At 36.2% G+C, this 288,358-nt stretch overlaps 8 protein-coding genes, 5 long non-coding RNA genes, 1 other non-coding gene and 8 pseudogenes across 31 annotated transcripts; 8 read left to right on the top strand and 14 right to left on the bottom strand.

Annotated features, from left to right (window-relative positions):
- Window positions 1-11,170: 11,170 nt before the first annotated feature.
- Window positions 11,171-12,036, bottom strand: LOC147480783 (uncharacterized). Its single transcript, XR_015205895.1, has 2 exons — window positions 11,898-12,036; window positions 11,171-11,467 (listed from the first exon to the last, which is right to left on the bottom strand). It is a non-coding gene; the product is annotated as an uncharacterized LOC147480783 (long non-coding RNA).
- Window positions 12,037-13,547: 1,511 nt separating this feature from the next.
- On the bottom strand, window positions 13,548-14,863 carry LOC147480784 (uncharacterized). The gene is made up of 3 exons (XR_015203921.1): window positions 14,841-14,863; window positions 13,838-13,923; window positions 13,548-13,748 (listed from the first exon to the last, which is right to left on the bottom strand). It is a non-coding gene; the product is annotated as an uncharacterized LOC147480784 (long non-coding RNA).
- Window positions 14,864-60,341: 45,478 nt separating this feature from the next.
- LOC147480785 (uncharacterized) lies at window positions 60,342-61,888 on the top strand (annotated as a pseudogene).
- Window positions 61,889-78,301: 16,413 nt separating this feature from the next.
- Window positions 78,302-82,337, top strand: PGN (Tetratricopeptide repeat (TPR)-like superfamily protein). Of its 3 annotated transcripts, XR_015204994.1 has the most exons (4): window positions 78,302-79,198; window positions 79,815-81,404; window positions 81,584-81,681; window positions 81,783-82,337. XR_015204994.1 is itself a non-coding variant. In XM_086577933.1 (2 exons), the coding sequence occupies exons 1-2, from the start codon at window positions 78,686-78,688 to the stop codon at window positions 81,024-81,026; spliced, it is 1,725 nt and encodes a 574-aa protein (XP_086434059.1). In that variant the 5' UTR covers window positions 78,302-78,685; the 3' UTR covers window positions 81,027-81,512. The 3 variants fall into 3 exon arrangements, 1 of the variants encoding a protein (XP_086434059.1); XR_015204995.1 differs by lacking the exon at window positions 81,584-81,681; XM_086577933.1 differs by lacking the exons at window positions 81,584-81,681; window positions 81,783-82,337 and having other exon boundaries at window positions 79,815-81,512.
- Window positions 82,002-85,395, bottom strand: LOC147480787 (patatin-like protein 2). 2 transcript variants are annotated; one of them, XM_086577935.1, is made up of 8 exons: window positions 85,199-85,395; window positions 84,981-85,105; window positions 84,290-84,498; window positions 83,977-84,202; window positions 83,623-83,787; window positions 82,761-83,054; window positions 82,472-82,647; window positions 82,002-82,382 (listed from the first exon to the last, which is right to left on the bottom strand). In XM_086577935.1, exons 3-8 carry the CDS (start codon window positions 84,415-84,417, stop codon window positions 82,322-82,324), a joined length of 1,050 nt encoding a protein of 349 aa, XP_086434061.1. In that variant the 5' UTR covers window positions 84,418-84,498; window positions 84,981-85,105; window positions 85,199-85,395; the 3' UTR covers window positions 82,002-82,321. The 2 variants fall into 2 exon arrangements, with proteins under 2 accessions (XP_086434061.1, XP_086434060.1); XM_086577934.1 differs by lacking the exon at window positions 85,199-85,395 and having other exon boundaries at window positions 84,981-85,192.
- Window positions 85,396-91,988: 6,593 nt separating this feature from the next.
- LOC147480788 (insulin-induced protein) lies at window positions 91,989-95,088 on the top strand. The gene is made up of 5 exons (XM_086580757.1): window positions 91,989-92,390; window positions 92,517-92,641; window positions 93,085-93,273; window positions 93,827-93,878; window positions 93,991-95,088. Exons 1-5 carry the CDS (start codon window positions 92,136-92,138, stop codon window positions 94,105-94,107), a joined length of 738 nt encoding a protein of 245 aa, XP_086436883.1. The 5' UTR covers window positions 91,989-92,135; the 3' UTR covers window positions 94,108-95,088.
- An 11,163-nt stretch (window positions 95,089-106,251) lies between these two features.
- On the bottom strand, window positions 106,252-109,120 carry LOC147480789 (uncharacterized). 4 transcript variants are annotated; one of them, XR_015205279.1, is made up of 5 exons: window positions 108,985-109,120; window positions 108,691-108,885; window positions 108,555-108,603; window positions 107,241-107,343; window positions 106,252-106,535 (listed from the first exon to the last, which is right to left on the bottom strand). It is a non-coding gene; the product is annotated as an uncharacterized LOC147480789 (long non-coding RNA). The 4 variants fall into 4 exon arrangements; XR_015205280.1 differs by having other exon boundaries at window positions 107,241-107,471; XR_015205278.1 differs by adding an exon at window positions 107,400-107,471 and having other exon boundaries at window positions 107,241-107,298; window positions 108,555-108,885.
- Window positions 109,121-109,815: 695 nt separating this feature from the next.
- Window positions 109,816-111,396, bottom strand: LOC147480790 (NADH dehydrogenase [ubiquinone] iron-sulfur protein 4, mitochondrial-like; annotated as a pseudogene). Its single transcript, XR_015205213.1, has 5 exons — window positions 111,310-111,396; window positions 110,993-111,214; window positions 110,513-110,602; window positions 110,273-110,402; window positions 109,816-110,141 (listed from the first exon to the last, which is right to left on the bottom strand). The product of XR_015205213.1 is annotated as an NADH dehydrogenase [ubiquinone] iron-sulfur protein 4, mitochondrial-like (transcript).
- A 310-nt stretch (window positions 111,397-111,706) lies between these two features.
- LOC147480791 (uncharacterized) lies at window positions 111,707-119,658 on the bottom strand. The gene is made up of 8 exons (XR_015206624.1): window positions 119,225-119,658; window positions 118,756-118,934; window positions 118,286-118,332; window positions 117,672-118,103; window positions 115,702-116,959; window positions 115,405-115,474; window positions 113,856-113,899; window positions 111,707-111,972 (listed from the first exon to the last, which is right to left on the bottom strand). It is a non-coding gene; the product is annotated as an uncharacterized LOC147480791 (long non-coding RNA).
- A 1,206-nt stretch (window positions 119,659-120,864) lies between these two features.
- LOC147480792 (uncharacterized) lies at window positions 120,865-122,772 on the bottom strand. The gene is made up of 3 exons (XR_015204374.1): window positions 122,504-122,772; window positions 122,112-122,327; window positions 120,865-121,538 (listed from the first exon to the last, which is right to left on the bottom strand). It is a non-coding gene; the product is annotated as an uncharacterized LOC147480792 (long non-coding RNA).
- Window positions 122,773-126,608: 3,836 nt separating this feature from the next.
- LOC147480793 (uncharacterized) lies at window positions 126,609-133,474 on the top strand. Of its 3 annotated transcripts, none has more exons than XM_086581026.1 (8): window positions 126,609-127,108; window positions 128,198-128,593; window positions 130,253-130,757; window positions 130,851-130,913; window positions 131,116-131,259; window positions 131,324-131,404; window positions 131,754-131,894; window positions 131,975-133,474. In XM_086581026.1, exons 1-8 carry the CDS (start codon window positions 126,644-126,646, stop codon window positions 133,081-133,083), a joined length of 2,904 nt encoding a protein of 967 aa, XP_086437152.1. In that variant the 5' UTR covers window positions 126,609-126,643; the 3' UTR covers window positions 133,084-133,474. The 3 variants fall into 3 exon arrangements, with proteins under 3 accessions (XP_086437152.1, XP_086437153.1, XP_086437154.1); XM_086581027.1 differs by having other exon boundaries at window positions 131,978-133,474; XM_086581028.1 differs by lacking the exon at window positions 131,324-131,404.
- A 1,041-nt stretch (window positions 133,475-134,515) lies between these two features.
- NFU1 (NFU domain protein 1) lies at window positions 134,516-148,140 on the bottom strand. The gene is made up of 3 exons (XM_086577220.1): window positions 147,754-148,140; window positions 135,031-135,167; window positions 134,516-134,945 (listed from the first exon to the last, which is right to left on the bottom strand). Exons 1-3 carry the CDS (start codon window positions 148,073-148,075, stop codon window positions 134,757-134,759), a joined length of 648 nt encoding a protein of 215 aa, XP_086433346.1. The 5' UTR covers window positions 148,076-148,140; the 3' UTR covers window positions 134,516-134,756.
- Window positions 148,141-148,595: 455 nt separating this feature from the next.
- On the bottom strand, window positions 148,596-153,984 carry LOC147480795 (senescence-specific cysteine protease SAG39-like; annotated as a pseudogene). Its single transcript, XR_015205690.1, has 3 exons — window positions 153,519-153,984; window positions 153,125-153,386; window positions 148,596-149,085 (listed from the first exon to the last, which is right to left on the bottom strand). The product of XR_015205690.1 is annotated as a senescence-specific cysteine protease SAG39-like (transcript).
- Window positions 153,985-160,567: 6,583 nt separating this feature from the next.
- LOC147480796 (senescence-specific cysteine protease SAG39-like) lies at window positions 160,568-162,030 on the bottom strand (annotated as a pseudogene). The gene is made up of 2 exons (XR_015204027.1): window positions 161,510-162,030; window positions 160,568-161,363 (listed from the first exon to the last, which is right to left on the bottom strand). The product of XR_015204027.1 is annotated as a senescence-specific cysteine protease SAG39-like (transcript).
- Window positions 162,031-162,179: 149 nt separating this feature from the next.
- LOC147480797 (pentatricopeptide repeat-containing protein At3g62890 pseudogene) lies at window positions 162,180-170,674 on the bottom strand (annotated as a pseudogene). 4 transcript variants are annotated; one of them, XR_015204024.1, is made up of 5 exons: window positions 167,052-170,674; window positions 165,902-166,320; window positions 165,252-165,422; window positions 163,759-163,908; window positions 162,180-163,394 (listed from the first exon to the last, which is right to left on the bottom strand). The product of XR_015204024.1 is annotated as a pentatricopeptide repeat-containing protein At3g62890 pseudogene, transcript variant X2 (transcript). The 4 variants fall into 4 exon arrangements; XR_015204025.1 differs by having other exon boundaries at window positions 163,759-163,903; window positions 165,902-166,332; XR_015204026.1 differs by having other exon boundaries at window positions 162,180-163,384; window positions 165,902-166,332.
- Window positions 170,675-171,017: 343 nt separating this feature from the next.
- On the bottom strand, window positions 171,018-172,467 carry LOC147480798 (senescence-specific cysteine protease SAG39-like). The gene is made up of 2 exons (XM_086576559.1): window positions 171,979-172,467; window positions 171,018-171,814 (listed from the first exon to the last, which is right to left on the bottom strand). The coding sequence occupies exons 1-2, from the start codon at window positions 172,406-172,408 to the stop codon at window positions 171,222-171,224; spliced, it is 1,023 nt and encodes a 340-aa protein (XP_086432685.1). The 5' UTR covers window positions 172,409-172,467; the 3' UTR covers window positions 171,018-171,221.
- A 38,550-nt stretch (window positions 172,468-211,017) lies between these two features.
- On the top strand, window positions 211,018-218,111 carry LOC147480799 (transport inhibitor response 1-like protein; annotated as a pseudogene).
- Window positions 218,112-219,171: 1,060 nt separating this feature from the next.
- On the top strand, window positions 219,172-220,506 carry LOC147480800 (protein PARTING DANCERS-like). Its single transcript, XM_086578749.1, has 8 exons — window positions 219,172-219,231; window positions 219,301-219,389; window positions 219,460-219,555; window positions 219,642-219,736; window positions 219,998-220,038; window positions 220,117-220,200; window positions 220,272-220,393; window positions 220,488-220,506. Exons 1-8 carry the CDS (start codon window positions 219,172-219,174, stop codon window positions 220,504-220,506), a joined length of 606 nt encoding a protein of 201 aa, XP_086434875.1.
- An 18,318-nt stretch (window positions 220,507-238,824) lies between these two features.
- Window positions 238,825-239,021, top strand: LOC147480801 (U2 spliceosomal RNA). The gene has a single exon (XR_015207069.1). It is a non-coding gene; the product is annotated as a U2 spliceosomal RNA (small nuclear RNA).
- Window positions 239,022-242,179: 3,158 nt separating this feature from the next.
- LOC147480802 (U2 spliceosomal RNA) lies at window positions 242,180-242,329 on the top strand (annotated as a pseudogene).
- Window positions 242,330-242,728: 399 nt separating this feature from the next.
- LOC147480803 (uncharacterized) lies at window positions 242,729-244,045 on the bottom strand (annotated as a pseudogene).
- Window positions 244,046-244,311: 266 nt separating this feature from the next.
- On the bottom strand, window positions 244,312-249,609 carry LOC147480804 (putative pre-mRNA-splicing factor ATP-dependent RNA helicase DEAH2). Of its 3 annotated transcripts, none has more exons than XR_015204600.1 (8): window positions 249,188-249,609; window positions 247,612-247,814; window positions 246,421-247,505; window positions 245,708-245,833; window positions 245,382-245,620; window positions 245,147-245,265; window positions 244,755-244,966; window positions 244,312-244,662 (listed from the first exon to the last, which is right to left on the bottom strand). XR_015204600.1 is itself a non-coding variant. In XM_086577465.1 (7 exons), the coding sequence occupies exons 1-7, from the start codon at window positions 249,467-249,469 to the stop codon at window positions 244,840-244,842; spliced, it is 2,181 nt and encodes a 726-aa protein (XP_086433591.1). In that variant the 5' UTR covers window positions 249,470-249,609; the 3' UTR covers window positions 244,312-244,839. The 3 variants fall into 3 exon arrangements, 1 of the variants encoding a protein (XP_086433591.1); XR_015204601.1 differs by having other exon boundaries at window positions 244,411-244,650; XM_086577465.1 differs by having other exon boundaries at window positions 244,312-244,966.
- Between the last annotated feature and the right edge of the window lie 38,749 nt (window positions 249,610-288,358).

Below are 288,358 nucleotides of genomic sequence, written 5' to 3' on the forward strand. Positions count from 1 at the left end.
TTATTTATATATTTCTTTATTATTTATATAATTATTTTATTATTATTATATAATTATTAATTATTCTTTTTTTATATATTTATTAATTCAAAAAAAATTATTAATTTATTTTTCAGTCACTTTAAAAAAAAACGAAAATGTTGAGTTGGCAGTGCTGAGTTGGCAATGCTGAGGTGGAAATGCTGAGTTGGTAGAAAATGCTGATGTGGCATGCCAAGTGGAAAATACAAATAAAACGAAAATGAAAAAACAATGACACATCATCACTTAACTGACGGAACCTAACAGATTGCTATTTTTGTGAAATCGGGCATAGTACATTATATCGTTTGTGAAAAAAAATTCTATGTTGATACAAGTGTTAATAGGACCTAAGTACGTTGCATATTTCTGTATTTATACCTTTATTTTAAAGAACTGAAGAAAATTAATCCAGATTGCCACACTGATATAATAACAACAAGCGAGCACAGGTTTGAGCATTTGTTTGTGAGCTATGGCATAACTGTTCGTGCCTACAGAAGGTGCCTTCGTCCATTGATTATGATTGATGGAACTTTCATGAAGGGTAGATACAAGTCTGTCATCCTAACTGCTCTTTCTATTGATGGAGATAGTCATTGCTTTCCAATTGCAGTTGGTGTAGTCCAAGAAGAGAACAATGAACATTGGGATTGGTTTCTTCAGAAACTCGAGAGATGTTGTAGTTGGTCCTACAGATAAGTTTGTTCTATTATCAGATAAGCATACAAGCATTCTCCAGGCCGTGCCAAAAGTCCTTCCAAATGCGTACCATTGCTTTTGTGCACAACATATCTCTAACAATGTCAGCAAAGAAGACACCAAAGGGAGAGTTAAGGTAGCAGCAAAAACTTATGATAAAGCTGACTTTGTGAGAATCATATGTTGCATTTGGTGTAATTGTAGTAAAGGTTACGCAAAAATAATAAAGATTCCTAAGGAACAGTAGTCATTTGCCTATGCTGAAATGAGAAGGCATGGAATTTGTTATACAAATCATATCAAGAGTTGGAATAAGATGATTATGCCTGAGCGAGCTATGCCAATTATATCTCTGCTAAATGGTATTTGAATGAACATTATAAGGCACTTTTATGACTATCGGGTCATGGCTTCGAAGCTGAAGACAAAGCTAATGAAATCAGTTGAGGATGTAATCATTTCCTCTCATTATGTTAGTCGACCGTTCACTACAATAAAGGCTAGTGAGTACATATACTCGGTTACCAGTATAGGGCACACAGATACAGTTGACCTACTAAATAAATGTTGTACATGTTGTTTTTTTTAATAAGTTGGTATTCCTTGCAACCATGCGATGAAGGCCATTGACGATGGTCGGTTTTGTGTATATGACTTCTGCCTAGCCGTGCTACTCAAAGAAAACGACAATGGATACATATCAAGAGAATTGGACACCGTTGAAGGGCAAAGAACAGTGGCATTGGGGAAGTTACAACATCATGTTTCGTCCTCCCACAGATGAGGTAATGCCTGGCAGGCCCCAAAAGAAGAGAAAACATTCTAAAGGGAAGGGTGTGCCAGTGCAAAGGAGAAGGTGCAACCATTGTGGTGCCCTTGGACACAACAGAGTCGCCTACCCTAATGCGACAGATGATGCTGCTTGGATTGACTTTTCAACTGGGGTTCCGGCTGATTTTACCAACGAAGACTTCAATTGAGTCAACAATCAGCGATATATAGAATTACTGTCAGCAACTACGCTTGTAATGTTATTTGGATTTTCATTGGCCTTTCAATGACTATGTAAGTTATTTGGGAATCAATGTAATGCTATTTTGTTGTTTTCAATGACTATGTAAGTTGGGAATCAATGTAATGATATTTTGTTGTTTTCAATGACTATGTAAGTTGGGAATCAATGTAATGGTATTCTGTTGTTTTCAATGACTATGTAAGTTGGGAATCAATGTAATGGTATTGGCCTTTCAATGACTATGTAAGTTATTTTGTTGTAAAATTAACACCACAATTGAAACACTTAGGATTGTAACTTGAAAATGAGAGACGCTATCTAAACAAACTATTGACATCAAAATATTATGTTTATCAAAATGAAGCACTGCAAAATGAGACACATAAGTTCCAAAATAATAACAAACATCTAAAAATGAGACAACATTTCCATATCCCCTAGTTCTTGTCTTCAGTTATGTTCTCCTGCTGGTCAGGAGACCCATCTTCACCATTCTTATCTTTGTTGTTTTCTGCATCCTTCAACTATACCTGACTTCTAGTTGCATCATCATGACTCTCTTCATCTTGGTCAATGGCGATTTGGCTCTCAGTAGCAGCTTCAGCATCCTTGCTCACTTGGTCACTTGCAACTGCATCTGCTTGACTCTATTAGCATTGGTCAGTCTTCACTTGGTTCTCAGTAGCAGGTTTAACATCCTTGTTCACTTGGTTCTCAGTAGCAACTTCAGCATCCTTGTTCACTTGGTCACTTCTAGCTTCAACATCCTTGTTCACTTGACTCTATTGGCATTGGTCAATATCCACTTGGTTCTGAGTAGCTACTTCAACATCCTTGGGCTCTTTGTCAATTCCAGCTAAATCTGCTTCACTTTGTACCTCTATGCCAATGTCAACTTGCTTTAATGCCTCTTTCTCAATAGCTGCTACTTCCTTGCTTCTGTCAACTTGGTTCTCTACTTGCGGACTTCCTTCTGTCAACCTCTCTTCAAATTCTTTTCTCTTCTTAGCCACTTTATCTGGATTTAATCCACATTATATAATGTATATTCCAATCCTCAGCTGCATTCTAAATGGTTGCATGTCAATATGGTTTACCCTATCAGGAACACCTCTAAGAAGACTATCAATAAAGGCAAGGCAATATAACCCACAACTGTTGGAATCTAGTTGTTGTGTGACACTAACAAATTCACGAGCCCATGATGTGTTCAAATCAACAGTGGAGCTTAGATCAACACACCTAAACACATAAGGAATCATTATCTCCAAAGCTAGTTATTCATTAGAAATTTGGTTTCCACCAAGAGAATCATAGGTGCACACTTTCATCTCTTTAAAGTTAAAGACATTAACAATCCATTGACTACCATGAACTTGAAGAGGTACAATTACTCCCTTACCCTATACTGGGTGCCGTTGATTTCTAATCCTTCCTTCATTTATATGTATGGTACAATCCATTAGACACTCTCTCCTCTAGACTTGCAGCTCGAAAACTTGGGTCTTGTAGCTTTTTCTTGAATATCCTATACTCTCTTATGATGAATTTCTACATCCACAAAGTGATGATGAAGCTTATCAAACTTAAGGTAGAATAGTGAGTAAGATTTAACAAAAACTTAGTATTAAAGTATAGAGAACTCACAGCAAAGTAAATATCCTCCACTTCTGGAATGGCCCTCTTCTGGAATGGCATGTTCCTTACAGTGCTGCTTATACCACCTTATCAATAACTTGATATATAAGCTGAGAACCTAGAAAAGAATCATATAGTAATTAGTAACAATTAACTTTTTGTAGTAGTTTACTTTGCATATTAATACCAAGTTACTGATAGTTGTAAAGCAAATTACTAATGGTAGATTCATTACATACCTCACCATCCACCTACTGTCTTCCATGTAACGAATGAAAATTATGCACTGAAATAACTTGATCGTACCCAAAAACTCTCATATCTGGAAAGCTGTGTTGATCCATCTTCCTACTAAACTTTTTCCAATAATAATTGACAACATTTACCTCACCTGTGGTAGTTGTTTTCTTGTAAAAGGTTGATGACAGAGCAACCTTATTAATAAGTCACATTTATTTCCCATTTTCTCTTCCCATAAACCAGTACTTTCTTTTCCCAGTTTTTTTCCACTCTTCCTTCTTGTACGGCCACTCTCTTCAGTTTTCTTATCCATTTCTATCTCCATTTTAGTGTGAATGAGCACTGTTCCGGCCCCCACAAATATGGCCCAATAAAAGCCCAATTCAATACAAACTCACACTCAAAGCCCATGCTCAGAGCTTATCTACAAAAAAGTTCACGCTCAGAGCCCATGCTCAGAGCTTATCTACCAAAAAGCTCATGCTCAGAGCTTATCTACAAAAAAAGCCTACGCTCAGAGCCCATGCTCAGAGCTTATCTACCAAAAAGCCCATGCTCAGAGCTTATCTACCAAAAAGCCCATGCTCAGAGGTTATCTACAAAAAAGCCCATGCTCAGAGCTTAGAGCTTATCTACAATAAAGTCCACACTCAGAGCACATGTTCAAAGCCTATGCTCAAAGCCTACATACCTACACATAAAATCTATATCAATTGCGCACATGTTTTGCAAGTCAAACAACTTCCACAACTTCGTCCACAACTTCATCCACATTCAAGATTCACTTCCATCAACTTCATATAGTGTGACAGTTCTTCCGTCAGTTCTCCAACTTCATCCCACGATTGGACAGTTCTCCCGCCAGTTCACCAACTTCATCCCACGATTGGACAGTTCTCCCGCCAGTTCTCCAACTTTAACCCACAATTTGACAGTTCTCCCACCAGTTCTCCAACTTCATCCCACGATTGGAATATTGGAGAACGAAAAAGTAACTATCACCAATCCTACCTATAAAATCCAACATTCATCATTTTTCCAGAACTACACTATCGAGACTTGATCCCAAGCAATACATTTGGGTACGTAGGCAACTTCACACTGAAGTCCAGTCTCATCTTTCCCCAACAACCATCTCCTTCACCATCTCCAAAAACATTACTTCCGACCCTCAACTAGTGTGTTTTGGCAAATCTTGCTGAAACATATTTGGCTCCGTCTGTGCTCCTACCCTCAACCACAAACAAAAGTTACGTCAATGGCTTCTCAAAAAACAAACAACGGTGAAAGTTTCCTTTTTACCGCACATGTTCAACACTCCCCTTCTGCTGGGAATTCACTTTCCAAGTCCGATGGTCCTCTGCCATTTGTGACTGAGAGAGTAGGTATTCATGTATCCGATCCATCAACTCAGGTCGACCGTCGTCTCCAACAATTGAAGAGCAAGAATAACAATCTGAAGAAACAGTTGCGTCAACTTCTCGAAGATGATTCAGGGTCCACGACAAAAAGTGTTTGGGATCGTTTGAACACTGAAGCATCTTTGTCAAAGACTCCAAGTACAAACTCCCACACCAAGAGAAATCGTGCGAGTCGCTTACGGAAGGCTTCGCACAAACAGAATGTGCAACGCCGAAAGCCAACACTTTTTAGTGTAATCGTAAGTGAATCCACAAACTCCTCTGCCGACCTTGATGTCGACCACCTTGTGAGGGATCACCAACTCACAAAAGATCAAAGTACAGATCGGGAACAAGGAAGAAGAAACCACTTTTATTTCTGTGGAAATTTCCAAGAATGAACAGGATGAACTCATTGAGCTTTTGAAGAAAAATTGCACAGTATTTGCATGGACGGTTGAACAAATGCCTAGAATTGATCCTTCACTTGCATGTCACAGGCTAGATATCGACAAAACACAAAAGCCAGTGCGTCAGAAGCCTCGCCGAATGGCTCCCGATCGAAAGCTTAAAGTGAAAGAAGAGATCGACAAACTTCTAAGTGTTAATTTTATTAGGCCTGTACTATATCCAAAATGGATATCCAATGTAGTAGCAGTCCCTAAGAAAAATGGGAAACTTAATCTGTGTTGATTTTACTGATGTTAATAAAAAATGTCATGTTCACCTGTATCCCTTACCTCGTATTTCTAAAATGGTTGATGCCACTTCAGGGTTTAAACAAATTTCTTTTATGGATGCCTCAATGGGATTTTATCAAATTGCATTATCCGTAGATGAACAAGAACTTATAACTTTCATAACAGACTAAGACTTATTTTGCTACAAGGTAATGCTTTTCGGTCTAAAAAATGCACCAGCAACATATCAGAAATTCATAAATACATTATTTTCAGACTTCTTAGGCAAGTTTATGGAAGCTTATATTGATGATATGGTCATCAAGTCGCATGAAGAGTCTTCACACCTTCATCACTTGCAAAAATATTTTGATCGGCTGGTGCATATTCGAATATGTCTAAATCCATCAAAATGCGCATTTGGGTTAGCATCGGGTAAATTTCTTGGATATCTTATGACCAAATGAGGTATTGAAGCTAATCCTGATTAAATCTGTGCAATTACCAAAATGCCCTTGCTAAAAACCAAGAAGCAAATCCAACAACTAACGGGTAGGATATCCGTTTTGGGTAGATTTATCTCAAAATATTTAGATCGGCTCCACCCTTTTTTTCAAGCCATTAAGGGATTCCCACAATGGATAGATGAGTGTGACATAGCTTTTCAAAAAATGAAAGAATACCTAGTACAGCTGCCAATTCTTGCTAGTCTGACCACCAGACAAACAATTGGCATCTATTTGGCAGCATCAAAAATAGGTGTGAGTGCAGTCTTATTCATTGACGATGAAAATGAACAACCAATTTTCTTCATAAGTAAGACCCTTACAACTCCAAAAACAAGGTATTCATAGATTGAGAAAATAGCTCTCTCACTTGTCCACAGTGCACGAAGATTGAAGCTTTATTTCCAAAGGCATATCATCAATGTCTACACTGAATACCCCTTAAGAAAAGTTCTTCGAAATGCTGATTCGAGCCGATCAGCAGAATGGGAAACATATTTGAGTGCCTACGAAATTATCTACAAAGCCCGATCATCTGAGAAAGGCCACGCAATGGCATCACTTATGGCCGATTTCCCTGTCGATGGCATACCGACCATGGAAGAGCAGTTTGAGGAACCTCCTCTTAATCCACAACAAGGATCGGCCGATCCTTCCATAATTGCCGACCCTTCTTTATGGATTTTACACATGGACGGTTCCAAGAACAAATCAGGCTCAAGCCTTGGTTGTGTTTTGATCCGACCTGATGGCGAGAAAATTGAAAAATCTATTCGCCTTGGCTTTTGCGCATCAAACAATGAAGCTGAATATGAAGTGGTTCTTTATGCAATGCGAACAACACTTGACCTGGGGGCAACAAAGATCGAGTTGTTCACTGACTCAAAGCTTGCTGTGAATCAATTTGGTAGATCTTTTGTTGCTCGAAATGATAGGATGGCTGCATATGTCCAAAAAATGCATGAGCTATCCATTCATTTCAAATCCATTGCAGTTCACCAGCGCTCTCGCAATGATAATTGTCCCGCCGATGCCTTAGCATATCTCTCTGTCGCAGTTGATGTTAACAATGAAAGAAAAATCTATATTGATTTTCAATCTTTTCCAATCATAACTGTCATAGAAGAACATGTTCAAAACTTATATATTGCTCGTCTATGCTATTTTCAGACGACATCTCATAATTTTGAATTCGAGCAAGTCAATGCCGTAACAACAAGGAAAAGAAAGAGAGAAGAGCTAGCTCAATCGGCCGGCACAAGTTTAGAATCTCACTCAGAGGAAGCAGCTCAAGAAGATTTAGCCGACCATCAAGGTTTGGCCGATCATTGTGTTGAGAGTGATTCTCCACTCACACATGATGCCGACCAAAGCAATGTTGATATGGAAGATGAGTCCCACGAAGCAGATAATTCTCTAGAAGTACCACATTTGGATCTCCAATCTATTGACGGTGATTCTTCACCAGATGATTGGAGACCTACTTATTTAGAATTTCTACAACATGGAACTCTACCTGAGGATTCGTCGTTTTCCTACAAAATTAAAAGAGATGCCTAGAAATTTGTCATAATTCCAAATTCTAAAGGAAATCTCCTACTTTATAGGAAAGCAAATAATTTCAATTCTCTTCTCATATGTCTTTCCAAAGATCAAGGTCATCTAGTTCTCGAAGAGATACACTACGGACTTTGTGGAAACCATTCTGGGGGACGTAGTCTTGCACATAAAGCCATGACTCAAGGATATTGGTGGCCTAGCATGCAAACACACTCAGGAGAATTTGCCCAAAAATGCATACCACGTCAAAAACATGCAAATATGGGCAAACTTCCAGCAATGGAACTCCACCCAATTCTAAGCCCTTGGCCTTTTGCGAAATGGGGCTTGGATATTATGGGACCCTTACCAAAGGCTCCTGGAAGTGTACGATTTTTATTGGTTGCGACTGATTATTTCACTAAATGGGTAGAAGCTCGACCGCTTGTCAACATCTCAGCAACAGATGTACGGCGTTTCTTATGGAAAGACATTGTTTGTTGCTTTGGAATTCCATCTAATATCGTATTTGACAACGGTAAACATTTTGATGCAGAATAAATTCACAAATTTTGGGCCTCACTAAGAATTCAGCATAATTTTTCCGCACCATATTATCCACAGACAAATGGATAAGCAGAAGCAACCAATAAGACGATTCTCTCGACTTTGAAGAAGAAGCTTCATGAAGCAAATTGGGTTAAAGAGTTACCAGCAGTGCTTTGGACTTATCGCACCACTCCAAAGCATTCTACCAATCTTTCCCCTTTCAACCTAGCTTATGGCATGGATGTTGTCCTCCCGACAGAATTAATTGCACCAACTACAAGGACAGAAGCAGTACAAACTAGAAACAATGATGCTACTCTAACTTTGGTGACAGACTCAATTGATAAAACTCGAGAGGAAGCTTTACAATGTCTAATCAAATATCAAGCAGACATGAAATGCAAATATGATAGAAAGTTTTTCTTCAAGAGTTTTGAACCAGAAGATTGGATACTTAGCCGCAAACAAAAGCTCATTGAATCTGGGAAGCTGTTAGAGAATTGGGAAGAACCGTTCATTATTGATAGACCAGCATCTAAAGGGTTTTATTTCCTTCGTCGAATCACTGGAGAAAACTTTGCCAAGCCATGGAATGCTTTTCATTTGAAAAAGTTTTATCATTGAATGTTTGTTTTTCATTCATTGTAATCATTTCATAATTCAATAAAATTCGATCCATCTTTCGTTTTAACTAGGGATCAAATATCCCAAATTTTATTATCATTACACTATGAGGAAGGGGGCTAAAACCTAAATTTCATTACATTATCATTACACTATGGGGGCGGCGACACCCCAAATTTCATTACGTTATCATTACACTGGGGGGTGACACCCCAAATTTCATTACGTTATCATTTACACTATGCGGTGACACCCCAAATTTCATTATGTTATCATTACACTTTAGGCGACACCCCAAATTTCATTATGTTACCATTACACTATGGGGGTGGCGACACCCCAAATTTTATTACGTTATCATTACACTATGGGGGCGGCGACACCCCAAATTTTATTATGTTATCATTACACTTTGGGGGCAGCGACACCCCAAATTTCATTATGTTATCATTACACTTTGGGGGCGGCGACACCCCAAATTTCATTACATTATCATTACACTGTGGGAGCGGCAACACCCCAAATTTCATTACGTTATCATTACACTATGGGGGCGGCAACACCCCAAATTTCATTATGTTATCATTACACTATGGGGGAGGCGACACCCCAAATTTCATTATGTTATCATTAAACTATGGGGGCGTCGACACCCCAAATTTCATTATGTTATCATTACACTTTGGGGGTGGTGACACCCCAAATTTCATTACGTTATCATTATATTATGGGGGTGGTGACACCCCAATTACGTTATCCTTAATACTTATATCAATTTTGTCGACCTACCTCAAGGCTAGATTACCCAAATCTTATATATTTTGACCAACCCCTTATATTTTGATCTATTCTGATTACCAATCTAATAAAAAATAGATAACATCCAAATATCATGAATACAGTGGAAAAAATAAACATAATCGAGAAAGAAAAAACCGTAACCTAACCTCACATCATCCTAACAATAAAAAACAAAAACTTCACTCAAGAAGTTGCGGCATAATGTTATCCTCCACTGGAACTGGAACACCTTTTAGATCCGACGGTGATACATCTTCCAACTTCCTATAACACATAGTATAATAATCTGACAACTGTTGCAATTTTTCCCGTTTCTCAGAAAAAAAAATAATAAAAATAAAAATCTAACCTTTTCACAAACCTCGATTCAAATTATCAAACCCTCAAGCCACGTAATCACCTTGTTAAGCACTAGAGTCTCCAACGTGCACATATACAAACTTTACTGAGCAAGACGAATGAAAAAGAATTACAATACATAGACAGCTCTGGAGGGCACACCAAGGATTTCAATATATCAAATACCATCTTTAAGCTTGCTGAAACAAGTTCCATATCAGGTTCCTCCAAATCAGCAGCATCATGTTGACCTACAGTGTTCTGATCATCATCTACATATGCCACAACATGTTCAGTGCTTGCTCCTTCTGATGGTGATAGGGCTGGCAATTCGGTTATGTTAGGGAGCTCTGCACTTCCAGCCAATACTGAAGCAAAACTAATTTTTTCCATATCTCTATTCAGGACTGCTTCCCCATCAAGATCACCAGGAGGAAGCACTAAAGCAGAAGCCAAAGGAGAGTAAAAAGGAACATGGTCAAGCATTGCAGATTCAGTATAAGGTACTATAACAGTCTGTACCACCACCAGGTCCTCCTCCAGCTCCACACTATGTTCTTAGTATCTCCCCTTTCACTACACCATAACAGGCTATTTGCAACGGCAAAAAAGCGTTGCAAATAATTTTGCAACGCTTTTAAGCGTTGCAAAATATGGCGTCGATAAAGTGTTGGAAATATTTGCAACGCTTAAAAGCGTTGCAAACAGAAATTTCACAAAGCGCTTTTAAAAGCGTTGGTAATTTGTTAAAATTTTTACCAACGGTTTTAACCGTTGCAAAGTTGTTAGTTAATTTAAAAAAATAATTTAAAATTCGTTTGTAGCGGTTATAAAGCGTTGCAAATTTGTTAGTTAATTTTAAAAAAAAATAATTTAAAATTCGTTTGTAACGGTTATGAACCGTTTTGATGGGTTGCTAATAAAAAAAAAAATCTCATTTTTTTGTAGCGAGACCAGCTAAACCAATTTGGTGGTATAACACATTAATATCAGTTCCTAGGAGTAATAAAGTTTTTTTTGATTAAACTTTGCTATATCACAAGCGCCTATTTCCACTTACAGTTCAAATCAAATTCATCACAACATCATCACTACAACTGTATACACAAAGCTATATACCCTGAACCACCAAATAACCCCAAATAATAAGATCTCATACAGACATACCACTTGACAACAAAATGCAGAAAAACAGAAACACATTCAAAAATAAACAAAATCCAAACCTCCTGTGCTTGAACATATTCATCAAATCCATCCAAAGTGCAATCATGATCAAATACACTTTTCGGAAACACAACATTATTATCATCCCACTCTTCCTCAATCAAAGGCGCACCATAATGCTCCCCATTCTTCGGCCCCGGTCACTTTTCCTAAACACCCTACACAGCACAAATGCATCCTTCCCCACTGCAAATTTCAGTAACTAGATGGTTATAATCTTACATTGCACAAATATGACAGGCTAAAGAAAATATTAAGCCAAAACTGTAAACTATCTAATGAAGCCAAATTTGCAGTGGGAATAAAAAAGATGAATCCAAAATTTGAGAAACAAATATAAGGAAAGACAAACATAATAGGTATAGAATTGAGATACAGCTCAACGACTAATCCAATAAAATATTTGCTGAAAAGGAATACACTTAAATAAACATATGGAATTCACGTCGAGTTTGATATATAATTGGTGATGGTTTTCGTGTTCATTCAAGTGACTGAAAGAATATCAACCAATTTGCATTCTATTGAACTACATTTCATTAATTAATCAAAACACAGCAATACATAAACAATCACAACAAGAAGCCCAACAATGAAAACAATAAAGATGGTTTACCTTATTGTACAAAATAACTCCTGATGAAAGCAATATGTAGACTAGTAAGTACAAATCGTTAACAATAGTGGTTTCCCAATCATTGTGTCCCTAGTTTAGTGAATAACTTCTCCACTTGAAACTGGACATTAAGATTCCAAGAATCTATCGAATCACGTATCAAAGTACATCACCAACCAATGACCCTTCCAGGTTTACTAGTCGATTGTACCAAGCATTTATAGTAACATGTTAACCTGAAAAAAACAATATATATATACTAGAACATAAGTACCAAGGTAACAAAAAAATGATGGATCATATTCAACACTTAAAGTACAGATCTTGAAACAAAAGAAACAATAATAATATTACATTCTATGTATATATAATGTATATATATATATATATATATATATATATATATATATATATTTACACATCACATTATAGATGAAACAACATGTATAGTTCAGTGTAGAAAACCTCATCATGCCGTCATCGTTGTTTTGGTTTGAGGTTGCTCTAGCTCGGAACTCTCCAGAATCCCTAAAACGTTCACGAGAGAGAGAGAGAGAGAGAGAGCAGGTATACAATCTTGTGTTAGGCACAGAGAACAATACTAGCAGAATACCATTTTGTGAAGGTGAAGTGGGGCTCAGTCCATCCCGGCGGAAACTTTTGTTTTGGCAAATAATGGATGGTGATATCTCGGTGTTATTACATCATGCAGTCCACCTCAGGCACCTCTGCGACTGCACATGACCCCAGAACCAATGTAAAACAGCATACATATTTTCGTGATACATATTTCTCTCCACCATGCCCCTACTCCTTTTTGGGTGTTAATAGGAAAATGAAATGAGAAAAATTATACAAGACACTATTATTAACACTGAAGAGAAGTCTGAAAAATTTATTGGAAAATTTAAGCTGAAAAATTCAAGTATTGCACAGAAAGGGACTCACCTAAGAAGTCCGAGCTCCAAAGTGAGATGGAGTCGTTCCTAAAGGATCGCTACTTTGGCCAAAGGCGATAGTGAAAGTAAAACCCAAAATTTCAAATTTCTTCCACGGTATGTAACTTATGAAATGCCGGTTCTTGAGCATGAACTTCGGTCGGTGGTAAATTTGGCTTTGTCCTTACCGCACATCCAAGCGGGGATTGCCGCGACTATCATATGCCATGGCTGCTTCCATAAAGGTCTTCATTGGGCTGCCGACTCTCATCTATAGACAAATCAACCACAGAGAAATGCTTCGAGTCATGAAATATAATGGACATATTACAATATCGTTGTAAATGCAGGAAATGAGATCGACCGACTTAGTTCACGGAAAAGAAAAAGTAATCCTAGATGTCTAAATTCCATATAATGCTATCTTTCATAAATTCTTCAAAAAGATTGCAATCGCGGAAAGAAAATGAAAGTGTTAATTGCGATAAAGGTAACCGACCTTCCATATCCATGTCGAATCTGGCGGTGGAGTGGGATGTATCTTCATTTGCATCTTGAACTTCGAAGGTCTTGACGGCGAACAACTTTGAATTCGACCGAGTATCTTTGTTCGGATTCCATTAGACACTTTCTTTTCATCCATTCAAAATATTCATTTGCAATATTTTTTAAACGGAACTTCGGTGGCCCTTCTAGGCTTAATATAGTCGTACATTATTTCCTGCCAAGAAGTGTGTGCTTGTGGTTGAGTTAGAAATACGGTATTCTTTCCTTCCACAAGTTGAGCTCCCGGTACATCTGCATTGAACAACCAGTATAGCCCATGGATCCCATACCTCGCAATCGAGTTGTCTTTACCAATAACTCCTGAAGAGAATAGAGGGGGGTTTGCTTTTGGGTCGTTGACTCGAACCTGGAACAATAATGACACTCTTAAATCAGTTTATAATGCATGACTAGACCTATAGCCCACACTATTTTTTGTCGAATTTTCAAACATACTTGCAATTCAGCCACAGTTGCGGATGCAAGTGCTACTCGCAATGTGTACTTCAACTTTAGAAATGTATGTGTTCCTATCTGCTATACTTCAAAACAAACCACGGGAGATTTTTGTTTTAGTCAGTCAAAGTCACTAGATTTAGCATTCATTAAAATACATCATACAGGAGAGCATGGTAACAGTTCAAAGTTACAAGTTTAGCAAGCTATACTTCCAAATTTTATTTTCTCGTTTTACTAACTTACTACAATATATTAAATGATATTACTTTCGATGCACCCAAAATAGAATTCAATCCCAAGTCATCCATTCCTCAAATAGTCAAACCAAAATTTCATGACAAAATAATTAAAAGAACTAACAAAGAGCATACAAGTCCTAGAGAACTGGTTTCGCTCAGTTCAACCTTGATTCTCTATATGTACCGGTGGTAAGCAAGTGCAGCAACAAATTGTCTAACCCAAACATGTGCTCTACAAGGTTTATGCAATCTGAACTTAATAAATCCACATTGGCTAAAGTAGACAATCAACCCTTTTGTAATCAGCGGCATAGCAACCCATGAACAAATTCCAAACCGCTTAACACAACATAAATAATGCAAACCAAAGAAACTTAATCATTTTCAAACTAGTTCACACAAATTTGAAACCAATTACAACACAATGCTAAAACCTTGCATCCGTGACAGACACCAACAAACCAACACACTTAATCTTATTACACAAATGACCATGAGATAGATGCTTAATTTGATGGGCCTATCACCTTCACATATAACGGACTAGGAAGCGGGAACACTATATGAACAAGGGAGCAAACTCTTATACACGCGTACCAATCCTTAGACGACCTCCCCTCACCTCATATATATATATATATATATATACAACATAAAATACTCTATGTACATAATATATACACGATTGGCTCATACTGAGGATATGCATGATGATAGTCCAAAGTTTTATCCATTAAAATAAATGTTAATAAGTAAATTACCTTGTGAATATACCAATTGTAAAAGGAACCGGCAAGACAGTTGAATCATCCCAATGCTGTTTTTCATTATCACATCATCGTGAAAAGTAAAGTTGAGATTATAAAACAGATAAGAAAAACAAAGAGCAAGGAACGTTAGAGCAAATAAAATAATTAAGGATCAGAACTAACCCGAATGATTCATAACTCAGAGACGGCTCTCATAAGACTCGTTTCAAATAAAGATTGGATCTAAAATCAGCAATAGCTTCTTCTAACAATGCTGATTTTTCATCTTCGATATTAATCGTTCTACGCACATTTACTGCAGACATACTATACATATTCCATCATGAGCATTGAGAATTACACAATAGCATTGATCTTTTACGTCATGACCTGCAACAAGATAGTGATTTTATTCATTGATTAGAGAGAGAGAGAGAACAAAACATCCTTAGCAACCAGTCGGAAGAATGACATAATAGAAGAACACTCAAGTCGCTTACATGAAAGGATAAAATATAGTACTTCTTTCGGGAAAAGAAAGGGGGAAGAAGGGCAAGGCATCTTACTAAAATATAGTACCTTGGAATCTAGTTGAATTATCATATTCATAAAAACTTAAGAGAATCTATTTGCGGTGTACCTACTGCATGGGCACTACTTACTAAAAAGTCGAACCACGGAATAGGAACACATTATTGAGGAGGTTATCAAAAACTTATTCTTATAGTTTGGCGGTGAGCTCCAAAGAAAGAATGATGAAACAAGTAGAATTCAAATCGACAAATGCAAAATGATGTTGGAGAGTGACCAAATTCAAGGTTTCCTTACATATCAAGGTTCATGCAATTTAGTAAAAGGCGGTAAACTTAAAAGGACATCACCGAATCTTTGCGTCATCTAAAACATCATCATGAAGAAGGCTTGCCACCGATGCACAAAAAGGATCTTGTTAATTTATCTTAAGGAAAATTAAACTAACAGATAGAAAGAACACAAAGTTAAATAATATCATGTCAAGTAGATCTTTCTGAGATTTTCTATTTCATATGGACCCCTCTCAATTAAGAAGCCAACATAGACACTAAGATGTTCACTAATGGATTGCACCGATGACCTAATCCAACTCAACCTACATCCACAGATTCCATTTATCTTATAAATATCAAATAACTACTACACAACTCCCAACCTACCAATATGAGTTTAGGTTCCACAAAGACATGGACTATTATATTTGAGCGACTTTTTAAGTATCGGAAGTTACCGCGGCAACTGTTTATATTTCATAATGTGCGTGTGACTTTCAATTCAATATGTAATCTACTAATCTCTCTCACCCTATTGTGGCAACTGATCCACGCTTACAAGTTTCTTACATGCCATCATCTGAATAAATAAACCGACAATAGAAATACTTAATTGCATTTCTTAGTTGATCGTTAGTCTCACTTGTATAGAGAACTTTCTTGTTTGAAATTATTTTTCAGCTCAGATGTGATAATCATAGACAAAGATTTGGAAACCACATCAACAAATAAACTCCAAACGTCATTACATCTTACATCCGGAGTGGCTTAACAAGCAAAAACATGAATTAAATAAGTTCCAATTTCTACTAATCTTCACTTAGTGTGGCACGATTATATTACTCTATTAGAGTAATAACCATAATTCTCTTGTGATAGCAAACGAGTTTAACTTCTCACCCTCTGTTATTTATAATCGTCCTCATTGGGCTCTATGTCACCGTCTTCGATCATGATGCAATGACTCATCGATCGAGTACAGTAAAACAGATACCAAGTATCACTCCGTCCATGTTTGAGTTCTTAAATCTAAAATTTGGCTACCTAATGTTCGATATATCTAACCTAAATATTCAACAATGGGTAAGTACTTCAGCCATGCAACGCCAAAACTAGCAAAACCAATGAGATTTATGTCCAAGAAAAAGTAACATACCGAAGTGTTATTCTTTCATCGCCCAATTGTTTTTGGACGCAAGAAGAACCGAGATCAAGCATCGTACAAGTAGTCACTTTCCTCCCTACGTGGAGAGAAAAATAAGGGAGACGATTAAAAACTGTTTCCCATATGTTCACACATAAAACTTTTTTGTATGCGAATAGCGGTGATGCACGTACTCGCATTAATAGTGCGAGAATTAGTCATGTTTTACCGACTAATGTTACTAATAGGATGGTAATCATTTGAACTGTAAAACTAGTACACTAGTAGTATATCTTTTACTAAAAGCAAAGTTCTAAAGCATTTGTACATAAATTGAGGACGATGACGCTAGATTACCATTGACAAAAATATATAAGCAAGTAATAAAATAGGATATGACCTCATTCTTGGATGGGAATGAGTAGTTCAACAAGTAGTCCGGGTGTTGAATTGTTGATCTAACCGGTTTCTGACTACCACAATAACAACCAAACGGGGGTTAAAAATTTACAATATACAAAAGCAGGTCAAATATTGTAATGTCCAACCAAGCCCATTTGTTGGGGATTCGCTCGTAGAGCTCTCGTGACAGTTGTTTGACTGCCGCGACATTTTGTGATACCCGAACCATTGTTGCAAAAACTGAATGCAGAAAGAGCAAAAAGTCGTAAAAGCGTGCCCACCCATAAAGAAGAAGCTAATTATTATTAGTTACCTTTAAATCTTCCTCCTTTGAGAATGTTCTAAGAAAAGCAACTAAGTCATTGATCTCTTTTACGGGATCACTCATACTAGTTCCCATCTTTGTATCATGAACAGTCAAGAAGTCTTTCATGAAAAAATAAATTAGTTGGGGAAAAGTAATACACACCATGAAAACGATGTTAATGTCGACACAAGTGAGAGGCATGGACCAATTGTTCCACAATTTCACCTGAAGTCAGATTATTCTTAAAACCCATGCTCCGGTTGCATAGAACTTACAGCCCATTTTGCATCCAACTTTGTTAAAAGACAAACAAACAAACAAAGAGGCCTTTCATCTATTGAAACAAGTTTCTTGCAATCCATATGAAGAAGTCTTTATTCGTGTCGTGAGAACATATAGCCAGAACAAACATACTTGGGATGAAATGCGAGGGTAGCCCTTGGACCTCGGGACGGGCTTTCCACCGTATGTTCCCAAACGATTGTCATATCTCATAATCACAGCTTCCACATATCGCCCCATTCTAGTAATAATAATAATAATACAGTCATATCTCATAATCATGCACCGATAAGCTAACTAAAAGTTTGATTGTTTTAATTAATTCAAATAAACCAAGATTAGTGAAAGAGTAAGTACACGAAACTTAACAAGAAGTTTAGTGGTAACATTATCGTTTGATTCCATAACATAATCAACAAGTTGTAGTCGTGGACTTAAATTTTGAAGTGAGCAAAGCATGTGCAAGTGCAGTAATGATGGTACTTCACTTAATTCACAATTAGGATTCTGAATAACGATCAAAAAATACACCAAAATTAAGTATAAATAAATAATGGGAAGAGAGTGAAATAGTTAGTGGGTTTTCTTACTTCCATATGAGTGGAATGAAATTGGTGTTGATTTCGGCTTTCACTTAATTCCTTTTTATTGAACCGAAATCGAAAACCGAGCGGAATGCCATTTGATTATTACGATGGCAGCTCAAATTTTTCCCCTTTATCACCCTTTAGTCCTTGCTTTTGTGCCATCTTCACCACACCAACAAGAATTACCACATTAACAATTCTTCACTGTCATTCATAACTAAACATGTTCTTGATTCATTTTTAAACAAAACAAAACAAAATCAATTACAAATTAAAGTAAAGTTTGAAACTTTACTTTAATTTGAAGAGAGAAAACTAAAAATTTGAGGAGTGCGAGAATGCGAGATCTATTTTTCAATTTTAGGGATCTGCGGTGAGAGAGAGAGGAGAGAAAGAAAGTTATGTTTTATAGCTAGACCGAAATAATAGAGCGCGATTTTTTTGGTTTCACTCTTTTGCGAAATTTTAATTTGTAACACTTCTCAAACGCTTTGTAAGCGTTAGCAATTAATTCTTGAAATTCACTGAAATAAAGCAACGCTTTACAACATTGCTAACGCTTATGTAGCGTTGGCAACTTACTAACGGTAAATAAGCGTTGCAAATCAAAAAAGGTGCGTGTTGCAAATATCCTATTATGGTGTAGTGTTTGGTATGACCTCACTAATCTCTTGCAAAGCACTTATATCAACTGACTCCGAATCATTTTGCCCTATTTGTTGTTGCTCAACATCTTCATCTTCATCTGACTTAGCATGGATCAACTTTCTTCTCTGTTTGAGTGTATCTACTTCCTTAAGATTCATCTCCCATTCCCTTGTTCTCTCACTGATTTGATATTTTTTCTTCAAGTTTTGCCTCTCACTAGCCTTTATAACCTCAACTTTGTTTGCCCTTGATGGCTGAACTCGGGTACCACAAACTTTGACCACTTTCCTTTTCTTTATTTCATACTGAGCAGGTATTGAAGTATCTCCCAGAACTTCAAGCCTTTGATCCTTGTCCAATGCTCTTTTTCTTTGATATGAGGTATTAGGAGAAGCCTCAACGGTAACTTTCTTAGAAGCAGATGAACTCCCTTTCTTAGGTTCTGAGTGAACCTTCTTCTAGGAAGACCATGTTGGTGTTTTCAGTATAGCATCAGCACCTACATTGCTTGGCTTCTTTGGGCTTCTAGTTCTAGCTTCTTTCATAACCTCAACCTCTAAACTTATACTCCTTGTTCTACCCCTTGTTCTAGTCCCCCCTTTCACAACCTCAACCTCTGAATTTTCCATACCACCTTTCAACCCACCATGAACAATCTCTTGAATTATTGTTTCCATGTCAGTCCTTATTTCACTCTAGAGTATATCCCCAATATTCCTAACCTCCTTAGTAACCTGTTTTAGATTAATCAGAGCACATAACAAAGATTACAATTAAGATTCCACTTCACTATTTGTAAACCACAACAGATACATTGTTGCTGACATATATGGGTCAATAATATATCAATCATGGTACCGTAACATATTACTTTATCATATATGAAAAAATACTGAAACATGCAGTTCCATAACAACACATTATCAGTGCTTCATATAACAATATTTGCAATTCCAATTAAAAACTGTATAATAGGGTACCCATATTATATTACAACTTCTATAATATTATAAGATTATATGAGTACTTCAAATGTCAAAAACTGGTTACCTATATATTATCATTCTGGGGTTCAACATGCAACATTGTTGAACATAGTTAAGAAAACAAGTTATTTACAAGGCTTTTAATTACTTTTGCATGTCTTTGAAACAGTTAATCATTATTGTATTTCCCTGAAATTGCTGCACCATTTTGCATGGGTTGTTGTGCCAAAGCATCCTCTATCACTTCTTCATTCAGTTCTCCTTCAGACAGATCTAGACTTTCCAACACCACTGCCTTTCCCTTAAGAGGCTGAATCTTTTTCTTATAAGTCTCTAGATGTACGTTTCTTGAAGGCAAGTCTACCCAATCTAGTATTCTTGGGACCCTACCATTAACTTGTCTCCGAGCCCCAAGAGATGGGATGTGAAGATATACCCAAATAACAAAACAAATTAAACAGCCATAAACTGTGAAAAAATCATTTCCAACACTCACCAGGTTAGACATGTCTTCCAAAGACTCTTCCAACATTTCAAACAGAGGTGTGCCACAAGGAAAGTTGTCAAATTCATTTAAATTCTCGGCCAGATCAATATACCTCCCATCAATCGTCCTAGCAGATCCTGGAAGCACAACCTGCAACAGTATATACAACCTATTCAGCCTAAACACATCATTCTGACTTTCTTCACCAACACTTGATTTTGCCAAGTTTCTAGCTTCCAACATTTCTGTTTTAGAAACCGTGGTTCCTTTAAAAAACCTTGCACGAAATTGGGATGGGATCTTGATGTCTGCCGTGTAGAATGAATTAGAAACCAGCTTCACACTAAGACCCATTATAAGAGCAACATCACTTTTTTTAAACACCAAATCCTTCTTACTGATTCGGTAGCAAAGTTTACCTACTTGGTGTCCCAAAACAGCATACACTAGCGTAGTAGTGGTGTGCATTCTCTCATTAATGCTTAAAAAATTCCCGAAGTAGGACTTCTCAAAATCTTCCTTCTTTGCAGTAGTGAATGTCTTGAACAATTTATGCATTTTATCGAGTGACATACGAATAGTCAAATTAAGCTTTCTTATTTTTGAAAGATTGGAAATGGTAAGAAAATTAGGGATTCAAGGGTTTTCAATTTGGGCGGGTTTTTTGGTTCGAAAATAAACACTGAACAGTCCTTATAGCTCATACATATTACTACCGACACGTGCCAGTTAAAGGTTAAAAAACCATCATTTCTTCAACTATTCGGCGAATAATTAATGCTATTGTATCGTTCCTAACACATGGCAAAGTTTTTTCCCGCCTAAATTAGATTCTTCATCTCACCAGTTTATCTAAGTACATGCATGTTCTTACGTACCAACCATCAGCAACTTCTGATTCTGGTCATTTTACAAAGGGTGGGACTTCGAAACATTTTGGCTATTTGTATAAGAAAACTTTTTAAATATTGAACAATGGACAAACTTGTAACTGAGTTGGGTGGGAACAATGGTGAAATATGGCACTGAGATGCTAGTTACTACTTCTCAACTTCAGTATGTGTTATTAAATGCTACATTTTTGCTTTACTTGATATTGGATAAACTTATCAAAGTTAACTTTTGTTTAACTTGTTATTGGATAATACTATTTTGTACATAAGTTATAGGTGTATATTAAAGTCAACCTGATAATCTTAATTGTGTTATTGTATATGGCTTTAGTTGCTGATGTATCATACATAATACGTTGCCGGTTACCTCCATTTAGAATGGCTCATCCAACCCAGTTTTGTGAATGCTAAATACATCTTTTCTTATTGAGTTTCCATACAGATTTCTTTCTCATTATCTCCTTATAAACAACAACACTGATATAAAGGTACCCCTTGATATAATCACAAACAAAACATATGAACATTAATAGTTACTATGCTGACACTCAAGCTCAATGAACCGGCTGTTTCACAAACCACAAAATACCATTACATCGATTCATGCCCAAACCTATATAGTGAAACATACTTCCAAAACTCCATAAGGTGATCTGTGAAATGGAAGTGGGATTTCCAAAGAAACCCAAGTTGCTGACGGTACATGTAAGTGTAGCTTATGGTGGCATCCACACGGTCTTCATTGCTAAAACCTGGCAGAACCGCGACTGAAAAGGCAATCCAAGCTCACCACAATGACTACACAGTTGTCTTATTCTGCTTTTGAATCATATTCAAGTAGTCAATTTTTTCATCGATCTAGAAAGGGACTTGTTCATCAAGTACATCACACAAAAACTCAATTTCATGCGCTTGGACAAACCTTCCACAAGACACATGAATCCTTCTAATAAAATATACACATCAAACACTCTCAATTTCACCTCACCTATTACATACTTCTTCACTCCATGCAACAATAACAAAATCAACATGGAAATAGTATACACAACTATGGAAACCTTAAAAAACTCTATACACTACTATGTAAAAACAAACCCAAGACGACCTAGAAACAAACCAACATTGAAGACAACAAACCAAAGTTCAAAACATATCAATAAACAATGAGAACCGTAGAAGGAGAGGATAATCAAGAAGATGAACCTTGGAAAAATCCATTATCAAGATTTGTGTTCTTGTCCTCCATGAAAAACCTTACCAAAATCACGAAGGAGAGGATAATCAAGAAGATGAAGTAAAAAAACTGGAAGCTTTGCAGGTTTGTAAAAACTTTTATAGTTTGGTACAAAAATCAAGGTCAACGTTGTTTCATGTACGTACAACAAAAATAACCAAAAATTGCTGATAGTAGATCCATAAGTTGCTAGTTCATGATTTCCACAATAGCTAAAGTCCGTTTTCATTTTTCCTAGGTTCAAATCCAATAGTCATTAATCGCTAGTACGTATCGCTAAGAGAATCTAACGGATAAATATTACTGTGTATGTCACATCAGAAGTACAAGAAGAGAGAGAGTGTGTTGCAGAGGAGAAGAAGTGTGGCAGGAGGAAAGAGAGTGTTGTAAGGAAGGGCAAAAGGGTAAAAAACCTATTTAATTGGTCAAAATAAAAAGGCGTGGCCAGTTGGAGAACAATGTGTATTTATCATGGCCGATTCAAGCAATTACCCTTTCCATAATTTCTAGAAAACATACATAAAATGAAAGGTACGGTAGAAATTCACCATGTTTTTTTCAAAGAAAAGGGAAGCGATTATATACGTAATCACCAATTCAAAGTAGCTCGAGAAGGATATATGAGAAAATGATGTAGAACATAGAGCCTATGTTTATTGTCTAATTGTTTTAGTAAATCCAAATTTACTAAAAACAAGCTATTTTCATTTTTATTCTTTAAGCCTAATTTAGATGCGTTCAGAAGTCTAGTTTGTGAGTTCTAGTAGTTATAGAAGGTTACTATTATGATATAGATAAATTAGGAAAGTGTTTCTTAGTGTTTTAATAGGTTTCTGAGATGATTTGATGGAGTTTTCTATAAATAAATAAAAAAAAAATAATAAAAATAAAATAAAAAAAATAAAATAAAATCCCTTCATAGACAAAAATTGTAATAAACTCTTCAATATCATCAATAATATATGTTTCAATTTATCTCTTTAATGTTCTATTGAACTTTTATTATCGTTTTCGCTACGTCATAAAATAAAAGGTGAGTAGGTAGCAAACAGAAGGAACAGAGGATAATTTCCCTACAACAAATCTTCATCATAAAAATGATATTAACTATATATTGTTTAGGGCCTTAGAGCATCATCAACGCGCTGCTAAAAAAATTACGACACGTCAGCATTTTAACTCGATCAAAATTGCTAAGACCAGTATATGTACCAACGCGTTTTGCAAAAAAAAAATTGGTTTCTATTTCGGACGGCAGAACTTGTCCCATGCAAATGTAATTTTTTGTTAAACGGGACAACTTGTCCCGTGCCTTATTCCTTCCATTTCCTTGGCGCCTATTCATTTTGGTGCCCATCATTTCCTGCCATTTTCTATGCTATATCTCATCAGAGTCAGAGTGAAACACCATTCATCTATATCTTTATTCATCTCTTCTCATCAGTTTAAGTTTTTAGTTATGTTATAAAATTTTTATATTTTGTCATGGGTTCTAGTAGTAATAGTCACAATTGGTGCGAAAGAGTAAGTGAACTGATTTTCGACGATGATGATGAAACTTCCACAATCGTTCAACAAATGCAAAGTGATACAGTTGTAGTGATGTTAATGATTCTGGCTATCAACACTTTATTTGCACTAAAATTAGATTTGTTGATTGTAGAGAATACACTAACCGCGATCGTGTTGGTGCGCATCAACAGTTAGTGGCTGAATATTTTGCTACTAGACCAAATTATAAAGCAGGTAAGTTTTGTCATAGGTTTTGTATGAGAAGATCACTTTTTCACCGTATATTGGAAGTTGTAACTAATTTTGATCCATATTTTAAGTCTTCTTGTGATGCTCTTGGGTTGCCTGGGGTTTTGGGTTTGGTGAAGATGACAGCTGCAATACAGATGCTTGCTTATGGTTGTCCAGCTGATTCAATAGATCACTGGATAAAGCTTGCTGAGAGTATAGCTCGTGAATCACTTCATCATTACTGCAATGCAGGTGTCAACTGTTTTGAAGAAGAGTACCTAGAAGCCCAACGGAAGAAGATGTAACACGCCCGCTTACAATAGGTGAAGAATGTGATTGGCCAGGTATGTTGGGTAGTTTAGATTGTATGCATTAGGTATGGAAAATATTGTCCAATTGCGTGGCATGGAACTCATTTAGGCCATGCTAGAAAAAGCAACAGAGATTTTGGAAGCAGTTGTAGACCAGGAGCTATAGTTTTGGCACACATACTTTGGAATGACTGGATCGTGTAATGATCTTAATGTGTTAGATAATTCTCACTTATTTAATAATTTAGTTAGAGGAACAACTCCAGCTTGTTTTTATCAAGTTAATAACAATCCTTACAACATGGGCTACTACCTTAACGATGGAATATATCGACCATGGGCTACATGAAGTTGTGATATTGAGGAGTATCTTCAAAAGATTAGAAGTGAGGTTCACCATAAATTATTTAGAGTTAGATGATTGGGAGTTTTAGAAGAAAGAAATGTAGTTTCTTTTTAGGACTTGTTTAGTTTCTAGTTGAATGAGGAATAATAAAAGTTTAACTTGTTCTAAAGAATAAAATGACACAAACATTGAAAGGAATGATTGAAATGAAGAACAACAAAAAGAAGATTGGCTAATTGAAAGATAAAAGAAAATAACAAGATTGAAAATGAAGAACAATAAAGTAAATAACTTGAATTGAAAAACAAGAAAATAAATCCTACATGACACTAGAATAAGTCTAGGTGTATTCTTTCTCCCTAACTTTTAGTTTATATACCCCTACTTTATGCCTTTTACTGATTTGCCTTTCTCCATTACATTTGAGACACCTCACACTTCACTTTATGCTTTTGCTTTTTGATTTCTTCTTGATCAAGATAGGTTTAGGAGAATGCCATATTTTGAGATAAGGACCTCCATCTCTGGTCTCTGAGTTGAGGGCTCTAACCTTTGACTTTGACTTTTTTAGTACTTTTTTATAGTAGCTTCTGGTCTTCATAATAAGCGTTATTAAGGCTCCTTTCGGTGCTTAGACACAGTTTTTATGATAAGTGGTTTGAATTTCTTTATAACCTGAAAAAGACAATAAAAGCTATGAAAAAGACAATTAAATGCAGTAATATAAAGGTAATAAAACACACATTTGGGAGCTGATTGCCGCCTCTAAATAGCATCTTGATTGTCCTCAAGCAAGGATGAGAGAAAAAACTAAGATCACAAATGAGTGAATTATTGTAAGTTATACTAATCTCGTTACGTAGAGTGCTATTGCATTGACCATATGCAACAAGGTCTTAAACCATTAGGAATTCCCTAATGGATGAGTTTTAAGCCTTGTGAGAGTTTTCCAGTGAAGGTACTCACAAACTTCTTCTATTTAGTACAAAGGGTCTTGTTTTCTTATTTATTCTCAGAAGTCTATACATCTCATTAGCGGGGAATAAGGTCAAGCTCCTTTGAACTTTGAATAACATATGTACAGTAATTTAATCATCTAAAGATAAATGTGCAAAATATGAGCAATGAAATGCAAAAGTATAGGTGTTTTTGAGACTTTTGGATAGCGTCCTTAAGGTGGGTTCTCACAGGGGTGTGTTGCAATCACAACTCTCTAATAGATTGACTTAAGGTTCATTCTCTCAAGTGCAGTGGGAACTTATATTCCTCCTATACTCAAATGATGTCCAAAGAAATTAGGGTTAATTGATCACGCTTGCCACTTACTATCACACCATTCTATTCCTAATTAAGATAAAGGTATTTTATTTGGAGTTACGGGGCTAGGGTGATTGTTTAGAAAGAAAAATGAATGGAAAAACAAAATTTGATAATTAAGTTGAGAAACTGGGTCTTTAAGATACTTGTAACCAGAGAATAACCTCGTTTTGTTCTTTGCTTCCGCATTATTATACATTATTTTAGCCCTTTGGCTTTATGACTCAGTATGATTTTGAATTTTGGGAGTTCTAACTTTGCTTTTGTTTCTTTTGGTTTTGTTTTCGATATCGTCTCCTTTTGGGAGATTTTGAACTTTTGGGAGATTCAATTTTTGACTCCTTTAATTTTTTAGAGTTTTGGTTTTTGATGAGTCTTTCTTTTTTCTCTTTCTCTTTCTTTTATTTTATTTCCAAAGAAACTAACTAATCTGTTTTTGTACAAGGTCTTTTTTTTCTCTTTTTCTAATATCCATCCACTTCTCAACTAATCAGCTGGGTAAGCTTTTTATTATGTGTTGTAACGGGTTAGGAATTTTTGGCGAAGAATAAAAAGGCTTTTTAGAAAATGGTGAAGGCTCAAGGGGGGTAACTAGAGAAAAACTATCTTTTTAGGTTTTTAACGTTTATTTGGTTATATCAATCCAAAAAAGGCCTAAATTCTCTCTTAGGATATGGCGTGGTGATCAAGCAAGTGGACGTGTGGTCTTTCTATCCGGACATCCTTTATGTCATCACTCAATAATCATTCAGATGAGGCTTTTGGCTAGATTCTCACAGGATATAGAACTCAATTGTTCTAATCTTGGTCTCGAAAACTCACTGCTATATACAAACAAATGATGATGCATGCCATTCATGAAAAGATGCAAAAACTATTGTACGTATGTTAGTCTAAGTATGAAGAAAAAGTCCTTACTCTATTGCTATAATGAGACTTCTAGACTTTTTATTCATCTTAGAAAAAGGAAACAAGACTTTTTAATACTAAATAGAAAAATATTTTTGGTCTTTTTCGAAAATATTTTTAGAAAAGAAGAAATATAATATTATATCTACCATATATAAAATGCCTAGTTTTTGCAAAATGTTACTATACCACCCCTAAATAGAAATATGCTTTGTCATCAAAGTATGGAAAGATAAGGAAAGAGATTACCATATAAACATGAGCAAAAACAGTGATACACCTGTATTCTGTTCTTCATGATGAAAATATGTCACCCCCAAATAAGTTTGGGGCGTGGATTGTTTGATATAGAACGAGAAATACTTGGTTTATTATACTAGGGGTTACTATAAAATCTTTTTGAGTTTTTGTATTTTTGAAAACATATAAAATGCAGAAAAGAAAAATGGAAAATTTTGGCATGATGTATTTGTATTACCTTCTACTCATATACCAAATTCCACAAGAAAAATAAAACAAGCATATATAATATTAAACATATAATTAAACGTCATAATAAAGAAAAATAAACAAAAGATAAAACATAGACTATAAACTATCTATACGGACACTAGGGAGCTGCCTAGTCAGAATCCATGCATGACTCGTCTCGACGTTGAGAAGATCCTTCTCCTTGACGTCGGGTCCTAGCGTGTCTATCACTACGCGGGAGCGCGTCTCTAATGCTCTGCAGTGTTTTAGTGAGACTGTGCTGAAAACATCGTTGCTCCTGCTGGAAGGTCCGCTGCTCCTTTTTGAGTGTCTGCTGTTCCGCGATGATGGTTCCTTATGTTTGCCTGAGCTGGTGGAGGTACGAATGCAGAATCCTCTGGCCTCCATGGAGGAAGTGAATTCCATCCATGGGCTGAGTGAACTGTCGAGTGGCATCTTCAGCGAAGTAATCCACTTTCTCAGTTGAGCGTGCTTGCTTTCGTGCTTGCTCGGCGGCTCTGGCCACAATTGGAAGCCAGAATTTCTGGATACAGTTGGCATAGATAGGACCTGTGGTAGCGTTCTTGACCTCTACTAGGGTGTCTGTGGCCTCGAACCCCTAGTGTTGCATGATCCTGGTGACCAGCACGGGTAGAGGAGCGGTTGACTTCTTCGGTTTACAGAGTTGCTCCCAAACGAAGGTGACGATGCAGAAGCTATTCTTCTGCTATTGAAGAATCCATAGAATGTGGAGCATCGCCTTACCGATATCAGAATGCTTGGCTGAGCTTAGCATGTTGTAGGCTGCCCACTGAGATACTGTCAGCTGATTCCTTCGCAGCGAACTCTGAAACGTGCAGTGAGACTTGGGGTTTTTCACCCCCCCCTTAAGAAGAATCTCTACCATCATTACATCGATGGTCTTGTTGTCTGGGGACTATTTTGTTTGAACATAAGCCTTCAGAGGAATCCCCAGAACTCCACTCACCACCTCTTTGGTGAGCTCAAGCGAGCGACCATCCTTGACAACCGTGATGCGGTCATCCTCCCCTCTAAGCATGCAGTTATAAAACGAAAGAGTGAGAGAGGGTGAATAATCTACACCTTCCACGTTTCCCATCCTCTTCTTCTAATCTCAACCTTGACGTGCACTTCAAATAGATAGAAATTAAAGATAGGTTCAAAAAATTTCTCCAGCACGATTTTAAGAACTCGAGCCATTTGGAGTTTGAATTGATAAAATTACGGTTTTTAGTTGGAATGAGGGATGAAAATGGCGCAGGCTGTGAAAAAATTAGGTGGTGGTGTGTAGGGGTGAGCGGGCGGTCACGAGCTAGAAGGGGGCAGTCATGAGTTGGTTTAGGCGGCTAAGGTTGGGGATTTTTGTGAGGAAAAAGATGGGATGTGGGCAGTCGTGTGGGATAAATAGATTGATGGCACATGCCTCTCAAGTGTCTTTTTAATGAAAATGAAATTTTGGCCCAAGCCCAAATGAAATTAGGAAATCCTGATCTTGTCCTTAGTGCCTTGCCAACTTCAAGAGCCGATCCGCACTTCGTTACTCGTCCGATCTTGACCCGTGAGGTACCAAAATGATCAGCATAGAAAATGTCATGCAAAGATATAGGGTACACTCACATCCAACAGTAGATGAAGGAAAGAAACTAAAAGGAACTGTAGGAAAATATGTACAGATAACATAAGAAAAAAAATTATTAATTTTTTTGGGTTTTGAATTAGTTTGACTAAAATTTAAAAAGGTAGGTCATTTTAAGGCAGATTCCCAAGACTTGGAAGTTTTTGAAAACTTGAGTCAATCCCAACCAGATGGTTGGATTACTCTCTTAGACCGAGCGTAATGCACTAAAAGACAAACACATGTAGACTTATTTATAAATATAATTATTATGATGTTAAAGACCAGGGCAAGTTGGTGTTTGACAGTTCGAGCACCAGCCTTCTCTCATAGCTCGTCTATTATGTGCGTATGAACTCTTACCTAAACTAGGAATGATTTTTGGTATATGTGTCCATATCTTAAGCTGTAGTTCTCTAGAAAGTGCTTGCACATGATCATTGAAACTTATCCATCTAGTCTTGTTAGGTGGAGAGTTTTTGTTTGTTACATAAGACATTTTTGAAAGTTTTTGAAATTTTTTAGAAAGAGAGAGAGATTTGAGAGGGGGAAAGATTTTTAAGAAAATTTTGAAATTTTTGTACAAATTTAAGTCTTTTAACATTATATTCTTGAGACAAACAGAGAGGTAGAGACAAAAAGATCAAATTAAACAGTGAATAATATCACTTTGGGTTACTCTATTTGTTTAATTCTTGTTTGGAGATGCCTCATTTTTTTTTTTAGTTGGTTTTTTTAAGCAAAATATATCTTTAACCATATAGAGATTTTGACAAGAAGATAAAGTTATATGTGAATCCAGTATCATTTTGGTTACTCCGGGGTGTATTAACTTTCATTTTTATATCCTCTAGTTTTGAAAACTATGGAGAGATATTTTAAGAAACTCATACTCATAAGCTGTGATGAAAAACAAACCCTAACAGGAAATCTCAGACAACTTTTGTGTCAGCTTTGTGGCGAACCCAATCTAGACAGACAGGGCTTCAGCTACGCGAGTTGGGGGATTTACTGTGCAAGACATGGAATGTCCTAACCCGGGCAAATAGCTCGGTGATATAGGCGACCCTTAGTAAGCAAAGCTGATCTCAAACTACCCCTAGATTGTGTTGTTCTATGGGTTAGTCTGTGTAAAATCCATTGCCTGTTTTGCTTTTGGAAAAATCACATAACTTTTGATGTATTGAGAATCATCTATTATAAGTGAAAAAAGCCCAAAACTGTAGTTTTAACCCCTTAACAATCGTACTTTTAGACCAATTATGTGAATAATAAGTAAGAGTTAATATTGATTACGTATTTTTATGCACTTTAGGCTTCAAAGTCCATTATGTGCAGAAATGTGCCACTTTAGCGAGATAAAGGAGCAAAGGTTGGTTGCTAAGGAGTTCTGTGATTAAATGCCAATTTTCAAGAAGACAAAGCCTTTGTAAAGCCCGGTCAAAAGCTGAAAAGTCAAAGTCCACGCGGGCAGAAACAGTGCACAAAGTCAGCAGAACTTCCAAAGACCATATCTTTGGACTCAGACCTCGGAATTGGGCCTACCTTATGTCAAAACGACCGGCTCGAAAAGAGCTTTCCAATGGTCCAAGCTTTGGCCCAATCAGAGGAGCAGAAGTGGATGAAACATCTGTTGAAGCCAACTACAGCTGAAGAGCCCATTTTGGACTAAAGAAATTGGGTTTTGGGCCCGATTTTCCGGCCCAAAACATGGCTCCAAGCCCATGCACGATTTTTGGATCTGAAAGTATAAAAACAAAAGCTTGACTCTTTGTTAATGGAGTGAGGTTATGAAGCTAATGTTAATGGAGTTTAGGGTTAGAAAAAGATATATCTATATTAGTTTTTAGATCTAGATCTAGTTTTTTTACATTCATTCAATTAGTTAGTTTAGAATCATATTTTAGTTTTTAGAATAAAGTATTAGTTCTTCATTTCAATTTAGATTATTGCTTAAATTCTTATTTAGATTTAGTTGTCTTAAATTCATAATTAGTTATTCACAATCTTAGTTCTAAATTAGTTTTAATTTCAGTTTAATTTAATTATGTCTTATTGTTATTATTGTTCTTGTGTTGGGAATGGTAGTATAGAAATTTCACATCAAATCATTATTCTCACCATTGTTCCTTTTGGGTTTGATTAGTTGAATTCAATTTAAGTCTAGAGAGTTAAGAGTGGAACGAATCCTTACTCATTATATTGCATGATTATATTTTGAGAGCAAGAAGATTGATTTAAACGTAAGAACGGTATAATTACGTATTAGTGTTGTTAACATTAATATTTAGGATTTTATTGTTTTTACGGGTTATCAAATGGCGCCGCTGCCATCTTAATCTCGTTCAAGACAAGAATTCAATTGCTTGAATCCAAGGGGCAATCCCCCATTCTCTACCCACCCACCCTTTTAATTTTTCATTCTTATTTCTTGAATTTTTGGAACTGTTCACTATTTTAGGCATAGCGGCTGCGGATTCATAGAGAAAAACACTGCGGTGAAGGTATTTCTAAATTTTTAAAAATTCTGAAAATTTTCATACATAATATTTAATGTGTTTTTGATTTACTGGAATATTTTCAAATTTTTCAAAGTTGGTTTACCTTGTGAAAAAAATACGATCTTTACAGTGCTGCATTTCAGTTTTCACACCATATGTTCTTGAAAAACAGACGAGTAAGGTTACTTAGGGAGTTCTAAAAATTTTATAATTTTTATAGGAGTATCTATCCTAAGTCAGGAGTTTGTAGTAAAATTTTACGAGTTTTTGATTTGTTTTGACCTCCTAAATAGTAGAGTGTTTCCAGTGTGTTCTGCAGTATTGCAAACACTTAATATCTGGAACACCAACCGATAAGGAGAGGTTGTAGAACTCCAATTTCTCTAAACTTTTTACAGGAACAAGTAGGATCTGTCAGGAGTCTCCAGTAAATTTTGGAAATTTTTGGCTTTGTTTTGATGGGTTAACCATTCGGTTGTTTGTATTGTGTCCGAAAACTGTTTTGCAAACTTTGCAGGGCAGTAGAGGGACTTTCATAGCTCCGATTGATCTGCAATTTTACAGGCTACTTGATAGAAGTCTTAGAAAATTACTGTAAAAATTTCAAATTTTTTGAGTACGATAAAAGGCCTAAAACTCGAACACCCTGAAGCGCGCCCAAACTGAGCGCGACCCGCGCTCAAACACTGGACATCGGAAATTCCTGAGCGCGACCCGCGCCCTAAGCAAGCGCGACCCACGCTCAAACACTGGACATCTGAAATTCCTGAGCGTGACCCGCGCCCTAAGCAAGCGCACCTGCGCTCAAAACACTGGAAGTTGAGCGCGACCCGCGCCAAAACAAAAGCGACCAGCGACCAGCCAAAACACCGGACATTCACAAAACCCAAATAGCACTCGCTTCAAAGAGAGCACCAGCTACCGAGCTGATTTTTGCCGGATTTCCACATTTTTGTTTCGAACTTCAATTTTTCAAGTTTTTCAGTGTTCTAACTTGTTATATACACTGAAAACGCGTGAACAAGACGCTATTTATACACGTAGCAATGAGGCATTCAGGTACTCCTTCTTCCACTCCTCTCCTCTTCTGTCAGAGGAGTTTTAATTCTAGTATAATCAGGCTTGTTTTTCGTAGAAATAAATACAACACGCCTATCTAGAATTTCACACACTACACTTGCATCAATGGCTAAAGAACAAGAGACTCCTCTCTCGATTTTTATAAAGCCCTAAACGATGGCCCTAAGTGGGTGCATCGTTCTTGTAGACCTAGGGGGATTTTTGAATCCCCCTAATATATTTAACTTGTTACCGGGTTTTTATGGTTTAGACCACGAGAAGCCTTACCAGCACATGCGTAGGATAGACCAAGTTCTCACTACATTCCATCATCCTAGCGTAAGTCCGGATCAAGTTAAAACTAGGGTGTTTCCTTTCACCCTACCCGACAAAGGCGGCGTCTTAGTTCTTGCCCAAACGCCAAACTCGTGGACTCATGGGCTCAACTTGTTCAATTGTTCATGGAACAATTTTACCCACCACTAAAGACAGATGAAATGCTTCACAAGATTCATTTCTTCACCGTAATCCTCATGAATCCTTTTTCGGAGGCACGGAATCATTTCATCGATCTTCTCATTGAATGCCCGCGATCATAATCTTGCGAAAGACACGCTTGTTCGTGCCTTCTTCAAGGGGCTTTTACATCGTCATAAGGAGGTTCTAGATATCATGACCGGGGGTAGTTTTCTTAGTAAAGGAGCCTTGGAGGCTTATAAATTCTTAGAAGATCAATCTAAGAAGAACAACAATTGGGGAGGTAACGATTCCTCCCGCTCCTCTCCTTCTTCTCTTGAGGTTAAATATGATCCCGAGTTTAAAACTCTTATCGATGCCCTCACTAAAAAGGTAGATGCCATCTCTATTCAACAACAACCCACTCCAATCATGAACATTAACTCTACTCGTTGTAATGTCTGTTGTAGTCTTGAGCATTCCGACTTCTATTGTCCTCTTGTCTATGCACAAACACCACCACAACCATCACACTTCAACCAGGTTAACTCAACATCAAGGACAAGGGAACTTAGGTGACCGTAGCAGAGGTTTAGTACCCATAACCCTTAACTATCAACATCAAGACATAAACGCCAACAAGCTTTTAATTCCAATACAACCATCTACGACAAAGTAGTAGTGACCTTGTTGGAGAAACAAAATCAAATTATGCAACAAAACTCCAACTTGATGAAAGATCGGCATGATCAAAACTCTAATATGATGAAACAAACGATGCAAATGATGCGTCTTTGTGCCAAAAGGTTATTGACATGTCTTCTAACCAAAATAATAACCAAACCGGCGTGTTTCCAAGTCAAGCGGTTCCTAATCCTAAGTCAACAAACACCCCTTTGAAAAAAATAGTATTTACTATAATGGTAATATAAACCCAGGGGACTCTGGTGAGGCAGATCACTACTACCCGTTCGCTCGTATTAGTAGTTGATAACCAAGTGACTATGCCTAAAGATTACCCGCAAACTAAAAATGATACCATACCAAATACTATAATAGAAACTGAAGACCCTACAACCGTAAGTACCCGGTTAAACCATAACCAAAAAAGGGAAAACATTACAAGACCCAATAATAGAAAGTGAAGACCCTACACCTGTAGAGGTTCCAATATGGACACCTAGATGGAAAACAAATAGAGATAAAGCAAAGACTAATAAAACTTTTATCCCTTCTGCTAAAAATAGCGATAAAACACCATATCCCCAAAGACTAGTTGTGTTTAAAAAAGACGAGAATTTTGATGAGATTAGGGAAGTGTTTAAAAATTTGACTATAAACCTACCTTTTCTAGGAGCTATAAAAAGTCTACCTGAACACGCTAAGTTTCTAAAAGAGTTGTGCACCAAGAAGAGGAAAACCAACATACCCCACGAAGCATTCTTAACTCGAACAATATCCTCTTTATCCGAACATAACGGAATTGTTAAGTACAATGACCCGGTCATCCCATCAGACAATGCACCTTAGGTGATACCTTCATAACAACTGCTTTATTAGACGGGGGCGAGTGTTAACTTACTCCCTTTTATTTATATAGACAACTAGGTCTAACTAAATTTCAACCAACCAAAATGACTTTGCGGTTAGCCCGATCGTTCTATTAAGTATCCCAAGGGTGTAGTTGAAAATATTCTCGTTAAAGTTCGGGATTTTTACTATCCGGTGACTTTGTTATTCTTGACACGAAGTTGCTCATGATTCCATTCCCATCATCTTAGCGTCCTTTCTTGGCAACCGCCAATGCCCAAATCAATTGTCGGGATGGCTCAATGACTCTTTCTTTTGGAAATCTTTCGTAGAAGTTAACATGTTTAGACAAAAATAGGGACAACTAGGTTTGCCTGTAGAAGGGAAGTGAAGTCCATTGAGAGTTTTGTACCTCACATTAGTCGCGGTGACACTTTAGTTCCCACACTAGTAGATACCCTCTTATGGAAGAAGACAAGGATAACAATTTCTACTCCCTAGACGTAGATAACATCAAGGAGGATTTCCTTCGACTCTTTTACAACCTTTCTTTGCCGCCTTGTGATTTCTCTCCTATTGACATCCATTCATCTCTTGACGCCATGACGGAAGAAAAATTTTTCGCCCTCTATCCCAGATTGATTCTTCTTACCCACCTATTGAGGAATGTCTTGCATATCTCAAGGCCTCTGATGATATAGACCTAAGAACACTAGTTGAACACCACTCACCCACCTCACATCCTCATGTCACTCATTCACCTTCCATCACAAATGTTCCTCGCCCTCTACCTTTTCAAAGAACCATTGAGTTTGTACTTGACCTTGGCGTTTCTCCTATGCTTCATAACTATCTAAAACCAACTGGTGAAGAAGTAACACCCAAGGACAAGCCACCCGACACTTTTTTATTTTTTCCATTTTTTCCTTCTCAAAATTATCCACATCCACGTATCTTCCACAACCATCAATTTTCTCTCGCGTTCATTTACTTGGCATCCCCTTCGTAGGAGGACAAAGAAGAAACTCAGATGCTCGATTAGGTTTTAGATCTATAAGGCTTTGCTCTCATTCCACTAAGCTACGCCATAGGAAATCTTGGTGCTTAATTCTGTTTGATGGTGCATTCCATGTTAATTATTTGTGGAAAGACCCACAACTTTTTTCGATTGTTAATATATGGTAAACTACATTTTAATACATATATATTAGATAAAGTCTCGAAAGTATCGACTATAAAAGACTCATTTTATTCTTCGGTGTACTCCATTCCAATCTTATGTTATGGGAGTGCACTATTAAGGCAACCGGACCCTCCTTTTGGAGTGAGTGGTTGTAAGTGTCGGATTCTTAGTTTACGTTTCATGTGACTCACGATTTATCTCTTGCTTTTTTTTCGTGGATTGAATAGTGCTTTCTATGGAGTGAGTTTCATTTTTATTTCTTTATCGTAATTTTGTTTTGTTTTTCTAAAAATCAAACATATAAAAACTAAATAAAATAAAAACACAAACATATATTAGTAAGTCTAGGGAATCTGACTTTAAAAGACCCAAGTTTTCGTACAATACCAACTTTCTAGAGTATATGCCAAACAAAAATTTTCAAACTTAAAAAGAGTTTTCCAATTTTGTTTGGGGGTGTATGATTTTGGTATTCATTTCAAATCGTGTTGCCACCCTAAGCCCTGTCATGTTTACTCCAAAGAGAGTTTGTGTTAGTTAGTACGCACTAGTTTAATTGTGCTTCATATTATCATATCATCTTTACAATATTTCAGTATGTGCGCCAATTTTTGCCATGTTTCTATGGTAAATTCTTTCCTTATCTCTTTACACTTTGAGGACAAAGCGTTCTGTTGTTTGGGGGTGGGATAGAAATATTTCCAAAAATTAGACACTTTTAGGATGTAAATTACGCACTTTTATTTATAAAATGTTAAAAATTATAAAAATTAGTTAGTTACATAATTTAATTGTGCTATTGAATTGTTTCACGAACCCCCTTCTCCCAAATTGTTTGGGGGAGGTATAGAAACACGATGTAAATGTTAAGCACATATTAGGTTGTATATTACGTATTATTTGTCTTAAAAAAATAAAAATAAAAAAAAATAAAAATAAAAAGTTTATGTTATACACTTAGGAATATTGGTATTGTTTCTTTCTCTATGCTCTTAATAATCTAGAAGTCTCAATGTAGTTTTGCATTAGAATAGTTTTTAGAAACTTAGGTTAATATGTAGGTAATAATCTTTGCATCTATCTATAAATATATTACATGAGTATCTATGATTGTTTGGCGAAGAAGTTTCAAATCTAGGCTAGAGTACTTATTCTACAAATCTTGTGAGAATATAGCTTAAAGCCTTATATGAGTGAAACATTTGAAAAATGACACAAGGGAGAAGTATATTCCGAATAGAGAAATCACACGTCCACTTGCTTGACCACTATACCATGTCCTAAGAGAGAATTTAAGCCCTTTTTGGATCGATATAGCTAGAAATTCTGACCTAAGTATATTTTCCGTTAGTCGCCCCACTGAGCCTTTCATTAGCCCTTCCATAAACCACAATTCCTTTACCCTGTTACAAAACAAAAAAAAATTAAAAAAAAAAAAAAAAAAAAAAAAAATCCTACCCAATTTAGATAAGTCTGAGAATAGAATGAGGAAGAAAGAAGAAGAGAAAAACCTGTGTAAACAAAAGCTAGTTAATTGCTTCAGAAAATAAAGAAAAGAAGTTTCCATCCAAAGAAAAGAAAAATAAAAATAGAAATAAAATAAAAACTCCAAAAATAGAATAAAAGGAGTCGAAAAGCCAAAAGAAAAAGGCTAAGGATGGAAACAAAGTGTAGAAGCAAAAGAACAAGGTTTTCTCTAGTTACGTAATATGAAGACCCTATTATCTCAGACTTGTCTTTTTGAATATCCATTTCCTTCATTCTTAAACCATCTCCTAATCCCCGCAACACCTAATAAAGACCTCTAGCTCAATTAGGAATAGGTTAGTGGGATAGTAAGTGGCAGATGTGTTTGATCAACTTCAGCTTCCTTGTGTGTCATTGAGATTGTAAGGTAAAGTATGCCCACTGCACACTAGAGTAGCAAAACTTGAGTGGAAAAATCAGAGTGATTTTTGTCTTGACTTTTATGTGAGAACCTACTTAAGGACGCTATTCCAAAGTTTCAAAAACAGACCTGTTACTACATTTCATAGCATTACTCATTGTATATATGTTTATTCGTAGATGATTGATTATTATGCATATATTAGCTTAGGTTTCGACATGATTATTCTGTATTCATTGCTAGTAAGATGTATAGATAATTGAGACATAAATAAGGAAACAATAGTTTTATTTCTTAGTCGTTGTAGTATAGATGAAGTTTGTGAGTACCTTCACTGGAAAACTCTCACGAGGCTATAACTCGTCCACTAGGGAATTCCTAGTGGTTTAAGGCCTTGTTACATATGGTCAATGCAATCACACTCAGCGAAACGAGAGTAGATAGAACTCCATTTTTGGTCACTTATTCTAAGTTCTCATCTTTGCTTGAGGACAAGCAAAATGCTGTTTGGGGGTGGTTTGATAAGAGCCCAAAACTGTAGTTTTAACCCCTTAACAATCGTACTTTTAAACCAATTATGTGAATAATAAGTAAGAGTTAATATTGATTACGTGTTTTTATGCATTTTAAGCTTCAAAGTCTATTATGTGCAGAAATGTACCACTTTAGCGAGATAAAGGAGCAAAGGTTGGTTGCTAAGGAGTTCTGTGATTAAAGGCCAATTTTCAAGAAGATAAAGCCTTTGTAAAGCCCGGTCAAAAGCTGAAAAGTCAAAGTCCACGCGGGCAGAAACAGTGCACAAAGTTAAGAACTTCCGAAGATCATATCTTTGGACTCAGACCTCGGAATTGGGCCTACCTTATGTCAAAACGACCGGTTCGAAAAGAGCTTTCCAATGGTCTAAGCCTTGGCCCAATCAGAGGAGCAGAAGTGGACGAAACATCTGTCGAAGCCAACTACAGCTAAAGAGCCCATTTTGGACTAAAGAAATTAGGTTTTGGGCCCGATTTTCCGGCCCAAAACATGGCTCCAAGCCCATGCACGATTTTTGGATCTGAAAGTATAAAAACAAAAGTTTGACTCTTTGTTAATGGAGTGAGGTTAGGAAGCTAATGTTAATAGAGTTTAGGGTTAGAAAAAGATAGATCTAGATTAGTTTTTAGATCTAGATCTAGTTTTTTTACATTCATTCAATTAGTTAGTTTAGAATCATATTTTAGTTTTTAGAATAAAGTATTAGTTCTTCATTTCAATTTAGATTATTGCTTAAATTCTTATTTATATTTAGTTGTCTTAAATTCATAATTAGTTATTCACAATCTTAGTTCTAAATTAGTTTTAATTTCAGTTTAATTTAATTATGTCTTATTGTTATTATTGTTCTTGTGTTGGGAATGGTAGTATAGAAATTTCACATCAAATCATTACTCTCACCATTGTTCCTTTTGGGTTTGATTAGTTGAATTCGATTTAAGTCTAGAGAGTTAAGAGTGGAACGAATCCTTACTCATTATATTGCATGATTATGTTTTGAGAGTAAAAGATTGATTTAAACGTAAGAACGGTAGAATTACGTATTAGTGTTGTTAACATTAATATTTAGGATTCTATTGTTTTTACGGGTTATCAATAAGCGTGGTGTAAACAAACAATTTTATTAAAGAAAGAAAGAAACATTTCTTTTTGGCTTTTTGGTTTTTATGTTCCTAAATTACTATGACAGAAAAATATAAACTATAAAACTACTAAGAAAAATCACTATGACGAAAGTGATCTTCCCAATAGAAGGTGCTTGAAATTAAGTGATTCTAATTGAGAACATGCGTGGGATTTGGCTTGTCCTAGATTGTGCACTTCCTTATTTTGCAAGAAAGCGAATCTAGTGAAGAGGACTAGCTCTATTGCTAGATAATCTAGTCTATCCTCTCCTAGTCTCTAGTTAGCCCTATTTAGTAACTATTCAACTAGAGAGAAAGACGAAGCTCGAAACAATTAGAAATCACCCATAGAAGGAAAAAGTTATCGAAATCAAGGGCTCTAGCTAGTAACCATCCCACAGTATGGCATGTCTGTGGAAGATGACACATGCTAAACAACCATGAGAGACAACCGTAAGACACCTTCACTCAATCCTTATTACCTTCTGCTTTGTTTCACATCTTTTCTTTATAGAGGAAAGACTACTCAGCGTCAAAGGTGAAGATTGAAAGAAAAATGCTTATGTAAAAATAGAAAATAGGGAAATTAAAATAAAGACAGGAATTGTAAATGACAGAAATAGAAAAGCTATTCTAAAAAGAAGTATAAAATAAAGAAAAGAAAATTTGTATACTTGTTCCATATGGGTATGAAGCTGTGTAAGTGGTGTGTAACTTCAAAATAGTATTGTAAGAAGTGAGGTTTGATCAGCTCCCAAATGTGCATTTTATTACCCGTATATTGCTACATTACATTCCCTCTTACGCTTAACGAAAAGACAACTCATAGCTTTTACTATCTATTTAAGGTTAAAGAGTATTTTAGACCACATATCATAAAAGTTACGTCTTAGCACCAAAAGGAGCCTTAATCACGCTTATTATGAAGACCAGTAGTTGTTATGGAAAAGTGCTAAAAAAGTGAAAGTCAGCCAGTCAAAGTCCTCAATTCAGAAGACCAAATATGGAGGCCCTTATTTCAAATTATGAAGACTTATCCCTAACCCTATCTTGGTCAAGAAGGGTGAGGTGTCTTGTTTAGAATAGATGATGGCAAATCTATAATTGGCAAAAGTAGGGGTATATAAACAAAAGGCAAGGAAGAGAGAACTCATCCATTGTCTTAGGATCCAAACCATTTGGTTTGTTTATTTTCTTGTCTTGTTTTTCAATTTATGTTTTTAATTCCTTCTTATTTCATTTCCTTTATTTTAATCAACTTGATTATTTCATTTCCTTTATTTCAATCAACTTGTTACTTGTTCTTTGTTTCAATGTTCATCTTGTTCTTGTTTGCTTGTTTCATTTCAATGTTTTAATCAATCTTCCTTTCATATTTTCAAGTCATTTTAATCAACAATCAAAGCTTTCAAGTTCATTAGCTTAGAACCATTCTAATATTTAAGAGTCTACTTTTCTTCTTCTATCTCCCTCACTCAAACTCTAAACAATTTAGGATGAACCTCAACTTCTATCTAAACTCTTTTGATGTATACTTCCACCACTACTAAAGCTTCAAGGTTCATCCTAAATTGTTTAGAGTTTGAGTGTGGGAGTTAAGAAGAAGAAAGGTTGATAAACTTATGGTTAGAACTCATTCTTGAAAAACAGGCATAGTACCCAGGTAGTGTGGGACTGACTATTAACACCTACTTTCATCTCCATGGCCAAGGCACTCCTCCCCACCCTCTCCAAGTGGGCTAAATGTAGACATTCTTCTTCCTATTCTTACACTAATATAGTCTCCAGTAGGCTAGAAATTGGATTAAATTCAAGCCCATGCTCATTTGGCTTCTACCGACTAGTCATCACATACATATTCAAATACCATACAACAAATCTAAAACAGAAAAATGAAAAGAAAAAATGGATCATAAACCAAAACAAAAAATAACTTACTATATAACCAAAAACCAATAGCATCCACAAAGGCCAAAACTATCCACACAAGCCACAGCTATCAAAACAAAAGATATCCACATGATCCACATCTATCTACATATCCACACCATCAAGCTCTAAGCACAACTGCATTTCATAACAAAAAAAAATAATCCAACTTATTCAAGTCACAAATAGACATAGTGAATGAACTGCACAAAAAAATAAACTTAAAAACCTGATTACCAATCAATTCTCCGCAGCATTAGGCTCAGAAGAAGTCGATCCAAATAATTCTGCAAAACAAAAAAAAACACAAACATATACATACGTAAGTCGACAACACAAGTACATATTTTAACATAAGAAAATAACGATAGACTAAACATTGGAATGCAAATTATTACCTCCATCTAGTTTATCATATTGCTCGATATCATCCATTGACTATCGAAGATTAATTGGAATTGATGGAGAACGAAGCCAATCTTGTGCACAAATAAGGGCTTCCACCGTGTTAGGAGCTAACGAACTACGGAAAGGGTCAAATATACACCCCCCCCTTGTGCTAAATGCAGACTCAGAAGCTACGGAAGATATCAGAACTACCAAAACATCACGTGCAACAAGAGAAAAGATCTGGTACCTAGAAGCGTTGATCTTCCACCAACCCAAAATATCAAACTTATCCCCACCAACTTCATTAGTTTTAGCCAAAAACCTCTCAACCTCAGACTTATTCTATAAGTTATCTTCCTCTAGCAAGTGTTGCTGAAATTCGGCGGCTAGTATAGTAGGATCTTGCTCATCATCATCAACATCCATTCGGTTTACTATTTGGCTCACGTTCGCATCAAGAGGTGGCTTATTTGAAGAAGGATAGTGCCCAGCATACCACTCATACAACACAACCAAAGCATTTTTCACTTTCTTTATTTTAGTAGTAGCTTTAGTTTCTTCATACAACTATTTGAAGGAATACGACACATACTTCATCTTGAAGCGGGGATCAAGCACAACACCAACATATAACAAAATGTTAATCTTATCCATATCCCAATACCTATCAAATTTAGCTTGCATATGCAGCGCCATTGATCTCAAACGTGCATCCTCACTTCCATTAAACTGAATCAATTTCTTCTGAACAAGTAGAATTTCACTAAAGAAATTATTCGAGGTAACATAACGAAAACCTGAAAATTGCAATGTTGCCTTATAGAAAACTCTTAGAAATTTCACAAATAATCTATCACTATTCCAATCAGTTAAGGTTGGAGGCCCCTTGATCTTTTCATCATCAAAGTAAAGGGTGTATTGTAGGTCTTCAAGCTCCAATATCTCAAAGGCACTTTGGAACTTCTCAGCAACTTCTAACATCATGAATGTCGCATTCCATCTAGTTGCCACATCTAAGCATAAAAGTTTGGTGCACTCTATTTGTTCTTCCTTCACACACTCCTTGAACCTGGCCAACCTAGATGGAGATGACCTAACATACCTCACTGTAGTACGTACTCGAAAAATAGCATCATTAACATCTTTCAGGCCATCACAAACAATAAGATTCAGGATGTGAGCACAACATCTCATATGTAAATACTTATATTCCATAACGGTGTCTTTTCCAATTTTGTTGCTTTTCTTCAAGTAATCAATGGCAACAGAATTAGAACTTGCATTATCAATAGTTACAGTAAAAGAAAATGGACACCCCAATTAAGAAGACACTTCTCTACCATCTTTTCAATGGTCTCACCTTTGTGATTTGGAACTAGACAAAAATTCATAATCTTTTTTTGTAAGTTCCAATCACTATCGATGAAATGAGCAGTCAAAACCATATAATTTAAGTTCTGAATAGATGTCCAAGTGTCAGTTGTTATACATATTCTATTACCATACAGAAAACTCTTTAACTTTCTTCTCTCCTCCATGTAAAGTTCGATGCAATCCCTACTAACTTGAGTCCGATAGGGCAAATTTGTGAACTTGGGTTGTATAACCTTCACAAAATGTCGAAACCCTTCACCCTCCACAAAACTAAACGGCAACTCATCAATAATAATCATTCTAGACAAAGCATCTCTACAAGCTTTTAAGCTAAAACTAACAGCAACAAGTTCTTTATCTTTAAAAGACAATGTTTGTTGTGATTTAGCAGCTACCACCTTATTATTAGGATTCTTCTTACATACTTTCATATGACTCAACATATTAGAAGTTCCACTACCTTTCGAAGCACAAGCATAACTAACAGGGAAATAATTACATTTAGCTCTTGGATTTTTGGGATCACAACCTTCTATCTTATCAAAATGATCCTAAGCAGGGGAAGATAAGGATTTTATTTTAATACCTGCCATAATAGGATCGATAGTATCTGTAGGATTTTTCGACAGTTGACTGTAGAGATGAACCATCACTAGGAACCTCAGTAGAAGCCATCTAATAAAAATGGCACATATTAGCAATCGAGATAAAATAAAAAGCATGTGACAAATAAATTCAGCAAGTGTGAAAGACTGAAAGTGCACTCATTTATATTTAATTGTGGGAAGTGGGGAACCATGTGACAAATAAATTGAATCGAGATATGTAGTCAATGAGAAAGGGGCCACCATTTCATAAAGAAATGAAAGAGAATAATAACTCTTTAAAAGTTTAAAGTGACAATAGGACCACCTGCTTTTGTAAACTAGCTCAAATCAAAACAAAAAGCTCTGTCTGGACTTTGATATTAATAAACCAACTTAGAATTCAATGAGATATCATCGAGAAAGGGGCCAACACTTGATTTCAAAAAAAAAAAAAAAAAAAAAAAGAGAATTAAATATGGAAAGACTAACTTGCAAGACCAAAAACTCACAGGAACACAAAGCAGTTGAAAAGTCGGCTTCAATTCTTGCACATCAAAAAAAAAATTATAATAAGCATTTCATGGTAGACACACCTTTCTGGTCTCTCAAACTTGGCACCGAACTATAACTTAAACTGAGACAAAAATTGGCTATCAATATCTATAGGAAAATGGTGGTCTTTGCATTTAATAAGTGGAAAACTAAACAGTGTTAAACAGGAAAAAAGGTACAGCAAAAGAAAACCTCCTCTGTATTTGAAAGATTTTTCATTTCAAGCAAAAATGAAATGTTCTTTCTATAATTATCTAATTCCCTTGTATATATATTGGACAAGCATAACTCGTTAATATGCAAAAGCAGTGAAAGCGCAAACAACAAGCAAAAACAAAACAATAATAACTTGGTTGGACTTCAGATGTGGAAATACTATTGTAGAACCACGCCATCAATGCTTTTGGCTCATTTAGATGTTGTTGTTAATTGGATTGGTTTACTATTTTTGAGAAAAACACATAAAAAAAACAAATAATTAGTTATTACCTTTGTTGATGGTGATGACTGATGCCTGATGGAAGAGTGGTGGAGGAATGGTGGTGGGAAATGGGAGAGAAAGCAAGATATAAATGAAGAACTGGTTACAGGGGTGGCGGCTAGAATGGTGGGGGGATGTGGCAGCTCAACCCTAGTTAATGGTTTTTGACTTATTGGTACGATACACTTCTACTAATTCTAGTATATTGAGATATTGCAGATCGGGTCGGTTATTTTCGGTTATACCAAATCTAAACCGAGCACCGAACCGACCCTATCGGTTTTGCAATTTCACAAACTGATTCGAACCGTCTTAAATGGATAATCGACCTATATGGCTCGGTTCGGGTCGGGTCGATTGGTTTAGTCGGATACATCGGTTTTTTGTACACCCCTACTAAATTCTCTCATAGGATATGATGTGGTGATCAAGCAAGTGGACATGTGGTCTTTCTATCTGGACATCCTTTGTGTCATCACTCAATAATCATTCAGATGAGGCTTTTGGCTAGATTCTAATAGGATATGGAACTTAATTGTTCTAACCTTAGCTTCAGAAACTCACTGCTATATACAAATAAATGCTTATGCATACCATTCATGGAAATATGCAGAAAATATTGTACGTATATTAGTTTAAGTACGAAGAAAGAATCTTTACTTTATTGCTATAATGAGACTTCTAAACTTTTTATTCTTCATAAAAAAAAAACAAGACTTTTTAATACTAAACGGAAAAATATTTTTAGTCTTTTTTGAAAAAAAATTAGAAAGGAAGAAATATACTATTACATCCACTATATAGAAAATATCTAGTTTTTGCAAAATGTTACTATACCACCCTCAAATAGAATTATGCTTTGTCCTCAAAGTATGAAGAGATAAGGAAAGAGATTACCATAGAAACATGAGCAAAAACGGTGATGCACCTGTATTCTATTTTTCATGATGAAAATACGCCACCCCCAAATAAGTTTGGGGCGTGGGTTGTTTGATATAGAACGAGAAATACATGATTTATTATTCTATGGATAATTATTCTACTATGAAATCTTTTTGGGTGTATTTTTGAAAACATATCTAATGCAGAAAATCTAACATGCATGCATGACTATTATTATACTAACAAGTTAGAAATGTAAAGTGTGTAAACAACTATCTATGCATACATATATGAAATGTGTGTGTGTGTAGTTTTTTTTTTAGTAAATATTTTCCTCAATCTAAAGGTAGCTCTAACCATATAGAGGTTTTGACAAGAAGATAAAGTTATACTTTGATCCGTTATCATTTTGGTTACTCCAGGGCGTATAATTTTCATTTTTATATCCTCTGGTTTTGAAAACTATGGAGAGATGTTTTAAGATACTCGTACTCAAAAAGCTGTGATTCTAAACTCTAAATTTTTGAAAACAAATCATATCAGGTAATCTCAGGCAACTTTAGTGTTGGCTCTTTATTGAACCTAATCCAGTCAGACTGTGGCTTCAGTTATGTGTGTTGGGGGATTTATTCCACAAGATGTAATAGGAGAGTTTATCTGAGTGGACACTAGTGGGTGGTGGAACTAGGTCTTTTTGGTGGATTTTGGTAGTTCTGGTTAAAATGGGATGAAAACCAATGCTCTGTTTTGATTGTTATAGGTACCTTGTCCTTGTCTGAATGTATTTGATGGTTAACGTGATTATATGTTGGTGAGCAAGGGACAATTGGTATCTATATGGGTTAAGCTGAGACAAAATAAAGTGTATAGTGATATACGCGACCTTTAGTAACACATAACTGGTCCTCAAACCGCCCTTAGAAGAATGGAGATTGCGAACTTCTAAGGGTTGGTCTATGTGGAATCCATTGCCCTTTTTGTTTTTATAAAAATCACATAACTATTGATGTATCGAGAACCTTTCATAATGAGAACAGAGAAAAATAACTATTTTGACAAAGAAATGTAAAACAAAGAAAAAGAAAATTGTATACTTGCTCCACAAGTTCACACTTACTTAAACGACGAGTAAAAAGTGTTTTACAAAGAATATGCGAGATATATGTGGACTAAGGCTCTGGCACTTACAACCACACTCTCCAAGAAGAGGGCCCGATTACCTTAATAATGCACTCACATGGAATGCATCGAGAAAACATAACATGAATCTTTTATAGTCAGATATTCAAGACTATATGTGAGGTCGTTTTAAGTTAGATTCCCCAAACTATGTATAAGATGGATGATATGCTGTTAACTATGTACTAATAGTTTAAACAATTGGGGATCTTTATTGAAAAATATGAAAGTATACACTCCCAAACAGAATGAAATGATGTATTTGGAGTGTAAGATGCAGAATGATAAGAGAATATTTGTGTGACCCATCATTGAACTTATGCAATAACCCGTCATGTTTGAATTGTCCAAAAGAGTGAGAGGTTGATAGTATTTGTCCTTCATGAGGCTCAATTGATGGGGAATAGGACATACCAGGTTTCTCAACTACTTAAATGATCGACTTTTGTGTTTGTATATTGGCAAAGTCTCTTTACTGGGAAGGTTTAGAAAATTATGAATGATCTCAAAGGTAATTGGCTTAAGTGCGAATTTGAGGTTTCTTTGAAATAGTTTTATGGTGCAGTCCTCAGAAATTGATGGATTTTTTATGAATGGAGGTTGGATTTCAAAAGGTGTCAAATTAGGATGGTGATGGTTGGGTGGTGGTCCTTCACATGATCTCAAGGACTCAGAGAATTCTTCATCTAGTTTTGGCGTTTCCACAAGATTGTCATTCATATATGCAATAGTAAGGATGTCACAAATTTGTTCCATCGATAAGTCTTTAACGACCAAACTAAATTGAAATCCACTGTCCACCATAGATTTTACTCTTTCTTTTCCAAACACTTCATTTTCTTTGTCCTCTCTGCCTAGATCTTCATAAATTTTCTCAATGCCATTGTCCAAGTGTGTCGAGTCCAGTACATGCTCTTGAGTTTCTTCTGCCAGAGTTTTCTCATTTATGGGTGATGATGTATTAAAGCATATGAGAGAAACTGTGACTTCAGGTATATAGTAATCATCATAAGATCTGGAATTCACACGATAGTCAAGTGCAAGATGATGGGTTTTTAATTGGTCATAAGTATCAAGATGGGCTTTAGCAATGGGCTTTGTTATAGTAACACCTTGTTTCTCTTGTTGTATGGGTTCTGGACTAGTGGGAAGAATATTAGTCTCAGATGTTACATTATTTGAATCGGATTGGAGAAAACATAAGGTAGTTGTTATTTGCTGAGTTAGCATTGTTTGATTGGCCATTTCCTGATAGAGTTAGTCTGTGATGGATGGTGTAGTGGAATATGAATTTGATATGGATGTGAATGGTAATGGGTTTTGGGTGAAACCGCACTCTGACTGACTAGGTGGATAGATGAATGGTGGTTGACTATTTGTGATGGAACTCCATGAATTATCGACATGATTAGAAAACTCTTGCGTGTATGGGGTACTAGGGAAGTTTGAAAATTAAAGTTCGTAATAATAAGGATTTCCCATAGTAGACTCGAATTCGGTATATGATGGACAATGAGATAACAAATTATAAGGACTACCACAAAAAGAACAAGGTTCTGGGTTTGCATTATAATTCTATTATGGTTGTGATGCATATTGATATGACATGAATGCTCAATCAATGATGATGCACGAATAGTAGAAATTCATTTTTTTGGATTTTTTAAAATATTTGCTTGGTCTATAATTTACTATGCCCTGTTCAAGGGAACAATTGGGCACAAGACTAGGATGACTCTACTACACGTCTCAGAAGAGTAGGCAGTCACTTCACCAAGTAGTGTGCTACCAAGAATCTCACTCACGTTGAATCTGGGAGAGGGGAGTGAGGAAGGTAGTTGGTCCACTAGAATATAGTAACAGATTACTCTAAATCATCGTGGCTATATTTTTGTCCTTTTCTGAAGGATCGTGACTACTTTAGGTTCTAGTTGATTGATTTTAATTTAGTTGTTTGGTCTAGGACTTCAAGAATCAAGCATCGTCCAATTTACCTACATTGGGGAATGACATCCCAATGGTTATTATGTGGCTCGGGTTCAGCTTTATGCGCGAATGTAAATTACATTGAGGAATTAAATTTCAAACAATCATGTAAGCATGCTTGAACACACAAGGTATCCTCTTACTTGGGCTTCGAGGAGGTTTATAATTTATCTCTCAAGCCGTGCTTACACACTGCTTGAGAAGAAGGCGACGTCGGTTGGTGCGTGATCTAAGAATCAGGCCCAACCTTTCGAGCTTTACCCTGTTTTAAGTTACAATAAAGGCCCACTTAAAAAGCCCACAAGTTGAGTTTTTGATAATTTAGATAACTTTGCCTTCAAGGGCCCAAAACTTAAAACTAAACTAATATTATACTAATTTATTAGATTACCTAATTTTAGATTGATAATCTAGATTAACTAGAGTCAAATGGACTTAGAGTATTGATTACCAAGTTGATTCAAAATTTGTGAGCTATGATTCATAACTTGCCTCACACACTTGAACTTCCCAAGGCAATGAAAACTCTAATCATTTGGTAAGTATTCAACTTTAACCAAGTTCAACTCATGTTCATCCATAAAAATCAATCAAAAACCTATTTTTTTCTATTTTTTCGTTTTTCTTTTTATCTTTAACTATTACAAACAAATTCCACTAATTATCCTACTCTATTACAAAATCCGGGTTCGGTGTTCAAGTATACATCAAAAACCAATTGAACTGGTAAAAAAATCAGATGTTGGTATGCTGACGTGGGCCTGTGGTCGCCTGTCTAGTTCCGGTGAAATTCTGTTGGCATTTGTCCACTGCTTCAGCTCCTCTCCTGCTTGTTGATCCTGAACCCTGATTTGTAAGAAAGTAAATCAGTACTGAAAAACAACAAAATAAAACAACAAAAAATTTTAAAAAAAAAATAGAAATGGAAATATGAGAATGGTGCTTCCTCCTTAGATTCTCAACCAAGCACTCTTGCTCCTTCAATCCATGACGGCGGCACCATTTGAAGCTTTATAAGAGGTGTGTAACTTCAAAAGAGTATTGTAAGAACTGAGGTTTATCCTAAATTGTTTAGAGTTTGAGTGTGAAAGTTAAGAAGAAGAAAGGTAGACTCTTGGTAAAGACTTGTTTAGTTTAAGCTAATGAAAACATGAAAACTCAAGTTGTTTGGTATGTAAATGACATGAAAACATTGAAATAAGTATTGATTAAAGATTGAAACAAGAACAACAAGATAAGATTAATTGATTGATTGATTGAAACAAACAAAGTAAAATAACAATATTTAAATAAAAGGAAATGAATAACAATAAAGTAAAAGACTTGAATTGAAAAACAAGACTAATTCCTACAAACCAAATGGTTTGGACCCTAAAATAATGGATGCCTTCTCTCTACCTAACTTTTAGATTATATACCCCTACTTTTGCCTTTTACTGATTTACCCTCCTCCATCACTTTTGAGACACCTTATAATTCACCTTTTTCTTTTGCTTTTTGATTTCTTCTTGACCAAGGTAGGTTTTTGAAAATGTTATATTTTTAGAGAAGGGCCTCCATCTCTAGTCTTCTAAGTTGAGGGTTTTGACCTTTGACTTTGAACGTTGACTTCGATTTTTTCAACACTTTTTCATAGCAGCTTCTGGTCTTCATAATAAGCGTGATAAAGGCTCAATTAGGTGCAAAGATGCAGCTTTTATGATAAGTGGCGTGAATTTCTCCGTAACCTCAAAAAGGCAATAAAAGCTATGAGTTGTCTTTTTTTTAAACGTAAGACGGGCTATAATTCAGTAATATAAGGGTAATAAAATGCACATTTGGAAGCTGATCAAGGTACACTACTCAAACAACGAGTAAAATTGCTAACGTGGAATGCGCAAGATATATTGTTGACTTAAGACTCCGACACTTACAACCACACCCTCCAAGTGGAGAGGTCCGGTTACCTTATTGATGTATTCCCTTTAAAGCAAAAGATGGAATGGAATGGGAAAGGAATACATCGGAAAAGAAGATTTAATCCTCGTATATAGGATGATTAAGAAGGAATTTTTAGTGCTCCAGCTTCGTTCGCTTCACTTGATACTTCAAAGGCTGTGTTTGTTGGTTTAGGGTTTGGAATAGCTTAACCTGGGAACACACCTTTCTAGGTTTTGTTTTGAGCTAACAAATTCAGAGATTGTTGCATGAATGCTAGGATTTGGGTTCCCTGTTGCATGACAGATAGCATGATTTTGGTGGGATTATTATCTGTTTGGACACTAGTTGATTGTGTAATGGGAACTAGGTCTTTTTGGTTGTTGACAGGTGGGTTTTGGTAGTTCTAGTTGAAATGGGATGGAACCAATGCTCTGTTCTGATTATTATAGGTACCTTATTCTTGTCCTTGTCTGAATGTATTTGGTGGTTTGTTAAAACCTGGAGATGGTTGGTTTTATGGAATGTTGGTCCATGTGAAGTTTGGATATTGTCTCCTGGTGTATTTGGTATATTGAAAGCATATACTTCTTCTAGCTGAAGTGATGATAGGTTTGTGATCAAGGGACAGGTGACATCTATATGATTTAAGCTTAGACAGAAATTGCATGGTGAGGTATTTATGTTCATGACAAAATGAGGGGTTTGGTGTTTTGTTTAGTTGTGAAGGTATTTATCTTTCTCTTGTGCTGGGTTCGATTAAAGTTTTGATCTCTGGATCAGATTTCACTTCAAAAATACCACTAGCCTTAGATGTACTAGGTTGGGATGTTAGAAATTGTTTATGTCCCCCCAATCGGTACTCTTTTCAGCTTGGTTTTCAAGAAAGGTTAAGGCTTCAGTTGCACCTCTATCAAAAAAATTACCATTACTCATGATGTCGATGGTTACTTTGTGTTATAGGAGAAAACCTTTGAAGAAATATTGGACAAGAGTGGATTTTTCTAGTTTATGGTGAGGACATGAATGGAGTAGATCAAAGAGTCTATCCCATGCTTCGGAAAATGTCTCACTTGGACTCTGTCTGAAGAACTGTATCTTACTTCTTATCTCTTCTGTTTTCTTCGACAGAAAGTACTTCTTCATGAAAGAGAACACAACCTTTTCCCATGTATCGAAAGAATCGGCCTTCTGCAAAAGAAGGCAAATGTGACTCTTACCAGCTAAAGTGAAAGGAAACACTCGTAGCTTAACCTGATCGTCGGTGATGCCCGGATGGTGGAAAGTATTACATACTTCATGTATCCGGCGTAGATGCTCGTACAGTAACTCGTGTTCTAACCCATGGAAGATGGGTAGAAGATTGAACACGTTCGGTGGAATGGGAAAATCGCTTGTGAGCGGTATAAGTCGTATATAAGATGGAGGCCCATCTTGCAACGGTGTGTAGAAGTTGGAGAGAGACTCTTCAGCTTGCACTACTTCCTCGGCCATCTTAGTAGATGGAGGACTAGAAATAGGAGATTGTCTAGGACGACGTCCTCTCCTACATGAGTAAGTTTTATTCTTGCTAATACCTATAGTGCCTGAACGCAATATCATGCATTTTTAGTAAGACAGCAAAACTATCCTAACATGCGCAAACGATGCAAATTATGCTTAAGAAATCGAAATTCGATTTTGCAAGTATGGAGTTTTGAAAACTTTGCTTTGGTCTATAATTTACTATACCCTGTACAAGGGAACAATTGGGCGCGAGACTAGGATGGCTCTATTACACTTCTCATAAAAGTAAGCAGTCACTTCACCAAGTGGTGTATCAATAATCTCACTCACAATGAATCTGGGGGGAGGGGGATTGAGGAAGGTAGTTGGTCCTCCGGAATCTAGTAAATGATTACTCTAAATCCTCGTGGCTGTATTTTTGTCCTTTTCCAGAGGAGCGTGACTACTTTGAGCTCTAGTTAATTGATTTTAATTTATTTTTTTGGTCTAGGGATTCAAGAATCAAGCAACGTCCAATTTACCTACATTGGGGAATGACTTCCCAATAGTTGTTATGTGGCTCGGGTTCAGCTTTATACATGAATGTAAATTGCAGTGCAGAAATTAAATTTTAAACAATCACGTAGGCATGCTTGAACACACAAGGTATCCTTTTTCTTGGGCTTCGAGGAGGTTTAGAATATACCTCTCAAGTCGTGCTTACATGCTGCTTGAGGAGAAGGCAACGTCGGCTGCCGCGTGATATGAGAATCTGGCCCAACCTTTCAAGTTTTACCCTATTTTAGGTTACAATAATGGTCCACTAAAAAGCCCACAAGTTGAGTTTTTGATAATTAAACAACTTTGCCTTCAAGGGCCCAAAACATAAAAGTAAACTAATACTATACTAATACTAAACTAATCTAATAGATTAACTAGTTTAAATTGATTATCTAGGTTAACTATAGTTAAATGGACTTAGAGTGTTGATTACCAAGTTGATTCAAAGTGTGTGAGTGATGATTCACGACTTGCCTCGCGCACTTGAACTTCCCAAGGCAATGAAAACTCTAATCTCTTGGTAAGTTTACAACTTCAACCAAGTTTAACTCATGTTCATCCACAAAAATCAATCAAAAACCATTTTTCCCTATTTTTTTTTTTCGTTTTTCTTTTTATCTCTAACTATTAGAAACAAGTTTCACTGATTTATTCTACTTTATTACAAAACACAGCTCTATATAATTGCCGACTATAGCATTGGCTGCGATGTGGAAACACTCCAAAAATCGTCGCTAAATATCATGGGCGACATTTTATCAATATTCAGCAACGTTTATTTTTGTCGCTAAAGTCCCTGTTTCTTGTAGTGCGTGTGTGGAGGTGCCTGCGCGATTGCCAGCCGGCTAGGGCGCGGTCGCCCATCCGGTTTCGGTGAAAGTTCATCGGTTTTCCACTGCAGCTTCAACTCCTCTCCAGCATATTGATCCTGAACCTTGATTTGCAAAAAAGTAAGCCAATAATGAAAAATAAAAAACAAGAAGTGAAAGGATGAGAAAGATGCTTCCTTTCTTAGATGCTCAACCACTCATCTTTGCTCCTTCAATCCATGACAGGGGCGTCACACCATAATAGGATATTTGCAACACGCACTTTTTTTTATTTGCAACGCTTATTTAGCGTTAGTAAGTTTCCAACGTTAAATAAGCGTTGGCAATGTTGTAAAGCGTTGCTTTATTTGGGTGAATTTCTGGAATTAATTGCTAACACTTAAAAAGTGTTGGAGAAGTGTTACAAACTTAAAAATTTCGCGAAACGAAAAAAATCAAAATATAAAACATAACTTTTTTTTTTCTCCTCTCTCTCTCTCACCGCCGCATTATTTTCGCACTCCTCAAAACCTAATTTTCAGATTCAGTAAACAGTCAATCAAAGAAAGAAGAAGAAAACAAGGAGTTTGGAAGTCCGTTTTGACACAATCCATTTCTTGCAGTTTGAGGTAATAATCTTTGATAATACCAAATATCAGTATTATCAAAAACATATACTAAATTTTGATACCAAATATCTTTAGGCTTCTTTTTAGGTCTGCTTACAAACAATTTGTCGGGACAATCTTTATTACCTTTGCATTGTCTCCATTTTGTAAAGAAGAATCCGAGAGATAGCGGGGAAAGTAAATGCGGGAGGAACTGCGGAAAGCTTTTTAGGTTAAAATTTCATTTTAAAATTTAGTTTGTTTACAAATTGAATGTATTTTTGTCTTAATGACTTATGTAATGTGCAGTTATGTTGAGGCCACACCTTCGAGTCTGATTTGTTGGATCATCATTTGTTAATTAGGACAGCAATCAAGCATATTAAGACACTATCAAAATCCAAGGTTTGAGTTTCTCTTATGCTATTTCACGAGATACTTGCTAATTTTGAGAATTATATTCAGACTGTTACTATATCACTATATCAAAATTTTGAGAATTTTGAGGCAAACTATGGCTAGTAGTAATTTGAAAATTCTAAATCTAAATCTAAATCTAAAAATTCAATCAGTGGATCAGAATGCGATTGTGAAAAACAGTAAACTAGTTAAGAGTTTTTTCAAAGGTTATCCCAGCTACTAGTTGTGGCCTTCTAGTTTTGATATGATAATTTCTCTCGTGGTGCTCGAATATGTAGATTAGGTTTGATTTGTTGGCATTTATTCTAGTATGTTATTTAGAATACTAGCAGGAAATCTGTATATGCCTTTGACTTGCTAGGCTTCTCTCGATAACCGCCCCTGTCTTAACGGTTTACGCTCACTTTTCTAGAATCTTCCAAGAAGAAAGGATTTGATCAGTCGGTGTTGGCATTACATTGCTTTACTTGAATTACAATGTGGTCTGCTCACTTAAATGAATATTATAATCGATATTTCACTCTATATAAGACCGAGCAAAGCAAGTATCACACTTGAACCACAATGATAAGGCTTTCAATACCCATTCTTCTTCAATAAATCTCTACTAGCCTACTAGATAAGGCATAATCTTTTTATGCCTAAAGAGACTAAGAACATTCAAGATAAGATATGTACATACATCTAGCTTCCAATGCCGATTGAAGGAATAAAGGCGTAGTAGAGTAACAAATGATGACATAGTACCGCGTCGAATTACCAATAGCTGTTGTTTCCATCTGAAAAAACAAAAGATTAATGAACCATATGGATGAAAATAAAAACATTTTGAATACTTGAATATACCTGCAAATCCATGAATGCTTCCGGGAGTTCAGTTATGTCACAGCCCGATTTTCTAAACAATTAAAAAAATGAATAATTGAAATATAAATATCTCAACCATCACTTGGTTCAATTGTCTAAAAACCCAGGCTATGACTGGGGATACAACACATGTCAAAACCTAAAACCCACATCACAACAGGATCAACTTAACAACAAAAATCTCCAAATTCCTCAACTATCACTTTATTAAAAACTTTCTTCCATCCCAATACAAACATAAACAAACTTTAAGAATAACAATTTCCAACATCGTATTCTCATGTCATATAAAAATGTATTCTTCCAAAAGATCATACCTAAAAAAAAAACTAAACTCCCAGACTGCTCCAGGCAAGAATCCCAATCACACGCCGCAGTTTCACTGCCTTCCACCTATGTTCCCAAGAACACACCCACGTTGCCAAAACAAAGCAAACATGGGTCAGCAAAAATGGAATTTGCTGGTATGAGTAGACTAACCACATAAAACCATTATCATACTTTAATTATTCAAACAATCACTTTATATTATCCCATAACTTAATCATTCACAGCTTGGAAGACAGGTAGTTCCGTCATTTTAACCGGCATAATTTCTTCCCAAGCAAGACTTCCATTATATAACTCATTATAATAACTCGTTTTAATATCTAAACTATTTAATTAAAACTTACAGATATCCACTGCTGTATAAGGGTAGGACCGGCGTCCTCAAGCACAAAATGTTATTAAGTCCTACCCTCCTGCAAAAGAAAGTTAGAACTTCTATATAACCTTTGTAGATATTATATTAGGCATTCAAAAGTAAACCCAAACACACTCGCACAATCAACTTAATTTCTCTTATTAATTAATCCATTACTTTTCTTATACACATATTTCACAATCTATGTACCTTAGGTCATTCGCCACATTCAAGGAATACCCAACCCTACATTCCATTACACTCAAGGAATATAACTAACCCAAGCAGGGCTTAATACCTTAGTTCCTCTCTAGGGTAGTCCAAACAATCTGGGTCATTCATGGCACATTCAATGAATACCCGGGTCATTCATGACACATTCAATGAATACCCATATATAACGCTAACGGGCCATTTATGGCACATTCAATAAATGCCCACCTAACATATGACATCAACAGTCATAAAACTAAATTCCAAAACTTGAGTCGTGGAGAGTTATAAAAGAGTGCGGTAAATTTATTTACGCATTATTGAACTTTATTTTATATATTATTTTAGAGAACAAATGAGTATTTTGATTCCTGTATTTTTTATTTACGCGTTATTAATTTCAGGGATGTCTTAGTGTCATAACGTTGCATATCATAAAATACTGCAAAATCACATAGTAGTTAATACACATACACACGTATATATAGAGGTCTTAACCTAAAGTCAAGTATGCTAATAGCCCTAGACCTATCTTAATAACACAAATCATAATCCGAGTTAAAAGGTCAAATTTGTCAACTGGTCAAAGTTAACCCTGGTCAACAGTCAACTCTGGTCAAAGTCAACCCTGGTCAAAGTCAAAGTCAACCATCATAGTCGAAGTCAAACTGTCGTTTCCAAGTTCAACAGGTTCAGGGTCATAGCCGTGGTTCATGGCTAAGGTCAAAGTGCATGGCTCATAGGCTCATGACTAAGGTAATGATTCGGACCCAACTGGCCGAGCCCAAACCCCAAGCCTTAGAACCCGAAAGTCTAAAACCAACTTATTTATTCCACCTGACCCAATTGGATCTATATTAAGTCCTATGGACTGGCCCTAAGCAATATTAGAAATTGGCCCAAAAACTTTAAACTGAACTGGCCCAAAACACAACTAAGTTCGGCCCGAAAATTAAACTGAAACCGGCCCAATCAAAACAAATGAAACTGGCCCAACAAAACAAGTATTAGAACTAGCCCAACAAAACAAATATTAGAACTGGCCCAACAACTAAAACAAACCGGGCCCAAAAACTTAAACATTTCGGCCCAAGCAACAAAAACCAAAAGAAATGAATTCGGCCCAAAACCTCAGGCCCAAGAGAAACCGACCCAGGCCCAAGCCCAAGTCGTCATCTCCTTCCTCCAGCAGCTCCACCAGCCACCAAAAATCCAGCCACCACTCCTCCACACACCACCCATTTTTAACCAGGCAATTTTAATCCCTGCGAAAAACCCACTAACTTTAATGAAAGCGAAATCCTCAATTCATTCAATCCTAACTTCATCAAATCTAGATCTAAAAATCGTGACCGCCATTAATGGCTTCTCTAAGCTCTCCATCAACACTCTCCAGCACCCACTTATCCCCCCACTACAATCAAACGTAAATCCAACCCAAAAAAACAACATCATAAACATTTCAACGGTTCAAATGATTTAGAGGGCGGTTCTTGGAACTGTCGCTGCCATTAACACCTCCATCGAGCTTCGACCGCCCCCAACTCTCTAGTACTCAAACCTCCCACTACAACCCAACCTTCATCCCCTTACTACCACCAACAGTTCATATAATATTGTATCGGCGATTTCTTGGTGCCGCCATTCTTGTTTTCTTGAGCTTGAGCAAATTTCATCCAAACCATAAGAACCAACATCAAACCTATAACCCCGATATCAAACAACCCATATAAAACCAACAAAATACCCCAAATCCCGCGGTTCCTCGGCGGTCTAAAAAGCTCATTATCCGCGGTTCAACATTTCAACAGTTTAACAGTTCAAATGTTCAGTACTAACCAAAACAATATACTAATAATTAACCCATTTAATAAATAACGCGACAGGTTTTAACAGAAAAGAAATTGACAGTAACGAAGATTTTATAAAATAAAAATCTATAAAATATCTACTCACCTTTAGCGCGCTCTGACTATCAACCAGCTACCAGGAAAATCTCCTTTCCTTCCTTCAGTAAAACTCCCCTTTTCTTTTTCTAAAACCCTCGCTGTGTTTTTTTCCCAAAACTCTACGTGAGAAAACTCACCGAAAAACAAGGACAACCCTTATCTATTAGTTAAGGGACTTTTATCCTTAACTGATAGTTATCCTATATTATTTTATATATTATTCATTATTATTATTATTATGAAAATAAGAGAACTAAAACACAGGGTGTTATAAGTTAGCTCAAACAAAAACTTGACATACTTCTCTTTCTTATCCTTCTCGTCAACAGCAATCTCATAGAGTTGGCCACTATCAGTGCCAAGAATAATTTCCCATGTAGCAGCTAGAGTTGGTTCAAATAAGATAAAGAAGATATCAATGTAGACTCTAAGAGAACACGTAACAAGTGAAGCGGTGAATAATAATAATCCATTGCTACCTTCTATTATCCATTTTTCTTTGTTCGTGCTCTTGCATTTATTACAAGACCTTTCAATTTATTTATAATACGAGGCTTGCTCCATTTAGCATGTGTATAGTATGTCTCAGCCTCGCCACTATATCTACCTACTAGCCTACTAGCCTAGTGCCCTGTTACTGGAAAGAGAATCCAAAGGGTATGTTTTGTTGTTTAAGGGTTATTATGTCTTTGATTTATAAAGATTATATATGCATATGGGTTATTGTTTGATTTGATAAACTTTTCATTGAAATTGATAAGATAAAATTGCATTTCATAGAGCTTGATTAGGATGGTTAAGTTAAATAGTACTGATTGCAGTATGCCGTGATTGCTTTGTTTGGAATTTACATACTGGGAAATGTGTATATGGTTTGTGTAGAGAGTATATATTTTCATTGAAAGCTATTTGATGCATCAGGGTCTCTTTTTTCAATAAAAGTGTCATGTAGTCATGTAGGGGAAGAAAATTTATTTTCAGATTATCTACATAACAAGTTAGAAGCAGGTGAAGTAATTGTATATGTAGCATTGTTGTTAGAAAATGAAGCATGCTAGGTTTACGGACTCTTCAAGTTTTTCATCGGTACACAATTTGACGTCGACTGAGTATTGATAGCTGCTGTTGTTTGAAGTTTTCTTATGTTCAGTGGTGAAACAATGATGAAGTATATGTGGTTGCTTAGATAAAGATATGTCGACTGAGGGTTCGACGGCGGTGCCTGCCTAAGGTGGTAGTATAGCCCAATGTTACGGCAGATTAAATCAATTTTTCTTTGTTAATTATATTTATGGCTATTCTTTTAATATCATAGACTTAGCTAGAATTCGAGAATACTAGTGCTGCTTGCTACCTAGGCCAGCTGCGCTGGACCGACTTAGAGCTTACTTTTGATGTAGTTGAAGTCGAGTTTAGGATTCAACGACTTACACAAAAGCCTTAGTACTCTGTGTCTATATTCAAGGTTTGATTGTGTATTATGTTGTATCAAATTGATAGATTACACAATGTGCTTGTTCAACCCCCCACGTCTAATTTTGCAGAATGTCTCGGCCAATTCAGAAAGAGTGGATGAATGAATTGGACAGATTTGGAGATGTGTACAAACAAGGGGTGGCTGATTTCATTCAATTTGCGACTGTGAACAACCGCGGCTCGACCACGTGTCCTTGTCCTTGTAGAGAATGTCGAAATGGAAAAAGCTTTGTGTTTGGTACAATCTCTAGACATTTGATTAAGTACGGGATAGATAAGAATTATCGTGTATAGGTTTTACATGGTGAGAACCATGTACGGATCCAGTGGTGGAGCCAGTGATTGAAGAAGAAAACACTGAGGCGAAGGGCTTGGGATGGGGAATTTTGTTGATGCTTCTTATGGAGTGCATGAAGTAGTTGCAGATGATTTGAATGAGGATGAAGAAAATCATATGGAGGATTTTGAACCACCACCTGTTCTTGAATGTGATTTGGGGAAGAGGTACAACAAATACAAGAAAATGGCAGAACAAAAGCTATACCCTTCATGTGAGGCTCCCGTTACTACACTTTCAGCAGTTGTTGACCTTCATAACTTGAAGAAGAAATATGGTTGGTCAAGAACTAGTGTGTCTGCACTTTTATCCCTTTTGAGGATATGGTTCCCAAAAGGAATCACTTTGCCATCAAAGTACCCTGTAATGAAAGCAATGCTGAAAGATCTAGGAATGAAAGCCACAAGTATCGATGCATGTGAGAACAATTGTACGTTATACTGGAAAGATGATGCTAAGTTAACAGAATGTCGTCAGTGTAAAGCACCCAGATACAAAGTGAAAGAAGGAAAGATGGGTAAGAAAGAAACAAAAGAGCCGAATAAAGTTTTGAGACATTTTCCCTTGATTCCAAGGCTCAAGAGGTTGTACATTATCCCATAGATAGCGAACGAAATGACATGGCACGACCAAGCTACACCTTTTTGGGATCATATGTGACATCCCATCGACTCAATCCAGTGGAAAACATGTAAAAAGAGTTGGCCTGATTTTGCTCAGGAAGGGTGTAATGTTTGGCTTGGAATTGCAACTGATGGTTTCAATCCCCGTGGAATACAATCCACTAACTACAGTTGTTGGCCTGTTTACTTGGTACCTTATAATCTCCCCCCTTCTTTATGTATGAAACCAGAGTTCCAAATGATGTGTTTGCTGATACCTAGGCGGAAGGCACCGGGTCAAGATATCGACGTTTTTCTTCAGCCATTGTATGAGGAGTTGGAACATTTGTGGAAGGAAGGGGTGCTGGCTTATGACATGCATAAAAAATAGCATTTTACCTTGAGAGCTATGCTAATGTGGGGTATTCATGATTTTCCTGCTTTTGGAAACTTAGCGGGCTGTATAACACATGGTTACAAAGCATGTCCGATTTGTTCAGATAACACTCAATCGATATATCTTGAGCATGCAAAGAAGATTGTTTACACAAACTATCGCCCCTTTCTTCCGTTGGGTCACCCGTTTCGGTCAGGCAAATACTTGGGACTTAAGACTGAAGAGTTGAACATTGCTCCACTAAGGTTAAGTGGAGAAAAAGTTATGCAGCAGGTGAGTCATATCAAGTATAAGCCGGGTAAAATCCCAACTGGTAGCAAAAGAAGCACATCTGATGTGAATTTGGATGATAGTGTAGATGATGAAGATGTTTAAGTTACAGAGGCTTGGTATAAAAGGTCTATTTTTGGGATATGCCCTATTGGCCCGCTCATAAATCCCGACATGTTGTTGATGTGATGCATACTGAGAAAAATGTTGCGGAACATCTACTAAATTACATCCTAGACAAGAAAGACAAGTCAAAGGATACAGTAGGTGCGCGAGAAGATATGAGGAAGATGCGAATTCACAGTGGTCAGTGGATGCAATCAGACCGATCCTGGAAACCAATAAAACCGAAGGCTCCATTTGTCTTAGCTAAAGACGAGAAGTTAAATTTCTGCAAAATTTTGAAGGACTTGAAGCTTCCTTCTGGTTTCTCATCAAATCTGAGCAACATTGTCACTTTAAATCCACCTGGTTTGCTCGTAATGAAATCACATGACTATCATGTCATTATATGTTATTTGCTACCTGTATTGCTTCAACATGCTTTTCCTAAACATCGTGACCTGCGAAGAGCTATTCATCAGATAAGCTTATTCTTCAACTTGTTGTGCTCTAAAGTCTTAGTCCGGCAACATATCCAAGAGGCCAAGTACATGGTTGCAGAAGCATTGTGCGTGCTTGAAAAATATTTTCCACCATCGTTTTTTGATATCAGCATCCACCTCATGGTGCATTTGGCTAATGAAGCGCTACTTTGTGGAACTGTGCATCAAAGGTGGATGTTTCCATTTGAACGGTATGTAAATTACTTTTACCTTAATATCTTCTCTAGCTTTTTCTATAATTGGATTTTAAAAATTGAAAGTGTATACTTAAATTTCTTATTCTAATAGGGCGATGAAAGAGTGTAAAAATATTCCCAGCAATAAACGATATGTTGAAGGGTCCATTGCAGAGTCGTATATTGTTTCTGAGTCAGTTAGGTATGCTATGGAGTATATGCCCAATTCGCGGGATGGAAATCATAAATCGAAGCGTGTGGCCTTTCTGGATGAAGATGGCGAGTATAGTGATGAAGGGCCTTTGCTCGATGGTAAGACTGTGACCTTAAGTGTTAAACAATGGATTCAAATACGTAGATGGGTCTTGTTTCGACTAGACGTCGAAAAGCTTGATGATTACTACAGGTGTGTTTTTTTTTGACACATTTGGTTTCTAAACCCACTCTAGTACTCTACATGAAAATACTCATGCGTAATTGCATGAATGATTTGTAGTGAATACCGCTCCTTACAATCTCGTGGTAGAGGAAAAGGGGTTGCAAAGTCAGAAGTGCAGATACAAACAGATTTCATTGTCTGGTTATATAACAAGGTATTGTTTAATTCATCCATTAGTTAAATAGGAAATCTGAAGTTAGTAATATTAGCTTTCTAACTATCGTCTTTTTACAGTTATTGGCTGCAAATGACACCAAGAGTGACTTATGGCGATTATTTGAAGGACCATTGCACCAAGCTAAAATGTATAGAAAGTACCGCATCAATAGTTTTGTCTTTTCTACTAGGTCGCATGACGATACAGTTGCCACACAAGATAGTGGTGTTTGCATAGAGACAATCACTTCGTTTACGTCAAGTAGGAAAGACAAAAATCCAGTAGATGCATCGACGAAGTGGTATGGGGTTATTGAACAAATATTAGAGCTGGACTATACAGACTTTCAACAAGTAGTCTTTTATTGCAATTGGGTGAGGGTGGAGGACAAGACCAATGGCTGCAAGCTCATCCGGACTCTAATTTGGTGTTGGTCAATCTTAATAAGATGAAAAGTGTTGATCCAGTACTTTGATGAGCGGTCATTCTCGCTTCCGAAGCTAGTCAAGTGTTTTACTCGAAGGACTTGAAAAATCCTAATTGGTTGGTAGTCATCCATTCACCGAGGCGATTGACGTGTGGAGTTGACTCACTAGATGTACCAACTGTTTTCCAATCTACCCTTAAGGACCAACCTAATTTTAAGCCTTTGATGAAGTGCTTAACCTGATTGTAATTGTTTTAGTTTCCAAACTATGATACAATTTTTTGCTTTAAAGTTTCCAGTCTTAATATGTATGCTTATTGTGTATATTATTATTATTATTCATTTTGTTTGTTATGTATCTCTCTGGGGTTTATTAAATTGGTGGTATGTGTGATAAGGTAATGAAATACTTTTGTTTGGATTGAATTGTTTATATACTTTTATTTATTCTTCTTTCTCACCTTTCATGATTATATTTTTCAGTACCAGACTACTAATAGACTATTTTGCAATATATGTTAGGATTTCATTTGAAATGGTATCAGGTCAACCACAGCCTAGTACATCTCAACCTTCTGGTTATGCCTCACATGCATCACAACCTTCTACTTCAGTTTCACAGGCATCTCAGCCTTCAGGCGACATGCAAGAATCAGAAAATGTTAGGAAGTTACATGTATTGATTGATATTGATGGTGTTGTCGTTGGTGATAATGCCTCCAGATGGAATACTCGTGCTGGTAGTCTCATTCGAGCTCGTATCCCAGTTAGTTACACTGATTGGAGGCTTGTACATCTTAACTTCAAGGATAAGGTTTGGAATGCCTTAATGGTAAGGTTTACCTCTGATTTTTTTTTTAATGCATACTAGACATTTTGAGTTCTAGCTTCATTCACATTACTATATAACTTGTGTTTTACAGCGTGAATTTGAAGTTACAAATGTTGACCAAGCACTAGCTCGTTCACATGCAGAAAAAAACTTTTGTACTAAGTTTAGATATGGAAAATGGGTCTTGAGAAAAGATATATTTAATAAGTTTGAGACCTTGGAAGAACAAATCGCCGCATGCCCAAATGGCATTGATCCAAATCATTGGGAACAGTTTGTATTATATGAGAACACTCCTGAAGTGATGGCAAGAAAAGCGAAGAATGGTGGGAATATAAAACTGAATGATTCTCGACATACACTCAAGGGATAATTATGCCAACATGTTGCATAAAATGGTAGGTGTCTTTCCATAAACTTTTAAATTTTGATCACGATATGCTAACAATTATTTACCAATGTACATGTAGAATAAACAAAATCCTGACAAGATACATGGACGGGTAGACAGTTGGAAAGCAGGACATGAACGTCGTAATGGAACTGTTTTGGAGAGTGATCGAGCCCGTTATATGAGTTTGAATTTCACTTGAGTTCCAACTATAATTTTGTTAAGTCTTTGGCATAGTATTTCCCTTTGTAAATGATGCACGAACTAGTGTGCAGGATGTTGTTAGTTCGTTACTTTGTTATTATAGACAATATTTTCTCGACTGATTTACCTTAAGTTTGTACTAACTTGTTAGTTTTGAACTAATTTCCATGGAAAACACTATAGGAATTGGTGGAGGCTGCTCAAAAGAAAAGAAAAAGTGCAACTTCAAGTGGAGAGGGCAGTGCAACTCATCTTGATTTTGATAATGACGAATTGACCGAAGTTTTAGGAGCGGACAAAAGGAATAGGACTCGTGGAATCAGCTCTAACCTCTCTATGAAGCAATTAAAACGTACAAGTATTGCGAAGGTGATGTTAGCACAAGCAAGGTCTTCATCAAATTCTGAATTTAAGGGTGAAATGAGTGAGATGAAGTCCTCCATAGCTAGAGTTGAGGGTGTGTTGATGGTGAGTTTGCCTTAAATATAAAACTTATTGCTTTCATCATATATATAAATCTTAGTTTTGTTTTTCATTTTGTCAGGATATGTTTAAGCTTGTAACCAACAATGGAATGTCGAATAGTCAACCGCCGCGTGGGGATACAACACCCGGAACCGATGTTGGTTCCAACTCAGTTTGTCGTTCGTCTCAACAGAATTTAATGAATATGTTTGAATCTGCGAACCCTCCTGTGAACCCTCCTGGAACCCTCCTGCAAACCCTCCAGCGAACCCTCCGGCAAACCCTCCTGCTGAAACGTTGAGTCCACCTCTTAAGGTTATCCTATTAGGTAGAGATGGTGTTCCGGTTGCTAGGGGATATGTTATGACTACCACCGCTAATATTTGCCATGGCAGAGTCGTCCTTGGAGGGGAGAAAAAGATCTACATCCAGGAAGTCTTGATTCCCAATGCTCCTATTTATGATGGACCTCAATTTGGTTGCTCGGACCTTAGTGATTTTGTTGAAGGGGGGCCTTTGATTTGGTTTGAATCAAGGTTGCAGTATGAGTAATCTATTATGTGGGATATCCAAACTTTTTTCTATTTTGGTTTTTTGTAAGTAATGGTACGAGCCTTTTGCAAGATGTAAGAATGACATAACGAACTTGTGCACTATAGCTTGTTATGATAGTATGATGGCTAGATGGTTTATAAGAATGTTATATTATGAAAGTTTTTTTGTTTTTTGCAGGTTGAAGAGACAACAACCCCGTTTTTAACTCCGCCAGTGCAAAATAATGAAAGTCTTTGCACTGCCAGTCCCAAGCCCGGATAAAGGAGGAGGGAGAGTGGTGGACAGTTCTGTGGTTATGCTACGTTGGTTGATGTCCATCAAGTAGGACAGCAACAATTGTTCTTCGTGGTGGAGCTGATTAGGTATCTGAACACCTGTAATTGTGTGATCTAAATAAATCTTGTGTGTTAACGATTACTCATTGATGAACATCCTCTGTTTTCATTTTAGTTTATTAAGGAGGCTGAGCGAAGTTTGCATGATGCGATTATGATAGTCAGAAGGGCTCTTAAGAACTCCACTGTGAAATAAACTGCAGTCCCAAAACAGCCGAGTTATCGACTCTAAGGATCTCGAAAGTATGTACTTCCTTTATTGCAACTACATGAACTCCACTTGATATACTTTTCATATCTTTCTTTCTGCTTCATATCTCAGTGAGTTTGCCCGTTATATACAGTTAAAGCGTGACCGTCAAACTGGGCAGATTTGTCAGACTATTGATGGTTATGTCTTGGCTATTCCTGTATCCAGGCAGGTATCATTGAGGAAGGTACAAGAGGTGAACCGTGAAGGGCCATACATTGGTCTCATCACAGTTTATCCACCTGAAGAAAAGGCATTCTTTGCTACTAAGGCATTTCAACCACACCCAAGTTATCCATTCATTGATTTATCTGGTAGGACTCTTTGCTATGACCATGACTTTTCATTTTCGTATTATATTAGAGATTTCAATCTAGTCTTGTAGGTACTATTCTGTGTATCAGCCAATTCCAAACATTTGAGATACAGTTTGGTCATTATACATGATATAAATTTGGTTGTGACAGGCCGTCGTTTTCGTGTGGGCAAGATCCAAGACAAGAGTGTCATCTATGTGAGATGCGGAGTTGGAACGGTAAGCAAATATATCAAATCCCAGTTATCATCATTCCTGAGCTCAAAATACACTGGTTATATTCATATATTCTACATATTCGGCATTCTTGGTTCAGTCTCTAGTAAAAGTCATGATTAGAAGTAATTCATAATTTTTTTGAGATGAGTATACAACAGAAGAGAGGGAAGGCAGAGAAGGGGTCGGATGTCACGGCGGAGAAGGTGGTTGTTCTTTGTTAAGGCCTCTATGAAGGAGATTAGAACTGCTTTGGTTTGGGCTTTGACTCATGTTGTTCAACTGGGGATTGTATTACACCGCTTGTGGTGGTTCCAGCTATCGATTCAGGTAATTTTTTTTTTTATGCAATAGTTTTGATTATTTTGTGACTTGGGTGTTTTTGGCAATGGACATGAAGTTTTCGATTAGTTTCTAGGTTTGTCTAAGTCCTTGACGATGGTTGTTACAAGGGGAAGGTGCTTGTTTAGCAACTACATGGCTAGACCAGATTAGTTTCTGTTTTGATCATTTTGTTGAAGCATAGTGTATCCAATCAGTTTTAGTTACGTTAATATTTCAACTTGGAAACTGGCTGGAGCCTGGTTCTTGGTGCGTTAGAATCCCGACGACATGGTCTAAGTTATCCTATTACCGGTGTTTGGTTTGCCGAAGTTGCGGGAAAAAGAAACCTTTTGTGTTTACGTAATTTGTTCCAAGAATTTATTTAATGCAAGTCCACTTTGTTTGCTCTTGTAGAAGAAAACAATTTTCTAGTAAAATCTTTCTAGTAATATAGTGGATTATTGTCCTCGCCGATGCTGACTACACTATGCATTTGTAATCATATGCAGGTACAGTGCTATGGGATGGAAAGGAAATACTTATCTAGGTAAAGTCGACAAAGATGACATCCTAAACTGTCGTCATACAATTAACTAGTGTTTTCTTAGGTTTAAGTAGTTCTCATTATACACGAACCTTACAGCTTGATGAATGGCATAGCTTTGGTAGCTGACTTGAGAGTTTTAATTTTCTCTATTAGCACTCTGAATTTCTCTCTCTATTAGCACTCTTGAAAAAGCTTGTTCATCTTTTAAGATTAATTGCCACTTGGCGTTAGTTGTTGTACATTTCGTTTTTGGGATGCTCTACTTTATTGTCTTGACGGCTATTTCGTATTATACAATGCTTGCTACTTTCTTTTTAGTTTTTCATTTCCATGTTTATGTGCATTTGATGGTCTAGAATATGCTTTATCTTGAACAGGAAATGAAAGATCAGCTTATAAAATGATTTGAATTTTGAGCTGCTCAATCCATCTTCAGGTAGTCGTTGCATATGCATTTCATTGGTAGTTATGATATATGTGTATGCAGTACTCTACAAAATATGTTAGTCTAGAAGTGTAGTTGTATATGTATAGGGTATGATGATATTTGTGTCGTGTTGTCGGTCATAAAAGTCTTAGTTATACCACCAAATTGGTTTAGCTGGTCTCGCTACAAAATATGAGAAAAAAAAATTATTAGCAACCCATCAGCAACGGTTTATAACTGTTACAAATGAATTTTAAATTATTTTTTTTAAAATTAACTAACAACTTTGCAACGGTTACAAACCGTTGGTAAAAATTTTAACAAATTACCAACGCTTAAAAAGCGTTTGTGAAATAAAAAACCGTTGCAAAGGTTTTAAATATGTGTACGAAATAGTTATAATAAGCGTTGGAAAGTTCTGTTTGCAACGCTTTTTAAGCGTTGGAAATTTCTATTTGCAACGCTTTTTATTTCCAACACTTTACCGACGCCATATTTGCAACGCTTAAAAAGCGTTGCGAAAATTATTAGCAACGCTTTTTTGCTGTTGCAAATAGCCTGTTATGGTGTATTTGAAGTTGTGATATTAAGGAGTATCTTCAAAATATTAGAAGTGAGGTTCACCATAAATTGTTTAGAGTTAGATGATTGGGAGTTTTAGAAGAAAGGAAGGTAGTTTCTTTTTAGGACTTGTTTAGTTTCTAGCTGAATGAATAACAATAAAAGTTTAAATTGTTTTGAAGATTAAAATGACACAAACATTGAAAGGAATGATTGAAATGAAGAACAACAAAAAGAAGATTGATTGATTGATAAAAAGAAAATAAAAATTGAAAATAACAAGATTGTAAAAATGAAAGAAAACAATAACAATAAATAAATGACTTGAATTGAAAAACAAGAAAATAAATCCTACATGACACTAGAATAAGTCTAGGTGCATTATCTCTCCCTAACTTTTAGTTTATATACCCCTATTTTATGTCTTTTACTGATTTGCCCTTCTCCATTACATTTGAGACACCTCACACTTCACTTTGCTTTTGCTTTTGCTTTTTTATTTCTTCTTGATCAAAATAGGTTTTGGATAATGCCATATTTTGAGATAAGGACCTCCATCTCTGGTCTTCTGAGTTGAGGGCTTTGACCTTTGACTTTGACTTTTTCAGTACTTTTTCATAGCAGCTTCTGGTCTTCATAATAAGTGTGACTAAGGCTCCTTTTGGTGCTAAGACACAGCTTCTATGATAAGTGGTATGAATTTCTCTGTAACCTGAAAAATGCAATAAAAGTTATGAGTTGTCTTTTAATTAAATGTAAAAAAGGGATGTATTGTAGTAATATAAGGGTAATAAAATGCACATTTAGGAGCTGATCACTACACTGATTCAAACAATCTCATCTCCCATAGTGTAGCATCAAGAGGTGGGTAGTTACACACATATTGATCATTACTAGAAAAAAACATACTAGCTAAGTAATCTGCACTCCTATTTACCTCCCTATATACATGACAAAATTTAACATCAAGTAAGAGAGCAACTAGTTTAGTTATAGCTCCTACAATGTTCATACACTACCAAGGCGCTGTCTCTTTCCCTTTCAGAATTTGAATTGCCCTTTGTAGTCTGAGCAGACCTAAATTAGAGTAAGTTTAGTCTCCAAACATAAAGAGAGACCTACTTCTATTACGTTTAGTTCTTGGAACAAAACTGACCTCTTGACTCCACCTCCTGAATATGAGAAAATCACATTTCCTTCATGATTAATAGTAATGCCACCAAATCCAACTCTCTAGTCAGCTACCGAACCGTCTGTGTTAAGCTTGAAATACCTTGTGGGTGGCAACTTCTATTTGTAGAGAGTATGATTTTTAATCAAGTACTTTACCTGTATATCAAGTCTTGAGAGTAAGGCATTGATTTCTGCAGTGTCAATCACAGAGTCTATCTTGACGCTAATGTAAAGCTTCAAAATGTCGTTTGGTCTGAAAAATGCGGGAGGAACTTATCAAAGGTTAGTCGAAAAGATGTTCAAGAAGATAATAAAGAAAATCATCGAAGTCTATATCGACGACATGGTGATCAAGTCCAAGAGAGCAGTGGATCATGTGCAGGATCTTAATATCGTATTCTGAGTATTGAAAGAATTTAACATGAAGTTAAATCCTTAAAAGTGCATCTTTGGAGTGAGTTCGGGTAAATGTTTAGGGTATATTGTTACCAAAATAGGTATCGATGCTAATCCAGATCAGATACGGGTACTCCAACAAATGACATCACCAACAAGGAACCAGATACAAAGGCTAACTAGAAGAATCGTAGCTCTCAACCGGTTCATCTCAAGAACATCAGATCGATGTAAGCCATTTTTTAAGTTACTTAAAAAGAATATCAAATTCTGTTGGACTGAAGCATGTGAGGAAGCATTTGCTGAATTGAAAAAGTATTTGCAAGAGATGCCGACATTAACTAAACCAGATGAAGGTGAGAGTTTACTCCTATATTTGGCGGTATCGGATTTCGCTATAAGCTCGGTGTTGGTAAAGGTGGAAAATGGAGTTGAAAGACCAGTGTACTTTCAAAACAAAACGATGCTCGATGCCGAAACTAGATATTCGACACTTGAAAAATATGTTTTAGCTCTTCTATTCTCGACTCAAAGCTTGAAACCATATTTTCAATCCCATTCAGTGATCGTTATGACAAATCTCCCATTAAAGCAGACACTAGCAAAAACTACAAGGTCAGGAAAGATGGCGAAATGGTCTGTGTTAATTGATGAATTCGGTATCGAATATCGAAATAGAGTCTAGGAGAAAGGCCAAGTATTGGCTGATTTTCTGACTGATTTTCCTTGCGAAGAGGCAAATTGGGAGACAGAAGAAGAAAAATTCTTAAGTTATAAGAGCCTAAAGATGTCATTGATGAAGATGATCCATGGACTGGAAGAAATGGGTAGAGATTGTTTGTTGATGGATCATCAGGAAATAAGGGCTACGGTATCGGAGTAGTATTACTGTATTAGTGACTCCATATAATCAAAGGTTGGAAACCGCAGTTACTTTGGGTTTCCATGCATCAAATAATGAAGCAGAGTATGAAGCACTCATAGCATGCTTGGAAATGGCAAAATCTCTCAAGGTAACAGATTTATCAGTTTTTAGTGATTCACAGTTGATTGTCAGCCAAATCAATGGCGGATACGCTGCGAACTGTTACAATATGGTGGATTACCTGAGTTTCATACGAATAAAGCTCAAAAACTTTAACGAGGTAAAGCTCCATCATCTAAATGGAGGAGAAAACAAGCATGCCGATGCTCTGGCGTATGTGGCAGAATGTTAGAAAATACTGAAGGGAGACTCTTGCACATCAGAGTATAACAAAAGCCAAGTATCGAAATCAATGAAACAAAAGTTATGGAGATCGATACATTGGGGGCATCATGGATAGAAGCATGCACATCATTTATGTCAAGCACACAACTACCTGAGGATAAAAATGAAGCAAGAAGGGTGAAGTTAGGAGCACAAAGATATGTCTTGCTCGATAATGAGTTATATCGGAAAAATCTAGGAGGTCCACATCTGAAGTGTATATCTTCAGAAGATGTACAATTAATCATTGCAGAACTACATGAAGGAGAGTGTGGAAATCATTCAGCTGGAAGATCATTAGCAAATAAAATAGCAAGGCAAGGATATTTTTTGTCTCAAATGCGAAGAGATTGTCTTCGATATGCTAAAAGATGTATTCAATGCCAAAAACATGGGAAAGTTATACATGTTCCAGCAGAAGAATTGCATTGCATATCAAATCCATGGTCATTCGTGTTAGGGCTATCAATAGGCTGGGACAAGCCCGAAGCCTGATTGAATCCGAACCGATAAAATAAGGACTTAAACTTTAAATTTAGCCTGATAAGATTATTGGGCCAGGTCTGGGCATACCTATGTCCGATCCGATAATGGCTCGGCCCGAAATCTATAATAGTTTATGTGTTTTATATTTAATATTATTAATATATCATTATATCTATTATATTTACTGAAAGTTGACATAGAAAATTGGAAGCCATATTGGTTAGTATTGTGCTTGCCACACAGTAGTTGTGGGTTCAATTCTTGCTACTTACAAATTTGATTAAATTTTAGACAAAAATAATAGTTCCCATGTATTGCTAACGGACTTAGGCCTGACCCGAATCCGAACTTGCCCAATAGGACCTAGGTCGGGCTTGGACTCAAAATATCAAATATGATTTGGGTCGGGCCTAGACCTAGGTGTGTCCTGTTCAGGTCCGGCCCGTTGACAGCTCTAATTCGCGTTATGGGGAATGGACATAATGGGTCCTTTAATTCCTGGCAGAGGCAAAAGAAGATTCATGCTAGCAGTTACGGATTACTTCACAAAATGGGTGGAAGCAATTGCATTGCAACATGTAAAAGAGCAAGATGTCATCAATTTTTTCTTCAAAAGAGTGGTCTGCCGATATGAGTTACCACATGCAATCATATCGGATAATGGCCCCCAATTCGAAGGAGAAAAAGGGAAAGCCTTGCTGGAGTCATACACAATAAAGCATTTTACATTGACACCATACTATCCTTAGGGGAATGGGCAAGCAGAGGCAACAAACAAAACGATCATGGATAATATCAAAAAGAAGTTAGAAGATAGAAAAGGTCTCTGGGTCGACGAGCTGAAAAGTGCTCTATGGGCTTATAGAACTACACTACGAGTTGCTACTGGTGAATCTCCTTTCACTTTAGCATACGGTATGGAAGCAGTAACCCCAGTAGAGATGGTTGTGGCTACATCCAGAACTACACTCGTGTTGATTCCCACAGGCGGCGCCAATGTATGATCAAGGAAGATTCACTAAAGAACTTATAAGGTTTTATTATGAATTGGGATTTGAGATGAAGGAAAGCAAACTTTATTGATCAATAATGGAGTTCTTTACAATCACTCTCTCTCGCTCTGGTTTTACAGTTTTTTTGGTGGGAAGAACATAATGATCTTCTTTCTCCAGTTCTAGTCTTTATATAGTCCTCCAAGTTAGCTTTCCTCCAATCAGCTGCTGACATGTGTTCATCCTCTTCTTCTCCACTTTTCTTCCCACTCATACCTACAACATTCAACTTATAGAGAGATATAAACCCTTATGTCGATATCTCGATATTTAACTAAATATATGGGCTGAAATATCAGCTAACGATATTTACCCACGACAGTATGTACATCCCGAACGATGACAACAATGACAGACATTTAGAGAATGAACCTAGACCTTATGACGTTGGAGTTATAAACTTGGATAGCACTGAACCACGTTATTCATGGGTGTGGAAGGCGCTCCCTACAGGGCCCATCTTTTTCCAGCCAACACCAATCTTTATTCCGAACTGCGGTATTGTTGCGATTGAATAATATTTTCTCTTTCAGTAGTCCTTTAGAGCAAGTCCAATGGGCTACTAAAAGTTGCTATATGGGCTGCTAAAAGTTTTGTATAAGTTCATGGCACTTTTCCTTTAACGACAAAAAATTTATTTGTTGAGGAGAGGTTATACTTTATAGCATAGTACAAAATGTCATGATATATCAGGATATATATCGGTTTTGTAGCCAACCGCCAGAGGAAATCACCGATATATTCTTGGGTATGAGAAACTCAACTTATCTAGACGAAATCATGGTAAATTACAATATTTCATAATATAATCCAAATTACTGCAACACATTAGTCTGTACTGGATGAATTCAACTGTTTGTTTGGGAGATCGCAAGTATTGAATTGCTAACCCATCAATTCGTCTTCTTCCTCCACCCTCCTTCAGAAAACCAATGTTTTCATCAATTTCTTACACCCTTCCACCTACCTTCTGCAAGTTCCACCTTCCTACTGGAAGTTCCAACTCCATTCCAACCAATCTAAACTCTCCATCTATCTTATTTAAACCCCGTATCCTTCTCTCACAATTCCTAGGCCCATCAAGATAGATAGTATTCATATCTATTGAGTTATGATCACTCTACTCTAATCAACAATTCCTCAATATCTTGGTATTCAACTTCAACCATTTTTTTCGCTTAATCGCTAGTACTGGCGAATAAAATAGATGACCAACAACATGGACCTCGCATTTGAGCAACACCAAATAAGGTATACAAACAATTATTTCTCTTTGCCCTTCAATTTACTACATAATAGTAATAACAATAACAGGAAAGTACATTTACTTGTCCATATTCTTGATTCTTTTCAATTGTTTGTGTTTTCTACTACATACTGATTATGAACTCTCAATATGAAATGTACTACTTGGATTTAGTTGTTGTGACACTAATAAGTAGTTTTAATTATTGATAGAAGGGGTGCTAATAGAAACTAAAACTGCAAAACGTTGATTTCACGTAGTTACGAAAAAGCAAAGTAAGATGTTAATAAGATATGACATGTACTTAGTTTTTCATATGTTTTGGGACTTACTCAGTAGATGCAATCTTTAGTATCTTCGTATCAGAGAATAGTCACAAAGAAATACAAATAAATCTTTAGTATTGCTAACATCCCTTTGTACAGGTTGCACGAGACTCGTTTAGGTTTAATTATGTCAAGTGCTGCTAGAGAAGTGAATGCAATCACCTTTTAGTGCAAAATTAGAATTAACTTCTGTTTACTAAAATTGTAAGTTGGTTTATCTTCTTGTTGATTGCATATTTGTAGTTTTAGATTATTTCAGTTGGTCTAATTTTTTGCCAAAATGTATTCGTTATCGATGAATAATTGAGGCTTGTAATGTGTAAACAACTTAGTGTTATGTAAATAACTTAGTTCATGGATGAAAATCAAACTTAAGCGTGCCAAATATTCCTTGTTTATTATTAAATGTATCAGCTATTATAATGGGTAAAAATAAAGACGTCACTTGGAAGCATTGTCAAGAAATCACGGGCAATAAGAATGGAACTTTATGTAACTATTATGGTGCAACTTTCAATGGTGGTGGGATCACTAGATTTAAGCACCACATATCGAGTGGAAATGTAAATGTAGAGATGTGCTAAAAACAAGGTAAGAAGGTTAGGGACTTGTTTAGAAATATGGTAGACACTGCTAAACTAAAGAAACTAAACAAGGCGGCAGCTCAATGAGAGTATGAGGAAGCAATGTGTAATACTCAAGATGTCAGTGATTCTGATGACGAGCTTGAGACCCAACATCGGGGTTATGATCTAGATGATCTTGAGCAAGCTAGGAGAGAGTCACTTGCAAGCCACCACAATGAAAACCAGCGCCGAGGTGGGAGTTTACGAATGGAGGTAGGTGAAGGGTCAGGTTCTAAAAAGAAAGGGAAAGGGAAAATGGGGTCTCTCTTTAGAAGATATAGTAGCATGTGTGTTGGTAAGCAACCGGATGTGGAAACCATTGACGTTGACCTCATTCGAAGAGAAGATACAAAGCAAACGTTCATTAAACAGTCTTTTAAAGCTGGGTCAAGGGCATTAGGTGATCAATTCAGAACAATTTTTGGAAAATTTATCCATTATGTTGCAATAAACCTACACCAAGCTACTGCCAGCTCGTACACTCAGCCTATGATTGGCGTAGCTTGTAGAGCGGGCCTAGGAGTAAAGCCTCCCTCCGCTTATGATTTATTTTATAAGGAACTAGTTATTATCTATCTGGAAGTTGAGGAATACATTGACGCCTTGAGACCAAAATGGACGACGTATGGGGTGACTGTCATGTGTGATGGGTGGACGAGTCCAACAAGGAAGTCTCTCATGAACTTTCTTGGTATTGTGATGGCCAGTGTTGTTATGTACGCTCCGTGAATGTTTCAAAAGACTATAAAGACTATATATCGATCTTGGATCACATGAAGTCTGTTGTAAATTGGGTCGGCGATCAGCTCCCAAATATGCGTTTTATTACCTTTACATTACTGCATTACAACCCTTCTTACGCATAATGAAAAGACAACTCATAGTTTTTATTGCATTTTTCAAATTACAGAGCATTTTAGATCACTTATCATAAAAAGCTGCATTTTAGCACCAAAATGAGCCTTATTAACGCTTATTATGAATACTAAAAGCTACTATGAAAAAGTGTTGAAAAAGTCAAAGTCAAAGGTCAAAAGTCAAGGACTCAAACCTCATCAATACTTTTTGATTTACTTACCACCCAACTACTTCAGTGAGATATGACGAGTACGTGAGGGATTTCTTTAACTTGTATAGGCACTCTATGACATGGACCCAGTACTATAACGCATTCCTTCCATCACTTACTACACAAGTAGTGTACGGTGGTCAAAACATTGAAGCTGACCATAGCTCATTTTAGGGTTAACCTTTTGTTTGTAAATTATACTATTTCTTATGCCTCTTGATATTGGTGAGTTAATTTACCCATTACACTTTTAATTTGTTTCATTGTGTGTTTGTAACTTGAGAAATTTTATAATAAAAGGGAGTTTTACTGTTGAGCTTATATGCAATTTTTCATGCGCAACTTTTATGTCTGTTTTGCTTTAATGTAACTTGAGACTTGTTCACTTTGTTCATTGATTGTCTGAGATTTGTTTTTTTTTTTCGATAAACTGCCCTGATTGTATTAATTTGTAAGTAAATTCTTACAATCATAACGGTTAACATCAAACTGAAAACAAGAAACGAAAACTAAAATTAATACATTTGAAACAAACATAAGTTGTAAATATATGATAGTCTCAACATAGACTTCACCAGCTCCAAGCAACCACCAACGGCACCAAGACCACATTGGAAACCCCATCCTTTTCTCTGGGCCAGCTTCATAGTTGCTCATTCTTCCACCGTGTTGGATCTCCCAAGGTGACGACTCACGAGTCATCAGGTCGTACAACACAAAACTCCACAACAAAGTAGTCAAATTAGCAATTCCAAACTGGAATGCCTCACCAAAGGCCCAACTAGTGAGCGGTGGCCTAACCAAGAACCCCAAACCAGCAATCCAGAGAGGGGGTAGAAAATGGGAGAGAGCCATGGCTTTGAACAAACAAAACATAGAGCCAAACCAGAAATCCAGACATAAAAGGCTGAACCCATAGCTTTGACGTCGATACAGAGATGTTAGACCAAGTAAATCCAAATTGAAACTAACACAACTAGCTGCATACCAAAAAACAACTAAACCCAACTTATTTAAGGTCTTGAGATAATGTAAGATCTGCAAAATGTGGGAAGGTGGCTGCACCAAAGGAGACAACCCCAAAACCCACCACCAGATCCAACAAAGATGGAGATCAACGTCGATCGATATAAACACCCCTACATACCAACAGAAAGGAGGAAGCTTTTTTTCTTTTTTTTCTTCTTCATAACTTCCAATTAGTAGATCTACTGGAATCAAGGAGTTTTGGGTTGTGGAGGCTGGGAGTGGTAAGGTTTAGATTGTGGAAAACTAATTAGGTTAGATCTAGGTAGAGAGGAGAGTTTAAAGGAGAAAAGGGAAGTGGAAAGGGTTGTTGTTCCCGCAGGAAGGGTATCTCTACTCCCTCAAGCTTGAGAGAGAGATCGAGCCATCTTCGTGGCAACTCCCTATATTTCAAGCTTGTGTGTTTTGTTTAGCTCCAAAAGAATCGCAGACATAATGTCTGAGATTTGTTTGAGATCAGTTTATCTTAAATTTGTCTTAGATTATCTGATCCCAAACAAATTCTAAATCTCTGATATTTGTTTGGGATCAATTTATCTGAAATTTTAAGTATTATCTTGTTGGTGATAACTGATAAGTTTGCATATATTGTCAGTTGATAGTTTTCTCGCCAAGTGTTCTATGTAAGTTTTGTTGGAGGACTTGAAAATGCTCTGCACCAAAGAATTCTTCATTAAAAAACACAGATTCAACCACCTTCGATTCCTATTGGTGAAACTGTACGTCTACATCTACCACAGATTCCTTTGGATTCTTGTAAGCTGGATAATAATTATGGTTTGAATGAATCTGCATTTCAACACTGGCTATTGTATAATATAAGTGTAGCAGGAATGGGTAGCCTGGAAAAATTACACAAAAGCATTGTAAATCACAAATTTCAGCCCACTTTGTTACTAATTAGTCGACCTCTCTTTACCTATGATATTTTCTAGTATATTGCGATATTTATGTATATTTACCATGATTCTGGTTTTTCCACACCTCATTATGTCGACATTTGACATTTGATATTTACCATAAATATCAAGAAATCTATCTTTCCAATAAATTGCTTTGGCACGGAATTTTGTACTATGCTTTATACATACCAACATCAAAATTTCAAAACTGCCTACATTACCCATATTTTTAATTCTTGAAATTCTTTTATTAAATGGGCAAAAGAGTCAGTCTAAACTCAGTGCATGGGTGATGGGTCCACCATCACTTGATCATTTTATCCAAAAAGAAAAAAAATGCCGCCAACTCAAATAAAAGGAGCATCGATATTAGCCACAAATCTCATAAAATCCTATTGTCTAAAAGAACAATTCAAAGATGCACGTAGATTGTTTGACGAAATTCCTGAGCGTGACGTTGTTGCATGGACAAGCATGATAAGTGGGTACACATCAGGTGGTCGTAACACTCAAGCATGGACAATGTTTTGTGATATGAAAAAGGAAGATGTACAACTTAATGCATTTACTGTTTCAAGTGTTTTGAAAGCTTGTAAAGGCATGGGAGTTGTTTCGTGTGGGAGTATGGTTCATGGTTTGGCTGTTAAGAATGGTGTGGATGGTAATATGTATGTTCAAAATGCATTGATGGATATGTATGCTACATGTAGTGCTGGCATGAGTGAGGCTTGCATGGTTTTTGAAATGATAAGTGTTAAGAATGACGTGTCGTGGACGACTATGATTGCTAGTTACACTCATAAAGGGGATGGGTATGCAGCGCTTAAGGTGTTCAAGCGGATGGTGCAGGTAAATTGGGTAGTCAAGCTTGATTTGGCATCTCTAGTTTTCGTGTCATTGTCTTTGTTGGATTGAGTTTCTTAGAGTTTTAGGCATATAAACAATGTTGAAAACTTGAATCCGATGTTATATTTGGTTAAATAGCGAGGATTATGCCATGTCGTCTCTGCATGTATATATTTGTGTGTCTCCTTGTGGGTGGTGGGCACAGAAGCGCGTGTTGAAATCTTAAAGTTGGTGTCATAGTAATATGACCGGATACTAGGATTACTATTAGTACTTTGACAGTTAAGAGAGAGTAGTTTGAAAAGGGCTCCCCACATCAAAGACAGATTCGCTCTAGCGGAATCATCAATAGCAATCATCTTCATCATCATTGACTATTATCAGTATTATTATTATTATAAACTTTACTGCGATTGTTATTCTTTAATGTTTTCTTTCGAAAAAGAAAAAAAAAAGATTGTTGTTCTTGTTGTCAGATTCTAGTTCTAGTTCCAGTCACTCTGTTTTCAGCAAGGAAGGGACTTAAAACTTTAGCATTCACAGTCCAATTTTCAGAACTATTAAACCCAAGTTTCTCGAGTTTTTTCTTTTTGTTAATGTTCTTAATTTTTCCTAGCAGGAAGAAGCAGAGCTGAACTCGTATACCTATTCCATTACAATCAGAGCTTGTGCATCAATTGGTTCCTATACATACGGCCAACAGATACATGCAGCTGTAGGTAAACATGGATTTGGGTCCGACCCCCCTGTTGGAAATTCATTAGTTGACATGTACTGCAGGTGTGGTAAAGTGTCCGAAGCATATAGATATTTTCATGAAATGCCAGAAAGAGACCTGATCACGTGGAACACAATGATTTCGGGATTCGAAAGATCTGGCTCAGATGGATCACTTCAGTTATTTTCTCAGTTAAGTTCAGAAGTTCTTCACCCAAACTGCTTCACATTTACAAGTGTTGTAGCCTCCTGTGCCAATTTAGCAGTATTACATTGTGGAAGACAAATTCATGCAGTGATAGTTCGAAGAGGCCTTGATGGCAATGTGGCACTGGCTAATGCCTTTATAGACATGTATGCCAAATGTGGAAGCATAGCTGATTCACGCAGGATCTTTGATGAGATGCCTTCCAGAGATGTTATTTCTTGGACTTCAATAATGAATGGGTATGGAAGCCATGGGTATGCAGATGAGGCGATCAGACTTTTCGGTGAAATGGTTCACTGTGGAGTTAAACCTGATCAACTCGTGTTTATGGGTTTGATAAGTGCTTGTAGTCATTCCGGGCTTGTTGATGACGGCTTGAAGTACTTCCATTTTATGTGGAACAATTATAACATCAAGCCGAATCAAGAGATATATGGTTGTGTTGTGGATCTACTAGGACGAGCTGGTAGAGTTACAGAGGCGTATGAACTTACAGTGACAATGCCATTTGAACCTGACAAGTTGGTTTGGGGTGCACTTCTTGGGGCATGCAAGGCCCATAGAAATTCATATATAGGCCGTTTGGCTGCAAATAAAATATTGGATTTGAGGCCAAATGGAGCAGAGACTTACGTCATGCTATCAAATATATATGCCTCTGATGGCAGGTGGGGAGAATTTGCTGAAATGAGGAAATTGATGAGAGGGACATGTAGTAAGAAAGTGGCAGGAAGGAGTTGGATTGAAGTGAGAAACCAAGTTTATAACTTTGTTGTTGGCGAAAAGCTTGGTCCTAATATAGAGTTGGTTTATGAAGAACTGGAAACGTTAATTCAACACATGAAAGAAGTAGGTTATGTTCCTGATCTGGAATGCTGCATAGAGGATTTTGAAGCTGTGGCTTAAAAGGTTGAACTCGGTGTAAGAATTTGAAAGCCCTTTGTGCTAAAGGTGGATTTAATAAGGGAAACCGTTTCATAAAGTGAGAAAAGGAGAGCAGAAACTTAGAAAGTATCATGTTGGATGTTAGTTACTGTACTTTCAAAGCAGTAGAATTCATCATCACCTTGGTCATATACCGCATAGGAAACATGAACGCATTTGGGCATTTGCGCTCTTGAGTAAGTGTCAGTTAACAATTCTGAATCCAACAGGGGATTTGAGTATGTCAGGTTTATATTGCTCCCATGTTCTGCGCTTGAAAACATCATAAAAAGACTACGTGCATTGAGGTTGCAGGGAACTTTACTCTGTAGAGTGAAAATTTGAAGGTTTAGAAAGAAGGTAGCGAAGGGATCCTGACTTGTAACTTGTACTTTATTTTTTAATTTCAATTTTGTGGTTACCCTTTAAATTTGAAAAACCTTGATTAATAGAGGCAACATTTCATTCTTTTGTGTTTTTATTATCGAGTTTGTTGGTAATCCAATTTTCTATTTTCTTGAATATTGATGAGTGAGCAGTTTTTGCAGTAGAGATCAAAGTATTACAGTGTTGGGCTAAAACAATGCACTTAATTAACACTTCAGTTTTTGTTTTGCTGGATAAATTGGATAACATGGTAGGTTCATTGGATGATGGCAAATATATTCTTATAAGAAATCCTCATATATAATGGCTGTGCACACTTGTGCCCGTTTCTGATTAGATTGTTTTGTGCAGCAATGCATGACAGTATGGCTGCTAGAAGACATTCTTGGAGTCCGGTTTCAAAGAGCAACACAGTACCTTCTCATAAATATTGGAGGTGAGCTGAGTAAAACCTGTTTCTCAACTCAAATTTAAAGTTAAAACCATATAAAGTATAAATGTGCCCCCAGAACTTCATTAAATAACATCAAGCTACTTGAAATCACTTCTCTCAAAATAAGAAACTATAAGTGAAATAATCAAGATCACATCTCATATATATGCATCACTTTTCTTTTCTTTTTTCTGATAAGTTACTTTTATTTAAATTTATCACAGATACAAATAGTGCCAGCCAATTAGGCAAGCAAGTGAGAGAGGACCTCACTGCCAGATACAAGTAACCATATACGTGAAGGAAATGTACACCCAACTACTCCCCTGAACGACTAGTCCCCTAATCACCTAGCCTCATCGATCAAGTAGACATAAGTAACAAATCAGTGTATTAAGTATTCCCATCGCAATCCATTTTTTTTTCTCAACGCACCTTTATTTAGTACTTTATTAACTCAGTAGCGCCTTGAGTTGCTAGCAAATCGACGCTTCTGGTCAGAAAGCTTCTTGGCAAATCTGCAAGGCATTGTTTAAACCAACTATAAAACTAATGGAAACATTAAAGATTCATGTACCGAAATCTTAAAACATAACCATGATCTTACTCTTTGAGGGCCACTTTGTTAGTTTTTCCAACTTTAATGGGCTCTTGAAAGCCATTCTCCAAGTTTGTGAATGATAGAGGTTTTTCCAAGAGGTCTCTCCCAATCTTTTCCAAATTCTTAAGGTTCTCAAGTTTCGAGTTATCCATTGCTGCTTCTTCAGGCTTCAGGTTGTCCTCCTGGTCCAGATTCTGATTTATGAGTATTCTACATAACCCAGTCTAAAACTTTGGATAAAAAATTAAGATCATTAGGAGCTGTTTTGACTAGTGACGTATGATATATTAAGTACCTGAATCCGTAGGTAATTTTCTTGATGATCACTGCCTTGGAAGAAAAATGACAAGTAAATATCCACCATAGCATCCATTGCATTAAAGAACACATCGAGTAATCGTGGAGTTCCTTTATCGCTGTTGAACCAATCTAGCAAACCCCAAAGGTTACCATTTCCTACTTCGTATCCTCCCCGCTTCTTCATCGATCCAGTACCAAGGGATAGAACCAGATACCTACTGCAATCTAGAGGGCTAGCTGAGTTCTGTTTTCCTGATATCCTTGTTGCTTCGCGTATAGCAAGTAAGGTCTAAATGCAACAGAAACATAAACAGGCAATAAATGCTAGTTGCGACACTCAACAAGTCCAACTGTCATCACATTTCTTGAGTAGATCGACTCATCTAGATATTCAAGTATACCCCAGGAAATAAGACTACATTGCAGTCAATGGTCACTCGGTGTACTTAACAGGGTTACCGACTACAGAGGAGACGTACTTCTGGTTGATAGTCTAATTACCAGTATTGTCTCTGAATAGATGATTAGATATATATACATAGCAACTAGAGCAACCTTCCAGTTACCAGAAAAATAGAGCAAAATTTCTTTTCAAAATTACAGAAAGAATGTTGTGTCGAACAGTCAAAGTGCTTGCAAGGATTTAGGTTTCAAAACCAAAATCCTTGGTTGAAATCAGAAGGTAATTAATCTGCCTCATGGTTGTAGTGCTACATGTCATCCAGCCACAAGCCATTAGAATCAAGCCCAGTGTTCAATAAATTAAATTTGGTTAGAATAGACTGTTTTTTTATCAGTATATGTATGTCGTGATAATGTTTACGTATACATCTAAAAGTAGTTGGCATAGGAATTACAGGATTATTGGCAGCAACGCCGCCATCAACGAGGTTGTATTGTTTGTTGTTGGACGTGGTTGTGAAATAATATGGAGGAAGAACATATGGTGCTGCAGCTGAGCTGATAACCGTGTCGGATAGAAGTGGAACCTTCGCCACGTCCTTTTTTGCATCTAATTTTGCCTGCATGCATAAATGTCTTTGAGCTATTTTTCACGTAACTAAAACTTGTCGCGAAATCTGCGGTTTCAGAGAAGGCAACTAAAAAAAGCCATGGGGGAATGGGGATAGAAGAGTTCCATAGCAATCTTAGCACATGTACAGGTCTAAGCCATTTAAAAACCAAAGAAGATCAAAGTGAAAGTAGATAACCTGGTAACTGGAAAAGAGGATGGGATTCAGACACTTGATATCGAAACTGGTTATAAGAACATTTGTCAATGTCTGGTCCAGTCGTATTTTTCCAAGTATTTCCTTAATTTTATCTCGTAAAAGCTGGCCATCATATTTGGGAAAAAGAAGTGTTTTCCCAAAATATTTGATTGCTGCTTCACCAGCTGTCTGAATGAAATTATTCAGCAAATTTGACATTTTGAACCTGAAAAAAAAAATGGTAATTATAGACAAATTATGTAAAGAAACTTGTCAGAAATATTGCCTTTTCTTTTGCCTTATTTCATTTTACCCTTTCTTGGCCTGTTTAACGTCGGTACTTTGTTCACAAAATATTTTTGGACATTCATTGAAGTAAAAGGAAGTGATATCTTTTGCTGCAAACCGAGGCCGAGTTCCATCTGCTGGTGTAGTTAGCATGGCTGTTACAATGCTTCCTGTGCTTGTTCCAGCAATCAAGTCAAAGTAATCAGCAATTCTCGCATTCCTACCATCCAAATTCTGTTTCAAAAGAAAAAAGAGAAGTAAATTATGTAGTTATATGAGCATTATGCCATTACGTGTATATATATATCGATTTGATAATGTTCTATACTTCTATGACATATGTATGTACGGCAAGGATTTGCATGCAGGTTCATTGTGGCCTAGAATTCTATCGCTTTTGTGTTTTCTAGAAAGAACTATTTGAACAATTAAAAGAAAAGTAACAGAGGCCGGTAGCTAGGTGCCTAGGTTCAACCTACAAAAAGAATTTTAATGATGTTGTTAATAATACTAAATTGTGAGTATGACTTTTAAACATTCTCCAAATTTTATTACTCTTAAAGTGGACAGTACTTAATTCCAATGGATCAACGTTGGTGCACTGCAATCTAGTATTTAGTCGTATTTCTTGTGATTTCTAGCCTTTAAGCTGTTGAATCCACAACAGAAGCCTAGAAGACTACTTGAGTACAAAAGAAAAGAAGGTCAAGAAAAACCTGAAGTTCTGATTCGAGGAAGGCAAGGATTGTTGCTGGGATAACACCGCGAACTCCACCTCCATCAATGCTAAGTACTGTAATTAGCTTTTGATCGTCGTTTCGGGGAAAATATTGTTGACGCCCTGCCATAGTTACCAACTACTATTTAATATACTTTACTTGCAGATTCAAAGAACTAAACAGCCTAATATAATTATTACAACTTGGTTTATAACCTGATCAGCGTAGAAGAAGCACCAGTCCTCGTCTATTTATAGACAAAGATACTTTACCAATGTCAGAACATCATATTCCTGATTCTTAACAGCAGCATTAGCTCACTCCGAAGTGTAGAACCTTTTTCTCCTAATTCGGTATGTACACTTTAATAATTCATTCTTGTAAATTGTTTTATGAAGTTAGTTGTCATGAAATTTTTTAGTTTTCGAATACAAAAGTATTTTCAACATTTCTAACAACTCTAAATAACAAGATCTCTGCTGTCCTAGAATTTTTATTTCCTAATTTAGGCATCAAGTTGCAAAGACCGTTCTTACTGAAACAGTGGGACCATAAAAAGCTAGGGACTTTATTCTTTGCAATCGTAAATGAATATTGAGGATAACTTCGAATAAAGCTGGATTAGGAGAATTTCATGTTGGAGTTATCCCTCACATGAGGAGAGGAGAGAAATCAGTTCAGCATGTATGGAAAAGCAAGAGCGCGTCATACGCTCTCTACAAGCTATTCTGAAGCGCACTCCGTGCTAAAGTGCCTGGACATCGTCCAAGGCAAGAGCGCGCCCCGTGCCCTCCACATGCAAATCTGAAGCGCGCCTCGCATTCAAGCGCCTGGACATTGTCCAAGGCAAGAGCGCGCCCCGCGCCCATTGTAGCACAATTCTGAGCGCCCCCCGCTCCTATGCCTATTTTGGCAGGATTCTATTTTTGCGGAACTGCGAGTTTTGCATTAGATGTTGGGGTTTTTAGTAAAACCAAACACACGAGAGACAACACAAAAGTCAGAGAAAACCAAATCTTGAAAGCTATCAAGATTGAGAGATAACCTTTACAGATATACAACCCTGTAAAGATAGAGGAGTGATCTAGTAAGGTGAGAGACTAAAAGGAGAGATTGTAATCTTCCTTACCACTTTATAAAAGGATTAGCTCTTGTGGAAGTAGGCATCATTGGCCGAACCATGGTATATCTTTGTGTTGTGGTTTGCTTTTAGTGCTTTACATTATTATCTATTGTTAATGGTTGTTTAGCGAGTTGGGCATATTAGTTTGGTTGTAGGGAATATTGAGATTGTTGTCTAGAGTTGAATTGTGTTCAAATACAAGTTATCTGTGTAATAGGGAATCGATTGGTATTGGTATTAACTCCAACAAGTGGTATCAGAGCCTTTGTTAGATTAGCCTAAGGTGTTATTCAAATCTTGGTCGGAAGGTATTTGACAAAACTCCTGAGAGAAGATTTGAGTTTAAATAACTTGTAGAGATGGACAATTCCGTGAACACTCACATGACGAGTCTGAATAGAAAGAACTACACCATTTGGAAAGCCAAGATGGAAGACTTGCTTTATTGCAAGGACTTGGCACAACCTATTGAGAATGGAGGAGAAAGACCAAAAACAGTTGCTGCGGCTGAGTGGAACAAGCTTGATAGAAAAGCAATTGGGTACATTCGACAGTTGATTGACGACAGTGTCTTTCACCATGTATCCCAAGAGACTACAACTTTTGGTTTGTGGAAAAAACTCGAAGACCTCTATGAGAGGAAGTCGGGTGGAAACAAAGTGTTAGTCGTTAAAAAGTTTGCCAACACGAAGTATCAAGAAGGTTCTTCAAAGTCTGAGCATCTTAACGAAGTACAAAATATCATCAATCAGATGCATTTAATGAAGATTAATTTGGGAGACAAAGTTGAGGCTTTGTTTCTATTAGGCTCTCTACCTGAAAGTTGGGAGACGTTAGCAGTCTCTCTACACGGAGCAGCCAAGGATGTAATCGTTACCATGGAGATGGCTACCGTGTCTTTGTTGAATGAGGAACTAGAATGAGTTCAAAAGGTAGCTCATCTCACTCAGAGATCCCTGTCATAGAGAAACGGGGGAGAGGTAGAAACAGAAAATCATCTCGTTCTAGAGGTGATGACAGAAGTAAATCTAAGGGTAAAGCTAGAACTCTTAAGGCAGAGAGGCAATGTTACTATTGTGCCACCAAGGGTCACTTCAGATATGAGTGCAGAACACTGAAGAGGGATGAGAAGAATAACTGTGTACATGAAGACATGGTGCAGAGGAACGGAAACACATGCAGAGATAATACCGCACTAGGTGACAACCTAGTGGGAATTGTGTCAGATTGTGGTGTGTGCTGCCTTAGTACCTCATGCCAGGATACAAAGTGGGTGATAGATACAAGAGCATCCTATCACGTCACACCGCACAGGGAATTATTCACTACTTACAGCTGTGGTGAATATAGTGAAGTGAAGATGGGTATCAGTGGTGTCTCAAAGATTATAGGCATTGGTGATATTCATGTAGAAACCAATGTCGGCTACACCTTGACACTCAAGGATGTAAGACATGTCCCTGACATTCGACTAAGCCTAATTTCGGCTGGGAAGTTAGATGACAATGGTTTTGTAAACTCGTTTGGTAACGGGGTATAAAAACTGAGCAGAGGTTCCATTGTAGCAGCCAGAGGGAAGAAAACTTGCTCTCTTTACAAAACACATACTAGTTTGTATAAAGCAATGCGGCAGAAGAAGAAACTTTCTCCGAACTGTGGCACAAGAGACTGTGTCATATGGGCATAAAAAGGATGGAAGTTCTTACTAAGCAAAAGGCATTGCCAGACATCAAAAGTACACATTTAAATATATGTACTCACTGTTTGGTAGAAAAACAACACAGGGTGTCTTTCCAAAGATTTCCGTCTCACAGAAAGGACAATGTCCTTGAACTAGTGCACACAGACTTATGTGGTCCTATAAAAGTGAATTCCCACGGGAGAGCTTTATACTTCGTGACCTTCATTGATGATGCGTCAAGAAAGGTATGGGCATATAGTCTAAAAGCCAAGGATGAAGTACTTGGCATGTTTGAGAAATTCCACAGCATGGTGGAAAGAGAGACAGGGACGTTGTTGAAGTATATTCGCTTAGATAATGGGGATGAGTACATTGGGCCGTTTGAAGAATATTGCCAGAGTCATAGGATTCGTCATAAGCAGACCGTTCCCAAGACACCGCAACAGAATGGAATAGCAGAGAGAATGAATCGTACAATTGTAGAGAGGATGAGATGCATGTTATCTCATTCTAAGCTATCTAGAACCTACTGGGTAGAAGCAATACGTACAGTCGTGCATGTGATCAACCTATCGCCGTCGAAGCCTCTGAATAGTGACTATCCAGAGAGAGTATGGTCAGGCAGAAATGTTGATTATGGATACTTGAGGGTATTTGGGTGCAGGGCATTTGTGCATATTCCGAAGGATGAGAGATCCAAGCTTAATAACAAAGCCAAGCAGTGCATTTTTCTGGGTTATGGAGATGAAAAGTTTGGTTACAAACTCTATGATCCGATTAACAAGAAGGTAATCCGAAGTCGAGATATTGTGTTCTTGGAAGACCAAACCATAGCAGACTTTAAGGAGGGTGAGAAGCTACATGCTTTCACTAATGATCTTGTTGATTCAGAACCAGAAATTCTTACTGTGGAACGTGCAGAAGGCATTGAGAATGTAGAGAGAACCATGAGTTTGAAGCTCATGATGAGAATCCTATTGCTCATGATGGGATAGAACCTATTGGTATAAAAATGTAGATGAAGTGCATGAACCACCACCAGAGCAAGCAGAAGTGCATCATCCTGAGGCACCAGCAGATAGGGCAAGGAGGTCAGATAGAGAGAGACTAGCTTCAACCAGGTATCCACCACATACGTACGTTTTACTATCGGATGGTGCAGAACATATGTACTATCAAGAGGCACTTGAAGGTACAGACAAAGAGAAGTGGTTGAAGGCCATGCATGACAAGATGTATTCTTTGCATAAGAATCACACTTATGAGTTAGTTGAGAAACCGCAAGGAAGAAAAATTCTCAAGAATAAGTAGATCTACAAGGTCAAGCATGAGGAGAACAATCCACACCCAAGGCACAAAGCTCGCCTTGTTGTGAAGGGATTCGGTTAAAGAAAATGGATTGACTTTGATGAGATTTTCTCTCCTGTAGTGAAGATGACTTCTATCCGGGTGGTATTGGGTATGACTGCAAGTATAAACCTAGAGGTTGAGCAGTTAGATATTAAGATAGCTTTTCTTCATGGAGACCTTGAAGAAGATGTCTATATGGACCAGCCAGAGGGGTTTGAGGTCAAAGGCAAGGAGCACCTAGTATGCAAGTTGATAAAGAGCTTATATGGGTTGAAGCAAGCACCAAGACAGTGGTACATAAAGTTTGATTCCTTTATGGCAAAGCAAAGATACAAGAAGTCTGCTTCCGATCATTGTGTGTTTGTTCAGAGATTTCCAGATGGGGATTTCATAGTGCTTTTGCTGTATGTGGATGATATGTTGATAGTTGGCCCAAACATCAACAAGATATTCAAGCTGAAAAAAAAACTTGAGTAAGTCCTTTGAGATGAAGGATTTTGGTCAAGCAATATAGATACTTGGGATACGGATCACCCGTGATGAGAAAAGAGTGGGAAGTTGTGGCTTTCTCAAGAAAGATACATTGAGAAGGTATTGAAGAGATTCAACATAGATCAAGAGAAGCCAGTCAGTTGTCCGCTTGGTAGCCAGTTCCGCATGACCAAAGAGATGTGTCCAAAGGAAGAGCATGAGCAAAGTCAGATGTAAAATATTCCTTATGCATCCGCAATGGGCATTTTAATGTATGCAATGGTGTGTACAAGACCGAATATTACTTTCGCCGTGGGCATTGTAAGCCGTTTTCTGTCAAATTCATGGAAAGAACATTAGGAAGATGTTAAGTGGATATTGAGATATCTCAAGGGCACTTCCAAATCGTGTTTGTGCTTTGGTGGAAGTAAGCCCTTATTTCAAGGCTACACTAATGCAGATATGGCAAGTGATGTTGACTCGATGAAGTCCATCTCCAGTTATCTAGTTACTTTTGCAGGGGAAGCAATTTCTTGGCAATCTAAGTTGCAAAAGTATGTTGCCCTCTTCACTACAGAAGCCGAGTATATTGCGCCACTGAGTGTTGCAAAGAGATGTTATGGATGAAGAGGTTCTTCGAGGAACTAGGGCTAAAGCAGAAATAGTTTGTAGTTCTATGTGACAGTCAGAGCCAAGATCTATTTGAGCAAGAATCCGAGTTTCCATTCTAGATCCAAGCACATACATGTGCGTTATTATTGGATTAGAGAAATACTCGAAGACAAGCATTTGTGTATCTAGAAGATCCATACCAACAAGAACAGGTCGGATATGATAACCAAAGTCTTACCGAAAGGTACGTTTGATGTTTGTTGTGCTACCGCCAGAATGGTAACAGACTCCTCCTGTTAATTTGGAAATTGCATGGAGGTATCCCACCTCACTGTTCGGGAGGGAGAGATTGTTGGAGTTATCCCTCACATGAGGAGAGGAGAGAAATCAATTCAGCTTGTGTGGAAAAGCAAGAGCGCGCCACGCGCCCTCCACAAGCTATTCTAAAGCGCGCCCCGTGCTAAAGTGCCTGGACATCGTCCAAGGCAAGAGCGCTAGCGCCCTCCCCACAGCAAAATCTGGCGGCGACTCGCCTCAAAGCGCTGGACATCGTCCAAGGCAAGAGCGCGCCCCGCGCCCATACCTATTATGGCAGGATTCTATTTTTGCGGAACTACGAGTTTTGCATTAGATGTTTGGGTTTTTGGCAAAATCAAATACACGAGAAACAACACAGAAGTCAGAGAAAACCAAATCTTGAAAGCTATCAAGATTTAGAGATAACCTTTACAGATATACAACCCTGTAAAGATAGAGGAGTGATCTAGTAAGGTGAGAGACTGAAATGAGATATTGTAAGCTTCCTTACCACTTTATAAAAGGATTAGCTCTTGTGGAAGTAGGTATCATTGGCCGAACCACGGTATATCTTTGTGTTGTTGTTTGCTTTTAGTGTTTTACACTATTATCTGTTGTTAATAGTTGTTTAGCGAGTTAGGCATGTTAGTTTGGTTGTAGGGAATATTGAGATTGTTGTCTGGAATTGAATTGTGTTTAAATACAAATTATCTATGTAGTGGAGAATCGATTGGTATTAGTATTAACCCTAACATTTCAATCTTTACCAAGATCACTAGGAATGAATATCACTCGGCATTTGTCCATCCGGCTACACCACAAACATATTATCTCTTCGAAATGGTGACTTTCATATTTTGGAACTTCGAACTTTTCGAAGTATCAATTGACCAAGCTTTTATAACACGATCGGTCAGTCATACTACTATAGTACTATACTAGTAAGGGGCGGTCACCGCTGCCTTTTTGGGTCTCTTGAATCATTATTAATTATGAGATAGTTTCGTTCAAAAAACATGGATTCAACCACAGTATAGTATTTACGGTTGAAGACACTGATTTTACCTTAGGCTGAGTCCAATGGCTCCATATCCCTTTAAAAGTAGAGCTAAAGTCAACATATTTTACTCTCTATCATTAATTTCCTCTTTATATATCTGAAAGGATTTCTATTTCTCTATCTCTATTTTACTCTATATATATATAGTAAAATAAAAGAAGATAAAAAATCCTTTCATATATATACATGAAAAATAATGATAGAGAATAAAATATGTTGACTTTAGCTCTATTTTGTTGACTTTAGTTCTACTTTATTGACTTTAACACTACTTTTAAAGGGATAAGGAGCCATTGGACTCAGCCTTAGTTTAACATCAAAATTGTAACTTGAGTATGAGCAGGGACACATACAATACAAGACATGGACAAGGGCAGCAAAGAAAAAGCAGAGCCCCTATACCTATCCACTCTTCTTTATTCTAGTTCAAGGAAAAAACTACAGCCTCTTGTTCTCATACCAAACTTTGTGGCCTCCACTGCAGTTTAGGGGTCTTCATTTCTTGTCATTCGGCTAAAATAAATGCTTTAAAGTTTCAAACAGTACTAAGTGAAGAATATGCAAAGCCACGCTGCTCTGGCATCCTCTTCTCATTTTCCTCTTAGTTCTCTCCATACTAAAAACTATCATCCCATTGTTTGCAGTTTAAGAAAGGATACAAGTCTTAAAAAAAGTTGGCCATCCATTTCTCTCGCACTCTTTGGTTCAGGTTTCATTTTAGGCCCCCTTCTTGATGGGATTCATTCAAGGGTTAACCTTCAGATATACCAGACTGGATCTATCGATATTGGACCACTTCACACAAATATTTGGGTAGTGAATTTTATTGATTTTTTTTTTTCTTTCAATTGTTTCTTATAAATGTTATAATGTCAAATCAATTTTTTTTTTTCATTATAGAGACATTGCTTACTTGAAAACTGATTAATGTTTCATTAGGTACCTCCCTTGCTGGGGCTATTTTACTGTACCATTGGGTTAGTGCAACTCTTTTTGGACGAAAGGGTCTCATCCACATCCAAACCTCCTGAGGGAAGTTTGGAAAAAACAACTGTTTCGCTTATGTAGGTATTGCAGTCGCTATGACACATTTTTAAATATAAGGAAAATTATGCAAATGGCCTTGTTTATCTAAGAACTTAAACTAATGCAGGTCAGGGTCTGCCTAACCCTTAACAGTTTCAAAAAAAAAAAAAAAAAAAAAAAAACAGCGAAATATGTAGCATGAGATTTCTTCAAGCCTCAGCTAGCAAAGACTTATTAGAGATAACCACCTGTATGCGACAGAACTCATCAAATCTAAGTCCAGTTTCAATTTTCATGGTGTTCTGAAAGATGTATTCGTATATTATAAGTTCACATCATAGTGACTAGAATTCACTATGAGTTTGCAGAAGTGATGTTGATGCATCAGATTATTGATAGAATGTGATCACTGTCAATTAACTCGGCACCCCTGTGATATATAACATGTATCTAACATCTTGGTTCCTGTTTATTGATGCAGAGCACTTGTGCTATTCATAGAATTAAGTGCTGAGATGTACAAGGCTGGAGTTCCAGACAACATTGAAGCCTACATATTATTTGCACTAGCTGAGCTTATATGGTTAAATCTTGATGGAACGTGGTTGGGCTTCACCCTTGCTTGCGTTGTTGGTTTTGGTTGCCCCTTGGCTGAAATTCCCATTATCAAGTAAGAATTTCTCCTTGCTTAGACCATTCCCAATACAACTCACTTTGAGGGGAAATAGCAACTTGTCACCCTTATTGAGCCAAAAACAATGGCACAATATAAGAGTGACAATGAGGATAGTTTTTCACTAAGTTACAATGAGAGTAGCAACTTTAATTGCAGTTTAATTAAGAGAGAGAATAAGAAAATGAGATAGTTGTTTCACTAAACTTGGATTTTGATTTTTGGACAATGAAAACAATTTTATTCACGTCCTCAAAAGTTTTTGGTCCAGACAAGATGTTTTATTCCGGTGGACTATTGGATTTATTTTTTTTCTCTTCCAGAAAACTCATTTGTAAATGAAACATCCCGCATTTTTTCCAAATATGTGGATAAATTTAAAATCACCTCTGCAACTCCTAATAGTTTTTCACCAAGAAGGTAAGAATGAGGGGAAATAGTCCTATGTAGAAGGAACAAATTGTTGCTTGCATGAAATGCTCTTATCATCCAAGTTAGTGAAGTTACATAAACATCAGCAACTGCATTTTCTGAGGTTATTCTTCTTCAGGCTATTTCATCTTTGGTACTACCCTCAAGCAAACATCGAACTCTTTGGTCAGGTAACCATTCATATCAGAACATCAGAAGCCAAACAAATATGCTAATTTTATGGTCTTAAATCATTTAAATTTTTCCTAATGAAGATCAAGACTATGTTTTCATCAAATGCAGGGAATAATAATCTGGACTAGCACTTGCTACTTTGTGTACACACCATTCTTGATCAGTTTGGCTCGCTGGCTGAAGACCAAGCTAACCACTCCAACTGAGAAAGATCTGTCAATTTGAGGTCGTTCAACCCAAACAAATTGTATATACTAGTTAGAATATGGAATCATTGATATATATACTAGTAAATTCCGTGTTGTTTTAATAGTCCGAGTCCAAACTCCAAAAAGCAATGGAGGACAAGATATCACGAGATTCTTTACAGTTTACACATACCATCTAAATGAGCCTAATTTGGATGAGACTAAAGTCTAAACTTACTTAGATTGGATTATACAAGAAATGGGGCTCAGCCCCTTGGTTTGAATCCGGATGAGTGTAAACCCCTTCCTATCCACCTATATCACATAATCTCCCTATTTATCGGCCCATATCACAAAAACTCCCTGCTTTGATGCTTTCTAATATCAGCGAAATTCCAGTCCGATTTCTATTTCCTATTTTATTTTATTACCCGTTTTACCCTTTTTCCATATTCATTGTAATTTCGACCATGAAGAACCAAGAAATGGGGCTCAGCCTTTTTTTGAAGAAGAAGTGAAAAACGAGAAATCCCCACTTTCTGAGTTTCTTGAATCACATTCAGAGGCAATTGATGCATTGAAGTCTTTACCAGAACGTAAACTAGAAGACGAAGAAGCGTTGCAGATTTTGAAACGTTTGATTTCAACGACTACCAGCCTTATTTTTATCAGTTTGTGATTTATAGCTTGCTTGATCGGAATGAAGAGGCGAAGGCGCAGTTTGCAAAGTGTCGTGAAGTTTGTCCAAAGGATTTTAAAGTGGAAGGATTTGTGCAAACCCCATTATCAAGAGCGAAGCTCTTTGGGTCAGGCTTGGATAATTGATTTTAGAGCATTGTTTCGGTATTGATAATAATTGGAGGTGAGTACTACTTGAGGCATTTTTATACATGTTTTGCCTTTGTTAAATTTTGTTATTATGTACTTTTTCATGTTAATTTAGAAATAATGGCATGCCCTCAAAACTCAATGATAGCATAATTGGAGAGCTGTAGAATAGAGCTTGTTTTTCAGGATACTTCTTGTTTTCTAATAATATATTGCTTCATTGATGTAATTTGAAGCTTTTGAAATCTCCATGCGCTTCAACAAGTTTTTCCTTTACTCTTGCAATGCATCACTAATCTCGAGTGAATACGTTATATTTTTGGCTAGAAAATACGTGTGATGTAAACTATATTGAGATAGAGTCGACCGAAGTCGTTTATTGCCCAAGAAGATTTTGTTTTACAAGCAATAGTATAGATAGAGGATTAGCTCGTTGGTGTATGGCCGCCTCCCCCTCTCGAGACAGAGTGCGCTTCATTTTGATTTAAGCATGTATTTAACTTCCGAATGTAACAAAAAACTATGAAGATCTTGTTCGTGAGTTGCTATAACTTTCATGCTCATGAGACTTGCACATTTAGTCTCATGTCCACATGCTACAGCTTCCATTGAAATTGGTAGCTGCAAGACCCAAGAGAAAAACCCAAATAGTCTTCTTTTCCTGTACAATTTTCCTTGTTTCATTTTGGCAACTTGAGTGGACTGAGTTATTATTGATGGAGTTAAAGCTCTATTTGATGTATGCTTCACTAGTCTGTCCTTTTCGTGTATCTATTTTATTTTGTTTGTGGCATTTGTTATTGTGTTTGTTGTTGTGCAAACCGATTTGATATTCTGATGTTCCCATTGATTTCGATCCCAAGAAGTAGGATTCCTAGGGTATATATAAAGAATATATGGGTCGGCAGATACTTCCTTTGTAATCGAATGAGATATGCTATCTTGGCTCTGTTTACACATTTGTATAGGAATTTTATTGTTTTAGAGCTTCTCTTTATTTGATCATTCAGCTTGGTTACTTCTGTATGGGTGAGTTGAAATATGTGAAAAAGTCTGAGAAATTTAGATACAAAGTCAGAGTTAATGTTCATACTTTTGTTTGGTTATTATTTTTGTATAAACAAGTGTCATAGACATGGCAGCTTTGAGAAAATGTAACCAATGCTATCTCTTTTTCTGCTGATGAAGAGACAAAGAGAGAAATTAAGAATGGACAACCTGATACTTCAGATGTAGCTGAATCGGAAGAAGAAAAAGATTCTCGTAACTTATATGTTCCCGACGCCAGTGTGAACATTGATGAAGGCTCTAGTAGTCAGGATGTGGTCAAGGAGCCTGAAGTGCTGGAAATTTAGAATAAACAAAAGAAAGAAGAGTCTCCTTCAATTGAGGAATTGCGCGATTTTGGTTTAAATAGGAACCCTTAAATTCTACCTGCTGTAGAACCTGTTCAAGCTCCTCTTTCTCGTCGTCCAGCTGGCCTTGGTGGCGCTGCTCTATTGATTGCTCATTTTGATATTATATAGACACATTTTGTAAAACTATATTTCTGATCCATCGAATTTTTATAGACATTTTTTTGACATTTGAGTTCTAACCAGGTGACGCAGGTTATGGAAATATGAATTTACATATGCAAATATGAAGTTACATATCTGCATACAAATTTACATATGCAAATATGAAATTTCATAGACATTTTTTCTGACATCTGACAGGTGACACAGGTTATGTAAATATGAATTTTCATATGTAAATATAAATTTACATATGATGACGTCATATGTAAATTTTATATTGTCATATGTAAATACAAATTTATATAGGATGACGTCAGCCCGGTTTGTCCTTAAGTCGAAATTATAAGTAAAGATTGATGAGGTCAGCACGGTTTTTACAGGGGTATTTTGGTCTGTTTTGGCTTTAATGTTATGTTTTAAATAATAGGGAGTTTTTATGCATGTATTCGGTTAGAGGGGGTTTTTATGCTAGTTATGTATCAATCAGGGAGATTAAACCCAAAATCTGTTGGATTATATCATCACAAAAACTATGTATCGTTCGAATGTGAAATATTGTATGCAACTTTTGTGAGTCTTGAGTCCAAAATTGAATTTCCAATAACACGGAATTTCGTATACTAGTAAATTCCGTATTGTTTCCAATAACAAGAAATAAGCCAAAAGGTACAATTTCCAATTTTAATCATAGTCTAAGACAACTGGGTTTTGAAACCGTTGATAAGGACATTTTTTGGCTTATAATACTAGAAAAACGAGATTTTGTTAGAATTAAATAGACTAGAGAGAACACCACACTAACTTAAGTAGGGGTGTGTTTGTTAAATTTTAACTCATGGAAAGGAAAGGAAATAAAATGGGTGGTCCACTATGGAATGGAAAGGAAATAATTTTAAATGGTATGTGTTTGGTAAACTGGGGAAAGGAAAGTAAAAACTGGGGAAAGGAATAATCATGTTTGTTTGCAAAAGCTATGGAAAGGAATAATTGTATTGTTGGGTCATGAGTGTATTAGTAGTAAGTCCCTATCTATCTATTTCCTTTTCTTTCCTTTCCACAAAATTTTCAGGGGTTAGCTAAGGACACAAAACCTTTTCCATTTGTTTCCATATGGAAAAGCCCATTTCCTTTCCATGGGTAAACAAACGCCTTAAAAACTATGGAAAAGGTGAACCACTCTTATTTTCTTTTCCTTTCCATAGTGTTTCCATCATAACAAACACACCCTAGATTGAATCATGGAGAGAATGAGAGAAAAAAATCTTATTGATTGAAGTAAGTTTGAATGGGAAGAGGTTGCCTTTATATATAACTAGGTAACCTCCTTTCCAAGATACAAGGATTACCAGGATAAACACCAAGATAAACACATATGAGGAGATATCCCATATGGGTTCAATGGTGGGCATCCATATAGGCCCACGGATTTCATAACACACCCCCTTGGATGTCCACCATTCTTGTGGAAATTCTGGTGGATGTATCTTTTGTAGCATTCTTCTGGATGCTTTATAATTATCCAAATGACAGTTGCCTCATTAAACCTTGCTAAGGAAAACCTAGTAGGAAAAAACCAAAGCGAAGGAAAAATAGTACAACATTACTCAGAATCATTGTGACTTGCTTAATACTGCCTCATTAAAACCTTTATTAGAAAAATCTAGTGGGATAAAACCTAGAGAAGGGAAAAGAGTATAGTGCATATGTCCTGGGACACATTTTTCAGGATGCTCCCCCTGTTCTATTACTCCTCCTGATAAAGACAAGTCTTTTATATGGCTTGGTGGTGAACTATGCGCATGCCAATCCCATATACAAGCTTTTGAAATGTATGTTTCGGTAGTGAGTTAGTAAAGAGATCAGCAAGGTTGTCACTGGAACGAACTTGCTCGACCTTAATATGCTTCTTCTTCTAAAGTTGGTGAGTGTAAAAGAATGTTGGCGCAATGTGTTTTGTTATGTCTCCTTTTATAAATCCTTCTTGAATATGGGCTATACAAATTGCATTATCCTCATAAATAATGTTGGGAACACCTATTATAGAAGGTAATTGGCAAAAATTACGAATATGCCTAATTAATAACCTTAGCCATACACATTCACGACTAGCTTCATGAAGAGCTAAAATTTCAGAGTGGTTATTAGAGAAAGTTGCCACTAAAGTTTGTTTAGTGGAACGCCAACAAATGACAGTATTACCACTAAGAAATACATAACCTGTTTGGGAGCGACACTTGTGAGAATCTGACAGAAATCCTGAATCAACATATCCCACAAACTTGGAACCTTTAGAATCCTTTGAGTAAAACAAACCTTAATCCGTGGTTCCACATAGATATCCTAAGACATGGTTTACGCCGTTCCAGTGTCTTTTAGTAGGCACTGACCTGTACCTGGCTAATAGATTTACAGAAAAAGAAATGTTCGGTCTAATGCATTGTGCTAGATACATTAATACACCAATTGCACTCAAGTATGGTACTTCAGGACCCGGCCAATACTTCTTCATTTTCTTCTTTGGGGCAATATGGGTCTTTCTTTGTGTTCAATGACTAGACGGTCATTGGGGTACTTAATGGATGTGCCTTGTCTTTATGGAAATGTTTCAAAACATTCTCGGTGTAATTAGTCTGGTGGACTAATACACCACTAGAACTTCTCTCGATCTGCAAGCCGAGACAAAGTCTTGTTTCCCCAAGGTCTTTCATCTCAAATTCCTTCTTTAGGTATTGAGCAGTTATCTCGAGCTCTTTCGGAGTTCCAATCAAATTTATGTCATCCACATAAACGGCTAGTATTGCAAATCCATTTAAGGATTTCTTTATAAAGACACATGGGCAAATTTCATTGTTTGCATACCCTTCCTTAGACAAATATTTACTAAGATGATTGTACCACAATCTTCGGAATTGTTTCAAACCATACAATGAACGTCTTAGTTTGATTGAGTACGTACTCTTTGATTTTGTTTCAGGCAAACCAAATCCTTCAGGGATTTTCATGTAAATATCTTTGTCTATGTCCCCATAACAAGTAGGCAGTCACTACATCCATGAGTTTCATATCTAAGCTTTCGGAAACTACTAAACTTATTAGATATCTGAAAGTTGTAGCGTCCATAACAGGAGAGTATGTTTTTTCATAATCAATCCCAGGTTTCTATAGAAAACCTTGTGCCACAAGATGTGCCTTATATCGAGAAATTTCATTTTTCTAGTTTCGTTTTTGAACAAACACCCATTTGTAACCTACAAGATTAACACCTTCTAGGGTTTGTACTATAGGTTCAAATACACCATGTTTATTGAGAGACTCTAATTCTGTCTTGGTGGCAGCTTCCCATTTTGGCCAATCAGATCTTTGTCGACATTCTTTTATACTACGTGGTTCAGTTTCGTCATTGCCGGTATTGGATATTTCAGTAACTACCGTATATGCAAATACGTCATCGATGGTCATATCCTTTCTGTCCCATACTTCTCCCGAATACGCATGGAATATTGAGATCTCATCATTTTCTAGTACCAGTTCCTCTTCAGGGTAATTCGTTCATAACCTCTACCGGGGTTTTGGAGGAAGTGGGTGTTTCGTGCATAATCTCTTCTGGAGTGTTTTGCACAACTTCTTCTAGAGTATTATTGGAGCATAATTTTTCAGTGGACCTCCTCTTTCAAGGAACCAAGTCTTTGGAGCCTATAGGTATGCCACGCTTCTGGCGAGCAACAGATTCATTTGTAGCTATATTCAAATTTTGTCCAACGGGGACATTAATCTTAGCAGGTGTATTCATAGCTGGAACATGTGACCTAGTCACTTTTTCTGCATCATTTAATGCATCAGGCAATTTATTTGCAATTTCTTGTAGATGTAAATTCTCATAACTCATATTCACACTGAGGAGTTCTAGGATCTAGATGAGACAGAGTGGGAGACTGGGAGTATTCCACTTCAATTCTCGTCGTTTTTTTGGAATGGGTTGTCCTACTAGGATAAGGCGTCTTCAAGAACTTTCTTATCTCCCCCTAACGGCGGGAATATTGTCTCATCAAAATGGCAATCTGCAGAGCGTGCAGTAAACACATCTCCGGTCATTGGTTCTAGATACCGAATAATAATGGGCGAGTCACAACCAACATAAATACCCAACCTCCATTGCGGGCCCGGCCCATCTTAGTGCGCTGAGGTGGTGGGATGGGGACTTGAACCGCACATCCAAACTTGCGCAAGTATGAGATATTCGGTGGATTATCTGTGACAAGTTGTGCAGGAGAAAATTTGTGATAGGATGTAGGCCTAATCCTTACTAACATTAATGCATGCAAGATACCATGTCCCCAAGCACTAACTGGTAATCTAGATTGCATAAGTAGGGCCCTTGCTATAAGTTGAAGGCGCTTAATGAGAGATTCAGCTAGACCATTCTATGTGTGCACATGTGGAACGGGATGCTCAACATCTATCCCTATGGATGAACAATAGTTATCAAAAACTTGAGAAGTAAACTCAGTAGCATTATCAAGCCTTATAGACTTAATAGATTGGTCGGGAAAATGAGCTCTAAGTTTAATGATTTGGGCCAATAGACGAGCAAAAACCATATTTCTAGAAGAAAGTAGGCTAACACATGTCTAACGTGTGGAAGCATCAATAAAGACCATGAAATACTGAAAAGGTCCACTGGGAGGATTTATAGGGCCACAAATGTCACCTTGTATCCTTTGAAGGAAAGTTGGCCTGGTGATTCTAAAGTTTTCTTAGTGAAAGAAGGTCTCGTAATTAGTTTACCTTGTGAACACGGGGTACATAAATATCCATTTGGAAAAATTAATTGATGGTTTGCTAAAGAATGCCCATTAGAGTTATCTAGTATTTTCTTTAACATATTCATCCCAGGGTGCCCTAACCTATCGTGCCAAAGAGTTAATGCTTTAGAGCAAGTCCAATGGGGGGCAATATGGGTTGCTAAAGGCAAATATAGCACCCCCAACCACAAAAATGTCATTCCAATGGGGCTGCTAAAAGGGTCTTAAATTTGGAAGGAGTCAAAAACCCAACCAAAGTTAAGACCTTCGCTAGCGGCTGCTATAATAAGTTCGGGAGACTGACTGCCGTCTGTGTGTTAAATTTCGACGGACGGCAGAAATTGTGCCGTCCGTCCAAAAAAAATTCAACCTAAGTTACAAAATAATAGATGGACGGCAGAAACTATGCCGTCCGTATCATTTAGCGCTTCAAAACAGAAAACATGATTGGATTGGTTTTTTTATTTTGGGGTGTCAAATTTGGCTGGGCAAGCTAAAAGGCTTATGTGGCAGCTTTTAGCAGCCCAATTTAGCAGCTCTCCATTGGACTTGCTCTTAGTATCACTAAGTTCCGGACTTAGCTTAAGTTTCTGACCAGATTTGAGCTTATTGCTCATGATGGAGTGTGATTCCACATATACTATTTTGGTATAGTATAATCCCTAGGAGAAGGCACTTAGTTTTTCAAGTGTAAGCTTCTGCCTTCCCAAACTAGTGACGATGCATAAATATTTATTGTTTTCTTCACTTATGGTTTCCATATGATACCCATTCATTCTGATGTCTTTAAAGCTAAGTAAGTTTATTCTTGAACTATTTGAAAATAACTAGTTTTCGAACCCGTCCTATGAACGGGTGCCGTTATATATTATATATTATTTTAGAAAATATTTGCAACTATGCCGAGTTATGAGATATAAATATTATATTGATCTTGCAACATGAAAACCCCACTCACCATAAAAATAAAGAATCCCTTCAACTTTTTTTTGTTTTTTTTAATAATAGGCGTTTGATCGAAGTTTGTTTGAGAATGCCAAATTAGACGAAGATCATATTGCACCTAGTTGAATAGCTAGGCATTCCCAATCATACGAATATAATTTTAAATGGTAATCAACCGAATCAATGTTAAAAGTTCCACTTATGTGGCGGGGCGTTAAATTGCCCCCTTGTAACCTATTAAGCTCCAAAATATGTATATTCTCTATTCTTTGTTAAGAATATCAATTCCCCTGAGACTGTGTGGGAATTACTACAAAATTATGGTCGTTGCAATGGAAACAATCTTTTCTAACATCATACTAACCCATGAAGTACTTTTGTTTATGTTTAGGACCCTCAACCTCAGATTCAATTATTTAAAGTTTTAAACTCTTCCATCTCAGAATGGTATTCTTAACACCTGCAGGAGAGCATCTTTAATGGTAAGATTTGAAAAACACCAAATTTTTTTACCAAACAAACACCAAACAACTTCAGCCCAGACATCAAAAATTCAACACCAAACTACGCTGTTTTGGATAAACCGCGCCAAAAATAGCTAAAAATGCAAATTTAATTAACTTATTGTTATGGTGTATATATCAAGCATTTAGTCTCACATGGGCTTACTGATATTCTTCTTTATTAAGCATGCATGTTAGCTGAAATTCATTTCTAATTCTAGCAGCAGACATATAGACGTATAGTTGGTTTCATGATTCCAAATGTATGTCCTTTTGGCCATGGGTTAACCTGGATTACGCCGCATTGAACTATAATTGCTTAAAATATAGTATTCATAATCAGTCTAAACTTTTACAACATATATTGTACTACGGAAAGTCATACATGTAATTATCATTCCATTTTTTATAGAGTAGTATATTTGGTTATGGCAATAAGTTTATCTCTCTAGTTATGCTTGATTAATATAAATGCATATGTATAGAATGAAGAGTAAGTTGATTTTATGTATTTTTTTTTTATTGTTTTATAGGTATTCTTGGAATATTTTTCTCAATGGAAGAGTAATTTTTATTTTATTTTTTTATCTGTTTATTTTTATCAAAGTTTATACTGAAGTAAATTTTTATTTTTTAGTAATGTATTTGTCTCAATTTTTTTGTTTTGTAGGGATTGTGCTTGTAAATTTATGATGTTTTTTAACTATCCAAAAGATATCTAGCTGGCAAATAAGTATGCTTTTGATAACAGAGAAATGATTTATGTGTTTGATTATTTTGAATATCTGATTAAAACGTGGTGACAGTAATCGATATATAAATAGTGGAACTCAAAAGTTGGTTCTAAATATGAGAAGCCAATTGAAAGAGTATGTTTTTTTTTTAAATCTAATTTTATAATTTGAATAATTTTAGTTATAATGTTACTATTTTTTTTTTTCTTAAAGTGATTGTGTTGGCTTTCCTGCTATAATGTTGTTTTCCAAAAAAGTTCGAGTGGAGAACAATCAAAATTATTATGATAAGGATTTTGATTGAATCAGTTTTCTGTAGTGTGTGAATTTTTTGGTTGAAGTTATTAGAAAGGATGAACTTCATCATTTTAAAACAAAAAGCATTGAAGAACTTTATGATGAAGGAAGTTGTAGTGGTCGGAATGTGAAGACTAAAAAAAGATGAAGAAGAAGTTGTTAATAGGTAATTTTGTTTTATCACATATATTGTTTGCTTTGTTTACAGTTAATTAATATATGATCTTGTTTTTATTTTTTATGTTGCTCTTTCCCTTCATTCTGACATGAACTCTATGTGCCAAAGCAACCCATCATCATCGTCATGTTGCCCCATGCATAATCTTGGCACGCTTATAGTGACACCACCCCATGTGCCCATGAAGCCTCCCGTGGTGAAGCCACAATATATGTGCCAAAACATCCTTTATTGAAGTTGTGTCCACTACCTCTAGTATTTTTACATCACTTTAAATAGTGAAGCCGTCGAACGTGGGCAAGCTTTAGGTGTATCCTCCAGTGTACCCAATCTTCTGACAATACTCATCCTATTGTATCTGACATTCATTTATGAAATTTTCATCCTTGCTTCTTAGTTCGCTAGCCTTATCAACCTACAACATATGTTGTGTATGTTTAGGCTTATTACTAAACCAATATAGATAGTTCTAAAAAGAGATGGCTAGTCTACCTATATTCATAATTTCTAGAGATGCCCAGGACCAAGTTACATACTTCATATGTTGTGTTGTCTTCTGGAATAATCTAAAATCTTGGACCGGACTATGTTAGTTTAAGGGATCCCTAGAGTAATCATAGTGCAACACTGCCTCTAGTATCTAAGACACCTCCGATAGTGAAGCCGTTGAACGTGGGCAAAAGTTCCTATTTTAGGCCACCACCTACACCGACTGTGGTGACTAAGTCTCTTTTATTGGTAAAGCTACCTTAGAAGTATCTTAGTTTATTAGGTCTTAGCTTTCCTAGATATTGTAGGTAATAACTAAAAAGTTGTTGCATTAATCATTTTTTTGGCTTCAACTTTAAAATTTGCTCGTATGTTAGTTTGGGTTTTTAGGTTTCTAATTAGTGTACACATTAATGTCTTATGTTTAATAGGGTAGTATTCCCTTATTGATATCCAATCATAGTGCAACAACGCCACTTTTCCACTCTTAGGAGGAGGTTATGGTGGTGGGAGGGTTGTCCTTATGGTCATTGTTATCTTGTGGTTGATGGTCTGTAAGGTGTTCAAATACTGACCTGACCCTGTGTTCTTGGAAAATAGTGCTAAATAGAGAGATGGAATGTGATAGCCTAGTCATATGTTTTTCCCTGTTTAACTAAATATATCACTTGCACTGAGCATAAAGTGAATTGTAGTAACTGAAGTTATTTCATTAAAATATGACAGTTGTGTAGATATGTACTGGCTACCTCCGGTTGTCCGAAATTATATGAATGGTTGCTTCTATATATGATTTATAGTTTTGGTTGATATCATCTTCTGCATGTTTATTTCGCGATGGTATAGTTTACCTTCACTGAATGCTTCCCCTATAAAGTCGGATGTTTTTTCTTCGTATTTGAAGTTGTAACTTCGTAGTGTACACCAATTAGTGACGAACTATTTTCTTTCAATTGCTAATATTTTCACCTTAAACCAATATTTGTGCTTGATGTCGAATTTTGGCTTCAACTTTCAAATTTGCTGGTCTGTTAGTTTGGGTTAGTTTTTAGGTTTCTAATTAGTGTACACATTTATGTCTTCTGTTTAATAGGCTAGTATTCCCTTATCAATATCCAATCAAGCGTTGTAGAACAATTGAATTGACAGTATATAAGGTAGGAGAAAGAGATGCTAAAGTAATATTAAGTTGAAATAGCTCTCACGTAGTGTTGCTTCAATCTAGTTATGAGAGAATGATACTAGGCTACACTATGAATAAATTATGATCAAGCCTTCAGTAATGGTTTCTTGCTGTATAGCAACTACTGATTAAATTGTAACTCGAGCCACACACATCCAGTGCCTAGCTGGTAAGGCCTTTGGTGCGGTGTCATTTGCATCGAAGTCGAGAAATCCATACAGAGATGTCATCATTTATTTGGAGAAACCAAGTTGGCATCACCAAATGATCACTTTATTTTCAAGGAACCGAGAACAAATCTTGGCATGTAACACTTGGATTTGGGTATGCAGTTACATTTGCAACAAACAAAAATGTTGGAAGTCTATAAATTTAGCATTATGATCATCAGTATGCAATGCACAAAATACACATCTGAATAATCCTTGTATGCTTTTCCAAGGCAATAAATTAGTCCTTATTTGATGATGTATGATAATTGAATTAAAAGATATAGTTTCTTATAACAAAGGACTTGTAATCAACGCCAAAAAGAGGAGGGGCTACAAACTTGGTACATTTATATAAATTATGAAGGCTAAAAGTAAAGGAGGCAGAGGGTTGGGAGCCTAATCATTTATATTACTTATGGTACAAAAACCATTTGGGACTTCTGCATATGCACATCGTCCCCATTCGCTCGATGACCTCGGAAGTGCGGTTCATGAGATCGTTACTGATGATATTGTATAGAGACAACATGTACTCCTCAATCCCAACGGTGTCAATGATCAACCTCCCATTATTTATTGACTCATCTTAGACAACCGGACTGACACGGACCTTGAAATAGCTTATTCGGTTATTCTAGTTAAAACCAATCAGGTTTACCTTAAAACTTTCCAGGCCAATATAAATAAGGTGTGTTTAAGTTAGAACTGCTCGTGTTCATAGAAGGATAGACAGGAGTCTGATAGAGCAGAGAATAGTTGTGTGTCCACTAATAACTGCAGAAGCAACAAAAAGAAAATTAGAGAATATGTCAACTTAATCTACTACATATTTATGAAAAGTACAATTTTTTATTTTATATATGAAAACCTAAATCATGAAGTTTACGTGTCTTCATAATCTACTTTGAAGCATTTTGGAGGTGACTTAGAAAAAAGTCAAGGGAAAGGAAAAAAAAGAAAAAGAATCTGGGAGTGTGTAAAGGTCCTTTATTTTCCTATATATTTTGGTTGGTTCAGTAAACTTTCACATTTCAAAGCAGAGTTTGATATGGTTTAATAAATATCCCAAAGTTTCCAGTCAAAAAATCTTGGACCTCATAAGCAAATGTAAATGAATCCTTAGCTTTTCAATAGATTAGCTGATAAATTGATTATCGGAGAGTGAGAGCGATTGAGGCTTTAATGGAGATAACGAAGGGTTTACAAATAGGGGCCGGCCTCATTTTTGGTTGAGAAAATATATAGCAAACATTCCGATTTCTGCTGACGTGTGTAGTATAAACCATGACCACTGACCAACAGTCAAAAACAATCATTCCACATGATTTCCGACATCAGTGCATATAATTAGTTTCAAGTAATGAAAAATAGCATTTGAAATAATTCGGGTCAGATAAATGCATTTTAAGATTTTAATTCAATACAACAAAATACAGATATATAAACCGTGAGAGTCAAATATACTCATAGGGAAAGTACCTTCTAACACTGCAAGGTAGAGATTCCATTTAGTTAGACTGTCTTTCAATATAGCCCACTGATGAAACCAAAAACCAAACGCTAAAAACTATCCCTGCGTGACCTAAAAAAAATTTGAGCATAAAATTCACAAAAGCTGTAAATATAGTCATTACTCACATTTTTACAAATCCATCATGGGATGACATAAGGTCATGCTCTCCTGAGAGCATTCTCACACATTAAGCAAAACTAAAAGAGATACAAAAAAAATTGTATTATAAGGCAAACCCACAGTTTATTCAAAGCATCTAATTCAGTATCCCATTCTTAAAAGTGTGGTGAGCGTCTATATTGATTGTTGGAAGGTTTCAAACCTTTACAATAACTTGCACAATAAATAACCACACCGTTTAGTGCCATTCTTGGTAGCAAGACTTTGATCAAAGTAGGATATTATGAGACAGAGCATTACATACTCTACTTGTTCCAAATTTTAATTCAAGTGACTACAACAATATCAAATAAATATAACATAATTAATTGAAAGACAAAAAAAAAATGATCCTCTTGGTGACATAAGCACCAAACTTCTCTTCAAACCTTCGGTATCGATATGCTGTTTCTCGGTGAAGATGGGTTTTACTTTATTTTCTTGATCGATCAAAAAATATTTGTAGAAGTATTTCTAATTGCATTTGGTAAAATTGGTGAAATTCTAAGTTAAAAGGATTCATGCAAATTTTTCCGTGTCCTATTGCCCATAGAGAAATGCCACTTCTAGAATCGATGAGTGTTCACTGTTATTGACACTATTGGTATACATACATACTAATCAACTTGAACTTTATCAATGAATCCAGTGTATGTAGTTCAACGTTTACATCCTCGCACCTTTTGAAAGCATACTTCAAAATGGGTATCAAAGAAGACAAAATTTGAAATAAGTAGCAGGTAGACATCAAAGTAAATTGAATGAATAATTTGAACTTTAACTTGAAGAATATGAAGCCTTAGATGAAAACAAAAAAAAAATCAATAGAAGAGAAAGATTGTTCATTCATTTGTACACAGAGTGTGAATTAGATGGAATGAACTCTCTATTTTAGTGATAGGATGATATTGCTCTCTATTAAGATGTAATTATTGTATAATGCATGGCAAGTCCTTCCTTTGATCAAATCAAACGTCAAAATCTAAAAAATTCAAAGATACCCCAAGATCAAAATCTAGATTATAATTCACAATACAATAGCAAAATAACAAATTTGCTTCAAAGGAGTTTATAACAAACATAATTCAAAAAATAAGGAAACCAATAATAGAATAATTTACCTTATTGAATAAATCCGAATGATTAGAACCTTAAAATTTGCTCCCTAAGCTGTTGATAAAGTTTAATAAGGATAGATGATATGTTACCTTGAGCACAATACTATAAGAAATTGAATTGGTTGAGATAAGCGTTTACATATTGCTCATCAGAAGCTATGTTCTTATTGTTAAAATAAGGTGGTGCTGCAGCAGACCCACCCAAGGTAGCATTGAAAGGCAAAGGAAGGAACCCCCTGAACCCATCATCTAGCCATCGAACTTCACCCACATACTCCGGAACGAAAAAAGATGATGGAAAGCGATGCCACACTTCCAACACATACCACGGAAGCTGCAAAACATATATTTGGTCGGAAACAGTTAATATTGGTACTTCCAAATTTTATCTAGTAGCAAAAGCTTTAACTTTCATAGCTAATAGGGTACTAACCAACTCCAACATCTTCATGGTGCTCTAAATGCATGTAAGCCTCCAAAGGTGCAGAGTAACCATGGATCAATGAGAAAGTCCGGCAATGGGAGGCAGCTAGTATGAGACCAAGAACAACATGTCCGACGACCTTAGCGACTGTTTCCACAAAGAGTGAAACAATAAGCAACTATATATTGGGTTCAAAAGAAATATCTTAAAAATCTAGGAAAACCTCACCGTCATAGTCAGGATGTCAAATTTGGAGCATACTTATGCCGAGAGAAATCAGGAAAAGACTCAATGATAGCGGCAGCAAATACACAAATGAGCGGTGTATGGGATAGAGAAACCCGCAATATGAATGAATGCAAAAATAGTAAACTATAAATCATTTTTGTTTCTCACATCTTGCCTATCAAATGTCACGAGCACGGTTCAAGGATCACTTAAACATTGCAGTCATCGGATGCGCCGCACCATTATTCTCACTTTGATATAACGATTGAAAGCCCCACCGTTAATTAACAAATGGTCGGGGCTGCCGGAAAGCTACCCGAGCTTTTACTTTTGAGACACTATATAAATCCCTCTTCATCGAAGTCGGGCTGAAAAGGCCTCGTTCTTCCTTCTGGAAAAGGAGTGTACTATCCTATTCTCCCGTTTAGGATGCCTCACCGCTTTGTATGATTCATATGAAGCAATCGGATAGATCCAGATTCCTCTGCTTCTACGGGGATTGGATGTGGATTCGAAGAGATAAGTCCGCATCAATCGAAGGTTAGTTTTGCTTCGGTGTTAGATATTCGAAAACCATCTTTCTATAGGATCTTTGATGCGACTTCATGTCGCCTTGGCTCTTGAAGAAGCTGCTGATTCAGTTGGTGACTCTTTTATAGTAACACTATTGAATGATTTATTGTAAAAGGTCCTATGCCATGAAGAGGGTAAGGGAGATTGTATATTCAGGCTATACCAAGAGCTCTTATGCCACAATAATTTCCCACAGAATTGGAATTAAGCCGCACCTTCTTAAATCCAAAGTACTTGCAAACCCACACATTGTTACTGCAATTGCTTAAGCTCTTAAAAGAGTACACCCTTTCTGGTTCAGCCACATGTAAAATGAACTTTTATTAGTCCTTCATGGCCATTTTCTGCATTTGGCTGTGGCCCATCTGCGTTCAATATGTAGTTTCCTTGTTACATTGGACAGAAACAGTAAGAGCATTTGTCAGACCCTTTAATAACGTTAACCAATCACGCTCATAATGCAAAATATGTAATCCTAAAAGTTTGAACACAATACCACATAATCCCATCCATGATTGTTAGCAAATGCCTTGGCAGATTCTTCACTGTCAAAATCAAGTGCTGAATCACCAACATTGGCATATGGGTCCCCTGTGGATGTCCAGCCCATCAATGGATTTCGCCATCTACAGAGATAAAAGCAGATAGAATGACAAAAAATCGACTAATGACAACCTGATTTTGCCATCTCAAGCAAATCGACTAATTCTAGATGAAGGAAAACAATAGAACATACTTCTGGGTTGACAAAAAATTGATTTTCCACTTGCCAAGTTTTCCAGAACCTTGTTGTGGCCTTGATTCGGGCTAGCGAGAAAATGACAACCTGATAGATATATAATTTGTAAACCAAACTTGAGTGAGCATCGAAATATCAATTGGTGGATGAAAGGAGATCTTGGGATACCTTTCTATGAAGATGTTCATCAGGGATTCCAGAAACGCAGCCGATATCGCCGCGGCTAGATAAAAGCAGATAGAATGAGAAGAATAAATCTTGCTAAAATCGACTAATTCTAGATGAAGGAAAACAATAGAACATACTTCTGGGTTGACAAAAAATTGATTTTCCACTTGCCAAGTTTTCCAGAACCTTGTTGTGGACCTTGATTAGGGCTAGCGAGAAAATGACAACTTGATAGATATATAATTTGTAAACCAAACTTGAGTGAGCATCGAAATATCAATTGGTGGATGAAAGGGGATCTTGGGATACCTTTCTACGAAGATGTTCATCAGGGATTCCAGAAACGCAGCCAATATCGCCGCGGCTATACTCGGGGACTAAAGCATCGGCTGAGAATGATTTGGAAGACGGAGAAAGCAAAGCCGAGCGAAGAAGAAAAGTAGCTGATTTGAAGCTCCGTTGCAGAGATAGAGAGTGAGCCATCCTCGAATTTAGAAAAGTTGATCGAACTTCAGATACGAATGAATTTTACTGCACGGTGAAAAATAAACAAAACAAAACAAAAACAAAAACTCTTTTAGAGTTTCCCTTACCAGGTTCGAAGAGCGGTTGAGGTTAGAGTTAACCTTCCATTTTGAGTGGGAGACCTCTACAGCAGTTTTGTTATTTCCCCCTTTTTTTTTCTGCCGATTCATTGTTTCCTTCTTCTTCTTTTTTCTCCGATTTTACGGGGACTATATTTGAGTTGATGCTAATTTACTCCGATTCCCGTCGGTGGTAATCATAGATTTGGTAAAATATCAAGTAGAAATTAGTAGAACACTCAACACTGGAGAACTCACGACAATGAATTTAGATAGTATGATGACTTAAAGAAAACACATGATTGAAATAAGAGCAAACTCACCAATATGGTTCTCGGATCATAAGGCAAAGAAAAGGGAGGAGGAACCCCTATTAGCAAGAAACCCAATTCCAAGTCATGCCTTTTGCATCGTGAACACTCGTGAGTTCTACAAAAACTTTAGGCTGCTTTATAAGAGAATCGTTACAAAAACTTCAGGGCGCTTTATAAGAGAATCGTAGGTGGTTGAGTTAGGCATGATGCAATCCATCTTATTAGTAGTACATCTCTCACCATCTTCTGGCATCCCCGTACGAAACCCATTCATCCCCAACAATAAACATCACAATTGTTGGTTGAAGACCTTTATCTAGCATCTCACGGAGGAGCTCGTGGCCCGGCTCAAAATTACTCACCTAGCCTGTTAATTAGATCATCAAGTTTCCTATCAAAAAAAAAAAAAAAAAAATAGATCATCAAGCCCTCCAAGGAAAGTGGATGATAGAAAAGTTGGGGTGGGTTTTTTTGTGAAGAATAGAGGAATTTGTTTTGTTAGGGTTTAGTATTTTGTTCACTGTGAAAGTTTTATTTCCTATATTTAGTCTCCAGATTTGGGATCATGCATTACGGTGGGTTTTGCAGACTTTTTAAGTGGTTTGGCCAGTTTTTTCTCCACTTTTTTCTTAATCCATCCTGATTTCTCTTGAGTAAAAAGGGTACTTAAAATTAGCCTACGTGGACACCCTCAGAGAGAAGGAAAAGGGACTGCTATTATATATATATAAAGACTATTCACTATCAGTTAAATCAGTTTGGTAAAAAGAATTTTCCATCCATGCAACTACTTACGTATAGAACTCCATTAGTATGAACAAATAGTCAAAACCACAAAAGAGTTTGTATTCATTAAGTATTGGCACATTTAAATATATATGAGAACATATACAACTTTATATTCTAATTATTAACTCTATCCAGCATAGTGTATGTAAAGTGATATAATGTCTTCAAATACCAATTACAAATTCATACCAATTTCCTTTTCTTTTTAGGTTTAGCAGTTACTACTTGAAAAATTGCAAATAACTCGGCCTACATTGATCTCGTATAGTGTAGCAATAGACTATACATAAGAGATGCATCAATTTGCCAGGTATGCAACCAACGTATTAGACCAAGCAACCAAAAAAAAAACATACCAAGCAAGGCTATTTCATTATTGTACAAGATACGAACTCATTACTGTCTTAAGAGAACAATTTATCCATGAGGTTATAGTTAAGTGATTCACTCAGCTCCCAGTAACAAATTAATGAAAATCTATTGTGTTCAATATGAAAATTAAGCAGTTATGGACATATTAACCAAATTAGTAGTTGTCGTTACATTATTTATAAAAGAATTTGCCCTACATACTAAAAACACCATCTAGAACCAAATTAGTAGTGAATGCTAATCAGAAAAATGACTCTTAGGATGAACTTTTGTTATCATAAAAGTATTCACAATACCAATTATGTAGATCTTCCATTTCAGAATTATACCAAGAACCATATTAATATCAAGTGTAGATCGACGTATGTTACATATGTCAGTAGACTTACATACATATGAATTCTTGTTAGCTTATATGCGGGAAACTTATACGATGTACAATACAAATGGCAGGTTTCAAAAAATAGATCTATCCCGTATAACTTAGTGCAATATGAAGCTATTCTGCTAAACTGCTGAATTGCATAAACAAAAAAATCAATTTCGAAAGCAAATACTTCTAAAATCGTAGGCTGATTTGTTGTAAAGAATTCAAAGGATATGCATGCAAATAAAAAAACAATCATGCTTACCACCAAAAGATAGTGTATTATTGGAATTCCCATCCTAATGTATTCACAGTCCCATGTCTCATCAGTAGTTATAGGGAGAATGTTTGAAGGTTTTAGGGAACGAAATGAGTGTATTGGTATGAGTATATTACTTTGGTTTAAATTTTAAATGAATACTCATACCAATTTTAAAATTTTCAAATGAATACACTCATTTCCACAATATTACAAAAGTCGAAATGAGTGTATTCATTTACCACACAAACAACCCCGAGTTATCCAAAACGAACAATTTAACTCTAAATCCAATATAATATTGTTTAAAGTTCTTTATCTTAGGGCATTATCTTTTTTGATACATTAGACAATACATAGGGAATATTTCGAACAGTAAGTTGCATTATCGTTAATAGTAAGCTATGTTATCGTTAATTGAAATTTCATCAGTAGACAAAATTTCAATAAAATAAGAGAATGATGTGGATGGTGTTTGTGTTTTTACCTTTAGCCGATACATTAAAGCAACACAAATCCCCATTGCAATTCCTGGAAACTCAGTATCATAAAGAAGATGGAAAATGTCAAACACACAACTTGGCACTGAAAATTGCACAGAAATCCCCAAATCACACTCTCAGAGAACTCAAAACCCCGTGAAATTATATAAGTAAACCATTAAAAAAATGGAAGCAAATATATTAAATGAGGGAAAGATAAGAAATGGGCCAAGGTTACTTAACAAACCTTTGAAATGGACGTGAGACTTTGAAAAATAAGTTGCAAATGAAGAGGAATTGTAAACAAAAAGAAGAAACGTGAGAAAGTCACTTGTTATATTATTCACCTTGATATAACATATCCAATAGACTCATTAAAGGAAAGAAAGAACTTGAGATATATTTCATACTCACTTACTCAGACCAAGGTATCTGGACACTCAATCAGACCTAACTACCCATGGTAAAACTTACTGTGAACTTGGAATAGGTGAAAAGAAAGTGACCAAATTGGAACAATAATTCACCTACCGGGCGCATTGCATTTACATGTACAGTGCCACTTGTGCATTTCGAATATTAACTGTGGTAACCAACTTAGGAGCCCTTGGTTGGGCACAAACTAAGAACAATAAAGACTCGAGACTTCGCAACTGGGGAGCCTTAAGACAATGACACACTAAGCTAAACTTCTCTGTTTCGCTTTTCATTGTTCTCACCATATTTGACATATTTCGATTAAGCCTCCTTCGGCACACATTTAATTTGTTCGTTGACAGTTTTTTTTAGTGAAAAATTAGACAACAATAATGCACAGAGACAAAACCCTGGAAGATTTTTGCTCTCCTTTAACCTTGAATTACATGACAACCACTGAAACTTATGATAAATTGGTGAGTGTGTTTCATGGGTAAGTATAATATTTATTAACCACTGTCATAAAGTGTTTGACACTGGTTACCAAGTACAATCGAGTTGGAGCACCCATAAGTAAAAAAAACTCTTATTTTCTATTTTGAATATCCCTGGAGGTCTTAATAATCTCCTCCCAAAAACAAACTCATCTTCAAATTCAATAACGCAATCAAAAACCTTTTTTGAGTAAAAATAATAAAAAGAAGAAGAAGTTCAATGCCTACCTACCAATGAGGTTGTAGAGTGTCTTGATAATGATCTGGCCATCCACTCACAAAAATATTAGCTAAGATGGAAATAGATTAATTTTTTTTAATCACAATGATTAGGAAAGAAATAGAAAAGTAAAATGTTCAAATCTAAGGTTGTATTGGTAGCGAATGAATTAAGCTCCATCTGCATCTTTAATTATATTGGTCTAGCATATTAAGGGTACAACTCTGACCTCTCTCTCTCAGCGATAAATGAAACCTTGAAGACAATAGAATACCATGTGATTAATGCACGCACTGATAATGAATGCTGACTTTATCGAAAATATAACGACACATAACAACCATCTTGAATAATTAATTATCATTCAAGTAATCATCTCATTATGGATGGTTACTTCTTACTATCGCGATGAAGAATATATACCTAAGCATCCTCTGCAAGTCCCATGCTTTCTGTTTCTTAACCTTACTCAAGTCCATAAGTTGTTCCTTGCCTTGAGGAGAAAACATTTAAGAGCTTTAAACACAAAGGGTACCCCAATTCAAACTAAAAAGTTCAAATCAATCAAAAAGCAACCATCCCATAGTTGAATTGATACCAAAAGAAAACAAAAATTCAGAACTCCATGCCGAGAAATCTATTTGTCTTTCAAGTAATAATCAAATATAGATATAGTAAAACATGAAACCTAAGAAGAAAATAACAAAAAGATATATATACCTGGAAACACATCAAGGTATAGATTCAATGCTTAAGCATATGTTGAGGTTGAGATTCATGCTTAATATGTGGTTTAGTAGGCCAAACACTTTGGGGTTCAAAGCTTAATTAGGTAGGGACGTGGTTCAACATCAACATAGCATACTGGTCTCCAACCAAAACCAAATCCTGCAAAAAATAGAAACCTTAAGATAATAAGCCAAAAGATAAATTTCAACACAGATTTTTTTTTAAAAAAAAAATTGTCAATAAAACGATGATATTGTATGCTTTTGGGAGAACTTGTGGTGAAGGGGTTCATTGACTTTACTATCAAAGAGTATTACATCAATTATTTTCATGTTATGATATATCTATAGTCAACACAAACCTGCAAAAAAACTTTCTTAAAGTGTCAATTTTCCTCCACTACTTTCAAAAGGATTGAATTCATTCAATCACTCTGTTTCAGTCTAGCCCCTGAATTTGGACTTCACCATTTGTACAACGGAAACAATCGAAGACAAAAGTGCCAAAATCAAAGAACACAAACAGGAAAAGTTTGGCCCATTACAAAAATGAACTACATAGATGGTATTCATGGTCGAAGGACTCATCCTTTTTTGGAAACGATTGAATAACATGTGCTGAAATATAATGGAGAAAATCATAAAACAATTGCATCAATAGATAGGATAGATTGCAAAAAATAAACAACGTCATGGTACAACTCAAAAAAATAATATGAAACACGTGTATTAGGCATACCTTTCATGTTCCTTTGTTTGTTAATGTGAAAGGCAGGTATCCTCTCTTATTAACTATCATTTACAAAACTTTGATTAAAATGGTAGTAGACCACCAGAAGCAGAGTTTTTATGAACAAAGTAATAAAGGGTTTACAAAGAACACCCAAATACACGCATATATAAGTAACTTCTTAACCAAATAAATGACTTTTTAACATTCCTAAATCATCATTACAAAGTCATGAACCATTAAAAAAAAACAAAAACCCAACTTCGATTATTCTTTCATTGCTCCCTTTAAATTAATTATGTGATTGAACGTACAATCTGATAATGCAATCAATTATTAGCTAGTAATATTCAAGAAATAAAGAATTCAAGAAATTACCAATAGCTATAACAATTGTTGAGAAAGAGAAAATTGATAGGAGATCAGAAACCCTAGCAAAAGGTTAACACCCTCATTCTTACATTAAGCAACATAGCACTTGTCTCTCTTGTCTTATGGTCCAAATGGGCAAAAGTTATTCCTAACATCAGAAGAAATTCAAATGACTGTATAAGAACTTAGTATTGCAGAATAATCGTGTAAGACTACTACTACCTGAAATTCAAGCAAATAATCGATCAGAATTTGCAGCTAATAAGAATACCCCAAACCCCAAAAGAACTCCAAAGCTGCAATATTGTCAATCAATTGCCAACGCAGCAAATTCTATTTAACTGTTGCGAACAAAGCTAACAACGAAATCGTTGAGTTGGTTCCCATATATAATCTAGACCTCCAATCACATAATCTTAGAACATTAATGGCACAACCACAAAACATGACCTCTACATCATTATTCAAGACTTCATATTAAGAAAGTTTACCAATATGTGAGTTCATAAACAAACCAAGAGATGACATCAAAATTTCAACCTGGGTATTCAGAATCGCGGCATATATCTATGTAACAAAATTACAACGAATTAACAATAACAACATGAATAACTGCTATTTCATACAGTGGAACCAACAATCACAGTAAACTTTGAATAAATTTCTGAATTTCTTTTGTTCAATTTTAATATGTATAAAGGTCTCATTTAGTACTTAAAATTTGAGCAAATAGCAAATAGACCAAAATGTAGTTCCTAAAAAAGAGTCTATTGAGTTTTCTTGATTGTTCTAACATTTTTTAGACATCAATATACACGTGTATTGATTCTGATAAATAAAGTAATGAAAATTCACGCTACCTGAATCAAATATATTAAATCCATGACGCTGAATCAGGAAAATTAATGTGATGAAAGAAAGAAAGAATTTCAGTAACGACAAAAACAGAAAGAATTTAAGTGGGCAAGAAAATTTAGATGCAAAAAGAAACAGGCCTTCAATTGTTTTTTGGCTGATGGAGTGAAGATGGAAGAAGAGAAGTTAGTTTTTGGTTGAAGTCTAAATACGAATGGAGAAAAACACGGAAACATGCAAACTGCAAGACATTGCAAAGAAGACTTCTTTTTGCGCGAGTTTAAAGTGGGGCCTACCAATAAGGTGCCTTGGCGTGCATTTGGCCCATCTGGCAACTGTCTTTTCTCCATGGCCTTATAATTAAAAAATAGCATCGAAATCCCGAGGAGATCAAAGGAACTTCAGCAAGAAAGGATTGAGTCCGAGGAGATTGTTTTCTAAATAATTTTCAAACAAAGAACGATTCAATAAAAGCAATACAAAATTAATCTAGAGATTAGAATCATGTTTTTTTTTAATCATTAATAGAACATTTGAAAATAAGAAGATGGCACAAACTATATAGGAATCTATATTGTCTAAAGTATTAAACCACTAAAGAAAAAAAAAATCCTTGTACCTTGATCGATATTGATTTCATCTCAATGGGTGAGGATGAAGAATCTTCTGCAATATCAAAGAACACATGGAATTAATGTACTTGGGGATAACAGAAAAGATAAAACCAAACACACGATATTGCATTTTAAAATGGTAACTTATAATTAAAAAATAGCATCGAAATCCCGAGGAGATCAAAGGAACTTCAGCAAGAAAGGATTGAGTCCGAGGAGATTGTTTTCTAAATAATTTTCTCGGTGTTGTGAGAATGAGAGAAGGGAAGCTTTTGGGTTCTGAGTGAAATGAAATCAACATGCGATAGAAGCTTTATTGTTTCATGGAGGTGATTGCTTTGCCAAAAAAATTTGGTGTTTTGAAAAGCTAAAATTTGGAGAAGAAAGTACGAAAATTTTACAATTGTTATCAAATGAACTAAAATGGATTAAAACAAAAAGTGAAAACTAAAAACCAAATGAAGAACCAACATACCTCAGCTTCTAGTGATGTTCCAGAATCCCCCTTGGTGCCACATAAATCAGCAAAAAGAGTAGCCCACTTGACTGCCTTCCTCAGTCTACCAATAAGGTGCCTTGGCGTGCATTTGGCCCATCTGGCAACTGTCTTTTCTCCATGGCATGACTCCAAGCCCTCTCTGAAGATGGATATACCTATTTCAAAACTTAAAAGATTAAGTACATCAAGATCAAGCATTGTGACAAAGAAAGCACATGACCACTGAAGAACCATGACTTTAAACAGAATGACAGCTTTCCATAATACTATTGCAATTTTGTGTTGAACTATCTAGCAATAATGTAAACGTTCAATGTGGCGAAGCTTTCCACTTCAAAAAAACAAAGATGAACATGGAATAAACCAACCCATTATCTGAAGATGGATTTCACTGGGAAAAAAATGAAAAATAAAAATAAAAAATAACAATAAAAATTCGGCTAACCTGCCTGTGTTTGTCCAAAGAAGAGAGAGAAAGTTATGGGAAGAGAATACAAGCAATGGATAAGAATCGCAGAGGTTCTTATGTCAGAAAAACTGACTTATAAATATTCATCACAATTAGATTTCCCTTAAACCCAACTCTAATTGGTACAAACCACACTGGTGCATAAACCTTTGAACAGGACGACATATGACGATTCGGGCTTCTGGCGATTTGTGGGAGGAAGATACGGAACATAGGGTTCCACACGTCTCAGATTAACAATTTGGTTCGTCTGGGTAGAGAATCTCAAGAGTTGTTTTTAATTTTAGTCGTGGTTTTTTTTTTTTTTTTTTGGGAACAGTCGTGGGTTTTTGAGGTGGGGTTTCCATTTTAAGTGGGAGACATCTATCGTAGTTTTTTTCTCCACTTTACTTTTTAAGTGGTTCGGCTAGTTTTTTCTCCACTTTTTTCTTAATCCATCCTGATTTCTCGTGAGTAAAAAGGGTACTTAAAATTAGCCAACGTGGACACCCTCAGAGAGCAGGAAAAAGGACTGCTATTATATATACTAGATAATTTGCCCGGCATTCGCCGGGCTTACTACATTAATAGAATGAGAACATCTTATAACATAAACAGTTGCAAAGAAACTAACTACATAAATACATACAGAGGTAGGTGAACAAAATTTCCTAGAAATAACCTTTTGTACAAAAAGAGGTCTCTTCAAGGGGTAGAACATGAACACCGGTGGCTAATCCCAGCAGACATTTCGGTGCCTCATACTTCACCGAATTTAATGGTTAAAATTGTCTTTTGATAGCATGTTTGCGACAATAACTATATCTCTGCAAAACCTTTCACGGAAAGTCATTTAACGCTCCAAACCGCTATTGCCATCGAGGATTTCTTCTCAAGCAACTTGGTGTTGCTAAGACTATAATTTGATAGAGCGGACTTACTAAGAGGGTTTAAAATTACTAATGACATCCAATGTTGATATATTCATTTTTTTCCAATGGACACTGGGACTTGGACTATAACCTTCAATGTTGTTGCTTGTGCAAAGAACAGTTTTCTACTGTGCCTTTTCGCTACTTCCTCCCCATGATTGTAGCCATTACTTGAATAAGCTTTCTGCAACAAACGATAGAGCAATAGAGCCGACATCCGTGCTCGATCCTTGACCAAATCAAGATCACGATAGTCTAAGAACTCGCGACCGATCAATAAAATTTAACGACTTATCTCGCCCATGTCGCAAGCAAAGCAATAAGTGTGCCATCTCCAATTCCAACCGAGAGCATCCCTCCTTAATCCAATTAATCCAAACTAAGCAGCTAGTTCTAAAACTTACACCACAAAACAAAGAAAAAAATAACGAAATAGTTATAAATGTGCAAGCTCCAATTTCACATTGCCTCTTCTCATAACACACTTCAAAAGATTTGACAATTTCAATGAGAAAAGAGGAGGAAAAAGGTTACAAATGCTTACTTCCATCATTCCATTCAAATCGATTAAACAAATATCACACTCTAAGTATCTCTTCCTAAAAGAAACAGGGCAACTCCTCTATAACCCAAACATTTGTGCATTACTAAGGGTCGGGACACTTAAATAAAAGTGCAATGTTAGAAGAAGTTAAAATTGAAATAAAGCACCAAAGTCAACTATTGTAATTCATTTAACAAAGAAGAGTAGGATACACTAAGGAAAATTGTCAATTTAACAAAGCTAAAATACACATCTTGATTTGGCTCTTACATAATCTTGATCAAATCCAAGTACGAGAATAACATAAATCCACTAACGGAATAGCAGATAACAAAACAACATACAAAAAGAGTAGAATATACGCGGTTTTAATTTTAAGCCACAAAGAATCATAGGAGATGCCACCGCGATATTCGATCTTGAATGGGGTACCATGAATTCCCCATACTTGCATCAGTATTTGGACAAAGACATCTTTTCAAGAACCATGGATCAGAATCCACCCTCTCAATAAGAGACCGAGCTTGTCTCCGTTGTTGGGAAGAAGAATGTACATAGATAAGGTTTTAAAGCGAGAAGGAATCCTTAGCACTTTCAAATCTTCGAAAGTATTGATGAGTTGTCTTTGTGGCTTAGTCACGTAGGGAACTTCAAAGAGTCTCCTTCAAGGAGATAGAATTGCGAGTCCTTGATATCCATTTTTACATTCTCATGTCCTCCGGTGTTCATTGAGTTGGGCCATCTGCCAAATCAAATATCCCTTCGATGGCATTAGTGCATTCGTAACCTTTTGAATCCATTTGTTGAGGAACCCATCATGATCTTCCCCTGTTGCCTTCATTATAACCATAAAATATAAAGAAACAATGAAGGAATTGCAAAAGACATATGTTAACTATTGATTTTCGATTATATCCTCTTGATTCTAGCTACTGAAAGCCTGGGGCCTTCCAATGAAACCTCAGGTTTGTATATATAAACTCCCTGTGAACAATGAAGGAATTGCAAAAGACATATGTTAACTATTGATTTTCGATTATATCCTCTTGATTCTAGCTTCCCGAAAGCACGGGGCCTTCCAATGAAACCTCAGGTTTGTATATATAAACTCCCGGGCAAGCACAATCAAACATTTACCAAATGTATATATCGAGGCCATTATTAAGGCAATAGCTGAGACTCACAAAACGCCAAAACTGCTATAACTATGATGATGTTTAGTCAAATAGTAGACATACTCTTAGGTCTTCACCATGGGCAAACTGATCCTAGGTAGAGTAAGAGCATTCACATTGCAAGCATTGATTCCCTTGTGCAATGCAATCAAACACATCCTAAATTATGAAAACCCGGACAAACACACAATTATTTAACAGTGTAAAAACTTGTCAAAAAGAGTGAAACTCACAGGTAGTAGTTGAACGGACATGGATGAGAAAACGAAGTTCTTGTTTTTAGCTTCGCCTAGTGCAGGGTCTTTAAGATACATCACGTTAGCACTCCTTATACCTCTTCTTGACTGCACATTGGCCCCGCTTTTCGCGCAAATACCACTAACCTGAAATGTGATTTAATCTGAAAAGTTTAGTGGTATTTGCGCGATCCCCTTGAAATGTGATTTAATCTGAAAAAAGAAGGGCCATTGCTATGAACTAAGAACTTTGAACACTTCAGACTTAAAAGCTGTTGTACTGATCTTAGTAGTACTAATTACTAAATGCCTTTTTCTTTAAAATAAAATACTATAATGATATCTAAGAGAAGAGGATATTTCAGGGTAAAGAAGCATCAAGACCTAACCTTTTGTTGGATATGAACTCCAATGTCTCCAAGTATTATGTTCCCAGAAGCATCTGTTGCATTTGACGTCTCTAGCAAATTATGGATTCAAAGGTTAATGTAGGATAAAATTAGTTAACCTGAAATTACGTTTGAGAACTAAACATGCTTTCTAAGAGATCAAACATATACTTAAAATGAAACCAAAATTCAATAACAACATTAATACTAACACCAATACAATAGCTTAGACTCCTGCTTTAATAATATTTAAGAAACAAAAATGATTAACGGATCCAAAGAGAAAACCATGAAGCCACTCTTTCATTTGGTTATTTCCAATGTAATGCCATTACAAAATTATAAATAAAAATAAAAGTAAAAAACCTTTTAGCTTAACATTTGGAGACTTTGCCATTGTAAGATTAGAACTCCTTATTTTGTTACATGGCTTTATTTTATTTTTTTTTCCTTCCGTATTATGGTCAAAAACACAAAATGTCAACAAACACAAGATGGCGACTAATATCTAGTTGCATAACAAAGAATGTCTAGTGCAAAAATTAGTACACGATATAAAGTTTGAAAAGAAGCAAACCTTGAAATTCAAGAAACAGAGAGAGAAAGTGAAAGTGAAAGTGAAATTGAAGGAAAATAGACCGAGACTTTTTTTTTTTTTAATATTAGCTTTTCGGTCAAACATTGCACACCTTCGATGATCAAATGATTCCTCTCCTCGAGGATTCTCACGATATCTCAACAACCTCTATTGGCGAGGCGTAAGCAGTTCCACTCTCTTGAGATCTCCCGAAATTTCCTTATCACTAAGTTCCATTTAAATTGAGGTTTTATCTACTTATCTATTTTGGGTTTTGTTTGGAGATAGATTTAAAACAGAGTAAGAATGGAGATAAGATTTAAGAAAGGTTTTTATCTACTTATCTATGGGCTACGAACAATTAAATTCGGAAAAAAAAGGGCGTAAATATAAATTAGAATTCATTTTTTAGGTAAAATCTGAATGTCGAGAGAAAAAAATTTCGAATGGGTCTTTAGGAGCATTCTCAACTACTCAGTATTAATGGTCTTTGATATAAAGATGCTTCTTTGATGAATATATGAGTACCATTTGGTAACATGATATGGGTTATTCTGGAGCCTTCAATGATTTGTACCAGTCCCGCTATATATGGTGGATACATTTCGTGGATTAAAAACCAACTTTGAAAAAAACTTCTGGTTTTTCAGTATAGTGTATATTGTGGCACTGTCGACTAGATATAAGTTATTATCACAATCATGCATTCCACGATCCATACCTTTATAGAGAAAACTATAGAAAAATAAAATAAAATAACGTAATTAGACAATCACAGAATAATAATTAATTCCTTCTAATTCCAAACTCAAAATAATATAGAAAAAACAATAGTTACCATTATCTAATGAGGAAAAATTAAACTTAAGAACAAAAATAATTAAATTGTCTATTAATTAGACAAGTAATAGTAAAATTTAGATCTTTTGGATCTAGTTTGGTAATTGTTCAAACATAGCATCAAATGCTTCATTAGTGAGAGGTTGGCTATTAGCATCCTCAAAGAAATCATTACAATTCAAGAGTGTAATGTCCAATGGTATTCCAGTATCAAATCCTTCCACCACATTTGTCTCCATCTCCATGGCATTAACGAGGCCCTATATTTTTCTACCAGATATGTCGGTGTACGACAAGTACGTGACCAATGCCTGGGTTCTCCACATCTGTAGCAGCTGCTCTTTGAATTTTGCTTTTGATATTTCTTAGTAGGGGCGCAAACCACCTCTTTTTCTTTTTGAATTTCGTACTATTATTTGGGCGTATATAACTATCTCTTATGGAGTAGTTATTATATCCACCTCTTTTAGATTTTCCTCTTTTGGAGAATTTGTCTTGCCCACGTTCTCTTTTTTCTTTGTCTTGACCAAGGTTGGCATTTGCTTCAGGAATTGCCATCGCTCCAGTTGGTCTTGAGTTATGGTTCTTGATTAAAATGTTATTATTTTGCTCCGCAACAAGGAGACATGTTATAAGATCAGAATATTTGGAGAATCGTCTATCTCGATATTGATACTGCAAGAGCACATTCGAGGCATGAAAGGTTGAAAGAGTTTTCTCTAACATTTGCTCATCAGTTATATTTTCACTACACAATTTCAACTGAGAAACTATATTAAACAAAGCAGAGTTGTATTCAGAAACTGTCTTATAGTCTTGGAACCTCAGGTTGAGTCATTCACTATGAGCATTTGGTAGTATGACCATCTTCTGGTGATCATACCTATCATTCAAGGATTTCCAAATACATGTTGGGTTTTCCTATGTTAGGTACCCATTCTTTAAGTCGTCATAAATATGATGACGTAGGAATATGAAAAGTGTGGCATTTTTCTCTGGACTCATTTTGTTTCTTTCTTTAATAGCATCACCAAGTTTTTTTTTTTAAAGTTTTTTAGATTGTAAATGGATCTTGGCATCCAATTGCCATGAAAAATAATTGTTGCCTCTAATTGAAAGAGCTTGAAAATCGAGTTTAGTAAGGTTTAACATATTTCAAGTAACTGTAACAGATTAAACATACATGGAGTTAAAAAAATGTATTAAAAAAATTGATGGCATAAAATATTCACGTTCATGATTTTAGAACTTCAAGTCCTTATTTATGTTAGAACTTCAGGTTCTTGAAAACAAAATAGATATTGGAACTTCAGGTTCCTAAAAAAAATTGATCTTGGAACTCCAGGTTCCTAAAATTTGAATCTTGGAATTTCAGGTTTCTAAAAAAAATAGATCTTGGAACTTCAGGTTCAAAAAAAAAATAAAAGAAGAAAGAAAGAAACAAAATAAAAGTATAGATTAAGTATGAACAGTAACATTCTATATTTTATATCTGATGATCTAACTGTTGGATTTTTCTCAAATTTTGATATGATTGTACTCTATGAGTCGTGCATCTACAGTAAAAATTTCAGATCAATCCAACAATGGAAAGACCTTCATCTAAGCGGAAAACAAAAATCTACTCTAGTGAAAAAAATCGGTTAGTGTTCTCATTACCTTTGCTGTAGTAGATGAAAAACACTTTTGCTGTACTAGTGAAAAAAACCTTCATCTAACTGTAGTAGATGATGAGTAGAAGAATATGGTACTGAGAAGTTGATAGCTCCTAGAGTCTTCGTACTGATAACGTGTTAGAATTAAATAGACTTAGAGAAAACACTACATTAATTTAAGTAGATTGAATTAGAGAGAGAGAGAGAGAGAGAGAGAGAGAGAGAGAGAGAGAGAGAGAGAGAGAGAGAGAGAGAGAGAGAGAGAGAGAGAGAGAGAGAGAGAGAGAGAGATCTTATTGAATGAAGTAAGTCTGAATGGGAGGAGGTTGCCTTTATATATAACTATTTCCAAGATAGAAGATTACCATGATAAACACATATGAGGAGGTGTATCATATGGGCTCAATGGTGGGCATCTATATAGGCCCATGAATTTCATAACAGATTTCACGTTTTAATTATTAATAAGGACAGACTTGATTTTTTTTTTATTCTTTCCAATTTTACCATTCTATGTTTGATATGCGTAGACGTCGATGGGCAAACTTCACATACCAAGATATGGTATACACTGACAGTTGTACATACTATTTTTTTGTGATGTTTGGTATGCATACCTAAGGTGGTATACACCGGGGGACACCTGTGCATACCAAGATACTATTGTCTTTTTCGGATAAAAATCAACTATTGTGAGTGAGAGTGTTTTTGAAATAAGGGTGAGTTTTTTGGTTTTTTTGTTCCAATAATCTGTCCTCACAGAAGTATCACAGTTGAAGGGTACGTGCACGGCGCTCCGGAAACAATTAATATTTCCCCATAATAATTTCATTTAGCCAAAGTGGGTCAAAATACAGTCATCTACCTAAGTCAAGTCAAACTAAATAACCATACCAAAAGCCTATTCCTAATTTTGCGAGGGAGTGGTGGCAGTACTATAGTAGGTAAACTAGGCACCACCTATTTTCCTTAAACCGTACACTTTGTCATTACTCTCATATATATATGGAATATTTCCATCAACTCTGTTTTCTCCCTTTCAGAGAAGAAACCAACCTGAAAGGCCCCATGAGAAGTGCATCAGGCATTTTAACAAAAGATAACAAAGTAGAAGTAACAAGTAATGAAAAAGGTTTTGAACAATCATGGTTTACAGCTAAAATAATAGGCCCATCAAAAAAAAACAAGAAAAAATATTATGTTATAGAATATGATACATTATTTGAAGATGATAATCTTGTTACACACTTGAGGGAGCTTGTTGATATAGCTCATATAAGACCTTTACAACCAAATGACACAACTTCTTTTAGGCTAAACCAACAAGTTGATGCATTTTGGAATGATGGGTGGTGGAAAGGTGTGGTTATAAAAGTTTTTGAGGAGGATGAGGGTGGTTTAAGGTATAGGGTTTATTTTGAAACTTCAAAGGAGGAAATGGAGTTTGAGGTTTCTCAGTTAAGGCTTCATCTTGAGTATGTGGATGGGAAATGGGTTAATAATAATACTAGTGCTGAACATGAACTACCCAAGGTATTGTTTTTTTCTGTTTTTATTTTTTACATTTTTGCTGTTTCTATAAAGTGTTTGGTTATTTTGAGATTTAGTAGCAGGGGTTTTGTGTATTATGGGTTTTTGTAGTATGGGGTTTTAGTTTTGTGTAGATTTGTGTGAATGGGTATTGTTTATTCTATGGGTACAACTTCAGTTTGTAAAGTACATTGTGATTATTTAAAAGTTTGTGGCTCAGTTTTGATATTATGAAAGATTTAGTAATAGGGTATTGTAGTTTCGTTCACTGTAGATTTGACGACTTTTATTCGAACTTTGAATCTGCAGTTGCTATCTTGCGCGTTGTTATGCGTATACTTGTATGTTGTTTGAAGTTGAATGCGTCTCGTAAATCTTCGAAACACACTGACTCACTCGCACCTATGTTAATTCTTTAAGAAAGGGTTTGTTTATTCTAAGGGTAAAACTTCAGTTTATATTATACATTGTGATTTTGCAGAAGTTTGTGTCAGTTTTGTATCTTCTTTAAGAAGGGTTTTGTGTATTTTTGGTTTTGGTAACATTGCTATTTTGTGCATTGTTATGCAGATACTTGTATGTGGGTTGAATTTGAATACGTCTCATACTGACTAACTCACTTGTTCCTATGTTAATTCTTTATTGGTGTGTGTTTTGCTAGTTTTTTGTTTGATGTGTTCTGTTTATCTTTAGCAACATAAGTTGTGTGTGTATGTTTCCCAAAGTGTTTCTAGCCATGAACGGCCATTGATGCTATGATAATAGAACACATTTGATTAAACATCAAAAGGGGACCTAAGTAGATTCGATTGAAAGAGTATTATGTTGTTCAACCTGTCATCTTCGATGAGGAGATCCTCAAATTCAGTGACATTTGCCTAACCTGACTCTGATCTCTATTATTTACTAATTTGATGCTTGTAGTTTTATTATTTGAATCCCACAGTGATAGCATGCATGAGTAACTATAGTTGAAATTTCAAATCCACATACTAGTAAACATGTGGTACGATTTTCATGTTTTTCTACTCAAGCTACACAATCCCCTGTTTCCTCTGAATTAGTGATACAATCTTCTTACTCATATTTTAGGGGAAAATGGAGCAAGTTGAGGTTAGCCTCGAGGACAAAAAATGTCATGGTGCTTGGTTCCCAGCTACCATAAGCAAAAAGACCAGTGATAGTTCTATATTGGTTGAATACAAGTTGCGACGGGGTGATAAGGACGAGCTGATGACAAAATCTATGGACTCCCAGCACATCCGACCTTGTCCACCTCCCAGTTCAGACAGCAAAACTTTTGATCTTCTGGAAAAAGTGGACGCTTTCTACGATTGTGGCTGGTGGAGTGGAGTTGTTACTAAGGTTCTTGCTAATGACAAGTACAATGTCTTTTTCAAGTATCAGAACGAACAGAGAGAATTCAAACAATCTGACCTAAGACTTCATATGGACTGGATCGATGGCAAATGGGTTTGTGATTCTGTGGTATGATTCTTTGTCTTTTTTCATATTTTGTTGAATATCAATATCCGTTTAGTCTAGTCTTAGGTACTGAGTATTTACTTAGTGTGAGAGTGTCTTTTTCCCCCACAGAGGTACTTCATTTATACTATGGGTTTATGGCAAAAAGAGAGTATAAACTATTCATGACTCCTCAAATTGACACTTAGTAACTTGAGGACTTTGTTACTGTTAACCATACTTACATGAGTTACATCTTACATCCATAAAGCCTGCTTTAGCTTATGAGTGAGCACGTACCAATAGTCTCTATGTACATATATTATTTTACAAAATGAAAAATTTGTTTTACTAGGCTTGTAACGTCATTTAATTTAGTTGAATATGCCATGAAACTGAAGACTATTGCTGTTAATAGTGTTCACAATCTGAACCAGCAAAGACACAGTTGATTCCTTTCAAAAGCATTATCTAAACTTACCCTCAAAGCGATCTAGTCTGCTTCTTCTGAGTAGTTGGCCTGGACTGACTTGCCACCTGCAATCGGAGTGGGTAATAACCACTTGCAATTATGTAACCAATGCCAGCTTTGTTATAGTGCTCTCTCCATAGAATAAGATAAAGATCTTTACGGAACTTTTTTCAGATTTGGTAAGATAGGGATTGAGTTACTTAAGTTGATTGTTTGGCTATAGAGATTAGAAGTATTTGTTCAGGAGTGGTAATGAAGGAGGATGGTTTAAAAATATGTTTTTTCTATCCATTCAGATAAAGTTAGCTATAGTAAATTACCGATACCAGTGAAGTTTGAAAGAATAAAAAGGAAGCCAGACAAGTCAGTTCTGTCCGAGATGTATCAATAGAATTTGTGAATAAGGTCTTCCGTTTTGTATGACTGGTACAGTTTTCTGGTCTGAAATATAATAATGAAGCGAAGCTTATATGAGGGAGATGAAGGTAGAAAAATAAGGTGTGTCCTGCTGTTTCTAGTGTGCAGTTGCACAATGGGAAGGTGTCACTGTAGATGATATTTCCTCGTGAAAGGTTATTTGTTCATGGGAGGGTGTTCTTAATTGCTTTCCTAAGAAATATTTTAAAACAGTTTGGGGTGGAAACTTTTCAAATCGTGTTCCAATCGTTTTTAGGCAGTTTGTACTGTGAAAACACTATACATTCTCTCATCTTTTTGTTTCCTCTTAACTCCATTTGAGTCTATCATAGTAAGGGATACAGAAGATACTTAAAAGCCAGAGCGTGGATTCATAGTGAGAGAGATTTCTTGTCTATTCTGTATCTGTCACACACAGTAATTCTCTCCTTGACAACTTGATCTCATTGAATGGATCGTCTTTTCTGTTGCACTGTACTACTGGGGAAAAGAATGTGGTTCCTAGGAATGTTGCCACAGACTAGATGGCTATGGTTTTATCATCTCATAAAATTTTGGCTAATTTTTTATCTTGGTTTGCATCTAATGTTATTTATTTTAGCATCAATTTCCTTAGTTCTAATTTAAATGTGCAAGTAGTTGCAGACTTGCAGTTTTCATGATGGATGTTGTTACTAATTTAAGGACAAATTGGATAGAAATTGAACTATTGAGATGTCAACCTTTAAGACTGCTGCAGATTTTCAATTTATGCCTGATAAACGTACATGTACTTTTTGTGGGCAATGTTTCAGGAAAATGTAGGCATAACACGAAATGAAGGCACTGTCAAATCCAGTGATTCTAAGCGCAGCTCGGTTCTTCACACTGGTGTAGCCAGTCAACTGATTCCCAGTGAAGACATGGAGAATTTCTGGGAGAACATGCTTGCTAATGTGACAGACTTGCCTTCTGAGGCTTTCTTGTTGAGCCAGGAAAATATGAAGCAGTCAGTTCCTGAAATTGTTTCTCAAGTTTCAACACCTTTCAAGAAGGTAAGGGACAAAGAAGCAACAAAGGTTATCATGCCCATAAAAGCATGCGTTGCAAGAGGAACATCTGCGGGAAGCAAAACTGGTTTAGAATCTCTGTGTTTCCTTTCCTCGTCCATGAAAGGCAAAAGAAGTACGTTGCAATGTAGAACAACCAGAAATTCAATTCCAACTGAACTCTTTTCTAGCTCCTCATCTAAAAGGTACACTGAAGATAATCAAACAGAGAATGTATCTACAAGGAAACTAGGACAAACAAAAGGATCAGGTAATAAAACATTTTCGACATGGTGTTGAATTTTGAGTTGTTTGTTGATCATAATATCCTCCTCAAAAATTAACATCTCATTACAATTTGTAGGTAACAAACGTAAGAGCAGAAGTACAAAATCTCCGAGTTCGCTGAAGATATTAGAACCGGAAGGTGGGTAATGACTAAACAAGTAAATAAATCATTCTGGTTTGGAAAGTGTGGGCACTCTCATCTTGAAGACACTGACTTTTGTTTTTATTCCACCCCCTTTTGAAAAACCATATTAACTCCTCAGGAGATACTTTTTATTCAATACTGTACTCGAACATGTACATATTGGTCTGTGATGGACACCCTTTGTTGTACTTTTTAGGTCCTGTGCATGAACCTATCAGCAATGGGAAGACAGATTTTCAGACAAGGTGTTCGCCAACGTCGAGCTATACTATAGAAAAGCATCTGCCACTTTCTGTGTTCCTTAAGAACTCTGGTTCTTCCATAGCGAACCAAAATGGAGGTAACCCCGAATCACTTTGTAATCTCTTTTTAAATTGGTTGGTTTGATAGTTAGTATCTTGTAGGAGAATTGGACAAGAAAAGTCCAGTCTTGAAAAGAAAAAGGTGGCAACCACAAGTTTCAAGCAAAAAAACATTAATTTCAGGTAAATAGTAGGCTTTCACATTTTTAACATTTATGATTGAAATGCATTGACTTAATAGTTAAATGCATGAGGTCAAAAACTTTGAGCATAGTATAAAAGTTGGAAGGTTAAGTAAACTCTAAAGAAAGATCCGTATGAAACAGAAAGAATATTAATTGCTAATCAAGCCAAAAAAAGAAAAAAGAAACAAATCACGAAGTGTTAGATGTTCTTATCACTGAGAGAGTGAAATTATGTACATGTTTTAGCTCTGTCAAGAGTATTTCTTTCTTTTCACATTATCCAATTTAAATTCTTAAGTTGAATGTACATCTTATTGGTCATTAAGGCTTTTTGTGCCATTTTGTAGGTCCTGAAGATGAAGCTCTTAACAAAGAAATGACAATTGTCCCAGCAGAATGTATGCAATTGCTGGATCCTGCTACAGAGGAGCATGACATTCCGTTTCTGTGCCTTGAAAAGTGCAGTTCTATACTTGAAGACAATGGAGGTAATCTTAAATCAAGTTCTAATACTTATCCTTGTTAAATAGTTAGATTAATCATCGCTGCCCTTTATGTGGAGCTTCAGCAGAGAATCAGCTCATGCCAATGGAGGCAATCACTGAAAAAGAAGCATCAATGAAGATCCTCAAACAACTGACGTCATCAAACGTGGTTGAGGGTTCACATAATCTGGAAGAAACCTTTGATGACCAGTATAATGATCGTCGATCCTCAGTTGTTGTCACTACATATGAGGCAATCAATCCAGGACCAGGAGAGGCATCATCAAAGAGATTGAAACACTCGCAATCATCAGATGTGGTTCATAGCTCACTTGCTTTGGAAGAAACATTTAGTGACCAGTATAACAATACAAGAGTAGAGGATTCCCATGATATCGCACTTGATGTCACAACAACTACATATGAGGAAATCACTCCAGCAGATGTACACATTGAGAATGTCAAGCACCAACAGTCATCAAATCTAGTTGACAGTTCATTTAGCTTGGAAGAAATCTTCATTGACGCTGACCTCTCTGATGACGCAAGAGGAGATGAAAGTGCTCTTCGTTCCTCTATTGATGTGACAGCCACAATTTCATCTCCCCTGCAACAGGATGGGGGGACTCTTCCTCTAGACAGTGAAACGTTACCATTCCTAAAGAAGTCACATCTGTGGGGAACTATTGAGTCTGTAGAAGTCTTTAAGGTTATACCGCAACGACCACATTTCCGTCCCCTGCAACAACAAAATGAGGAGGCTCGTGAAGGGATGGCTATGGGGTTCATGGTGATCCTTGCCGGTGTGATGGAAAGAACATGCAAAGCACAATTTGATGAACCTAGGAGCATGCTTGAGAACAAGTTGAACACACTCACGGAGTTAGAAGAGCATGGTTTCACTGTTCAACCACTTAGAGATCGACTGGACGAGTTGCTAAGGATCAAAGAAAGGTGCAGTAAGCTTGATGATTCAAACACATTTGAAAGGGAGTTTATTGCGGAAAAGGGTAAATCTGATGAGCTACAAGAATCTATCAACCAATTGAACTCGAAACTCCAAACACTTTTGGTGGAGAGGGAGAAGAAATGCTCTGTTGTAGCTGAACTACAAATGAGTTTAGCTGCAATCAAAGAAAGTATTCAGAGTTTCGTACTTAAGTTTGATAGTGTGGTCACTGCGCCTTGGTGAGTCCCAAGACTAATGAACTTTCTGAGAAAATAGATATACATTATCTACTGTTAGTGTAGTTTAAAAAAGTAACCCAGCTGAAAACTTTTAGATGCAACAATATTACACATACTGTAAAACGTGAAGGTTTCTATACATACTGTAATCTGGAGATGGGAGTTGTTGATATCATGATATGTTTAGGTGATGTTATACCTTCCGTTAGAACCTTATGGAGAACAGGATATTTTAACTATCTAGTACTTTTTTATTTTTATGTTTTGGTTTGTACGCTTGTTATGAAAAGGCTGTAACTTGCAAGTCCTTCAGGACTTTGGTATGTGATCTTCAAAACTTGTTTGAACAGAATGAAGTTCCGATTAATTCAAAGTAATAAATATGACATTTTCTGTATGTATAATGTATTGTACACTAACGCCAATCAGTTCATAATTTTATTCTGACCTGAACCATAATAATTGGATGAAGTTCTTATGTATAATTTTTCACAACAGCAATTTGCGTTTTTAGAATTTGACACCTGTTAGGGTTACATAGTTTGAGATAGGCTCTTCCTCCAGTCTGTACAGTCTCATGTGCAAACTATCTAAGGATCAGGAAAGTGGCCCCTGGTGGGATCAATACTAATTGAGTCTCAAACTAATTAGACTCCACAGTTCATGTGCTACGACTGGATGGAGTCCGAAACCATTGCCCAGTTTTTCTTTTACCTGCTGTCTCGTCCCTACTAGATGCTATTCTCTGTCTTGAATCTTCACTGAAGAGTGTAGGGATATCATGTGATCATTAACAGCTATGAAAACTGACAAAGTTCTGATATTGTAAAAATGGATTTAAGAATATAAATTAAGTACACATGGATAAACTTATAGGCAAAGCTCTAATTATAGACAATGCTTGAATGCTAAGCTTAAACATCATACTATCGTCTACCTTGTCTGGGTTCAGTTGGTTAATCCCGAATGACTGGACTCTAAGTTTTTTGCACTGTTATTCATCTCTCAAGCTACTCTTTTGTATTGTACGCAGTAATCTACTGTTCCCCTGGAAGGCCAGGTCATGGAGCAGGCAGTATCTCCAACATCCTTTGAATCTCAGCAAAATGTTTTTCTTTTTCTTTCTTGAACTTGGGACGGAAGCAAATGGAAATGCTCATGTCCACCGGAAAAACTAATATCACAGTAACTGATTCAGTTCTCTTCGGAATATGTAATCTTATCCTTTACAAACATATTCGAAAGTATTTCAAAATTTTCTCGACATACATTAAAGGATATTCTTAAATGCAAACTTAGTGAACAACCTACTTCTATGTTGAAGTGAAGTGTAAATCTTTGTCAAAGTTGGGACTTCTCATCACTTGTTACAAGTGGACTGGATGGATTTGGAGAGGCAAATAATCTGATGGCCTGAAAAAAAAAGGGGGGGAAAGTTTGCAAATAAAGTAGATGATATTAACCAAAAAATTATGTAACATGTTAAATTATCTGGTTCATGACCAGTGCAACACCAAGTCGACTGTCAGATGCATGTGTACCAAAAACAAGTAACAATGTACACCAGTATGGACTTTACAATACTTATTGCATTACAGAAAAGATATTGCCTCCTTTGTATCTGACTTTTTGTACAGCAACATATGCAATACATGAACTCAACTTTGTGTCTGCAATCTAGCTAGTTAACACTACATTCACAATGTCTGGGAACTTCTCCTTTATAGCTGCCTTTATTCCTGATCCAATGGAGTCAGGCCCAACGTATTTGACATGGCAATCCCCACCATCAATTGATAGTACTTCTACACTTCCACCATAATTTTTGATGGCTGGTCTTAGTATATCAAGGTGGCCATTGACCGCCTGCAATAGCCAACAGTTTCAATTAGTGTTAATATTACATAAAGTAAGTTGTATTCTTCTACATTTTAAGAAGTGGAAACTTAACCTCAACAGTTACTTCATTTTCTAGCTCATCAAAAACTTGGCGAATATCCTTGACAGCATCTCCAAATTTTTCCTTCAACACGCGTTCAATCCCCATTTTCATAGTAGTTGTTGAACTAGGACAGCTTCCACATGCTCCTGTAAAATCCATTCCAATGTACTAAATTCTCATTTTGCTTGATATTGATACTACATTTAGACAACAAAAAAGACAAACTAGTCAAGAGGTCCATAGAACTGGATAGGTAAGAACATCAGTACTTGACTAGAGAGGTTCCCTTTCGTTTACAGGGGGGCACAATAATTGTGATGTTGAACTTAATTTTTATAGCATTTTGGACATAACCAACAGGCCTTTTAAAAGTCAGCAAGCTTGTAACCCCAATCATGTTCAAAAAATCACCTCATTCAGCACAACTCCTAGCTTCATTCTAGAAGGCCAGTAAAACAGTACGAGCGTCCTAGCAATAGATCCAACAGATTTATATTAAAACTCTAGACTAGAGAGAGTTAAGAGTAGGTAACATTCCTACCTAGACAGTATGGTTTAGAACAAAAATAATTGTTGACCACCAGACCAAATTAGAGTCACTAATAGAAAATGAGACTTGCTACTATACATGAGCACTCTCTCAGAAGATGAATAGTTGACCAGATCGCCACCATAGAAATGTATGTTTCTTGTTTACATACGCAAATACATATGCATATCAAGTGCAAAAGGCACTAACACTGCTGATTACGTGAGCACTCAACAAAATAGGATGGAAGACTCCGAAGGAACACTGCTGATTACGTCTGATCAAGTTCAGTGGACTTTAAAAGTACATCATGACTTGTTGCAATAAAGGTAATTTCACATACCTCCAAAAGATCTTTTTGTGTGACCTATTCAAATACCTCTTCCAAAAACCTAAGTTGCGTTGACATGGGTACAAAGTGTCTGACATAGTGAAATATAAAAAATGAGGTATATCACATAAAATGTGTGTTCGTGTGTGTCTGACACGGACACGTGGATACGTATCCGACACGAATTATTTTTAGAATATGACGTGTCCATGTAACATAGTTAAAAACTATAAAATAACTATCCAATCTCCAAGTTCATATAACTTGACCATGAGATTAAATAGTTTTAACAGACAGTATTTGATGGATTAAAGTTATAGGGTCTGTATACACAACCATTTCAGTAAGAAAGATGGATGGCTAAGAAATATCCTCTACAGACACAGAGCCAATCAACACGAACTCCTACAGAAGCATTAACTAGAGAATGAAGAGAATAAATTGAGTAAAAATGTTTTAGCCTCAACTTCAATTTGATTCAGTGGACAATGACAGGACCCACTGAATTAAACGAAGGTGTCTAGTGGCCAACTGGTCAAGCCTTGGGAACTTCGGCTCAAGGTCCCACTTGCGGAAAAAGGATTTCGGCGATTAGGGAATTAAGTTCTAATAATAACAATAACAACGACAGGACCCTAACCTAATAATAGCAAATTTAAAGCAGGCAGACTGCTTAAAGAAAATGAGGTAACATTCTTTGCACTGAAGCATGTGGCTAGATCACTCTTGAGGATGGGTTCTTTCAGCAACCATAACTTCGTTTTGGTAATGGCATATTGCTAATAACATAAGGAAAGTTTGTGACATTTTTTTGAACAACCCGCCACATTAAGCTTTTCAATTACATGATCCAATCAGCCAAAGAGGAAAGGCTGGAAATTGGTTAAACCCAAAAGCAACTGAATAATCCAAAGATAGAAATAGCATAGTATGTCTTACACAAAATGTGTAAAGTATTAAGTTCATTTTCCAATTTCCAGTTGACACAGAACCTGTATTATACCAAGTCTGATAAAAAAAGAAAAACAAGCATTACTTGTAGCGTCTTGTACAGGGCAGTCTTACATTACACTTAACCAGATCCATCCCCAACAACCGAGATAAACTTGTTTCACTGGGGTATATTACCAGCTCTATTGTGGGATGTCTGCGAAGATAATAGAGAGCTAAAAGTCTAAGAGCATCATCAACGCGTTGCTATTTTTGATTGCCAATGTGACATGTAGCAATTTTTCTAACAATTTCGTTCACCAACGCGATGCTAAACAGCTGTTTCTATCTCAGCAATTGTTAAATTCTCGGCCAAAATACTCGGAATTTAAGCAACGACTCGCACGGGACAAGTTTAGCAGTCCAGATATTGGACGGGTCAACTTTTGCTGTCCAGAAGTTTTTCAATTTTTTTTTAATAAAAAATTAAAACGGCTGGATTTTGTACCGTTGGGCCCAACGGATATATTTAGATCCATTGGACTTGTGGCCTATATATATATTGCATTAGTGCCTCACTCCATTTTCACCAATTCACTCATCTTTCTTCTTTCATTCTTTAACAAAATATGGAGCGTCATCCTCGTCCGAGACGTAGTTTGCATTTAATCCCTGCTGAAAATAAATTATTGTGTCGAGCACATATGCTTGTAATTGCTGGAATGGAGGGTGTTGTTGTATTGTCAAATTATGGACCTAGACGAGTTCTTTGGGATAGAAATTGTGAAATATCCATACACAATGACAATCGTAGAGATAGAACATGTAAAGCCTTATTAGACCGATTTTTGAGAATTTGTAAGAATTGTAATAAATATTTTAAATTGGAGCGTGCACTTAAGATTGTTGGTGCTCTAAGTAGCAATGAAGAGCGAAGAAAACATATGTTTCTAGAAACTGAGTAGAATTTGTTCATGAACGTTGTTTGGAAATTTTTGGAGATGTAGTTGAGTGGTATTAGTAGATATTTTAACGTTGAAATTTATTTAAGTTTTATTTTGTAATCTATTTTTATCGTTTAAGTGTATATTTTTGAATGATAGATGATGATATTTGAGGGACAATCATCAACATCACACTTTAGAAGTTTGTCCTCCAATTTTCCATCATCATTGTATCCTATTACCACTATCATCACGCCGTTGCATTCAGGTTTAGGGCATTTGATATTAATGTATGGACATGAACTAGGATAATGACCAAGTTCCTTACACCATTGACAAGTCTTAGGCGTAGAAATTATGACAATATTTGATTCACCCATATTGGTAGTCAAGTTGAGATAGAAATTGAAGTCGAGAAATATTATAGAATAAAAATGAGAAAATAAACTAAAGAATGAAAATGACTTTAAAGATAAAAATAGATCTATTGAGAATCATGTCAATGGATAGAAATAGATCTATTGAGAATAATGACGTACAGAAATAAATACCGTCGTATAATATTATGACGTATAATGTATAAGAAAAAATAGGCATAGCCTCCTTTGTTTAATCTACATAAGTCAAATACCTAAACCTGTTAAAATCCTTGGAAACAACAACAACAAACCAATATAATTATTATAATATATCTATGTGCCATTAACACTATAGAGCAATGCCCTGATTGCTATAGTTATTCCCTCTCCGTCCTCGCTCTCTTAGGAGCATTGTCTTGCTGCATGATATCAGTAGCTACTCTCTGAAATATCCATGCAATGCATGTAATTAAAATCTTATATTTGAGTTATAACATAAATATTTGAAAATGTAAAATATATAATTAATAAAATTATCAAGGCTTCTACTTGGTTTGTTAAATCTTCTATCGTTTGGTCACGTTCATGAAGTTGTTGCTTAGCGTGTGCTCTTTCATGGTCTAAATACCCATAGTACTGTTGAGTTTGGTCAATTAAACCAACTCGAAGCCCCTGGTTTTGCTAAGTGACCACGCAATGTTTCCTACATTGTGTCAATATTTTATCTAAGTTAAATCTATATAGTACGTTGAAATTAACATAATGAAATATAAATATACTTCATTAAGCTGTTGGAAGTCAAGTACAATCCCAGGCAAGATACTGTTGTCCGGACGCTCAAAAAAGATAGTGCTCTCCATTCCTCGGGAACTAACAACGCGGTATGACCATGCGTCATATGGATCACTAAGTATGGGTGCATGATAACCATGATATACTCCGGATGTTCTGCTGGAACTTGCAGGTTCTGGGAATTCGACGTCTCGTCTAAAACGCTAACTAGTTTGGCACATCTATGTCTGCACTTCTATAAAATGGACCGGTAGATAGGCTTCCCTTAGAAACTTTCCGCCAATAAGTTTCATATTCGAGAGTGGAGTTCACATCATCATAATCAGTAAAACTCGGCCATGCATTCGCAACGCGATACCACTCAATCAAAGAAGTGGGCATAGTCATAACACTCATGTCCGTGGGTGGGGGAGAAGGAACATATCTAAATCCAACGGTCTGCATAGTCACCCTATCTCCAAGGAACCAAACACATATATCAGGGGCTTTTAGTATGAACCTTGTTAATGACATGATCGAACTCTGCTAAAAAATGTGTATGCTCATATCGAGAACCTTGCCACAGACTCCAAACAATAGATCTCACACTTTTAGTTTCTAACTGGCTCCTAGTAACTTGGAGATCATTATGAGCCTCCTTTTTTACTCTAGCGTGACCCTCAACAGTCCATCCCTGTGGGCAAGGCCATAAGTTTTTATCCCAATCACTTCTCAGTATAAAGTTTAAACAAGCGAAATACACCAGTACTAAAATAATAAAATGAAAGTGTATTTTAACTTAAATTATATAATATTTAACTAACAAAATAAAATCTTATATCTTAAAACTTAAATTCTCTTACCCTATAGTATCCATGTAATCCCGTTGCATTGTTTTCCCATTTCATTTCTCTGGACAAACAAATCAAGCCCAATATACAGATGTGCCATGAAAGCACCACTCGCTTCAAAATCATCCAAGTTATCAAGGTCTACCAAAGACGCTAACTAACCAGCCCGAACCCCAGATTTTCCAGTCGTGAAACCCACTTAGCCCAAAAAATATAACAAACTCATCCTCCGCATTTGAGTTTGGCTCCAAGCATAGGGCGTCAATTTGATGTTCCAGACAATAATCCTCATCTAATCGGTACATGTATATTTCTCCGAAGGCCGGGTTCAAAATGTATCTACCATCAATATTCTCTGGTACAAGCACACCATCAAAATCAAACAACGAAAGCAGTAGAGTCTTCAACCTTCTCATATTTTCTTCAATACTTGAATCAAACAAAACAAGTTTTTTCTCGCCCACACTTAAACCCGTCAACATTGAAAAGTCAAGTGGCGTGATATCAAGCTCAACACATAGAAGGTGAAAAATGTGCGTGGTGTGCCACCATCACCTTGCCAATGCAAATATGATTGGACAATCAGTCCAAATGCTTGAACGTTTACAATATTCGTTCTCTAACATGTGCCATATCATCTTGTCTTTCCTCTAGATGTCTCCAAATTTTTTTTAACGCTTGGCATTGCACATCTCCATTTGATGTTATTCATTTTCTACACGATGAGCCATTTAATCAAACAGTTAGTATACAATATATTCTACATACGATTTTAAATAAAAATCAATCGAACATTCATAAACTCATACTTACTCCATTATTATATAAACACGAGACATGGTTATTCGGATCGATAGCCAACGACAGATGATCGCTCATTTTCGGTGGAAATTGAAAATCATTTTAACCCTCGTTTTCTTGAGGATTTGAACTCCCCAATCCATACAAAAGACTCCTCTTACGTCTAGTTCGACGATGGTGATCTATTGCAAAAAATGGAATGAAATTTGGTATAAAACCGAGGTTTGATGAGGTGATTGAAGTAAACTCTTAACAGACGACATAAACAAATCCCCTCATTTCAATCACCTCATAAAACCTCGTTTTTGTACCAAATTTAATTTTGTTTTTTGCAATGGACCATCATTGTCGAGCTGGATGTAAAAGGAGTCTTTTGCGTGGGTCGTGGAGTTCAAATTCTCGAGAAAACGAGGGTGAATTTATACCAAAAATTATTTCCAATTTCTACTGAGAATGAATATTGTGGATCATCCGTCGTTAGCTACCGATCTGAATAACCATGTCTCGTGTTTATATAGTAATGAAGGAGTAAGTATGAGTTTATGAACGTTGTTCGATTGATTTTTATTTAAAATCGTGTTTAGAATATATCGTATACTAATTGTTTGATTAAATGTCTTAACATGTAGAAAATGAATAGCACCAAATGGAGATGTGCAATGCCAAGCGTTAAAGACTTTTGGAGACACTTAAAGGAAAAACAAGACGATATAACGCACGTTAGAGAACAAATATTGCAAACGCCTTTTGGTCCTCTGATATCATGTTCGAGCATTCGAACTGATCGTCCAATCATATTTGCATTGGCAGAGCGATAGTGGCACACCACGCACCTTCCATGTGCTGAGCTTGGTATCATGCTACTTGACTTTTCAATATTGACGGGTTAAAGTGTGAGCGAGAAGAAGCCCGTTTTGTTTGATTCCAGTATTGAAGAGAATATGGGAAGGTTGATGACTATACTATCTTCGTTGTTTGATTTTGATGGTGAGCTTGTATTATAAAATATTGGTAATAGATACATTTTGAACCCGACCTTCGGAGAAATATAAATGTACCAATTAGATGAGGATTATTGTCTGGAACATCAAATTGACGCTTTATACTTGGAGCCAAACTCAGAGGCAGAGGATGAGTTTGTCAAGGGTTTTCTGTTATATTTTTTGGGCCAAGTGGGTTTTACGATTGGAAAATCTAGGGTTCGGGTTGGTTGGTTAGCGTATTTAGTAGACCTTAATAATTTGGATGATTTTGACGGGGGTGGCGCTTTCATGGCACATCTATATATTGGGTTTGATTTGTTTGTCCAGACAAATGAAATGGGAAAGCAATGCAACAGGATTACGTGGATACTACAAGTAAGAGGATTTAAGTTTTTAAGATATAAGATTTTATTTTGTTAGTTAAATATTACATAATTTAAGTTAAAATACACTTCAGTTGATTATTTCAGTAATGGTGGTACGAGTATTTCGCATGTTTAAACCCTATACTGAGAAATGATTGGGATAAAAACTTATGGCCTCGCCTACAGAAATGGGCTGCTGAAGGTCACGCTAGAGTAAAAAAAGAGGTCCATAATGATCTCCAAGCTGCTAGGAGCCAATTAAAAACTAAAAATGTAAGATCTATTGTTTGGAGTCCGTGGTCAAGGTTCTCGATATGAGCATAGATATATCTTTTAGCTGAGTTTGATCATGTTGTTAACGAGATTCATACTAAAAAACCCTGATATGTGTGCTTGGTTCTTTGGAGATAAAGTGACCATGCAAACCGTTGGATTTAGATATGTTCTTGCTCCCTTACCCACAGACATGCATGCTATGACTATGCCTACCTCTTTGATTGAGCGGTATCGCGTTGCGAATGTATGGTCGAGTTTTACTGATTATGATGATGTGAACTCCACTCTCGAATATGAAACTTATTGGCGGAAAGTTTCTAGGGGAAGCCTATCTACTGGTCCACTTTATAGAGGTGCAAACATAGATGTGGCAACTAGTCAGCGTTTTAGGGGAGACGTCGAATTCCCAGAACCTGCAAGTTCCAACAGAACATCCGGAGTATAAAATGGTTATCATGCACCCCTACCTAGTGATCCATATGACGCATGGTCCTACCGCATTGTTAGTTCCTGGGGAATGGAGAGCACAATCTCTTTTGAGTGTCCGGACGACAGCATCTTGTCTAGGCTTGTACCTGACTTCCAACAACTTAATGAAATATATTTATATTTCATTATGTTAATTTCAACGCACTATATAGATTTAACTTAGATAAAATATTGACACAATGCAAGAAACATTGTGTGGTCGTTTAACAAATGAAATCTTACTCAACCAGGGGCTTCAAGTTGGTTTAATTGACCAAACTCAACAATCTTATGGGTATTTGGACCATGAACGAGCTGAAAGAGCACACGCTAAGCAACAACTTCATAAACATGACCAGACGATAGCAGATTTAACAAACCAAGTGGAAGCCTTGGTAATTTTATTAATTATATATTTTACATTTTCAAATATTTATTTTATAACTCAAATTTTAAATTTTAATTACATACATTGTGTTGATGTTTCAGAGGGTAGCTATTGATATCATGCAGCAAGACAACGCTTCTAAGAGAGGGAAAGGGCGAGGACGGAGAGGGAATAACCATATCAGTCGAGGCAGTGCTCCATAATGTTAATGACACATAGATATTTTGTAATAATTATCTTGGTTTGTTGTTGTTGTTTTCGAGAATTTTAACAGGTTTAGGTATATGAATTATGTCGATTAAACAAATGAGGCTATGTCAAAAATTTTTTATGCATTATACATCATTATATTATTATACTTTATTATATATTTATACATAATTATATTTTTATACGTTAAATTATTATACATCGTTATATTATTATACGACGGTATTATATTTCTATACGTCATTATTCTCAACGGATCTATTTTTACCCGTTGGCATTATTCTCAACGGATCTATTTTTATCCGCTGGGTCTTTGCCTATATATATTCAAAGTCATTTTCATTCCTCACTTCAACTTCTTCTCATTTTCATTCTATAATCTCTCGACTTTAATTTCTATCTCAACTTGACTACCAATACAGGCGGATCAAATATTGTCATGATTTCTACACCTAAGACTTGTCAATGGTGTAAGAAAGTTGGTCATTATGCTAGTTCATATCCATACATTAACATCAAATACACAAAACCTGAATACAACGGCATAATGATAGTGGTCATAGAATACAATTATGATGGAATATTGGAGAACAAACTTCTAAAATGTGATATTGATGATTGTCCATCAAATATTATCATCTACCATTCAAAAACATACACTTAAACAATAAAAATAGATTACAAAATAAAACTTAAATAAATTTCAACGTTAAAACATCTACTAGTACCACTCAACTACATCTCCAAGAATTTCCAAACAACGTTCATGAACAAATTTTACTCTTTAGTTTCTAAAAACATATATTTCATTCGCTATTCATTACTACTTAGAGCACTAACAATCTTAAGTGCACGCTCCAATTTAAGATATTTATTACAATTTTTACAAATCTTCAAACATCGGTCCAATAAGGTTTTACACGTTCTATCTCCACGATTGTCATTGTATTTGAACATTTCACAAAATCTATCCCAAAGAACTTGTCCAGGTCTATAATTTGACAATACAACAGCACGCTCCGTTCTAACAATTACAAACATATGTGCTCAACACAATAATTCATCTTCAACAAGGATAAAATGCAAACTACGTCTCGGACGAGAATAACGCTCTATATTTTGTAAAGTCATTTTGTTGAAGAATGAAATAAGAAAGATGAGTGAATTGGTGAAAATTGAGTGAGGCACTAATGCAATATATATATATGTGTGTGTGTGTGCCACAAGTCCAATGGATCTAAATATATTTGTTAGGCCAACGGTACAAAATCCATCCATTTTAATATCTAGACGCTATATTGACCCGTCCAATATCTAGACGCTAAACTTGTCGCGTGCAAGTCGCTGCTAAATTTCTAAGTATTTTGGTCTAGAATTTAACAATTGCTGAGATAAAAACAACTATTTAGCATCGCGTTAGTGAACGAAATTGTTAGAAAAATTGTTATTTGTCACATTGGCAATAAAAAATAGCAGCGTGTTGATGATGCTCTAAGACTACTACGAAAATCATTTGGAAATGAAGACTATCAAACTACATAAAGTGAATTTGGAGAAGAAGGATGATCTAGTAACCAAATTGAGATATCTCAAGATAGTCGAAATATAGGATAGGTCTAACTTAGATGATGACCATCCTAATTTAACTAGAAAACTATGACTAGACTTAGACTTGGGAGCATGAACAGGGGATTTTGGGGACCGAAAATCCATACGGGGAAAAATTAGGTGACATAAAATTGTTGTTAGCTTGGTTTACAAAATTCTGGAGAACCTAAGGGCATCACCAATTGGCCTTTATATGGCCCTCTATTTTCAAAATTGATGGACCAAATACAAAAATGGGCCTCCAATGCAATTTCTATATGGACCTCTATAATTATCATCCTTGAAAATGATCTTCATTTCTATCACAATTTTGAAAGACCTAGACCGTTTTGCAAAATAAGAAGAAATATACCCATATAGATTTCAACTGGGCAGTTAAATCGTTACTCGGTCGCTACTCGGTGGAGGTGCGAGTAGCAAGTGGACCTACTCGGTCGGGGATTAATCGGGATTACTCGGGCGATTTTTTAAACCGCTACTCGGTGGAGGAACGAATAGCGAGTAGGTCTAGTAGGTCGGGGAGTAATCAGGATTACTCGGGCAATTTTTCATAACACTATATTCTTTTATAAATACCTGTTAAATGTAATTAACATTGAAATACTAACCTAATATAACAAATTAATAACTATTACCCTTATCAGCTAATTAATTGCACATTACTAATCACTTGTTTTTTCTTATTTGCACAGCACTTGAAGAGTTGTAGACACATTGTGGACATAGGCACATAGAGTTATTGAAAGAATGTGTTGCCAAAACTAGTGTTGTAAACTCGTAATGCTATTGAATTGAAAAGATTATAATTTCTTCAAAGATCTATTCATTGTAATTTCTTCAAAGATCTATTCATTTACTTCATTCAAATTTTCAAAATTTCGGAATGCTGTTGTGATATTGGTCAAAATTTCATAAAAAGGCTGAAATTAGTTGAAATTTCAATGAAAGTGGTCTAATTTTTGGAAATATGGATCGACCAGTGTCCGCTATGTTGGGTCAATTTTGGTCAAATGGGGTTGGTCCATATAACCCTTGTAAGAAAGAAAAACAAAATGGAGTCTGAATTCCAAACCGAACCAAAAAGGAGGAGGAGGAGATGTTTAACTCTAGATTCTAGACCGAACCAGAAAAGAGAAGGGAATAAAGACTGAAGGGGAATCAGAAGAAGAAATTGAAGGGGAATTAGAAGTAAAAGAAGAAGGAGAAGAAGAAGTAGAAGTAGAGGTAGATTGAAGAAGAAAGAGAATTTTCAGACTTACCTGGCAAGTTTTTATGATCTTCAGAGTTTTTTTCTTCTTTCTTCTCTATGCTTCTTTCTTCTTTACTCAAGTTTCACGACCTGTTGCTATTTTTTCTCTTTGTTTTTTTCACTACATGTTAGTGAAATCCACTAGCCCAATTTCCACACGACTGTCCGATCCCGATCCCTTATTAATCGGCAACTCGGCCAATTACGCAATTTTTGGACCCCGATCAGTCATGGGGAGTAATATGTTAGTCGGATCGGCTAGGTACCGAGTAGAGAGTACTCATCAATTACTCGGCGAGTACTCGCCGATTTAATAGCACAGGATTTCAACTGACTTGGACTAGAAACCAGCGTAGTTGGTCAAGGGCGTACTTAAGATGGCCAATATCCTGGGTAACTGGGTAGTTTAAGCACCTATTAATCAACGCATAAACGCTATGTGCCCCTCGACCGATCCGATCAAGAAAAAATTTAGAGGTCTGAGCGGGTGCCATAAAACAGGCGATTTCTTCCACTTAATCAGCAATTAATCAGAAAATCGATATTAAAAAAAAGCCGATTAATAGGTTTACAGGTTTTTTTTTTTTTTTTTATAATTTAAGTCTACAAAAAAGCCCACGAATTTATATATTGAAAACGGTTCGCTTCACCGAGGAAAAATAATCAAAACCGTAAAAAGTGAAAAACCACCAAAGAAAACTCTTAGGCCAGCTAGCACTCCACACTCAGGCTTGTAGTTTTTTTACTTTATTTTGTTTTAGATTGTTATATCACTTATATGTGACATATGTATTATAGGTTAACTAAGGCGATTAATTCCGATTAATCCGATTAATCGCTATAAGCTCTTGGAGCGACTTGCTCCCGATTAGCGCTTAAACTGCACAGCCTGGGTTAGAGCCCTCACCCAAACAATTTGCAATTTTTGAAAATTGTTTATGATATAAAACACTAAAATCATAATTTTAAAACTTTGTTCTTTGGGAGACTCGAATATGCAACTTACCATTCCCCAAGCTAATCCAGATCGCGACCATTACCACCAGTCCAACACCTCTTGGATTGTTAAACATCTCAGGACTTAATTCTTGATTTTAAAGATTGCGTTGTAGCACCCCTCATTTAGAAGTCCTTCGTATCACATTTCTCCTTGCAAGACCTCAAAATAGAGGGCTACGTCAGCATTTTAAGGGTTAGGCTAAAGGAGAAACATGATTTGAATGACCTCTAAATGGAGGTTCTATAGTGACGACCTCTAAAACCAAGAGTAAAATCGGTCTAAGTGACATTGGACTGGTGGTAGTGTACGGTACTTGGAGAAGTTTGGGGATAGGCAGGTTGCATGTTCAAGTCTCTACAAGAACAAGTTCTAAATTTGTGCTTCCAGCGTAACTATAGAGGTCCATTTGGGGATTGCATTGGAAGCCCATTTTTTTGTATTTTGTCCCTCAAATTTGAAGATAGAGGGCCCCATTGGTGATGCCCTAACATGGGAAATAAAAGGATTCATCATTAACTATCTAGGTCTTGAGAAGTCAAAAAAGGCATCAACAGAACTCCGATACGATAATACGAGACATGAATCCTAAATCTCTCAATTTAAACAAACCAGGAAAAGCAATTCAGATAATGAGAAATAAAAACACCCCAACAAAAAAAACATACAGACCTTGAAGTTTAAGAGAAATGATTCCATCGTCAACAGAAACAACATCAACATTCCCACCATCACTAATCAAATATGGACGAACATCTTCAAGGACAAAGTCAACGTTCTTTGCACTCAGCTCAAATGTTTCAGCAGAATATAAACCACCAGTTGCATTTGTCTTAAAAGCAACTTTCAAAGAAGCTTGTTTTTTTGAGTCGTTGGTTCTATGGCCTTTAAATGTAATAAAGATTGTATTTTTATAAGATTTGGAGGTTTGGGTGTTGGAAATTAATGGGTTTTGGAGTAGCCCAGATGTAGTTATTAAACTTAAAGACGCCATTGTTGTTGTTTTTTTCAACTAGTGGCGCGAGTTGAATATATGTAGAAGATGGGGAAGGGTTATATTGGTCATTTTGGTTGAAGAGAGGCAGACTATATATTTCGATAACAATGGAATATTGATTTTTGAAATTTGGCATGCAACGAAATATTGACACTATCGATGACTCCCGTCCCTTAAAAATAAATCTAAAGTCGACAGATTTTACTCTTTCTCATTAATTTTCTCTTAAAAATAGAGCTAAAGTCAACATATTTTACTCTCTATCATTAATTCTCTCTGCATATATACAAAGGATTTTACTCTCTATCCTTATTTTATTTTCTATCCAAAGGATTTTATTTTTTACTCTATTTTAAAATTAGGATACTTCTACATATAGAGAGAGTAAAATAAGGATAGAGAGTAAAATCCTTTGTATATATGCAGAGAGAATTAATGATAGAGAGTAAAATATGTTGACTTTAGCTCTACTTTTAAAGGGATAGGGAGCTATTGGACTCAGCCTAAAGCCGAGAACAAAAAAGAAAGTGCATTTCCATTTCGGTAGTACTTTGGGTGGTGATTAAACCAATTTACATACACAAACATCTTTTAATTTACACACACCTTAAATTACACATAAAAAGCAAGATACATATAGTTACAATTTAAGCATAGAGGAACGAAGGTATTCTTTTTAGGCAGTTGGGTAGGACGCCATCATGGCAATACCGCAGATACCGTCTGCAGCACCAATATCACATTGCATTCTTATGTATCCATTCTCACCCTATGAAGTCCCCCAAGAGTTCTTCACCAACCAATATTTGGTACCATCGCTAGTTGTTCCATAACCAACTGTTGTGACACCATGGTCCAATTGGGTACCACACTCTCCTTTGAATACACCACTTGAGTAGAACTGGAAGTCTGATCCACTGGCATCAATGGCTACGGCAATAGGTTGGTTTGCAACTGCCTTTAACAGAGCTTTCTCATCGTTGGCTGGCACATCTTCATGACCAGTTGTCACACCCCAAATTTTCAGAAAATTAAAAATAGAGAATTATTCACACCCTATTCTATCTTCTGAAAATCCAGGATGAAACAAAACCCTAATAACCCATTATCAACCACGATATTAAAATATGTTATCAAATTAAAACCAAACGAACAACTCTTAATATACAAATTCAAGAATTTACTAAACCACTCTATTACATCTGTTTCAAATCAAGACTTTATACTTCATAAAACTTATACCAATAAAACTCCAAGAGCGAATCACAATCAAGCGTCTTCATCCCCTACATTCCACCATCTATGTTCCCAATAACACACCCACGTTGCAAACAAAGCAAACATGGGTCAGCAAATTGAATTTGCTGGTATGAGTAGACTAACAACAAAATATATATAATAATCTTTCAAATTAATAAATATAACATTACCAACCATTTCAACTTGGAAGACAATATAGTTCCGTTTTTCAAAACGGCGTGTAGTTTCTTCCCAAGTAAGATTTCAATCCCAATATACATTTCCAAGATAACTCACAATAGATATACCACTTATTACATAAACATATGATAACTTAATTAAATATTGGTTTGATACACATTACCTTTAAGCCAGCACGACGTCTCAGGGTAGGATATTTACGTCTCTGCATAAAAGATTAACAGATCCTACCCTCCTGCAAAAACAGAGTTAGACAGCACTATAAAAGGATTTATCTCAGCTAGTCAAATTTTCATTCATAATCAAACCTCATTTAAGACATTAAAGTCTAATTAATACAACATAGTTCGTCTCGCATATTCGGGGAATACTACTTATCGTACCACCTATATCAAGGGCAGTCATTCACATGACATCATTACGTCATAAAATTTCTAAGTACATAACTATATATCTCAGACTATTACAAGTCATTAATGCTTTCATAATAACATATCATTTTAGAGTCATTCCACAATCACAGAAAAGATCACAAGCATTCAATAATATTATTCCCAGTCACACTTCACATCCATAAACCTCATACAAACTACCTATATATTTCTTTGTAAGAAAGTATATACATCATAATACATAAATATTCATAGGCACTAACTCACTCATACGAAAAATCAATATTTCACTTTGCTTATTAATTATCTTGTTGACTCATTTATAAACAGACTCAACCCAACCTTTAGTTCCTACTCCACGATTTGCACTCCACACATTTGCCAAATCACACATACACGTGTGACTCTCTCCCACCGAGTATCACTATATCACAGCCATCTCTGGGCTTTCCATACACATAATCACAGCCTCTTTGGCCATAAAATCTTAAGTCATTCATGGCACATTCAATGAATACCTTGGGTCATTCCCGCCACACTCAAGGAATACCCATCATAACACTAACGGGTCATTCATGGCACATTTAATGAATGCCCTGAGTCATTCCCGCCACATTCAAGGAATACCCAAACCTACATTCCTGTACATTCAAGGAATACGACCAACCCGCAAGGCGAATGTCTTAGTTCCTCTCTAGGGCAGTCCAAACTATTGGGTCATTCATGACACATTCAATGAATACCCATCTATTACATGACATCACAAGTCATAATATCTCATTACCAAATCCTGAGGCGTGGAGAGTTCTAAAGATGTGGGCGACACATTAAAACATTATTAGCACTTATAATTATACTAGCATTACTCATGTCGAAACATACCACACATGCAGAGAGTCATTTTCGCGCGTCAAGGCAAATCAAGCACTTAAATATCATTGAATGTAAACAGACTTGTAATCAAACAAATACAATTTACATAACCACACTCATATACACAATATTGTAAACAAATAGTTCATTAGCCCAAATTCAAGTCCACACACGCTAATGTCCAAAACAGATCCACATATATTAGAGTCTATATTCATATATAACTTCCATTTCACACATATATATTTATGTAGTCTCAAATCAACAGTAATTTCTAACACAATTATATAGTTATCACACAAACTAATATATATATTATAGATGTAGTGTAGTGTAGTGGCTGCACTTTTGCTCAAAGCTGCCTACATATCCAAATCTTTCAAGATTGGAATCAAGCCTTCGTAGTTCTTACCAGCCACATAGTCAATGCTATAATTTTTCTACATTCATCCAAATGACATGTAACTTAATTATTTAGAAACTAGGGTATGTAGACATACTTTTTCATGTAGAACTCGAAGTCCCAACTTCAGCCCATCTAGAAGAAAACTTAAGTTGAAAACGGTAAAAATCCTAATATTCACCAAACTAGACTTCTGACGGACTATCTTCCGAATACACAACTCTCTCCATAGGTATCTAAACGCATCGAGGCTTTTTGGGTTGAAAAGCTGACACACAAAACTTACTTTATTATGTTTTATAAAAATACCCAATCTCATTCTAAACGTTCGGTAACTAAGCTCGAACACAGTGCGCAAAAACTGATTTCTGATGCACTGTTTTCTGCCAGTCAAACTTCCAAACACCATAATTAATTCCACGGGCCTTGGAATGCGATGAGGCCAATTGGAATAGAAAGAAGACTTCCAAATCTTATTTTTTTATGTTTTATAAAAATTCTAACTCTCACCCTAACTATTTTAAAACTGGACTTGAACAAAGTGCGCAGAAACTGATTTCTGACGCACTGTTTTCTGTCAACCAAACTTCCAGACCTTATATCTATCACCACAGACCTCGGAATTCGACGAGGCCAATTGGGTTGGAAAGCAGACACATAAAACTTATTTTTTCATGTTTTGGCGAAAGTTTGAATCTGACCCTAACTATGTGAAAACTCGATTCCAAACCAGACACAGACCGGATTTCTGAAATCAGAAAATTCTGGCATGCCAACTTCCGAACACCGTAACCATATCCACAAACCTCGGAATGCAACGAGGTCGATTGGGTTGGAAAGAAGACTTCCAGAACTTACTTTTTTGTGTTTTAAAATAAAACTAGTTCAAAATCTAACTAAACCAAAATTTAGCTCGAAAACAGACCAGTGCTAAGACATCTAAGGCACGCCAAGACTATATCCGGGCAAGGAATAGGTGAAAGGAAATAGGTAGAAGGGATATTTCTAAACTGAGATTCATGCCAAACATCTGTGTCCAATCCCCCAGAGGATGATAAACCCAAAATGGAACTAGGTGCTTCAGAAAATGTTGGGAGAGGCATTAAAAGAGAAACTACTTATATTTACTTGTCTACGCCTTGCACTCTTTCACGAACTTGTTTACAATCCAATATAGAAACTCATGTAACAAGTTAATACTGTTATCTAACAACCAAGTTACTAAGCATAGTATATAATCATATCATGAGGCTAATCAAGTTCACTATTAAGTCCATGACTTACTATCAGCTAATAAATTATCTCTGTTTAATATAAATGTGTGGAGATAACTACAGTCTATAAATATTTTTACACCAACCCACACACACAAAAACCAGGACAGAAACCAGGATATGACTAACTGCTTTAACTCAATTAGACATCGCAGACCAAGCAAACAGGCACACACACGAAACAAATTTACTTGGCTCTAGAAGTTTGAGAGGCAAATATTTAATGCACTAAAGAAAACAATTAATAAATCAAAAAAAAAAAAAAAAAAAAGGTTTAGACTAGTCACTGATATCACAAAACTTGAGATTGTATCTACTAGAGAAAACTGGAAAAACCGTCGCGCCAATATTCCTTAGCTTATTCATTCTTCCTCCAACTTTTATCTCTGTCTCTCTCACTCAAGCACTCTCCTGCAGTAAACACTCCTTATCTTTTTTTTTTTTTCTTGTACGTCTCTCTCTGTTTTTCTCTTGTATTTCAAAAACCAGAAAAATACCAAAAAAAAGGGAGAGTTCCGTTGTAACCAAACCCCTCTAACTCTCCTACATTTTTATCTTATCTTATTTTATTTTTATTTTATTTTTCTTTTTAATATTATTATTACTTTTTAAATCCTAATAAATAGGGAAAAATAAAGAAAATAAACGGGGTGTTATACCAGTGATATTGGCTGCATGGGAGGCTTCCTTCTTCTTATCGCAAGTTCCATCAATAGCTTTGTATGGGTAGGTACCTTCAGTAGCGAGACCATGATTTTGTACAATGAAATCAAAGGCGTCATCCATGAGACCTCCTTCACAGCCTTGATCCTCACCGTTTATGTCGCAATCAACGAGCTCTTGCTCAGACAAAGATATCAACTTACCAGTTGAGAGTTGGGTTATACCTTCCATAGAAGCTACTGTAGAGAATGCCCAACAACTTCCTGCAGTTTTGTGTATTATTTTGACAACAAAAAATTGTTAGCAAACAACTAGATGGTGATGTCTATTTAATAGCCAAAAGCAACTATATTAGTCTATGCTAGATGGAACTGCTGTAACATTTTCGTATTTACCGCATTGGCCTGGTCCTTGGTAGGTGTAACAGCTCCTTTCTTTCTCCAATCCATGCTAGATGGAACTACTGCAGCATTTTCGTACCTGAAAGATGTCCCCGACTTTCGTTCAGGGGGACTTCTTGTATCCATTTCGAGATGCTACAAACTCCTCATTGGTTTGGTCAGCAAAGCCATTGACACTTAGCACGTAGGTTCGATCACCAACTTTGTTAAAAGTATCAATGTACTCGACGTTGGTTTTGAATATCTGGAAGCACATCTCTTTCTCAACAGTGTCCTTGTAGACTCGTCCATAATTGGTCATCCATTGCTCATGCCTATCTTCCATAGATAGTTCTTGGAGGTTACGCGAAGTAGCTTGAGGTGAATAGATAGCCAAAATGATCAACGCCAAACTCATGCATTGCCATTTGAGTGAAGAAGCCATGACTACTAGCTATTGGGGTGTTTGAGAGTTGTAGACTTGTAGGATTGAAGTAATTGAATGAGTATGCACATTCCTGGTCCTTGTTTATATAGACGAATTTTAGATATTTGTTGTTAACTTTGATTCAAAAAAGATACTTTCACAACTGAGTGCCGGGGGAACCACAGGTGATTTGAATTGAATTGAAAATAGACAATTTAGAACATAAATAATTGTGCTGTAATATACAAAACTATACAATAGTCATTAGTGTGTATAAATATTAAGTGACTTATTGACATAGAATATTCTTACTAGTTTTGTCTTATTTTGCCAATCAACCTATTGGCATGGGTAGATCAGTAGATGTATTAGTACGGTCTCCTGAAACTCATAATTTGTTTTATACTATGCATGGAATGGAAAATATGGGGACGGATGGGCTTTCTTCTGTCTCTGTCACTTTTTCTGCAAGGAGACGTTCTTTGTTATTAACTAGATTTTGCCCGTGCCACACGGCATTTCCCCCCAAGCCCAACTGAAACCTACCCATTAGAAATTCGACTAAAAAAGTCCAGCTGCATTTATTGACTTCAATAATGATACAACATTCTTGATCCACACTATTAAACGACTCACACTTTATAAACATTTAGATTCGCTATGTCACAAACACAGTGAAACCTGAGAAAATTTTTGGACCATTGGGGCCTGCAGCCCCCATAGCACCCTTCTTTGTCATATAGAATTGGTAAATGTACGTAGTCTACTGTTGCAGGTTGTTATTAGCATGAATTTTTTAGTACAAAACTAGCAATAACAATTGATTGGTAAAACCACTATTGATGAATCTACGGTTCAGCGAATCCCAAAACAAGTCAAGACAATGTTAGAACAACAAGTCAACTTCTCAAATTGTTCTCCCTAACAACATAGAGAAGCAAACATAAAAACCAAGGCCCAAAATATCGAATTCGGTGAATATTTCGGTGTATCAAAAAACCGATATATATTGGAGATATTTTTTTTTGTTGACTAGTTAAAATTTTGTTTTGTATGTCGATATATCGAAAATATCGTCGATTATATTGGAAATATTATCAATATATCGGTCAAAATCAACAATATTTGGTCAAAATCAACAATTTATATCGTATATATCGGAAATTCTAATATATATCGGAGAAAAAAGAGTTCAATATTCGATAGATATATATCAAATATATCGATATCGGTGTACAAAAAAAAATGATATATATCGATGATATATTGGATATATCGGCGATATTTTGGGCCTTGATCAAAACCCTTAACAATAAACAGGGACAGACAAAAGGTCTGTTTGCAAAGCACATAATCCACATTTCAATATATCACAAACCGCCGTAATGAACATTCCAACCGAAATTCAGTTATTATTGGATAACACCGCCCGTCCAACTTTATAAGTAACACTAGCAAATAGCACGTATTATGCACTTGAACAAAAAATATTTAGAATACAGAGGGGCCCATAGTTAGAGAGAGAAAAAATATAGTTTCTCTCTCTTTTTATATTTTTTAATTATTTTATTTTAGTGGAGTCTAGAAAAGAGATAAAAAAACCAAAAATAACAAAAAATAAAATAAAAAATAATGTGTGGACACTATTATGTTTGGCCTACCATTTTTATCTTTAAGACTTAAACATTCAAATATTTATCATTATGCCATCGGTTTTGGTTTTTTTTTAAGTCTTTGAAAATCAGATAATTACTATTTTGCCTCTGTAACGGATAAAAATGACACTAAAACACTATTCTTTCTACCCATATTTTTCTAATATAGTAAGATATGCATCAAGGCGTATCTTATCTGTTCCACAGTAAGGATCCTGGATCCCCCATCACTCTGGGTAACAAAAACGGGCTTCTCTACGTTTAGTCCCAAAACACGACTTGCAAGATTTTCTAAACTCGGGTTCCGAAACTTGGATAACAGGAGGGAGGAGGAGTAACTCGCAGGTGCTAAGTTATACACTTCAACAATACTAGAGCAGTCAAGCTTATTTTGATCTTTAAGCCAACTAGCCGTACCATTAGCACCGACTCCAATAAAGAGAATGTTTGGGTCGATCAGAAAATCCCGAAGGGTCTGCGGAATGTTGTCCAAGTGGCATAATTGAATAACGAGACACTTCCTGTTCACACAAAACTGCAAGACTTCATATTTAAACGAATAAGAACTTTCTTTGCAATCTAATCCAACAATGATGCGAGTTCCATTATTGTGCGAGCAGGAATAGATTTGAGACAACCAATCCTCCATGACTGCAGCACTGTTTGTCACTGTTGTCTCAATTACGTCCTCCCGAAAGTAAATAACGTGGTTGGGGGTATGGACAATATTAGAAGTGTTAGTTCTTTGCACCAACGACATCTCTATCTGTGTTCGAGTATTCTTAGGGTGTTAAGTTCTCTACTGTCACTTTACGTTTCAGTTAAAGCCTATTTATATGCCTAAATACTCCCTAGGAAATCTAGGTTTGCATGAACTAGTTGGTAGTTGGGACTGAAAGCTTCACTATTTTCAAGTCCAGAATTGAAGTGGAGTTTCAACGGTCAAGCCAAGATTAAACCAGAAAATTGGGTACACAGACAGACGCAAATTTCTTAAGTTTAGAGGAAATAGCAAACTTTTTTTTTTGTTTTTCCTCCATAAAAAACTGAAATTTGACTTATTTTTACAATTTTGACCTCTTTTATTAGTACCAACTAAAGAAGCCAACTACCAACAAAAAAAACTAGGAACTAAATCAGTTACCAAAATAGTAGTGGGTTAATCAAAATAACTAAAATTCATCCGAAATCTAAAAAATTACAATTAAAAGTGAGATGAATTTCTGGAGAGACCAAAACAATGTGGAAAACATCAACTTCAAAAACGGAAAAAATGTATGTTGATTACAACTAATTTCAATACAGCTTTAACAATTTAAAATGCATCTCTGATAATTTTAAATAGCATGTTTAAACTTTGTTTGATGTAATTCAAATTGTGAAATTGTGAAAGGACAAATGATTTTTTTTTTATAAGACAATTGTATTATTTGATTGCAGTACATTTTGGAGCAATACACACGCACCTTTGCCTGATGAGTGGCCTCGATTGACACACATACCTACAACTTGTGCATATTAGATTTTCGTATTATTTATTTGTGGAAGAAATTGGCAGTTACAAATGAAAGGGTAAAAAGGAGAAATAAGAAATTTTAAAAACAGTTAATACACCCAAAAAGTGACATGTTGTTAAAATTGGAGTAGAATCAAAAGATAATATTGGTCTTTCTCTAGACAGAAAACACACTAAAGAAAGTGTCTAGAGCCCAATTTCTAGAAGATTAAACAAGATGATAGTCCCTATAAATTGGAAACTGAAGCAGGAAATAACACAACATTAACTTGAATCCAATTGAGTATGTGTGTAGATGTGCTATCTAGATTGTGCTAGGAACAATTTTGTACCATTTACACATTGGTAAACTTCATAAACAAAATTTATGAGGTGTTAGGGCATTAAGGTAGAAATCCTGCAAAAATATTGTTATCATGAATGATGTCTGGGCTTAGAAGAGCATGTCATTTGTTCTTAACTAGGGTATGCCCGTGCTGCGACATTACCCCGACAACTCATCGCGCCTTCGTCGCAAGGTGTACACGCATCTTAGGCGTAAAATATTCGGCACAAGACCAGCGAAACAACTCAATTTATAAATACAGCCACAAGGCCATTCCAATTACCCATTATCTATAAGCCCAAATCAATTGGAGGCGCTAACAGTTTATGGGCTAGCCCAACAATTTATAAGTCCAGCTGCAATTGTTGACTTTTGGTTGATTTTTGGATAGATCCCATAGTATTGATTACACTTAACAAAATTACACAAACTCTCCAAACACTTGGATCTGCCATGTCACAACTTAGAAAAGACAATGGCAACCATTGGATGGAGTCTCTGTGGGCTCCACACCATTGCTTTTTATTAGATAGATTATCTTTTTCTTATTTAATCAATTGTTACACCAACTTGAACTGTGCCAATGACATGCAACACAAACTACTTTTGAATGAAATATACTCGTGCACATCTTACACATGCTTAAGCATATATGGTTTAAGATTGTTCCATACTAAGCCTAGTCATATTCAGAGCACATATGGCTTAAGATTGATCTCTATTGCTGGTGGAAGCAATTCAATCAGCACTTTTTCTTGTGTTTTTGATGACTTTAGCAGCTTCTGATAATAGGTCGATAGCAGCAAGAATAACGAAAACAAAAAAGTTATAGAACTAGTAGTCATGCAATCAATTGAGTATGTACGACTAGCGTAAGTCAAGGTCCTTCTAGTCTGTGGCTCCCATGCTCTACTCCTCTGTTTTCTGGTGTACAATATCTCCAAACAAGAAATAAGCCAAAAGGCCCTAATTCCAGTTTTTATCACTGATAAAACCAGCCGGATTTACAAATCATTGGTTAGGACAAGTTAGACGTCATAATCATTATAAAACTGGTTTTTGGTTTTTAATCATTCGAAAGGACAAGTCTATGTTGACTTGACTTTTTTTTTTAATATCCAATTATACCCTTCTATGTTTCGTAGTATAAGTCATCATTCATTTGAACTAGAAACAAAAAAATTGGAAAAACCATCGAGTGAAGCAAAAAGGAAACACAAGATCAATCGTTTTCGATTGAAGATTAAAGCTGAATCTAGAGATTCTATATTTCATTTGATTCGATTTGAAGGTTTGTCTCAACTTTATTATTCAAATCGAAATTGATTCGATTCGATGTTTGTTTTGATTCATTTTATTTGTTTGTTGAATTAGAAGGTTTTTTTACTGTTTGTTTTTGTTAACTATTTTATTAATATATGTTTATTTTGATTTGATTCGATTTTTTTTTTGTTCGATTCATTATGGATCTAACTTTTTGAGTATGCACTAACAACTATGCATACCACATTTTTTTAATGATGTGGTTAGTTGATTTTGCAGTGCTATGGATTTTAGTGTGCTACCACCAAATGTCAAGAGGGGTCCTGGTAGACCATGTTTTAAGAGAATTGAGAATACGGGTGCAATGCGCAACAAGCGTCATACGTGCCGAAAATGTCATTCGACGGACCACCACAATCGCAAGACTTGCACTGGGAAAAAGAATGCAGACCAAAAGAATGAGGGGCAATGGAATGAGGGGGAAAGGAGTGAGGCATTCTGATGTTGCAATTATTTTTTTCCAATGTCAGTAAACATAGAGGAAGTTGCACATACATTCAAGTAAACATACATGATTCTCTATTGGATATTCTATCAGAATTCAATAAAAGTTTAGTTTAGTTTGTTGGTTCCATTTTTTTGTTTACGTATCTATCCTGGAATTTCATCTCCTATCAGTCCACATTATTTTTGTATGTGAGAGGGTATGCGTAGTTTTCAGTGCACACTTGAAGGGGTATGCACGGACTTTGGTGCATACCCTCTTTTGGGTGTGCACTGACAGTTTTTGCCTTTTGGTGGTGGTAGTTCATCAACAAAAACTAATTGTCAGCTACCACAATACATACACACAACCATCTCAAATTTGCATTGAAGCAAATCCATAAGGAGAGACAAGTAGTGTGGTTGAAACATTACCAGTTAATTCAGAAACAATGTATCCTACACTGACATGGTATGCACCAGAGATTTTTGTTTGTTTGTTTTGTACAAAACCACAGCATGTAAACTTGGTTAATGCACAATTAATACTTATACTATATTTAATTGCATGAATTAAATTCATTAAAAGAAAAATATATAATGTAAACCAAAGATTGTAACATTCATTAAAAAAGTACTTGTTTTCAACTTAAATTCATTATCCAACAAAAACATACATCAGTGGCACTTGAAAGTTGCAACTAACAATTTCATCCATTCGGCCAACATACATTTCCACAATCAAATTCCTGTGTGATGTTTGGTATGCACTGATGTCTGTGCATATCTCGCATACCAAGAAGTAGTATGCACTGACACTTGTGCATACCATTTTCTTTGTGATGTTTGGTATGCACTGACGTTTGTGCATACCTTGCATTCCAAGAGGTAGTATGCAATGACACTTGTGCATAACATTTTCTTTGTGATGTTTGGTATGCATTGATGTTTTTGTGCATACTAAGGTAGATACTTAAGGTGGTATGCACCGACACCTGTGCATACTGGGGTCTTATTGTCTTTTTCGGACAAAAGTCAACTATTGTCCTTGAGAGTGTTTTTGAAATGCGGGTGGGTTTTTTGGTTCATTATTTCGGAATTTTGTTCTTTTTAGTTTTGTCCCCATCTCTAAAACCCCAAGCCTATTGTGGTACCATAGACAAATTCTTCCTAGGCATCAACCTTTTCGAAAATTATCTTAGTCGCCATATTTCACGAACTATGAGGGCACGAAAGTCTCCGAATGTGGAAGGGAAGGTTCAAGATGTATCTTAATACTGGCAATCTTGCGCAATTCCATTCCTTAAACCACGATGAGATTCTTTCCTTATTCTTTAAGCCGAAACGGACTTATAACAGTTGAACTCAATTTTTTTCCGAAAGTGCATTTTGAAGAGTATTTAAAAGAAAGCGCCCATTTGCATTTCGGTAAAAGCGCACCCAGTAGTCCAGTACAATGAACTTTAGGTAATGAAGCCAATTTACATGCACAAACATTTTTAACATACACACATCTTAATTACTTTAAAAGCAAGAAACAGTAGTTACAGTGTAAGCATAAAGGACTAATCACAGACACTGAATTTGCTTTATATACTTCAGGTTTTCTTACTAGGCAGTTGGGTAGGATGCCATCATGGCAATACCGCAGATACCCTCTTCAGCGCCAATGCCACGTTGCATTCTTATGTATCCATTCTCACCCCAAAAAGTCCCCCAAGAGTTCTTCACCAACCAGTACTTGGTACCATCGCTAGCAGTTCCATGACCTACTGCGGTGACACCATGGTCCAATTGAGTGCCACACTCTCCTGTGAATACACCACTTGAGTAGAACTGGAAGGCTGATCCACTGGCATCAATAGCCACGGCAATAGGTTGGTTCGCAACTGCCTTTAACAGAGTGTTCTCGTCATTGGCAGGCACATCTTCATGACCAGTGATATTGGCTGCATGGGAAGCTTCCTTCTTCTTATCACACGTTCCATCAATAGCTTTGTATGGGTAGGTACCTTCAGTAGCGAGACCATGATTTTGTACAATGAAATCAAAGGCGTCATCCATGAGTCCTCCTTCACAGCCTTGATCCTCACCATTGACAGCTCTTGCTCAGACAGCGAAATCAATGTACCTGTTGTGAGTTGGGTTATACCTTCCATAGAAGCTACAGTAGAGAATGCCCAACAACTTCCTGCATTTTTGTGAATTTTCACATCCAAAAGAAAATTATTAGCAAACAGCAAAATGGTGGTGTTTTTTTTAAAAACCTGAGTATGCCAAAAACCAAGAGCGACTCATATTAGTATATTGTTTGTTATAAGTGTACGTTTCACTTACCACATTGGCCTTGGTCCTTGATAAGTGTAACAGCTCCTTTCTTTCTCCAATCCATACTAGATGGAACTGCTGCAGCATTTTCGTACCGGAAAGATGTCCCCGACTTTCGTTCAGGGGACTTCTTGTATCCAATTCGAGCTGCTATAAACTCTCCATTGGTTTGGTCAGCAAAGTCATTGACACTTAGCAGATAAGCTCGATCACCAACTTTATTAAAAGTATCAATGTACTCGACATTGGTTTTGAATATCTGGAAGCGCATCTCTTTCTCAACAGAGTCCTTGTAGACTCAGACCGTAATTGGTCATCCATTGCTCATGCCTATCTTCCATAGATAGTTCCTGGAGGTTACGTGACATAGCTTGAGGTGTATAAAGAGCCAAAACGACCAACGCCAAACTCATGCATTGCCATTTGAGTGAAGAAGCCATGACTACTAGGTATTAGCTATTGGAGGATCTGAAGTTCTGAACCTGTAGTTTTGAGAGTTCTAGGATTGAAGTAATTGAGTGAGTATGCACTTCCTAATCCTTGTTTATATAGACGCATTTCAGTTATCTGTTGTTTAACTGTGATACAATAATTATACTTTCACAATTGAGTGCCGTGGGAATCACAGGTGATTTGAAATATAAAGTACACAATTTAGTAGTTAAAAATTTGTACGCTGATAGAAAGCTATACTAAAACACATACAATATTCGTGTTAGTTTTGTCTTATTTAGTAGCTATATTAGCAAGGTCTCCTGAATACTCCTAATATGTCTTTTGTACATATGGAAATGCAATTATAATGTGAACATATGAGCTTTCTTCTGTCTCTCTCACTTTTTTCTTCGAGGACGCGCTAGTCTTATTAATTAATTTATTTAGTGTCTTTGGAAGAGGTTGGGAATAAAAGGAAGTACTGCAGTAGACTGTTACGAGATTTTGTTTCGGGCAAGGACAGAACAGCTTGGACAGACATCCTAATATTCCTGAAAGTAGTCTTGTACTCGCATTTTGGTGCTCATTGAGATAACCCCGCAAAAAAATCTCATTGTTTTACTGCTCTGAGTGATATGTGTTTTTCATTCAATAAAGACTATCCATGTAGTATCACCGAAAAAATATAAAATATAAAATATAAGACATAAGAAAAAATTAAATAAATTTCGAGATTGTTGAGCAGTGAGAGAGATGAGAGTCAAAAATGCGTTCAAACACTCAGTACTCTCCAGTCTCCGAGATGAAACTGGTCTGTCTAGCGTCTACTAATACACTCCTATTTTCCCTAAGAACTCCATATTCTAGACTAATGCATTTCTCTTTCACTGCCTCAGATTCACGATCAACTGAAAAACTAATAAACACTGCTGAGAGGGGAAAAAAACTCTTCCAACGCCAATATCCCATGCTGAGCAAAATATTTGGGAAAACCAATTGGACCAAGTTCTTTAGGCTGTGTGCATAAGCATTTGCAGTGATTTCTTGGCATGGGTAAGTACTTCCATATATATGAAGTGTCTTCACACTGTCTTGGATACTAATACAGCAGAACATTTAGTTTTTCTTTTCTTTTTTTTTTTGCTTAAAGGTAACTGTATTGATTAAATAAACAAGTTACAAAGTTACAAAGTTACAAAGATGTTTGTATGCACAGCATAGCATTAGTAAATACCTTTCATTTTCAATACCTACACAACTAAAAGATGTTACCACATACACAGGACTACAGGAGAGTTCCTTTGCTAATACCTGGTTTTACAACTGAAATAATGCAAAAGTTGGGTGGAACAGCTTGCAAGAACTACTCCATAACTTTCCAGCAAGTTCCGTCATAAGAAAGTATGGAAGAAGTTATTGTCCTTCCTCTTCCGCCAAAGAAGTACTCTTCTGATATTTCCTGAAATGGAAGCGCATCAGCCTCCCAAATTTGTCTTTGTGCACAAGATTAAAAGCTTATACAAAATGGTATCTACAAAAGTTAAAATTGTGGAATATCAATATGAAATGTGACTTCACGGTCCCTTTACTGATGTGATATGGATGCCAAGCCCAGGAAGAAGAATCTATCTTGCAAAGAAAATGGACATCTCTCAAATCACACCATAATCAAGCAGGCAAACTAAACAGTGCCATCAGATGGCTGAGGACAACTTAAGTGGTGACTCTGTTTATAGATGGTATAAATATGGCCGCATTACTTATATAGGTCTCTTAATCTGACATTGAGTAATGAGTCGGTGCACAAAGAAAACCAAACTTACTGGATGAGCAAGAGATGCATCAATAATCGAGTTGACCCCATCTTCAGGAGACTGTAGTCCCAATACTTTCAGAACTGTAAAGCCAGAACCGAAAGATGTGAGGGCAATTCTTGCATGATGTTTGTTGCCACTGCTCCAGGATCAGCTGCACTGTACAGACAAGTCATATAAACCACAGTCTACCAAGTATATGAAACAGAAACCTATAGACAACCTAACTTCAGATGGCAAATGAAAAAATTAATAGTGTAACTTGCAGTAAGAATTGTTATCTACAATATAATCCATTTATCCTGATCAGTGGATGCAGCTGCATGCAAATTATGCACTAATCTTCAACAATCCCACAAGTTTGCTGTGAGATAAAACGTAGGAGGGAGCAATAAGCAGTTGGAACAACATAGATTGACTTTTGGATGTCAAAGTCAACAAAAATGGTGTTCTTTAAAAGATGGCTGTGGCCGATAATTAGACCATCCACCGAATAGGCCAGTATAGCCCATTGATTTGAGGGCTTCTGCACCATCCATCCACAGCTTTAATAAAAAACCACTCAGTTCTGGTTCAAAATGGTCCGGTTCTTTTTAGTACCCATTTCTAAATGGTTCTTAAAAATAGGAACCTTAACCATGATTTTTTTTTCGCAGTTCCGGTTCCGGTTAAACGGATACCCATTAACACCCCTACAGTCGTAGCTGAGCCCACCAAACGTCCAAACCAATAATAAATCGATAAAATGGTTTCAACAATAGAGAAACTCGCATCAGGTGGTTGTATGTATACCTGGTAACCAAAACTAAAATATCAAATTATATTCCCATGCTACATTGCTTCCATGTCAATCTATGAAGCACCGATACGTCCCTAAAGGTGAAGTATCCGTGTCCGATACGGATACACCCCGATACGCGTCCGATACGTGTTGGATACGCGATTTGGAGTATCCGATTTTATAATTAATTTTTTAATTTCTGACACGCGGGGGACAGTAATCTCACACATACAAGAATTATTTTTGGAACTTTAACAAAAAAAAAACAAGTGAAATAAAATCCAAGTTAAGAAGAGATGCAAGAGAAGAAAGATGAAGTGAATCCAAGTTATGGTTTGAATTGCCGCTTAATGTGTTTGAATTGGTCATTTTATGAAGTAGAATTGCCATTTTAATTTGAATTTGGTGAAAAATGCTCAATTATATAATATTTATATATATATTATTCAAACGTGTCCATGACGTATCCGTGTCCTATATTTTTGAAAAATGCCGTGTCCGCGTATCCGTGTCGTGTCGTATCCGTGTCATGTATCGGTATCCGTGCTTCCTAGATGTCAATAAGGCATGAGAAGTCCCAGATTTAAAATGAAAACTTCCAGAGTTCTAGTAGGTTTATAAAAAATGGACGTGCATATGCTAGAAAAAAATTTGCGGTAAACTCTGACGATGTTATAGACAAGAATAAGCAAGAGTCCTGAAATCTGAACAAAGTATTTACCTCGTATTTGCTTCTGGCTTGATACAGGTTAGCAGGACAGAGAACTTCAATTCGATCATGTTCTCCATTAACCATTTACTCAAGCTTTACAATAAGAGGCCCAATATCGTTTTTGAACTCTTGAGGCTCTTTCTTAGCTTCCTGATTGTGTTTCAAACTTTTGGACACAATCTGCAGGCACGCAAAAATTAATCATACATTAGGTGAACGGTGGCATACTCAATAGAGCAGTAGTGGTAAAACAATGTTTATGCAGGGTTGCAATGCAGTTTTTTATTGTTCAAGATGCATCACAGAATACTTTGTAGGGTTTTGACGTCTTTTTTATACAAATTGAGCTTAGCCCCAAAAGTAAGAGATAGTTGTAAGACCAAAAGCTTCCCAAGCACAGAAGTATAATACTTCAGTAAAACATGCATACAAATTTACAAAGTTAAAAACTGGTTCCTCTCATCAAATAACTATTTCATCAATCTGAATCTAGAAATTGTTAAGAGATCATGACATTGGTCTAAATATTGGGATAGGTAGAAGACGGCACATGGTGTGCTGCGAGGTGTACATAAGTCACATATACAAGTTCTTTCAATGAGTAAAGGACGAACCAATGGAACACCATATTCTAATCCATAAAAGATAAATGGATTTACCTTTCACTAGTCTCCAATATGACTCTGACTGAGAGAACTTGTGCAGATAATGGATATATCATATATAGAGCTTTCAGTTAAATCTGTATGAGGAGTTGCATCTCCATAGCTCTGCACTCCCAGGTATGACAAGATCTCCAATATGATAATCTGCTGACGTACATGTTCATATAATACTCCATGGACATTGTGTCTGCTTTACCAGGGGAGAAACCAGGACTTGTAAGATAGCTGTTTGCAAAGTGGCTCAACGTTTCCATGGAAGAGAATAATAAGCAGCTTATAAAGTTGAGCCTTTAATTTCTGCCCTCAAGACACACTTACAATCTTCCAAAGAACGTTCTCTAAGGAACTCACATCTCTAAACCCAAGTGAAGGATATGCATAATTTGTATGAAATTTGTTGTTGCTGTTAACATCTGATGATATCACTGCCACAGAGCAAGGAAAAAGTAAGTATCACCGAGGCAATCGATGGCAATCATCCGACTTGAACAAAGTCATAACAATATATAGAACATACAGGATTTTGAAGATGTCATCAAATGCTTGGGAAACCTAGTCAAAGTTTTGCATCATACGAAGCAGGGCCTATATCCAACAAAATTTTCTTCAAGAAACAAAGGATGTTGAAACTCAAGTTTGTCAAGGGAAAACTACCTACAAAATTTCATCTGAATATCATTCAGAGATTGTCAAGGATGTTAATCTAAAAAACTATTCAAGTAAAGTTGTCACAAGCAAGAAACTGCTGTCTGGACTAGTGTATACAACTCACTACAGCAACATAAAGCGATAATCACTATACGAATTTCTCTTTCTGCTCAACTTTTATTTATGGTTAAAAGAGCCTAACATGATATTGACACGTGTGATGACAGGAAGACGTAATGATTTATCTTCAGATGGCTCACTGGATCATATTGTTCTAAGAAGAGAAACTGATAACACCATTATATAGATCAATCAAATAAGCGGCAGGGAAAGTTACAAAAGCCACTTAGTATTTAAGACCCAATCTCACAAAAAGTTGAAGGTGGTATCAAAAATATTAATCTTAATAGGCAAAATTTTGATAAAAATCAACATACAAGCATTCCGTGGAGTTAATGTGAAATTCACTTTTCTAGTATACAAGGAAGTATTTGACCTCATTTTAGGACAGGACTGGCCAGGAAGACCCAGAAACATGAGTTGGAGGCTTGGTCATAAACCATTGTTGTCCAGACTATAAATTACAAAACCAACTGAAATTTGGCACCATTTAGTTACCAAAATCCCATACACGAACAAGAGCCATCCTTAAAGTGGTGAAATCGATGTCGATCTCTCACTATTATTTCCCGTCCATACGCTCTAGAGATAGCCATTGCTGCAGTATGGCAGTCTCCACAAATCCGCAAGTTCTTCATAATCCTAATTGGTGTTGGTGGGCTTGTGCTCATAATTCCAAATGCGATGGCTAGCTTCTCGCTGTGCCTGGAAAGACTTGTTTCCTTTTCTTCATCATTGATATCAAGGGAAACCTCATTTGTGTCCGGGGCATATCCTTTGTTTTTTATTCTCTGTGCCATCTCATCCAACATATTTTCAATCTCTTTCAACCGAGGGTGAGTGCTGTCTCCTGCCAGAAATTCATGAACAACACCATTGATTTCAATCAAGCTACAACCTGGAGTTTTCACGACTCCTTGGTGCTTCATTATATCTCTGATCTCTATAACCTCATCCCACCTTCCTTTTGATGCATATACATTGGATAAAAGTACATGAAACCCATCATTACCAGGTTGAACCTCAATAAGTTTCTTCCCAACCCTCTCCGCCATTTGGGTGTTTCCGTGTTTCTTACAAGCCCCAAGCAAGGCTCCCCAGGTGGCCACATCTGGTGGTATAGGCATACTTTCTATGAGTTCCTCTGCTTCTTTGAGTAAGCCTGCACGTCCAAGAAGATCAACCATGCAACCGTAATGCTTAACATTTGGCTCTAACTTGTGTACCCGGACCATGGCCTCGAAGAAACGCCACCCCTCATCAACTAAGCCCACATGTCGACAAGCTCCCAAAACTCCCATGAAGGTTATCCCATTAGGTGCTACACCACACCTCTTCATCTCAGAGAACTTGTCAAGAGATTCTTCAAATAATCCATTCACAGCTAATCCCAAAATGACTACATTCCAAGAAGAGACTCCCTTGTCTTCTAGACCCTGGAAGATCTCCAGTGCATTTTCTACACATCCGCATTTCATGTACATGTCAATAAGAGTCGTGCCTAGAATGGTATTAATCTTTAGGTTACTCTTCTTTATATATGCGTGAATCCATTTGCCTTGCTCTAAAGCTGCTAAGTGGGTGCAGGCTGAGATCACACTAACCAGCATTGTCTCATCAGGCCTAATTCCTTGAAGCTGCATCTCATGGAACAATGCCAAAGTCTCTGAGAAGTGGTCATGCTGGGCATAACCAGATATCATGGCACTCCAGGAGACAATATCCTTGGTGGGCATGGAGTTAAATAAGTTCCTAGCCTCTTCAATAGATCCACAGTTCAAATATCCCGAGATCATGGAATTGCAAGATATTTGATCTAGTAGATGGCTTGCATCAAACAATCTCCTCGCTGCTCTTATATTTCCACACCGCGAATACATATGAATCATTGCATTATGAAGATTAACATACGACTCAATTCCAATTCTCACACTAAGCCCATGAATCAACTCCCCTTCCTTCATAGCCAACAAGTTTGCACAAGCTGAAAGTACACTAACCACCACCACCTCATCCATTCCAACTCCCTCAACTCTCATCCGCCCAAATATCTCCAACGCATCATCAAACATTTCATTCTGCTCATAACAAGACAACATCGCAGTCCACGTCACCATATCCCTCCCCACCACACCATCAAACAACTTCCTAGCATCACTTACACGCCCCACCTTCCCAAACAAAGCAACCATCGAATTCGACGCAATAACATTCTTCTCCGGCATTTTCTCAAACACCGTCACCGCTCCCTCCACATCCCCAACCTGAACATACCCAGCAAGAATCGAATTCCACGACACAATATCCAAAACCACCGCCTCATCAAAAACTCTCCTCGCATCACTCAAACACCCACAAACACAATACATATTAATCAAAGTATTCACCACACAAACCTCTACCCCAAACCCAAACTTCAAAACATGACTATGTATCTCTCTCCCCTCAAACAAACTACAACAAGCTTGTATTAAAATAGGGTACGTATAATTATCGCATTCGACATTTTTTAGCAACATTAATTTATACAAGAAAATAGTCATTGCACCAAAATGGCTTTGCAAATAAGCTCTCATTATTGTATTATAAATAAACCCATTTGGGTTTTGAATGGAATCAAGAATGCAATGTGAGTAGTTTAAGTTAACGAAATGAGAGTCAGTTGAGTGTTTAAGTAAGCGACTTGCGGCGAAAGTATCGTGGATGTAACCTGAAATGATCATTTGTGAATGGATTTGTTTGAATTGTTTTATGGTTTTGCATTTTTTTAAGTGGGTTTCGAGGATTGGTAAATTTGTTGTTGTTGGGTTTGAGATTGTTTTTCGATTTAGTGATGATGATAGAATTTGAGGTTTTGCAAATTTCATATGGAGTGAGTCAGTAACGGTCTTAAATTTGAAGCGTGGCTTTTATATAGAGAATAAAATCTCGCTTTAGACCGATATTTCGAATTCCGGAGCTCATATAGCTATTTAGCGCCTAGTGGTCTGTCTCGCACTTGAAAATTATTTCATTCCTATGATATTGAAACAAAGCTTAACTTGAAGATGTATATATCAATAATAATCGTGCACAACTTTCAGTCCTTAAACAAAGATAAGATCAGTACATTATCAAAATAAAAGTGCATTTCCATTTCGGTAAAAGAGAACTAGTACTATATAGTATATATATTGTGTAATAGTAACAAAAAACAACTCAAAAAAGTATCAAACTTTATATCTTTTGACAGTTTGGAGACCAAATTGTTTGTTTTTTGCAATTTAGAACTTTTGTCAAATTTCTCTAACACTGTTTCTAATTTTTATTTTTATTTTTATTTTTTCGAAAAATAAAAAACATGCTAACCTGGTAACAATAGTCTTCCCCAAATTACAGTTTGGGTGATCGAAAAATAAACCCTAATTTGGTGATCGAAAAAAACAATGGCAGGTATAGTAAAGGAACACAAATCCTGGCTATTAGTCACCCTGATGATTCGTATGTGGTAATAGACTAATAGGATTCTTGAAGACACTGTTAAACAAAGTTTAATAATGCATGAGTACACCTCAAATGTCTATCCACCTGGTCAACAACTAGTGTGGGCTCTTTGTGGGATCACGAAAGGAAAGACAATAGTAGTGCAACAAGTTCATCGGCTAGAGGAGCATAAAATATTTCATGTTAGTCAATTACGAGTTACCACTTTACCTTCCATTTCAAATTACTCAGCGTACTCGATCATCAGCATACCCGTACAATTACCGATTACAATTATCCATTTCCACGTCTATTAAATCAAGTTGTATAAACTATTATTATTATTATTATTATTATTATTATTATTTTTTTTTTTTGTAATTGTCAAAATATGACAATCAAGCCTTCTCTTCAGATAATCCCAATGCTGTGACGCTGCAAAGTCACTTAGATAATCCCAACGCTGTGACGCTGCAAAGTCTTTGCAAACTGTATGCATATAAATTTACTACGAAAACCGCAAGTCTCGAAGATTAGAAGGGGCTGCAGCTTGCAGGAGTTTTTTTGGTTCAGCGAGACAAATAAATAAGTCAGGCTTATATAAGCTAATTTAGTTCTTCGGTTCTTCCTAAGCTTCTTACTACTTTAATTAAGAACTATAAAAATTGTAATTTGGGAAGACCTATTATTATCACATGAGAAGATGAGAAGTGTGTGCGTGTGAGCCACGTATATTTTTTATTTTTCGAAAAAAAAATATAAATTAATACAAATTAGAAATAGTTTTAGAGAAATTTGACAGAAATTCCTAAATTGCAAAAAGCAAACAATTTGGTCCCCAAAATGTCGAGAAAAAAAGTTTGGTCCCCAAACTGTCAAAAAGTGTAAAATTTGATACTTTTTATTCGTTTTTCGTAATACTTATGAAGGTTTTTACTTACATAAACATAGTTTGTTTATTTACACGGACACAATCACTTAAAAGGCAAAATACTGTACAGTAGTTAGTAGTTACAAATTAAAGTAAAACACAAAGGACAAATCACAGACACTGAATTTGATCCATATACTCTAGGATTTCTTACTAGGCAGTTGGGTAGGATGCCATCATCGCGATACCGCAGATACCCTCTGCAGCGCTAATATCACGTTGCATTCTTATGTATCCATTCTCACCCCAAGAAGTCCCCCAAGAGTTCTTCACCAACCAGTATTTGGTATCATCACTAGCGGTTCCATAACCAACAGCGGTGACACCATGGTCCAATTGGGTGCCACAATCTCCTGTGAATACACCACTTGAGTAGAACTGGAAGTCTGATCCACTGGCATCAATAGCTACGGCAATAGGTTGGTTTGCAACTGCCTTTAACAGAGCTTTCTCGTCGTTAGCTGGCACATCTTCATGACCAGTAATATTGACTGCATGGGAGGCTTCCTTCTTCTTATCGCATGTTCCATCAATAGCTTTGTATGGGTAGGTAACTTCAGTAGCGAGACCATGATTTTGTACAATGAAATCAAAGGCTTCATCCATGAGACCTCCTTCACATCCTTGATCCTCACCGTTTACGTCACAATCGACTAGTTCTTGCTCAGACAAAGATATCAATTTACCTGTTGAGAGTTGTGTTATACCTTCCATTGAAGCTACAGTAGAGAATGCCCAACAACTTCCTGTATTTTGACATCAAAAAATTGTTAGCAAACAACTAGAAGGTGATGTACTGTGTCTATTTAATAACGTAAGAATGCCAAAAAACCAGGAGCAACTAATAGATATAACAACTAGATAGTGATATCAATACCCAATAGCTTTTTATCAGTGTATGTTCACTTACCACATTGGCCTTGGTCCTTGATAGGTGTAACAGCTCCTTTCTTTCTCCAATCCATGCTAGATGGAACTGCTGTAACTTTTTCGTATCTGAACGTTGTCCCAGACATTCGTTCAGGGGAGTTTTTGTATCCATTTCGAGATGCTATAAATTCTTCATTGGTTTGGTCAGCAAAGCCATTGACACTTAGCACATAAGTTCGATCGCCGACCTTGTTAAAAGTATCAATGTACTCGACGTTGGTTTTGAATATCTGGAAGCGCATCTCTTTCTCATCAGAGTCCTTGTACACCCGTCCATAATTAGTCATCCATTGCTCATGCCTATCTTCTATAGATAGTTCTTGGAGGTTACGTGACATAGCTTGAGGTGTATAGAGAGCCAAAACGACCAATGCCAAACTCATGCATTGCCATTTGAGTGAAGAAGCCATGACTACTAGCTATTGGGGTGTAGTTTTGAGAGTTGTAGACTTGTAGGATTGAAGTAATTGACTGAGTATGCACGTTCCTAGTCCTTGTTTATATAGACGAATTTTAGTTATGTGTTGTTAACTTTGATACAAAAGTGAGACTTTCACAATTGAGTGCCGGGGGAACCACAGATGATGAAAATAGACAATTTAGTACTTATATATTGGTGTTGTAATATCAAAATTGTGCATTAGTGTGTATTACTAATATTCTTGTTAGTTTTGTCTTATTGAATGAACTTATTGGGTAGATATATTAGCAGGGTCTCCTGATACTCCTAATTTGTTTTCACTATATGCATGGAATGGAAATTTTACTGGGGACAGATGAGCTTTCTTAAGTCTCTCTTACTTTTTTCTTCAAGGAGACGCTCGTTGTTATTAATTGATAAATGTAGTTTGATGATTGACAATAGATGCCCAAGTTTTTGCAGTTCGATGACAAATTTGCTTTCCCTACGGAGTTCTGCATTGGAGTGTATAGCCAGTGAGGTTTGAAAGGGGCCAAAGTGTTTTAGTGTACACGTAGTCACAAACACATTAGAGCCACCAAAAGTCCCAATTGATTAGAAAACCAAAGAGCGCCAATAAATTATGATTTAAAATGCTACGTGAGCAATTGAGGTGGATAAAATGGGAATTTGTAGAAAATTTTAGAAATCGGCTGCCAAAGTGTCACGGATGTAACCTGAAATGGTCATTTGTGAATGGATTTCGTTGAATTGTTTGGAGTTTCGACATTTATGAAATTGGGTTTCTAGGATTAGTAAATGTATTGATGATTTCATGGTTCGCTTAAATCAGAGTTGCATTACTTATCCCAATAGTAATACACCTAAGCTCTTAATGTATTTTAGTCATGCAACTGAAATGTAGTGATCACTATTGTTACATACTAATTAAGCCCGATCATATTCAATTCAGCTGAAACATACTAATTATTCTATATATATCACTATTGTTTTTTTTTTTATCGTTTTAGCAGCTGAAACCTTTAGTTAATGGGTTGAAAACAGCAATATGAATGAAAACAAAAATGCTATTTATATATCTATCTATCTATATATACTAGTTTTCGAACTTGTTCAACGAACGGGAATCATTTTCATGAACTATTATGTGTCAAAAAGTTTTAACTATATATAGAATATTGTAGTGTTTCACATTTGGATGTCAACACTAATACTATAATATAGTATTAATAAAAAAAAATAGTTTAACAAACATAATTAATTTGATTTATGACAAAAAAATATGTAAAAACAGAGAGTGGTTGAGTATAGTAAATTATTATGAAAATTATTAGTAACTATGTAGAGCTATATATGAGGTATGAATATTATATTGGAGGTATGAATATTATATTGGCTTTAAAAAAAAATTGATGTGGACGGTTCTTTGTTTTCTCCAGTTCGATTGTGTAACTGTTTTCCACATGTTCTGCTTTATCATATATTTTCTCCGTTTGTGAAACATAAATAGTGTTTTGCAAAGTGAAAATAAATTCTTGTCGGTGTAAATTTACTGCTTTGCAAATAATACGTATTGTAAACACTTGTCTATGAGCTTTGAAATGGGCTATGTTATTTTGGTTAGGTCTTTGGTTATTTTCAATTTTTTTTTTCCGGTTTATTTTGTTTCTTTTATTTGTCATTGGAAGACGACGTGAACTGAGATTTAATTGTTTAAATACAAAAAAAGAGGAATTTATTATGTTTGAAGTTTGTTTCGGTGAAAGTGTAGAATTTTTTTTGTCATTATTCTTTACACCTTCAGCCACAAACCCATTTCCCCTAAACTTATAGTCCTCACTCTCTGCTCTTTTAGTTTCATATTCATTATAGTCTTACTTATCTACTATCGTAGACGCTATGGATGGGTAAGTTTTTTTAGTCAAATATTGTTTTAGTCCAATTTTTTAAGATACTTAAGAGACAAAATGGGTTGAGTTGTACATGTACATGTAATATTACTTTAGAAACTTTTGTTGCAAGTATTTATGATTTGCTATCATAAAGACACATAAATTGTGGACTATAATCAGATTGTATACTATACTCATATATAGTCTATACACCTTTCTTTTATACACATATGAGTATAGAGCTATATATTGTAACTATATACAACTTTTTGATGAGTTAAACCACATGGATATCATAGAGTGTATAATCCTAATGGCACCTATGTGGAGCCTATGTGGAGGTGGATTTTTACACTCTCCATTGGAGATGCCCTTATGTGCCAAAAAGTGTTAATTATAGAATATTGTAGTGTTTCAAAATTTGATGTCAACACTAATACTACAACATAGTATTAATAATTATTATCGAAAAAAAAACAAACAAACATAGTATTAATAAAAAATTAATAAAAAATCTCAACAAACATAAATAATTTGATTTATGGCAAATATTAATGGGAAAACAGACAGTGATTGATTATATTAAATTATTATGAAAATTATTAGTAACTATGTAAAGCTATGAGATATGAATATTATATTGGCTTTCACCAAATTTTTGATGTGGACGGTTATTTGTCTTCTCCAGTTCGGTTGTGTAACTGTTATCCTCATGTTCTGCTTTATCATATAATTGCCCCGTTTGTGTAAGGTTTTGAAATGGATTATGTTATTTTTGTTTGGTCTCTACTTATTTTCAATTTTGTTTTTTCGGTTTATTTCGTTTATTTCATTTGTCATTGGTTTATTAGGATTAACAACTATCTTAACTTTGATGTATAATCTTGCACTTATTAGGAGTTTTGATATATCAGTAGATTTAAATAGTAGGTTAAAATGTTAAATAAGTGGCTCAGTGTAAATTTACTGCTTTGAAAATAAGATATATTGTAAAGATTTGTCTATGAGCTTTCAAATGGGCTTTGAAATAGGTTATGTTATTTTGGTTTGGTCTTTGGTTATTTTTAATTTTTTTTCGGTTTATTTTGTTTCTTTTATTTGTCATTAGAAGACGACGTAAGCTGAGATTTAATTGTTTAAACACAAAAAAATAGGAATTTATGATGTTTGAAGTTTTTTTCAGTCAAAGTGTAGAAATTCTTCCGTCATCATTCCTTACACCTCTAGCCACAAACCCATTTCCCCTAAACTCATAGTTGTCGCTCTTTGCTGTCTTGATTTCATATTTATTGTAGTCTTACTTATCTACTACCGTAGACGCCATGGATGTGTAAGTTTGTTTTAGTCAAATATTGTTTTAGTCCAATTGCTTAAGATACTTTAGAGACAAAATGGGCTGTGTTGTACATGTGCATGTGTTGGGGACTTGGGTGTTATCTTTCTCCTAATTTATGTTTAAGTTGAATTGAATATTTTATGTTTCATTCGACAGGTTTAGTAGTAAATCTGCATCAGGAGTAATATTTCAGAGTATGGATTGGGAAGACAACTATGTAGCTCTGCAAACACATAAATGGTTAGCAAAGTCCAATGCTGAAGCACATATGCTAGCTGTGGATATTGTTAAGAAATACTAATTGCTGTTTTGTTAGTTTTAGAAAGTTGGTGTTAGTTTTTATGATTTTGGAGGGCAACTATGCATATCTATGAGATATTAAATTATTCTACAAAATATTAGTAACTATGCATAGTTATGAGATATGAAAATTATTTTAATCATTGAGGGTTAGTTCAATTAATTTCCAACCAGTTTTCGATTTTGGTTACTCAAATAACTATAGAAAAATAATGAGTGGTTAAGTATAGTAAATTATTAGTAACTATGTAGAGATATATTTGAGGTATGAATATTATATTGGCTTTAAAAATAAATTTGATGTGGATGGTTGCTTGTTTTCTTCAGTTCGGTTGTGTAACTGTTATCCACATGTTCTGCTTTATCATATAATTTCTCCGTTTGTGAAACATAAATAGTGTTTTGCAAGGCTAAAATAAATGTTTGTCGGTGTAACTATCTCATATTGTAATACATATTGTAACACTTGTCTATGAGCTTTAAAATGGGCTATGTTAGTTTGCTTAAGATACTTAAGAGACAAAATGGGCTGAGTTATACATGTGCATGTGTTGGGGTCTCCTCAACAAATAAGTGTCTGGGCCAATAAAATTTTACCTAATGGAGAGATGGTTGGAGAGGTGACAAAACCCTATACTTTTCATTACAAAACTAATAAACCGGAAAAAGATGGGTTGTTTTGTGAAAGAATTTTTGGGCCTATAAAAAGTATCAAATGTGTGTCTGTTGCAAATACAGAAATTGATAGTCCAATTGCTTAAGATACTTAAGAGACAAAATGGGATGAGTTGTACATGTGGATGTGTTGGGGACTTGGGTGTTATCTTTATCCTAATTTATGTTTTGGCTTAATTGAATATTTTATGTTTGATTTGACAGGTTTAGTAGTAGACCTGCATCAGGAGTAATATTTCAGATTATGGATTTGGAAAACAACTGTGTGGCTTTGCAAACATAGAAATGGATAGCAAAGTCTAATGTTGAAGCACATATGCTAGCTTTGGATATTGTTATGAAATACTAATATGCTTATATTATTGTTAGTTTTTATAGTTTTGGAGGGCATTTTTTATGTTTTGGAAATAAAGATACTTTGCAAGTTTGAAAAAAGCTTATACCATAGAAAATGGTTTGCTCACGATCTTTGAAGACTAAACAGATAAAAGAGCACTATTCTTGATTTTTAGGCATTCTTTTAGGCCCACATATATTTCTAAATATGTTTTTTTTTTTAGTTATTGGGAGATGATGTTCAAAATCCTCAAGTATGCGCTGTTTGTCCTACTTAACTACTCATTATAAGATTTAATTTTTCATTGCTTCCTCCAATAAATTTGGATTAATGTCCGTCTGTTTTTAGGTTCATTCGTTTCAGGCATGAACTTCAGTTAAATCAGAAGACTTCTTTTGTAATGTTGCAGTTCGAATAGCACATTAACTACGAATATATTTCAAAACAACATTATTTTGCTACAAATGAAGTAAATAAATGAAATTAATGCATATCTAAAGTTTAAAATAAGCGTTTAACAGAAAAAATACTATGTGACCAACATAATAAAATTTTGGTATTCAAGTACTAATCCTCATAGTTTTCTTTTCTTTATTATGGAACTTTCCAAGTCCTTCATTCCTTTAATTTTTTCTTCGAGATAATATATTTTATCTTTGCTGTGTTTATCATCAGCCAAACAATCTAGCATAATATTTTTGAGGATGTCGAGTTGATTATGTTTCTCTTCAACTTCTATTCTTTTCTTCATAAGTTCTTTGAAATTGAAGTCTTCAATTTCCATATCACGTTCATCCTTTATAAACTGTATTGCGTGAAAAGTTGTTGAATCCTCTGCTTTTGCAACATAATATGTGGTGCTTCTCTTAATTTCTTTAACTATGATGTCTTCATTGTTAAAGAATAAGTCTTTTGGTACCTTTAATGTTACAGTGCTTTTGAATTGTACGTTCTCTAATTCTGTGTTGTAGACCGGATCTTGTTGAATGTTAAGTCTTGCTTCTGGAATTTCCTTCAGATTTTTTTTTACATAAGTTGTAATTTTCATACGCCATTATCTGCAATATACATAATAAAATGAAGTCAATAAATAATTGTAAATAATGGAGAAGAGGAAGAAAATAGGTTACCTGGTTTTTCAATATGTGTAGTTAAATTTTTTTTTAGGTTAATAGATTATGTTTTACTAAGTGATTGGAAGTTCATTTTTCGTAGGTTTCTAGTTTTGTATATATCTTAAATTTTGATATTTTGGAACAACGAGCTTCTTCTTTTTTGCAGCCTCCACTCTATTAGGAGCCATGATTATGACACGTGTCGAGTAATTTGAAATTTGGATTTTGAGTTTTATGGTGTGGGCACGTGCAAAACTTGTGAGGGGTAGTTGTGGCATTTTGAAAGGGCATAACACCAGACACATCACAATAGACGGTCAAACTTGGTAAATGATGGTTAACTAACGATAGAGTTACCTAAAGCTAAGAAACGTAAAACTTTGGGTCCAACGCAAATACCCATATTATTGGGACTACCTAAAGCTAAATCACCTTATTTTAAATTAGATTTTTTTTTAATTAGGTAGAAGCTATTGGGTTTAGAAACCTCTAAGTTTACTATTACTGTTGGGCCTAGGCCGAATGATAAGCACCCAAAACAGTAATATTAAACCCCATTGAAACATATAAATTTGGTTAATTATGTGTTTAATAATCATGAAATAAGTATATTTTACCATTACTTTGCGGGGTTTTCAAGCAAAGAAACATGAAAATATTGGTTAAACTTGCGTTAAAGCACGGGGAACGATGTATATATGAATTCTTCCAAATCAGCCATGTGAAGCTAAACAAAGACGGATCAAAGCTGGGGGCTCAAACATGATAGAATCGAGTCAGAATGGGACTATGTAAAGAAAAGCGTAAACTTTCGGAGCTCATATCTCGTTAACCTGGACTCGATTTGGCAAGTAAAGTCGCCTGCCGGATGATCAAGATGATTAGCTCTACCTTAGGCCAGAAATTGCAGAAATCGATGTCCGGACCCACCAATGGACATAGCACATGGACCCACCTTTCGGGCCCACAAGAAGAGATGAATCATCAATCATAGAGAATGTCAAGACAAAAATGCCAAATTATTGGTGCAAAGTTGACACATTGCATGTAATTAAAAAATTAGGTGTTAATAGTGAAAAAAAAGCAAGGTGTCACTTTGTTTTAATGTGGTGGATAAAAGTGAATTAAATGTGTGTGTATGTTTTCACGTGGGATGAGGGAGAGAATTCTAGAAAGGAAGAAAAAAAAAACAAAACAAGGGAGGATGCACTTTATTTACTCCCTTGACTTCTTTTCTTTTATCATGCATTATTTGTTTTAGCTCCTTAGTAAGAGAAGAAGTTTTAGTTTTTAGTTTGGAGTTTTTATGAAAAAGCTTGTAATAGTTTTAATGGTAGAATTTTTTGTGTTCTTGTTCTAAATATAATCTAAACTCCTTAATGCAAGTAAGTTATTTTATTATTATTATTCTTCTTCTTTCTCATTTTACATGTCTATTTGCTTATTTCATTTATATCCCTAGGATCATGAGCTAAATCCTTCCCTTTGTGGGGGGTTAATGATGCTCATGTGAGGGATAACCTTAGTGATGTGATTTTAGTAAGTTATTTAGGGAGAACAACTAGTCCTACATCCTATCCCAAAAGGAGTCTAGTTAGGAATCAAGGTGATGATCTTAGAGATAAGTCATTGCTTTGGTTCTACATGCTAGCAATATGAGCTTAGAGATGAGTTATAGTGTTAGGGATTAAGTTAATCTTATTTAGGACTTGTCTATGAGTTCTAGGAAGGTTAAGATGCAAGAACCTAAAATCATACAATAGAGGTTATCTTCACATGAAGAGAACTAACTCTCCACACCTATCTAGAAGTCAATTTTTATCTTTGTTTAGTTGCATGTTTACGTAACTTAAAGTTTTTAGTTTTTGCATTAAAAGAAACCAAGTAGTTAGTATTAATTCATCCATAGTTTAAACTTACTCACTAGTTTCCTAAAAGAGCAAAAACAAGTTGTAAGTTATCTTAGACTTAGGATGGTTCGAAATCCCTACTCAAAGCTATACACACGAATATCGTGAGTAAGGAAAAATCTTTGTATTCTCACTTTGTCAAATTAGTGAATCAAATCTCTAACACTAGCAAAAGGTGAACATCAAAATGGCGCCGCTGCCATCCTAAGGATCAAAAGACCTTCCATTACAAGCTGGAATTGCTCCAAGGGGAAACCCCCACTCTCATTCTTATCCATAGTTTTTTCGCTTTCATTGTTTTTTTTTAAAATTCTTTTTTCCCACGTTTCGCTACTGATCTGTGTGTGAACTTTTGGTTGCACTTACAGGAACAAAAAGTTGGGACCTGGAACATAATCTATACACTAAAATAAGATTGTTATGAAAATTTGGGCTGATTGCGGAAGAATCCTGCACGTGCGCGATACTAGACACGCGTCCGCTGGTTGAACTCGCATGCACTGTTGGTACTCCTGTTTCATCTCCAACATCCACTGTGAAATCTTGTTCCATTACTAGGCCTAACTCTCTGGAAATGTAACAAATACTTCAAATATCTTATGGGATTAAGGATGTTGATGGGTTGAAACGTCTGTTTCATTTCTTCGGCGGACTTGCGGGACGCTACATGTTCCAAATTTTATACTGTTTTTGCGTGAATACCATGTGTGTAGTTATTATGTACTACTTTATGGATTATTATTTACGTATTAGGCTAGAAATATGCATGAATTATGTTAATGTTATATATATATATATATATATATATATATATATATATATATATATATATATATATATATATATATATATATATATATATATGAGATTAAGTGGTTATGAATTGCATATTAATATATATATACATACAAATGGTACTGTTTTGCATGGCTATCTCTATCTATACGTATAAGTGTCTATTGTTGCATGTTTAGTATTTCTCTACATATAAGTACACGGTCTTGTGTAATAAGTCGATTTTGTCAAGAAAGAGGAGAACATTCCAACGAGGGTTAAAATATGAGTTGGATAAGTTGTTTCTAAACCCTACAGGGTGAAGCTGCTCTCTATATGACACTCGCAATCTCAATGAGTATTTCCGAAATCGATTTATTATGCAATACAAGAGTCGTATTTTAATTTATGTATAATACGTTGCATGCTTAGTTTATGTTTTTGCATTGTCATATATATCCACGTACGTATAGTATCTTCACATGCTAATGTATCTAGATACGGATGAGTGATTACAATTTGCCGGTTAGTGTAGATATTCGTATACGAAATATATATCTACCTATTTGCCTACATGTACGTATTACTGATGTGCATTTGCCTGTACGTATTGAAGTATTTATTGATGATACAACCTTGCCTATTCGTATTGCTATACGTATGAGTAGAGCATCTTCACATGCTACTACATCTAGTATTGTATGAGTAGGTCGTATTTGCATGCTTCTACTTTCTCCCTTGCATAAATCATAAAAAAATAAAAAAAATAAAATAAAATAAAAGAAAAATAAAAAAAATAAAAAAATTAGGACCTTGCATAAACTTTAATTCCATAAATCTTAATCATATTTCAACAGTGTCTAGGAAACTTGAAAGATTGAGGTTACTTAATTAGAACCGTGCTTGCACGACAAACCTCTCTCATATCTCTCTTGTGACCTGACTGTTGGTTTATATGCACACGTATTCCTAGCTTTACTGCTACGTTAGCAGCAGCTTAGGCCTACGTTGTTGAACTCTAATGCTTGAAGATAATCATAAAATTCAAGAAATAATAAGTTCCTTCTGTCAATTAGATCTAATTTTATGCTTGCATGAGATTAAGGTCTGGTTCTACTAAACAATTTGAACATACTTATCGTAGGAGAAAATACGATAAGCATTTGCGTAAGTTTTCACCTCCACATAGTTCTTCATCTATTAATCCAAATCAAAAAGATTCGTCACCATCATTCATTATGGTTGACGAAAATCCACCAGCTGAGAAGCCCCTTTCGAACTTCTATACAGCATTACAGGAAGGACCTTCTTCCTGCATCAAACTAGAGGACATTGTCGGTGATTTTCGAATTCCGCCAAACATTTTTAGTTTGTTACCTGTGTATCATGGTTTGGATCATGAAAAACCATACAACCATCTTCGTAGGCTTCAACAAGTGGCCACAACATTTCACCATCCAGCTATCTCTAAGGAACAACTCTTGTTGCGGCTGTTTCCATTCAATTTAGCGGAAAAAGCATCAATTTGGCTAGCAGGACAACAACCACAATCCATAGACACATGGAATAAACTTGTTCAAGCTTTCATGCTTCAATTTTATACTCAAAAGAAAACTACTGAAATGCTTCAGAAAATTCAATTCTTTCGTCAAAATCCTCATGAATCCTTTACGGAAGCATGGAGTAAACATCGATCTTCTTTTTAGAATGTCCTCATCACCAACTAGACAAAGTCGTCCTTGTTCGTTCATTCTTTAATGGACTTTCTGATCATCAAAAAGAAACTCTTGATATAATGAACGGCGGTTGCTTCATGAACAAAGGAGCTACTGAAGCATATACTTTTCTAGAAAAACAAGCGAAAAAAGGTACACATTGGGGTAACACTGATTCTTCTAGGTCATTTAAGGATACTGTTACAAAAGCTACATCTATTTTTGAGGTAAAACCAGATCCCGAATTAAAAAATTTGATAGAATCCCTCACTAAAAAAGTAGATGCCCTTGCAGTTCAAGTAAACGATCAACTCCCAAAATAGGTCATGAACGTTGACACATCCCCATGTGTGCTTTGTCTCAGTCTTGAACATCCTGATGCTTATTGTCCCTTGTTATATGCCTCCCCTTCTCAACCATCAGAAGAGGCATGTGCATTCAACATTCCTAATGCACCTTGGCGATAACATCTGAATTTCGCCTGGTGCCCACCTCCACCATAGATGGCTCCTCCAGGTTTCGCTAATCCGGATGTTCGACCACCAATTAACTTTATTCCATACCGCCAAGGAAATAATCAACAATACCAACAAAGTTAAAATCAATTTCAAAATAATTCCAATGCTAACTATCAAACCAACCGCAGCCTTGTTTCAGCAAATCCAAATCCCAGCTATAATCAACAACATCTCAGCAATAATCATGAACTAGTACATGTTGCACAACCTGCGCCACTCGTTATGGATAGGACAAGCGAGATGTTCTTAGCTTACATGAACCAACAATCTCAAATTTTAATGTCTATCCAACAATCACTTCAACAATTGGCGTAAGAAAAGAGTTAGAAAGGCGTGTTTCCTAGACAAGCAGTTCCAAACTCTAAGCCAGCAAACACTGCCTTTGAACTCACCAATGCACCTGGTACAAGTACTCCAAACCAAGGTGAGGTGCACGCAATCACTACTCTTCGATCTGGCAAAACTGTAGACAATCAAATACGTATGCCAGATGATCAACCAAAGGTATCGGAAGGTCCCAATGAATCTATTCCAATAATGAACCTATGGAGGATTCACCAAATCTAACAAAGTCAACATCTCAGAAATTAGGAAACGAGCAAGCGGACCCCTATGCCAAATTCCGTCTTAAGGCACCGTTTCCTGCACGTTTGGCAAATAATAAACCTGATGAGAATTTTGATGAAATTCGAGAAACTTTTTAGAATTTGACAATCAACTTACCTTTTCTCGATGCCCTAAAGCTATTGCCCAAACATGCAAAATTTCTAAAAGATATGTGCACCACAAAAAGGAGAACTAATGTTCCTCAACAAGCGTTCCTCATCGAACAGTTTCCATCCATCACCGAACACAATGGTATAGTCAAATACAAGGACCCTGGTCGACTAACAGTTCCATGCACCTTAGGTGACAAATATACGGCTACTGCGCTACTAGACCTAGGAGCTAGTGTGAACTTACTTCCATATTACTTATTTAAATAACTAGGTCTTCATGAGCTTAAACCTACAACCATGACTCTACAGTTAATTGATCGTTCTATTAAGTATCCAAAAAGAATTATGGAAAATGTCCTTGTAAAAGTCCAAGACTTTTACTATCCTGTAGACTTTGTTATTTTGGATACAGAAGTTGCATGTGATTCCATTCTTATCATCTTAGGACATCCGTTCCTAGCAACTGCTAATGCTCTCATTAACTGTAGGGATGGTTCCATGACCATGTCCTTCGAAAATCTTTCGATAGAGGTGAATGTGTTCAAGTTGATGAAACAAATTCCAGAGCCTGACATTGATGGTGAGGCGAATAGGGTTGACAGCATTGCGCAAGAGTATTTAACAAATTCTTTTCCTGAAGATGAAGTATACCAATTTCTTTCCTTTAGCAATTCTGAATTTGAGGATGATGATTATACACAAGAAGTAAACGAGTTATTAGAGTCAATACCACTATTTGACCCTACGACCGTGATGTCTAGTGACTTGGATGAACATTAATCTGTTTACTCCATGGAAGACGACTTTCCTCAAGAATCTTTAATACCCACTCCACCCGCCCCTGACTTAAAGCCTCTTCCTTCGGAATTAAAATACGTACATCTTGATCCAGATGGTAGTCATCCAATTATCATATCATCATAATTGACTAACAATCAAGAATCCCGTTTAATAGATGTCATTCAATAACACCGTTCTGCTATTGGATGGTCCCTTGATGACATTAAAGGCACTGACTCTACTGTGTGCACCCATCGCATACACCTTGAAGAAAATGCTAAGACGTCGCGTGAACCGCAGCGTCGTCTAAACCCAACCATGAAAGATGTGGTACGGGAGGAAGTTCTAAGATTACTCGATGCGGGTATTATTTACTATAACACCCCGTATTTTTTTTCCTATAATAATAGTAATAATAATAATAATAATAATAATGAAAATAGATAAAACTAGATATATGATAACTATCAGCTTAGGGATAAAAGCCCCGTAGGTAAATAGATAAGTTTCAACTCTTGTTTTTCGGTGAGGTTTTTTTTAAAAAAAAAGGGGGATTCTCACGTAGAGTTTCTGGGGGAAAAAACACAGAAAAACTTTGATACGGAAAAAGGGATTTTACTGAAAGAAGAAAATGAAGATTTTTCTGGTAGCTGGTTGATAGTCGGAGCGCACTAAAGGTGAGTAGATAGTTTTGTTTAACTCATGAATTTTCTTCGTTACTATTGTCTTTTTAAATTTTTATAAACTTCCGTCATCTGCTCGTTCTGTGCCGTTCTATGCATGCTCTGTAAACTTGTCTGCGATATGTTTGTGCAGTGATTGAACAACAGAAAAACTTGTCTGCCATATGTTTGCGCAGTGATTTAACAATAGAAAAATTGTCTGCAATCAATTTGTTTGTGCACTGATTGAACAAAGTGTATTTATAATAATTCGAAGTATTGACTCTAATCACATGACTTCATACTGTCGAAAATTGTTAGATTATAGTGACTGAGTTTTTCCGCATGTTTTATACTGCCGGTTGTTTTAGTTGTGAGAACCAACCCTTTTTGGTTGGTTGAAAGGGTTGTCAGTTGATATCGAGTGATGGGTAGAGGTTGGTGGTTTGTTTGGAGTACTGTGAAGCAGTCAGACGGTGGTTAATGGTGTCGAGGCGGTTTTAGAGAAGTGGGGGATTTGACTTTTGTTTATACCAAAAGGTTGGGTTTTTTATGGGGAGCAAAACCGAACCTTTTGGTGGTGTTTGGAGTGAGATTGGTGGTCGCTGATCGGTGGAAATTTGATCGAGATGTCGGGGAAGAAAGAGGTAGAAGACGACCTGATGTGATGTTGGGCTTGGGCTCTAAAGTCTTTTAATTATGCTTGGGCTATAAAGTCTTTTAGTTGGGCTTGGGAGGTGGACCAAGCTCTAAAGTCCTTTGAGTTGGGCTTGTGCCTAGTTATTTATTGGCTGGGCTTTAGTTCTTTTAGTTGGGCTTGGGCCAGTATTTTAGCTTTTGTTTCTTTAGGCAAGTTTTAATTTTATGTGGGCTGGTCTTTATGTTTTCACGTGGGTCAAGTGGAGTAAATAGATTGGTTTAGACTTTTGGGCTTGGGCCCATGTTAACATGTTTTGGTCTTGTTTCGCTTTGTTCGATTAGGACTATGGGTTGAACTGTTTTAAACATGGATTTGCGTTAGGACCTGTTTGGATGAACACCGGTTTAGGACTGTTGACTGTTGGGCTTAACCCTTTGACCCGTTGACCGTTGACTTTTGAATGTTGACTTGTCGGACTTTTGACATATTAAACTTTGTGGACAAATCTAATAATAGGATATTGTCAAAACTTGTATAAACGTGTTTGTCATTATCTAATCAAGATTTGGCGTAGTATTACGCAATAATATATATTTGGCTTTGATGGACTTTGATTTTGACTATGTGGTAATTAAGAGCTACGTAAGGCTTGATTCTAATCTTAAAAGATTGGATACGTAGGCAGCCTTATGTCCAGGTGCAGTCACTATATATATATATATATATATATATATATATATATATATATATATATATATATATATATATATATATATATTAGGTTGTGTAATAACTATGTGATTGTGTTAGAAATTATTGTTGTTTTGAGACTACATAAATATATATGTGTGAGATAGAAGTTGTATATGAATATAGATTTTAGTATATGTGGATATGTTTTGGACATTAGTGTGTGTGGACTTGAATTTGGGCTAATGAACTATTTGTGTACGATATTGTGTATATGAGTGTGGTTATGTAAATTGTATTTGTTTGATTATAAGTCTGTTTACATTCAATGATATTTAAGTGCTTGATTTGCCTTGACGCGCGAAAATGACTCTCTGCATGTGTGGTATGTTTTGACATGAGTAATGCTAGTATAATTATAAGTGATAATAATGTTTTAATGTGTCGCCCACATCTTTAGATCTCTCCACGCCTCAAGTTTGGAAATAAGGTGTTATGACTGATTATGTCATATGCTATGTGGGCATTTATTGAATGTGCCATAAATGGCCGTTAGCATTATAATTGGGTATTCATTGAATGTGCCATGAATGACTAGATTGTTTGGACTGCCCTAGAGAGGAACTAAGGTATTCGCTTTGTGGGTTAGTTGTATTCCTTGAGTGTACGAGAATGTAGAGTTGGGTATTCCTTGAATGTGGCGGGAATGATCTAAGGTACATAGGTTGTGAAATATGTGTATAAAAAAAGAAATTGAGTAATTGATAAGAGAAATTGATTTGATTATGCGAGTGTGTTTGGGCTTACTTTTGAATACCTATAGGATATCTACATATGTTATATAGAAGTTCTAACTTTCTTTTGCAGGAGGGTAGGACTTAATAATATTTTGTGCAGGGACGCGGTCCTACCCTTTTACAGCAGTGGATATCGGTAAGTTTTAATTCAATGACTTAGTTATTAAAACAAGTTATTATAATGAGTTAATAAAATGGAAGTCTTGCTTGGGAAGAAACTATGCCGGTGAAATGACGGAACTACCTATCTTCCAAGCTGAGAATAATTAAGTTAGGATATATTTAAAGTGATAGTTGGATAATTAAAGACTGAAAATGATTATATGTGGTTAGCCTACTCATACCAGCAAATTCCATTTTGCTGACCCATGTTTGCTTTGTTTTGGCAACGTGGGTGTGTTCTTGGGAACATAGATGGTGGAGTGCAGTGGATAAGGACACGTGATTTGGAGTTGCTCTTGGAGTCTTCTGGTTTAAGATTTTCTGAAGAGTTGGTTAGTTTCTTTATAGTTTAAATAATGTGATTTAAGGATTTTTCCTTTTCGTTTATTTTGATTTCAGTTTTTGTATATATCGTGTTTGATAATAGGGTTTTGGGTTTTGTTTCACTATGGGTTTCCAGATAATTAAATATAATTATTTTAAATATTGTCTGGAAATTTGGGGTGTGACATTTACCCTATCTCCGATAGTGTTTGGGTGAGTCCAGTACACGTTGTTCCAAAGAAATCTGGCATTACGGTTGTGCGCAATGATAAAGATGAATGCATCTCCGCTCGTATTCCAGTGAAATGGCGAATATGCATTGACTATCGCAAACTTAATGTAGTCACTTGTAAGGATCACTTTCCACTGCCCTTCATCGATCAGATGCTTGAACGGTTAGCCGGTCATGCATATTACTGTTTTCTTGATGGTTATTCAGGATATTTTCAGATAGTCATAGATCTTGCTAATAAAAAAAAGACTACGTTCACTTGTCTTTTTGGTATATTTGCTTATAAACGAATGCCTTTCGGCCTTTGCAATGCACCTGGTACTTTCCAATGTTGCATGCTTCACATTTTCAGTGATATGGTTGAACGTTTTATGGAAGTATTCATGGACGACTTCTCAATATATGGAGATTCTTTTGATAGCTGTCTATCAAATCTGGAAAAGGTTTTCACATGTTGTGAAGAGAAAAACCTCATTCTTAATTGGGAAAAATGTCATTTTATGGTTACAAAAGGAATAGTTCTAGGACATATTGTTTCAAAGGACGGAATTGAAGTCGATAAAGCTAAGATTGAAAAAATTGCTTCACTTCCTATACCAAAAACAGTTCGCGACATTCGCGCATTTTTAGGACACACAGGTTTCTATAGGAGATTTATTCAAGATTTCTCAAAGGTTGCTAGACCTTTAACCAACCTCTGCTTAAAGATGCCGCTTTTGACTTCACTTTCAATTGCAAACAAGCTTTTGAGACCTTAAAATCTGCCTTAACTACCGCTCCCATAATTCAACCACTTGATTGGTCTAAACATTTTGAATTAATGTGTGACGCGAGCGACTATGCTATTGGAGCTGTACTAGGACAACACCGAGAAGGTAAGCCAATTGTCATTTACTACGCGAGTAAAACCTTTAATGAAGCTCAACGTAACTATACCACCACTGAGAAAGAGTTTCTTGCCGTTGTATATGCCTTGGATAAGTTTCGTCCGTACCTAGTGGGTTCTTCCACAATTGTCTACACCGACCATGTAGCGCTTCGTTACCTATTAGCGAAAAAAGATGCAAAACAGAGGTTGATCCGCTGGATACTCCTCTTGCAAGAATTTACTCAAGAAATTAGAGATAAAAATGGTTGCGAAAATGTGGTTGCAGACCATTTATCACGACTCATCAGTGAGGTCGATAATGATACAGAACCCATATGTGATTCCTTTCCTGATGAACACTTGTATTCTGTTTTTTCGTCCCCTTGGTACGCTGACATAGTAAATTACTTAACTACTGAGGAAGTCCCTTCATCTTGGTCTCGTAATGATCGAAAAAAGTTCTTATCCACTGTGAAATTTTATTTTTGTGATGATCCCTATTTCTTCAAGTATTGTTCAGACCAACTTATACGCCGTTGCATTCCCGACTAGGAACACAATGACATGTTATCCTTCTGCCATGAACAATCTTGTAGTGGTCATTTCAGTGGAAAGAAAACAACAGCCAAGGTTCTACAATGTAGATTTTATTGGCCAACACTATTTCGAGATGCACATGAGCATTGCAAAGCATGCAACCGTTGCCAGCAGCTAGGACACATTACTCAACGCAATATGATGCCCTTAAATCCCATTTTAATTGTGGAAATCTTTGATGTATGGGGCATCAACTTCATGGGTCCTTTTCCAAATTCTCATGGCTTCCTATACATACTGGTAGCCGTTGACTACGTGTCCAAATGGATTGAAGCTTTGGCATGTCGTTCTAATGATCATAAAACGGTCGTTCTGTTCGTAAAGGAAAATATTTTCTCACGATTTGGTGTTCCTAAAGCTATAATTAGTGATGGGGGAAAACATTTCTGTAATAAAATTTTTGAATCATTAGTAAAGAAATATGGAGTCACGCACAAAGTGGAAACTCCGTATCATCCTCAGACCAGTGGCCAAGTAGAAGTCTCTAATAGAGAGATCAAATCTATTTTGGAAAAAACTGTTAATCCATCTAGAAAAGACTGGTCTCTAAGATTATTTGATGCCTTATGGGCATATAGAACAGCTTTTAAGACACCTATAGGGATGTCTCCTTATCATCTCATTTTTGGAAAACCTTGTCATCTGCCGGTTGAACTTGAGCATCGTGTTCTATGGGCCATCAAAAGCCTTAATTATAACACCAATGCGGCAGGCGAGAAGTGAAAATTGCAGTTAAATGAGCTCGAGGAAATTTGGAGCAATTCCTATGATCTCTCGAAGTCCTATAAAGCCAACATGAAAAAAGTGTATTACAAGCACATATTGAGAAAAGATTTCAAAGTTGGTCAAAAAGTTTTGTTGTACAACTCGAGATTACACATTTTTCTAGGAAAATTAAAAACTCGATGGTCTGGTCCTTTCACTGTCTCTGCTGTCACCCCTTATGGGGCTATATCTTTGAAAAATTTAAATGATAACAACGAATTTCAAGTAAATGGCCAACGTCTAAAACATTATCATGAGTTGCATTCTCCAGATATCGAAAAGACTCTTCTCCAAGATCCAGTCTACACAGACTAATAGATTCGTTGGTGTACTTCCTTCCATGTGATTTAAACAGGGAAAGTTCGCCATTAGGGTAGTCGGGCCCTCTTCTATTTTCTTTTCTAAAAATCCTTAGAGTGTGTGGTTGCAAGCGCCGGAATCTTAGTCCACAAAAACTCTAATTAGAACTGAGTATAAATGTTTTATGTTAATCGAGCAAACGTGCCTTCTGATAAACAATGGGTACCCAGAATTTCCCCTCCTTCCTTCTCTTCCCTTTTCTATTCCCTTCCTCGCGAACTTCAGCTAATCATTTGGTGTAAGTCTCACCCATCTCGAATAGGTAATGGTCGTAGTACTTTTGCTTGAAAGCGACGTGCACGAAGGATGGGGTGGTGTATGAATTGTCAAACACCTTTCTGCCCAGGTTTTGAATTACTATCCGATATGAGCCGGAGCCGGTATAAGGTATATTATTGTCTGACACCAGCTCAGCAGGACAAACTTCGTCGTCGTCCCATTGCTCCCACAGGTTGGGATTCGTCTTGAGGATCTGACGTTAAAAGACTCACATTCGTCTTGAGGATTTAATGTTAAAAGACTCACATTCGTCTTGAGGATCTAACGTTAAAAGACTCAACATGTATATATTCGTGTCTTTTATTTTCACCTTTGCACTAAGCGTCGTGCACAAAGAGAGTCGTGATATGCAACATCGGATGGTCCCTTGTTCGCACAGGCAATGGATTTCACCAGGCCAACCCCGAATAGTTTTCTATTTGATGACGGTCAGGCGGTTTGAGGCTATACCATATGTACTAAGGGTAATATTATTATTAGACCATTGCACATTGGTCAGGGATGGTACCGTCTCGAACCTTAGGCCCCCAAAACATAAAGGTTAAGCCACAGTCTGGCTGGATTGGGTTCGCCCCAGAGTTGACATGACAGTTGCCTGATTTGACAGTAATGGTTTTCTTCTTGAAGTCCGAGGTTGTTGACATGTTCATCTCCTATTGTAAATTTGTAAAGTTCTTTTATCAAAAAAAAAAATAATAAATAAAAAAATAAAAAAAAAAGGGGTTGGCGTTCGCTTTTTACAAATTCAAACCCCCAACAATAAAAATAAAAATAAAAAAGGATTGGATGTGCCTTAGCCATATTCAATTGGATGACATTTTTAATGCCGATCATTTTGACATCTCGCTCGTTCAATTTGGAGTTAAAATGAATCGAAATTCAGAGTTTGAAATTTCAGGACATTTCGGGACATAAGGGGAATTTCTAGAAATCATTTAGGCTTGGGCCAAAAATTAGAACCCAACCCAAACCACGCGTCCGGTCACAAAACCCAGCACACGAGGCAATCCATGCGTCAGCCTCTCCCATTTCTTTCCCCCGAAATTCCGGATCTTGCTCCCACTCAAACAACCCTCGCGCATGCGGTATCCCAGGTCTAAAATCGACTAGCGCGTGGGCCAATTCACCACCGATTCGACCAAATTTTTAACAGCACCATCCCCTCACTTAGCGAAACCAATATAGACCCTCAGAAATTCATTTCGATCACTCTATGGCTGGAAATCGGAGAATCACAGTTGAGTGAAATTTTACAAATCTCTATAATTTTGGAATGTTTCATCCCTTTTTCGATGAGGAAATTGCTAGTAGAGAGTGGGAATACCTTTTACATCGAATTCCAGCTCATTACTCCGAAGATTTAGTGTTGAAGTTCTATAACAATGAAGGTTTTCGGGGGAATGAGTATTGTATTACGGCAGATGGGTTGGAACGTGAACTCACGTTGGAGTTGATATCGACTACGACGAATATTCCAATCAACTTCGATAGTCCGACACTACTGATATCGGAGTATCCAAATACAATGGAGTTGATGTTTGACATGCTTCTTGAGGGCAAATACAATGATGGCTCGAGATGCGTGTACCAACATTCCCTCCGACGGAACCAACTGGCAGTCACACAATGGCTGGCCTACAACGTCATCGGTAGATCGAAGACTTCTGGCGTCAACAAGATGTTCTTGCATCTACTCTGGATACTTCAAGAGAAGAAGGAAACTTTCTACATGGTCCATTTCTTTGGCCATGTACTTACGACTGCTTCTGACAGGTCAGCTCCTTTTACTGTACTTGTTACAGAGATTATGATAAATTTAGGGTTCCAGTCCGCTAGTCCATTAATTCAAACAAGGTCTTTCGAAAATTTTGCGATTTTCGAGACTTGTGTCATGGACCACTGGGAACCTATAGCGAGAGATGATATTGAGCGTGATAACGTGCCACCTCCTCCTCCTTCACCACCCAACTATTTTAATGAGGATACCATGCGCCGAATCAGTACTCCCATGGAAGCTTTGAGACACATAAACTCGGGAATGCATAGCATGTTTGTCCGCGAGGATAAGTTTCAGCAGGAATTACATGATCGTCAGGGTCATTTCCAGCGCATGATGATGGCTAATTAGCAACAGTTTCAAGAACAAGTAGTTAGGTATTTGGCAACCATACAGGAACAATTATCTCAACTAGGAGTTCCCAGTACTCATCGTAGTCGGAACCCTGGTTCATCATCAGCTAACCCTGAGGATTCACAGTAGCAGCTTGTTCCTCTTAGTCTAAAAAATGACTCTGTCATTTATTTCCCTTATGTACTGTATTTTTATTTTCCTAGTGATGAAAAAAGATATATCGCTTTATTTCTCATAATTTTGTATCTCCATCCGGTTTGAATGAGAAATTATTTATGTTATGCGATTATTGTCTTTCCTAAAATGGTAGCTTGTTCCTTGATGCACTGGGCCTACTCTCTAAGCCCAATGGTCAATACCCAATGGACTGATCCAAACGGTCAAATACCCAACGGTCAGATACCTAACGGTCAGATTTTCCATTATAAATCCAACTCTCCTCTTCAACCTTCACTCATCCCCTTCTCTCACTCTCCTCAAATTCATCTTCACAAATTTACATTTTCTTCAACATAATGAATCCAATCAAGCTATTGGAAATGGAGCAACGCGAATGGGCTATCACATTATTTGTAATAACAGTGTTTATCATTGTTCTACTGTCGCTCATGCACAACATGCTCCAGAATATCTAGATTTATGTAAATTACATCTCTCTTTCCCTATGTCGTTTTGTATATTAGTATGGTATGTTAAATAATTCTCACACATTTGTACGGTTTACGTATTAAATGGAGAAGTTCCCTATTTTATATTTGTGTGTATTAGTTGTATTTTTAAACTTCTAAAAAAAAAAAAAAAAACAAATAAGAAAAATTAATAATTCACTAAAATAATTCAATCTCAACTCATGGCGTTCATAGAAAATCGCACACTCTACACGATACGCCTAAAAACCATCGAGCACGCTGCTCGATTATTCTTTTAATCTTTCATTATTGAGATATGATCAACAATTTAGAAATTACATGTAGGTCTAACAGCATTGTGAAACCTTCATCCGTATTTTCTAACAATGAAACATCTCATTAATTGTTTTTGGAAATCTAGCTTGAAAAGACTTACTATGGATACCTATATTTGCTGTTCATAAAGGTATGTGTCAAAACAACACATGAGTCACTTGTGTTTTCACATAGTAATTCCAGATTTAACTATACTTGGAATCCGGATTGGTACAGACTCATAGATTGGCTATAAATATCTTATTTTCAGCCATTCTCATTTCAAGCATTCTTCAATATCCTTCCCTCCGTAATACTTCCAAATGGATCACCCAAGAAAAATAATGCCTGAGAAAGACTACTTGAAAATGTTTGATGATGGCCGGTTTTCTCCTTATTTTGACACAGAAATTGTACGTCGAGGATGGATGCCTCTTCTATATCATTTAGCAGCTGGTTATTCCCGAGAATTGGTTTTGATGTTTTACCAATTTAGCGGTCCTGAAGATGGAAAATTCTACTTCAATGCCTATGGACTACGATTTGAATTGACTAGGGAAATTATTATCTCCGACATACTTCAAATTCCAATGAATACACAAGAGTTCCTTTTTCCAGAGTCAACATTTGATTCGTCAAAACTTTACTATGAGCTATCGTATCTCGTGGCGAAGTCGGAAATAGACATCACGTTGTTCTTCAACGTTCTTTGAAACAAAATCAACGAGTTATGCTCCATTGGTTGGGACACAATGTGGTAGGTACATCACACCAATCAGAAGTCACAAAGACTCAACTTCACCTACTTTGGATTTTGCATACTCAAAGGGATGATTTTTGTCTAATCCAACATCTCTGGAACGCGATCACCAGGAAAACGAGAAGGTTTGCACCTCTACCTACTTTAGTCACGAAAATTATGATGCGTTGGGGTTATCCAGTAATTTCTCTAGAGACACCCCTTCAAAGAGCAAATATTAGTACACTCCACACAGACTACTCCGTTGGTTATTGGACTCCTGATAGTCTGACAGATGAACAGAATGACCCAAGCTTAAACTCTGACCATTTCTTTGATGAACATGCTATGATAAATATTTTTAATCCCTTGGAAGGCATTCAATTTCTTTATCAAGGCATGCAGGAACTACACGCTTGTCAGGAAATAATCATTAAAACTCTTAAGGATTTCCAAGAACGTCAAGCAATGCATGATGTTGAACAGGAGGAAATCTTGGAAAATCATTCTCAGTCCTTGCAATATCACGCTCTCCTAATGGAGAATCAAACTACACTCTCTGCCAGCCAAGGGAACATTCAGATGCAGCTCAGCCAACAAATTGAAGAAATAAACAGTGTGGTGCACGATATGTGTCTCCAGAATCATCATAATAATCTATGATTTTCTTATTGAATAAAAATAAAATAATAATATTAAGTCAATAAATAAATAATCGAATATATCATTACGTTTTTCATCATATTATGAATTTTGTTGTTATCTTTGTGTCTTTTTTTGTAAGAAATGCCTACTAGAATTGTCATAATTCACGTTGTGACAAGAACAATTTTAACATGTGATTTTCAATGTCATTACACGAGGGTCTATTTTCTTCCATACTCATTTATCCATCCAGTTTGCCATTATCCTTACCCATTTCTTTACTTCATCCAACATGACATCTTCATCAAACATTGCATCTTCATCAAACATGACACCTCCGAAACTCATTCCTGAGCAATCCTTTCAGTCTATGATGGATTCCAATAGTTATGGGCATATCTTCCGTGACTACATCACTAACATTGGGTGGTCTTCCCTAGTTCTTCAACCTGACCAAACTTATTCACCAAGTTTGGCTGCATACTTTTATGCTAATATGGAAGACACACCAGCTTTCAACCATGTGCATGGTTTTTTTTAGACGGGTTCACAATCATAGTTGGTGGCACACGTCATATTTTTTCTAAACAATAACTTGCCCTAACTTTGGATCTTCCTTATCACGATCCAGCAGAAGCATGGTATTACAACTTCCATAATTATCACATGTCCTTTCATTGGCTAGCTTTTCGTACATCATACGGTGATGGTCTTGAAATTAAACAAGTAGGAACAGGACAGATACAATGGTGAACCATCACCATTCCCTTAGCAAGCATGATAATGAACGTGGGGAATGTGATGTTGTTTATCTTACTAAACATCATGGGAGATTGGCATTTTTCTACTGCTAATTATGTCGCCTGCGTAGTATTCAATGTAGTTGCTCAAGGTCATACATTCTTTGATATCTTAAACTGTGTCATCTCCAATCTGAAACGAGCTCGCACTGTTCAGGATCAGTATATACTGTTGCTAGTAATTGCTTGCCGTATCATGAAGACACATTTCCCACAGTTTTCAGCTACATTTCATGACTGGGTTAAGGTTGATTCTATGTGCCCGGCAAACAAAATAATCCGCTCTGTGTGCCCGACAAACAAAATAATTCGCTCATTGAGGTTTCGGCAATGGAGACGTCCTGCTAGATACCTGAGGCATGTTCGTTGTTAGACGAATGACAAAAAATTGTTGGCACATTTGAACAACGATGGGCAGAAATTTGGCAGCAAATTATCTTTTGGTGTGATGCTAAAGAAATGCATTTCATTCAAGAAGACGCCAGACCAACAAGTCCTACTGGATGGTGACTTTGTAGGACATTGTACATATATCTAGCTATAAATAATAATGTTTTGTGTGCTATTGTTTTTCGTTATTTCTTTCTGAATAATATATTATGTTCTCCAATCTTTCTGTTCCAGCAATCCAGCCCTAATTTTGCTCAAGGTTCTCAGGTACTTTCTTTCTTTATCTATTGATACTTCGAGGAATAAGCATCATTCAGTTTGGGGGTCCTTTAAACTTGTAGCAAAAATTAGGCAAATTGTAGCATGTATATAGTTTTTATTTTCTTGTTAAGAATTGTACTTAGTGGCAAAGTCTTGTTTCCTTTTCAATGATGAAAATTGTCTAGAAATCTCACATTAGTACCCGAATTAGGATTTGTTTTTAAGAAACTTAAGATAATACGTATGCAATAGTTTATACATCTTTTCATGAACATTCATGCACTGAGTATCATCGATTGTACATAGCAGTAAGTTTTTAGAACCCACGGTTAGTTACTTAAACGATCAATCCTGTGAGAATCTAACCAAAAAGTTTCGATATGTATGATATGTGAGTAATGACATAGAGGAGTAGTTTTTCCAAATAGAGAAAATCACGCGTCTACTTACTTTATCACCATCTGAACCCTAGGCGAGAATTTAGGCCATTTTTGGATTGACATAGCCAAAAATTCATACCTGTTAAAATTTTTACCGCTAGTCAATCTAATGAACCTTTCATCAAACCTTTCATTTTCACCAAAAATCCCTTACCTGTTTAGTAACCCTAAATAAATTAAACCTACCCAAATGAGGAGTATGAGAAATAGAATGAAATGTAGAAAAATAAAGAGAAAGACTTGTCCCAAATAAAAGTTAGTTACCTGCTTGTATTAAAAAAAAAAAAAAAAAATCATCATCAGTATCTTGAGGCTTAAGAACAAGGTTGGGAAACTCAGTTAGAAGCAGGAAAGAAAACAAGGATTTCTCTAGTGTAAATATCTTGAAGACCCTATTCTCTCATACTCGTAAATTTTGATTATCCATTTCCATTTTCTTCTACACCATCACCTAAGCCCCATAATACCTAATAAAGACCTCTAGCTCAATTAGGAGTAGGAAGGTGTGAGAATAAGTAGTAGACGTGATTGATCGACTTCGGCTCCTCAGACTGTCATTGAGTATGTGAGGAAATGTGTGCCCACTGCACACTGGAGTTAGCAAAACCTAAGCGGAAAAATTATGAGTAAATTTGTGTTTCGACACATACCTGTGAGAAGCCATTTAGGTACTCTCTCCAAAGGATCCAGAAACGGCCTTGCTTGTACATTTCAATGAAGAGTTCACTGTATGCATGATCATATGTAGATGTTTTAATTATTGAATACATATTAACTTGAGTTTCAAAGAAATCAATCCTCGTTCCCTGCCAAGGAGATGTATGGATATCTTAGATTAATTTAGGAAACGAGTTTTTGTCACTGAGTCGTTGTAGTATAAATGAAGTTTGTGAGTATCTTCTCTGGAAAACTCTCACGAGGCTATAACTCATCCACTAGGGATTCCTAGTGGTTTAAGGCCTTGTTGCATATGGTCAATGAAACCGCACTCTGCGAAACGAGAATTAGTTAGGACTACACATTTTTGGCCACTTATCTGTTTTAATGTCTCTTCTTTGCTTGAGGACAAGCAAAGTGCTAGTTTGGGGGTAGTGTGATAAGCACCCAAAACTGTAATATTAAACCCTATTGAGACATATAAATTTTGTTAATTATGTGTTTAATAATCATGAAATAAGTATATTTTCGTACTTTTGCAGGTCTTCGCAGTAAATATGAAAATATTGGTTAAGCCTGTGTTAAAGCACGGGGAACGATGCATATATGAATTCTTCCAAATCAGCCATGTGAAGCTAAATAAAGACGGATCAAAGCCGGGGACTCAAACATGATAGAATCGAGTTAGAATGGGACTATGTAAAGGAAAACGTAAACTTTTGGAGCTCATATCTCGTTAACCTGGACTCCGATTTCGGCAAGTAAGCTGCCCAGATGATTAGCATTACTAGCTCTACCTTAGGCCAGAAATTGCAGAAATTGACGTCCTGACCCACCAATGGACATAGCGTATAGACACACTTTTCGGGCCCACAAGAAGAGATGAGTCATCAATCATGGAGCATGTTAAGACAAAAGTGCCAAATTATTGGTGCAAAGTTGACACCTTGCATGTAATTAATAAAATTAGGTGCTAATAGTGAAAAAAAAGCAAGGTGTCACTTTGTTTTAATGTGGTGGATAAAAATGAATTAAATGTGTGTGTGTGTGTGTTTTCACGTGGGATGAGGGAGAGAATTCTAGAAAGGAAGAAAAAAAATGAAACAAAGGGAGATGCACTTCATTTACTCCCTTGACTTCTTTTCTTTTATCATGCATTATTTGTTTTAGCTCCTTAGTAGGAGAAGAAGTTTTAGTTTTTAAGTTTTAGTTTTTAGTTTGGAGTTTTTATGAAAAAGCTTGTAATAGTTTTAATGGTAGAATTTTTTGTGTTCTTGTTCTAAATGTAATCTAAACTCCTTAATGCAAGTGAGTTCTTTTATTATTATTCTTCTTCTTCTTTCTCATTTTACATGTCTATTTGCTTATTTCATTTATATCCCTAGGATCATGAGCTAAATTCTTCCCTTTGTGGGGGGTTAATGATGCTCATGTGAGGGATAACCTTAGTGATGTGATTTTAGTAAGTTGTTTAGGGAGAACAACTAGACCTACATCCTATCCCAAAATGGTAGTTGGTGTAGAGTCTAGTTAGGAATCAAGGTGATGATCTTAGAGATAAGTCATTACTTTTGTTTTACAAGCTAGCAATATGAGCTTAGAGATGAGTCATAGTGCTAGGGATCAAGTTAATCTTATTTAGGACTTGTCTATGAGTTCTAGGAAGGTTAAGATGCAAGAACCTAAAATCATATCAATAGAGGTTATCTTTACATGAAGAGAACTAACTCTCCACACCTATCTAGAAGTCAATTTTTATCTTTGTTTAGTTGCATGTTTACGTAACTTAAAGTTTTTAGTTTTTGTATTAAAAGAAACCAAGTGGTTAGTATTAATTCATCCATAGTTTAAACTTACTCACTAGTTTCCTAAAAGAGCAAAAACAAGTTGTAAGTTATCTTAGACTTAGGATGGTTCGAAATTTCTACTCAAAGCTATACACATGAATATCGTGAGTAAGGAAAAATCTTTGTATTCACACTTTTTCAAATTAGTGAATCAAATCTCTAACACTAGCAAAAGGTGAACATCACCCAACAAATTTTCTAACATATTTTTTAAGCGGGTTTTGTCTCAAATTCTATTCAAATTTGAGTTGCTACCTCTTTTTCCAGTTCCCACGCAGCTTCATTTCACACTAAATTTCTCCAATCTTCATGGTAAGATATGTATCTGATTATGTGGATGTGTTCTCAAGAATTGGATCTTTAGCTTTTCTCTTAATTTTCTCATTCACATTTTTCAGGCGACAGGAGGCCAGTCACGGAATGGGGAACCAGGTCTAAGGTTGCTGCTGGTGTAGCTCGTTGAGTTGCTTATCTTCATGAGGACGGTAAGCATCGTTTTTCTGATTTATAGGTTTTAATTAGTAAACCCAGAAACTTGTGTTGGTTTATACTTTATAATCCATAGGTGGAAGACTTTCAATCTCAAACAGTGGACCTTCAGGTCCTGATCCTTGGACATGGTTATTTGAACACATTTATGTTCAGTTCATTATATCCACACACATTGTACTGACACAAATTAAAAAGATGGAGCATAAGAGTTATACGCTCTTATGACCCAATCCTGAATGTGCAGTACTTCTTACATTTATGTGATATGTGTTTGGTAAAAATGGTTTAAGAGTTGTGTTGCACGGGTACGACTGAGACACACCAGGGACACTCTAGAGATATGACATTTTCAGTTAAAATATGGAGTGTCTGACTCGGGTATGGCTTCCATTTTGCAGTACCAGCGCAACACAATTTAAGAGTATGCTTGGGACTTTGGCCTACGTCTCTAGTGATTGCATCTAAAATAGAAACTTAATTTTTTTGTAAAAGTAAATGCAAATGTAGAGAAAAATAAATATTTCATTAAGTTATGATGAACTATAGATAATTCAAATTGAAAAAAAAAACAAAAACATAAATTTGATGGATCTAACGTTGTGCTAATCCTCATCCAATATAGAATTCAGCTTGAAAACACTACGCTAATCCTCATCCAAATCTGATGAATTATTTGTGATGCTTAGGTAGTCCATATCCCAATTTGGTCCTCCTATAAGCAATCCTTCATTTATTGACTTCAAATAGGCATTTTCTTTTCTCAAGTTTTCAATATATTGATGAAGCTAGTTGTTTTTATCTAGTATTTGCTTCATGTAGCTCTTCACGTTTAGTAATGACTTCTTTGTGGTTGACGTCTAAAACCTCAAATTTGTATATATATCCAGTAGAGAAAGCGGATAGCGTTTCTCTATGCCGCATTTTCTGAGTCCACTTTCTTAGTTTGATATGTCCCCAGAAATGATTGGCTTATAGGATAATTTGGATTTTTGAAGATTTCTCTCATTATTGGCAAATCTATTATGACATTTGCAGCGTATTGGTTGTTTTCAATCTTTGATATGTAAACTGGTTCTCCCTGAATTTTTTCCTTGATTAGAATTTCCGTCAACGCTGTCTTGAGTGAAATTTTGTGTTTGGTTTCATATTCCATGAGCTGCATTTTAAAAATTACATTAGTTTATATTATCCAGAAATATGCAGTCTTACCATTGTTAGGGCATATAGTAATTTGGTATTTTTAGAACATGCAAATTTTAGGTTTTGTTTTATTGATGAATCTTTTATTGTTTTGTAGGCTTTGTGGGAGGATACCAAATGTGTGTCAAAGTGGGATATAGTGAATAAGTACTACTTCCTTGCGGAACTTTTCCTGAGTTTGAGATGGAAGGAAAAGATTTTTTTGTGGCCAGTAGGAGAGGAAGGAGAAATGTCATGGAAGATGGATATGGAGTTATAACCGATATTGTGGGAGACTCTAAGCAGGTATATATATACCACTAAACTTGGTATATATCACTAAACTTGGTTCCAGCATTACATAATTTTGATATAAAAACATGCATTTTCTTATACTCTACTTACATATATATACTATACCGTACCTTATACACACACACCTTTCCCCCTTGAAATAAATTTTAAAGCATATGGATGATTTGAAAGTTGATATGTTCTCCTTAGGTCTGCTCTTATATTTCATATAATTTCATCATATTGAAGTTATGTTGCTGAGTATAGAAAATTATATAATGGAAGATTTGATGCTGAAGTTCTTTAAGATAAAATAATTGTGGTGTTGGATTAATTGACTCAATAGCTTCCACTCGAGACTTGTCTCTCCCACAGTCCCACTGATTTCATAATATTGAGAAGAATTATAAAGAGGAATAAGATACTGGAAAAGAAATAGTTTACCTTATCCATTTTTGTTAACTCTTTCTGAAGCCTTGATTGAATATCTTCTATTGTATGCAATGAAAAAAAGAAAAAGAACTCAGTTATATATGTAAAACTAATGTAAATCAGAATAAAAGAAAAAACTGAAAGTTTACATTTGTTTTTTGTTTTGTGTTAGGAGGATCGTTGGTTATATATATATATATATATATATATATAGGTTTGTTTAGGTTTTCTTATTGCATTAGAAGTTTAGTATTAATAGGATTCTTATTAGATAGGTTTGTTTAGGAAGTTAAGTATAAATAGGATTCTTTTGGTAGAAGAATTCCTTATGTAGGCCTGGGAATTAGACTGTATACTTCCTTGCTAGTCCAGGAGATTAAAACAAATCACATTGGTATCTTCCTTAGGCAGTGAAGTTCGGGTACAAAGTTGATAAACACTTTATGAAAGGTTCGTGTAAGATAATACATTCTTGTGAGATACAAAAATATCTAAAGAAAAGAAAATAAAAGGAAAGAAGAAAGAATCCATGCACAAATGCATAAACACAAAATGAGATCAGGCTATACACCTTTCTTCTTCATATGCAACAGTTATTTAAAATTTTAGACTACCAATCTAGGCTAACTTTTACTAAACTTGCTACTGATTCTTCATTGCATTCTTGAATATGTATTGTGTGGGTGGGGGTTTGTTGACGTTGCTTGGGTTCGGTTGTAATCATCAATCTCTACTATAAAGAGGTTATAAATAAAAAATTGATTGAATATAAAATACAGCAGCATCATGAATCCAAGAAGAGCTCGTAAATCTTACTGTTTGATAACCCAAGATGCTTCTTGAAGTAGGATCATCCCATATCAAAAGCAGCACCCTCACACCTTCCTTCGACTTGGACTTGAGAAAATCCTCTAGAGTGATGGGGCCATAACCCTTTGTATTGAAAAAATGTAACAACCTCATGAAGGGGCAAGCTGTAAATAATTTAAAATTTGTATAGTGAATTCACCCACTACTCTGTGTTGTACTTTTGGATGCACTATGAGGATTAGTGTTTTGATCCCCCCCCCTCCACCTATGAACTTTCTAACTTGTATTACCGTGGTTATCTCAACCACCTTTCCATTTGCATTTAACAACATTTGCATCTTTATGTATTAAGAGAAACTATATAGGCATATCAAACAAATATCAGGTATAATACTTTGTTCTTTAATGTACTATCCTACCTGGCTACCCTATTGTTTATAAGAGGCAGCAGGTTGAAAAAGGGTCGATTGCATTTTTGTTTTGTAGTATATTATTTTGAATGGTATACTTGGGGTATGGTCGCATGCGTATCATGATTCTTTCTAGTGAGTTGTGATCACCGACCAATATGATACCACTTATTGTGTTTGGCACAAAATGGAGATATAGAAGCATCAAATGCGGAATGTTATTTTGGAATATGATGTTACCAGCTGAATTTGTTGAGGTCAACACATCCGTTGAAAATATGAAAAATCCTGGAAAAGTGAAGAAAATACCTGGTATATGGTTTGATGGTAGACAATAGAATACGTTAGACGGTATCAGTAAATAAGTTTAATTTAATGAAATGAAGGAATGCTGTTGGATATCTTAACTGAAGTATCTCATATAAAAAGAGGATTTACTTGAATGTAGTAAGGGTGACATAAGAACATGAATGCTCAAGGATTATTGTAATGGTGTTTCGATCACAACTTGCTATCCATTTCAGTCCAATTGTCATGGATATTTCGGGATACTTTCGAGAGAAGGGTTTTAAGAGAAAACTTTTTGTTGCGAGGCACTCTTTGGGAAGATATTTTATCTATCCGAGGTAACTGTGTGAATACATCTGGCTTTTGAAGTTTGTAATTACATTGTTAATCTGCAAAGCTTCTGTTTGATTGGTCATAAAACTTATTGGACTCTATCAAGTTGGCCATAGACCATAGTAGTTGAAATTTTCATTATTAGTTGGGTCTTTGGGTAGAGATGTCATTTGATTGTAGTTAGATTCCCCTAACGACTCATTCCGAGTAAATGTGCTCAAGCTGTGTTCAAAGCCACACTCCGTCGTGGATACTGGATCTTGGTTTTCATTCTTGAGTTGCTTGATTTAGTTTATTTTGGATGACATTGAACTGAAAAGCATCTTCTGTGTATATCACATATTGAACTGATTCCTTTTGTTGGGGATTGTGGACCAGCTACTAGAATTATGTTCAAGGGAGAGCTCCTTAATCATCAAGGAGATATTTGGAGTTACAGAGTATGGTCCTTTGTTGGAACTCTTGTACAATCTAATTGAGCCATCCTAGGCTATCTATATTAATCTTTAATTTTCTCATACTCAGTGAGGACCCAATTACTCTTCGGACACACACGCTCTCTGAAGCTGGGGATGTTGATTCAATTCAGAAGATGGTTGGCATTTTAGATTTAGAACAATCTGATGGTGAGTCTTTTGTTGCTTCTGAAGAATGATGTGTCCCATGGTTAGAGTTATGGCATGAGTCGGAGTGGGATTGTATCCGCATCGAGCAATTTTGATGAAGTTGTCAGGAATTACTAATCTTCAGTACTTTGGGGATTTTAAGAGAGAAAGAGAGAGAGACCCGGTCAGTTATATATATATTCACCCTTTTCATATGAAGGAACTTGTGTACTTTTCTCAATTACATTTTGTAATGTTAATTGGTGCTTGTTATTTTCCCTCAACTGTGTTTAGTCATGTTAAGTTCTTGCCCTAGGGCCCTAGCCCAGTCTTACTCTGAACAACCTACAATCAGGCATTAAGTATGGTTGATCAAAGGGGAAAAAAAAGAGAGCCAATGTATAATATTCACTTGGTACTCAATAATAAGAGATGCAGTTTTAGCAGTTTACTTTTTTCTCTGTAGAAATACGTATGATGTTGGTACGTAGACACTACTACCGGCCAAGCAAAATGGCTCTGTAAAGGGCAGATAGATTATAAGAACAGATTAGTTTAAGGTTTTGTGACTTACATTGAAATAAAGCCACTGAAGTGATTATTTCTAATTTTTGTCTGTCTTGTAGATTTCCTTTGTATTTTTTGTGAACTGATACTGGGCTTTTGTAGATATTGCTTTCTAGGCAACTGGATGTTGCAATTGCTACGGGGAAATTGTTAGTTCCAACATCACTCTATTTTCTCCTTAAGGTTTGCATTAAACTCTCACTCTCTTTTTGTTGTTCCGCTAGATACTTAATGAACAATTTATCCTTTGTGGGTTATCCTTGAAAACTGCTATAAACTAATAACTATATCTTTTTTATGGATATAAGTCTATGACTAATAATAATGTATGATAGATCGTAACTTGTTTCCATACAAACACTGAGTGACCCAGACACCCTTTCATGGCACTATGCTTGATCTCTGGGAAGGCTGCTTGGATGGCATACCCGTAATCGATCGCTATTATCTTTGATTCAGTACTTCAAAAAAAAAAAAAGCTCAAATATTCAGCGACATAGAATTTTGTCTTCAAAAATGATTTAGATGCCATGCTCTTAACTAAAAAGTTAACTACGTTGTTTATGTAACCACACAAATATTATATAGTTGTTAATGGTGAAGAAGGTTGGTGATAAAAGAGAGAAAAAGAGGATACAACCTTACTTGGTTTCAGCCTTGTATCTTTACATAATAGAAACTTCCTTAAAAATTCAGGTCTTCTCGGGAGATGTCCCTTAGAACTCTAACAACCATGTAGAGGGGTAGTTGACCAACCCGTAATAGAACCAGTGTTACAGTCATTCACATTTTTGCCTCCAAGAACCTTTTTTCAGCGTTGATTTATAAAATGCTTCCTGGTGTCCCTTTGCTCACAGAGGATCCAGAAGTATTTCAAATCCGTGTGAGAAATAAACGGGAAAGTGATGGTATTTAAGAATACACTTGAAGGATATCAAAAGGACACAGGTGGTGTTCTAGAGTTATTCCAAGCTTCACACATTGCACTCCCAGATGAGCTGTTTTTGGAAAAACTGAAATCCTAGTCCCATCAATATCTGAAACAGGAATTGTCTTATGACTCAATGCATGCTCATAGGTTGCGTGAGAGCATTAGCAAAGAGGTAACTGGTTTTAGATTACAAACATGTTGTGAATGTCTGGAGAAGTTTGGAAAGTGTAACATAGCTGTGTAGATTGGACTCGAGAGATACACTAACTTTCTATCCTTTTTAGGATAAGGACACCCATTTTCAATATTTTCCCGCTTTTAATTTAGCTGGGGGGTGTGTCATTCATACTGTCATTGTAGATACTCTTGGTAGGTCTGGTATTGTTTTGTCCTTCATTCTGGGGTAACCTGAGTAAGCCCCTGCTAGGTGAACGAATTTGTATTGCCTTTGGTTCTTCTGCACTCTTATGAAATTGAAAGTTTATGATGTGAAAATTGTTTCCTGGGAAGTAGTTGCCGGTTCTCTTGTACCTGAGCAGATACTCAAACCATTCTCTGTGAACTCTAATGATAGCAGGATCTTTGTCGTAGGTTGCAACCTTCATGTTGCTATTAGTCACATGAGGAAGCTACATCTGAAATGTACCTCTGGAAAGGAATGGTGCTTCTTTTTTTAATAGAAAATAGTGAATGCACCAAAGACTTTATGCGGATGGTCACCTGGTAGCTCTCAGGTTCTGTTTGGCTAGTCATGTATTTTTCATTTTTATGTACTTTACTAATGGTTATGATTTGTTAGCATGTAGCATGTAAAACCATGGTGTTCATAAAGTCTGTGAGTGGTGATGCCACAGATTTTGATTCAGTACGTCATGAAAAGAAGAGAGAAAAGAAACCGAATGCCTATTTTGAGAGCATTTAGAGTCTATCTAAGTTTTTTTCTGTCATCTAATGGGAATCAATGGCTTATATAGCATATTCTGTCATCTATTCAGTTCTCTATGAACCCATAGTTAGAAGGGAGAAAAGGGTTGTAATATAGCATGCTCTCTGTTGAGCAAAATGACCAATGACATCCCTCCCAATGCCTTAGGTTATTTCGTCTTGATTCAGGGGTTCTGTAGAGGTAGAAATTTGGTGGACGCTGCTGACTTTTGTGTTGAGATGTTGTAGGCTGGTCATTTCCCCAATGCCTCCACATTTACCACTTTGATCGATGGGTTTTGCAAGGACAAAGGGGTCCAAGAAGCAGAGAGCACTGTTAGGAGGTTGAGAGAGAGGGTTTTTTGTAAATGACAAATCCATTAGAGAGCAGTCATTTAAGATATGATACTTAGTTTTTCAAGAACTTGCAAAGCAAACAGCTATGTAAGATACAATGTTATGACATATACATGTAGTTAAACGGCTAAATGCAAATGAGAATTCAACTAAGAAAAGATAATTTCTTCATATTTAAAACAAAGTAACTAATATTCAAAATAATAAGTTTTTAATCGGATTGCAGTTCTACTCGATTGAGTCTTTTTCTAGGTGAGAGTTTGTGTAATATCATTAGCTGTTGCGATCATTGGAGTCTTTTATAATGTTGACTATTTCTGCATATTTTGTACCAGCTTTCTTCAAATCGATGTTCTGTTTCTCCAAATCAATTAATTGTTGCTGAACGCGAATGTGGTGAACTTGAAGAGATTGTAGTAGTACACTTAGATAATGATTTGTCTCTTCAAGATTGTTTATATGGATTGTTGCTTCTTTAACTTGACTACGTCTCATTACTAATTCTTTGAAATTGAAGTCTCTGATTTCGAATTCATTGATATGATGCAAATAATCAAGTGCTTCTTCAGCTGCTACATTTTCTGATTTCAACTGTGTTACTTCGGGAATTCCTGTGAAAGTTTCAATCATTTCTTCATTTGTGCCTAAAACTTGTATTTGTATAGTCACATTTGAAGTAAATTTGTCTCCATATAAAATGGTGTTGTATATAGGTTCTTCATAAATACCGAGTGATAGTAGTACGGTATTTAGTATGGTTCTTCTTGAAGCTTGAATAACTCTGGCGTAATCCATTTCTCTGCAATAAAATTTTTTATCAAGATTAGGAATACGTCTTAGTTTAGAATGTTTATAGTAGAAACAACGTCAGCTAAGTGTGCAAGGAGGCAATTTTTTCAAATGATTAGGGATTTGATGTTGTTTGAAAATTAGGTGGTTGAGGTGAGTGCTGAAAAGAGACAAAAGATTTTATAAATTAAATGTCAATGGAGGAGCCATTGACGCATATAATAAGATTTTCTCATGGTTGCTAATAAAAGATATCATAAAAGAAATGACTAAAGTAAAGTTATAGCTCTATGAAAAATCATGCGTCTGCGCCTCAGTCTGGGCGAATCATTTGAATTTGAATTTCCAAAATCAAGAGTCCTATAATTGGCTTTCAGTGGTACAAAGCTTTCTACAATTGTTCATATCATCTACTTGGTGAGAAGCTAATTTTTCAGGTGATCAAGCTGCCAAGAAAGCTACTACCCTAGACCATTTGGAAATGCGCACGTATGAATCGAGGTCACCCTGGCTATATAAATGGGAACCCCCCTTTTTAACCTACTACAGGTTCGCCTAATAAGCTTGTACTCTAAGGGGCGGTGCACATGAATACATGATTGGTATGTATGTAGGAGGCCTACCTAGTAAGTTAAGGTTGCATACAATGATGTAACATGCCCCTTAATTTACATGTCCCTAGTTTTTCTTACTGTTTTTTTCTTTTTTTCCTTTAAATCTTAGTAACTCCTTTACATATATTTATATACACATATATTATCTGTTTATATTATTGGCATTATAGAACTTTCATTCTTTGTAGATGGTAGAACTACGTGCTGAAAGCCAACAATCTGAATCAACTGAAACAATTGGGCGCTCTAAAGGAGCTTCACTGCCCTCGTCACACACCAGCAAATATGTGGTACTACGCTCTAGTTCTCTAATGCTCTTTTACGCACTGAAAGTGCTCTAGTCAGCATACTCAGAGCCAATCATTGTTCAATTACTATTAACTTTGTGAAAGCTACCATTACTGCGTAATCTTTCTTTTGGGAGTAGCTTTTTTTAGCATCTTGTTAATGGGGTAACCTTTTCCGAATGGGGTCTAAGTGAACTGTATACTGTTCAAGAAATAAAAATGAATCAATGTTCATTGCATTCCGTTGTTTTGTTGGACTCAAGAAAGTGAGAAGTGGAGTAGTCTCAAGCATGAAAATACAACTAAGCTAGGTCGTTTGAAGTTGCTTCAAGCAGTTCCCAAGTGCTTCATGTTAGGTATGTGTAATGGCAAACTTATTTGGTTTTTCTACAAGTCAAAGCCTGATAAACTACGCTTTTCTTCTAGCGAGTTATCTTATAGTTTGGTTACTTATTTGATCTCAAGAGGTTCAAGCTAGGTATGTGTATATTCCTATCTTCCAGCGAGTTATTTTATAGTTCGCTTAATTGTTTGGTTCATTTAGGCATCTATGAATTGGTCTCTTGGTACATTTTCTATAGTCAGCATCTCTTTATAGAGATTAAGTATGTGAAGGTGACCTTGTTTATTTCCTTAGCAAGTTACGAAATAATTATTATATAAAAAAAAAAAGTTAACTTAAAAGACATTAAAAAATAATTAACTTAAATTACAATAAGGTTGTTATTAAAAAATAAGTGACTTTTAGAAAGTTATTCAGTAGTAGATTACTTACCTGCCCAAGCTTTTCATCCCAAATAAAAAAGTTACATAAACAAAAGTCGAAGAAACAAAGAGGAATATGTTACTTTATAAATTTTGTAAATAAGAGGAATATGTTGTACCTGTATGATTGCTTGACTTGAATTATAGAATAGCCTGCAATATACAAAAGAAGAAGTTAGAAACTGTCAAAATATTTTGATCGTAGGATTTATATTTATAGTACTTGTTTTTTGTAATAATACCTTTGTTAATTTGAAGAGAGAAGCTTTGTAGATTAGTGGAGTATGGTTTTTGTTTTTGATTTATAGTTGTTTTTCTGGATAAACATCCATAGGTATTGAGATAGTTATAGTAGTAATAGAGTTCTAAGACTTCCCAGACTACTGTAAGTATTGTGTTAGTTTTAGACTTTTAATTGTATAAGACTTCTAATTGTCTAAGAATTGAGTTAGCTTTAGACTTTTAATTGTATAAGACTTCTTAAATTTTTCCTTGGACAATGTTGTGAAAATATAAGCCAACGACCCAACTGAGGACGCCAACATATCCTCTTCAATTACGATGTTAAAATTTAGGACAGCTTTCGAAGCATTTAATGCATTATTTTTAGCAAAGTATTTGAGTAAGATAAGAGGAATAGGACAGCTTTCAAAGGCTAGAGATGGACACATGTGAAATACGAATGCCCTGGTTCTTCTTACAGAGTAGGCAATTTTTGACTCGGCTGTGAAGGAATGGTTTGTTGGTGGGACGAATAAGGGCTTTAGAATGGTTTGCTGCTCTAGGCGGTGGGATTGTTTAGGGTTATTGAAACAACTGCATCCCAGTCTTGGGAGTTTAGTTTATTAGAGAATCCATATCTAGGATCAGATCTAGACACACTGGAAGACGACACATCAAAGGGATTGTATCGATAATAACGCATCACCACGTTAGAAATCCTCGGTCTCTGTTGTTCTCCTTTTTCATCGTGTGTATGGGCATTTTGGTGCCTACCAAGCGCCTGTGAACTGGAGAATCTGTTAGGACAGAATCTGCAGGAGTGAGTTCTAGGTAACCCCTGCTGGGCTTTGGCTGGCAAAGCCAAAACTATAGTACGTGTGACACTCCAAGGACCAGCTGGTGGTGAATGAGAAGCATATGTGCTTTGTGCCTCCATTGAATAGTTGAGCAAGACCTTGATTTTAGTTGAAAATTGAAATAAATTGGTGTTTAGAACAATGTGGAGGTGACTATTTATCAGTGGATTGTGCCATTGTAAAAAAGGGAACAAAAATCTAAAGCTTGAGAATACAATATGTAAAAAAGGCAATTGAACAAAAAAGACAGGGGTTTAAACAATGATTAGGTAAAGTAGGTCGACACGACTTGAATGATTGCTTATGAAAGGGTGCATTAGTTTATTGATTGATGCTACTTATAGTAAATATTGTGTTTTTGTTTCTTCTTTTGATCCATAATAGTTACTAAATTGATATTGTCACACAAATATTACAATAATTCTTGGGAAGTTAGCTAGAAGCTAACAACCTAAGACTAAGTATCCCAGTCCCAACTCCCCAGGTACCAAATCAAAACCAAAAGAGAAGAAAAATGCAACAAAAGAGCACGGGACTAAGGGCTTAAATACAACAAATTAGGCACAAAAGGCAAAAGAAAATAAACAATCGATCCCCAGAGAGAGCCACCAAGCTAACACAATCAACTTTCCAGCGCACCACCCTTCACCCCTCCCTTTCCTCCTAGTTACTATCACTGCCTAATACTTCAGATACTTGGTTTCTAAGCCTTCTATCTTTTTTCTTTATCAGTTTATCCTTCCTGACCTCCTCCCGTTTTGCTTCCAACCACTCAACTACGGTCCTATTTTCCTCATGCAGATTATAGATATATCTCACATATCTAATTTAAGTATCTTAGTACGTTTAGATTATTAAAGTTATGAACATATTGTTAAGGTTATGGTTTTTAGTTATGGTTTTTCAGACAAATTCGAGTGTTGGAATTGATCGAATGCGAAGTTGATGATGATGAAATAGACTGGTTATCTCATTTTCTGGAGACGGGTACAACTTTTCTTGAATCACTTATTTTTTACTGCATTGATTCTCCCATAAATTTTGAGGCATTGGAGAGTCTGGTGATACGGTCTCCTATGTTGAAGAAGCTTCAGTTGAATGGGAGAATGTCCATTCATGAGCTGTACAAACTGATGCGTTGAGCTCCTCAGCTCACACATTTAGGAACCGGAGCGTTTAGCCCCGATGAAGCTGATCTTGTAGAAAAGCAGGAAATGGATCTCCCGTCGGCTTTTGCTTCTCTCAACTACTTAACCTGCCTCTCAGGATTCAAGGAAATGTTGTGTGGTTATTTGCCCTCAATCCAACCTGTTTGTGCAAACCTCACCTCGCTAAATTTTAGTTACGCAGACATCAATGCTGAGCAGCTTAAATGTCACACCCCGAATTTCGACAGAATTCAAAAAAACATTATTTGTTCCCGACTCTTCGATTTTCGAGGTGTGATGCACTCTCAACTCCCAAAAACCCATAATCAGTTTAAACAGGTGGATAATTAAAAACCAATAAAAATTTCAAATTAAACAAAAGTCCTCATCATTACAAAAATTCACAAATAAGATTAGGTTACAAATCTCCTTTCAATGACTCCTTAATTAAAATTACAAATGAAAATACAAAAACATTGTCTCAACTGAAAATCTATTTCACCTCAAGAGAAAACAAAATATTATCCTGAAATGCAACGCTAACGCACACTGATAAGAGCCCAAAACTGTAGTTTTAACCCTGTAACAGTCATACTTTTAGACCAATTATGTGAGTAATAATTAAGAGTTAATACTGATTACGTGTTTTTATGCATTTCAGGCTTCAAAGTCCATTATGTGCAGAAATGTGCCATTTTAGCGAGATAAAGGAGCAAAGGTCGGTTGCTAAGGAGTTCTTTGATTAAAGGCCAAGATTCAAGAAGACAAAGCCTTTCTAAAGCCCGGTCAAAAGCTGAAAACGCGGGCAGAAACAGCACTCAAAGTCAGCAGAACTTCCGAAGGCCGTATCTTTAGACTCAGACCTCAGAATTGGGCCTACCTTATGTCAAAACGACCGGCTCGGAAAGAGCTTTCTAATGGTCTAAGACTTGACCCAATCAGAGGAGCAGAAGTGGACGAAAAGTCTGTTGAAGCCAACTGCAGCTGAAGAGGCCTTTTTGGACTGAAAGAATTGGGTTTTGGGCCTGATTCTCTGACCCAAAACATGGATCCAAGCCCATGCACGATTTTTGGATTTGAACATATAAAAACAAAAGCTTAAGCTCTTTGTTAATGGTAGCTAGTTAGACCTAAAACAATAGATAATTCTAGATCTAGTTTTCATTAAATAAAATTAAGTTTAGTTAAAATTCAATTCTTGTTTTAGATTAAACTCTTAGAATCATTGTTCTTCATTAGTATTGATAAATAAAATAGCTAGTTTGTTAATTTCGATTTTTGTCATTTTAATTTATAGATCTAATTTTAATTCTTGTTGAGTATCATTTCTGAGTTGTTAAATTAGATTGAAGTATTGTTAGTTAAATTAGCCAAGTAGAATTTTGGTATGATGTTTAGTTTTAAATCAATGGGAAATGATAGTGGTGTGAATCAAGGCTAAACCTCCATTATAGGGGTTGAAGAAGCCTTGATGTCGTTTGATCTTTGTTAAACTTAGAAATCGTCGTGATAATTATTCCACTCTAGAAACGATTAATTCACCATGAGAATGGGTTTAATCGCTCACATGCTAGTTATGAATTGGTAGAAATGCCATGTATAATTAGGGATTAGGATTACTATTTTGATATGCTAAGCATTCAATTTGGATCACGACGAGTCTTTGTTAGTAGGATTAAGTCGCGTTAAGGTGGATTCAATTCCTTTTAATTCTTTATCTAGATTCAAACCCTTAGCATTCTCTCTTTTCGTTATTCGTAACTTGTTAATTTAATTCACCTCGTAGTATAGAATTCCCCTCGTAAACCTCTCATTAGACTTAAGACCGATTAGTTGACTAGAAAACATTCCATGCTAGAGAACTAGGAGTGGAACGAATTTGTTACTCCACTCTATTTCGATAGAATTGAGAGTAGAAAACTTGATAAATATAGGTCGTAATAAGTTTTAGTTTACTTACGTTTTGAGTTTCATCGTTCATTTCGTAGGTAAACTATCATTTTTATCATTATCACACACCACAAGCAGCAACCAACCTTCTTCAACACTAAACCTGTCAAGACTTATCAACTATGTTTATTTAATGAACACACTCGATAAGCAAACATGCAAATTGGGTCAGCATTATAAACAATGCTGGTGTGAGTAGCCCTAAAATATAACATATATTTATACATATATTTACACAATAAATAAGGCAATTAGTTCCTCCACCGAAGTGCCTTAATCTCCAACGACTAATACAACATACCATACGCATAATAAATAAGGCATGTAGTTCCTCCATCGGGGCGCCTTAGGTTCTAACTAAACTAATAACCAACCAAGCATATTCTATACTTACCACATTTCATGCTCAATTACAGAGTGGGTCGTCTCTGCACAAGTAATTAGTTTGACCCACCATTCTGCAAAACCACATACATTCATATATTTAAAGATATTTCATTAACCAACATATTACCATAATTATATTATTTAAGGCTTTTTTTGCGTGTCCCTAAAATCACGTCGTATTTATGTCTTACCTAGTTTCCCTGGCTACCACAATCGCTACCCCACGCTGAACATGTACATCCACATGCCTCCCCTCACATAATGAACCACTCCGTGCGTAGCTACCCTGAGCGGGATGCCGCACACCAGGTAACCCTCACACGAAAGCCATTATGTAAGTATTGCCACTATTCGACATAAAATATCGCGCGTCTCATTCTAATTTTTGCGAACGGAATAATCAAGCCACTATTTGGCTACGCCAGAAAGGCCAATTAGATTCACTGAAATGCCAGAAGGGCCAATCAAATTACTTACGCCCGAAGGGCCATTCAGATTCACTGAAATGCCAGAAGGGCCAATCATATCACATACGCCCATCACTAGGGCCAAATCACATGAGTTGTGGTAGCTAGGTTCTAGGATTTTCGTTAGGTAATTTATTCAAGTGTCATACATTAGTATCTCATAACCATTTCACTGTATCACATGCATGTCAAATATATTATTGCATTAAGCCAAATATATTTAGAATTATCTCAATACATCTCAAAACAACTTTCATTCTTTCAGGTGTCAATATATTATTGCACTAAGCCACAATCCCGTGGGAAAATATCCACAAATACTATACTACCTCATAGTAGCATCTCACATATATAATAATGGAGCGTTTATATCAAATCTCAAAACTTTTTTTTTTCACGTGCCAATCATACATTGCACTACACCATATGGAATATCTCAAGCCTTCATAAATACTACAATTCATTTAAGTAGCAACTCATAATAGTAATCAATCATGTAATGTATTCGTTCAATATATTTATGTGAACTCCATTCCCCATCAAACCCCAATACTAAAGTCCATGAATCTAAGTCCATATATAATTTAATTCTCATAAAAACGTATATATCTAAGTCTTATAAGAATTCCCCTCTTGTTTCGTGCCAATATTTATATGATTTACATACTACTCACGTCAAATCTCAATTAGATAATAACAAACCAATTTATACATGCTTCTATAACATTTTAGCACTTGCTTGGTCCATACAATGTACAACATAAAACCTAGCACAATTAAACAGTCCACAGTCCACAATCAAAGCCCAAAACCAAAACCCAAAAGTCTACATATTTAAAGACCCCATTGGATCTATTTTAAGTTATATGGACCGGCCCCAAACAATATTAGAAACTGGCCCAAAACAATTAAGTGATTTGGCCCAAAGAAATAAAAGAAATTGGCCCAAAGACTAAACTGAAAATGGTCCAAAACTTAATCTGAAACTGGCCCAACACATTAATTAGTGTTTAGGCCCAAAAACTGAAATCAGAACCGGCCCAACCAAAACAAAATAAAATCGGGCCCAAAGAAACCAACTAAGGCTCAAGCCCCACTAATAGGTTTCGGCCCAAGGCCCAACTGGTCATCTCTCTCAGCTCCAGCAGCTCCACCACCACACCAGCTCGCGCGCCGGCCACCACCATCTCCACTCGTCCTCCCCTCTTAACCCACCAATTTTTCTCCTTAAGAAAACCCCTACAACTTTAACAAAAGTCAAAAACCTATAAGCATTAAATCAAACTCTTCATCAACCTAGATCTCGTGACCTCCATTAATGGCTTCTACAAGCTTCGACAGCCCCATCCGATCCAGCATGCAATCACCCATCACTAACCAACCTCAAACCAACCAATTAAACATCACTACAACAACAAGAGTTCAAAATAAAAACGGACATGCAACGCCATTGATGCCGGATTCCAAGCTTTGACCGACCCATCTAGCCCAACATTCAATCACCCCACTATCATCCATCATAATTCAACTAAAACATCAGCCGTATAACCTACCAAACAAACAACAAAAAAGTGAGTAGTACCAAATTCGAGGTCGCGCCTCCATTAATGATTTCTTGAAGCTTCGACAGAACTTCAACAGCCCACCCAATCAAACCTCAATAGCCAAACATAAAACCCTTACTCCCCGACATCAATCCACTTTTAGGAATCAACCAAAAACCACAACAATAACAGTTCACGAAACTTATTGGGAGATTTCTTTATCTCGGGCTCGCGGCGCCATTAACGAGCCCATTAAGCTTCCGCACTCTATTTCTCAGAGTTCCCCAGTTCACAGTTGCAAAACAATATGCTAACAACATTTACTACAATTCGGTAGGATGAAAAATATCGACATTAAGCAGAACAACGAAAATGTATTCTGAGCCGAAACAAAACTCTGACAGTAAAGCTTTTTCCGTAGATTTGGTAAAATAAATTTAAATATATAACTACTCACTTGTATTAAAAACTCGACGAATCCCTCATCGTCGAATCGTCGCGCTCTAACACTCTAGCAATCAAGCTTTTATCTCCGCCTCTATTTTTATTTTATTTTTATCTCAAAACCCTATTCTCTAGAAAAATATGTATATATACCTGGGTTTGAAACCTAATCCCAACACAGACTCGGGCCCAAAAATAAGGCCCACATATCCCAAATCCAATCCAGTGAATTTTAAATAAATAATTAAATTAATTAATTAATTAATAAATACATATTTTAAATACGGCCGTTACATTAAATCAATCATTTGCCACTACCATAAGCTCCAGATCTTCTGGGTATATATTATTTTTCTCAGTCTTCCTTGTTGGGTGATATCTTTTCACCTAGTCTTGAATCCTACTTACTGTTATGTCTGCAGGTTCTTGACTCGGTATGTAATGAAGGGCTTCAGGCTATGGCTGCAACATGCAGTGATCTAAGTGAACTTCTGGTCTTTCCAGCTATTGCCTGGGAGGACAGTGATTCCCCAGTCTCAGAAGTGGGCCTTGTTGCCATTTCTGAAGGTTGTAAGAAGTTGTGTTCAATTCTACATTTTTGCAATAAAATGACCAATGCAAATTTGTTGTGGCCATGTCAAAGAACTGTCCAGATCTTGTGGTGTTCCGTCTTTGTATAATGGGGTGACACCTACCAGACCATCTGACAAGCGAACCCATGGATATGGGCTTTGGTGCTATTGTAACGAACTGTCCGAAGCTCAGAAGGTTAGCATTATCTGGTTTGCTTACCGATAAGGCTTTCTATTACATTGGACAATATGGGAAGTTAGTTCGTACACTATCAGTTGCTTTTGCAGGAGACACTGACGTGGCACTGACTTATGTGCTTCAAGTATGCCCTGAATTGTAGAAGCTTGAGATTAGAGATTGCCCTTTTAGGTATGCAGGTCTGCGCTCCAGTTTGCACCATTTTCATAACATGAGGTTCATGTGGATGCCTTCTTGTAGATTGATTGTTGGAGGTTGCAAGGAGGTTGCTCAAAGACGACCCCAAGTGGTAGTGGAAGTGATCAAAGACGTTTATGGATAGCAAACACGTGAATTACCGAAGATTGAAGAGGATTTTGGCCAAACAGTTGAGAAGTTATACATGTATCGATCTCTTGATAGACGGCGGAGTGATGCACCAAACTTTGTGACAATCTTGTAGACTTGCGTTTTAACAAAAGGGAGAGCACATTGATTGTTTGTTTATATCACAGCTCAGGAGCAAATTCCGTAGGGATTTGAACAGTGGGCATTTTTTAAAATCCACATGGGATGCTGGTTCTTGCAGACATAATAGCCTTCTATTTTCTTGGCTTGGGCTGTTGGAATGGCATTAGGGCGAACCATGTTGAGAATGCTGCATGTCTTACCATCTGGCCTTCCAAAAGTTTGTTAAAGAAAAAATTGATGTGGTTGATGGTTGTTTGAACGAAATTGGTTGGCTCACCCCATATTGTTGTATTAGTAGGCAATTGCATATCTTTATTCCCATGTTAGAGAAGATGCCAATGCAGATTCAGGCCACATAAAAGTTCTGTTCAGTAGAAGTTGGTGAGTTAAAGCTCCTGTAGAATGCTTAGACTTATCCAAGCAAATTTTGTTGTAGTCTTAAAGGATTGGTTGGAAAGTGAAAGTTCGGTTTTAGTTTTCTTCCATGCCTTGTAAGTAAATCTTCTTTAGAATGAAAAGTTATTTGTTTTACATGGATATGCACATTATTAATTGTTTGTACTATAAATTTGCAAGTTAAATTGTATTTTTGAGATGCCTTTCCTAGATAAAAGTTAAAACAAAGTTCTTTACCACAACCAATGACCTCATTTCTTCTCAATATTTTGTATATTCTTTCTATGCTGGATAAAAGTAATTCGAGTACTGAGTGCCTGATAATTGAATCTCTCACTGAGTCACTTGGCCAATACACTATAATCATACTGTTTTAGATATTTCTCTTGTAGAGTTCTTGTAGTCTAATGTCTTTGGTTTGCTGAACTGTTCCTGTTTCATTTGCTTCTCTAGGAGCAAGTGCTGTTTCGGGATTCTTCGCTTCGGCTTGCAGTTTGCCCTTTGATTACATTAAAAGTCAACTACAAAAGATGCAACCAAATGCGACTGGAAAGTACCCTTACAACGGCTCTTTGGACTGTGTCCTTAAAACTCGGAAAGCAGGAGGAGCCTTAAAATTTTACACTGGATTTCCTGTTTATTGTGTTAAGATTGCTCATTATGTCAAGGTAAGCTCTTCCTCACAGTATTTAAAGGTCGATAGGATTCTTTTTGTTGCCAAAAGGATTTCTTTATGATATGCTCCTTTCTCGGGAAAATTCATTCCGACTTAACATCGTCCCTATATCGCCCGATAAAGTGCTTTTCTTTTTCTTCACATATGTCAAACTGGTTTTTCATTTATAGCTGTGGAAATTTTGATTACAGGACTTCATATTCAATTGTGGTGGACTATCAGTAGCATTTGTTTTTGTGACAAACTGGGATTTTGACTGTATGTCCTCCATCTTTAGCAGGTAATATGTTTATTACTTTTATTCTAACCTTTTTTCCTTGAGCTCGGTTTGACATCATGATGTTACTCAGGGTACAGAAGCTGAAAGGGCAATTTGGAAATCTCTATGTGATTATCACGCTCCCGACCATAGAGCAAAATGATTCCTTTGTTCATTCTTATTTCAAGTGAGTTGCAAATCACCTGTGATCAAACTGGTTTTTACATGACAAAATTCTATTTTTGAGGAACTTGGATATGTTGGTTTGGTAAGGTATGGCATGGAGATTGGCAGGCCAACATTTGTTCCACTCCAAGACTTAGAGATGGGATTTGAAAAGATTGTAAAGATAGCACATGCTCGTGGTGGTAACTATATAATTTGGAGGCTCTTAAATGAATCTTTATTACTAATTCTTCACCTAAAAATTCCCAAATGAAAACTTGTACTACAGTTTATAAGCGTTTTACCTAGATCATACGACTTATTATCGTTTTGTTCACTAGATCTTCTTTTCTAGTGCAGGCTTGTATCTTTTTGTTTTCTTTTTCTGCTACATTTGCTATCATGTAATCCTTATTCTTTATAATTAATCAATTATCTTTAAAAAAAAAAAAAAAAAAAAAAAGTTTATAAGCGGCAGGATGCTCTCTCTAAATTGAAGGTTGAGGTCAGTGGATTAACCAAATTTTTTGTTTTTCTTATTGTATAAGGAGTATCTGAAAAATGTGATATGTTGTTTCAAAAGAGGGAGCAATCAGTGGAGAGGATGGAGGCATTTCTCAGAGTGGTCACTTCTATACTTGGGATTGACAACCATGATGCTAATGCAGTAATTTTGTTCTGCCATTATGTTTTACTACTGAACTGAATAAAACTTTGACTGTACATGCATGTTTATAGGAGGCAACTGCATCTATGAGAGGAATGAATTTCTTATCTTTCATAGCTGACCTGTACCCTTATAAGGGACTCACTTATGAGTTATCCCCGATGAAGAAGCCATCCTTAGAATACTATGGCAAGTAACTCATCTCTTACTTCCCATTGGACCGTCTGTCTAGATATAGCCATCATTCAACTATGTTGGTGTTTCTATTTGTCCATGTTTTACCACAGGTGTATTTATGCGAGGTAGGACAGCTGGTAAGCGATAAGTTATAAAATAATATGCTTGAGTGATACTTCATCTGCTTTCCTCATTCTTGATACGGCTCGATTGTCATGCTGCTCTGAATTTTCTATAACTCATTGTGCTCCACATCTTGATTTGATAATAGGTTAGTTAGTTTTTCCTTGATAAGCATGTATACTACAACATATATGACATCTATTTTATGAGCATAAGGCTTGTATAGTTGTTTATAGTTTTTTTTGTTCATATCTACCTATGTTTTTTTGTGTGTATGTTTGCTATTAGTAATTCTTTTACAAATTCGAATGTATTTAAAGTCTTGTGAATAATATTTCACATGTAAGTTTGCGAACATTATTTATACACATCCAGTTAGTTAAAGCAAGATTGTCTTTTTCAAAAGAAATAAAATATATTAAATCCAAATATGCAGAACATTGTATGTGACCAAAACAATCTCAATATATATCTTCATTCATGTCTTTAGTAGATACTTTATCTACTTCATCTCTGATTGATAGCGTTTCTCTTTTCTATGCCTTGTTAAGATAGTTGAAAAAATAATCACTGCTACTGATCTTCTCTGTTTCTTTTCGAATCCATTCCTAATACATAAATAAAATTTAAAATTAAAACTAAAAATTAAACTATATAAAAAAAAATTGTTTAAAAAACATGTGACATACCTTTGTCTTCTTGTTCCAAATATAATGATTTGGGAAGTCAATATAGCACAGTTGGCTATGCTCTATATTAACACATATATCGATTTTTTCTTGTTCAAGTATCATTGAATAATGTCGTAGTGGTGTATTGAACTACATTATTTCTTGCCAATTTTAATCATAATTTATAGACTAACTTAATTCTTTATTTGAAATCCTTATACCACACATCAACTTACCTCATCTGTCAATCCCTTGTAGTCTTCATAAGAAATAGTATTCTTGTTTTTCTTGTAGTAACAGAGTCTATTTTGCTCAATTGTATTCCACGCATTAGTTAATGTTTCACTAATCATCATTCTAGCATTTATCGATCCACAATTAGTTGCGTCCACATCTATGGTATCCATGTGGTTTACCTGCAATATTTTAAATAATCTTAGTAGCTAATGATAGAACAATATAATTCAAACTAAGTTCTTAGATTTAGAACACAATAATAATTATTAATTCACATATATATTTTTTTAATTTCTTGGTACCTTTGCTTTGTAGCTCTGAGTTTTGTGATGGAGGTTTATGTACTTATGAACGGTTGAGTTGTATTTATAGGTTTCCTTTGGCGTATTTTTGTCTTAGTGCAATACTTGTGTTGGACTTGATTAGAAGTTTTTTGATTAGAAGTTTTATTAATTAATAGAGGTTTTATCTAAATTAGATAGATATCAAAATTAGAGGTTATCAATCGGTAAAAGATAGATATAACAATAAAAAAGCTACTTATTGACCTTCTTTCCTTTTCACCTAAAGTCCTAAACCAACCAATTAAAATAGCATCTTTGTATATTAGAACTTTGATATTTTACTTTATTAGGAACAGATTAATATTCGAGGCTAAGCAATATCAACGCATGAAAGTTTGCTTTCTATTTGAGAATTTTTTTTGTGCTTTCGTGTAGTAATTAAGTTCAGGTAAATATTGTTTGAGTATTCTTTGGGTTATTTCTTGGATTATTTGATATTGAATATTTAGATCATGTTTATATCATAATTTTCCAAGGTTTATGTGTGATAGATAACACATCTTTATTGTCAAAGATGTATGCTACTTCTCATAATGGGGTCCGAGTCTGAGCTGCATTATCTTAATCCTATATAATGATCTAGACTCTGACATTATTATAAAAAAAAGTGATGAATGTATTATAATATCTTGATGATTAAGTTAAAATCCTAATAAAAGAAAAACAATTATTCAACTACTGAGAACTATTTATTCCTCTCCAAAAGATTCTTCATTTGCTTGATACTCTGCTGTCCTCATCACTTTACTCTTCATTTTTTTAGCTTTCTTTGATGGTCGAATTTCTTCAGTAATTTCTTTGGAAATCTGGTGCTAACATAACAATATATTGGTTATTTATTTTCTCAAAAATAGTAAATAAAATATTTGGAAGAGGAATTGTAATAAAATTTGAACATACCTTTGCATTTTCTGTCATTGATTCAACATCTTTATTATCTTCAGATACCATATTTGTTATGGTAAATGATGGAAACTTTTCATGCATACTATATTTATTGAGTTTGACTTGAAATATCCAATCACTACCAGTATTGTTTTCAAGTTCTTTTCGAATGTCATCGAAATCTTGACCCTGCAAATTATATAATAAACAGTTAATAATAATTTAATATTGAAATAAAATTAAACGTGTTTATGCTTTACTTGCCTTTTTCTCTAAGCCAAGAACTTTTGCAATTGGTACTTTCACAATATCTTCAGCTTTGTTACCAAAAACTACGAAAGCAGTCATTTCAGTTTCATCCTCAACCCATAGTTTTAAAAGGTATCTATAAATTAAAACATTTAGAATATTTGTACTCAATATCCTTTTTATTAGACATTTGTTGGAAGACTTACCTCTTTTTTGGTTTTAAATATTTGGCTCCACAATCTGTGCATGTATGTTCTGAACCACTATCAATGTGTTTTACGGTACATTTAACGCAAGTTTCGTAGTACCAATTGGTCCCTAACAACTTAACAAATTTCCCTTTGCATGTGAAGACCTTTCCCTGTAAAAAGTCATAGATTACAAAACTAACTATATAAATCATATAATATTGAAAATATATGAAAAATAATGTAATAGTAAATGGCTAACCTGATTGGTTGGTTCCATCCCATATCTTATGAGTTCTTCTATTGTTATCCTGTCCTTGCTCATTTTTTCCTCTAATGAAATTGGTTCTTCGTTGTCTGTTTCTTCTATTCCAATTTTTTTATCGGGGTCTTCAAATCTTCACAATTGAAAAAGAGAATCATTATAGAAATTATGAATAATTGAAAATTTTGTAAATAAAACTGATCATAAATTACCTTTTTCTCATTTCATGAACATATTTTAAATCCAAATTTATGTAAAGCTTTGTTGCTGATGAGACACACACTTGGAATTGCACTATTAAATAGGAAACAGTTTAGTATATATGATAACAATTATTTTGGAAACTAATACAAAAATGATGTTAAAGCTTAAACTTACTTCCAATCTTTTTCAAAAATAGGGATGTCAGAATGACAATAACATTTTCTTCCTTATTGCTTATATTAGCAATTGTATCGGACATTTCTCCCCATAAAGCCACGCTCTTCTCATAACCCCTGTAGATTATCCCAAATTGTCAAATACAATTTAATAATAGAAGAAAAAATTGTGTGCTTTTGAATTAATGTTTACCTTTCGTCTACCAAAGTAATTTCTCCGAAACCTTGTGGTTTTTTATTACCAATTTTTTTCAAAATTGTTATTATATTTGTATTACAAATATTGTTAGATCATTTGAATATGCATTATTAAAATATACAAAAAATAATAAGTTTATAAAATACGTTTCAAGTCACATGCTGAGGCATCTTCTGTTGCAAAGAATTTTTCGAATCCAACAAAAGTGAACTTGTAATTTTCAATACTCTTGTCATCTTCATTGGTAGGAGTTACTATAGTTGCTTTTGTAAACAAAATTTTGCAGTTAAATTGTACAGGACGGTAACTCTTGTCTTCTTTGTCCACTTCAAATTTTTCAAAAGTATAAAATTTTCCCTATTCTAGTTTTTCTCTAAATTTGTCTTTTAGGTTGTCCTGTACCTTGGCATGGATTTGATCTCCCTATGATTACAAAATTAAATTATTAAGTAAAAAAAAGTGATTATTAATTAAATGTATATTTCTGACCTTTTCATCAATGAGAAGCATGTCTATTCCAAAAGTTTGTTTTCTGTTCAACGGATTAAAAGGGAACCACAATCTGCTGACACGTGCTTTCACTATACACTTGTCTGTTTTTTGGTTGAGCTCGGCAAGTCTTGTGTATTTATTTTCCATTGTGTAATGCCTGCGAAACAATATTATAACATTGTGAATTAGTTCCTTAACAAAAAACTATCAATATATATTGATTAAGCTATTATTAAATCAAATTGTTAATATACCTTTTCTTCAGTTACAATTTATGTTTTAATGGGGGTAGTTTAGGTAAATCAATTACAAATTCCTAGAGCAATAAAATTATATTTAATTTTGAAGGTATGGTAGATTACCTACCCTTGAAGTTTCATTTCCAACAGTGTGTAATAGGAGTAAGTGTATTATCATGTAATTGAACTAATTGAGAAATTATTGCGTAATAAATCACAAATAGACACTCGGGCACCGCCATCTAGAAATTTGATGATTGGCATAAGATTCACGTCAAGTTCATAAAGGTATTATTATCATTTAGCGCTTGTGCTAAGGAGTTAAACAACTTGACCATAGGGAAAGGAGTGAAACTGGATCGAGATGCAGGAGCGCATCACCAGAAGAGATTGAGCTAATTATAGTTGAATCATCATCAGTGGTAGAGATATGGGGGAGGCAGGAGTAGCAGTTTACCCAACGTGGGACTGGATCTGACTGTGCCTTGCTTGCCGCAATCTTATGATAAAACTCACCACTTCCAGAACTTGAACTGGGACTGATGTGACTCCTTTTACGCCTGATATGCATCTGACTGGGACTGCATCTGATGGGCTACCCGGTATACAGTCAGTTCTAACACAAGGGTATTAAGGGAGGGAAAGATACTCTGCCATATCAAAAATGCCTGTTGACTCTTCGAGTACTGCTTCTCTGGATGATGATCCTTCTGGTCCCCCTATCATATAACAGGGGTAAGTGCTTGGAGAAATATTGTAAGGGAACATCAAGTTCCTGCACGCATTGCTCCCTTTGAGACCTTGACTCTGAATTACAGATCCTTTCTTGCAGCTGTTCATTCCTTTCATGAACCCACTATCTGAAAAGGGTGATCGTGAGGCATCCAGTATACCTCATTGGTAGCAAGCAATGGCAGAAGAGTGATCAACGCCGAGCGCATAATGCACGGGATCGGTCCCTCTTCCTGAGGGTAAGAAAGCTATAGGGCTTAAATTGGTCTATAAAGTGAAGACTCACTCTGATGGCACACTTGAGCGGTACAGGAGGTAAGGGGGTACAGGAGGGACTGACCCGCTGGTTTTAACGTTTTGAATGTGGGTACTTGGAACATTATCTTATGTTCTGCTCTCATTTCTAAACCAAAATTTCTGGTACAGAAAAGAGCCTTTAACAATCACAGCTATATCAGCTCAAATTACCGTGGTACCACTTGGACATTTAATGGCTTCAACAATCACTAAACATGTATTCTTCAAGGGAACTTGATGGGAATTCACTATGAATCCAGGACCATTCAATGTCAAAGAGCATTTCTGATGACCATATTTGCTAACTCGATCTGGTGCTGGAAATGTTTGTGCTACACATATTGTTACTGCTATCTATCTGTGAATACCCGCTGCGCACTAATGTGGCATGCTACTAAAGTGCAATAAGTTAGAGCAAGATGTTCTTCTGCATATGTAAGTGACTACATGGGTATTCGGTCAGTTAAAGTTAGCGTATAGTTATTGTAGTTATACCTAAAACATTCGTTTTCTTCTAAGACCATTGTATAGACTGGGTCTTTGTGCAGGTAAACAGGGATGTTCATGCACCAAAAATGCTTTCCTACCTGAAAAGTCATTCTCACTGCTAATATTACATGTGTTTTTAATTGTTTTATTTGGTCTTCTCACTGCTAATTCTCATTATGCCAATGCAGAAAGACAAACTCGTATCAGAAGGGAGGCCAAAGTCTTACGGGTTTTATTTGAGGTTTTGACACATCAGGGAAGCCTAAGGAGGTAAAGTTTTGTTGAACATTGTTACTATCTACTAAATCATATAATTGGATACTATTCTCACCTATCCTTTGGTGGCAGGTTGAGAGCACATTGCAAGAGCACTTTGCATCATGTGGGGAGGTGGCAAGGGTGTCTCTCCCGAAGGATTATGAATCCAGTGCTTTGAAGGGGTATGTAAAATTTTTCCTTATGATTTTCTTGTTATGAGATATTATTTTTACTACAATCTACACTTGCAATGGTGGCTGTCACATGTAATTAAATCTAGGAATGATACAAAGCGTTCATATTGTCGTTGGCCTTATCCCTAGGTTCTCTGTTGAGTGGATGCTACTCTCTTGCTCAACATTATTCTGTTCTAGATAACTTCTTAATCTTCACTTGAGGCATAATAATAATATATTCAAAAATATTCAAATCTATTAGAAATTTAAAATAAGTTACATATCCTATCCCAAATAAAATAGTTACATAGAAGTTACATTAACAAAAGTTGAAAAAACAAAAGAGGAATATGTTACTTTATAAATTTTGTAAATAAGAGGAATATGTTGTACCTGTATGATTGCTTGACTTGAATTATAGAATAGCCTGCAATATACAAAAGAAGAATTTAGAAACTGTCAAAATATTTTGATTAATCATAGGATTTATATTTATAGTACTTGTTTTTTCTAATAATACTTTTGTTAATTTGAGGAGAGAAGCTTTGTAGATTAGTTATAGTTATAGTAGGTATTGAGATAGTTATAATAGTAATAGAGTTCTAAGACTTGTAAGACTGTCAAGTGTTGTATTAGTTTTAGGCTTTTAATTGTATAAGACTTCTAATTGTCTAAGAACTGAGTTAGCTTTAAACTTTTAATTGTATAAGACTTCTTAAATGTTTCCTTGGAAAATATAAGCCAACGACCCAACTGAGGAGACCAACATATCCTCTTCAATTATGATGATAAAATTTAGGACAGCTTTCAAAACATTTAATACATTATTTTTAGCAAAGTATTTGAGTAAGATAAGAGGAATAAGACAACTTTCAAAGGCTAGAGATGGACAAATGTGAAATACGAATGCCCTGGTTCTTCTTACAGAGTAGGTAGTTTTTTACTCAGCTGTGAGGGAATGGTCTGCTAGTGGCGGGTTTTCTTGCTCTTTTCCCAAGAATAACCTTTGCCTTCATACACCCACAACTATTTTGATACTCCAGCACAGTTGCACTCAGCAACACAAACTTTTAAATAGGAACACACACAAAATTTGGAGTGTGTTATCCAATGTAGAAAAGGTGAAAAATCTAATACATTCTTCCTAAACTTTAATTCGTGATCAGCCAATGTCACTATGGTGTTCTCTGCATTCTCAATGTACAACAATTTGTACTTGACCAAATTGTTATGATAAAAGATAAGGCTGTTGTGTTTTCCTATCTTTTCACCCTTTAATAATATGAAATAGTGCAAAGATCTTATTAAGATCACATCAAAATGTTTAAGTGAGAATGTAATTTCTTGAAAAATAAACACACTTGAAAAAAAAGAGAAAAGTGGAGGTTATACTCGTGGAGAGAGTTTAGGGCCATAGACTGCAACCCATAATGTTGAGTGACACGGTGAGCTGCAAGCCCAAGATACGACGTAGGAAAATGTTGAAATTTTAACTGCTGCTAATCATAGTTTTGCATAAAGCGGGAACTAACATCAACTCTGCGAAAGCCATGTAGTTGACATCCTTACAACACTTTCTATATAGTTTGTAGCTCCTGAAAAATAGCAGAATTCCTTCCAGAACCACCACAAAAAGGCAAGACATCTTCAGCTAGATGGTCCCTTGTAGCACCACCATATTTAACGCTAGTAGACCTATTTAGATTAAAGTCAACATTCTTTTACAGCTTGTACCCTAGACCTAAAGTGAAACAATCAATCTGATCTGCAGGAGATCTATTGCCATGCCATTATGGCAGTCACTATTTCAGAGCTTTTCATCTCAAATCTCTTAAATCTAATCCATACATTCTTTCCTATAAAACATATTAAAATTTTGAATTAGGCAAGAAATTAATATATATTTATTTAACTTGTTTTTATTTTAATCTTGTATGTGAATTATCTTGAATGTAAAATAGCGAAATTAGGACATACCTTGAGCTGATATCTTCATATTGAATTGAAAACTTCTTTATACACGATGTTTTTTGTGCATCCTTCAGGTTCATTTCCTTCTTTTTTTATTAGGAATTTCAATCCCTTTCTTGAGGTGGTTCACGAGACAGCAACATATAACTGGCCATGTGTGAAAATTGGTCTAGGTAAATAAACACCAACCTTATCAAAAGTCTGACCTTGACTTTTGTTTATAGTCATAGCGAAACAAACTTTGACAGGAAACTGTTTCCTCCTGAAGACAAAAGGCCATTTTGTGTCACTTGGAGACATAATCATTCGGGGAATAAAAACTGGTTCTCCTATCTTTGTTCTAGTAATAATTGTTGCTTCTATGAGTTTTGGAGCAATATTTGTCACTGTGAGTCTAGTACCATTACACAGTCCTTCACTTTGATTCATGTTTCGCATAAGCATAATAGGGACTCCACACTTAAGCTTCAGATTGTGGTTGGGTACTCTGGAAAATTCCAAGCTGTTTAAAAATTCTGTTGGATACAAAACATCTTGTTCTATGCACTTTCCTGGGATTGGACATAGAGAGTCTGCACTTAAGTAGCTTTTTAAATCTCCAGGAATTTTTGAAACAACTGTAGAATTTATTTGGTCTACCGTGTCATTCTTCGGTGCTAGAATACTCCTCTCTTTCAAGTACTTAACTTCTGTATACTTATTCACCAAATCTGGATAAATGGTGTTAATGATATCTTCGACTGAGTTGTCACTTTCTGGATTGAGTAAGTCATCAGATATTTTGATCAAAGTCGGCTCTATTTCTTCGTTCATCACCTTTGCAGGTAGGTTCCTGATAAACATAAAAATGATAGTTTACCTACGAAATGAATGATGAACTCAAAACGTAAGTAAACTAAAACTATTTACGTGTCTATATTTATCAAAGTTTCTACTCTCAATTCTATCGAAATAGAGTGGAGTAACAAATTCGTTCCACTCCTAGTTCTCTAGCATGGAATGTTTTCTATTCTAATTAACCGGTCTTAAGTCTAATGAGAGATTTACGAAGGGTATTATACTACGATACAATATGAAATTGATTTTTTTGAATTTAAACTACGAATGCTATGGAAATATGATTGTTTTTGAATCTAGATAAAGGATTAGAGGGGAATTGAATCCACCTCGAATCCAACTTGATAACCTAGCATAGATTCTTGTATCTCGATTCTTACGTTCTTACGGCAAGAATTTCGAGTTCTAATCCCTAGTGTTCATGGCATTTCTACCAAATACTAACTAGCATGTGAGGTCATCCACCCATTCTCATGGCGAATCACGACCTTCTAGAGGAATAGATTCTACAATGCTTCTACACTAGACCACTAAGTTTTCATCAAAGCTTCATCAACCCCTCTAATGGAGGTTTTAGCCTTGTGTCATCAACCCATCATTTCCCATTGAATTATAATTACGCATCATATTAAAATTCTAACTTAACTAATTTAACTAACAATGTTTCAATCTACTTAAACTACGAAATGATAATCAACAAGAATTAAAACTAGATCTATAAGTTGAAATAACAAAAATCGAAATTGACAAAAATAACTATTTTATTTATCTAGTCAATCAAGAACAATGATTCAAAGACTTAATCTAAAACAAGAATTGAAAATGGAACTTAAACTTAATTACTTTACTGAAAACTAGATCTAGAATTCTATATAGTTTTAGGTCTAACTAGCTACCATTAACAAAGAGTGAAGCTTTCGTTTTTATACTTTCAGATCCAAAAATCGTGCATGGGCTTGGAGCCATGTTTTGGGCCAGAGAATCAGGCCCAAAACCCAATACTTTCAGTCCAAAAAGGCCTCTTCACATGCAGTTGGCTTCAACAGACTTTTCGTCTACTTTTGCTCCTTTGATTGGATCAAGGCTTAGACCATTGGAAAGCTATTTCCGAGCCGGTCGTTTTGACATAAGGTAGGCCCCATTCCGAGGTCTGAGTCCAAAGATACGGCCTTCGGAAGTTCTACCGACTTGTGTCTTTGTTTATGCGAATCGACTTTTCAGCGTTTGACCGGGCTTTAGAAAGGCTTTGTCTTCTTGAATCTTGGCCTTTAATCATGGAACTCCTTAGTAACCAACCTTTGCTCCTTTATCTCGCTAAAGTGGCACATTTTCGCACATAATGGACTTTGAAACCCGAAATGCATAAAACACGAATCGGTGTTAACTCTTAATTATTACTCACATAATTGGTCTAAAAGTATGATCATTACGAGGGGTTAAAACTACAGTTTTGGGCTCTTATCAAACCACCCCAAACAGCATTTTGCTTGTCCTCAAGCAAAGATGAGAAATTAAAATAAGTGACCAAAAAATGGAGTTCTAACTACTCTCTCGCTTTGAGTCGCGATTGCATTTTACCATATGCAACAAGGCCTTTAAACCACTAGGAATTCCCTAGTGGACGAAGTTATAGCCTCGTGAGAGTTTTCCAGTGAAGGTACTCACAAACTTCAACTATACAACAACGACTAAGAAATAAAACTATTGTTTCCTCATTCATGTCCCAACTATCTGTACATCTCACTAGCAAATGAATAAGAATAACCAAGTCAAAAACCTAAGCTAATATATGCATAATAATCAATCATCTATGATACTTAATATAAATACTATGAGTAATACTATGAAATGCCTAGCAGGTTAAGTTTTGAAAACTCGAATATCGTTCTTAAGTAGGTCCTCACATAAATGTCAAGGCGAAAACCACTCGATTTTTTCCGCTCAAGTTTTGGCTACTCCAGTGTGCGGTGGGCACACTTTACCTTACAATCTCAATGACAACAAGGAAGCCGGAGTCGATCAAACACATCTGCCACTTACTATCACACTAACCTATTCCTAATTGAGCTAGAAGTCTTTATTAGGTGTTGCGGGGATTAGGAGATGGTTTAAGAAGGAAGGAAATGGATATTCAAAAGGACAAGTCTGAGATAGTAGAGTCTTCATATTATGTAACTTAGAGAAAACCTTGTTATTTACTTTTGCTTCTACACTTTGTTTCCATCCTTAGCCATATTATTTTTTTTCTTTTTCTTTGGCTTTTGACTCCTTTTATTATATTTTTTTTGGAGTTTTTATTTTATTTCTATTTTTATTTTTCTTTTCTTTGGATGGAAACTTCTTTTCTTTATTTTATGAAGCAATTAACTAACTTTTGTTTACACCGGTTTTTTTTTCTCTTCATCTTTCTTCCTCATTCTATTATCAGACTTATTATAGATTGGGTAGGTTGTTTTTTTTTTTTTTTTTTTTTTTTTTTTTTTTTTTTTTTTTTGTTTTTGTTTTTGTAACAGGGTAAAGGATTTGTGGGTTATGAAAGGCTAAAGAAGGGCTCGAAGGGCTTACTAGCGGAAAATAATTCATGAGTTTGAATTTCGGCTATATCGATCCAAAGAGGGCCTAAATTCTCGCTTTTTAGGATATGGCATAGTGATCAAGCAAGTGGACGTGTGATTTCTCTATCCGATTTTACTTCTCCCTTGTGTTATTTCTCAAATGTTTCGTTCATATAAGGCTTTTAGGCTATATTCTCACAGATTTGTAGAATAAGTACTCTAGCCTAGCTTTAAAACTTCGCTAACAATCATAGATACTCATGTATTATATTTATAGATAGATGCAAAGATTATTACCTACATATTATCCTAAGTTTCTAACAATTATTCTGATGCAAAAGCTACGTGAGACTTCTAGATTGTTAAGAGCATAGAGAAAGAAAACAATACCAATATTCCTAAATGTATAGCATAAACTTATTTATTTATATTTTTGAAAATTTTTAACTTGAAAACAAATGCATATTATACATTTCTATATCCTAACAGATGCCTTAATTACATGTGTTTCTATGCCCTCCCCCCAAACAAGAAGCATGCTTTGTCCTCAAAGCATTTTAATAAAAAAGAAAAAAACCATGGATGGGGTGGAAATTCTAGGACAAAAAAGGTTAGAACATACATGGAAATAAAAACGACGGAAACTCTATAAGAATTATGGGGTTCAGAATTAAATTTGCTTGGGACATCTGACAAAACAAGGTTAAAACACCTTATCTAATAAACATAGGAAATAGAAAAAATCCATTATAACTTGCCAAGCTTGCGCCATTTATCATCTAATCGAGAGGCAACCTTGTTAGTGTTGGTTATGAGGTTGGTTATATAAGTAATTGTTATCTTTGAATATATGCAGGCTAAGATTGATGCCTCCAAATGCTTCAAAGGCTCGTGGTTATATCATCTAGTAGTTCAGAGGATCAACATACTCATTCCCAAGTATTTGAGACTCATATGATGGTGTATACTATCCTCAATTTGAGGCATTGATGGCGTTACTCCCTTTCATGGTGACTCGGCTTTTCGAAGTACTTTTCGGGGGATAGTAGTGGCAGTGTGGGTGGTTTTAGCACGGTACTTTAATAGCTCCCTTGGTGGCTTGATGGTATAACATCCTCAAATTTTTAACCTTGGATTATTTTACCTATTTTTATAAATATATTTTTGTGATGCTTGTACTCATGATCTTGTAACTTACTTGTGACATTTTTTTTCATCTTGCTTGGACATTTGCCCCGATTTTCAATACATTGATTCTAGTGGGGAGAGACAGGGGGAAGTGATGTCGGGAAGAAGTCTCAGATCTTGTGGTACTAGTGAATGACAAAGAGAGAATCTTGGAAGCTAGATGTAAAGCCAGTGCAAACGGGACAAGTGAGTTTGACTTCCAAGATTATAGGGTCTAGTAAATCATTTTCGTTTGGTCCAAGTTGTGAACTTGGATGGCTTATCCTTGGATTCCTTTGCTTTAGGTTGGGTGTTGGTTCTACCTTTAGCTAGTTTTAGTAGATTAAAGCTTTCATCATCATCATAGGCTCGATCTTTCATGACAGTGCTATTACTCAAATATTCGCGCAGATGAATATTTGTCTGTTTACTCAAATATTCTTCGTTATGAACATGATTTATGTTCAGTTTAGTTCAGTCAGACAATCTGCTTCAGCCCTTGTTAGATAGATGGAAGAACCGTTGATTACATGAAATTATTTGTTTGTTAAATTAAATGAGTATGTGTCTGCGATTTTCTTAATTAGCTTGTCATTCAAGAGTTAATTATTACAGGCTTTAAGCCTTGCTAGGAAGAACTGCTTATAAAGAAAGCCTATGATGATGATGATGGCCGCTATTCATCTCGGTATTTTTTCTCTCATAAAGAAAGCTAGATTTGTGATGATTTTGGCATTCCTTAATGGTTACATCGTCAAGATAGCTTCCTAGTCCAATGTTGATTTTATTAAATGTGATAACACTTACTGTATGTTGTAAAATTCCCGATCCTTTATTATGGCTATCGATATCATAACTCTTACTAGTACAATGCCATGAACGACATAGTCATATATAGCCTTTCTTTGTTACAGCAGTAGTGGTGGACGAGTAGAAGAATAGTCTCAAGATGAATGGTAATTTTTCAGCAGATACTCATTTAAACCACTTTTCTTTGGGACTTGTGCTTTTGGACCCTCCAGTTTCAATCACACTAACAGCAACTGGAGGACGTATTTCCTTTCAAGTTGTAATATAGTTTTTAAAATATATTTCCTTTCAAGTTGTAATAAGTGGAGGACTTATTTATTGTGTTTGTAAGAAATATTTAATTTCCTCAAATGGTGTATATATTTGATATCATGTTGATTATGGGAAAGTATTGAAAATACAAGGAGATTGTCGGGTATGACAGGATGTAATAATGTAGTTTATGATACATTGCAGGTATGACAGGATTAATATTATGAAAAAGTATTGAAAATACAAAAAGGAGACTCTCGCCTTTTTTTTTTTTTTTTTTTTTTTTTTTTTTTTTTCAAAAGATAGTTTATAATATGTAACTTCAAACACATAACATTTGAAATACAAAACTTAAAAGTTACATACAACACAACATACAACATTGAAACGTGAAGACTTTGGAACTTGAAAAATAATAAGACAACAAATAACTTTATTTATTGGTTTGAACTTGGAAATAATAAGACAACAAACAACTTTATTTATTGGTTTGAACTTGGAAATAATAAGACACCAAACAACTTTATTTATTGGTTTGCACGCCATTCCCACAAGTGATTAATTAAGCGTGGTTCTAATTCTCTATGCTCAACTCGATTGTGCATATAAGCTAAACGTTGTAGGACTCTTATAAATTCAACATTACTAGTGTCTCGTTCAAGAACAATATGTGGGACAGCAGCCTCTTCATAATTATAGTCCCTTGTAGGTGGTAAATCTCCAAACTCTTCTGCATGCACATATGTATGTCTTTCTTCTTCCACAATCATGTTATGCATAATTATGCATGCTGACATAACATCATGCAACACATCTTTCTCCCATAGGCGAGCTCGACCCCTAACAATGGCAAATCTTTTTTGAAGAACTCCAAATGCTCGCTCAACATCTTTCCGTAACACTCTTGCATCTGTGTAAAAAATTGTTCTCTTTCACCTCTAGGTTTTTTAATCGCTTTCACTAGTGTAGACCATTTAGGATATATACCATCCGTCAGATAGTAACCAATGGTATAGTTTCTACCCATGAGAGTATAGTTTGCAGGAGGGGTAAAACCAAACATGAGATTATTGAAAAGAGTAGAGCGCCACAAAACATTAACGTTATTATTAGTACCTGGTAGGCCGAAGTAAGCGTGTCATATCCACATGTCGTAGAAGCAAACCGCCTCGAAAACGCGATGGTTGCAGCTCCATGTCTTCCAGTGTACTATCCTGCCCACTCTGTTGGACATGCTTCCCAAGTCCAATGCATACAATCGAGACTACCAAGCATTCCTAGAAACCCCCTTAGCTCAGCAACGTTAAGCAACCTTGCAATGTCCTCCTGGTTTGGTTCTCTCAAATATTCGGGACCAAATGCCTCCACTATATGTTGGCAGAACAATTTTACATATGAGAGTATGGTTGATTTAACAATGCAGAAATACTGATCCAGAAAATCAGCTGGGGTTCCGTAAGCTACCGTTTGCAATGCACACAACATTCTTCCCCGAGATGACAATCCGACTTTACCAGCTGCGTCAGATTTCTTCTTCCAAACGTCACTATGTTGCCTTTAGGCGACTCCTAATCCTCAAGAATAGACTCGACTACTTCGGTCATGATCGTTGAAAATGCCTTCATCATATGTGGGATTCGGACCAAAGTAATCAGCCTTTAGACGAGCATTGCCCATGACTCTATTACGGTTACGATACTTGCGTCCTGCAATAGACCCTAGACGGGGCCTTTCAGGTTGAATGACATTATTATAGATAGCAACCGTTGCAGCAAGATTTGCTTGGATGCCAATAGCTGCGGTATCCAAAAAATCTTGATCTTGTTGGTAGAATTGAAGAAAATGATTTCTTTGATTAATAGCATCATTGTTTTCATTATCAGAAGAGTTGGAAGAATGATGATGAGAAAGACCAGCTCCAAAGGCCATTTTCCTTAAGATTATACAAGAAAGAGAAAATAATGAACGAAGTAAGAAGGTACATTGGAATGGTATATGCTTATTATTGTTTATATAGACAAATGAAATCTAAAATTGAGGTCCAAATTTTTTGAAGATAAGATTTTGGAGAATGGAGATTGGAGATTGGAGCGAGTGCCACATTTATTTCCTGACTTGGAGAGAGTGCCACATTTATTTCCTTGGAGTGAGTGCCACATTTATTTTCTTGGAGAGAGTGCCATATTTATTTCCTTGGAACGAGTGCCACATTTATTTCCTTGGAGCGAGTGCCACATTTATTTCCTGACTTGGAGCGAGTGCCACATTTATGATTTTTTAGTTATAAATACGTATCCATTCTCATCATACAATTCACACATTTCTCATTCTGTTTTGAACCAACAAAAAATAAAATCTCATTCTCTCAGTTTTATTCTCATTTAGTACTAAGCTTGTTTTATAGCAATGTCTTCTAGGAAATCGTCATTTAACCCAATGGAAGACACAATTTTAATTGAAGCATGGTTACAGTTCTCTATTGATCCAATTACTGGGATCAACCAGTCCTATAACATGCTCTGGGATAATATTGCGAATCACTACGAGACAAAGAGATTGAAGTTCTGTTATATTCATCGAACCAAGAAAAGCTTGGAAAATCTTTGGGGAAGTATCAACAAAGCTATAACTCTGTTTCGTGGTTGTGTCCATCTAGCTGAATCATTTAACATTTCTGGAGCAAACGATGCACATATTGTAAGTATTGATATGAAATTCACTAGTATTGTTAAATTTAATTTGTATTTCATTTAATATTACAGTTTGTATAATTTTTCTTAACAGATGACATAAGCAAAATAGATGTATGTCGAAAGGTCAACGGGTCACAAGAATTTTACCATGGATCACGCATGGGAACTATTGAAAGACAACCAGAAATGGGCTCCACATGAAGTCTCACCGACACCTGGCATCTCCATTAACAATATGGATTTCACATCACCCGCATCAGTAAACATTGGTGTCGAGACTGGGGCAACACCTGATTCTGGTATGCCAGGAAATCCTTCGTCGACAAGGGTACGTGGGCGAGACAAAGCAAAACAAGTGAAAAGAGCTGAATCACAAAATACACCCAGTCTGAAGAATATTGAAGAATACTCTCGACGAGCGATGGAGGCTATTGAAGACTCGCGTGACCGCGGGAAAAAAGCCTATGAAGTTTATGAATCCAGTGAAAAAAATTCTTCACGTGGTAAAAATAAAGAAAAGGAGCCAACCCTCGCGAGATTGGAGTGGGAGTCAAAAATTATGACCACAAATACTTCAGATATGACACCAGAGGGGAAAATATATTATAAGGGGATGAAACGTCAAATTAATTTGGATATGCAAGCACGTATGTCTGGTGTATCAAGGAACTTAGAGTTCACCGAATCACCTAAGATTCGATTGAAATTGAATATCTTTTGGAAGTGTTGTGTTATTTCATGCCATTTTAATTTGTGTGTGTTGTAATAATGGAATGTTTTTTTTTTTATGTTATGCAATTCGTTTTATTTTATAATTGTCAATTAATTTGGAAAATTTTGTTTTAATTACGCAAAAACACACACGGCAAAATTAAATTAAATTGAGTAATAGGATACATCCGTAATAAAATAGAAGTAGTGGGGGTAGTGTAGTAATTCACTGTTCTCATAATTACCATGTAATATGGTGGGGACACTTTGCAAACCACTCTACTTCAAATGGCGCGGTTTGAAATTGCATATTGCATTCCACGCCACTTGAAGTGGTGCCGTTTGAGTTTTTACAAACCACTCCACTTCAAGTGGCGTGGAATGCACTCTCTATTCCTCCATTTCACTCTCTATATATGGAGAGTAAAATAGAGAGATGGGGGGCAATGACCACCGCCACTCCCTCCAGTTTTGAAGGAATGGGGTGCAGCCTTACAGAGATTAATATCTGTATCCGGTTATAGAGGAACCGGACTCCTTTAAAATAGTTAGATATATTTAAATATAGTATAACAATGGGTCAATGGTTATGAACAAAGCTGTCAATGTCCCATCTGATGAGTCGCCAAGCTTGAGGATGAGCCGATGAGGACCTGCTTGAATTGGAGAGTATGAAGTCAACAACGGTGTTAGACAAGGCTGTGTGCAAGACGTTGATCTAATTAAGGAAGCACCTTAAAAAAAGATTATAACTGACTAGTTATGTTTCCCATGATATTTGGCATAATTCTGTGAATGTTACATGTGTGTTCAGTTTGATGCAATGGTGCCATACTGCCATTACATTATCCAAATACATGTTACACCCAAAAATGATCAACTATGTAAGCCATATCCTAACAAATGCTAACACATATTTCCAACAAATTTTCATTTCAATTTTGCCTCTGTAATGAACGACACGAACTATCAGAGCAATATAATATCAATGACCAGACAGTAGACAATCTATTGTTTATTATTGACTACGAAATCTGTGCTAGCTAGAACGCCTAGAAGCATTCCATTAGAACTCCAGAGGCTCTCAGCCTCTCACACTGCGCTGCAGTCTGCACTGCATTTCCGTAATCAAGCGTTCAATGTATGCCTTTGTCCCACACTGCATAGCAAGAACACGTAAACTGGGTGCTGGGAGTATAAGATAGGACTTCAAAACCTAAACAAAGCATACCTTTCTCGGCCTTTTGGCTAAGATCAAGTGTAGTATCTGTTCTTATCAGTTTAATATCTGATATGTGAGCCGGTAGTGGCTCACATGATATTAAATTAATGTTTGTAGGGGGAGGTTCCATAACAGTAGCTTGCTGCTGGGTTCTTCATGTGTCGCCTATGCTTAACACTACTGCACAAATCAAATACCAAGTTTCTTGATAACAGACTGGTCGGCCTTTAAGGCATGATATGGCTAAAATTCTGAAGACGATCAGTTTCAAGACCAAGATTATACAATTTGAGCAGGGGGCTAGCTGACGCAGTCTCCCAAAAATTCAACTGGACTGGGATAATGAGCCAGTTGGTTCTTTATTTGTATGATGCTACTGGGATACTGAGCCAGTTGGTTCTTTATTTGTATGATGCTTGATGCTTCACACTCTATAGTGACTACTGTCTTTCTTCATATAAACATATAAACAATATTAATCATATGAAATTTATTTTCATTCAACAATGTATCTAACAAACAATTATAAATCTTCACCATTGGCTTACACCCAAAATCATTCAACCTATAAAACATCTGCACCACTTGTTTCGCCGCCTTATTAACTTTCTTATAACAATTTATCACAGCAATGAAAATGTCTTCAGTACAATTAACCCCATCTATGTTCATCCTTTGTAAAAGATATTGAACACCATCTAATTCATTTTCGCACTGGAGTTTATATATCATGGTTTGGTAAGTCGAGTGAGTGTGTTAAATGAGTTGGTGTTTGTTATTGACTTGAAATACTCAAATGCTAGTGTTATGTCTTTTTCATGGTTCAATCTTTTTATCACGACAGATTCTTCTTTGGAGGAAGTGGATTTGAGTTGGATAGTAATCATAGTGGGGATTTTTCTGGAACTTTAAGTAATAAGGAACATCCTTGTTTCAAGTGCATGTTTGAATGAATTCAAGTTCTTGACTAACAACCTTCACCAAAAAAAAGTTCTTTGACTAACAAGTAACAACAAATGAAAGCTGGAAACTGATCTTTGGTTACAGATAGGATGAGAGTGGAACATTTTTTTGCCATCTCAAATTCTAAGCTTCAAATTAGGAGGGTCTGTGAAAGTGTGAAGTTTCCAATTGCCTCTATGATATTTGACTGACTCAATTTTCAGTATCTTCTTTGGCAGGATATAGTTTTTCTGATATTTATGAGTCGGAATTTCAGTCACGGCTTTTGAGTAGGGCTGGAAATGGTGCGGGTTTTGACCCGAATCCAACCCGATCCAAACCCATTTCAACGGGTTTGGACCTTAATAATGAGTCCGAATAAGAAAATGGGTCGGATATGGATTATCCATTTTAATTCGGATTCAAATATTTAAACGGTTCGGATCCTCCTAGATCCGAATCCAAAATATAAAATTTTGTTAATATATCTTCCAAATAATAATAGGTCTCTTGTTTGTAGACACGTGGGTGATTGAGAACTTGTGGTTCGCAATTCGGGTCGGGTCGGGTCGGATCCGATTATCCCATTTACAAAAATGGTATATAGATCCGGATCTGGTTTTGTATTGAAAAAATGGATATGGGCATGGATATAGTATGATCCGACCCGAACCCGCTCCATTTCCAGCCCTACTTTTGAGTGATTAAATAGTGTCGATATTGACGATGTTAGTTTGGTAAATAAAAAAATTAAGGAATAGTGGGAATATGTTAGATAGGTCTGTGCTATATTTTAGAAAACCGACAAAAAATAAAAAAGTACCAGCGAAATATTTCCTTAACACAATTCACAAAAAGTTCATTAACAACTAACAAAATCCTCAAGTCTAAAAGTCGTGTTGGTTTGCATATTTCTTAATACTGATATCCACAATCAACATGGCGGATTAAGTTCGACTCTCAAAAGTAATATGATTTTGTGATGAAAGCTATTAGTACCGAATAATCACTGATAGTCGAGATACACAGCAACACTGTTGACTGGAATTATTTTCAAAACTTCTTATTCACTTCTTATTATAGGTTTAATCATATAGTGCTTGATCCAGATCTATCCACTTGTCTCAATCTATACAATTATCTCAGATTAATTACTCCTTAATTACATATACAATGCTTCTAGTTCTTGAAATCTCTTTACAAATATATGCTCTTAGATATTTTCACAAGTTTCCACTTTCCAGACAATTATCTAATACATCTTTAATATCGTATAACAATGGCTATAAACAAAGCAGTGAGTGTCCCATTTGATGAGTCGTCAAGCTTGAATTAGAGAGTATGAGGTCAACAACGATCTATCTAACAAAATAGGGAGGAGTGGGAGGGCATATTCCACGTCATAAGGTGAGACGTGGTCGACACACCTTCTAACCATAGCCACTCAAAACTCATGGAGGGTGAATTAAAAAGTTTTTATAGGGTGAGTTAAACAGTTTTTCTCACCTCACCCACCCCCACACAAAAAAATCAACATTGGACAAAATTTTTATGGGTTGAATCTTTTATGGGCTTGGAACCATGAGGATGGGCTCAATTAAAAAAAAATTGTAATAGTGGGGTAGGCATCAAAAATCAGCCAAAAATTTCGGGCTTATAAACCGTTTGGCCTCCAAATTTGACAATTTGTGCATCGCGATGATTGGTGACCCAATTGATGTTATTGGGTTTATGGATAATGGGCAATTGGGCCGCTTTCGCTTTAACGAAGTTGTTTCGGCGAAGACGCCACATACATTAATACCGGCGCGCCGACGAAGTTGTTTCGCGTCGGCGCTGGTCGGCTTTGCTACCGGCGGCGCGGCGTGTTGTTTCGCGTCAAGACACGCAGCGTTTAAGCATCGACGCTTTGTGCCAATGGCACGATGATGAGCGGATCGGGATAAGAAAGCGCCGGCGTTGAGATCTCACGAGTCGTAGGCACGGGCATACCCTAGTATTACACAAGGCTGGGTGCAAGAGGGTGATCTAAGGAAGCACCTTATTCTAAAAAAACTAAACTAGTTTTGTTCCCAATGATAATTAGAATAATTCTATGTGCGTTCAGCTTTATGCAATGGTGCTCCCTAACAGTCATTACATTAAAACATACATGGGATACCAAAAAATATCAACTATGTAAGCCCTATCCTAACAAATGCTAACAAATCTTTCCAAAAAATATCTATTTCAATTTTGCCTCTGTGATGTACCATATGAAGTATCAAACCAATATAACCTCAAGGAATAGACTTATAGATCGATCTATTGTTTCTTATTGACTACAAAATTTGAGCAAGCTAGAAGCATCCTTAACTCGAGAGTTGGTTAAACTGGGGGCTGGGAGTATAAGACGGAACTTCAAACGATAACCAAAGCATACTTTTCTCGGCCTTTTGGCTAAGATCAAGTGTAGTATCTGTTCTTATCAGTTTAATATCTGATATGTGAGCTAATGGTTCACCGCTAGCTGGGTTCCTCATGTGTCGCCTATGCGTTGCACTATTGCACAGGCCTGGCTCACCCCACCAAATCAAATACCAAATTTTGATGATTATACAAAATTATGTATGAGAGTTTGCATTCTCAAGATATCATTTTAATGACCAAGATATTCAATATAAAATATATGTTAAAGAAGGGAGGAGTAAAGGGATATTTGGTATAGCCAATTGTTTTATTGGGGTGAGTTAACAAGTTTTTTGGGTGTGGGTGAATTTAACATGGGATGTCTAACATCCATTTTATTTGTTTTTGGGGAGCTGAATTTTTATGGGATGTTAGACTTTGGAAACATGAGTAGAGAGGGGGTGGATGGGCGGAACATGAGTTCGGCACACACATATATGTGCCGTACGTACTACTGCGCACTGTAAAGTAGGTCAAATTAGTAGGGCTGTGTATCATTGCTGCAAAACAACAGTTATATTGTAAAATAGGTCAAATTATTAGGCCTGTATCATTACTTGTGGCTAGCAGCAAAACATATGAAGTCAGATTTTGAATTAGTTCAATCCCAAGTACCCTTGAGAAGGGGACTAGCTGATGCAGTCTCCCCAAAAGTTATCAATAAGTCGGAACACGAGGCATCTGATGGTTCCCCTTCAGTTCCAGTCCCAACTCTTCCTCAATGTCATCTGAAGCTGCTATAAGTAGGAACTCACGCCCTTCATAGTTCAAAAAGTCCTGGGGATCTGCCATAGTGTATGAGTGTATCTCAATTTTCCAAACTGACCTTGTAAGTGGGCTGGGCAGACAGCCTTGCGCTTTGTCTCAAGTCCACTAAACCGGGATGATGAGCCATGTTGACCGGGATGATGAGCCATGTTGGTCAGGGTTCTTTATTTGTATGATAAATGATGCTTCACGCTCTATGCTAAGTGACTCTTGTGGTTCATTTTTCTCCCCTTCAGGAGGGAATTCATGCTTGTAGATCAAATGGGTGTGCATCTTTTTACCCGACTCATGCCTCAAGATTCGATAAACTCCTTCATCCAATGCTCTTGCTTACCCAATGTTCTTGCTGGAGAAGTGTGCTTATGTCTTCTAGTTTTTGGGATTAACTGTATTACCCTAGATGACCCAACTAGGATTTCCCCCACTATACTAGATGGGGAATTATGGTCTCCTCCTAAACACACGGTTAACTTTTGGATTGGTTGACTGTAGCAACTAAAAATGACACAAATGTGTTTATTGTTTTCAAAAAGATAAAGTTCAATTTTACTTAGATGGGGGCAGTTGTGTTATTTTCAGTTATATAACTTAAAAATTAACAGTCAAACCAAATAAAAGATTTTGTATCATAGTCCTCTGCAAAACAAAAGTATTTGAATATGCTAGGAGGATCCAACAAATAAAAAGATTGCATATATTCTCATTCCAAATAAAGTACAAAAGCATTTGCAAGAGAGACATGTTATATAACTGTATATACATGTATACCTCCTTTAAGGGCATCCTTTACATCTTCGATTTTCGTTGTGACCATTTCTACAAATCCCCAATAAGGTCGGATTTTCTTGCTAGGATCTGGAAGGCTTTTCCTACCCATAAGGATGAGTCGAAGCAAGGGCTCTTTCCCAATATTTACTTCCTTTATTTGCATAAACAAACACATAATTAGTACATGATAACCCTGGTACTTAATTTGATCAACTCAACTTTCATCAAATTCACAATCTCCTAGTCCAAATTTCCAATGACCCTCCACAACTAACTTACTACTTACCAGATATTTTTTCGTTCCAGAAAACAATAATTGATAAAATCTAATTACGAGGGATACACTTCGTCTCACGTATTTATAAGGTGATTTAGGTAGTCAGTCCTCAAAAGACGTGGTTGCTTGTACAAGAGATGATACTTCCTTTTCAAATAGTAAAATTGTTGTGGAAACGAATACTGGAAGACAAAACCTAAACGAATCAAACTAGGATATAAAAAGCCTCTTGCTCTGTTGCTCGTCCAAGTAATATTTCGTTTATCCGGAAAATAAAAACATAATACCCTTGTTGATAAAATTTGCATTTCATTTAACTGAAACAGTAGCTGATTAGAACACCAGTAAGAGCCTGTAGAAACAAGAGGATGAGGTGTTTCTACCTGTGTAACGCAATTTTCCCTCAACTTTCAGATATAAAAACATCCGTAGTTAAATGACTTAAATCTAGTACAACATGAATTTGTGGGAGCAATTTTGTTTGGTACTAAACCACATTAATCATACCACAAAAACCAACCACTCCAACCAAAATTATAGATTGCAGACTTGCAAGCGTACACAATTAACAGGACGACTGAACCTCGACTCTGACTCAGGCAGTGACCTCTTTGTGCCCCTGAACACCCTGCATATGCAACTGAAGAGACCTGAGTCAAATCAACCTAACCTTCCCTCAATTGCAGTATAAAACCATCTGAAGGGGAGACCAAATCAATAAATTAAACTTACTTCCAGCTCATTTATCTTCAACAAGCTATCCTTTTCAACAAAGATGAACCCAACTAATGGTGAGAAGAAATGGACCGAGTCAAACTTATTTCCAGCTCTTGTTATCCTCCCTCTCCTTCTCACGTTTCTTGTAATGCTTTTCCAGGACACGCTTAGCCTCACACGAAGGGAAATTGGCAAGATCATAGTAGTGAGGTGCAATGTCGACTAGCCTGCAAAGCGAAGTGAAGGTTTAGCAATCACAGTTCATGATTATGCACATTTGCAGATAATACTAGTACTGCACAGGACTAACAAAGATATGCAACTAGTAAAGATGTGCCCGTAAATGTTAAATAGGGCACATGATAAAAACATCAGCCACTATAAACAAAATTATTATAGCAACTTACCATTCCCCACGAATATCTGTAACTGTACGAATAAAATTCCTGCTGGTCAAGACATACTCATTGTAAATGGCCCACTCAGGCTTGTGATCCAAGCAGTTTGATGGATGAAGGTGGACAACCTGCAGAACCAAGAAATAATAATCACCAAATTTTGAACCCTAACTTTTGATAAGGGAACAGCATGACGTTAGGATTTACACTACACAATCAAGAGAAATCTACACTTAAGAGATACCTGATTGTCTTTCACAGTCAAATAGTGACCAGCACGCTCAAGGTGAGCTACCTGCATAAAGTACCCTGCTAACATAGTTTTCTTTATGTTTACATAATAATCTCGACTGCTGAAATCTGTGCTGCACAGTTTTAAGTTGAATCTAGCCATGATGCGCACAAGCTGTTGCCTCACATTATCAGCAGACTTCAGAGCCCTATTATTTACAAAATTATCGTAGCACCACTGAGCATCCTCGTCTGCAACATACCATCCAAAAACAAGGTAAATACCAAATACAAGATGAATTAGATGCTGAATAAATGAACACATAACTTGGAACTCACTGTTTTGTTTGTACGCATGGTACACATTCAGAAGTGTGAGATGATCCCCGTCGATGTGGCCAAACCGTGCTTTTGCTTCATCAGCAGCTTTCTGAGCCTCCTTAGGCCGGACAAAGCAATTGGGTACTAGAGAAACAAATTGTTATCACAGAGGAGGCCCACGGTAGGTCAGCAGATGGATAGGAAACAGGAAAGACGCCATTTGCTTCATGAGAGAATAACTGAGAAACTGCAACCGTTTACATCAGCACTTATAATTTCTATGGTACATGGTACATGCCACCGAGAACCAGGAGTGGCTGATGACATCCTAATTGGACACCAGAAAACTCTGACGACCAAACAAATGCTTTGCATACCTTAAAAAGGTGTGCATTTGATGACACAATACCAAACCAAGGCAAATTTTTAACAAAACCTCAACATGTTTTCACAATTATAAATGTGTAGCATGGCCTGGTCGATTGACCCCCTACTGGGGAGGAGCCTTCACGGCCGATCCCTTGAAAAATTTAATGGTCCTCATAACTGGACTCATATCACAATCAAATACTCCAGTAAAGTAATTGAGAGTGCGTAATAAGTAATAACTTGGCGATGCTTATCTAAAACTAAATTCCCCACAAACACCTACCAAAGGCGCGACACTCACGGACTTCACCAATTTCAGTATAGAACAAATAGACAGTTATTAAAAATAAAAGATGACATACCTGACAGCATAGCTGAAATGGAGAGGATCTCATTTGAACAATTAAATTCAGGGCTAACAACCAGCATCTTTGACATTTGCGGATCCAAGGGGAACTCACTCATGATTTCCCCAAGTTTGGTTAAATTTCCATCATCATCTAGGGCACCCAAGTAATTCAACACCTCTAATGCGCGCATCAATGTCTCAGGTGCAGGAGGGTCCATAAAATCAAAATGGACAAGGTCATCAATCCCGAGTTTCTTCAAGGTGAGAACAGTGTTTGCAAGATTTGATCGAAGTATCTCTGGATATGTCTGTGGCTGAAGATCATCCTTGAAACTTTTCTCTGTGTAGAGTCTGAAGCATTTCCCTGGTTGTGTTCTTCCAGCACGACCAGATCTCTGGTGGGCACTAGCCCTTGAAATTGGAGATACCAGCAAGGACTCTACACGTATGCGTGGATTATAAACTTTTTGTTTAGCAAAACCAGGGTCAATGACATAAACGATACCATCAATGGTCAAAGAAGTTTCTGCAATATTGGTTGATACCACAATCTTCCTTCCAGGGGGACCACTGTCATTCAATGCAGGTGGAGCAGGATCAAATATCTTCTGTTGCATAGCAGGAGGAAGTGTAGAATAAAGAGGCACGACTTTGACAGGCCCCACCTGCTCACCTAAATTTGCAACTTCTTTGTTAATTTTCCGGCAGGCATCTTCTATCTCCTCCTCTCCAGTAAGGAAAACAAGTATATCACCAGCAGGCTCACACATGTGTATCTGCACAACTGTCCTAATTGCTGCCTCAAGATAATCCCTCTCAGGATCCTGTGTGTAAAAAATCTCCACAGGGTGAAGTCTTCCAGGGACTTTCATGAGCGGAGCACCACTGAAATAAGCCTGAAACTTTTCAGCCTCAAGGGTAGCACTCATTACAACTAATTTCAGATCAGGTCTATTTCTTAGAACTTCCTTCAAAAGACCAAATAGGACATCAGTTGCCAAAGTTCTTTCATGAGCCTCATCAAGAACAATCACTTTATAGCGTTCCAACAATGGGTCTGTCATTGCTTCTCTTAGGAGCATACCATCCGTTAAATACCTGTCAACCATGCAAATGAATATAAACAAAGTAGAGCACAGAAGATAATGAGAAATTTACAACACACTGTATAGAGAATCCCATATGTACCAAAAGAGCAACTTACTTTAAAACAGTTTTTGCACTACTACAATCTTCAAAACGGATGCTGTAACCAACTTCTTCTCCAATGGTCACATCCATCTCCTCAGCAACTCGACGAGAAACAGACATAGCAGCAACTCTACGAGGTTGAGTGCAGGCAACCATCATCTTCTTGCGCTTGTCTTGACTTTCCAAGTTAACAGCATCAAGAACAAACTGGGGTATCTGCAGAACCAATAGATTAAACATTGTTAAAACTTAGACAGAAGACGAGAGACTACCATGTTAAACCACATATAACTATACTCCCAAGTTTTCTATTGTAGTAGTATATTCAATATCAGTGCTTTGGTGAGTACTGTTGCTGAAGGGCTTCCACCAATATGTACCAATATGTACTAGATACTAACTAATAACTATAGTATGTGATACCAGTAGAATTTTCTAACACATGACCTAAAAAAGAATACGTCTCTTTTAGGACAGATGAAGCAAGAATTAAAAAAAAAAAATCATTTATGTAATGACGCGTTCTTGATTTCTCAGAGTTTCCAAGAAAAATAAGTAGAGGAAAAATGAACCGCACACCACAGAAATAATAAGAAATAAAGAAAGTATAAGGAAAAAAAAAAAAATACATCGGAATAATCCATAGCCTATTGCCAAAATAATGGAAGATGTTAACCAGAGTTATGACATACCATCCCTTCAGGTATTAAATATTATGTTCTATATCGAAGAAAAATTAAAACGAGAGCACCACAACATCAGTCCCTAAGACAACCAGTTTAGGATCTTCAACAATATTGAATTTTTCATAGCTTCTGAAAACAGTCTCATCAAATCTGCTCTCACCATTTTAGCCAATGGTTTGTTGGTCTTCATAAGATAAGACACTTGTCAATGGGTTCATAAGTATGATTTGAGCATGTGCAGCTCATACCACTAGTCTTCACTATTACGAGTGTACCAGACACATCCAAACCTAAAAGGTATCCTTTTTGTCCAAGGAAACCTTTTACAAAATGTCAAACCAAGTAGTAACATTTCATGGGAAAAAAGACAAATCAAGAAGGACCATTGCTACGTTAAGCACCAACAGGGTTTTATTTTTATTTTCATTTTATAACTGGGACAGGAAAACTTGTCCCATCCCAAAAGAATTTTCCTTTTACATGATTATAAATTTTGATCTACACACATTACATGATGAGTTTCATTTTGTCCATATTCTCCGAAATGGGACGTCCCAATAATTGCTATTTTTCAGAGGAATTTATTTCAGATTCCAGCAATCACTACATTATACAAACGGATTAAACAATGCAAAGGGAGTCCAAATTGTTTAAAAAATTTGCCAAAAGTTCATTTATCGATGCTTTTTAACAATGTGTTGACGATGCCCTAAAGATGTACACACAATAACCAAACATCTTTTCACTTCTATTCTCTCCAAAACATTACACTTCCCACAAATATATTTCATTCTTCGTTTCTAATTCAAGTAGGCTTTCCCACAAAATCAAAGCATAAAAATATGCATACAATCATACTACACAATAATAAAAGAAATAAAAAAGTAAAATAGAAAAACTAACCTGAGTAGTTTTACCACTGCCAGTTTCACCAACAAGAATCAAAGTTTGGTTGGCATTCAAAACCTGAAAAAACTCTTGTTTCTGTTGCCAAACAGGAAGGGACTTTCTCTTTTCAAGTATTCCGTAATAATTCGGTGAATAAGCCCGCCCCGTCCATTTATTTATTAGTGAGTTATTAAAAACTAGCCCACCATTCAACTTGGCTAGTTTTGCAGCTGATGAAACTGTTGTCTCGTCTACTACATCAAATAAACTCACTTTTCTTTTTCTCTCTGTCCCCATCTCTCTCTCAATCTAAAAAACCTTGAAACGAAAACTTTCTTCAGTTCATAAACCCTAGTTTTATAATAAGAATTTTATTCGGGTTTGGGTTAACGGGTCGTGTTCCACCCGGAACTTTATTGCCATCCTAGCTATAACCCGTGCCTACAACACGACCTTGCAACAGTGTTTATTATATTGAATAGAGGTGCTTATTATGTTTTAAAGATCTGTACATCGAAGCTTTAAGCTCAGTGGGTGAGAAATTAGGCACAAAGCAGACCGAATAACATCTCTCAATTTAGAATCACATTCAATCAAATAAATCTATGAATTAGTGATAATTTGTACCAAAAAATTAAATTTTATTTAAGTTGACCTACCTAGGTAGTCAAGACACGAATAAGAAGTGACTACCAGGACATCCTTGATAAGGCTCTCAATGGAAAAAACCTAAGCCACAAATTAAAAGCAAAGCGTCATGTATTAGATAAGATAATGGACTGAACCGAATCTAATCTTCTAGTACAAATAATATAACCCATAATTCTTCGGACTTATTCTAGAAGAAATTAGTTTTTGATGCCTGACTTTAAATCTTCAATCTTCTTCTGCAAACTGATAATTTCTTGCTAGACAATTTTGAAGCATATAGATTCATTAAGATCGGTTTTCTTTTTTGCAATTTCAAGTTTTTGTCTTTTTTCTACCAGGTCTTCATAGTTGTAATCTTCTACTTCAAACATATACACATAACGCAAGAAGTCAATTGCTCTTCTAGAAGCTAAATTCTTGGATTGTTTATGGTGTCCCTTCAAATTTGTATATTGGTGGTCCGTATTCCCACCATTCCACCTCTATTATCGGAAGTTTAGAGAAAGAGAAACAGTTGTTGTGTACTTGCTATCTTCGAGTGTATTGGTGGAGTGTCAATTTTGAATTTGTCAATGAAATATTGTAGCATCTCTTTGAATTGGATTAATATTATATCATCATATACAAATGGCTGCAAAAAATGATAATTGAATGGAGGCTGTCTGTTAATCGAAGTTATTGGTTTGGTAAAATAATAGTAATTTAAAAAGTAAAAGTATTACCTCTGTTCCATATCTACTAATATTTAACTCATTCACGTTCATTGTTTTCCATGATTTGCTTTACCTGAGATAGATGGTTTTTCCTCAAATATAATTGTATATACATTATATTCCCAAATCAATTACAATCCAATAAGAGACATCTCATTTAGTACAATTGTTTGAAATTAAAACCCAAAAAAGTTACAAATAAATGTTTTAACAATAACAAATCCATTTCAATGTTTTTAGCCCGTTACTGAAACTAAAATAATATGTAAAGCAAAATACACATACATTTCTGTAGAAAATTAAAACGTTCTCTGTAATGGTGGCAAGAATTCACCAGGTGGGAGCTTGCAATACTACTTGACATGACTCCCAAGCAATACTGGTTGTTAATAGGCGAGCGATAATGTTAAAATACGTAAACTAAACTGCATTCTAAATTAGCATATATGGTGTAATATACCCAATTCGAATATGGATATGATATATCAATATTAAACACAAATTTAACCCAGTAAAAAAAACTAAAATTGTGATTCCGAGCTTCCAGTTCTGGTCGTTGGATGAGGAGGCTTTGATTGTAAGTATTTGTTTGCAAAGGGCTGCTGTCACAGAAAGCAAAACATGGCATTAAAAATGTAAAATGCAAGTCCATCAATAATTGTAGGTATTTTTATAAGCTGAAAAATTCACACGAGATGTTTTTCTGTTGAGATCCTGATTCCAAAAAACAAATTGCAAGTTTAACCTGGTTCTTGTTCATTTGTCTCATCGGAATTAATAAGTACGTACTCGCTTCACATGTTGCCAGAGATCTGCAGTAGGTGGTACTTGTGAGCATTGGTTGAATCGCACTCCTGTCATTGAGAGACACCACTGACCGTTCAAGCTTGATTTTTTAATAGATATTGGTATCCTTGAACAACATAACCTACATGAGAAGATGAATGTTGCATTTGTACAGCCCAAGGTACATTCCTTCTTTCTAGCTTTGCCCTACACCTACTTGGTTGCCTCTTCATTTGATTCTGGTCATTGCTTTGGTGCACTCTCTGGCCAGTCCTTCGCCTTATACAATTAACATCATCGTAACAGTTGATTCATAACCACTACTAAACAGTTGGTGACTTCTAATAGATTGCATATGTTGAAGATATAAGCTTAACTGAAACATGTAAACCACAAAAGTGTTATGTAGGAGGTAAACTCATTCTCCTCTCTTAATGAGGCATGAATGGTGGTATAGAAGCCTTGAAATCCTAATATGTACAAATACCCTAATACGTAAAAATGGAGGAAGAATAGTACGTAAGAAGATACTTTCTAGTAAGTGACCATGTCTCCCGGCATAGTTTCATCAACCCCCTCTAAATGCGCCAATACTTAACTACACTCTTTTTGATGTACTTAAAATTGAGGTGCAATTGCGGCTTTTTTCAAAGTTCGAACAGTCCTAGTAAACTTGAAGCGTATACATGTATATTTAGAAGTGAACACTAAAGACTAAACATATTGTACCTTTGAAATATTCCAAAAGAGAACCTTGTTAATCAAGCTACAAACTTTTCGTATACCATTTTGGAGGTATCGACTTGTTGAAACTAATCTCCTAACAAATAGGTTGCTCAATAGCTTAGTTGCAAAACATCAAAGTTGTGCAAGGTCCTGAAAATACTTCATTGCATAAAACAAACTTGTAACAAAATCAACTTTTTTCCTTCAACTAAAAACTTAAGCAGGTAATTAAATGAAAACACACTTGAAACACTCTACCATTAAAATCATTCAATAACAAAGAGGTAACCTGTCATTATATCGTTACCAATAGATCTTTGAAATAGAAGATCACTCAATCATTGAAAACAAGTAAGTTTCTTTAGCAACAGTTGACCTCATTCTCCTCTACAATGTTTAAAAGCTCCCATTGCATTGCATAGGTTGTAGTTTATTGAGTCAATGTAGCGTAGCTAGAAATTGCAGTCTATAATGCCAAAGGATCAGAGTCGCTAAGGCATCTTCATTGAGGTCAGAACTTATATGCTTCGTTTAGACCAACAACAACTGTGGTTAGTGACTAATTAGCTAGCAGTCAAAATATCTCTCCCATAGAGTAGTTTGCATGTCGAAATCGACATGCTTTGTTCGTTGTTGCGTCACCATAATTGCGGACTTGAAGAGTTCATTTAGTGTGTCACTTGACTACAAAACAAATAATATTCATGTAACATACTGGTAAACACAAACTAACATTTGAACTCTGATTCTAAAATAAGGGAACAACAATATTATACATTTAAAACATTGGTAATAGTAAAACAAAAAACTCCCAAAAATCAATATTAACTAATATAATTGCCACTTTCTACACATAGCAACGTCGCTCTAAGAATCTCTGTAAGAATCGAACAATATCTGTAACAAAGTTTAACGATTATATTAACCAAAGTCAGTTGCAAGACTTTGAGTCTACATGCAACTGGAAAAATTGAAGAATTCCACGATTCATTTTTATTTGCCTATAGTAATTGTTGTCAAGGATGAATGAATTAAGAAGACCTTGGTCTAGATTAATTGAGTTATTGGTATTTCCATTTCTTGGACACCTTATTCTCAATGCTATGGCGAGAAGAGGATCCATGGTTGGACCATATTTGCCTATGTTGTTGAAATTATAGAGTCAGTCTTGAACTAATGAACAATGTGTTACACCCACTATATGACCACCTTGAACACGAAAAAAATGGAAAAATTGCACAACAAATTAATATTGTTAAGTACATTGCATTCAAACAATGCGATCATTTATGCACTTTGCCAATAATTTGGTCTAAATGAATTTGATTTGGAATTTTTGAAGTGTTCCAAGATGGAGTACCAAGAAGCAAAACCATATCTGTAAGACCAAGTCCCTTTTAGCAAATACTGCTAGGGATTGTGATAAAGACAAATTTACGTAAACTAACTATCTATACGTAAACACAAATAATCAATTAACTAAATAAGTACTTAGATCAATATTCCTACTCTCAATTCATTATGCAATATATAAAGAGTACGGATTCGTTCCACTCATAAACTATCAAGACATAAATAGAATTCAACTAATCAAACAAAAGGAACAATAATAAGAGTAATATGTGATGTCAAAACAGTAAATAAGATGTCAAAACAGTAAATATAATGATGATAAAAGGGTATAGAGAAGATTCAATCCACCATGCAATTCGATTGACCATTAGGTTGATTATCGAATTGCATATTGATCTCTAGTGAACACCAAGTCCTCTCGGATCAAGGCTTCACTAGCATGAGAGTTTAGCTCCACCACAAATCTCTTTGGTGGTGGCTCTAAACTCTAGTTCAACTCTTATGATCTTTATCTCTAAACAATCATAAGAATCAAACTTAAAATGCTAATACAAATCCACAACCACACTAATTACCAATCATCCTCACATGGCATCATAAACCTCCTCTAATAGAGGTTTAGCTTTGTATCATAGGAATCAACTTAACTAAAGATTGAATAGAAGACATAATTTAAAGATACTTGAATTGAAAGTAACTAAAACTTTTATTAATAATTCTAATGGAGGCTACAAACTAAACTTATAAACTAAAATTAAAAGAGAGAGCCCTAATTTATTTTAAACTAAAGAGGGAGTAACCCTCTTGTTTTAGCCTTAACCCTCTTTATATAGGAGAGGGTTATGTTACAATTTCGTGCATGGGCTTTTAAGCTAGGTTATAGACCCATAAATCAAGTCCATTACCCAATTGGTTAAATCCAAGACTTTCAATTCTAGTTGTGTTACTGTAGCATGCAATTTCACCAGCTTATACTGCTCTAATAGAGTCAAGGTCTGGACCATTGGAAAGAACTTTCTGAGCTGGTCATTTTGATATAAAATGGGCATAATTCTAAGTCCTGAGTCCAAATATATGACATGTTGAAGTTCTGTTGACTTTTCTTCAGCTCTCTAATCCGGTTTGACTTTCACTTAACAGTGTTGACTTGGGCTTTTTAAGAGGTTTTTCTCCATTAAACTTGGGCTTTCTTCAAAGAACTTCTCTAGTAATCACTTTAGCTCATTTTAGCGCCTAATTAGTAACGAATTGACATTTATTCAACTCCGAAGCCTGAAATACTCAAAAACACGTAATTAGTGATAAACTTATATTATTAATAACATAATTGACTAAATAGAAATTCTATTAAAGGGTTTAAACTAAAATTTTGGGCTCTTATTAAACCACCCCCAAATAGCATTTTGCTTGTCCTCAAGCAAATATGTGAAATTAAAATAAGTGGCAAAAAATGTATTTTTAACTAGTCTCGTTTCGCTGAGTGCGAATGCATTGACCATATGCAATAAGGCCTTAAACCACTAAGAATTCCCTAGTGGACGAGTTATAGCCTAGTGAGAGTTTTCTAGAGAAGGTACTCACAAACTTCATTTATACTACAACGACTAAGAAATAAAAGTAATTGTTCCCTAATTTTATCTCAGAATCTATACATCTCACTAGTGTTTAAACAAGGATGATCATTCTTAAACTAATACATGCATAATAATCAAATCATCTTAAGATAAACAATTATACAATGAACTATGATATGAAATACAATGGCAAGTTTGTTTCTGAAACTTTTGGGTAGCGTGCCTAAGTAGGTTCTCACAAGGAATGTGTCAAAACACATAACGCTCTGATTTTTCCACTCAAGTTTGCTAACTCCAGTGTGCAGTAGGCACACATTTCCTCACAATCTCAATGACAATCCAAGGAATCTGAGGTCGATCAAACACATCTACTATTTACTATCACACTAACCTATTCCTAATTGAGCTAGAGGTCTTTATTAGGTGATACTAGGCGTAGGTGTTGGTTAAAGAAGGAAGAAAATTGATATTTAAAAAGACAAGTCTGAGAAAATAGGGTCTTCATATTATGTAAATAGAGAAAACTTTGTTCTTTTGCTTCTACACTTTATTTCCATCCTTAGCCTTTTTATTTTGGCTTTTTGACTCCTTTTATTTTATTTTTATTTTTCTTTTCTTTTCTTTTCTTTGGATGGAAACTTCTTTTCTTTTTCTTTTATGAAGCAACTAACTAATTTTTATTTACATAATTTTTTCTCTTCTCTTTTCCTCACTCATCCTATTTCTCATACTTATTCAAATAGGTAGGCTGATTTTATTTTTTATTTTGTTTTATTGGGTAAATGATTTGTGGTTTGTGAAAAGGCTAATGAAAGGCTCAGTGGGGCGACTAACGGATAATAAATTTTATATAGGTGTGAATTTCTGGCTATATCGATCCAAAGAGGGCCTAAATTCTCGCTTATGATATGGTGTGGTGATCAAGCAAGTGGATGTGTGATTTCTCTACTCGGATTTGACTTCTCCCTTGTGTCATCACTCAGATATTTCACTCTTATGAGGCTTTTAGGCTAGATGCTCATAGGATATGTATTAAGTACTCTAACCTAGGTTTCAGAAAAATACTGCCAAGTACAATAAAAAATGCTCATGCAAGATGTTCGTGAAAAAATGCAATGACTATTACCTACGTATTAATCTATGTTTCAAAAATTAAATACTAATTCAAGTACTATGTGAGATTTCTAGACTAATATCATCATGGAGAAGGGAACAATACTATTATCACTAAGTGCCTAGTATAAACAATATTTATGATTTTTTATTTTTTATAAAAAAAAAGTGCGTAATTTACATCCTAAAAGTGCCTAATATTTGCAAATGTTTCCATCCCCACCCCTAAACAATCGAACGCTTTGTCCTCAAAGTGTAAAGAGATAAGGAAATAATTTACCATAGAAACGTGGCAATAATTGGCAGTACTTGTAATAGAAATATTGTAAAGATGATATGATAACATGAAGCACAATTAAACTGTTACGTATTAACTAAACAAACTCTCTTTGGAGTAAACACATTGAGGGCAAAGGGTGGCAAAAAGATTTAAAATGAAATACCAAAATACGCCACCCCAAACAAAATTGGAATTTTTTTTTAAGTTTGAAAATGTTTGTTTGGCCTATACTCCAGAAAGGTGGTATGTTACAAAAAATTATATGGGTCTTTTTAAGTTAGATTCCCTAGACCTAATGTGATATATATGTATTAGCATGCAATTTACCATATATCAATAATCTAAAGAATTATGGATCTTTCCATAAATAATTAACACGGAATGCACCACCAAACATAATCAAGCACCAAGACTTTCTACGCCGCAACTTAGTGGAATGAGAGCGAGATTTGATGGACCTAGAACTTAATTGAGCGTGTACTATCTTCTTTTTTGAACGAAAGGGTGTCCAAGTGAATGATTGTGAAAAAAATAATGGTTGTGGAAAATACTTAGAATGTGGATAAGTGTTAGAAGAAAAGGGTGGAAAGAATGATTGGATTTTATGAGGGATTAGCTCAGGTGGATGGTGGTCGGGTGGTACTCTAGGTAGTTTTTGAGAGGGTGGATCATCACAGGCTCTTAGAAACTCATAGAATTCCTCATCTAGCTTGGTCGCATCTACATAATTATGGTATTCATCTGCATCTTTGAAAAAGTCATCAATCTCGTCCAAGGAGTCGAAATTATGATCTTTGTCTTCTTCCATAAGAGGGGTATCCACTAGTGTGGGGATGAAAGCGTCGGCCACACTAATGTAAGATACAAAACTCTCAATGGACCTCACTTCTCCTTCTACAGGCAAACCTAGTTGTCCCTGCTTGAGTCTAAACATGTTAACCTCCACAGAAAGCTTTCCAAAAGAAAGAGTCATTGAGCCATCTCGGCAATTCATTTGGGCATTGGCGGTTGCCAAGAAAGGATGCCCTAAGATGATGAGAATAGAATCATGACCAGTTTCTGTGTCGAGAATAACGAAGTCAACTGGGTAGTAAAAATCCTGAATTTTAATGAGAATGTTTTCAACTACGCCTTTGGGATACTTAATAGAACAATTAGCTAACTGCAAAGTCATTTTGGTTGGTTGAAGTTTTGTTAGACCTAGTTGTTTATATAAATAAAAAAGGAGTAAGTTAACACTCTCCCCTAGGTCTAATAAAGCAGTTGTTATGAAGGTATCACCTAAGGTGCATTGTACAGTAGGATGACCAGGGTCCTTGTACTTAACAATTCCGTTATGTTCAGATAAAGAAGGATATTGTTCAGTTAAGAAGGCTTTGTGAAGTATGTTGGTTTTTCTCTTCTTGGTGCACAACTCTTTTAGAAACTTAGTGTATCCAGGTAGACTTTTTATAGCATCTAGAAAAGGTAGGTTTATAGTCAGATTTTTAAACACTTCCCTAATCTCATCAAAATTATCATCTTTTTTAGACACAATTATACTCTGGGGATACGGTGGTTTATCTCTATATTTAGCATAAGGGTCAAAAGTATTATTAGTCTTTGCTTTGTCTTTAGCCGTTTTCCATCTAGGTGTCCATACTGGAACTTCTACAGTTGTAGGGTCTTTAGTTTCTATGATAGTATTCGATATGGTTTCATTTTCAGCACCTGTTTGTGAGTGATCTGCAGGCATAGTCACTTTGTTATCAACTACTCTCCCTGAACGAAGGGTAGTGACTTTGTAGGTCCCCTGGGGTTATATTACCATTATATCAAATACTGTTTATTCCGAGTGTTTGGTTATTAGTTTGGTTAGGAGACATGTCAATAACCTTTTGGCATAAAGACCACATCATTTGCATCGTTTGTTGCATCATTTTAGAGTTTTGATCATGCTGATCTTTCATCAAGTTTAAGTTTTGTTGCATAATTTGATTTTGTTTTTCCAACAAGGTCACTACTACTTTGTCTGTAGATGGTTGGACTGGAATTAAGGCTTGTTGATAGGGCAGAGAATCGGGTCGGGTTTGTCCTAAATTTGACCCGACCCAAACCCGAATAGTTCAGGTTTGGGTCAATTTTTATATCTGTTTACTTATTCAGGTCGGGTCGGGTTCGAGTCTGTCGGGTTCGGGTCTGTCGGGTTCGGATATATTTTTTGGGCTTTTTTTGAGTTTTTAGTGTTATCCGATCGGGTTAGTTGGGTTCGGTCGGGTTTGGGTTGGGTTCGGATATTATGAAACTATTCGGATTCGGATTCGGATATAACCATATCTGACCCGAACCCGACCCGATCCCTGCCCTACTTGTTGAGCGTTCATGTCTTGATGTTGATAGTTCTGGGTCATGGGCACTAAACCTCTATTCTGGTAACCTAAGTTTCCTTGTCCTTGATATTGAGTTAACTGGTTGAAGTGTGATGGTTGTGGTGGTGGTTGTGCATAGACAAGAAAAGAATAGAAGTCGGAATGCTCAAGACTAAAACAGACATTACAACGAGTAGATTTAATGTTCATGACAGGAGTGGGTTGTTGTTTAACAGAGATGGCATCTACCTTTTTAGTGAGGGCATCGATAAGAGTTTTAAGCTCGGGATCATGTTTAACCTCAAAAGAAGGAGTGGAGTGGGAAGAGTTGTTACCTCCCTAATTGTTGTTCCTCTTAGATTGATCTTCTAAAAATTTATAAGCCTCCAAGGCTCCTTTACTAAGAAAACTACCCTCAGTCTTGATATCTAGAACCTCTTTATAATAATGTGAAAGCCCCTTGAAGAAAGCACGAACAAGCGTGTCTTTTGCAAGGTTATGATGTGGACATTCTATGAGAAGATCAGTGAAACGGTTCCAGGCCTCTAAAAAGGATTCATGAGGGTTATGGTGGAAGAAATGAATCTTTTGAAGAATTTCATCGATCTTCAGTGGTGGGTAAAACTATTCCATAAACAATTGAACAAGATTAGCCCATGAATCCACAGAGTTTGGCGTTTAGGCAGTTAACCAAGATGCCGCCTTGTCGGCTAGGGTGAAAGGAAACACCCTAATTTTAACTTGATTTGGACTTACGCTAAGATGATGGAATATAGTGAGAACTTGTTCTATCCTACGCATATGCTGGTAAGGCTTCTCGTGGTCTAAACCATGAAAAACCGGTAACAAGTTAAATATATTAGGGGGAATTCAAAATCCCACTAGGTCTGCAAGAATAATGCATGACTTAGGGCCATCGTTTAGGGCTTTATAAAAATCAGAGAAAGGAGTCTCATGTTCTTTAACCATTGATGTAGGTGTAATGTGTGAAATTCTAGATAGGCATGTGGTATTTATGTCTACGAAAAACAAACCTGATTATACTAGAATTAAACTCCTCTGATAGAAGAAACGATGAGTGAAAGAAGGAGTACATGAATGCCTCCTTACTACGTGTTTGAATAGCGTCTTGTATACACAATCTCAGTATATTCAAGAAGATAGAAACACTGAATAACTTGAACAAATGAAAGTTTGAACTAACCTGGGAAATCGGGTTTATTCAGAAGAGGGCGCGGGAGCGCTTGTAATTGGCCTATAAAGGGCGCGGGGCACGCTCTTGCTTGACTCGAAGTCCAGGCACTTGAGGGCAGGGCACGCTCAAGAATTGCCTATGGAGGGCGCGGGGCGTGCTCTTGCTTGACACAATGTCTAGGCGGTTGAGCGCGAGGCGCGCTTGGAAGTAGGCTATCTAGGGCATGGGAGCGCGCTCCAAAAAATTTGAAATTTTTTCAATAGGTTTCTAAGATGTCCAGTAAGTAGCCTGTAAAATTTCAGAATAATCGGAGCTATGAAAGTCCTTCTACTGCCCTTCAAATTTTGTGAAACAGTTTTCGGCACAATACAAACAATCGAATGGTTAATCAATCAAAACAGAGCCAAAAATTGCTAAACTTTTACTGGAGACTTTTGACAGATCATGTGTATTCCTATAAAATGTTTAGAGTAATTAGAGTTCTACAAACCCTCCTTATCGGCTATTGATCCAAAAATTAAGTGTTGCAAAACTGCAGAAACACACTGGAAACAATCTACTATTTAGGTGGTCAAAACAAATAAAAAACTCGTCAAATTTTTACTACAAACTCCTAACTTATGATAGATACTCCTATAAAAATTTTAGAATTTTTAGAACTGCCTAAGTAACCCTATTCGTCTGTTTTTCCAGAAACTTATGGTTTGGAAGCTGAAATGCAGCACTATAAAGATGGTATTAGTTTGTTAGGTAAAATAATTTGGAAAAATCTGAAAATATTCCAGTAAATCAGTAACACCTTAAGAATTATTCCTAAAACATTTCAGAATTTTTCAAAATTTCCAAATACCTTTACCGTAGTACTCTTCACTGTGAATACTCTATCTGTGAATACCCGCTGCGCACTAATGTGGAATGCTACTAAAGTGCAATCAGTTAGAGCAAGATGTTCTTCTGCATATGTAAGTGACTACATGGGTATTCGGTCAGTTAAAGTTAGCGTATAGTTATTGTAGTTATACCTAAAACATTCGTTTTCTTCTAAGACCATTGTATAGACTGGGTCTTTGTGCAGGTAAACAGGGATGTTCATGCACCAAAAATGCTTTCCTACCTGAAAAGTCATTCTCACTGCTAATATTACATGTGTTTTTAATTGTTTTATTTGGTCTTCTCACTGCTAATTCTCATTATGCCAATGCAGAAAGACAAACTCGTATCAGAAGGGAGGCCAAAGTCTTACGGGTTTTATTTGAGGTTTTGACACATCAGGGAAGCCTAAGGAGGTAAAGTTTTGTTGAACATTGTTACTATCTACTAAATCATATAATTGGATACTATTCTCACCTATCCTTTGGTGGCAGGTTGAGAGCACATTGCAGGAGCACTTTGCATCATGTGGGGAGGTGGCAAGGGTGTCTCTCCCGAAGGATTATGAATCCAGTGCTTTGAAGGGGTATGTAAAATTTTTCCTTATGATTTTCTTGTTATGAGATATTATTTTTACTACAATCTATACTTGCAATGGTGGCTGTCGCATGTAATTAAATCTAGGAATGATACAAAGCGTTCATATTGTCGTTGGCCTTACCCCTAGGTTCTCTGTTGAGTGGATGCTACTCTCTTGCTCAACATTATTCTGTTCTAGATAACTTCTTAATCTTCACTTGAGGCATAATAATAATATATTCAAAAATATTCAAATCTATTAGAAATTTAAAATAAGTTACATATCCTATCCCAAATAAAATAGTTACATAGAAGTTACATAAACAAAAGTTGAAGAAACAAAAGAGGAATATGTTACTTTATAAATTTTGTAAATAAGAGGAATATGTTGTACCTGTATGATTGCTTGACTTGAATTATAGAATAGCCTGCAATATACAAAAGAAGAATTTAGAAACTGTCAAAATATTTTGATTAATCGTAGGATTTATATTTATAGTACTTGTTTTTTCTAATAATACTTTTGTTAATTTGAAGAGAGAAGCTTTGTAGATTAGTTATAGTTATAGTAGGTATTGAGATAGTTATAATAGTAATAGAGTTCTAAGACTTGTAAGACTGTCAAGTGTTGTATTAGTTTTAGGCTTTTAATTGTATAAGACTTCTAATTGTCTAAGAACTGAGTTAGCTTTAAACTTTTAATTGTATAAGACTTCTTAAATGTTTCCTTGGAAAATATACAATTACAATGATAAAATTTAGGACAGCTTTCAAAACATTTAATACATTATTTTTAGCAAAGTATTTGAGTAAGATAAGAGGAATAAGACAGCTTTCAAAGGCTAGAGATGGACAAATGTGAAATCTGAATGCCCCGGTTTCTTCTTCAGAGTAGGTAGTTTTTACTCAATTTGTGAGGGAATGGTCTGCTAGTGGCGGGTTTTCTTGCTCTTTTCCCAAGAATAACCTTTGCCTTCATACACCCATAGCTATTTTGATACTCCAGCACAGTTGCACTCAGCAACACAAACTTTTAAATAGGAACACACACAAAATTTGGAGTGTGTTATCCAATGTAGAAAAGGTGAAAAATCTAATACATTCTTCCTAGACTTTAATTCGTGATCAGCCAATGTCACTATGGTGTTCTCCGCATTCTCAATGTACAACAATTTGTACTTGACCAAATTGTTATGATAAAAGATAAGGCTGTTGTGTTTTCCTGTCTTTTCACCCTTTAATAATATCAAATAGTGCAAAGATCTTATTAAGATCACATCAAAATGTTTAAGTGAGAATGTAATTTCTTGAAAAATAAACACACTTGAAAAAAAAGAGAAAAGTGGAGGTTATACTCGTGGAGAGAGTTTAGGGCCATAGACTGCAACCCATAATGTTGAGTGACACGGTGAGCTGCAAGCCCAAGATACGACGTAGGAAAATGTTGAAATTTTAACTGCTGCTAATCATGGTTTTGCATAAAGCGGGAACTAACATCAACTCTGCGAAAGCCATGTAGTTGACATCCTTACAACACTTTCTATATAGTTTGTAGCTCCCGAAAAAAAATAGCGAGAATTCCTTCTAGAACCACCACAAAAAGGCAAGACATCTTGACTAGATGGTCCCTTGTAGCACCACCATATTTAACACTAGTAGACCTATTTAGATTAAAGTCAACATTCTTTTACAGCTTGTACCCTAGACCTAAAGTGAAACAATCAATCTGATCTGCAGGAGATCTATTGCCATGCCATTATGGCAGTCACTATTTCAGAGCTTTTCATCTCAAATCTCTTAAATCTAATCCATACATTCTTTCCTATAAAACATATTAAAAATTTGAATTAGGCAAGAAATTAATATATATTTATTTAACTTGTTTTTATTTTAATCTTGTATGTGAATTATCTTGAATGTAAAATAGCAAAATTAGGACATACCTTGAGCTGATATCTTCATATTGAATTGAAAACTTCTTTATACACGATGTTTTTTGTGCATCCTTCAGGTTCATTTCCTTCTTTTTTTATTAGGAATTTCAATCCCTTTCTTGAGGTGGTTCACGAGACAGCAACATATAACTGGCCATGTGTGAAAATTGGTCTAGGTAAATAAACACCAACCTTATCAAAAGTCTGACCTTGACTTTTGTTTATAGTCATAGCGAAACAAACTTTGACAGGAAACTGTTTCCTCCTGAAGACAAAAGGCCATTTTGTGTCACTTGGAGACATAATCATTCGGGGAATAAAAACTGGTTCTCCTATCTTTGTTCTAGTAATAATTGTTGCTTCTATGAGTTTTGGAGCAATATTTGTCACTGTGAGTCTAGTACCATTACACAGTCCTTCACTTTGATTCATGTTTCGCATAAGCATAATAGGGACTCCACACTTAAGCTTCAGATTGTGGTTGGGTACTCTGGAAAATTCCAAGCTGTTTAAAAATTCTGTTGGATACAAAACATCTTGTTCTATGCACTTTCCTGGGATTGGACATAGAGAGTCTGCACTTAAGTAGCTTTTTAAATCTCCGGGGAATTTTTGAAACAAGCTGTAGAATTTATTTGGTCTACCGTGTCATTCTTCGGTGTTAGAATACTCCTCTCTTTCAAGTACTTAACTTCTGTATACTTATTCACCAAATCTGGATAAATGGTGCTAATGATATCTTCGACTGAGTTGTCACTTTCTGGATTGAGTAAGTCATCAGATATTTTGATCAAAGTCGGTTCTATTTCTTCGTTCATCACCTTTGCAGGTAGGTTCCTGATAAACATAAAAATGATAGTTTACCTACGAAATGAACGATGAACTCAAAACGTAAGTAAACTAAAACTATTTACGTGTCTATATTTATCAAAGTTTCTACTCTCAATTCTATCGAAATAGAGTGGAGTAACAAATTCGTTCCACTCCTAGTTCTCTAGCATGGAATGTTTTCTATTCTAATTAACCGGTCTTAAGTCTAATGGTGAGAGATTTCACGAAGGGTGTTATACTCACGATACAATATGAAATTGATTTTTTGAATTTAAACTACGAATGCTATGGAAATATGATTGTTTTGAATCTAGATAAAGGATTAGAGGGAATTGAATCCACCTCGAATCCAACTTGATAACCTAGCATAGATTCTTGTATCTCGATTCTTACGTTCTTACGGCAAGAATTTCGAGTTCTAATCCCTAGTGTTCATGGCATTTCTACCAAATACTAACTAGCATGTGAGGTCGTCCACCCATTCTCATGGCGAATCACGACCTTCTAGAGGAATAGATTCTACAATGCTTCTACACTAAACCACTAAGTTTTTATCAAAGCTTCATCAACCCCTCTAATGGAGGTTTTAGCCTTGTGTCATCAACCCATCATTTCTCATTGAATTATAATTACGCATCATATTAAAATTCTAACTTAACTAATTTAACTAACAATGTTTCAATCTACTTAAACTACGAAATGATAATCAACAAGAATTAAAACTAGATCTATAAGTTGAAATAACAAAAATCGAAATTGACAAAAATAACTATTTTATTTATCTAGTCAATCAAGAACAATGATTCAAAGACTTAATCTAAAACAAGAATTGAAAATGGAACTTAAACTTAATTACTCTACTGAAAACTAGATCTAGAATTCTATATAGTTTTAGGTCTAACTAGCTACCATTAACAAAGAGTGAAGCTTTGGTTTTTATACTTTCAGATCCAAAAATCGTGCATGGGCTTGGAGCCATGTTTTGGGCCAGATAAAACCCAATACTTTCAGTCCAAAAAGGCCTCTTCACATGCAGTTGGCTTCAACAGACTTTTCGTCCACTTTTGCTCCTCTGATTGGATCAAGGCTTAGACCGTTGGAAAGCTATTTCCGAGCCGGTCGTTTTGACATAAGGTAGGCCCCATTCCGAGGTCTGAGTCCAAAGATACGACGCCCGGAAGTTCTCTCGACTTGTGTCTTTGTTTTACGCCGGGTCGACTTTTCAGCGTTTGACCGGGCTTTAGAAAGACTTTGTCTTCTTGAATCTTGGCCTTTAATCACGGAACTCCTTAGTAACCGACCTTTGCTCCTTTATCTCGCTAAAGTGGCACATTTCGCACATAATGGACTTTGAAACCACGAAATGCATAAAAACGTGTCGGTGTTAACTCTTAATTATTACTCACATAATTGGTCCAAAAGTATGGTATTCTGAGGGGTTAAAACTACAGTTTTGGGCTCTTATCAAACCACCCCAAACAGCATTTTGCTTGTCCTCAAGCAAAGATGAGAAATTAAAATAAGTGACCAAAAATGGAGTTCTAACTACTCGTTTATTTGAGTCGCGATTGCATTGACCATATCTGACAAGGCTTTAAAACTAGGAATTCCCTAGTGGACGAGTTATAGCCTCGTGAGAGTTTTTCGATGAAGGTACTCACAAACTTCAACTATACAACAACGACTAAGAAATAAAACTATTGTTTCCTCATTCATGTCCCAACTATCTATACATCTCACTAGCAAATGAATAAGAATAACCAAGTCAAAACCTAAGCTAATATATGCATAATAATCAATCATCTATGATCTGAATATAAATACTATGAGTAATACTATAAAATGCCTAGCGAGGTTAGTTTTTATGAAAACTTCGAATAAGCGTTCTTAAGTAGGTCCTCACATAAATGTCAAGGCGAAAACCACTCGATTTTTCGCTCAAGTTTAAGCTACTCGGTGTGCGGTGGGCACACTTTACCTTACAATCTCAATCAATGACAACAAGGAAGCGGAGTCGATCAAACACATCCGCCACTTACTATCACACTAACCTATTCCTAATTGAGCTAGAAGTCTTTATTAGGTGTTGCGGGGATTAGGAGATGGTTTAAGAAGGAAGGAAATGGATATTCAAAGGACAAGTCCGAGATAGTAGAGTCTTCATATTATGTAACTTAGAGAAAACCTTGTTATTTACTTTTGCTTCTACACTTTGTTTCCATCCTTAGCCATATTATTTTTTTTTTTTTCTTTGGCTTTTGACTCCTTTTATTTTTTTTTTTGGAGTTTTATTTTATTTTATATTTTATTTTTCTTTTATTTGGATGGAAACTTCTTTTCTTTATTTTCGAAGCAATTAACTAACTTTTGTTTACATTGGTTTTTTCTCTTCATCTTTTTTTCCTCATTCTATTCTCGGACTTATTCTAGATTGGGTAGGTTTTTTTTTTTTTTTTTGTTTTTGTTTTAATGGGGTAAAGGATTTGTGAGTTATGAAAGGCTAAAGAAAGGGCTCGAGGAGGCGACTAGCGGAAAATAATTCACGGGTTTGAATTTCGGCTATATCGATCCAAAGAGGGCCTAAATTTCGCTTAGGATATGGCATAGTGATCAAGCAAGTGGGCGTGTGATTTCTCTATCCGGATTTTACTTCTCCCTTGTGTCATTTCTCAAATGTTTTGGCTCATATAAGGCTTTAGGCTATATTCTCACAGGATTTGTAGAATAAGTACTCTAGCCTAGCTTTGAAACTTCTCGCTAACAATCATAGATACTCATGTAATATATTTATAGATAGATGCAAAGATTATTACCTACATATTATCCTAAGTTTCTAACAATTATTACGATGCAAAAGCTTCATTGAGACTTCTAGATTGTTAAGAGCATAGAAAGAAAACAATACCAATATTCCTAAATGTATAGCATAAACTTATTTATTTATATTTTTGAAAATTTTTAACTTGAAAACAAATGCATATTATACATTTCTATATATCCTAACGGATGCCTTAATTACATGTGTTTCTATGCCCCAAACAAGAAGCATGCTTTGTCCTCAAAGCATTTAAATAAAGAGGGTAGAAAAAAATACCATGGAAACGGCGTGAAATTGCGGGACATCGCAAAACAAGGTTAGAACATACTAATATAGGAAATAAAAATATTGGAACTCTATAAGAGTTCCACCCATTATGGGGTTAGCAATTAAATTTGCTTGGGACATAAGCGGAGACAATAACAAAACTAAAACTTACCTTATCTCCCGGCTTAAACATCCTCCTCCTCGGTAAAAGATGAGGTTCCTTCGCGATCTGCCGATCCATTATAACTTGCCAAGCTTGCGCCATTTATCATCTACTAATGCTAACTTTGTTAAGTGTTATTATGTCCGATGGGATGTATGGGGCGACCAAATGAGGGTCGCACACTGCCATCCCGGCCAAGTCATTATTCACAATAGGCGAACCACCCAATTGGTGGGTCTCATGACTTCAACCCTTTTCCAATCTGTGAATTTTCACGAATCACGTATAAACAACTTCACGCATGATGCGGCTTACTAAAACAGGCATAAGAAGATACTTCGCCTCATGCTTTGGGCTCTCTTAAGACTAGCGACTAAAACTTCGGGGAATGTCATATCGGCGGCGTCGCCTAAAGCGAGGAAAATGTCACCAGCGATCTTGTTTTGCGAGAAATGAAGCGCCATTCCCCAAAATATTCATCGGGATGAATAACATGGTGGTGCCTACGTTTAGGGAAAGGCTACCAAGGGCAATGCTATATCGCCCACGGTCCATTACTTTCGAAATACCCCTCCCCATAATACTCATGGAAATATGTATAATCATAAAGGTATGCATTATCGGTCATATATGCCCATGTGTGAACATGATCGGTATTGGTAATCCACGAAACTAAAGCGACCACATTTTTATTGAATTGATGTGTCGTGTCATCGACTACGACGGAGAATTCTTGTTCTCCATCCCGATTACAATATAATTTAGCATTGGTCGTAGAAATAAGCGATAAGTGTGTGGTGAATATGAATCGTCATCACTTACCGGTAGATGGCGCCATCCTAACTTCTGCGAGGATCTATGCCGGAACCAATGTCCATAGGTCCGGTTCCCAACCGTCTTCGAAAAGACTGTTGAGGTATGACTATAGGAGATGTTATCTCAGCGACTCTTTGAAGCAGTTCAAAATCCTGGAATGATCCTAAAAAAAAAAATTTGGAATTTCCGTGTTCACGGATGGATGATAAAGCGCTGCTTCGCTTTAGGCGTGGAGTCACGCCTTCGTGGGTTTTAAAATTACGGTGGGTTTTAAAATTCGAGGTTGGTGTTTTAAATTACGAGTTTGCGCGGGTCAATTTCGAGGAGGGCGGAGTCGCTTTCGACTAAACTTTGCGGGTTGCCCTCGCCGAGTTTTAAAGTTTAGAGGAAAAAGAAGGTTTGGGTGAAAGGTCGGGATGATGGTGGGGGGGTGTGTGGTCGCCTCGACTAAACTTTGTGAAATTATGCGGGCTGGCGTGGCTTCGTAGAATCTTTGAAACAGGAGTTTAGAGGAAAAAGAAGGAAAAGCTTTGAGTGAAAGGTGCGGGATGATGGTGGGGTGTAGTGTGGTTTGTTAGTGTAGAATGAAGGGAGTTTAAATAGGTTACGAACTTCCAAAGCGAATCGGCAAGTTCCCAAATTGTTTTTAAGGCAATTTCGGGAAATAGAAAAATTCAAACCCGAAAGCGGAAACAAACCATTTTCGTGATTTTTCTAAAAATCCCCGGTATCTTTCATCTTTGGATTTAGAATAGTAACTTCTAACTCTCCTACATTTCATGCTACCACCACCCAAATCATAGATATGCGATATCGCCAAATTCTCAACCTCTCCTCCAAAACAACTTTCTGCCACGGATGATCATATAGCGAATTATATTAAACTAAAATTTAAAACCAAACCACATAAAAGAAACACCTTAATATATAAATTTAACAACTGAATTAAAATCCAACTAATAAAACAAAATTATGAAATAATAAGTGAACACAAACCGGGTGTGAACACCTAGTTATGTGATGAAGATGGACCGAGATGGAGATTGGCTTGAACCATCGTCGCTTTGGTGACGACGCTCATGCTGTCGGACTCGGTGAAACGAGAGTCCTCCACGGGTGGTATCGTCGTAGCATCTCTATTCGGAACAAGTGTTTGTGCTTCCATCTCATCCCGATCTTGAATCTTGGGCTTGTTGATCTTTGGTGGATAGTCTCCATGTTAGACAAGATATCGTCCACGAACCCTTCGAGCATTTCAAGTCTCGTCACGAAGGTTCGTTTGCTTCTTCGAACTACAATCTGTCTATCTCGGATATTTTCACAAATACCATAAACCACAACGCAAGGCGGTTTGCAACACTTGCATGCGTTCTAAATTAGAACTACAATTATCTAATACATCGTCATCCGGACATGTCATATCCTCCCTTTCATCCTCCGACTCAACCATTTTTTTCTTGGACAACGGCCAAGTCTCTTGGATGCAATCCATTATAGATACTTGCATTAGAATGCAATTTGATCTTAATAGGAGCAGATCTTGCAAGCGACTCTAAGGAGAGCATGATCTTAGTGATCAATCTGGGGAAGAGAGCCAAGCTCTTCCCACTCCTCGAATCACATTAAACATTAAATCGAGGATGCAGAAATTATACTTATTTGTTTGCAAAATCCAGAGAAGCGTCGCGGACATTGCGGGCCGATATCATCGACTTTGTCTTTCGAAGCGTTCCTACCAATCGAGCTCTGACCCGGTTGATTGGTTCTCGAGGGATTGGTGGCGGGCCGCAATGAGATGTCGGATTGTATTCACCCTCCACGGCGGTATCCTTCATCAAAGCGGGAACTCGATTATCTTGGGATTCCTGAATTGTCGTTACGAGGTTGCTTTCAAAGCGTAATTCCTAATGATTCGACCAACAACCGTCACCGTTACTTCCCTCCTCGTTCCTCGCTACCCTTATGAAAATCCTATCCCCTCAATTCGGCTTCTTATAAAACTGTTCTACCAAATCATAGTGATAGAACTCCTCGGTCGAAAGTACCCACAGTCCGTTCAATGCCTCCTAATCATCTCCGTAATCGTAAAATGGCGAAGTTCGTCGGAAACAAACGCGTGCTCGGCAAAATTCTTCGTCGTAAGCGCCATTGAAGTTTCTGAGACAACTAATGGTTTTGTAGACTGTGGGGAGGCGAGTTTGAAAAAACTACTAAAAACAATGGTGGTGGCGGTGCTTACTTGAATTGGTGGCTGTTTTATAGAAGATTGGGGAGGTGGTGGTAATGGTTTAGAGAAGATTTTAGTTGGATTTGATTATCTTGGTGTGGGTGTAGTTAGGTTTTCTCCTCTCTCTCTATTTTTTTTATTTTAGTGTTCAAGGTTTGATTTAAACTTGGTAACCGGCGGGATTGAAAGGGAAAGAACTGTGCGTTTTTGGGAAGGAAGGAGACGCACAGTCATGCGTGCGGTTTGGGCCCAAGCCTAATTTGAATTCCGAAATTTTCCGATTTTTTGCGCAATTTCAAATTCAATTTGCCGCTTCGTTACTGGCCCGATTTTGGTGAATGAGTTATGGAAATGATCAGTAGAGAATTTCCAATCCAATGATCCATAAAACACTCAATTCCAACCATGGGTGACGTATAAGAGGGTGGAAAAACGCCTCAAAGTGCGTGTGTGACGTAAGTTATGCGAACGAAGGAAATCTAAATTTAGATTACGTCAACCCAATTGAACTACAAGTAATGGGCCTAAGCAACACAAATGGAAAGTTCGAGCAATCCAGATGGAAAGACCGATTGCCCACCCCCAAACAAATTTTTAAACACAAAATTTGTTCTAACGCGGGTCGTTTAAAGTCAGATTCCCAAGACTTGTTGGATTGCTATTTCTATGATTAAGAATATTATTATTATTATTTTTTTTATTAGTTTATTATAAGAAAAACAAAAAACAATAAATACATAATTCACCCCATAGAGGAACATGACTCAAAAACCGAGAAAACATGCAAAAGTGGAAAACGTGAATTATGTTAACCATGGACTTAGGATCCGGTACTTACAGCCACACACTCCATAGGGAGGGCCCAGTTACCTGAATGGTGCACTTACCACTATATGGAAGTGAAAGGAAGTACACCAATGACAAAGGTCAATCCTCATAGATGGGATCACGTAAAAGGACTTCCTCTACATCATCGAGGGATGACGTTAAGTGAAAATGTTTTAACCGTTGACCATTAACTTGAAAGGTATTGTTGTCATTTGGATTTACCAAGGTGATTGCCCCCGTAGGGGTGACTTGATAACGAGAAAAAGGGCGGACCAGCGGGTTTTAGTTTTCTGGGAAAATATGTAGACGGGAGTTGTAAAGCAAGACCTTTTGACCGACCACAAACTCTTTGCGCAAGATTTGCTTATCATGAACACGTTTCATGTTAGCTTTATAATCCTTCGCGAGATCGTAAGAATCGCTACAGATTTCTTCAAGCTCATTCAATTGCAACTTGCGTTTGACCCCTGCCTCATCAATATTGAAGTTAAGGCTTTTTATAGCCCACAGAGCACGGTGCTCTAATTCAACGGGCAAATGGCATGGTTTCCCAAATACAAGTCTAAAGGGAGACATACCTATAGGAGTTTTGAAAGCAGTTCTATCGCCCATAAGGCATCCGATAGGCGCTTCGACCGATCTTTCCTATTAGGGTTCTGAGTTGTTTCTAAAATCTTTTTGATTTCCCTATTAGAAACTTCTACTTGTCCGCTAGTTTGTGGATGATAAGGAGTTGCTACTTTGTGTGTAACTCCATACTTTTTTCACTAGGGATGCAACAACTTACATTTGCAAAAAATGTGTTCCACCATTACTAATGATGGCTTTAGGAATGCCAAATCGTGATAAATATATCCTTTAATAAAAAACAACGGTCTTATGGTCATTGCTCACGGCAAGCTAGGGGCCTCTATCCATTTAGACCGTAGTCCACGTCCAACTAGAATATAAATGAAACCGTGGGAAACGGGAAAGGACCCATGAAATCAATGCCCCAAACGTCAAAAATTTCTACTATCAAGATTGGATTTAATGGCATCATATTACGCCTTCGTGATTAAGCCAAAGTTGTTGGCAGCGAATAATACGTCTTCAATGCACTTGGGCATCCTTAAAAGGGTAGGCCAATAAAATCCACATTGAAGCACTTTAGTGGCTGTTTTCATCCCACTAAAATGGCCACCACACTCTTTGTCATGGAAGAGCGATAGAACTTCATTATATTCCCTTTGGGGAATACAACGGCGAATAATCGATCCGCACAATACTTAAAAGGTATGGCTCATCCCGGTAGTATAACTTAACTCGGCAAGAACTTCTTTACGTTCATTTCTTGACCAATTATAAGGCATAACATCAGCCTCTAAATAATTTACAATGTCGATACCATGGTCTTTGAAAAAATCGCATACAGATGCTCATCAGGAAAAGAGTTCGGTATGGACTCAGAATCACTCTGATCGTCGTTTGTGAGTCTAGATAAGTGGTCGGCAACTACGTTTTCGACCCCTCTTTTGTCCTTTATTTCTAATGTGAACTCTTGCAGGAGAAGGATCCAACGGATTAATCTCTGCTTAGCATCCTTCTTTGCAAGAAGGTACTTATGGTTGACGCGGTCAGGTGCAAACTAAAGTTTTAGAACCAACCAAATAAGGATGAAACTTATCTAAAGCATAAATGACAGCTAAGAATTCTTTTTCTGTAGTTGAATAATTCCGTTGAGCATCGTTTAGGGTTTTACTAGCATAATAAATAACAGTGGACTTATTATCTAGTTTTTGTCCCAAGACGGCACCAACTGCATAGTCACTAGCATCACACATGAGTTCGAAAAGGTTTAGACCAATGGGATTTTGTATAATTGGTGCAGAGGTTAAGCTGCTTTTAAAGTTTCAAAAGCCTGCGTATAGTTAAAATTAAAATCAAAGATTGCATCTTTCAAAAACAGATTAGTTAAAGGCCTAGCTATTTTCGAGAAGTCTTTAATAAACCGCCTATAAAAACACCGCATGGCCTAGAAAGGCTCTAATATCATGGACGGTCCGTGGTTTAGGTAGAATTCGCTATCTTATCTAGTTTGGCTTTATCTGCTTGATGCCATCACTAGATAACGATGTGACCTAATCTTATGCCCTTTTCACCATGAAATGACACTTTTCCCGGTTTAAAAGCGAGGCTCTTTTCTTCACACCGTGTCAAAACCTTAGAGACAGGTTAGACAAGCGATCTATGAAGGAGTCTCCATAGATAGAAAAATCATCCATGAAAACTTCCATAAAGCTCTACCATGTCACTAAATATATGAAGCATACACATTTGGAAGGTACGGGGAGCATTACAAAGGCCAAAAGGCATTCGTTTATAGGCATACGTTCCAAAGGGACATATGAAGGTAGTCTTTTCTTGGTCATCAATATCAATAATAATCTGAAAATAGCACGAGTAGCCATCCGAGGAAAACAATAAAAAGCATGACCAGCTAGGCGTTCGAGCATTTGATCTATAAAAGGTAAAGGAAAGTGATCCTTTCGTGTCATAGCATTTAAAGCGTCGTAATCAATCTGAGATCCTCCATTTCATAGGACCTTGTGTGACAACATAGTCACCCTTCCGTTACGTACCATGGTAACTCCGATTTCTTAGGAACTACATGAATGGGGCTTACCCATTCGCTATCGAGATTGGGTATATGATACCCGCATCAGTAATCGTAAAACTTCTTCCCTAACCACCTCTTTCATGGCTGGGTTCAAGCGACGATGAGGTTTGCGAGAAGTCTTCGCGTTATCCTCCAAATGGATACGATGAGTGCAAACATTAGGGTCAATTCCCTTAATGTCGGCTAGGGACCAACCAATCGCCGACCGATGTTCCCCTAATCACCCGGATTAAACATGTCTCTTCATTCTTTAGATAGAGAGAAGATATAATTACCGGATGACTACCATCGGATCAAGTTGAATATATTTTAACTCTCGGGGAAGAGGTTTAAGCACTGGGGTGGAAGGAAAATCAATAGATGTTTCGTCGGGGTCCTCATTTTGCATAATGAATACTTGCTTAGGTAGCAAGTCTTCATACTGAGTATATGAAACAACCGAAGGGTCTACAATTGGTGTGGACTCAAGGATGGTGTTGACTTCCTCTAAGTAGGAGTCATTTACAAAATCTGAAGTTCCAAAAGAAAGGAATTTGTACATATTGTTTTCAGGAAACGTGTTGTTAAAATAATCTTGAGCTAAACTCTCAATCATGCTAACCTCCCCATCTATAGAAGCGAATCGGTAAGCTGTTTCATCATTTTAAAACATTTACCTCAACTGTAAGATGGCCAAAAGATAAGGACATCTTACCATCGCGACAATTTATAAGTGTGTTGGCAGTTGCCAAGAAGGGGTGCCCTAAGATGATCGGTACAGAGTCGTTAGCGACTTCTATATTGAGGATAACAAAATCAGCAGGATAGTAAAAATCCTGAACCTTAACAAGCATGTTTTCCACTACACCCTTAGGATACTTAATTGACCTGTCCGCTAATTGCAACGTTATTTTTGTAGGTTGCATTTCCTGTAGACCTATTTGTTTATACAAGTATCACGGGGAGTAAGTTAACACTTCGCCCCGGGACTAATAAAGCGGTCGTCGTGTGGGAATTTCCTAAGGTGCATTTTACAGTAGGACGACCAGGGTCTTTGTACTTAACAATTCCATTATTTTCGGATAAAGTTGGGAACTGTTGAGTTAAAAAGGCGTCTTTAGGTATGTTGGTCTTACGCCTAGTAGTGCACAACTCTTTATGAAACTTAGCGTGGTTAGGGAGCTTTTTAATAGCTTCGAGAAAAGGAAGGTTTATCGTTAGATTCTTGAAAACGTTCCTAATCTCCTCAAAGTTTGTATCCCTAGTTAGCATGGCTAACTTATGAGGGAATGGTGGTTTCGCTCTATATTTAGCGTGATGTGTTACCTTGGCTTTCTGTTTCTTAGTTTGTTGTTTAACTGGTACCTTTACAGTGGTAGGCTCTTCAGTTTCTACTTCGGTATCTAGTTCGATATCCGGTGTAGGGAGTATTGATGGGGTAACTATAGGCATAGTTACTTTGTTATCAACCACTCTTCCAGAGCGGAGAGTGGTGATGGCATTTAGGTCACCTACTATTGTCGTTTCCGTACTAGTATTACCGTTTACCTCAAAGTCTGTGTTTGTTGTTTTAGGGTTTGGTATCGCTTGTCCTGGAAACACGCCTTTTGGTTGGGCTTTTTCTTAGGCTAACTGTTGTATGCCCTGATTTATGGATTGCAAGATCTGTTGGTTTGATTGAGTCATTGATTAGAAAAGTTGTTGGGTAACCTGTATAAAAGCGTCTATACGATCCGGATGTGATGGTGTAGTAGTCCGCAGGTGGTGCATTTGGAACTATCTCACGTTGATTATTTATGGGTGGGTTGTGATAGTTACTATTTTTAACCGGAACGATACCTCTATTGGTATTATAACTATTATAATTACCGTGGCCTTGTGCTAAACCTTGTGTGGGTCAAGCTTTGGTTGTTATAAATATAATAATTTCCCTCGACTTTGTCCCCGCCCCTTGCCTAGGTGGAGCTTGATTATAGTTGTTCGCTTGCCTAACATTTTGGTTATTAAACCCTGGAGGTGAAACTTGTTGATTGTTTCGCCAACTAAAGTTGGGATGTTGTCTCCATGGGGCATTAGGAATATGATAGCTATTAATGGAGCAAACATTGTCTTGCTCTAATTGTTGTTGTTCATAGGCGAGAGGATAATAGGATTCGAGGTGCTTTCGGGACTCAAATAGACATTACATGGGTTGGAGTTAACATTCATGACGGGGATAGGCTTTTGTTGCACGAAATAGCCTAAACCTTTTAGTTAGAGATTCGATTAAAATTTTAAGTTCTAGATGGGTTTCATCTCAAACATACCGTGCGTGCCTTTAAGCTGTTGAAGAAGAAATAACGGTTGGGGGATATCATCACTACCCCAATTGTTATTACGTTTAGTTTGATCTTCTAAAAATTTGTAAGCCTCCGAGGCTCCTTTACTTAGGAAACTACCCCCATTCATTATGTCAAGGACTTCTTTATGGTGATGTTGAAGTCCTTTGAAAAAGGCACGAACTAACATGTCTTTTGCTAGGTTATGGTGTGGACACTCAATAAGCAGATCGGTGAAACAATTCCAAGCCTCAGAAAATGATTCATGAGGATTTTGTCGGAAAAAATGAATCTTGGAAAGCATCTCATCCGTCTTTAGGGGTGGGTAAAAATGTTCCATAAACAATTTGAACAAGTTTAGCCCACGAGTCCATAGAGTTAAGCGCCAGGGGAGTTAACCAAATCTTTGCCTTATCGGCTAAGGTGAAGAGAAATACCACGGTTTAATCTGTTCGCATCAACCGGTAGGATGATGGAATGTTGTTAGGACTTGTTCAATCCTACGCATGTGTTGATAAGGTTTTTCATGGTCTAAACCATGGAAAACGGGTAACAAATTAAATATGTTTAGGGGAATTCGAAAATCCCCCACTGGGTCTGCTAGAACGATGCAAGATTTAGGGCTATCGCTCAAGGCTTTTTAAAAGTCGGAGAGAGGAATCTCTCTTTCTTCAGCCATTATGTCAAGTGTGGTTGGTAGAATAGTAGCTAGAGGTGTAGTGATTGGTATACTCGATAGATTTGTTTGTTGACGCAGACGGTTAATTACGTTCCGTGTTTTTCTCCGACCAGACCTTAATCTCATGCAAGTCTAAGTCTAAACACGACAACACTCCAAACAATCTTGATATTTTAGTATAAACCTCTAACTGGAGATGCGAGGTATGGAAGAAAGGAATACCTGATAGCGTCCTTGCTTCGCTTATGAATAGCGTCTTGTTTACGCGTGTTCAGTGTAAATAACAAGTTAGAACACTGAAAAACTTAAAAAATCGAAGTTCGAAACAAACCTGTAGAAATCCGGAAAATTTAGCTTAGGGCGCGGGTCACGCTCACTTAGGGCGCGGTCGCGCTCCGAGTAACTTGAAATTCCAGTGTTTTAGGGCGGGTCGCGCTCATGATGGGGGTGGGTCGCGCTCAAGGTTCCATTCTTTTGGGCGCAGGTGCGCTCGGTTAGGGCGCGGTCGCGCTCCGTGTATATTTTTGCGGAACTTTTCAACGCTGAAATGGACAACCACAATATGAATCAAACAAGGGTGGGTGGGTTTAATGGGACTTAAAAATGACTAATTATACTATGAAAACAATGCTAAAGTGAAACTAAGATGGCAGCGGCGCCATTTGATAAACATAAAAATGATAGTTTACCTACGAAATGAACGATGAACTCAAAACGTAAGTAAACTAAAACTATTTACGTGTCTATATTTATCAAAGTTTCTACTCTCAATTCTATCGAAATAGAGTGGAGTAACAAATTAATTCCACTCCTAGTTCTCTAGCATGGAATGTTTTCTATTCTAATTAACCGGTCTTAAGTCTAATGAGAGATTTACGAAGGGTGTTATACTACGATACAATATGAAATTGATTTTTTTGAATTTAAACTACGAATGCTATGGAAATATGATTGTTTTTGAATCTAGATAAAGGATTAGAGGGGAATTGAATCCACCTCGAATCCAACTTGATAACCTAGCATAGATTCTTGTATCTCGATTCTTACGTTCTTACGGCAAGAATTTCGAGTTCTAATCCCTAGTGTTCATGGCATTTCTACCAAATACTAACTAGCATGTGAGGTCGTCCACCCATTCTCATGGCGAATCACGACCTTCTAGAGTGGAATAGATTCTACAACGCTTCTACACTAAACCACTAAGTTTTCATCAAAGCTTCATCAACCCCTCTAATGGAGGTTTTAGCCTTGTGTCATCAACCCATCATTTCCCATTGAATTATAATTACGCATCATATTAAAATTCTAACTTAACTAATTTAACTAACAATGTTTCAATCTACTTAAACTACGAAATGATAATCAACAAGAATTAAAACTAGATCTATAAGTTGAAATAACAAAAATCGAAATTGACAAAAATAACTATTTTATTTATCTAGTCAATCAAGAACAATGATTCAAAGACTTAATTTAAAACAAGAATTGAAAATGGAACTTAAACTTAATTACTCTACTGAAAACTAGATCTAGAATTCTATATAGTTTTAGGTCTAACTAGCTACCATTAACAAAGAGTGAAGCTTTGGTTTTTATACTTTCAGATCCAAAAATCGTGCATGGGCTTGGAGCCATGTTTTGGGCTAGAGAATCAGGCCCAAAACCCAATACTTTCAGTCCAAAAAGGCCTCTTCACATGTATTTGGCTTCAACAGACTTTTTGTCCACTGTTTCTCCTCTGATTGGATCAAGGCTTAGACCATTGGAAATCTCTTTCCGAGCCGGTCGTTTTGACATAAGGTAGGCCCCATTCCGAGGTCTGAGTCCAAAGATACGGCCTTCGGAAGTTCTCTCGACTTGTGTCTTTGTTTACGCCGAATCGACTTTTCAGCGTTTGACCGGGCTTTAGAAAGGCTTTGTCTTCTTGAATCTTGGCCTTTAATCACGGAACTCCTTAGTAACCGACCTTTGCTCCTTTATCTCGCTAAAGTGGCACATTTCTGCACATAATGGACTTTGAAACTTGAAATGCATAAAAACACGTAGTCAGTGTTAACTCTTAATTATTACTCACATAATTGGTCTAAAAGTATGACTGTTACAGGGTTAAAACTACAGTTTTGGGCTCTTATCAGTTCCCATCTCCTAGGTCTAGAACCCATTTGCTAAATTCATCTACAGAACTAACAGTGTCATAGTCCATCACGTCACTCTTGAGTCTCATGTTTTCACTCAAGTGAAAAACTTGGTAGTTGTTCCAAAGTTTTGATTTGTTAATGGAAGCTTTAACAACATCAATTCTTTTACCTCTTGGTATGACTGGCAAAATTTGTCTGAAATCTCCACCCATGAGAAATGTCTTTCCACCAAAATCTCTAGTATCTGGTTTCAATAAGTCTTTCAGAGTATGGTGAACGGCCTCAAAGTCGTGCCTATGAGTCATTGGAGCTTCGTCCCACACAATAAGGTCAGCTTTTGAAATAAGCTTGTGTAGTTTTGAACCATGAGAAATGTCACAACTTGTGGTCTCATCTGTAGGTATCATAATTTTAAACCTTGAATGCGCTGTTCGTCCACCTAGTAAAAGAAGTGATGCTATTCCCGAAGAAGCAACTGCAAGAACAATTTTACTTTCAGAACTGAGTTTTGAAATGATAGTCTTGTAGAGATATGTTTTCCTAGTTCCCCCACTTAGTGAAGAAAAAAAAACACCTCAGTTAAGGCGTCTTTGCATCGGTTACACGATTGTAAACATTTTTTCTGTTCATTGTTGAGATCGTTATAGAGTTTGATATGTTAGTTCAGGCAACTCTAAGCGGTTGTAATCAATTCTTCAAACAATCAATTTGTTACCATAGGATGTTTGTGAAGAAATATTGAATTTAGGAAAACCTTCAATATCGTAAGTGTTTTCCCCTACGAACCATGATATTCTCAATCTCTTAAAGAGTATCATTCTTTATCCGGGTCATCACTTAAATTTGGAGACTTTGGTTGTGGTTGGTTTTTTCGTAGAAAAAAAAAAAAATCTTCACCAAGGCTTTTTTCGATGATTTTCAAAAAGTATTTCTGGAGATGTAACCTCAACAGCAAGATTAAAGTGACAAAAAGTTCTCTTAAAGAAGCCGGATTTGCCCATTTGCTGGCTTGCTTCATAGCATCATTCCATTCACTGTCGTCCTCTAGCAATCTGTATGTCTGTAATCCAAAAATGAAGGATTACATAATATAAAATGAAAAACTTGATAATCACATTTTAATTATCATCAACAGTACATTATCCTTATGTTTAGGGATACAATGTCAATGATGAGATCTTGGCCACTAAAGCAAATAAATTAACAGGACTTAAAGTAGACTCTTCAGGAATGGCACATCTCAGGCAACAAAAAGCAAGTAATATTTCGCATGAAAACTGGGTGCTTTCCCGAAATGTATTTGGGGGTACCTTTGGTGCATGATAGAGTTAAGAGTGCTCATCTCACTGACATGGTTGACAAAATAAGGAAAAGAGCTACAGGGTGAGAAGGTAATGTACTTTTTTTTTTCAAGGGAGAGTTGTGCTTGCTAAATCTGTTATTTCCAAATAACCATTTACAAAATGTGTGGATATATGAGTGGCCAGATAGCTTGATAAAGAAATGTGAAATGTTCTTTTATTTAGAAAGTATGATGAATGAATTTATTGTATGCACTGCATATGACTCGAGCAACTTTAGAAACAAAAAGAAGCACACATGCACGTGGACATACTATTACAAAGTGAAGATCAAATGCTCTTATTAGAAGATCCACCATATGCATATTACAATTTGATGCAGTGTTTTCTTTTGCTAACTTTAGGAGGAGCCTCCCCAAACATCTGAGATCAGCCAACCATTTCAAGTCTCTGCAGGCCAAGCTTATCCACTTGGAGCCTCAGAGATAGAAAGCGGGATTAACTTCTCTCTCTCTTTTCTCAAAATGCATCTACGGTTATACTATGCTTACTGACTTCTGAGAGGTGACTGACACTTTTTCCTATATATTTTCTATTTGTTCTAATTTTATAGTTCTTTATAATTTATGTTTTGACTATTGTATTCATTTGAGAGATCTTGAAATGGCATTAATATAACAGGCCCTTACCTGAGATCTAACCTGCCAAAATTTATTTCAGGATATGGACACTTCTTTTGAAGTCAGGTTCAAAGAGTTTATGATACTTTGATCTGAATGATTTAAATAAGAATACACCAATAAACATGACTGAATCAGAAAGATTCAAGTTATGTGTGGCATTATTATAATTAGAAATGAGATTTGTTTAAAATTGATAAAGTATAGCAGGCTTCAGGATCACTTTTTGTTGATCAAATCTTCATAGTTATTTGTTATTTGTCAAAGCTTTTCTTAAGTTAGTTAACCAATGGTTGATTAGGAGAGTGGAATCCAACCCCAGATCCTTGGTTAATGGTTACACTCTCTTAGAGAAAACAAACACTGAGTTTATGTTACACTAACACCTAAAGTTCCAAATCGTGTAAGGCTCTTGCTCTCTGTTTAGCTCAGCTCTTTTCAGTATGTAAGCTTTAAGTTCTTATGGCGCCTACTGCCTACATTAGTTCAACATGATCATATTAGGTGAGGTTGATGCTTGATGGCAATAATATAATATGGTATCTACGTGGACATCTTATCCGGCTGTTTGTATTTGATAAAGAAATGTGAAATGATTTTAAGGTATTTGGTCTGCGCTGTTGACAAATAAAGTAGCAGTGAAATTGGTTCCATGTTCCAAACCTGGGGGGGGGGGGTCTTTTCTGTCCAAAGATGATGCTTGCTCAAGATTTTTGAGGACTAAGTATTTTATGAGAACATGAGATATCATTAAGTACGACAGAATATATATTTTGTTGTCAAATGACATAACTTTAATAATAATGTTAGACTTTTATTGGAATATAATAATGGTTGAGAGGGATATTGCTTGGTATGTTACTTACTATATCACAAAAAAGCTGTTAGTAGTAGATGGACAATTGAAGTAGTTGAAAGATTATCTGACACGTTGCTTTAAAAGTTGGATGTGGGGTTCCATTAACTGTATGAATATCTTCATAACTCTTAGGTCCTTTAACAACATTAAGCAACATTCTTAAGTATAACCTTTCACCTGATGTAGGATGCGCGTAGTAAACTCGTCCAACTGATATTCCTTGTTTTCGTAGACTCCACTTATTATACCTTTTTTTCCAAACAAATTTAGTTGGGAAATCAACATACGTAAGTGTCCTGGCTAATTCATACTCTTCATTTGCCTTGAACCATTCTGTAAACTTTGTTCTGGACGCTTTTTCACGACGCACTACTACTTTTGGATCATCTTTCTCGCTGTAGTATACCATATTATGACCTTCAAGATGGAATGGCAACCGCTCGACACTCGGATTTTTGTACTATATATCAAAATTTAAAAGCCTCCAAACTCCTTCAGAAGAAGAAAGAAATCGACAGTCTAAGAAGTTTGATATTTCATCAACATCCTTGACAATTTGTTCCTTACTGTTATTGTCAGTCACTACATTCTCAACAATCATTGCAGATGCTCTATCCTTTCCCTTGTTAATATACTTGAATAGGTACTTGATTGACCTTGCTTTGTTGCAGTGTTCAACATTTATGTGGGCTTGGAACTTCACAATCAAGTCCACATCAGGTGGAATGACCCATTTGTTATCAAGAGTTATTCCGTCTTTTTGTGCGATTCGACCATTGTCTCTCCTCATATAGGCTGTGAAGTCATTTTTCGTCAATCGTTGTCTCGCTGAGAATGGTTTGGATAGTGCCTAGAGCATTTTTGATTCCCATCATCGGTTTTACCATGCAAGGAGAATGGTTTAGACTCGCCACATGGGACCGTGAATCATGAATTCCACAACCGCATTATCGCTTAACTTTGTCGCCAGGTCGAGGCAATTCGGTAGATATAACTCTGTTGGCTTGCGAAGGGGTGGAAGGCTTTGTTGAGTTTTCCAAAAACAGCAAGATATGAGCATGGGGCAAGCCTATCTTTTGGAACTCTATTGTGTAGAGAGTTGCAATTAATTGGAAGTTACTATCAGATTTTCATACTTTAATAATATAATATTTACTAAAACTTAACAGTAAATATAAAGATTTTGCAACAAATTGTTTACAGATGTTATGTAAAAAAGTTGCAAACTAACATAAGCAATGGAAATAAACTAAGAAGTGGACCACTTCACCACTCTTTGATTGACTGTTCCTTTTGGTATATCTGTTTCAAAATTATTAATTCTTCATTTTAATTTTTTATGTTTTCGATTGATTATCAGCATTTTAGAATTTTCTATTCATTCCCTATTGAAGGGGTAGCTTTTCTATTGCACTTATGAGTTTTGACAATTTTTTGAAGCATATGGAAAGGAGACTAAGAAATAACAGGGGTACCCATCCTATTCCTTTAGAGATTGCATCCGCACTTTTGTCCTGATCGACCTCTATTCTCAGGTACCCCATGCACGTGGATTAAGAATATAACTCTTCTTGCTTCTATGTATGAGAGGTCTGAGTGAGGTAGAGCTCTGGTTAGTGCAAAATGGTGGTGTAGTCTCTACCCTGACATTACTTCTGGACCTAAAACATTTGTGTTTGAAGTCATGTTGGATTTCAGCTGGATGCTGGTAGTAGTGTGCTAACCCGCCTACTCTTTTTTTTTTGGCTATATAATCAAAAGCCAACATGAATCTGAATAGAATGGACCATGGACATTCTCTGTGTCTGTATATTCTTTTGCCCCTTGTATTGAGCTTTTGGGGTAAAAGTGCTTTAAAACAGGGATGGCTCCTAGGAAATGTGATGTTCTCTTAGTTGAACCATGCTTTATATGTTTGTTTTTTTGTTAATGCAGGACATAAAATTCAATCGTAGTTTCGATATTTGAAGTTGAGATAAACTACTAGTTTTTATCTTTTTAAACAGTTCCCATTGATGTCGGGTACCCTAAGACATTTTTATATCCTAGCTCAAGTGTCATATTCATGTCTTGACAGACTTGTGGTCAGATCTAATATTTGACAGTCTTACCAGAAAATGTATAGATTTTTTAAGCAAGAATGCAAGAAGTGTGTACCCTGTAGATCAGAGAATATTCAACCTTGACGAAAGAAGCAGCTCAGTATTTTTATTCCGAAGATTTATTTTGTATCCAAGAGTTGTTTTTTTGTTATTCTAGTCTTCAATCTATTGACTATTTTATTTGATTTTTATATAGGTACGGTTCCTTGGGTGGGAGTGTGGACTTTGTAAAGATGGTGGTGTCCTTGGGTACTTCATTGTTAATCAACTCTATAGTTATTACACTTAGGCAATGATAGAGCTAAGTTATTATCAGTTAAGGTGTATTAAACGTTTTCAAGTGCTTTGCCTACGGTATTTGTACGTCAAATTTGATAAACTATTACTCTTTTCTAGGGAGTAAAGGGAGTAAGGTACAACATGAAGATAGAGCTAGAAGACATGTAAATTGGCATCTGTTAAGTTTGTACACTACTTTTGGTATGTCATAATCTATGAAGGCTAGTATGTTATGGTCAAATCATGATCCTTTTATCGAGTATATTGGATATATACTTTTGATAGGAAACTGTTTAAAATGTTTTTCTAACTATACTGTTATCTGGACAGCTTACCAACAGTTCAATTACTTATGTTATTAAAACTATAGTGAAAAAGGATGGGTATATAGGGCTTTTAAGGGGATGGAAACCCAAGATCTATTCCACATAGGAAGTACATTAGAACAAAAACAATTTGTAGACTTATTAGGATGAATTTGTGTGTATCTATATTGAAAATTACTGCTTGATTTACTTGTAAATTTTACTGGGCCTGGGCTTTTAAAATAGGTGTCAATAGTCTTTCATACGCTGACTTGAAAGTTAATAACATAAAAATTCTGATTCAGTTGTAAGGAGAAAACTTACACTCTTATTCTTGATGATATCTTTATGTGTGTGATAGTTTTTTGTCAGATCACTCCTTTGAGCTATATTAACCCTCATCATCTTTACTTTTGAATGTGTTTTAATGTGTTCATGACTTATTTTTTCCTCTCTTGATCTGTTTATTTGATGTTCACTGTGATGTTTTGCTGTGGTAGGCTGCTAAAGTCTATGCAGAAACTGCTCGTTCAAACTCCAAAGACGAATGTGAACTGTACAGAAACAATTTTGTTTTGTGTAGAAATTTTCTTGAAGATGTTCTACACATATTTGAAGAATGAAAAGTCTTTGCCACATGATATGATTGCAATAAATTATTTAGGTTGAAAGTTATATAAGTTTACTATTAGGTTCCCCTGGTTCAAAATGACTAAAGAGAGACTTCTGCAAATATTGCTCTTTCTTGGGGACTCTAAATGGGTGACATTGTGAGACGTAAGAGCACTACTGAGGCAAGGATCATGGTTAATCTTTCCTAGTCTGAAAAAGTACCTGAAATTAAACAGGCAAGAACTAATCTCTTGTATGGCTTTTCGAGTATTGTTTGTAGCTTTTCTAGTATAACATGATATCTGGGACTTCTATGTCATGTCCCTATGTTAGTGGTGCAGGTATTTACGTGAAAAATTTCCACCCTGATTGGTCACCTTCAGCAATCAAGTCTACCCTTATGACTACAGGTACTTTGTGCTGCAATAAAGATTTATTTGTTTGTTATTCATTCAATTCATGTTTATTCACGTGTTATTAAGCTTGTAAGTACTTATGTTTCTTCATTCATTCAATTCATGTGGTTGTTCACTTGTTCTAACTCTTTAAGCACTTATGTTTCTTGGTGTTTGTAGCTTTCCCCCTAAATCCAACAACTAACCCAGATGCTGAATTGGGTTATGGTTCTGGACATTGATCCTGTAAAGGCTGTAAGTCCTGGCTTAGTCTATGATGCTATTGAAGGCGACTACCTAAAATTTCAATGAAGCATAGGGTATACTACGGAGCCAACAAAACTCGTATCATTCATGTAGATTTCAAGAGCTTAAAGCTAGGTATGTGCCTGTCTATATTACAGCACGTTATCATAGACTGCTTTCTTGTTTGGATCATTTAGGCATATTTTTTTTTTCAATATTCAACATCTATTTATAGATTGATTATATATTTGAAGGGGAAGATATTTTTTTCTTAGAAATATGATAGTCATAAAGTCTACAAATAAACTAAAAAGTTAAAAATTACGAAAGAATAAGTTATAAAAACAACTAAATTAGTAAATTACTTACCCGCCCAAGCTTTTCCGAACCTTTTACGTTTTTGCAAATCCGTCATAAGTTCATGCAGCTTGATCTCAAAAACTCTAGCGACAATTTCAGGGAAATCGACGTGTGTATATCCAGAAGCAATCTTGTTAATACATTTTTGAACTTCAGGCCATTTAGGATTGCAAGTAAAAGTTATGAATAGATCAGGAGATCCAGCCCATCGACAAATCGCAATAGCGTCTTGGTAGTTTTGCAGCATATAACGTGGACCACCGGTGAAAGAAGATGGTAGAACTATTCGCCTTCCAACAAAACCTGGTTTTGAATCTCCAGAAAGTACTGCATCAACTAATCCTTGATAAAGCTCAGCACGAATAGTCTGCTAGTTATTTCTAACCCAATCAACTCTAATTTGTTCTACATCACAGTAAGAATCAACAATAAGTTGTTGTTTCAAGCGTCCACCAAGAACAATTGTTTTTCCTTCTTTTAGTCTCATTTGCAATCTGAAAGCGTAGAACTCCCTCATGCTTATGTTTGTCCTTTTCCCAACTTTGACATTATTCCGATAAGGGATATCAATCCTGTACCTGTCTTCAGCATGAGGAAACAAAAGAGGATATTGCATGGCTATGAAACTTGGGTGCAATTCATTTATTCTTTTCAGGCCATATCCTTTTTTGTCCACCACAATATCACGGTAATTACCAAATTCACTCTCTTCCTCAACAATAAGTGCAGCAACTTCAGATGATGTCGGCATGTTATAAAGTCTCCCATCCTTTTATCTTGTACTAATAAGCTTTATACTAAAATCACCTACTTCAGACTCTTTAAACATGTCCCTTGCCATTCTATAAGTCTCAGTAAGTTTGTTTGTTTGTTTAACATATCTATCAGTCCCTTCACAATATCTGGATCCAACTCTTTTTCGGACCCGTTTGTCAAAATTTTCTTACTAAGAGAGTTCATTCTGTTCACAACTTCATTATCTTTTCGATAAACTTCACAACTTCATTATCAGTATCATATATGTAAAGTTGGGAAAACTTAGGGGCTAAACCTTCAGGTGGAAGCAAGGTGCCAATTTTGTGGTGGTTTTGCCCTTTTATCTTGTAGACGTAATGACCATGACCATTGTTTATTGATTCTTGAACATCCCCTCCTGTTGATGTGAAAGCAAACATGCTGTTATATACTCTGATAATTTTTCATAAAGTTTTTGGATCTAGAGCCAGAATTGCAGTCCATAAGCTCATTTAAAAAATCAGGTGTATCTTTCAAAAAAGGTAGCTGAACTTTCCTTCCACCGCAAAATATAGAGAACTTTGGATTTTTAGGATTTTTGTTCGGTCATTCCTTTCTTCATACCAAACAATGGCATCACAATAAGGACACACTGATGTTGGTTCTCCAAAATCCAATGGTTGGAAACAACGCCCTGAATTAAAATGAATATTAAAAGCTATAACTAATAATATAAAAAATAAAATAATATTAAAAACTATAACTAATATAATACTAACTTTCATGCAAAACTTCACTTGGTTTCTCATGGGAAACTTCAACTTCCATATGGTCATTTGTATCGTTTTCCCACTGATTTGAGAATCGTAGTCATCGTCACTTTCTCCAACACCGTCTGGTTGATATAAGTGATTTTTTCAGGAATAATGGTTGTCATCGCTTGTTTCACCATCACAATTAACATAACCATGAGTTTCAACTGATTGGATTTCTCTATTACTCAATATACGTCTCCTTTTATATCGGCTATTTTTGGCTTTTTCATTATTTGATTGTGGTCCATCCACTGTATAAAAAGAAAACATATTAAGTACAACTCAAAGCCAATTAACAATGAACAATGAAGAATGTCTTACCAAGTTCATTAGGAAAAAGCAGTGAAGGAAAAAAACCATCAAGTTGATGTTTAGTGGATGTAACATCTGTTGACAAAATTAAACAACATTATAATTAGAATGGAAGAAGAAAGGATTTTTTGGTTACTTGTCCATTAATAATTAATCAAATATTTTTTTAAAGAAAAGACTTATACTTATGGGATATTCAATAGTAGATCGTTATATGTCTTGAGTAGAGGTATTGTCATTATGATTTGAACCGTGTTGATCTTTTCTGAATTTGATTAGACAGTTCGTGAACCAATTCTTTATGTTATCTTCCAAAATTTGACCATGTACTGATCAGCTG

Source organism: Coptis chinensis, chromosome 8 (genome assembly GCF_015680905.1).
Source record: "Coptis chinensis isolate HL-2020 chromosome 8, ASM1568090v1, whole genome shotgun sequence".
Lineage (NCBI taxonomy): Eukaryota > Viridiplantae > Streptophyta > Magnoliopsida > Ranunculales > Ranunculaceae > Coptis > Coptis chinensis.

What these genes read in the sequence shown, in the direction of transcription:
- PGN (XM_086577933.1), top strand. Translation starts at nt 78,686, where the DNA reads ATGCCGCCAACTCAAATAAAAGGAGCATCGATATTAGCCACAAATCTC. An exon ending in TGTTCAAGCGGATGGTGCAG is followed by an intron (nt 79,199 to 79,814) that starts GTAAATTGGGTA and finishes TTTTCCTAGCAG; the next exon opens with GAAGAAGCAGAGCTGAACTC.
- LOC147480787 (XM_086577934.1), bottom strand. Translation starts at nt 85,112, where the DNA reads ATGGCAGGGCGTCAACAATATTTTCCCCGAAACGACGATCAAAAGCTA. An exon ending in GCGTTGCTGCCAATAATCCT is followed by an intron (nt 83,055 to 83,622) that starts GTAATTCCTATG and finishes TGTTGCATTTAG; the next exon opens with ACCTTACTTGCTATACGCGA. An exon ending in AACAAAGTGGCCCTCAAAGA is followed by an intron (nt 82,383 to 82,471) that starts GTAAGATCATGG and finishes AATGCCTTGCAG; the next exon opens with ATTTGCCAAGAAGCTTTCTG.
- LOC147480788 (XM_086580757.1), top strand. Translation starts at nt 92,136, where the DNA reads ATGCAAAGCCACGCTGCTCTGGCATCCTCTTCTCATTTTCCTCTTAGT. An exon ending in AAAACAACTGTTTCGCTTAT is followed by an intron (nt 92,642 to 93,084) that starts GTAGGTATTGCA and finishes TTATTGATGCAG; the next exon opens with AGCACTTGTGCTATTCATAG. An exon ending in ACATCGAACTCTTTGGTCAG is followed by an intron (nt 93,879 to 93,990) that starts GTAACCATTCAT and finishes CATCAAATGCAG; the next exon opens with GGAATAATAATCTGGACTAG.
- LOC147480793 (XM_086581026.1), top strand. Translation starts at nt 126,644, where the DNA reads ATGAGAAGTGCATCAGGCATTTTAACAAAAGATAACAAAGTAGAAGTA. An exon ending in CATAGCGAACCAAAATGGAG is followed by an intron (nt 131,260 to 131,323) that starts GTAACCCCGAAT and finishes AGTATCTTGTAG; the next exon opens with GAGAATTGGACAAGAAAAGT. An exon ending in TATACTTGAAGACAATGGAG is followed by an intron (nt 131,895 to 131,974) that starts GTAATCTTAAAT and finishes GTGGAGCTTCAG; the next exon opens with CAGAGAATCAGCTCATGCCA.
- NFU1 (XM_086577220.1), bottom strand. Translation starts at nt 148,075, where the DNA reads ATGGCGTCTTTAAGTTTAATAACTACATCTGGGCTACTCCAAAACCCA. An exon ending in CATTTCTCTTAAACTTCAAG is followed by an intron (nt 135,168 to 147,753) that starts GTCTGTATGTTT and finishes TGGATTTTACAG; the next exon opens with GAGCATGTGGAAGCTGTCCT. An exon ending in AAAATGAAGTAACTGTTGAG is followed by an intron (nt 134,946 to 135,030) that starts GTTAAGTTTCCA and finishes TGGCTATTGCAG; the next exon opens with GCGGTCAATGGCCACCTTGA.
- LOC147480798 (XM_086576559.1), bottom strand. Translation starts at nt 172,408, where the DNA reads ATGGCTTCTTCACTCAAATGGCAATGCATGAGTTTGGCATTGGTCGTT. An exon ending in CAAGGACCAAGGCCAATGTG is followed by an intron (nt 171,815 to 171,978) that starts GTAAGTGAACAT and finishes GTCAAAATACAG; the next exon opens with GAAGTTGTTGGGCATTCTCT.
- LOC147480800 (XM_086578749.1), top strand. Translation starts at nt 219,172, where the DNA reads ATGCTCCTTTCTCGGGAAAATTCATTCCGACTTAACATCGTCCCTATA. An exon ending in TCCCTATATCGCCCGATAAA is followed by an intron (nt 219,232 to 219,300) that starts GTGCTTTTCTTT and finishes TTTTGATTACAG; the next exon opens with GACTTCATATTCAATTGTGG. An exon ending in ATGTCCTCCATCTTTAGCAG is followed by an intron (nt 219,390 to 219,459) that starts GTAATATGTTTA and finishes GATGTTACTCAG; the next exon opens with GGTACAGAAGCTGAAAGGGC.
- LOC147480804 (XM_086577465.1), bottom strand. Translation starts at nt 249,469, where the DNA reads ATGGGGACAGAGAGAAAAAGAAAAGTGAGTTTATTTGATGTAGTAGAC. An exon ending in GCAGTGGTAAAACTACTCAG is followed by an intron (nt 247,815 to 249,187) that starts GTTAGTTTTTCT and finishes TTGGTTCTGCAG; the next exon opens with ATACCCCAGTTTGTTCTTGA. An exon ending in CCATGCGTACAAACAAAACA is followed by an intron (nt 245,621 to 245,707) that starts GTGAGTTCCAAG and finishes GGTATGTTGCAG; the next exon opens with ACGAGGATGCTCAGTGGTGC.